The 288,358-nt window shown below is 34.9% G+C and overlaps 1 protein-coding gene and 1 long non-coding RNA gene across 2 annotated transcripts; both read right to left on the bottom strand.

The window, feature by feature from the left end:
* Positions 1-48,798: 48,798 nt before the first annotated feature.
* On the bottom strand, positions 48,799-132,672 carry LOC119531894. The gene is made up of 3 exons (XR_005216441.1): positions 132,538-132,672; positions 96,713-96,834; positions 48,799-48,844 (listed from the first exon to the last, which is right to left on the bottom strand). It is a non-coding gene; the product is annotated as an uncharacterized LOC119531894 (long non-coding RNA).
* Positions 132,673-132,737: 65 nt separating this feature from the next.
* Positions 132,738-271,240, bottom strand: LIPI (lipase I). The gene is made up of 10 exons (XM_037800648.1): positions 270,866-271,240; positions 269,071-269,179; positions 267,014-267,115; positions 258,069-258,158; positions 256,922-256,984; positions 254,060-254,164; positions 245,904-246,015; positions 241,040-241,216; positions 221,706-221,773; positions 132,738-132,994 (listed from the first exon to the last, which is right to left on the bottom strand). Exons 1-10 carry the CDS (start codon positions 271,175-271,177, stop codon positions 132,738-132,740), a joined length of 1,395 nt encoding a protein of 464 aa, XP_037656576.1. The 5' UTR covers positions 271,178-271,240.
* Positions 271,241-288,358: the final 17,118 nt, after the last annotated feature.

Here is a 288,358-nt window from a genome sequence, read left to right as displayed (position 1 = left end):
ATGTTGAACTCAGAAATAGAATTAGACAACTTGATGTATGAAATAATCAATTTGAAATAATTTTCAAAAAAGTTAGGATCCAAAACGTTTTTTTGTTTTGTTTTGTTTTGTTTTGACTGAAAAATTAACCATGTGCACCAACTAAAACTAGAAATTAGGGGCAAAGGCTGAAAGATATTAGTGGCCCATAGGCCTAGTTTATTTGGCATTCCCTGTTTATCAACATAAATAAATAAGATTAGGTGCCTTTACAGCTGTGTTTTTAAATTTCCCATAGCCTATAGTTCACCCTATTTTATGATACCTGGTCTGATTTCACTCACCTTTCCTTATCTGCTTAGTGCTCCTGGAGCCTGTGGAATTTATGCTCCCTGCCCTTTACTTTTCTGCCTTACTCAGTGTTACAGTAGCCAAAGAACCCAAACCGTCAGTCTCTGTCATCTGAAATGCTAGATGTGTGTTTCTGTGATTTCACACTGAACTAGCAGTGACAGAGTAGAATTTGTGTTGTGTTTATTTTTTCAGTTGGCTCGTTTTCTGCAATGGTTGGTGGCGAAATTCCTCATTACTTCCCACATGATCTAATACGATAGGTTCTAGGTGGCCTTCAGGAACAAGCCCTCTCTTCTCTAGATCTGTTATCTCAGCACCCTTATATACAGACCTTTCCGACATGCTTCTCCGAAATCTTTTAAGATTTATTTCCCAACTCAGCCATCCAAGGCTGACTAAGAGCTCACGAAGACCCAACCTGCCGTTTCATCTTATCGTCCTCTGGTTACAGCTTGACTTGGTCTCTTATTGTTCACAGCAAATAAATACATGCTTTCATTCATTTCCTAGTGATAATTATACTATGAGAGTTTAAGGATGTGTTTAAATGCAACTGTTTTATCTTATATTAATGTGATCCAAGTGGTGGAAAAAAACCCAATGAAGGAAGAAACAGACCAAAAAAAAGATATTTCTACATTAAAATCCTACTATTGACAGCTAGAGATGGCTCAGAATAAACTGAACAAGGTGAGCAAGGATTGTGCTAACGTCATGATGCAGACTTCAAGCCCATAGCGAGCGTGTCTCATGTAATGCAACAGTGCACCACACGGGGGCAGAAGATGGCCAGCTTTCTTAAGCCTTAATTAAAATGCTAAACGTGAGAAAAGAGTTATGGAAATAAGATTTTGATTGAAACAAAAATACGTTCTCCAAAAAAAAAAAAAAAAACTTCTTTTCAAGGTGATTCAAAATCAAACGTCTGAAACAGTTATGGATCCTATATGTGTTTTTTTAATAAAACTGAAATAGCTCCTTTGACTTCTTCCCTCATATTCTTTTTATCTCCAAGCTGGCCTCTTATCAGTTTTTCAAAAAGTCTAGGTATTTCTGATTTAAAGACCTTTGCATATCCTGTTTATTTCTTCCTAAGACACTCCCCTGACTCCACCCTAATCTTTCAGGTCCCCCAGGTTTTTTTGTTTGTCTGTTTATCTGAGAAAGTGTAGGTTTACAGAAAAATCATGCAAAAAATACAGTTCCCATATACACTCCCTATTATTAACACCTTACATAGCACAATTATAATTTTTAATTGTGCTATTAACTATAGTTCATAGTTTACATTAGGGTTTATTGTTTGTGTTGTGCAATCCTTTGTTTTTAAAATTTATTTTAAAATTTTTATTCCAGTAATATACATACAACCTAAAATTTTCACTTTTGATCACAAATATGTAATTCAAATATGTAATTTATGTTCACAATATTGTACCATCATCCACTACCAAAAATTTTCCATAACCCCAAGTAGAAACTACAATTTCCTATTCTAGTCCAATCCCCTAACCCCACTCCAGCCCCTGGTAACCAGCATCCCAACTTAAGTGCCATTTCTTCAGACACAATTAATCAGCCATCAGTCTCACCTTTGTGAGAATAAATCAAGTCTCACAAAAACATGTAACTTCCATGTCATCTCTCTGTGTATTTTTGTCATGACAACTCCCAATGTAATTATTTTATTTATGTGCTTTCCTATTTTAATTTTGTCTATTTCCTCCAATATACAGAGACCCTGCCATGGCCTAGGCCTCGAATAAGAACAAAGTAGCCATGAGTGAGGCCCAGTAAAAGTCCCAGATGGAGGCTTCTAAGTGGAAAGGGAAGGAATTTTCCAGAGAACAATAGGAAAAAAAGAGGAGACACCTAAAACCACAAAATCATCACCTGTTTACATGTAAAGACTACACACTAATGGACAAAAATTTATGGGAATATGGTCTGTTCAGACAAATACAGAAGGCTAGAAATATCTGTGTGATTTAAGTACTTTTGTGTGTAAGAATTTAACAATTTCTTAGAAGTCAAATAAGCCCATTTTAGATATTTGAATAGTCCCCATTCTTTTTCATTTCTAAGGCTGACGAACTGTATATCAAAAGTAAAAACAGGATTTCAACGAATCTGAATTTTGTGAAAGTCAAATAAAAAAAAACAGTTAAGCAGATGTGACTAATTGTATATATACAATGCAGCATTAAATACTTCTTCAGTGGGACATAGTTTTTACCTGAATAAATTTTCAAGAGCAACACCACTTTGCAGTTCAGTTTCTGTTTTAATCTCTGATATTCATATACACCTCTGCATACCTGGAAACATCTGCTACTGTTTAAAAAAGCCAACGTCTTCAAAGTTCTTTTGTATACTTGCATATCACGCATTAAAAATAAAGTTTTTCCCTCATTTCTTTAAAATCATGCTGCTCTGCTAATCAGGTGTTTTATCCCTTCTACAACCTGTTCATCTTAGAAGCCGTTATTCACCTTTCTCAAAAAACATGAAATCACAGTATTTAAAGTTTGGTTAAAATGAACCCATATTAATTTGTTTATGCCACTTTAGTATATTCTGGGGTGTTATTGACTCAGTGTGTGTGTGTGTGTGTGTTCTAACTCTGGAAGACATTTACCAATTGGTGCCTGCCAGACATTTTCTGGTTTGCTTAGGGTTTTAAATTCTTAGTATACTCTAGGTTTGTTTTTGTTCTCACTCTGTCTTTGTGTCTGTCTGTGTGTCTCTTTCTCCCTCTCAGTCAGAGACACACACACACACACACACACACACACACACACACACACACACACGCACATAACCAGTGCTGACAGCTCTGAGATTTCAGACGGTCGAGAAAAGCAAAACAATTACCCGAACATCTTTTAAAACTTGAAGTACACTCATATGTCAATGAATGGCAGTGTACTTTTTTGTCATTACAGGCAACTACAGCATTCTCTACTTCCAAATGCCATTAACGGAGGGATCAATCCATAGAAAACGTCAGAAACAATAATGAAATAAATGTCCATAGAATGACTTGATAATATTTAAGCCCAAGCCAAACAAAACTATAAGAAATATCCAAATTTCAAATCATGTGATTTTAGTATCTGTAAGAGTTTTGTGGACTTAAGAATATGAAAGAATAGAAAATTCCATCAATTCAAAGTAAGTTCCTTAAACTTAGTTGAAAAGTCATTAATTAGAATTCCAAGAAAGTCAAAGTTTTAAAATTTAAGTGGAAAATGCATGTGCATTTCTTAAGAGCTAAAGCAATACATTCCAAATGCAGAACAAGTGATGAAAAACGTGAGTGGGAGAGCAGACGCTGGTGATTAGACAGGAGAATTAGGAATCAGTGTCCCCTACATCTAGGGCTTGTGACTTCTTCCTTAAGCTATGGAGCCTCTCATATAACTATAAATAGATTTCCGTTAGTACCCCAGAAACAAAACAAAAAGAAACAAACAAACAAAAGAAATCAGTCAACATTCTGACCAAAGTCTCCAGTCAAAATTAGCCATAGTTATATGGGATGATATTGTCTTCCTTAGCAATAAGATTTAGAATTAAGTACAAAAGTATTTTTGTAGCCTCAGTTATGAAGATATTCACTGCTTTCTTAGTGTGCAAATATCTCCACTTTCCCTACCTCAGGAGGATTTACAATCAAGTATAGAAATATTTAAAATATTTAAAATCATAATAAAGATATTATTGTGTTGGGAAGGAATTAATGTGAATTTGGAGATGTTTGTATTTGTAATATTTAAGAGATCTAGCCCATGGCAGTAATAGTTTCAAAACTATAATATAATAAGTACAATTTGTGTTTTTGATTTGGACATCTGATTTTATATTTCTTACTACTGTCATGAACAGTATTGGAACACTAGCCCAAATTCTTGGGCTCACCTTATTTATTATTCTTATAAAAATAAAATTATCAGGAAAGTTTTGTTTGTTAACTCAAACAGCTGAGGAACTTAAAAGTAAAATAAAATATATTACATTAGAAATGTTGAATTTGAATGCCAGATTCTGAATTCCAAATTTAAATACCCTATTGATTGGTATATATACACATACTATTTTCAGTTAATATTTTTCTGTTTATGTATTGTTTTAGAACAATTAGAAGAATTTTAGGTTTGCTGATTGCTTAATTAGATTTATAAAATTTATTTAGTTACTCAGAATTTGTTCATTACTAGGAAATTAAAACATTTAAAAAGAAAATATCTATAAATTTGTGAATAAAATTTAAAATATTTGAAGGTGTTCTACATTTGTAAACAAGATCAAATATTATTTTTAAAAACCTTAAAGTAATTAGTAAAACTTTATCAATTTATATATTAAGATAAGATTAGGAATGAAAACCATAAGGAAGTACTAGGCTTCTGAAAACATATACATTTAGTAAATTTAATAACAAGTGTTAAAAATGGACTTCAAAAGTTTTCTCAGCACATAAAAATTTCCCTCGGAGCCAAAAAATTATCTACAATAAGAAAACTTCATCCTTTTTTAATTAAAAATTTGGATATTACTAACATGCAATTATAGGATTCAAAGGAACTTTGAGAAGTTGTGTAGTTTATTTTCTGACGTAGGTTTTGATCAGCTCCACTGATCTGATAAATCTGAGTTGTAATCCATCCACCCACATCCTCTATGGAAATAAACTTCTCAAAGTCAGTAATTGCATTATACACAAATATTTCTTCTCTTCCTCAGCTAAATTTCAACCAGAGAGATTGAACAGAGTAAGTTTACACTGACAAATATAGATGCTTATTATTATAAATTCATAAAGAACTCCTTTTCACTTATTAGTCAAATAATGTGCCTTCCTTTTGCCATGTAGACAGATGTAGTAAGGATCAGACTCATTGGGATGTATTCCCCAACAGAGAAAATGTTGATGTAAACTTATTAGTATGCTCTGTTTTTATGAAAGGTAATTGAAACTTTCTTTAGAATGTCTTTTTCTTAAGGAAGTAGGGGGAAAAAAACAAATGTTTTCATCACAGGCACCATTTACCAAGCATCCCAAAAAGTGTGGCATTTGTATTAGACATTTTGAGAAAACATGAAGCAGAGCTTCAAAGAAGCAAGAAGAATATCTGACTGCCCAAATTTGTGCCAAAATATATTCATTACCACTACCCACACCAGGAGTCTGGCTGCTGCCTGGAAATATTACTGTACTTCTGTTTTAAACTAAATCCATTGCCCTCCTAAATAACTGCAGTCTTTCCTCACATCCTCAACCTTCTGAATCCCTCTCTACTCCCCTCTTTGCTTCTTTCTTCCTTGAGATAGACAGAAGCCATGGAGAGGCAGCCGTGGTGCATCCTTCTTTCTTTCTTCCCTTCTTCCCTCCAACCTCAAACCAATCTGTACTATGACCACTCCACCTGTTTAGAAACATTACAGAATCAGTTGTCCAGTTTCTTCCATCTTAAATTCTCCACATACTTGCACTCTCCTGATTCTATGCTTTCTGTTACATGTTTCAGTTGGATTATCAACACTCCTGAACCTCAGTTTCTATCATTTATTCCTCTACACAGTCCAATCTCATTCCTGCTTTCACCACACAACCAAAATGGTGCCATTGTTACTGAATCCAAAGAGCTACTTACCATTTTCTCCATCCCAAGCTTCCTTTCTTAACTTTGCAAGATTACTAGACACACTCTGACATACCCCCTTTTTAAAAATACATATCATTTTCTATGTGCTGCAGGTTGGGATCCCTGGGAAGCAGAATCTCAGGTGGCTATTAAAAAGAAGCATCACACCTAAGGAAGGAGGGGAAGGAAGTACAATGGGATGGGGGAAACGGGGCTGTATCCAGATTCAAACAACCCAATGGAGAGTATTGGAGCTGGAATAACCCTTCAAGTTGGAACTCCAACTTGGGACAAAGAAAACACACGTTCATACACCCACATTGATCAGACTTTGCAGGCCACTCTTAGAAGGAAGTGTGACCTATCTTGGGTGAGACAGGTGTTTTCAGCTGAGGCAGTCCCGGAACAGAGCTGCCATCACAGCAGCCAACACACAATGGAACCAAACTCGCATTGTATTCCTCATACTTCAAAAACCCCTGCTTCTCAATTGTTCTCTACCAGATTCTACTTTTCTACCAAAATGTTTTTAAATTTTGGAGTCCCTCACTACATCTTTTTAGTCCCTCTTCTTACTGCATGCACTCTTAAGGAAATATCATCTACTTTGATGCTTTCTTTTCAGAAATACAGTCTGAGTCTACGTTAGATATTCCATCTAGCTCTAGATACATATTTGCAAAACTTACTTGATAGATTTCTATGCATGAACTTCTCCTTTCTGCTCTTTCCCAAGCAATCTATGCTTTCTTGGCTCCACACACTGCACCCAAATTGGTATCTTTAGACATCTGAATGAGATCAAGTTCCTCTTCTCCTTAAACCATTTAGTGGTTTCCCATTGCCATTCAGATAAATTCAAAATTTCTTAAAATGACTCTTCTAAAGCTCTGCACAGTCTGATCCATGTTTCCTCCGTATCTTCACCTCCATTTAATTTTATCAACTTAGGCTTCCTCCCTAACATCTTTCATGGAACCAAAATTATTTTTGAAGTATCAGCTTAAATGGCATAGCCTTCCAGAAGCCTAAATTCATTTTTCCAGAGTAGTCCAGAGTTTTTCTTTCTATAATTTCATACCATTCCCATCATTGTGTTTATTTAAATGAAAATTGCAATTATTTATGTAATACCATTGATATCTCTTTTCCTGTTTGATTGTAATTTTCAAGAAGGCAGGAAAAAAGACTAAATTATTTAAGTCTATTTCCAGTGCTTAGCATAAAGCTTGATACATAGAAGAAGTTCTATATATGTGCACATTGAATAAAGCAGCATGACCTAAACAATGCAAGTAATTGAAAGGTCACTTGAATGGCTTTTTCTTAAGTGAATAGGGAAAAAAAAAAACAAAAAAAAAAAACATGTTTTAATCCCAAGTGACATTTACCAAGCAACTCAAAATACATGGCATTTATATTATGGGAAAAAAAGTTAAACTTCAAGGAAGCAAGGAGAAGACTATCTGCCTAAATTTGTGCCAGTGTGTATTCATTATCATTAATAATTTGAAGCTGTATAGGCATCTTCAATTTAGCACCTGTTTCCACCAGTGAACACAGTGTGGACAGTGTTCATTTCAATAGGATTTATAATTAGGATTAGTGTCACAGGCCTATTGGGTTACAATGGAGAGGACTGAGCAGCATGGTACTTTAGAGGAGAAGAAAAATGCATTAAAAAAAATAGGGAATAGAAATCAGAAGATAACACAGAGGATGGGAAAATACTTGCTTTTCTGAGGTGGTCTAAATAAGCTACAAAACAAGTGTGGCTATGTTCAGTCATTGTAACATGTCTGAATATTTTGAAGCAAATGGAAACAAAGTTTATCTTGATCATTTGGGTGAATAAGGGTCTGCTGGGGTAAAGAATATTTAATAGATGAGAAAATAAATGTAGAGAAGGAAAGGAACTTGCCTCAAATACCTTGGTTAAAAAGTACCAGAGTTAAAATCTGCACTAATTTCTTTCTGACCTGCAAATGCACAATTTTCTACAACACCAATCCTACCCCTAGGAAACGTGAAATCATTTCTAATAATAGTATGAACTTATTTTTTCTAGCTTCAGGATTAACTTTCCTGACTCTAGTTTTACAAATTTAAGTAGAAGGAAAGGGAAGAGGAAACTAACTTTGGAGAAAAAAGTAATCCTTTAAAAGTTGCCTGGACCATACAATGTTTGTATGTATGTGTGTGTGTGTATATATTTTTTCTATGGAAAGGAAGAGCTAAGTCTCTATTTTGAGAGTGCAGAACACGCATGCATTAAAAAATGTGCCAACACTATTAGAAAGAACTTGTAAGATCAAATGAAAATTTCAATCAGGACTGCCACTTTCTGATGAGATCTGTTCCGATCAATAACGAGCACAGGCCTCCAAATACATATGGGAATTGTGTGCGATATCAAGGTACATTTCTACAAAAACACACTCTGTGCAATATAGCTTGTGAATGCAACATTATTTAATTGCACTCAACTAATATATACCTTGGAAAGTGAACACGTCAAACACTATGTCTTGACAGATTTCTAAAGGAAAAGGCTTTTCTTGTTGCTCTTACACAGTCTGCTGATTAGTTTATGGCATAGAAGAGAAAATCTACCTAGTGCATCTTCAGGCTGATCATATTCAGCTGCTAATCATGCTTCACGTCTCAATTAAGAAACAGCATCACACATGAGTAATCTGTTCTGCATCACATTGAGATGAAACATGCTGAGATAATTCTTATGTATTTGCCTTGGGACTTGTCTAGAATACTTGTAACTGGGAAGGCAAAAAACAAAAAGGATTTTAGTATAGTCTCCATAATTCAACAACCTGTTTTGGTTTTTTTTAAAGGAGAAGAGATGAGATGTCAGGCATTGTTCTAGGCAGAGAAGAATCAGAGAAAAGATACAGTGCATATAATCCAGTAGAGGAAGGCAAGTAAATAATTAAATGCTGTAATAGGTTACAACTTTGGGACAGAGATGTATGGAGGCTTGGAAAGTGGAACCAGGATTAAACAAATACTTCAACATAAAAGGAGGCAATTCTATGGAAGATTTACACAAGAGACAATATTTAACATAATTCTAGAAAGAGAAAGGATTTCCTTGAGGCAAGATTTTTGGGGAGGTGGGGGAGTAAAAGAAGGCAGGGGTCAAAGACAAGATGCCTCAACAGGGAGAGTTGAATGAGCAAAGCCTTGCAAATTTGATGTGTTCGATAATCTGAGGAATTGCAGACAATTTGGCTGGAGCAGAGGCCATGATGGGGCATGAAGAATGATGGCTGGAGACAGCCAAGGGCTGTAAATGGCACACCAAGGAATTCTGATTTTCTTCTACATGCCCTGTGGAGGAAATGAAGGGCCTTAAGCAAGGCAACACAGCGTCACAAACATATCAATTCAAGTTTGTAAGATTAAAAATAAAAAGTTATTTTATGAGATGGATGAGAAACTATAACTGAATTATTAGTTACAAAATTAGCACCAAAAAATTTATCAAACAGAATTGGTGCTAGTTATTAAATATTTAACATTGTTTCCCACTGTGAGAAGGGAATTTCAATTTTGCTCTTTCAGTTTTGAGTATGACTATCTCCAAGGGAACATAACCCAAATCTCCATGTTTTATCACATAAAATCAGTACAAGTGGCTTGCTTATCTGGCAAGAGGGGAGAAATATAATGAATACTAAAGCATTTTAGATCTCCTAAATTAACCAGCTGAGCTATTCGAGGAGGATGAGATTAGATTAAAATTTCAAACCATTTTTTATTTAACATTGTAATCAGAAGCAAGGATGCCCTGTAGGTATTTTTTTCTACAAATTATTTAGAGAAAAAATTTGATGTTTAAGCTTCTGCCTCACTCAAAGCAAAATGCAATTGAGTACTGTTGTCCTCTTTCAAATGCCACTGCACATTGCTTATAAAAGAGGGTGGTAGAGTGTTAAAAATGACCTACCAAAGACCATGCCTATCCCCCTATATTAAGCATCATTCTTTAGAAGAGATGAAGTCTATTTCCTCAACTCTGGACTCTGGGCTGCCCTTGTTGCTGGCTTTGACAATGGGAAGTTACAGAACTGATGTTCTAAGACTTTGGAGCTAAGGTCCTTTAGCTTCTAATTTACTTCTTGGATTTTAGCTCCCATGAAAAGAAGAAGCTATTCTGCTGGAGGGTGTGGACACAGGGAGAGACAGACCCTAGAGGATGAGAAACAACAGGGAGATAGAAAGTCTACAAGGAGGAGAACCATGTCATTCCAGCTGATGGTAAGTACCAAAGCCCCAAACAAGTGAGGCCATACCACTCAAAACCATGTTGAGCAGGGATGAGCTGTGCCTGCTGGGTCCTGCCCAAATTATGTCCCATGGAATTATGAGCAATAAAATGGCTATGATTTTAAACTATAAAATTTTGGGGTGCTTTATTACACAGCACCAGATAAACAATAAATAATATCAGCAGTAACATGCTTACTGCTACCTTTCAGAGAAAAATCTCAGTGGCAGGACATGCTGCCATGCAGAAAATATCTGGGGCTCAATTAGTACAAAAAAGGTCATTGCACCTGGGACACACAGGCAGAACCACAGAAGCAGGCTCTGTACATGGCAGGTTACACAGGAAGCCAATGTAGAAGAAGCCTCAGATGACCTGTGGCCTTTTCAGAAGTTTGTAGTGAGAAGCAGAAGCAATAGCACAGCATCCCCTTGCACAGTGATGTGTATATATCACAGCTGAATCAGGCCAGATCATGTAGTAATCTTGGCCAGAGAAAGATATTAGAAAATCTACTGAAAGCTGAACTTGTTTTTCTTTAGACATCTGTCCCCACTCTGATTAAAATGCTGTTTTTTTCTTCCCTGAGGACAAGAAGAAAACAACAACAAAAATCCCTTCCCGTTATTTTTTAATTGCTATATCCGTTTTATGATGTTTTGCTTTTAAAACCTGTCAGAATGTGTTTGGATTTCTTATTTCTATCTTTTTAAAGCTTGAACCCAAAGTTTCCACAATATATCACATATTACAATATTAAGAGAAAACACTGTATCTGTCCTAAATAAATAGTATTGCATACTGTCACAATGAAACTCATTTTAGTGTGTATAACATGAATGTTGCTTTCTGAAAAGCATCATGGTTTGCTTAGAGCTCCCTGATATGTAATTATTTAAGCCAGTATGCCATAGGTTTTTAGAACTTTATGTTTTAGAAATTTAAAAGTACTAAATTACAGATTTGTAAGTGTTTATGAGGCACTAATAAAATGCCAAGATTCTTCTACACATTTACCAAACTCATTTCACCAAACCAAATAGTAATGCTACTGTTCTGCTAATTTCCCATTGCTTCCATTTTTATTTTAATTATTTCCTAGCTTCAAAATGCTGGAAATTTGTTCATTCTAAAGGTTCTTTTCCTCTAAAGAAAATTTCCTCCCCCCACTGTTAAACTGCCATCAAAATATTGTTTTCTTCTACAGTTGCCCTGTATTCCAGACTTATAAGCACAAGGTGGATGATCAGTTTCAACAACTGATATTTGAATAACATGGAAGGTGTTTTTAGATTATTTGGCAAGTAGGCATCACAGCCTACTGTGATTGCCAGGTAACCTAGAAGTAGCTTGCAAAATAACAGCTGAGATATCAGCCGAATGACTTTACTTCAAAGCACACAACCAGAGCTAGGGACCAAAATTCAAATACCTAGTCCCTTTTGTTAATGTAAAAAAATGTTTGCTAAACATTTCGTTTTTCTTATGCAACTTAGAGTCTAGTCAGCTGCTTCTGTTATTAGAAGATTCTTAGATTTTCACATATTAGTGACTTTGATACAGGGTCTTTTTCTTTCTCTTTCTTTTTCTTTTTGTTTAACTTCTGTTTCAAAAGTAGCCAAAATGTGAAGGCATTTCTATTTGAAAATCACACCACCAAAGTTTTATACCCATAAAAGTTAAACTTTTGTGTCTGAATTTTAAAATTTTACATTTTCATGAAAATTATTTTAATGCTTTTCCAGATCTATGGAGACTTTCAAAATCTATTTAACAGCTTTTCTATTCATTAGCAACTTCCCTTTGAATTCACTAAGTCCCTTATGATCCTTGGGTTTTGTCAATTGTGCCACATTTTAACGTCTGTGTCATGTTTGCGAATAATTCTGTTACTGTTTACCTCACTTAGCAGCTTAATGATTTTTCTTGCAAATACTACCACTAAAAATGTAATATAATTCTTACTAATATCTACATTTTCTATAACATATGATGTGTTATGCCTGCCACAAATCACACAAGCCTTCCATTTTTCAGATAAGAGGAAGTAGTTTAGGTTCCCCTCTCACATTTACTTTATCAGTGCCAAGTTGAATGCAGTTTAATTCTATATTACGTGTGTTACCACTCTTATATGGTCTTTTACTCTTACACTTTTCTTTCTTCTCATCTGAGAAAGGATTAATTTTCTAATCCAATTATATTTTAACATAAGCAAAGCTATGAAAGACAGTTTCATCTTTCTGAAAGCTATTTGCCTATCTTTTCTACTTTCTTGAAAAATGCTCCACCCAAACTCTTCACCAAAATGTTGAAAACATTCAGTCCTACTAATTTATCATTTCAATTGCTTGGCTTTAATTGATGGACAAATAAATATAGGTCACTTCAGGTTTCCAGAGAAAATATCTTAATCTCCTATGTCCTGTTACTCCCTCCTATCATAGGTGACTCAGTTTTCCAGGCTGCTTTGACAACTATCATAAAATGGGCCTGTTTAAACAACAGGAATTTATTGGCTCACAGTTTCAGAGGCTAGAAGGCTGCTTCTTCCCAAGCATTCTGGCTGGCTGGCAGACAGTCACTGGGGTTTCTTAGCTTTCCCATCACATGGTGATGTCCTCTTCTTTCTCTTCCAGGTTCCTGCTGACTTCTGGCTTCCTGTTCCTCCCATGATTTTCTCTTTATAAGGCCTTCAGAAATAGGATTAAGGCCCACCCTGATTCAGTTGGCCACACCTCAACTAAAAATAGTATCTTCCAAAGGTCCTATTTACACTGGGTTCAAACCCACAGGAATGTGGGTTAAGATTAAGAACATGTTTTTTGCTGGGATACATAACTCAGTCTACTGCAGTAGGATTACCAAATTTAGAAAATACAAATAAAGCATGTAAATTAGATTCAAATTTTAGATTCAATTCAAATTCAATGTTCACATACTTGATTATTTATGACATTAGAAATGGGCTATGCAAGGCCAGCGCCCCCCACACTGGCTCACCCCTGGTGGCTTCTCCTTCTGAAGGAGCTGCCTTTTGAAGGGTGGTCTCTCTTGGAATTAACTAATTTGCTCAAAGTATATGCATTGCATTCCTACTGTATGACCAGGATTGCATTATCAAGGACCCCCAAAACAACCAGCAAGATCTTGTCCAGTAGGTATTTTAAGTCTAGTAAATGAGGAAAATTTTTAGTACCTGTTCTTTGTTCTTTGGTTGAGTAACATAGCCTACAAAATGATACTCTCATTATTAAAAACAGTCTATACTATTACAGAATAAAGGGATATACATGTATGGATTTCTTCACAGTAGACCAAAGGGTAAATGTGATCCTAGGAAGAAAAATATGTTGACCAAATGAAATATTGGGAGTTCATAAAAGACATTTCCATAGAACTACAGAAATTACCTAAATCTGCTTCCCTAGAACTTCCTTTGCGTAAGTAGTCAAAATGCAGGCCTACCCCAGGGTTCAGTCCTCATACTTTCTTCTCTTTAATCATTCTTTCCATCAGAGGTTCTTGAAGTATGGTCTGGAGGCCCCTGGGGTTCTCTGAGACCTTTTTTGTGAGTACAAAAGATCAAAACAATTTTTATAATAATACTAAGGTGTTAGTTGCCTTTTATACTCTAATTCTCTCACAAGTGTGCAATGGGATTTTCAGAGACTCTGTGATGAATGATATGCCAACAGATTGAAAGCAGAAGTAGATATGAGAATTCAACTGTCTTTTATTAAGTCGGGCATTAAAGAGATTGCAAAAAATTAAGCAATGACATTTTCTTGCTATTTGTTTTTAGTTTGGAAAATATTATTTTTCATAAATTCTTAATTATGTGATGGGTTTATCATTCTTTTTTAATTAATTAATAAACATTTTGAGAACTTCTGTTTTAATTTATAATTGTGGTAGATTGAATCCTGTCTACCACAAAAACATGTTAAAGTCTTAATTCACATTCCTGAGGGTCAGTACGTATTTGTCAATAGGAGCTTTGAAGATGTTATTAGCTACGGCCAAACTGAATGAGGGCGGGCCTTCGGGCCTTAATCCAATACATCTGACGTCTTTATGAGCAAAGGGAATTGGAAACCACAGGAGAGACCAGAAATAGAAGCCAGCGAGAGAGATTGCCATGTGATGGAGGATTGCCATCATCAGGAAACTACAAACTTCGGAGAAAACATGGCCTTGCTGATACCTTGATTTTGGATTTCTAGCCTCCAAAACTTTGATCTGATAAATTCTTGTTGTTTAAACCAAGCAGTGGGTGGTGTTTGTCTTAGTATCCCTGGCAAACTATGATACTAAGCAGCAAACAATTTTAGATACAGCTCACATAAACAAAAGTTCTTTGGTGTCCCCAATGTATTTTAAGGGTGTAAAGAGATCAGGTCAGTCACAAAGCTTTAAATACTATCCTCCTTATGCTTATGGCTTCAAAATTCATATATTCAAATATAACCACTCTCTGGCTCAGAACCTTTCAATTGTTTTCCTACACATATAGAAAAAAACCAAACTCCTTTTCAAGGCCAACCAGGTCATAGGGTACCTGGCTTCTTCCCCCTCTCCATACACTTTCCCATTGTTTCCTTCTCCCTCTGCTTGAGCCACACTGGCCACCTAGATCTTTTTCAAATATGTTGGGAATGATCCCACCTCTAGGTCTTACGAATCCTGTGCCTATATTCTTCCCTAAATCATTTGTCCCTTCACTTTACTGAGGTGTCTAAATAAAGTCTCCCCTTAGAGGAATTTTCTCTGACCACCACTATAAAATAGCAGCCTCTGTTAATCCATCAGTTAGCCTACTTCATATTTCTTCATGTGCTATCACAGCCTGGCATTAAAAATGCATTTGTTTATATATTAGGTCTCTGTGACAGTTAATTTTATGTAACAATGTGGCTAGGTTATGTGTCAATTGTTTGGTCAAACACTAGCCTAGGTTTTACTGTGGAGGTATTTTGTAGATGGAATTTGAATCTATAATCGATTGACCTCAACTAAAGATTACCCTCCATAATGTGGGTGGGCCTCATCCAATATGTTCGAGGTTTTTAGAGAAAGCACTGAGGGTTCCAGAAATCAGAGGAGATTCCTCTGCAAGGCACATCCTCTACTCTGCCTCAGTTTCCAGTCTAAGGAATTTGGACTCAAGAATTCAGCATATTGGAAGCAATGAACTTATTCCAGGATATTTGTTTTTTTAAATTCCTTTGCTATGTTTTATTTGGAAATGTTTTTTATTATATTTTATTTTTTGATAAATAAAGTTAATTAAAAAAAAAAAGAGAATTCAGCACCACTCTTCCTGGAATGTCCAGCCTCCAGGTGTCCCTACAAATGCAGACTTGCCAGCCCCCACAATCACGGAGACCAATTCCGCATAATAAATCTCTTAATATAGATATTATATTCCATTGGTTCTACATCTCTGGAGAATACTGACTCATACAGTCTCCCTCACAAGCTACATGAGGACAAACACATGTTCACTTTTGTTCACTACTTTACCTTAACCAATTCCAACAATATATGCAGCATTGCAGACATGCAGAAATTATTTACAACTATTTGTATAATAACTATGTCTGATCTCAAAGTCTTACTTAGAAGTGAGAATAATAAAGACTTTTCTTTTTTACTGCTTTTCCTGAAGCATGCAAATGAAGCACAGGAATAAAGGACAATTAAGCAAATTCTTTTATTCCAATAATTCAAGAAGAGATGGTGTATGTATAAGAAACATATTAATAGTATTTGATAACATCCCCAAAACAGAGTTAATTGAGTTTTTTTTCATTAGTGCAGCAATGATATTTCTTCTAAACTATCTGAAAATAAGACACATTCAAGACCTTATATTCCCAATGCTTATGTAGACAAGAGATAGGCAAACATTGATCAACGGGAAAGTATGCTGTATACAGCACTAGCAAGCTAATGCTTGACATTAACAACGTTAGTACTAAGCTATGTGTTGAGTTTTATAATGTTCCATTCATTCAAAGGGCTAATGGGTCACATAATACTGTGAGCTAAAGAAAAAGACAAATTAATTATGGCCACCAATTTGAAAATGAAGCCGGCCAACAAAGTGGGTACAACAGTTTCCAGGGTAAACACAGTGAGTTTGGTTTGGGACCCAATGAAATTAAAGTGACTGTGAACTATCCAGGAGAAAATAACCAATAGAATGGTAGTGTTTAAAAGAGATTCAGGATTACAGAATTAGATTTGACCATCACTAGCTTAGGAGTAAATGCCACTGAAATGGTGGAGATCACTTAGGAGAAATGGTAAACTGAAATGATTTCTCACTTCCGTGAGATTCTTGGAATCAGGGACAAAAATTTGCAGAGCAAATTTTATCTATAATGAAAAAAAGTTGCAAACTAGGATCACTGGAGATGGCCTTCTGTCTCAGATTTGCTTGACATGCTTACTGTTGGCTTTCTGTACACCAATGTAATAATCTCAATACTTATCATTTAACTGATACTTTAAAGTTTACAAATGTATGATCATACTGCATTTTATTTTATTTTTGTCTCACAGTAGAACTTACTTCTGTTATTTAATGCACAAGCTTCAGAGACATTAAGTGACAAAAATCACAAATAGATCACGGATGCATAATCCACTGCCCCTTTTATGATTAAGAGTGTCGACACTTTCAATGGATAATTTGATTTTCTCCATGCTTTCCAGGTTATTTCCAATTATACCATTTGACTTTACTGGAAACTTTGCTCCACAATAAAAAATTCCACTTCCCAAACTATCTTCCTTGACTGGGTTAACAGCCTAGGAGAAACCCAGAGATAACTAACACCCAGTTATCCACAGAAGTGCTTCTAGAAATAAGTTCTTCATGTTATATGTATAGTATATCAATTTTGAAATAGCCCAGAAATACAGTTTCAGTTCTGGTTATAAAGAACAATGAGCTTTTGAATATGACTATGAACATGTTTAGGAAAATTATAATTCATTTCCTGCAGAAAGTGCATGAAGAGCACAGGAAGAAGAATGCATTTGAGAGGAATGCATATTTTTTATAGACATAGATTTATTAACATTCTATAGAGAACCATAATTCTATAGCATTTTAAATATATTAAATAATGAATTCCTTTGAAGTTTGTTTTTGTTTGTTTGTTTTAAAAGATAGTCCTTTGTGCCTTGCCTCAAGTTTAATGCTTGTGATGGCTTGGAGATTGCTAAGAGTAAAATGAAAGAGTTCCATCAAGTGGTCATATAAGGATATGACATTCTGCATTTCACCAATGCAAAAAAGAAAACAATTTCTCAGAAATCTAGTTCAGAGATCCATTTTCTACTGAGTGCCCAAAATGTTATGCCATGTAACATTAAAAAACGCTATTAGGTACATTTTAAATATCATCACTAATTATTTTTTCCATATTATTAACTGTGACAGAAATAGGATCTAAGTATTTTGTTTGCATATTTGCTTATTTTCATTTTTTGATCCTCTGCTCTTACAGTTCAAACTGGAAAATTAATGCTTACAACCTTAATTCATATGTTATAGTTATCTGTTTAAATTGTTTAACAGGTAAAAGATAGTTTATACTAAAGTAAGTTTATGCATTGTGCTGAATATTCAGAAATAATTTACATGTAGATGTGCCAATACGTTTAAATAAAGCATCTTATAAACACAACTCAGGACTTTTTAAAATGTAAAATCATTTATAATTTAAAAATACTAGTTAATTTATTTCTTTCAATATCTTAAATTAAGCATTTTCAAATATCTTGTCAAATTCCATCTCCGATTTAAATATAGACAATCTATTTGCAAATGGGCATCACTCCTTGTAAGTTACAGTAGATTTTAGGGGCCATAGGTATCTAACTCTCTTTTTCAGAAAAGCATCACAGATTAATTTAAGGCTAAAAACACTACTTCTAAACATGAACTGCAGATTTAGATTTGTTTCATACTTTATCAAGCAATAGTTTATCTGATAGCCTATTTACAGTGTTTAATTAATGAAAATTTTCTGACTATATGCAGCATTTCCCACATTGTATAGCAATGATAAATATTACTATTTGGACAGTGTGAAATAAGAGAGCTTTTTATATTAAACCTATATATTCTTATCAAATTATATATTACTTAAACACAAAATTTGAGGCAGTGTACATATTTGTTAAGAACATGGCTTTTAGCATCAGAGAGATCTGGATTTCTATCCAAGCTCTACCACTATTTGCTTTTTAACCTGGAGTGATCATATCTTCATATATACAAACTGGGAAATAACACTACTGATGGGGGTATTGTAGAATTAAATTAAGTATTTTATATTAAACACTTAGATAGATAAGAAATTGATAAATGGTAGCTCCCATTAAAATGGATAGCTCCGAATAATTGTGGGAAAATGGCAGAGTAGGAAGTTTCAGGATTAGGCGCCTCCACCAGAACACTATTGAACTTGCACAAATTACCTAAATCAATTCTTCTGGAACTGTGCTGTTTTGAATCTTTTATGTGCCTCATAGAAGACTATGTTCTTTTAATCCACTCTTGTAGGGGCAGACTTATTGAGGGTGTGATCTTTTAATTAGGTTGTTTCCATGGAGATGTGACTCTACTTATTCAAGGTGGATCTTAATTAGTTTACTAGAGACCTTAAGAGAGCTCACAGAGGTAGAAACTCAGAGATGCTAAGAGAGACAGAAGGCTAGAGACATTTTGGAGAAAGCCATTTTGAACCAGAACTCAGGAGAAGAAGGACTAGCAGATGCTGCCATGTGCCTTGACACACAGCAGAGGAACCCAGACATCACTATTTGCCTTCCCATGTGACAGAGAACCCTGGACCATCAGCCTTACCTCAGAAAAGGTAGCTACCTCTTGATGTCTTAATTTGGACATTTTTATGGCCTTAGAACTGTAAATTTACAACCTAATAAATCCCCATTTTAAAAGTCAGTCCATTTCTGGTATATTGCATTACTAGCAGCTTTAGCAAACTGAAACAAGAACTGTGGTCACTAGTGGAACACCTGCAGTGTCCAGGAAAGAGCTGAAAGAAGAGGCAGGTAAAATTCAGTGAATTTTTCCTTTTTTTTGCATAGCAGCAGCTACCATCCCTCATCCTACAATAGCATGACAGATAGCTGTGACGTGACAGCTCTTTTTCTAGGTGGGTCTTGATGTTACAAGGTGGGCAATATGGACCTTGGCTTCCAAAAATTGTGGTTGTGCATTATAGTTGTTGATTGTTACTTTGGATCTCTGAGGGAATGACACAGGGTAGCTATTGTTTTAACCCCCACAGGCTGAAGCAATTTCCCTGAAGGAGGATTAAAGAGGTAGTATTTTTTTTTTTTCCTTTCCTCTTTGGGAGCTAGATATTTAAGAAAATATTTCAGGTCACTAACTACAGATATAACAGAACAGAGACTTTACTGAACTCATGGAATGAGGAATACACATTTTGCAAAAATAGTTTGAGAAAGACACAAATGGATGCCTCCAGTCCTCAACAAGGAAAAATCAGAAACCATGAAGAGTGGGAAATCAGATTTCCAGAATTACTATAAAATAATACTCATATGTCTGGTTCTCAACAAAAAATTAACAAACATACAAAGAAACAGGAAAGGTTGGCCCATCCACAGAAAAAAAAAAAAGGAATTTGACATAAATAATCCCTGAGGAAGATACATAAAAGTGATCCTTAATAAGATTAACAGCTGATTTCTCCTAAGAAACCATGGGTGCCTGTAAGTATTGGGATAACATAGTTAATGAAAGAAAAATACAAACTGTCAACCAACGTTTCTATATCCAGCAAAAAAAAAAAAATCCTTCAAGAATGGAGAAGAAATGAAGACATTTAAAGCTTCCTAAATCTGACTGAGTTAATTACCAGTAGGCCTGCCCTTCAATAAATGATAACAGGAGTTCTTAAGACTGAAATGGAAGGAGACTAGACAGTAACTTGAAGCCATAAGGAAGAATAATGAACACTAGCACCCTGTAAATGTAACTTCACAGGTAAATATAACAGCCAATATGATTGTATTTTTCGTTTAGTTTAACTTCTCTTTATTTACATGAATTAAAAGTCAAATGAATATAACAATAATGATAATTCTATGTTACTAGAAATACAATCTATAAAAATGTAATCTGTGTCTATAACAATACAAAGGGGGAGAGATGGAGATGTATAGGAGTAGAGGGTTTGAATACTATGGAAACCAAGTATTATTCAAATAAATTGTTATAAGTTTATGATGTTATTTGTAATTGCCATGGTAACTCTTAAAAGAACAACTTAAAATATATAAAAAATGAAAGAAGAAGAGAATCAAGTGGTATACTACCAAAAATCAAATAGATTCATAAAAAGACAGTAATGAAGGAAGTGAAAAACAAAGAACATAGAAGACATATAGAAAACAAAACCAAATGGCAGAAGTAAACCTTAATTAGTATTCACATAAAATACAAATGGAATAAACTTTGCTATTAAAGGCAGAGCTTAGAAAATTGGTTTAAAAGACAGGATCAGAGGCAGGCAAGATAGCAGCATAGGGAGGTGTGGAATTTCATTCATCCTCTAGGGCAGCTAGTAAATAGCCAAGAACTGTCTGGAACAACTGTTTGGGGCAATTCCATGATGAGACACATATCATACACCAGTCTGGAATGAATGAAAGGGCCATGATCAAAGCACAGAACTGTTAAGTAAAGTCTCCCAATCTGTGGAGACTGATGCCCCTCCCCCATCAGCAAGGCAGACTTGTTGGGAGTCACTTCTCTATGGGAAAAAGATGCAGTCTCTACTAGGAGCAAGGGAAGGTTGCTCAACCAAGCTCCAATTGTGGATTTAATTTAACAAATTTGGACTGTTGAATACAAGCTCTTTGCACAGATAAACTTAGAAAAAGCATGAAAGAAACCTGCAGGTGTGTCTGTGGCAGAGAGGAGGTAGAGCTGATAAAAACAACAACAGAAAAAGCAGAAGTGTTCAGAGTTGGCTGAATGCAGAAACTAGAAAAGGGTTGTGTTCCAAGAAAAGGGGCACATAGAGCTGGGTACTAACTCCAGCTCTTGACTGGTGAACTAGCAAACTAGGGGGCTGGAGACCGGTTATGAAAAGATTTTTTTTACTTATTAGCATAAAGAAAGTAGCAGGTTTTTCAGTTGTCAGAACTGCCCCAGGAAGGGTGGAGTTAAGGAATATCTGAGAGACAAAGTAACTGGTCAGGTGAGGGACATAATTCCCTGAAGGGTGTATCTTCAACAAGAAAGGGGGAGGACAGGACCCAGCACAGGTAGCAGTTTTCATTCACAGAATTCAGACCCCAGAGTCTGGAAAACAGAGACAGTTTAGGCCCATACTCTGCCTCGTCATCTTCCTCAACCATGCTCCTGCCAGAGTCAAGGCTGAGAATTAAAGGCACTGTACCAATTTATGCTGGTGGGAAGCTGTGGGCTGACAAATGCTACCTACTAGGTAGGATGGAAAAAGCACAGAATCAAGAGGCTCCACAGGAAAGGCTGGCATCCTGCTGGGTCCCATCCTCAGGGAAACTTGATACTGATTACATCTTCTTCCTGAGTTCTGGGCCTGTCCTGTCTGGGAAAATCTGATTGGGGAAAATCCAATCTGGGGAGGCCCTCCTCAAAACAACTTTCATGTAGGGAGGGCAAGAACCACAGAAAAAAAGAGCTGAAAAATTCTGATCAGTTAAACAGAAGCTATGCTAGAGTTCTAGAAAAAGTAGACCTGAATGTCAAAAAACAGAGAACAAAGCCAGCCAACAAGAAAACTCTAGATTAAAGAGAGAAAATGACCTCCAGAATAAACAAATCAAGGAAATCAGATGCCTAGACACTAGAAAAAATCAAGAGTCATACCAAGAACATGAAGATATGGCACACTTAAAGGAACAAACTAACACTAAATGAGACACAGGAGTTGAAACAACTAATTTAAAATGTTCAAACAAATCTAAATCCAATCAAAGTTGAAGGAAAATGTGGCAAAAGAGATAAAGGATATAAAGAAGACACTGAGTGACCATACAGAAGAATTTGTAAGTTTGAAAAAACAAATGATAGAAATTATGGGAATGAAATAAACAATAGAAGAGATGAAAAACACAATGGAGACTTAAAACAGCAGATTTGAAGAGACAGAAGAAAGGATTAGTGGACTAGAGGATAAGACATCTGAAATTCTATGCACAAAAGAACAGACAGGGAAAAGAATGGAAAACTAAGAACAGAGTCTCAGGGAATTGAATGACAACATGAAGTGCAAAAATAAATGTGTGTTTTAGTTTGCTAATGCTGCCAGAATGCTAAACACCATTTTACAAAGGGGGTTTGTTTGGTTACACAGTTACAGACTTAAGGCCATAAAGTGTCCAAGGTAAGTCATCAACAATCAGGTACCACTGGAGGATGGCCAATGGTGTCCAGAAAGCCTCTGTTAGCTGGGATGGCACATGGCTGGCATCCACATTTCTGGTTTCAAAATAGCTTTCTACCAGGACGTTCCTCTCTAGGCTGCAGTTCCTCAAAAGTGTCACTCTTAATTGCTCTTGGGGTGTTTGTCCTCTCTTAGCTTCTCCAGAGCAAGAGCCTGCTTTCAACGGCCATCTTCAAACTGTCTCTCATCTGCAGCTATTCTCTCAGCTTCTGTGCATTCTTCAAAGTGTCCCTCTTGGCTGTAGCAAGCCCACTCCTTCTGTCTGAGCTTATATAGTGCTCCAGTAAACTAATAACGTCCAGTGCTCAATGGGCAGGGCCACACCTCCATGGAAATTATCCAATCAGAGTTATCACCCACAGTTCAGTGGGGTGCATTTCCATGGAAACAACCTAATCCAAACATTCCAACTTAATCCCCACTAATATGTCTGCCCCCACAAGATTGCATCAAAGATCATGGCTTTTTCTGGGGGACGTAATATATACCAACTGATACAATGTGTTATATACAAGTTATGGGTGTTCCAGAAGGAGAAAAGAAGGGAAAAGTGGCAGAAAGAATAATGGAGGAAATAATCACTGAAAATTTCCTAACTCTTATGGAAAACAAAATTACAGGTCCAAGAATTTCAGCAAACCCCAAACAGAATAGATCCAAATAGACCTACTCTAAGATGCTTATAAATCAGATTGTTAGTACTTAAAGTCAAAGAGAGAATTCTGAAAGCAGGAAGAGAAAAGCAATCCATCAAATACAAGAAAGCTTCAGAAGACTATTTGCTAATTTCTCAGCAGAAACCATGTAGGCAAGAAGGCAGTGGTAGGACATATTTAAGATACTGAAAGAGAAGAACTGCCAACCAAGAATTCTATATATGGCAAAACTGTGAGAGAAGAACTGCCAACCAAGAATTCTATATATGGCAAAAATGAGTGAGAGTTTAAAATATTTTCAGACAAACAGACACTGAGAGAGTTTGTGACCAAGAGTCAGGCTGTACAAGAAATTCTAAAGGGAGCACTACAGGCAAATAGGAAAGAGAGGAGGGAGAGGTTTGGAGACAAGTGCAGAAATAAAGATTTTCTGCAAGGCTAAAAACAGAGGAAAAAATAAGATATGACATAAAATTCAAAAGAAAAAATGGCATAAGAAAGTACTGCCTTTAGAGTAACAAATTAAATGTTAATAGGTTAAAGTCCCCAATCAGAAGACATAGACTAGAAGAATGGATTAAAAAGCAGGACCCATCTACAATCTGTCTTCAAGTGACAAATTTTAGACCCAAGGACAAAAATAGGTTGAAAGTGAAAGACTGGAAAAAGATATTTCATGCAAACTACATCCAGAAAAGATTGGGGGTAGCTATACTAATATCAGACAAATTGGACTTCAAGTGTAAAGTGATTAAAAGAGACAAAGAAGGACACTACGCATTAATAAAAGGGACAATTCATCAAGAAGAAATAAAAATCATAAATATTTATGCACTGTGCCAGTGTTTCCCAAAATACATGAAGCATACACTGACAACACTGAAGGGAGAAGTAGACACTTCTACAATAGTTGGAGACCTAATATATCTCTCTCATCAATGGACAGAACATAAAGGAACAGAGATTTGGAATAGTATGATAAATGAACTAGACTTAACAGACATTTGCAGAATATTGCAGCTCAAAACAGCAGGATACACATTTTTCTCAAGTGCTCATGAAACATTCTCAAAGATAAAACACATGTTGGGTCACAAAGGAAGTCTCAAAATTTAGAAAGATTGAAGTTATACAAAACACCTTCTCAGATCCTAACATATTGAAATTGGAAATCAATAACAGGCAGAGGGCTGGAAAATTCACAAATATTGGGAGGCCAAAGAACAAACTCTTAAATAATCGGTGGGTCACGGAAGAAATTACAAGAGAAATCAGTAAATATCTTAGGGCAAATGAAAATGAGAATACAGCATACCTCAACTTATGGGATTCAGCAAAGGCAGTGCTGAGAGGAAAATGTATTGCCCTAAATGCCTGTATTAACAAAGAAGAAAGAGTAAAAACTGAGGACTTAACTTCTTATCTGGAGGAACTAGAGAAAGAACAGAAAACTAACCCCAAAGCAAACAGAAGAAAAAAGAAAAGATTAGTGCAGAAATAAATGAAAGTGAAAACATGAAAACAATACAGAAAATCAGTAAAATTGATGGACCCTTAGCTAGGCTGACAAAGAAAACAAGAGAGAAGAGGCAAATGAATAAAATAAGAAATGGTTGAGCGGGCATAACTACTGAACCCAAAGAGATAAAGGAGATAATGAGAGGAAACAATGAGCATCTATATGCTAATAAACTAAACAACTTAGATGAAATGGACGTCTTCCTAGAAAAGCATGAACAACCAACACTGACTCAAGAAGAAATAGAAGACCTCAGCAAACCAATCACAAGTAAAAAGATACAATCAGTCATTAAAAAACTCCCAAAAAGGAAATCCAAGACCAGATGGCTTCACATGTGAATTCTACAAAGCATTCAAGAAAGAATTTATGCCAGTCCTGCTCAAACACTTCAAAAAAATTAAAGAGGAGGAAAAGCTAATCAACTTATTTTATGAAGCCAACATCACCCTAATATTAAAGCCAGACAGAGATTCTGCAAGAAAAGAAAATTACAGATCAGTCTCTTTAATGAATATAGATGTAAAAATCCTCAACAAAATACTTGCTAATCAAATCCAGCAGCACATTAAAAGAATTATACACCATGACCAAGTAGGTTTTATCCCAAGTATGCAAGGCTGGTTCAACACAAGTAAAGCAATTAATGCAATATACCACATCAATAAATCAAAGGGGAAAAACCACATCTTGATTGATGCAGAAAAAGCATTTAAAAAAATTCAACACCTTTTCTTGATGAAAACACTTCAAAGGATTAGAAGGAATGTACTCAATATGATAAAGGGAATATAAGAAAAACCCACAGCTAACATCATATTCAATGGAGAAAGATGAAAGCTTCCCCTCTAAGATTAGGAACAAGACAAGTTTGCACACTCACAATTGTTATTTAATGTGAGCAGCCACATTCCGGATTAGGCCTAGTAGACAAGCTGCAGCCTGCCCTTGAGTTCCCCCCGCCCATCGAATGGTGCAAAGATGGCGCCCACATCCTGCTTCCGCTTTGTGATGTATGTGACAACCCTCTGTATTCACCAATCATGCTTGTATGCGTGGCGTTTGCCCATTGGATATACGTAAGGTTTATAAGAAAGTTCCCGGGCAGAGCTCGGAGAGACAGCCCACAAGGAGCCGCGCCTGACGGCCGCATCGAGGTTGTTCTCCCCCGAGGCGTCTTGCCCCGGGAGGAACCTGTAAAGAGGATGATTGCCTAGTTCCATTAAAAGCCTACATGCTTCACTGCTGCGAGTCCAGAGTGATCACGAGTGCGTCGGGTAAGACATTGTCCGCACCCTCTCTCCCCTTATCTCTCTGGTCCCCATCGCCGGCCGACCGAGGACTCGAGGCGAGGCGGAGAAAGCGCCGGACAAGTGGTGGCCCGTACGGGGACCTCGGCACCAGCGGACTTCCCGCGCCTGATCAGCGCGAGAGGGTGAGTGTTTCTTTTACGTGAGGGTCAGGGCCCGTGGGTTCTCAGGCGATCCCGGGGACTCGGAAGAGCTCTCCGAGTGGTTAAAGTACAGTGCCGACTGCAAGCATGGGGCAGTCTGGAAGTTCACCTCTGTTAGCTCCTTTAAAAACCCTCCTGAAGCAGAGGGGTATCTCAGTTAAGAAAAACTCCCTACAGAGGTTTCTTGATGATATTGAAACTTTTGCCCCCTGGTTTCCCTCCACCGGCGGCCTCAGTCTACCCTCTTGGATGAAGCTTGGTCGCGATATAGACCGGGCGCGTCAGACGGGCATTTGCTTAGATCCGATTCTAGTATGGGAGACCGTCCGCGCGGTCCTTGAACTGGAGTCAGCTACAGGCCTAACTCCGTCTTCCGCCTTGCAAGAGGCGCGGCACGCTCTCCAGGAAGCCCAGTCGGTGTCATCTGCGGCTGGCTCCCATAAAGGCAAGCAGCCAGAGTTGAGTGGTGGTAGCTCGGACACCTCTGCCTCAGAATCGGATAGCGATGACGGTGAGGGAGCGGAAGCGCCTCCATTAATTGATTGGGAGGAGCCTTCCGCCCCACCCACGAGGCCTTCCGCCCCGCCGGCATCTGTCGCCGCGTCACAAAAAACGCCGCAGCTTCCGGTGGGCGGGTTGAGCGGCCCCGCTAAAGGCTCCTACCGGGGGCTCCCCCTAGTGCCCGAATCCGGTAATTTCGCTGATCCGCCTTTGCGGAGCCGGGAACCCCTTGCAGACGGGCCGGGGGAGGGGTATCCACAACTGCTTCCCCCACCAGAGTACCCAGGCCCCTTAGACCCCATATCAATAAAAGATGGGAGGAGGCATTTCTGGAAATGGGTCCCCTCTTTAACCTTTAGACCTTTCGGTGTACTAGGTGGGTATCAACCGCTTAAGCCTGAATCAACCACAGAAATGTTCCCGGTCATTATTAGCCACCAAGGCAACAACCAATATGAGGCATATGATTACAAACTCTTGAAGGAGCTGAGGCAGGCCGTTCATCAGTACGGTCCCAATGCCCCTTATACCTTGAACATGATCGAGAACCTCTCTGCTCTAACCTTAGGGGCAAAGTCTAACGGGTGCTATGGCTGTGGCCAATCAGGGCACTTTAAGAGAGATTGTCCCAATAGACGTCAGCCCCCTGCCACTCAACGGTTTGGCGAACCAGGTGCAGTAACCAGGCCGTGTGGCCGTTGCCACAAAGGCCCTGACCCGGTGCTCAGCTGGGCCAGAGGCTCTGTTTGTGTTTTTCCCCAGGAACCAGGACGTCAACCAGTGTGGGTTCCGGAAAGATTGGTGAGAACCGTGCAGTCGCCTGAGAACACCAAAGAACTGCAGCCTGACGGGTCGTTAAACCCCCAACGTGACCTGTTGGATCCAGTCCTCAACTCGCGTGATGAGCGGTCAAATGATGTCGACGGTGTCGACCACTCCCCAGCAGACCGGGAAGAGGGCCAGGAATATTGACCTTTTTTCCCTCCTGGTTCTCTTGGCCTAATCTGACCAACTGGGTTCTTCTTGCTGTGGGGTTATTAGTAGGTTTGATCATTGTTAAGAGTTTGCTGGAGCGTTTGTTTCAAAGACAACAGCAATTACGTGTTACCGCCATGATGGCCATGTCCTCTGCCTGTAACCCTCCTGATGACTATAGCCCCTCTGCCCAGCACCCATCCCAACCACTCGAAGCGGGGCATTCGAGGGCAAGGTTCGCAGCTAAGTATTTGGCAAAATCCCGGATATAAATAATCGGCACCAGTGGTCCTATTTTTGTCTCAGGTAGATCTCTTGGGCAGAGTCCTAGTTGTGGCCAGACGGGACCCCTGCCATTGCACAGAGACACCTAGTGACGCCCTCGACACTGGCTACCGTTCTCCTAACCCTCTTGTCCCCCAGTTGCGAGACTGAGTACTGCAAGGAGAGCCACATGGTTTCCAGCTCATGGGCTCTCCGGTCTCTATATGAAGTGAGCATTCTGGTCGGTGCCAGAGGCCCCGCCGCAGTATGGCCGGGACCTAGTCCAGACTCCCCAAAGCACCAAAACATACGTTGTGGGCCATCTAGGTCCACGGGAGCACATTCATCACTGGAGACACTGGGGCATCAAAATAAAAACAAAAAGGGGGAGATGTGAGCAGCCACATTCCGGATTAGGCCTAGTAGACAAGCTGCAGCCTGCCCTTGAGTTCCCCCCGCCCATCGAGTGGTGCAAAGATGGCGCCCACATCCTGCTTCCGCTTTGTGATGTATGTGACAACCCTCTGTATTCACCAATCATGCTTGTATGCGTGGCGTTTGCCCATTGGATATACGTAAGGTTTATAAGAAAGTTCCCGGGCAGAGCTCGGAGAGACAGCCCACAAGGAGCCGCGCCTGACGGCCGCATCGAGGTTGTTCTCCCCCGAGGCGTCTTGCCCCGGGAGGAACCTGTAAAGAGGATGATTGCCTAGTTCCATTAAAAGCCTACATGCTTCACTGCTGCGAGTCCAGAGTGATCACGAGTGCGTCGGGTAAGACATTGTCCGCACCCTCTCTCCCCTTATCTCTCTGGTCCCCATCGCCGGCCGACCGAGGACTCGAGGCGAGGCGGAGAAAGCGCCGGACAATTTAACATTGTGTTGGAAGTTCTAGCTATAGCATTAGGCAAGAAAAATAAATAAAAGGTATCCAAATTGGAAAGGAAAAAGTAAAACTTTCACTGTTTGCAGATGATATGATCTTATATGCAGAAAATACTGAAAAATTTACAAAAAAGCTACTAAAGCTAATAAATGAATACAGCAAAGTGGCAGGATACCAGATTGATGCACAAAAATCAGTAGTGTTTCTATACACCATTAAGGAGCAATCTAAGGGGGAAATCAAGAAAAAAATTCCCATTTACAATAGCAAACAAAATAATCAAATATTTAGGAATAAATTTAACCAAGGACCTAAAAGACCTATAAAAACAAAAGTAGCAAAAATTTTTAACAGAAATCAAGAAGACCTAAAAAATTGGAAGGACATACTGTGTTCATGGATTGGAAGACTAAATATAGTTATCAATTCTACCCAAATTGACTTATAGATTCAATGCAATACCAATTAAATTCCCAACAACTTACTTCACAGAAATAGAAAAACCAATAATCAAATTTATTTGGAAGGGCAGGGTGCCTTGAATAGCTAAAATACCTTCAGAAGAAAAATGAAGTGGGGAGTCTCATACTACCTGACTTTAAAACATATTACAAAGCTACAGTGGTCAAAACAGCACAGTAATGACATAAAATAGGTATACTGACCAATGGAATCGAATTGAATGTTCAGAAATAGACTTTCTCATCTATGGACAATTGGTATTTGGTAAGGCAGTTAAGTCAACTTAAATGGGACAGAGTAGCCTCTTCAACAAATGGCAATTGAAGAACTGGATATCCACATCCAGAAGAATGAAAGAGCACCCCTTTCTCACACCTTACACAAAAATTAACACAAAAATGGATCAAAGACCTAAACTTTAGAGCTAAGACCATAAAACTTTTAGAAGAAAATGTAGGGAAATATCTTAAAGATCTTTAAGGATAGGTGGTGGTTTCCTAGACCTTACACCCAAAGCATGAGCAACATAAAAAGAAATAGATAAATGGGATGTCCTCAAAATTGAATACTATTGCACATCAAAAGATTTTTGTCTGGAAGGTAAAAAGGCAGCCCAGGCAATGGAAGACGATATTTGGAAACCACATATCAGATAAGAATTTAGTATCCAGATGATATAAAGACATTCTACAACTCAACTACAAAAAGACAAACAACCCAATTTAAAAATGGGCAAAAGACATGGACATATACTTTTCCAAAGAGGAAATACAAATAGCTCAAAAAACATATGAAAAGATGCTCAACATTACCAGCTATTAGAGAAATGCAAATAAAAACCACAATGAGATACCATCTCATACCTTCTAGAATGGTCATTTTCAAAAAAGAAAAAGAAAAACAGAAAATTATGGGTGCTGGAGAAGATGTGGAGGAAAAGACACACTTATTCACTTTTGGTGGGAATGCAGAATGGTGCAACCACTCTGGAAGGCAGTTTGGCAGTTCCTCAGGAAACTAAGTATAGAACTGGCATATATTCCAGCAATCTTATTACTAGGTATATACTTGGGGGAACTGGAGGTTAGGACACAAACACACATTTGTACGCTGATGTTTATAGTGGCATTATTCATGATTGCCAAGTGATGGAAACAGCCCAAATGTCCATCAACGGACAAATGGGTAAACAAACTGTGGCATACAAATACAATGGAATATTATGCAGCTGTAAAACAGAATAAAGTAATGAGGCATGCAACAATGTGGATGAACCTTGAGGAAGTTATATTGAGCTAAATTAGCCAGAAACAAAAGAAAATGGCAAATACTGTATTGTCTCACTAATGTGAACTAAATATAATGAGCAAACTCTGAGATTGAAAGTTGAAAACACAGGTTATCTGGAGGTAGAAAGAGGGTAGAGACTGGGCTCTTGATGCTGAAGGAGTACAGAATGTTCAACAGGATTGATTGCAAAGATCCACAAATGAGTAGCACAATAAAATCTGATTGTAGCACAATATTGTAAGTATAATGAACAAAGCTGAGTGTGAGTATGGTTGAAAGAGGAAGGCTAGGGGCATGTATGACACCAGAAGGAGAGACAGAGGATAAAAACTGGGACTGTATAACTTAGGAAAATCTAGAGTGGACAATGGTGGTGATTAAATGTAGAAATACAAGAAAGTTTTTACATGAGGGAGAACAAGTGAATGTCAACATTGCAAGGTGTCAAAAACGGGATGGTGTATAGGAAAAAAATACAATCAATGCAAACTAAAATCTATAATTAACAGAAACATTGTAATATTCTTCCATTAATTGTAACAAAGGCAATATACCAAAGCTAAATGACAATAGAGGGTGATATAAGGGAGAGGTATGGGATTGTTGTTGTTTCTCCTTTTTTTATTATTTTTTTTATTCCTTGTTCTTTTTTATTTTTTTTTTCATGTTCTTTCTTTGAGGAAGACATTGAAGTGTTCTCATATAGATTGTGGTGGTGAAAGTATAACTATATGATTATACTGGGAGCTATTGATTGTTCACTTAGGATGGAGTGTATGGTGTGAAAATAAAACTGTTTAAAAAATAAACAGAAAGATACAAGTGCTGGAGAAGATGTGGAGAGAGAGATATATCTATTCACTGTTGGCAGGGAAGTAGAAAGGTGCAGCCCTCTGGAGGGCAGTGTGGTGGTCCAACAGGAGGCTAAGTATAGAGCTGCGTATGATCCTGCAACCCTGTTATTTGGTATATACCTGTTATGACCCCGGAAACCGTTTGGACCCCAGAAGAGCCATGATCATTTAACCCAATCTTATTGGGTTGAACTTTTGATTGAGTGTTTCCATGGAGATGTGACTCAATCAACTGTGGGTGAGACCTTTGATTAAGTTATTTCCATGGAGGTATGGATGCCACCCATTCAGGGTGGATCTTGATTAATTCACTAGAGTATTTAAGAGAGAAGTGAAGAGCCAACACAGCCCCAGATGCTTGCTGATGCTTAGAGATGGTTGGAGATGCAGACAGAAGGATGTTTGGAGATAGTAAGCTAAGAGATGAAGCCCAGAGTTTGCCCTGCAGAACCTAAGACAGGACCCCCAGACATTTAGAGAAAAACATCCTGGGAGAAAGAAGCAAGGATGTACAGGAGCTGAGAGAGAGGAACCAAAACAGATGCCCAGAGACATTTTGGAGAAAGCCCATTTGAAACACAATCCAGGAGCAAAGGACCAGCAGATGCCAGCCACATGCCTTTCTAGCTGACAAAGGTATTCCAGACACCATCAGCCTTCCTTCAGTGAAGGTATTCTCTTGTTGATGCCTTAGTTTGGACATTTTTATGGCTTTAGAACTGTACATTTGTAACTTAATAAATCCCCTTTATGAAAGCCAATCCATTTCTGGTATTTTGCATAATGACAGCATTAGCAAACTGGAACAACTTGGAAGAAATGAAAGCAGGGACATGAATAGGCATTTGCACTTTGGTTTTTATGGTGGCAGTATTCACAATTTACAGTGGCTGGAGGTGGCCTAAGGATATATCAACAGGAGAATGGGAAGGGTGAAGTGTGGTGTATACATGCAATGGAATATTGAGGACTGCAAGGAGGAATGAAGCTGTGAGGCATGAAACTAGGTGAATGAACCTTGAGGACACTATGTTGAGTGAAATAAGCCAGGGATAAAAGGACAAATATTTTAAGGTCTCACCAAATAAACTATGATGAGCAAATGCTGAGAATTGAATTTGAGGGCAGAGGTTATCAGGTTATCAGAGATTGGATAATCAATTGTTCAGTGGTACAGAATGCTCAATAAGGCTTATTGTAAAGGTTCGTAGATTGTAAGTTCTTACAGCAGTCATATCTATTCCTGAGTTCTAACTGTTATTTAAGAGATGTTTATTTGTTGCAAAATTTATATTTTCTGTAGCACACTATTTAATGTAACTTGTATGGTCAGTTTATTTAAACAACATAATTACATGGAACCTAGAATAGGTTATTCTGTACAGGTTAATGTAATATTTTGATATGTCTCAGAGTATTTTGGGCATAAAATAAAAAAGTATTTGCACAGTTTCCTTGAGGGACTGAGGAAGAATGTGGAAATATTAAACTTCCCTACCTGGAGAATTCCTGATATTCTCGCAAGCATTGGGGACTACAATTTTACAGGCCAAACCCTTGAACTTGGTGCTTGCCTTTATGAAACTTATTCCTGCAAAGGAGAAGCTAAGCCTACTTATAATTATGCCTAAGAGTCACCCCCAGAGAACCTCCTTCATTGCTCAGATGTGGCCTCTCTCTCAGCCAACTCTGCAAATAAACTCACTACACTCCTTCCTATGTGGAACATGACCTCTAGGGGTATAAGTCTCCCTGTCAATGTGGGACTGGACTCACTGGCACCATGGGATTGACAAAAAAGGGGAAAAGAAATTAAACAAAGTAAGTTTCAGTGGTTAAGAGATTTCAAACAGAGTCGAGAGTTCTTTCTGGAGGTTATTCTTGTACACTACATAGATACTCTTTTTTAGTTTCCACTGTATTATAATAGTCAGAAGGTAATGCCTCATTCTGTTGAAATGTAATCCAGCAGACTTGATTCTTGATGAAGATTGTATAACTACATAGCTTTTATCATGTGACTGTGTGTTTAAGAAAACCTTGTGCCTGACGCTCCCTTTATCCAGTGTATGGGCAGATGAGTAGTAAAATAAAGAAAAAAATGTGTGTATATATATATATAAATAATAGGAGGAGATAAGGAGTATGGGGTGTGTTCCAGTTTGCTAATGCTGCCTTTTTGCAAAATACCAGAAATGGATTGGTTTTTATAAAAGGGGGTTTATTTGGTTACACAGTTACAGTCTTAAGGCCAAAAAGTGTCCAAGGTAAGGCATCAATAATTGTATACTTTCATCAAAGGAAGGCCAATGGCATCCAGGAAAACCTCTCTAAGCTGGGAAGGCACGTGGCTGGCATTTGCTGATTCTGGGTTATGTTCTAGCTCCTCTCTCAGTTCCTGTTGGTTCTTCAAAATGTTGCTCTTGGGGCGTTTGTACTCTCTTAGCTTCTCTGGAGCAAAAGTCTGTTTTCAATGGCTGCCTTCAAAATATCTCTCTCAGTTGCTCTCCAAATGACAGTCACAGCTGCACTGTGTTCCTTCTGTCTGTCAGCTCATATACAAGGCTCCAGTGATCTAATTCAGACCTACTCTGAATGGGAGGGGCAATACCTCCATGGAAATTATCCAATCAAAGTCATCACCCACAGTTGGGTGGGTCATATATTCATGGAAACATCCAATCAAAAGGTAATACCCTAACCAAAAAGATTAATCAATCTGCCCCCACAAGATTGCATCAAAGATAGTGGCATTTTGGGGGCCACAATACATCAATACATCCAAACTGGCACAGGGTGATTTGGGTGTTGTTTATTATTTTTATTTTTTCCTTTATATTGGAGTAACAAAAATGTTCTAAAATTGATTGTGGTGATGAATGCACAACTATATGATGATACTGTGAGCTACTGACTTTGGATAGATTATATGGTGTGTGAGTATATCTCAATAAAACTGAATTTAAAAAGACAGGATCAATCTATATATTGTCTCTAGTAGACTCACTTTAGATATAAGAACATAAAGAGGTTGAAAATAAAAGAATTGAGAAAAAGATTTCACTCAAATACTAGCCAAAAGAGAGATGAGTAGCTACTTTATTGTCAGACAAAACAGACAATAAAAAAAAAGTTTCCAAAAGATAAAGAAATATAATACATATTGATAAAAGATATGACATAGCAAGAAGATATAACAATTATAAACATATATGCACTGTTATGGGTTAAATTATGTACCCCAATGAAAGACATGTTCATCATCTGAATCTACATCCCTGTGAGTGTGAACCCACTGTATCTGAGATCTTTTTGATGATGTTATTTTTAGTGGAGGTATGGCCAAATTGAATCAGGGTTGATCTTAATGCATATTATTGGAGGCATCATAAAGAGAAGATACCTGAACCCAGAAGTCAGAGAAACACAAGCAGAGCTAAAAGTCAGAAGTCAGTAGAAACTGCAAGAGCAGACACAGGAGAGAGAGATTGCTATGTGACAGGAGGTAAGATGCAAGCCAAGAAACCAAAAGAACTGCAGCAAGCCTAGCATCAGAGCAGTATAGATTTTGGGTATAAAGCATGGTCTTTCTGACACATTGATTTTGGAATTATAGTCTCTGAAGCCATGAGCTAATAAATACTTGTTGTTTAAGTCAATCCATTTTATTTTATTTGTCATGTGGCATGGCAAACTAAGACATGCACCTAAGAACAGAGCCCCAAATATATGAAGAAAACTTTGATAAAATTTAAGGGAGAACTATTTCTACAATAATCACTGGAGACTTCAATATACTACTTTCAAGATAGAAGATTAATTAGGAAATAGGGGACTTGAACAGAATAAACCAATTATACCTGGACAGATAGAGAACACTCCACCCAACATTAGTAGAATTCTCAAGTGCACATGAATCACTCTCCAGGACAGACCATGTATTATACTACTGGTCAAATCTCAATATATTTAAAGAGACTGAAATAATATAATGCAGCTTCTTGACAATAGAATGAAGCTACAAATCAATAATAGACAGAAAACTGGAAAGTTCACAAATATATGTAAATTAAACAACACATTCTTAAACAACTGATGAGCTAAAGAAGAAATCACAGAGAAATTAGAAACTACTTGGGGGCAAATAAAAATGAAAGCACAATGCACCAAAACTTATGGGATGCAGCAAAGGCAGTGCTCAGAGGGAAATTTATAGCTATGCACACCCACATTAAAAGAAGTAATTGACAAGAACGATGTCAAATTAGTTAATTGGATTTAAGGATTTAAGAAAGATAAACTAAAGAAACAAAATAAAAGAAGACAAAGTTCTCCTACTATAATGATGAAAGGATGCAATTATTTTGTGAATGTTCTGCGGCTTCCTCACTTCTAAGTTAATTTTTGGACCTATATTCCCATTTCTACTAGAACCCCCCAAAAGTTCCCATAATTAACCTCCTTTCTCTTCTAATAATAAGCAAGGATATTTTAAGATTCTCAAAAAAAGCAAGAGCAATTTTTCTTGTCAACATGGTAATGAAACAAACCCTGTATAGTTACAAATAGCAAGATTATCTAATATCTTACAACACAGGTAAGTTGGTTACAGTGCAACAAGCATTCCTATAAATGCAAAGCTGAAAATGGAGAGTGAGAGAGACCGAGAGAGGAGTAAAGGTGGGGAATTAATAGTAAAACACATTTGGAAGAATGTATAGTTGGAAATGTAGGTATAGGATATATAGAAAAAAATGTATACACATATATAACTGAATCCAGTTTTAGTTAACCTAAAAGTGAATGAATTTACAAACAACAGATCTGCACTCTAAAAACACCTGACATTATTTCTGCAAGATGCAAAATAACCACAGAAGGAAAAGTGGAGAGATACAAGAAGAAATGTTGAGCAAAGAAACTGGTAAGCATGTGAATATATAAATACACACAGACTATGTGAAACAACAAAAATGCCTACTCTGGGAAGAAAGAAAAGATAGAATTAAAATATGTGACAACAATAATAAAATGATGGAGGAGAGAGTGACTTGATTTTAAGAATTCTAAGGTCCATGTGCTATACAAAATACAGTTCCAAAAGGAATAATGATTAACTTTAAGAAAAATATACCTGTTAAATTTTTCATCTTAACTACTAAAGTAGAGGAAAGAAGTGGAATTAAAAAAAAAAAAAACATACTTAATACAAAAGACATCGGAATGATAAAGTAGTAAAGAAAGAACATGCAAAACAAGAAATAAGATAATAATTGATCCAAATATGACAGTAATCCTAACAATTGTAAATGAATTAACTTTCAGGTTAAAGGTTAAATTAAATTAAAAAATAAAATGCAAGATTATGCTGTTGACAAAACTATGATAAGGACACAACTACAAATAAGGACGTGGCAAATTTGATAGACTAAGGATAGAAAATTATTTTGAGTAAATATTAGCAAAAAAAGCTAGTTCATCTATATTAATATTAGACAGGATATTCTTTAAGCCATCACATATTTTTAGAATAGAGAACAATAAAAAAACAAAGATAATAAACAACTCAATTTATAGAAATAACTCTAAACTTTGATGTCTCTACTAACTTGGCATCAAAATATGTAAAGCAAACAATAGACATACAAGAAGTCAACAAACTCATCATTGTAAGTTAAACACATTATTTTCAAGTACACATGGAGCATTAAACAAAATCTGACCATGTGGGACGCCATAAAGCAAATATTAACAAACTTCAAGGAATTATCATGCAGGTTGCTTTCCCTGACCACAATGAAATTGTTAAAAATCATAAACAAATCAATAATGCAAAAAAAATTATAGATTTGAAAATACAAAAGCATGCTTAAAAAACATCAGAAAGCAGTGAAGGCTAAACACTACAGTAAATCCAAGCAGAAGGGGAATTTTATAAATAAAAAAATAATGTAGTAAACAAAGATAAAGAAGATGAACAAATTTATATATTTAATAGGTATATGTCCACTTTACTGTCAATATTAAATCCTTAATACTTTTTCACTTATATATCAATTAACATTTGTAATATTTTGTCTATTTTTAAATTACACAAAAGAATTTGTGCTGTCCACCTTATTTTACTTCTTAATTTTTTATATGAAACATTTTTTTCTTTATTAGAGAATTTGTGGATTTATGGAACAATCATGTATAAAATACAGAATTCCCATAGACTACCGCATTATTGACACCTTGCATTGGTGTGGAATATTCGTTACAATTAATTATAGCACATTTTTTTAATTGTACTTTTACCTATAGTCCATAGTTTAACTTAGGGTTTACTGTTTTTGTAGTGTAGTTCCATGGATTTTTTAAAAAAATTTATTATGTTACCATATACACCATCCAACATTTCCCATTTTAATCACATTCAGATATATATTTCAGTGCTGTTAATTACATCCTCAATGTTGTGCTATCATCACCACCATCCATTACCAAAATATTTCCATCACTCCAAATAGGAACCCAGTACATTTTAAGCCATAACTTCCCATTCCTTATCCCCACCCCATCTCATGGTAATTCATATTCAAGATTCTGACTCTATGAGTATGATTATTATTTCAAATCAATGAGATCATACAATATCTGTCAGTTTGTATCTGGCTTAATTCACTCAACATGATGTCTTCAAGGTTCATCCATATTGTCGCATGTATCAGGACTTCATTCCTTTTTACAGCTAAATAATATTCCATTGTATGTATATACCACATTTTATTTATGCATTCTTTGGTTGACGGATGCTTGAGTTCCTTCCATCTTTTGGCAATTATGAATTATGCCGCTATGAACATCAGTGTGCAAATATCTGTTCAAGACCTTGCTTTCAATTCTTTAGGGTATGTACCTAGAAGTGGGATCTAGCTTTTCCTTTTAACTATACACAATATTCTATACATTCTATGTTACTCATCAACCCCCCTTTTGGAAGGACAATTTATTTCCAACACGTTGCTATCTACTAACATTATTCAATGAACACCTTGTATTTTTCTTTGCAACTGTTAGAGGGACCCTGAAGTGAAATTATGGGCTTTTAAAATAACATCCATATTCAATTTTTCTCAATGTCAACAAATTAATTTTTGTTTGCCAAGAAAATCAGGCAAAGCACATTCTTCACAATAAAAAAGAAATCACCAGTATGCTTTTTAGTTTCTCTATAAAAGGACGAGTTGAGAAATATTAGGGATTTCATGTTTTTTTTCAGTTGAAACAACCTCCTCCATATACCTTGAATCACAACTTTCTTTTTTAAATTTAAAAATGGAATGACATTATTATTCAATTTTGCTCTACTTTATTTGAATTTTAGAAAATGTTTATTCCTAACTAGATTGCTATGGCATATGTGAGTGTTTGAGTTTAAGTGTGGCACTGATGTGTGAGTAAACTGTTACATACAAGTTATACAAATATGAAGAAGTAACTTCATCCAGACTACAGCCTTAGCAAACACCCTCCTGTAAGTGTGGTGACTGCGGTCATGTTCATATATCATTTCATTCTTGACTATATTCCAAAGTTTATTCCCACTTTGACAATAGTTTAGAATGTTTCTATTTCTGATATAGGGACAGGTGTGGTGACATAAAATTTATTTGACAAATATGGACACCTTTGAGAATAAAATAGAATAAAATTAGTTATCCTTAGATAACTAATGTGTCAAATAAATAGCCAACTTAGTTTTGGTAGTGAAAATATATGGGGAATGCCATGACATTGGTAGGCTATAATCCCCAGGTATTGTGTCTGTTTCCTGCACAGCTAGAGAAATTGTTGCTCCCCTTCTTTGCTTCGTGATTGTTAAGAAAAAGACATTTGTCAAAATGAACCAACACCTGCTGCCACGGAAGGTGCCCGAAGCTAGACTACAAAACAAATTGGTGCAGTTGGCTAAGAGCCAGGGGGAAGAAGATTAGAAGAAAGGAATGTTTTGTTTTGTTTTTTTCTGAAATTCATCATCTATATTTTACAACATATTTCATACCACCCTGCAGTTGCTTATGCAGAACACAGATTGTTTTCTTTCGTTCTGCAGCCTTATGTAACTTGTGGCATTTTAAATAAGCTTTAATACAAAGTACCTCACACACTGCCTTTCTGTACCAATTTAGTTCATTATTTGAGTTCTCTCTTAACCCACCTAGCCTTCATTGTCTCAGTTTCCCAGGCAAATTATTTTTAGTATTAGAAAAAGTGGCAAGGTACTGAAAGTCACTGCCTTCTGGCACATATTTGTATGCCCAAGGCGCCCAGGTGAAATTCAAATTCTAGTAGGTACAGATGGGTCCCTACCAATGATCTTGGCATTCTATTTCAATTATTTACAATCTTTCAATATGGTCCACAGCATGAAGAGTTTGCATATTCCAGTTTTTTTATTTTTCCAAAAAAATTGAAATAACACCAATGCTAACCAAAATAATGCATTTAATTATATTCAGTGAGCACTCTTCCTCTTTAAGCCCATATACAAACAAAACTTTTTCTTAAAGTTACTTGAAGTATATTTCGTTTAAGGAACTTTTTAAAAATTGGTGGATTTGGGGTACATTTAAATTTAAAAAAAGAAAGTACTGGAGAAGAGAAAGCTTCACAAAGAAAGAACCCTATAGATCTGCAGGCAGTGGTTACCCTTCAAAAACAAACAAACAAAAAAACAATTTAACAAAAAAGACAGATTTCAAGTAAATGTCTAAGATGTCAGAAAATGCCAAATCTTATTCTTGTGAATTTAATACCACAATTAGGCACCCATATAATGAAATATACTGACATAGTTATTATGCCATCTTATTTTTGTGTTGTTCACAGATAGATGCAACATTTTGAGACAATGAATTTAAATATCAAGTTAATTGATCTCTGATATCATACTTCTCCTGAATTTCTTTGTGAAGGATGAAGTTGTTCATCTAAAAGGTCCAGTCTGGCCTAAACAGATGCATGCTATAAAAATAAAATCACATAAACTTTCTCATTTTAATTCTCTCATAGTATAATATATGAATACATGTTCACTATAGAAATCAGCCAAACTAGGAAAATGGGAGATAATTTTATTTTATAATAGTTTCCTTGCTGCTTATTTCTAGGCACTGAATATTGGCTTCTTATGTTTTATCTGAACTACATGGTATATTTACCAACTTGTGTTCTTGGAAAAATCACCAACTACAAGGAGTTGTTCTCTCATCATTGCTGCCATTTCCATCCCATTAAGAGGAAAAAATAAGACTATGTGTGTAAAAGTGCTATAAAAAGTGAAATGTCAGAAAAGATTGGAGAATGGATTTTTTTTTAAGCCAGAAAAGACAAAATATTTGTGATTAATAGTGAAATCTTATGACTTTAAGAATGGCTTTGTTTTAGTTGGAAGGCATCTTCTAGATCTTTATTCTCAGGTCATATGCAATTTGAAAATGTCTTAGAGAAAAACTGCTGCTTAAATTGCCACCTGGTTTTCTTCCAATGAACAGAACTAGAAGCCTTTCAACAAATGGATTGGGTGCACCATCTGGCCTTTTTGTGTTGCATAGTAAATTTTATGCTATAAATATCTTTCTTCTTCCCACACCAGAATTTGCTATCTTTCTTGGTCCAATGTATAACTTAATTTAATTTTTAATATAAGTTATTGGTAGATAGGGTTGGGTTATATAATTATACATAAACTATAATTTAAAATCACAAAATCTGTGCCTCTCTTAATGAGGTATTGGACGTATTTCTGGTGTAGAAATTCAACCTGATATTTGGATATCTTTTTCTATTTGCAACTTCAAAAATGTGTGTAACACCATTGCAACACTAATTTTTAAAAATATCTTTTAAGTAAATATGGTATTATGAGATTCATAATTTATATAATTGTATGCATATAAATGCATAAAAGTTCCTCCAAACGTTTAAAAGCTAAAACTTCCCAGAAAGGCATATTTTTAAATGTAGCCTTTTAAAATCTGATCAACAAAGAAATGAATATCTGAAAATTACCATAAAAGTTAAGGAAAAAAATAATTTGGTAATATTCTTACTGTAAACTAAGTAAATTTGTGTAGCCACAGGATTGGAAAAGGTACCCAGGACCAGAATTTAACATGTTTAGAGACTGAATACATAGACCAGTATTGTATAGGAGCACAGATTTATTTCAGTTTGTGTTATCAAGTACTATCTATATGCCTATTGCTCTTTGTTTCAGTTTGCTAAAGCTGCTGTTATGCAAAATACCAGAAATGAATTGGCTTTTATAAAGGGGATTTAGCAGATTACAAATTTACAGTCTTAAGGCCATAAAAGTGTTCAAACTAAGGCATCAACGAGAGGATACCTTCACTGAAGGAAGGCCAATGGCATCTGGAACATCTCTGTCAGCTGGGAAAGCACTTGGCTGGCGTACACTGGTCCTTTGCTCTCACATGATATTTCAAAATAGCTTTCTCCAAAATGTCTCTGGCATTCTGTCTCTCTTGGCTTCTCTCAGCTCTCTGCTTCGTTCTCCTGGGGCATTTCTCTCTAAGCATATGGGGGTCCTCTGTTATCTTCTCCAGGGCAAACTCTGGGCTTCATCTCTTAGCTTGGCATCTCCAAACATCCTTCTGTCCACATCTCAAAGCATCTCTGACAGCTCCCAAGCATCTCTCCAAAAGTCCCTCTCATAGCTCCGAGTTCCTTCTGTGAGCTCTCTTATAGGACTCCAGTGATTTAATTAAGACCCACCCTAAATGTGTGGGGCCCACACCTCCATGGAAATAATTCAGTCAAAGATTCCCCCCTAATCAACAGACTAATCAGTCTGCCTCTACAAGATTGCATTAAAGAATATGACTTTTCTGGGGGACATAATATATCCAAACCAGCACACTCTTGTATACATTATTTCATTTAAATGTGAACTAGATCTTCTTTCCAACAGAAGAAACTAGGGCTTGGAGAAGTTATATAATTTCTCAAAATAATTTCACTTGGATTTTTCTAAGACATTTATTCATTCATTTATTCATTTATTTAGTTTGTTTATATAAAACAATTCTTAAACATTTAGTAAATCACATCCTCAAGCACAAATACTGTGATCCAAGGTCTTAGAGCAAAATTTAATATATCCAAGATGGGCAAAATGCAATGAATGCAATAGGTCACCAATGAATGCTTATTGAATTAATTAAAATCTAACTTGCAGGAAATTGACTATGTCAAATGTTTCTATATTTTATTTCATTAAGTTTTGTTGTGCATGAGCCAAAGAAGACTTATAAATTTTAAGCTGTTTCTTTTTGCAGGGGTAGAGGCATAAAATACTATCAAATAAATCACATTTTAATATACTAAAGACTATAGTTATAGTTTTCATTTAAACATCGTTTTGATCTTAATGGTATGGTTTAATATTTTATTTTGCAAATTTAATATACTTTATACTTCCTGAAACATGTCACTTCCTAGAATTATGACAAATAATTCATTACCACAAAGGTTCTACTTTAGAATGAATAATTGCTGGCTTTCACCCTAATTTGTGCCTCCCAAATGACTAGTTCACTACCTTGAGGTAGAGGTAAAATACAATTCAATCCTGATGAATTCAGATTCCTTGTTTGGTAAGAGTTTGTATTGCTACTGATTAATTAAAATAGAAATTAGGAATCTTAGATAAAATCTACTTTCTAATGAAACAATGAAAATTTGAAACAGTAAAACTACTTCCTCAGAACAGAACTGGTTGATTTTATTATGCCAAGCCACTGGGCTATTGTGCTCAAAGGGACAGGGCTAGAGAGAATATTGCATTCTTAAAATTTCCCTTCAAGAGCACATAGTCCACATGCATATCAATTTCCAATTCCTTCCAGAATTTCCTCTGCCTTCGTTTTTAATTATCCTAAATTAATTTCTTGCCAATATGTAAGTTTCCCAAACTTTTTTCCTGTCACTTCCTGCCACACATTCTCCATCATATATTTCCTTTGACAATTCACACAGAGCCTAATAATTTGGGGCTCTGAAGGTCTTCTCTTTTCCATACATTCCCAAGCTCTAGGATACATTTTTCCAAGTATTTCTGATTGGATCTATATTTAAAAAATACAGGACTTCAAAGTTCAAGGTGAGCCATGGCTGTTCAATTCCCTGCTGTGATATTTGCATTGTATGTTTATATTGTAAATTTCTTAAAAATATAATTTCAACAATCTACATGTTTAAACTTAGATGAAAATTGTAATTAAGTTATTTCCAACACTTTTCTCCAAGAAGTGAATCTATATTGCTATAAAGTGACAATGGGAAGCTACTAATCTTCCTTCAACATCTTGATAAGATAAAGTTAAATGCAAATATAAACTACATTTAATGAGATTTTTTTAAAAAATATCTGTGGAGATACATTCAAGGTGAGCATTAGGTCAACATAGTAGATCGGTCAGGTAGATATGTTCAGGAATGGTAGCTAACATTTGCAATTTATATCTTATGGCTTTCGGCCTGGTAGGGCCAACTCACTGTGTGCAAAGACCCTGGGGAAATCAAGCTGTATGGAGGTCATGAATGTTAATTCAAAGCCTCTGAGACAGTGACAGCAAGTCCTCTGTGATGCCAAGGGAAGTCATACCTCCAACTGAGTGGTAAGTCCCCTTTATCAGTGTTTGGGATATTTTTCATTTTGAGCCTTTGCTCTGTTTAAGGGCTATGTGGACAGGGAGAGTTACTGCTGCTACATTTACAGAGCATGTGCTAATGTATATTCAGGTCCTGTCTTTTTTTTTTTTTTTTTTCCTTTTTCTTAAACAGTTCACTGGCTCCTCATCATAATTATAAAATCTGAATTTCCTTCCACCACCTCCCTGATATCTCATGCCTCTAGAATCACTAAGTCCCAAGCACAATGGGTTTCTCTTTCTCCCTCTCCTTCTCCCTCTCTCTCTCTCTTGCTCTCAATCTGTGTGTGTGTGTGTGTGTGTGTGTGTGTGTGTGTGTGTGTGTACATGAATTCAATTCCAGGAAAGAATCACTGCACTTGGTGTCTTGGTGTTCATTCTTCCCAGAGATTTTTTCTGCCCCAGACCTTGTCAACAAAATCCTGATACTGTCTAAAGTGTCAACAGAAAGACAATGGAGAATCCAAGCAGATCTAGTTACAAAGGCATTTACCCACATAATTTAAAGGCTTGGATTCTTCCACTTCCTCAGAAACAAACATTTATTTAAATACTGTCCAGAGATATATGTTTCCCTAGGTTATGTAAACATTGCAGAAAATCAGCGGGACAATTTCCCTATTTTGAAAATGTGACATCAAACAATGCCTTCCACATTTGATCAATTAAAATTCCAAAGGCTGTGTAAATTTTAGTTTCTGTTATTAGCTGTAACAAGTACGTACATTCAACACTCAAAAGGAGTCTTTTAAAGAATTGTGTAATTTTGACTCAATTATGGATCATTTAGTTGCAGATTTAGAAACATTTACTAGCTCTGAAGCCTGAATTAGGGTTCCCTGTATATAGAAGGTGTGCCGGTTTGAATGTATTGTGTCCCCCAAATGCCATTATCTTTGTGGTCTTGTGTGGGGCAGACCCTTGGATGCTGGTTGGATTTGCTTGGTGTGCCCCACCCAGCTGTCAGTGATAATTTTGATGAGATGTTCCCATGGAGGCGTGGCCCCACCCATTCAGGGTGGGCCTTGATCAGTGGAGCTATATAAATGAGCTGACTCAAAGAGAAAAAAGAGAGTGCAGCTGGGAGTGATGTTTTGAAGAGAAGCAAGCTTGCTAGAAAGGAACGTCCTGGGAGAAAGCCGTTTTGAGGCCGGAGCTTTGGAGCAGATGCCAGCTGCCTTCCTAGCTAGCAGAGGTTTTCCGGACTCCATTGGCCATTCTCCAGTGAAAGTACCCGATTGCTGAGGTGTTACCTTGGATGCTTTGTGGCCTTAAGACTGTAACTGTGTAGTGAAATAAACCCCCGTTTTATAAAAGCCTATCCATCTCTGGTGTTTTGCATTCTGCAGCATTAGCAGACTAAAACAGAAGGAATTATTGACATATCAAAGATCTACACAGAGTCTGCCAGTAAAGTCTATTCGTGATATAATTCTAGAGATTATATATAATTGGCATTTTATGTTTATATAATTGTCCATGCAAAATAAATGGTCATTCTTGCCTTAACTCCCTCCATTTAAGGAGTCCTATTCACCACCTAGAAAACAACAAAAACATAGGAATCTTCAGTTCCAGCTGCTACTTTCAAGGAAACCCCAAGCTGTGGACTTTCTGATACTATCTGCTGTAAAGGCCCCTCTTTCTGTCTTCATGACAGCTGTCAAACTTCTTGTTCAGAGGACTAAGGACTCATTCGGAGATCCATTTATTATGGTGGAATTTTAATTTTATTGATATTTCTTGAAACATAATTTACATATAATAACATTATTTTTAAGTGTTCAGTATGTTGAATTTTGAGAATTGTTTACAGTATTGTATCAAATCCTCAAAAGAGATGCAAAATATTTCCATCACTCTTAGATGTCCCTTTGTGCATCTTTGTAATCAATCATCACCCTCACCACCAGTCCCTCACCACCTCTGATGTGATCTTATACTTTTGCTTAATATAGAATGTCATATAAATTAAATCATACAATATATATCCTTGTATGATTTCATTGACTTAAAGTGCTTTGGAGAGTCATCTATGTTGCTACACATAACAGTAATTTATTCCTTTATATTGCTGAGTAGTGTTGCATTTGTTTATCCATTTATAATAGATGAGCATTTGTGTTATTTCCATTTTGGGGCTATATGAAAAAGCAGCTAGAAACATTGGAAAAAATATATTTTGCATGGACAAAATTTTCATTACTCATGAGCAAATACCAAGGAGTGGGGTAGCTAGACTCTATGGTAAATATACATTTAACTTTTAAAGCAATATCTTTATTGTTTATCAAAATGATCATATATTTTGTTTTCCCACCAACAATGTAGAGAGTTTCAGCATTTTTTCTTCTGTGATTTTTCATTTTAACTTTTCTAGTAGCTATATAGTCACATTTCATTGTAGTTTTAATTTGCATTTCCCTAACAATTAATAATGTTAAGCAAATCCCAGTGTTTATATGCCATCGGTATATATTTCTTGTAGGTCCCATTTTGAGCCTATTTTGACTAAATTATTAAAATTTATAGATATCTAGCATGTATGGTAATCTGCCTTTGAGCATGGGATTGAAGATTCTCTTGGAAAAGAAATGCATCCTCAGAAACAGGAACTCGGGGAATTTACACCTGAATCCATGGTGTAAGTGTATTAAAAGGCGATTTCATTGAAAATTTTATAAGGCACCGGGGCCCTCATGGCACTACCTGAATCCTGCCTGTGTTAATCACAGCAATAAATTTTCTGTACCTTTACATGGAATATGAAATATGAAAGACTCCAGTATACTGGTGACTGTTTCCACTAGGATATATTTACCTAGAGAATGAAGGAGCTGCCAGAATCGAGAGGTCATAGTGTCCAGTGTGATGAGCAACAGTCAGCAGAAATGAAATTGTTGTCTATCAAACATGGCAGCACCTGCAGGTATTTTACAGGGGGTAGGGCTTTGCAGGAAAATGATGGGTCCATGTAGCACTCGACCAACCTGCTACTTAATGCTTGCAATGCCTCATAAGGACACCAAGAAAGAAAAGATGGGATATTTTATGGAGAGTTGGAAGTCCTAGTGTTTACAGGCTGTTTTTTCTATCAATAATAACTTTTCTGTCAATCTATTAATTGTGCATTTTTATGTCATTTTCCTTTTACCTCAAAATAAAAAAAAATATTAAAACCATAGGAGAGAATATCTTCAAAGTGCATAGAGAAAATGTCCATCAACCTAGGAATCTATATCTTTTTAAACTATCATTAAAGAGTGAAATAGTTAAAATAAGCAAAATAAAAATACTTTTAGCCAAATGATTTAGAGTTTAGATTCCGTGCTTAACTGAAGACAACGAAAACATATGCTTCAGTAACAAGAAAATTATTTTTAGAAGGAAGGAGTGGGATCCAAGAGACACTGAACCACATAGAAATCAGGATACATGTTGGTAAATCTAAAAAATCAATTACTAAAATAACAGCAATAATATTATTAAGGATGATTATTTAGTTTGGGGTTAAAAACAGGAGAGCACAACTGCATTCATAATTCCTGATGACAAAAATGCTAGAAGAGGCAAACAGATTAAACTCTTCTATGGCCTTCAAACTTTTTAGGTGGACAGAGATTATTGATTGTTAATTCAGGTATGAATGTTAAACATTTTAACATTTAAATGAAGAGCAATGGAAAGGGAAATGGGTAGAAGTATTCAAATAAAATATTTTGTATTTTATTTGTATTCAAATAAAACATTTTGTGCAGTAATAAGATAGTTAATACTCTTGATGTGCTAACATTAAAATTAACTATTAGCCAAACCCTTCTATTTGAATATCAGAATATAATGAACAGCTTATATCTGCTATAACACAGTACCATTCTCAGTAGAATGTAAGATCACTGAAGGCAAGGACCCTTGTATGTTTTATCAATATTTAACAGAGTCAGCATCTGATCAAGATAAAGAACTTGTTCAAAGGAATAACACGATCTTGTATTCTAATGTTTCTCTGCCAAGCTGAAGGACTTAGAGTAAATTATTTTGCTGTTCTCCCCCTACATTTCCCCATTTGTAAATTGTGACTATCTACATCCTGTATCTTTTTTTTCTTTATCATAGGGTTTTTGTGAATATTAAATTATGATGCATATAAATCATGAGACTGTTAGTTACATAGTGTACATTCAACAAATGTTAGTTATTATTCACAATAATTGATCACTCATAATTGCAGCAATTTGGTTTGAATACCTACCATATCAAGAAGCATAGTCTACATTTTATATAAATGATTTATTTTTTATTAAATAGGAATATTTACATTAATATTAAGCAAATACTGTAGCAATCTATTATATAAAATAAGTTTATTGTTTCATTCTTAAAATACAAGTCTTCTAGCTCAAGAATCTGGGTTCCAGGATTCGGCTATCTTATTTGTAATTTCAACCACACTTCACGTTTTAGATAGTAGAGCACTTCATTGTCTTCTTCCTAGAATGAATGCAAAAGTTTGATCATACTTTTGACACTTGACTGTAGAAGTTATCTGCTAGTCACCTTTCCACCTTGACGGCAAATCCAATCAGCTTAAGAGCATTTTAATGTACCTATGTAAGTCCTTAGAATTTAAGATTAGGAGAGAAAGGCAGGTCTTGTGACCTCCATAATTGGTATTCAATGGTTATTCTGGAAATGATAGAATTAGTTTAGTTTAAGCTGCAATTTGATTGAAATGTTTTCCAGCTTAGAATCGGATATTGTTCTAGCGCCTATGATGTGAGGAAGGTTATATGCAGTGAGTTCCTAATGCAAAAGAATGCGGTCAAGCACAGTCATTTTATCATCAGTAATCAGAGGAGGTTGCCCTAGATGTTTTACTTTCTAATGTTTAATTTAAAAAAGAAAGCTTAAGTGTAGAGTACACATGACTCAGCTTTTTGATTTAGGAAAAAAAAAACGCAATATTTTAGTTCATGCTGACCTTGAGTCAAAAGCTTTAGAAATTTGTGAAGAATCTGATCTGAGTGGTTTGGGGGTGAATGGAAATGAAAGAGGGGGAAGAGCTGCTTTTAACATGACCAGATGGTAATTTTTACTAGTTGGCAAGTTACTAAAAAGCACATTTTCTGAAAGGAAAGCATACATTATAGACTGGCACAATGAAAAGTGTTAAAAGCGTCCCAAAAATAGAAAAAAAAAAATTCCTTAGCTTTGAAGTAAAGTTATGAAAAAGCTCATAGAGTGTCTCACTATCTGTAGGGAAAAGACAGTAATAAAAGACTAAATAACCATAAAATCAGAGGTCCTGGAGTAATTACAAATGAATTGATAATATTTCATTTCTGACATTATCTCTCCAAAAACCTGAACTATGTTCCTTATATGCTAGTTCAAGGATAAACAACAAACTAGGCATAACAATTTAATACACCATTTTCTTGCTCTACTGAGACACTGACAGTATCACTAAACTATACCCTAGATTTCTCAGTTAAATTACTGAAATCAACTAAATTCCAGTGGTCACAGTGCTTGACACTGTGCAGGCTGCTATTTTATTTGTTAATTGTTTCATTTAAGTTCTCTATGCACACCAATAGTTTAGCAATTATGTTACCTGAAAACCATTAAAAATCACTTGACAAAATACAGAAAACAAAGATATTTAAATGCTTATTAACAATTATTCCATAGTTAGTTTTGTTTGTCTTATTTTTGGCATAGCTATTCTATGTCAACGTAATAACTCATAATCCTTTGACTATTCCTATAGTGAATCTGATGTGCTCTTTCAAGCACATTAGCAATCTTTAAACATTTGTAGTAATGGAATATCTAAATATTTTCATCTGGAAATGACTGTAACATCATTTCATGGCCACACCACAAGTTAATATTAAAACACTCTTGCATTTTTTAAAGACTACTGCAAACATTTTATAACATCGAACAGGTGCAATGTATTCTTCAAAGTAAGTTGTATGGATGAAAGCAGAACAGAGTGCATTGTTGAGCAGTTGCATAAGCAATATTTAAAAATTCATTGATTGAAAGGAGTTATCCAACCAATTATTGAGTTGATTTCTCTTTTGCTCTAGTTCATGAACTAACCAGTACAATCAAGGGGAAATGACCATCATGGCATGCCATTTTGTTTGTTTGTTTTGTTTTGTATTTTTTTTTTAATTGTAAGAAACTCAAAATGTTTCCTCCTTATTTGAGTCTTCAGGAGCATGATTGGAAAATCACTGTAATACAGATTAGGATCTCAAGATACACCAACATTTAGCATTATATAGAAGGAGCTGAGAGCATTTGAATATTTAGTGTTATAAGAGAAATACAGGGATTTTTAAATACATCTCTTGCATATATCTAATGATTTTTCTATACTGTGTTCATTTAAGTGGGTTGAACATATCTCATTTTATTTAATATAGCATAGTAGAGGAATAACATTAATAAAAACAAATTATTGTCTGCATGTATGTACCATAAACTGTCCTGAGTATTATACATGGATTTTCACAGGAAATTTATGAGGCAGAGGGAAGTTAATTATCATAGCCAATTAACACAACTAGTAAATGATGGAATAGCTGGGTTTCCAACCCAGCCAATCTTGCTGCAGAGTCTATTTCTTACCACTATATCACACTGCCTTTCTAAGAAAATTAGAATAATGTTGTCTACACTGATTTCAGCTTAATTAGTAGCATCTTTTATAAGTTGAATTGGTTCATTTTGCAAACAATACTGAAGTTCACTTAAATAAGAATCGATTCCACCCAAGATCCTACTCTTGTTTATAACTGTTTATTTCCTTGGTGACCTTTTATCCAATTGTATGCAAAACATATGTACACACACATGCCATCTGAATTTTGATTTACCTAAATAGGACTGTGTTTTATATACCATTCTAAAATTTTTCTTGATGTAAAAACTCATGGAAATCTTTCCTTATATATTAGGTCTTGATAGTAAATTCTGTGGAGCTCTTTCTGCTCCACCTGACATACTTCACTATTCATTCTGTTATAATGTGGCTCTCTCCTGCTTCAGGCTGTCTGATTTTCTGGTACAGGCAAAAATAAGTGCAGGCAGAGATGGCAAACTGCTAATCTATGCCAGGTCCATTTTTAACTCACAATTTTATAACAATTCTTCCTGATAATATAATTTTGAATTTTCATATTGTATATTCATTTTGATGACTCTAAGGTGTAAGGCTGCTTTTCCTTGGTTTTGTTTTATAAACCAGACTGATATTAAATCTTCATATGTTTGCTAACTTTAATAAAGCACTTTTAATCCTCTTTGTTTTTCCATGAACTATTATATTATATAATACTCCTAAGGGAATTCTTATGTTAGGGACATGTCTAGAAATTGATTAATTCAATAAAATGATATTTGTGCTTCTCAAACACAGCTTATAATAGCAACTGTGTCAATAATGTCCACTCGATATTAAACTGCATTAACATTTACAGCAAAAAAAGAAAAAATACCAAATATATAAAACAGTTAATAACTCTTCAGGAGTTTCAAGTTTTCAAAGGTCAAGTTGAAAATAAGCCTGAATACTTCTGGAAAAAGATTTGCTTTTCACACATGTTGACACACACTTGAGCTTTGCTCAAGCTGTGTGAACATTATGAATAATGTCTATACCAAAATGAAATTTGAAGGTGACCTATAGAATTCACTGATGGGTCAGAGGGGCTCTGGATGGGGAGAGGGATGAAATGATGAGAGAGTGTAGAAGTACGTGCAATAGTTTGGCTACTAAGGATGCTTCACACACTCTCTCATATTGTTGAGGATTTATGAGAAGTTGCAGGTTTGTTTTGTTTTGTTTTGTTTTGTGGCATTTGTGCCTTCAAGTTGCTTATCATATTTAGGGAATTCCCTTTTAGTTGTTATGTCTTACTTTTTTTATTTTTCTTGAAATCAATAATTGATTTCTTTAGATATAAAAAGATCTATTAACTTCAGATTATGTTCATTACAGAATTTCTAAAATAACTTTAACTTTTCTAAAAAGCACTACTGAAATCTTTAAAAACATTAAACAAGATTATAAAGTATGCTTCACGAATCTACTACTCTGATCCATCCTTCTGTCTCAGTTCCGGAAAACTCCATTAAGGGTTAACTTAATTACAAATTATAGACTTCGGAAAGAAAGGGTTTGGACTGGGCCACTATGTGCTTTAATTTTGTCCATATACTGGTCTGACTCTGCTTGTAGAACAATATGAGGAAATACTGGGACTGACCAAACTTTTGTGAAAGATGTTTGTAAGAGCGGCCCTCTAAAGCCGGCTCATTTTAAATATCAGGCTTGATTGAGATGGGGCATAATAATGCTCAATTTAATTTCACCTGGGGTTAAATAGATAAACTGTGATTCTTTCTGATAAAATATAGTGGTACCTTGGCATTCATCATTAATTGGTTCCAGGAGGTGCAATGAGTACCAACAATGACGAGTACCAAACAAATTTTTTCCATAAGGAATAATGTAATTAAATTTAATGCATCTCCAAACCAAAGACAATGACATTTTTAAGGCAAAATGTAAAAAGATATAGCTGTATATCATTACTTTACATGATAAAAAAACCTATAAATTAATAGATACTTAGATTAAATAAAATAAAATCTTCATTTTACCTTTATTGAGACGAGTCCATGGTCTAATGGGATGGGTGGGAGGAGAGTGGTGAGGGAGAGAGGTTACATGGAGTGTTGCTCAGAAGGAGAGTCCCCCTCCAATAGAACATCAGACACTTGCACTTCAGGTTTTCGTTCTCTTTCCTGCCTTTTCTCAACTTGCACCACAGGTACTGACACACTCTTTGTTACCTTCACTAAAAACTTATTCAATGAGGACCGTTTCTGTCTTCTTTTCAGAATTTCTTGAAAATGTGAAGTTGTTGGTCATTCAATAAATTCACATTTCTGCTTGTCAGAGCTTTGTCTGGATGATTCTTCTTGACAAACTTTTAAACTTCTGCCCATTTTGCACACATTTCTTTTATCAAAGAACTGGGGATATCCTCCCTTATCTTCTCCTTACCTGAGGAAATCTCTTCAGCCACCTCTTGTTGCTCCTCCTTCTGTAGTTTCTGCAGCTCCTCAGTGCTGAGCTCTTCATGATGTTCCTCCAACAACTCCTCAATGTCAGCCTTTTATATCACTTCTTTATTCTTAATAATGATGGGGACCATTGTTCTAGGCATACTATATTCCCTATTAAGATTAGTAATGTGAATACCACTCTCATATCTGCCTGCCTATTGTTTCCTTTTTTTGCTCAATGGTGGTGTGAAGTAATTTTCTGCTCAGTGCTATCATTGCTCATTTTCTTAGGACCCATGATAAGGGAAAAAAAAGCACAAAAATACACAAAATAATCACAGAAGCTAAGATAAGTCCACAAGGGGATGTGCTTATGGCAAGAGCTACTATGTAACTAATGCGTGTGTAACTAACACTTTGTTTCTGCTGGAAAGTGTAATGAGTGAGTCACAAGGCAACTGACACTTGCACATTGAGTAACAAACAAATGACAAGTCCTGGGACAAAACTTTCACATCAGAATGTGTTGAGTAACAAATTCAACAAATTTCAAAGCAGTTGAGTACCAAGCTACCACTGTATTGTAAATCTGTGCTGTTTTGAAACTATTATGTACACCCAGGAAAGACTATGTTCTTTAATGCAATCTTGTGGGGGTAGACTTATTATGGGTGGGATCTTTTGATTAGGTTGTTTCCATGGAGATGTGACCCACCCAACTGTGGGTGAGACCTGATTAGATTATTTCCATGAAGGTGTGATCCCACCCTTTCAGGGTAGATCTTGATTAGTTTACTGGAGTTCTTAAGAGAGCTAAGAGCCAACACTGTTGCTTGGAGAAAGACATTTGGAGATGCTAAGCTAAGAGATGAAGCCCATAGTTTGCCCTGGAGAAGCTAAGAGAGGATCCCCAGATGCTTTGTGAGAAATGCTCAGGGAGAACAAGGAAGGATGCACAGGAGCTGAGAGAGAGAAGCTAAGAGAGACAGAAGCCCAGAGACATTTTGGAAAAAAAAAACAGAATTCAGGAGCAAAGGGCCAGCAGATGCCAGCCACGTATCTTCCCAGCTGACAGAGATGTACCCTACACCACTGGCCTTTCTTCAGTGAAGGTATCCTCTTGTTGGTGCCTTAGTTTGGACATTTTTATGGGCTTAGAACTGTAAATATGTAACCTAGTAAATCCTCTTTATAAAAACCAATCCATTTTTTATATTTTTCATAACAGCAGCTTTAGCAAACCAGAACTAAAATGGTTCAAGCTTTTTCTACTCCATTGCTAAAATGGGAATACGAAATTGAATTCTTCTTACTTTAAGCTGGAATGTTGCTATGGAGGTAGATGTGGGAGTTTTATTTATGCTTTTAAACTACATAATAAAATAAAATATATATCTCTTTTCTTATTTATTGTGTAATTGTGATTTTAAAAAAAGATTAATTATGGCAAGTAATAAACTCTTAGCATTAGTCCCTTAGCTATCTAAGCCTCTTCTTGCTAGCAAGATTCTGTAATTCTAAATGAGAGGTCTTTCTTGCTTAACTATGTCATTTTGCCTCATTTAATGTTTCTTATTATTAAGCAGTGGTGATTGGTAAGACAGGTGCAACAGTGAAGATTCCTAAACTCTTGGCTTATTATACTGGTCCACATGAGAACTGGCAGGCAGCTACCATGCCCAAGGAACACACAGGCACTATGTGGGTGACCAATTTACCAGCTAATTCCTTTCCCATACTTTCTCATTCTTCTCAAAGTGTTCCCAAACTCACAAGACATCGGAAAGATCATATGTTGCTTTGTCCACCAATACTATTTACTTTTATTTGCAGATCACTTTTCTTATTGTAAAGCCCTTAACACACAGGACCAGCTACATGAAAATGCAGGGGCCCTTGTTTAAAATTTTTTGAGAATTATAAGACAGCAACAGCAAAGAATTAAACCAAGTGCAGGACCTTTCCAAGCATGGGGCTCTGTGTGACTATACAGATTGTATGCTCAGGAAGCTGGCCTGGGGGGCACACAGGATTAATCTGGAGTGTTATCAGAACAGTATTTTTTTAGCTAAATCTTTTGCTCCTTATATTCAAACTCCAATTTTGATTGTGCCTTATTTCATTCAATACTCTGCAGCCTTCTCCAACTCATTTTTATGGATCTTAGTGACCAAACTATGTTCTCATAAATCCACTAACTTAAGATTTTCTATACCTTCTATATAACATGTAATATTTGAAAGCAGTCATCATTTTATCATGCCTTTATCATTCCCTAATCTTATGCACTATAAATAAAAATCTAATATTTTACATTTCCTTCCTAAATGACAGAATATTTTATTCTGATATACATCAATCCATCGTTACTCCATCTGCTTGGAGTCCTTGATAAATTTCTGATGTCCTTATATTATTAAGCCAATTACATATTCCTTCACATTATTATTTCTTGAGCAGCACTCTCTGTTCAGGTCCCACATAAAAATATACAAATAAAACTATTAAATCAACTCATGATTTAATTATGTCATCTTTTTATTTGCCCATATGCCCGTGCACATTTGTTCTCTGAAACTTTAGTATGGAACACTACATAATTTGAGTTGATCAATAGCATTAGTATCTGCCTGTGCCTCAGTTTGAAAGCATTCTTTAATTGGACTCCAGCTTTTCCTTCATAACATGCACCCTTGTCTAAACATTGCGAATTTCCTGTTTTCTTTCTCTACTTGTGTAAAGTGCCTGCTCTATTTCTGGTTGTTCTGCCTACCCAGATTTCCTTGCAATTGAAGACCTATTGTCCCTACACACTCTTCACTAATCTTTAGTTAATAGTTGCTCTAAATAAGATTAGAAATGTGTATATACTTTGTAGCTAAGTTTTAGCACACTTGTTAGTAATCCTGTCTCTTGATTCCCTCAGTAATACCCTCAGTACGTTTTAGTGCAGTTTGAACCTATCAAGTGACAGAAAATCAGCAATACTGGGCAGCCTGTTTCATCTAAGAATTCATCTACTAAGGGGTAGTTGAAGAGACCTGTGGCTCTTGTGACATTCTGGGAGGTTTTTCAAAATACAGTTATATTGTTAATTATGTCTCTGAAAAATCTTTTGAAAATACTCCTTTCATTTCACAGCCTAAACCTTAGACAAGGCCTTGATCACACCAGGCCCAAGGCACCATGCAGCACCCCTAACTCCACCTCTTGTCTCTCACCATTCAATTTCATCTGCACTTCAATTTCAGATTAATAGCATTAAAGCACTGCAATCCTAATGTGTCTTCCTGAATCGATAACATAAGTACCTCCTCTGTCTGAATTTGAAAGCCTCTTTAATTGGACTCCAACTCTTCCTTCCTAAGATGCACCCTTGCCTGAGCATTGTGAGTTTCTTTCAGTGCCTGCACTGTTTCTTATTGTGTTGTCTGTCCAGATTTTCTTATTGTTTAAGACCCATTCTCCCTATGCAGTCTTCAATAATTGTTTTTAATTTATATTTTCTCTCAATCATCTTTGAGCTTGTACAGTCTTTTTCGTAGCTAATAGAATTTCGTGTTTAGTTTTTCTCTAGGTTGTGTGGTATTGGATACTGGTGGAGACTTACATTGTTTTAAGATGCCTACTTTCCTTTACAAATATGTTAATATTCAAATAAAATCTCATTAAATATATAAATACTTAGAATAGTTTCTGTGCTGGTTTGGATGTATTATGTCCCCCCAAACACCATTATCTTTGATGCAGTCTTGTGTGGGCAGGAAATGTATTGGTGTTGATTGGGTTGGAGACTTTTGATTGGATATTTCTGTGGAGGTGTGATCACTCAACTGAGGGCAAGATCTTTCACTGGAAAATTTCCATGGAGGTGTGGCCCCACCCAGTCAGCAAGGGCCTTGATTAGTTTACTGGAGCATTATATAAGCTCAGACAGAAGATGTGAGCTTGCTACAGCCAAGAGGGACACTGAAGAATACACAGAATCTGAGAGAGTATCTGCAGATGAGAGACAGCTTGAAGAGAGCCATTGAAAGCAGACTTTTGCTCTGGAGAAGCTAAGAGAGGACAAATGCCCCAAGAGCAACTGAGAGTGACATTTCTGAGGAATTGCAGTCTAGAGAGGAATGTCCTGGGAGAAAGCCATTTTGAAACCAGAACTTTGGAGCAGATGCCTTCCCAACTAACAGAGGTTTTCCGGACGTCACTGGCCATCCTTCAGTTAAGGTACCTGATTGCTAATGTGTTACCTTGGACGCTTTTTGGTCTTAAGACTGTAACTGTGTAACCAAATACACCCCCTTTTATAAAAGCCAATCCATCTCTGGTGTTTTGCATTCTAGTAGCATTACCAAACTGGAACAGTTTCCCTTTCCTAAAATTGTCTTTGCCTTACAGATCAGAAATAAGTGTTGTTTGTAAAAGCCAACTTCTTGATCTTTTCTACTCAAAATGTTGACACATAAGTGTACATAAAAAGGCAATAATATATGAAATGATTGTTAGAGAGATTCATTAAAACCTTGATCCATTAAAACCTTGGTGAATCACAACTTTCCTTGGGAAGGAAATAAAACCCACCTGAGTGATTGCAACATAATTTGTGCTTGTTATAATCAAAATGAAGCAAATTACTTTATTGCAACAGAGTTCAAATTCTGCAAAATACATTTAGAAACAATGTATAAAATATAATAACATGAACTAGAAGGAATTATACCTAGTATTTTTCAGTAGCTACATAAATATACCTGCTCTCATTAGGAAGTATTGACCCTTTGTAGAAAATGCCATAACATTCACTGTTAAGGTTAAAAGAGAAATATAATTCTATGAATTCTATATAGACATAGGTGTCCAGAATTTAACTGTTTCTTGATAACTTACAATCTAAGTAGTTTACAGATCTTTCTCCCACTTTTGGTCAAGATTCTTGTGAATTTATGGAATGATTTATAATCATTTCAGTTCAAATGTCAGGGGACCATGGAAACAGATGGTTCTAGGGATTAATATATGACAGATAAATGGCATGAACAGGTGGTACTTAATGCCGTTACACATATTGGTCACTTGGGAGTGTTCACAGTTACCGGAGTGAATACCAATTAGAATAGTGTCTACCTAACTGAAAAAACTAAGTCAAAAGACACCACTTAGAAGAATGCACAAAGAAGACAAAAGATGCCTTTAATTCAGTTCAGATTTCAATCAGTCAGCACAAAAATCAGTCCAGCAATAAGTTAAAGTTTGTAGATAAAGAGATTAAGGCATGATCTCTGCCTTTGACATATTCTACTTTTGAGAAGAGATCTTCAAACTTACTAGCACAGAATAGAGGACAGACCTCTGCAGGAACAAGACAAAGTTTTGACCCTGAGATTTAGTATGATGTTCAATAAGGTGAGTAATGAACTTTCTTAGCCTCAGTTACTCAATTTTTAAACTATTAAATATTTTTGTATTAGATATTTTGTAAGTTTCCTTCAGACTCAGACTTTTAACAAGGTTGACTTAGAACAGTTTCTCTTCTCTTGCAGCCTGTGTGCATTTCTCTAGCCTTCTGGTAAATCTTCATCTTGAATGGCAATAAGCCATCAAGTATTTCAGAAACTTAAGGCCCTTGGATGTGGCAGAGAGCAGAAATTGATCATACAGTTTCTGAAAACAGAAGCCCTAGATTTGAATCGTTCATTCTCTACTTTCTAACATGTGGGCTGGAATTACCTTAGGGCATGACACTTCGTGAATCTCACTTTTCTCATCTGGGTTGCAGTGAAGAAAAAGGGAGTTAAAAATTATATGATAGTCCCTGGCACATCCACATTACTCAAGAAATGTTTGCTGCTGTTATTATTTTAGAATGCACTAAAGATGAACTTTTGATCAAGAGAGACTTGGTGGAGTTTAGATATTCTGTTGCTTTGAAAGATTATTAATGAAGATAGATTTCTGAAAGACAGGAAGGATGAAACGATTTTCTGAAATGAGAGGAGCGATAGGGCATGGGCTTCAAATTTAGAAATCAATTCTCAATTATCCACTGGTTGTGAAGGTGCGTGTCATAGGAGTAGCCCCAAGTATCTCTGCTAATGTTGTGACATAGGAAATGTGCCTGAGATTTACCTGAATCTAATTGATTGGTAATGTTCAGAATAGGCAAAAATGTAAGTATTCTAGATATTTGTAACTTTCCACTTAACTTAGTGGTGAATTTCACTCCTTAGAAATACAGGAAAACCTCATGTTAAACATTCCTTTCTTTTTTGGAATAATGCAAAGAAGTGAACTAGCACTGAATGAGAAATGTGAATATGTTTTATTCATTTTATAGTAACCCTTTGAGATGATAGATACATTTGAATTTCTTTAATACTCTTGCATAGAAAGGACAGCAGGCAATATTAGACTCCTAGGCCAATACATGTCACCTCCTAAAAATACACACAAGGCTTGAAGAGAGATGATTTGAAACTGTCATCATAGTTGAAAACTCCAGCTTCATACCTTGAAGTATTGTGAGTGGTAAATGGGGTTGTAGATGGAGGTATCATGGGAAATCATCTCTTGTGAAATATTAACTTCCATCATTTTTGGTGAAATTGGAGGAGCAAAAATCAGATTAATTCTTGGTAATTTTGATTCAGAATGTCAAACTGAAAGTGGTGCTCTTTTCTTTGGTTGATTTCCACTTTGGATTCCTCAGGTAAACTTAAGATTATAGTTGAATTCTTTTAATCAAAGACCACTTACTCTCAAGACAGTACCAAAATGGACATGCAGAGCAATTGTAAGCTAGAATCTCCACAAGTCCAGAATTTAATCAAGAAACATTAAATGCTACAAAATAAAAAATAAAATAGAGTTATATTTAAAGATGAGATAATTTTTATAATTTCAATATAATGGTTAATGATAAAGTGTGTTTATTTCTTCCTAGACATAGGAGGTGAACATTAAGCAACAAGCATGTCTTTTCAATTGGAAATATATTTTTTAAACTTAAACTTGTCAGAAAGTTTTTCCTCTGTATATATTTATGCTTTCTTAATCACTTACATTATTTTTTCAATTTTCATTTGTTCTAATTAAAAATAATGTTACAGTTCTGTGTAATCAATCAATAAATTTATATAACAATGTAAGAAAAGTAAGTGATTTTTAGAACACTATATTACTTGAATTCTTCCTTTGAGATCATGAAAATATACTAACAATGGAAAGGTATGCATTAATTAGGGTCACACAATAAGAATAGGGCAGAAAGACCTCCTAATAAACTTTTTTGATATTCCAGTATTTTTACAGTAATGATAACCACTTTTTAAACATAAAATTTTAACATTAAAAAATCATAGAATTAATGGATGCCCCCAAAATTTTAAGCCTGTTTAATTGTAGATGGCTGAATGCTTTTGTAAAAATGTTTGGTGTTCCAGAATTTTGAATTTCTCTCCATGATAAAATAAAGGAGAATTTTGTTTTCTGCTGCGCCTAAGAAATACAGATTCAGTGGATATTTAGAAACAATACTTTGAACATTGTAAATTAGCATTGTTTACAATCTAGTGTTATTCTATTACTTATAGTTTTGAGTAGTCTACATTAATTTATTTTGGGAAGAACTAAGAATATGATGAAACTTTTTGAATATTAAGGCATTTAAGAATTATTCAAATAATGAATTATTAAAAAGTAACATATTTCCAAAAACTTTATTTTGTGTAAAAATAATAAACATTCATTTTGAAAACAAAATGATTCAATAAAATACCAAAAAAAGAAAATAGAAAATTACATGAAATTATTTGCCTGGTGATTACAACTATGAGGATATTTACGAACTTCCTGGAAGACATCTACCTATCCATATACACATGCATTTTACATAGATGGGCTCAGTTATTGATGGCATTTGTAATCTGCTTTTCTTCTCTATAAATCATTCACATAAACCCATGTCATAAAGTAGGGAGTTCCATCATCACCTTAATAGTCTTATTGGATTTCTTTGTACAGTTGCTCAATAATCTAGTTTGTCAGACATCAGTTGATGGACATTTTGTTTAGTTCCAATTTATCACTAATGAATAAAATTGTATAGCATTCCTTAGACTGACACTTTTTAACACTGCATATTATCACCAGGGTGGAAATTTCTATAAGTAGGATTGCTGGGTTAAAAAAAAATCCATATATTAAAATGTGATATAATGCCACAAAACTGCCCCTTAGAAATTTATTAGAAATAATAATCCCCACTATAATTGTATGAAAATGCCACCCTATCACAGTATTGAGTATAATCAATATTTTTCATCTTAGACATTGAGAGGTAGAATTAATAAATATATTTTATTGGCATTTATTTCATTATGATGATGCAGAGAACAATTTTTATATTTTATTGATTATTTATAACCTTTAAAATATAAGTTGCCTTTGGTGGTTAGAAGCTGTATGTACCTTAGAAAAACATGTTATTAAATTTAAGGCATTCCTGTGGGTATGAACCCATTATATGTAGGACCTTTTAATGAGGTTACTTCCTTTAAAAAGGCATAGCCTGCCTCAGTTAGGGTGGGTCTTAATTCTATTTTGGAATCCTTTGTAAGAGAATGAAATTCAGAGAGTGAAAGAGGCCAACAGGAAGCAATAAGCTGAAATGGAACATGGAAAAGAAGATAGAGACCAGGAGACATCACCATGTGCCTTGCCAGGTGACAGAGGAACTAAGCATCACCAGCAGTCAGCCCCAGAATGGCCACTCTTTGGGGAAGAAGGCATCATCTTGATGACACCTTAATTTGGACTTTCTTTTATCCTCAAAACCATGAGCAAATAAATTCTCATTGTATAACCTGAGCCATTTTATGGCATTTGCTTTAGCAAGTAAGGAAACTAAAACACTGCCTTACATTAGTAATCATCACCATGGATTATAGCCAAATGTAATTTGCCTGTTTAGCTATTTCATGATCATAAATGGTAAATCAAAGATTCACACACAATCTCTAATTTAATCCACACATAATAACTCACTATAGTCTCTTTGTTGAAAAGACGACTAAGTGATAAGTAATTTTCCAAAGTTTCTTTCAACCACATTGTTAATTGACTGTTGTAGATGTGGATATTAAGGATCATATTAATTGAAAAATAATACATATTGGTATGAAGCAACAGACGAATACTGGATAAAAATAAGAGTTGTCTAAAAAAATGGAGAAATGCTAATAAAATAACTTAAAATAACCTAAATAGAGGCTTCTGAAATGTATTACTAATTATAAATATAGGGTAGAAAAAATTGCTCTTCAATTATACAAAATTTTAATCATTTACCCATCTTATATCCATTTGATAAAATATTTGGCCTTCCAAAATATCTAGTGAAAGGCCAACTATTAAGTTGGGGAAAACATTCTTTAAATTTGTTTCTATGCCAGGTTTTATGTTCCCAGTTTGCCAATATTCATTTACTGTACTAAATTAAAAAAAAACAAAGCAATCGTAACTCTACTGCACCTCTGGATTAGGTCAATTATAAACCAAAAGTATGTATCTTCTTCAAACATAAAGTGTACATCATGAATCTTAAAAATAATCCAATGTATTGATCTACTGTGAAAAAGATTACCATAGACCCATTTCATTTGATATACTTTATATTTTGAGGACACAATTAAGAAATATACTATACATCATGAAGATAAATGAAGTTATTACCAATCTATCAGGAATTCCCATCTGTGTAAAAACACATCTGTGTATATTTTATCTGAGATCAATATTATTTTCCCACCACTACTGAAAAAAATGTCATGTGAATTAAAACTCAAAAGTTACCAAAAGCAGACGTACTTACAATATATTAGCCTCTCGCAAGGGTAAATTTTATTGTACTTTGTATTATTCAATATGGAAATATGATACATATTAAAATTTGTGAGAGGTCATTTGTGAAATTAAACTCAAAGAACTGAAAATAATACACATATTAACATACCATTCACATTACTACCACAGTAAAATTTAAAACTTTGTTTTGCCAACATTACATTTAAACTAGCACATGGAATTATTAGGGCAAACCATAGACTTTTTAAAACTAAACTAGTTGGGAGAGGACCTAAGATGGAGGCACAGAGAGGTGTGGAATTTAGTTAGTCCCCTGGAGTGACTAATAAATAACCAGAAACAACTAGTAAATAATCTGGAACAACTGCTGGGGTACAACCCTGACTGTCCACACATCATACACTAACCTGGACTGGGTGGAAAGGCTGAGATTGCGGCATAAAATCTGTAAGTGAAAACTGTGGGACCACACTGGAAGCCCCTTCCCCCAATGGCAGGCTGAGCTACAGGACCTCACTGTGGGAGAAACCAGCATTCCTAGAGCCAGTGAACATAGCTCAGCCCAGCTTCAACTGGAGTTTTAATTAACAAATGTGGACTGCTGAATACAAGCTACAAACATAGACAAGCAGCAAAGTACCCCAAGGTTGCTCCCAGTGGAGAAGAGGTGGGGCTGATGGAGAGAAAAAAGTTAATTAAAAAAAAAATACAGAGACTTTTAAGAACTGACCTTACAGAGCCAGAAAACACCTGTGCCCTGGGAGGGGGTGCCCAGAAGACCAGGTGCTCTATTTGGCCAATGGGCAAAACTGGTGGGGGGTGGGAGTGGGGACTAGCTCTGAAGAGGGGCTTTCTTTCCCTTTTTCTCTCTCTCAACCTGAGTGGTTCAGTGGAGAAAGCCTCAGGCATTTTCAGTTTGCAGCATGCTAACCCAGGTGGGTGGAGTTGACAGAGTCAGAGAGACAAAGGCACTATTGAAATGTAGACCATAGCTCCCTAGGGGATGTATCTTCCCTAAGAGGAAGGAGGTGCAGCCCAGCCCAAGGGACTGCCCTCGCCTCAGAACTCAGACCCAGGGCCTGGGGGAAAATAGTCAAAACAGAAACAACCTAAGTTAAGAATTAAAGGGGCCACACCTCTTTACACCAGTCAGGAGTGACAAGCTGACACACGCCACCTGCAGGGCAGGTTAGGGAAAGTACAGCCACTAGAGGCCTCACAGGAAAGTCTGTCAATCTAAGACACACCCTCAGGGAAACGATGCTGAATATAGCTCCACTCTGAGACCTGAACTCAGTCTGGTCTTGGAAAATCTGATTGGGGTAACCAAGGAAACCAGATGCCTAGACAACAGAAAACTACAAATTACATTAGGAAAAACAAAGATATGACCCAGTCAAAGGAACAAACTTATATACCTCAATTAAGATACAGCTGAGATATTGTTTCACTTTAATGAAACAATCAATTAAAGATTTTCAAAGAAATACGCTAAATCAAATCAAAAACCAAGTCAAAGAGTTCAGGGAACTCTTGGCAGTGGTGATATTGTCTGACTCTTTTATTGTACTTTAGTTTAAGTCTACCTTTCCATTTGCTGCTTTTTAGCTGTCATTTTTTTTTTCTTTCTTTTTCCTTTTCTTTTGTCTGTCTACCTTCTTTGACTCATCCTCCTTCTTTGTGGAAGAAATGGAGATGTCCTTATACAGATAGTGGTGATTGTGGTGAATGCATAAATACATTATTATACAAGGAACCACTGGTTGTTTACTTAGGACAGAGTGTATGCTGGATGAACAAAATCATCTTAAAAAAAAATGGGTTGATGAAGAAACCCTGAGGGCACTATATTGAGTGAAATAAGTCAGACACAAAAGGACAAATATTGTATGGTCTCACTGATATGAACTAATTATAATATGTAAACTCATGGACATGAAATATAAGTTACCAGGATATAGAATGAGGCTAAAGAATGAGAAGCGGTTGCTTACTATGAACAGAATGTTTAACTATGGTGAACTTAAGTGTCTGGAAATGGACAGAAGTGATGGTAGCATGTTATTGTGAGAATAACTAACAGTGCTGAATGGTGTGTGAATGTGGTGGAAAGAAGAGAGGTTAGAGCCATATGTCACCAGAGTAAAGCTGGGGGTTAATATATGGGAATGCATAAAATAGTGAATCTTGTGGTAGACAATGTCCATGATTAGCTGTGCAAATATTAGAAATCTCTTTCATTAACTAGAACGAATGTATGACACTGTAACTAGAAGTTAATAATAGAGGGGTATATAGGGAAAAATAATACCTATTGCAAACTATGTACTACAGTTAGTAGTATTTTAACATTCTTTCTTCAGCAATAACAAATGTACTATATCAATACCGTAAGTCAGTAATGGGGGGGGATGGGTAGGAGTATGAGAGGATTTGAGTTTTCTTTTTTGTTTTTATTTCTTTTCTGGAATAAGGGATGCACAGCTGTATGATGGTACTGTGGGCAACTGTGCACATTGGATGATTGTATGGTATGTAAACAATCTCAATAAAATTGAATCAAAAAAAAAACAAGTTTGTTGATGGATTTTAAGGCCAAGACCCCTCCCAATACAGCTACTTCAAAAGACAGCCCCTCTCAATTCCTTAAATGTACCCAACATTCAAAATACTGGGTATATCATCTTTTCTCTTATTATGCTGATAGTAATTTCAACAGTAAAGGTGAAGTTTCTTTTTAAATGGCTATTTCTGGAAGAAAAATATTTTTCTGATCTACTATCTTTTGCTTCCATGTATGTTTTTATGTATACATGTATATGTGCATATCTATATATTTACATTTACCAAGTACCTGGAATTACTATCTCTTTTGTCTAAGCATTTTTATACTCTTTCTTTTAGTCTCTGTATTTTACATTCACCAAATGCTTTATATTTTACAATACTAATGACTTCACAAAGGTCAGGTCCAATGGCCTTTCAGATTTAGCAAATAATGAGTTTACTGCAGTATTTGATAAGATTTCACCCATTTGACTCTTTTTCATACATGCTATGCTCTAACTTGTACACTGGTCATAAAATACTATCTAATCAACATGTTACTGCTTCTTTTTTACTACGTAATTTATGATTATATTGTAAACATTTCCATGATTATGATCCTTATCTCACAGACTTTTTACATATTTATGCAAGAAAACAATTTTATTGGATGTATTTTATAAAAATGTTTATATATACATATTTATTGGATAGAACATTTATTGAGTACTTATAACATTAAGCATTTTAAAGCCCTATAAGTTTAATAATTTATTCCTCATTTATGGTATGTACTATTTTATGCCCATTTTATAGATGAAGAACTGAGGTTCTGAGAGATTTAATAACTTACTCCAGTACATGTAGTTAGAAAGTTATGGGGTCAAGATTTAAACCAGATAGTATAACTATTGGGACTGCTATGTTAGCCCCTCTGCTATACACAAATAATGTTCATAATACTTATGATTATAATAATTTCAGTAATATAATTGCTTATAAATCCATGAGTGAGAGATGATCAGCTGTATTTATCATTTTGCTGAATTCGTTTTTAGTCTTTTTTTCTATGAATATGTCTATATTAACAAAGTTGACAGATAATCTACAATTTTGTATCTTGCTTTTTGAATTTTGTAGTTTTTTATCTACCTGCTATGGCAACATGTGGATAAAGAATAAATTAACCTTTTCTCATTTTTTGTAAATTAAGTGTGTTCAATGATACAACATATGCAAAGTACGTGGAATGATACCTGGCACATAATGGATTGCTAAAAAAATATTATTTGACTTTCATTCCTAAATAGTCCTTAGTATGCATAATACTGTGATGAACATTCTGATATATAAATAATTCTTTACACTTCTAATTCCTTCAGATAAATTCCTTACACAGAATTATTTTGTCAGTGGTCATATTATTAAACCTTTTGATAAGTTCTACCAAAGTGTTCCACAGAAAGTTGGTAGTAAATTACTCTCCAAATAATGAGGGTAGAAATTGGGAAGGGATTATAGTATTTGCTTATTTGACAAATAGGCAATTAAAACTCAATACCATATTCATTTTAATTTCAATAATTTCCAGTATAAAAGTACAGTTTTAATTTTTCATTTATATTCCTTCTATTATTATTTATCTATCCTGCTATACTTCATGTATGTAAATGGTATATTGGTATTGTTTTATTGATTTGGGGTTAATTACTCTCTGCTGAATTGACTGCTTTTTGTTTTTTAATATATTCTTAATTTAATAAAATATTAGGTTTCTTAAACATTCAGTTAATGGTTTTTCAGTCAGAAAACTTGAATATAGATTATCCTATCGATAGTTTTATTTACAAAATGCTATTCTCTCATTTGTCATCCAATTTTCTCTCACTGGACTTTTTAGATAGGGTAGTTGCCTAATGGGCTACCACAGTTAGCGTCAGGCAGCCTTAGACAGACTTAGGTTGTTGGTCTTTTTCAGCAATTCTCCAAATTCCTTGTACAATGGAATCAACTGGAGGGCTTCTTATGAAACAGATTTCTGGGATCCATCCCTGAGTTTCTGACTCAGTAGGTCTGAGACTGAGATCCATCCCTGAGTTTCTGACTCAGTAGTCTGTGAGAGGAAGAATTTCTGTCTCAAAGTGATGATGACGCTCATGGTCCCTGGACCACACTTTGATAATCACTAGACTACATGATTTCATTTCAAGAAAATAAAGAGGGATCCAAGATGTCCCCCAGATCCTAGTCTCTGTCAAGGTAATTCCTAACATAATTACAAGGACTTCCGTTCTTTAAAATTTGCTTCAAAGAAAATAGTAAATAAGCCAAATTTCTACTGCAAATATATATATACATATGTGCATGTGTGTGTATTTTTTTTTTTCCTCACAGAGGGGCACACTTTCTGGCATTTGTCTTTTTGTCCTTACTATTCCCTCAACACGATGCCCAGTTTTCCTGCCATCCCACCACCACTCCCTTATTGTTTCCCCACTAAAGCAAGGTCCCAGTCAATGGCCAAAACTATTTCCCGGGGCTCTACCTTCACCCAGAATACACTGGACTCCTATAACAACCCAGTATATCATTATGTGGTACTTAGCACACTTTGATTTTTATTGATCATTTCTATGCATATTTTATAACTCCTTACAAATGCCTAAGTGAGTCTTAATTTTTTTGTTTCTAAAGCATCTTACTCAAAATAGCCTTTTGATGAGCATTTATTCAATAAGCATTTATTGAACCTACAGAGGATTGGGAAAAAAGAATACATAGTTGACTCAGCACCATTTTCCAGATCTATAGGAGTGTCAATCACCTAAAACTGGGCCAGAAATATTTTTCCACATACAAGTCAGAATTTCTACTTTCATTTGCTCTTCAATAAGCCTTGCTTTCAAAACATAATCCATAGAAAAAGAGCAGATATTCTGAAAGTATTTATTTCAGGATACTAGATTCTATTAAGTACATAAAATTTTCTTGGCACTGGACAACTGGGGCTTTTCAATTATAAAGCATTTTCCCATTAACAGTAGAGGCAAATGATTTATTTTCTACTCTATACCAACTCCTTCTGGGAATGCATCAACTATAAAGCTTAAGAATTAACAAGAAAGATTTAATACATAAGTGCATACTTTCTGTATTTCCCCATGATTTGGCCATATCAATCAAAATTTTCTAAAGTTGGATGAGATAAGTTTATGGAATTGTCTTCTATTTTAAAACAAATACCTAAATTTTTTTGGAATTTTCATTAACCTAGCTGGTAAAAACAATATACACTACGAAAAATTTTCAAAATATAACTCATTTTTCCTCACACACAAAAAATTAAAAGTAGAGTAGGTTCAATTTTTCCTTCTTTAAGGTGAAGAAAATGAGAAAATGAAAGATTAAATGTTTGTCCAAAGTTTTTTCCACCAGGAACTGAACTAGGATTAGGGCCTGTTTTTTTCCAAGTTATCATTCTTATGATTCAATCTCTTACTATGCTCCAAAGTTATGATAGCTCTTTTTTGCTTAAATATCAATAAAAAGAACTATGTTGAAGTTTAATTACAGTTGTAGAGGTCTCAGATTGGGATGACAGTTCATTACTCTGTTTTTGGTGTGCAATATGGCAATTTCTTTTTCTTTTGTCAATTTAGGTTCATGGTCCAGTCCACATGATCTCACCAGGAAATTCTTAAAAGCTCTCTCTTCTAAACCACCGAGTCTTATGATTTATATTGTCCTTAATTATTTTGTGCTGCTAATCACAGCTAAAATTACTAGGAGTATGGGAATATGGAGCTTCAACAAAAAAAAAAAAAAAAAAAAGAGAAAGTTTTGCATTTCAAACATATATTTTAAATATTTTCCATTAAAACTTTTTAATTTAGTGTGAAAGTTGTCTGTAAACTGTTAAAGAATTAAAAAATGTCTTGGCCAAATTATTTTCATTTAGCTCAGATTAAGTATTCAAAAATAATTACACATTTATTTATTGAGGTTAATGTCATAACCACAAGAAAAGCAGTAATTTCTAAAAAGCATATTTGCTGAAAACATGCAACAATGTATAAGACAATGTATAAGAATGATGAAAAGTAAAATTGACCTTCAGTTTCATACATTATTATACATGTCTTCCTCCAGATTTGGCATTCCAGCTGGAGAGATTTTGTTCTTTAACTTTGGAAAAAAATAATGCATTTACTTATTTGATTAAAGATTGCACAGCAAATTTAATAAAGACCTTGTAGTGTCTTCTAATGTAATATAAACTCAATTTTCCACTTACAAATAGCTTTAAGACAGAATTTAGAAGAAGCATCCTTTAGAAAATTGTCTTTCCTGTCCCTACAAATGATCCAGATCAGCCGTATATACTCTCTGTAACATTTCATTCTATCTAGATATCACGCTATTTTGGCATACCTTATACATTATTGTAAATGCAGGCACACATAAACTGGCACAAATAAACATGAGTTCCAGGTTTTCATTCAACAAATGCTTCTCATCACCTATTATGTGCCAGTAATATTCCTATGCTTCAGGAATACCTTACGAATCAAGATATACCCTGTTTTCATTCTTGCAAACCTTATGTGAAATTGGATATGTCTTTTAAATGTGGAATTACAAGGAAGAAAAGAAATATAAGCCACTTGGGGAATGAATAGCAAGGCGATTTAACTAGTAGGCAGTCCTTGAAGTCCTTCCTGATAAAGGAGTATCTAATCTAAGACTTGAAGGATGATTACAATCTACTTTGCAAAAATTGGAGCAAAGAACAGGAAACAACCTGGCCCTGATGGGAAATCAGCAAAAAGTCATTGATTTGCAATTATCCTTGATATATCTGGTAGCAGAGATTACTTACGTGAAATATGTGGATTAAGCCCTGAAGAAGATTCTGTATTTAATGGCAGACATAGGAAGAAGATGAGCATGAATAAAAGGGGCTAGAAAAGTGTGGTAAGACGTGGAAAACAAACAGAAGACCATGGGTATTCAGAAGCTGAAAAAAACTGTTTCTACATAAGGGACAGGGCCAACATAGTCTTGGGGAGAGAAGTTTCTGTGGAATTCAACAAGGATTTAGGTGCAAGGTGAAGGGAACTAGATGGAGATGCTTGCAGAATAAATTGGGGGTAAGAAAGTGAGAGAAAAGTTGAGTCCCAAGAGAAGGAAAGAACTCAAAGTAAGAACTAGGATGGCTTCAGATCCATCCATTTTGTCCTTAAGAAATTTAATTCACCGCTTTATGCCCTGGTCTCTTTGTTGTAAAACTTTGAGAATAGAAGTAAACATCAAAGTTTATTGTAAAAATTTGTGATCCAATATAAATAAAATTATAGCATAGTTCATGAGCATAGAAAGCTTCATTCACATGCTGGCTGCTGTTAAGATTATTCATATACTGTTACTAACTAAATTTCTATTAATAAGAAGAGAGAGGGAAGACAGAAGACCAAAAGACATGCTTTTGCTTGGTTTTTAAAATAGGAGGGATTTGTACTTGTTTAAAAACAATGGGGAGGGAAATGGTTGAAGTTAAAAAAGTAGGAGATAATCTAGTAACTCTAGACTCACCTGTGATGCTTATGGTCACACAATAAAATCTATAATGTTCACTATCAAACCGTCAAAGAGCTTGGCTTCAACGTATGATTGTTGCAACACATGAAACAAAACAGAGCAAGGAATCTTGGTTCCCAAATCTGCTGTTCTAATTGACTGTCTCTCTGATCACACATGTTTGTATCTCCTTGTTCACCAGTATAAATAAATCTAGCATATATTTCCTTTTTATTCAGAAACAACACATAGAATTTATATTTGAATAACTTACTACAGAGATAATAGTTCAAGATTCTGGATATGGCATGGCTTTTTTAAACTTTTTTTAATTGTCCAACAGATTATTATTAAGTATTTTCTGCATGTGAAGAACACTTCTGGGTGCTGGGGATACTTCAAGTCAGTAATTCTACAAAGCAGTTATGGTGTCCTAAATATTGTTTCCATTAATACTCACCTGCAATCACTCTTAGAAATGGGCAATTTGCTAAAGTGACTTCTTAAAATCTCTGCTGGTGTTAACTCTAATAATTTATTTATAGAGGCTAAAAATAAGCTTGCTCTTTAATGCAGGGTGACTAAAACAATGGAAAATGCAAGATTCTTCCATGCACTGTAACAATATTATCTCAACTTGGGCACATTTTTACTCCAAAACAAGTTAGTAGGATGAAGAGATGTGTAATTTGTATAGCAAGAATCACAAAACAAAATCAAACCTATTAAATCTGAGTGTCATATTGTTTTGTACTTTTAGATAAGATTTTATTTATTGTAGCTCCTTTAGTATATGGCTGTTGTGTTGAAACATATACCCCACACAAGGCACGTTCAATCTTGACCCGTGTTCCTGTGGCTGTGAACCCATTTGTAAACAACGTCTTTGAATGTGTTAAGGTGAGTCAGGGTTTGTACTCATTTGTGAATAGGCTCTTCAAAGATTCTATTTAGATGAGGCCGAATTGAATCAGGTGAGCCTTAATCCACATGGTTGAAGTCCTGGTAAGGAGAGGAATTCTAAGCAGAGACACAGAAGAGTCAAGAGCAATAGAATCCAGAAGACGAAGCATTTGATGGACAAAGAGATGACAGCCAAGGAACCCCAAGGATTGCGGCAAGCCAGCACCAGAACGCTCAGACTTCCGGGGAAGCATGGCCTGTTGAGACCTTGGCTTTGGACTTCAAGCTTCCAAAGCCAATGAAACAATCAATTCCTGTTGTTCAAGTCAACCCATTGTGTTGTGTTTATTAGACTACCCTGGCAAACTAAGACAATGTCTATTATCCTTTTCTGAACTAATGTATGTAATAAGCCAAGAGACCTAGAATTATTTGAAAAGACAAGTCTTTTAGTTCAAATCAAAATATCTGAACTAAATTCACTTCTATACAAAGGAAAACTCTGCAAATAACTGAGATTTTTCTCAAGATTGGCATATAGACAATTCTAAAAAAAGGCCTGGGATAAGAACTATCTCAAGCTGGCAGTATACACTGGCATGTACCTCATCCTGCTGACAGTCATTTCATTTTGAGATCCTTAAAGAAAGAGAAAAAAAAGATGCTTTCATAGGTTCCAAGTTTAAAAAATTATATTGTTATATTCCTTAGAGAAAAGTTAGCCATTATTTTGGAGTAAATATTTTATTTCTGCTTACTCCTTTCTCCCACCTACACAACAAGCAAAACAAAATAATTTTGTAAAGCATATAAATAAATACACACACATAAATACACACAAACACATACACACATATCCCTCATAAAAATCAAAGGTATGTGACTTTGTGCCTAAATTCATGTTAAAAAGGCATCGTGTTTATAAAAAAGTGTCTGCAGAGATCTGAGGTCAAATTAATTGTATATCTAATAATATCTAACTCTAGAAACTGAAGAAAATAATATAAAAGTTACTGGATAGTGACCAAGACTGATTTTCTTTCTCTTGGCCAAGCTGCCAGCTTTACTCTTTGAGTGCCCCACCTGCACCCTCCCCTGTCCTAATGATCTCGAAACTTATCTTGCAGCTGTGGGAATGTAGAGAAAAACAACTCAGACTGCAGGGAACAAATGAGGGAAAAGAAAACTTTAGACTCTAGTCCACCTTGGCCCTGACCTCCCTCTCCTCCCTGGTAACCCAGGTGCCTGAGACACTCCTAATTGAATTGTTCCTTATCACCTTCTTCCTTTCTCATAGCCCTTACAGACTCCAGATGGCCTAATTATTATAAGGAAAATATTTAGAATTGGAATCAAGTGGCCCTCAGTAAATCCCTCAGCCAATTTGATGGAACCAAACCATCCTAATTGCAACCTCAGTAAATCACTCTCCCATTCCAGTGATCAACTCCCCTATCATGCAGTGCTTTTTTCTCCAAACCACTCCCAGCCCTTAAAAGATTTGCTGTCCTTTGTTTCATTAAAGTTGAGTTCTATTCTCTTTCCCCTGCCTTAGTGGCCCTTGATTAAAGACATCCTTGCCTGTTCAACATTGTCCAGAGCAGTTTTTTCTTTGACAACAGGAATATGGAGTTAACTGTATTTATTATTCTACTATAGAAAGTGCTGAAAACTCTGATTTAATAAAGTTGCTTTATTATTTGGATGTAGAAAAGTGAGGGCAGGAGGGAGAGAGTTCTAACATTTGCATTCCCATTACATGTCATCCTTTGCATTTTTATAAATTATTTCATTTAAACAATAAAATAACGTTATGAGATTGATGGTTCTATCTCTATTTTTATATCAGAAAACCAAAGATCTGAGACTTTACTTCAATTATGTCATGTCAGGTAGTGCTCAAGGCATGATTCAAATCCAAACATGTCACCTACTCATTTACATGCTGCTACTATTAATACAGTCATGTCCTTCCCCCTTGCAAATAAATCTATACTGAAACACTATAAAGGCTGTTTGGAAATCCAGAAAAATAATCCAGCATTAAGCAAAAAGAAAACTTCATTAACATTTAAATTAACATTTATTAAATTAGCACTTAAATCAACATTTATTTTCACTTTTAGTTATTCTGGCTGATATTTTAACATTTTTATGGAGGAGTATATACAAATTAATCAACAATACACTCAAATTCCTTTTGCATATAGGACTTATTTTTAAGTCTATTCCTTGGGCAGGATGCTAATGAGAAGCTGTCTCACCTTCCTGAAATTATACCTTATGATCATACCCAACTAATTTTAGGCATGATTTTTCTATCTTAATAGGATTATTTAATTAACTAGTCATTGAATAAATGGTATGACTGATTCTTAAGATAGACTAATTAAAGTCCTGCTTCTATAATAGCCAAGTTAAGATGAGCATACTTGCGACCTCTTGAAGAAATAATGAAGATTCTGCAATTTAAAATGCAACAAAATGTGGAGTCATAATTACTAACTTGTCATTAGTCTACTGGATTTCAAGATATTTTCACTTTATTACTTCAGTGTTAAAAGATAGAACATTAAATTCTTCCCCAAAGTACTATTAATTGTAAATATCTTTTTAGTTTATTTGTTCCATCTCTTTGTAATTTAGTTCTCATAAGAATACATCTATTGTTAATTAGAGTTCTAAGTCTGTTCTACTCATCAGTTAACTCTTAAATCATGTGCCTTAGTCCCACTCCCTACCCTACTCTCAGTAAAATGGAGAAAAAGATTAGGAAATATTTTCATGTAGTCTAAGACATCTATGTCTTATTAAGACTACATAAAATTTATTCAAAGGATTTAGAAAACAAAACAAAACAAAACCATTCTGCATAAAGATAAATTATAGTCTGATTAGTTTAGTTTGGAATGGTCAGAAGACTCACAAACAAGATAGCAATTTATAATTATAATAATCACATAGGTGAAGATCCCTGTATATATTACATATCTAAATTTAATTAATATTTAGATATGTAATATATACAGTTATATTACAGTAAATGCCTCATATTTAACATTCCCATGAATGGTAAGTACAACACAAGACAAGCACACCCAGACTTACTAGATAATAATTGCTGTAATGCATAATAGCTAACATGTATAAATTGATAGTGATGTCTACTTATATCCATATCTACCATGCAGAGAGTTTGAAAAAAATGGGTTTGTACAGGAGTGAAAACATGACTATATCATAGAAAAGGCATGAACTTAACAGTTTGGAGTTTGAATTGTAAAACTGAATGGAAGGCAGGTAGTAGAGCCTGGCACCACCTTTTTCCTTTTAGTGAAGATACACCCCCTTGGAAGAGGTCATTTACATTTGAATAGTCTCTCTGCCTTTGCTATCTCCACCCTTGTCTGGGTCAGAGTGCTGGGAACTGAAAATGGCTGAGGCTTTCTCCACTGAGCCAAAAAGGGACAGAAATCCCCCCTTCAGGGCCATGTCTGCAGCCACCCTCAGTTTCACCCGTTGACCAGAGACAGCACCTGGTCCTCTGGGCTCTCCCTCCCTCCTAGAGACGTCCTCCGGCTCTGCAAGGTCAGTCATCACCAAAAGCCTCTGTCTGCTTTTCGGGGATTCATAGCTTGAATTGAGCAGTCCACGCTTCTTAATTAAAACCCCAGTTGGAACTCAGCTGAGCTATATTCGCTTGCTCAGAGAGTGCTGCTCTCTAGCACAGAGAGGCTTTGAAGTTTGCCTGGTGGGAGGGGGCTCCCGGCTCAGGTCCACAGTTTTTACTTACAGATTTTATGCTGTGATCTTGGGCATTCCTCCCAATACAGGCTGGTGTATGATGAGTGGACAGTCATGTTTGTCCCCCTCCTGTTATTCCAGATTATTTACTAGAAGTTCCTGGTTGTTTATTAGTTGTTCCGGGGGACTAACTAGCTTCCACTCCTCTCTATGTTGCCATCTTAGCTCCCTCATTTTTGTGTTTTAAATACAGTATTATACTGTGGTACATCAATAAGACTAAGAATTTTCTGGTGTCACAAAGATGTGGAGGAAAAGAAGGTAGGTTTAGAAGGAGTGGTGGTTAATAAGCCTTGTGATTCAAATAAGCTACATACTGGTAAAGTAAAAAAATAAAAGCAAAAAACCTTCCCAGAATCCATAGAGTAAAAACAATAGTCCTCCCACTTGAAATAACACTTTTTGTCTGGCAGATGAAATAAAAGAATATGCATCTTTAAAAAGCATAACAAGATATTTTTATGTTTGGAAAACAATTGCTACAGCATTACAAGGGGAAAAAAAGACACAGTATAGAGAACAAAAGAAGAAAAACAGCATGAAGGATGCCTATAACTTATAATAACTTGAAATCATAGAAACACAATAAATATACATTATTTAGACCAAAAACATTTTAGTGGTGACTCCAACCCAATCATTATAGAGGAAAATAAAAAAAGATTTAGAGAGGATTTCTGAATTATCCAAAATGAAACAAATTTACCTAACTAGACAAACCTAAAACCCAGTCTTAGAATATATTCTTTCCATTTACCATCTCCTATGCTTCTTATTTAAAAATGTGTTGCTCCACTCCCTTATATATGAGCCCTATATTGGTTATAAATTCTATAAGACCAACAAAATGAAACACTTTTACTTTTTCTCTCAGCACTTTGGATAGTTATCCCATTGCCTTCTGCTCTCCATTGTTCCTGATAAAAAATCTACTGTTAATCATAATAATTATAATAATGTACCCCTGTACATGATGCATTACTTTTCTCTTACTGCTTTCAAGATTACCTCCCTCCTCTTTTTAACCCAGAATTACTTTAAGCTTCTGTAATTTTGAGATTGAAAGTCACTCAGCAAGATCACCAAGGAATTTTAAAATATATTTTAAATGCTTATAAAATATATATTATCCTACAGTTTCCCTTTCATTTGGGTTATTTAGGAAAGGAATAAAGGTTGGAGCAACAGCATACTAGATTAGGGACTGGCACATACAGTGATCACATCAGTTTTCAGTCAATGAATGAATGAACAAATGAATTCTAGTATTTTTGGTGATGCGTTTCTCTCCCTACTTTGAAGAGGTATAAAGAAACAAACTTTAAGGATACACTATGTTTCTCTTTCCCTTACATTTTTCTATCTTCTTCCCAAGTCTATATTTTTCAATATTTTTCTCCTACAATAGCTCCTGTTCCCATATTCCTTAAAAGACGTCAGTGATGGATGAGATGGTAATCTGAAATATATTCAGGAGTTCGGATTAGACCTTGAATATGGAAATCATTTCAGTTCTGATCTCTTTTCAGTATCTTTTCCCTGCCCACCACCAGACCTTAGGAAGGGTGTCAAAACTAACTTTTATTTGCCTGATGAAATATTAAAACTGAATATATCATCACCTAAAATAATTCTCAGACTATATGTGTAATCTCATAAATTTACAGTGTGGTGTAGTAGTTAAAAGAGAAGGAACAGAACTCAGTTATGGCTTAGCTACTCATTAATAATGTACCTGGGACAAAGCAAGTTACCCAACCTCTGCAAGTATCAACTTCTTCATCTGTAAAATCGTACATATTCACACAGTATTGTTAAGGTTAAATGAAATACTATATCTAAAGCTAAAGCAATTAGGATAACGTTAAATATATAATATATTCTAGCTTGTATAATAATAAAAACTACCACTATCCATAAAAATACATTTTTTGATTGGTTTAACAGTTCAGGTGAAAAACTAATAGTAGTGAGAACCAACTAATGCCAGGTACTCTGCTTAAATTAGCATGCAAAGGGGAAGAGGACTTAGTTCCTGTATCAAGGTTCAGAGATCATCTCCTGTCTGTTTTATAATCCTTCCAAATCCATTTAGTCCCTTCTAAAAATCTTTAAAAAGCATTTACTGAATAAAGATGGTTAAAATCCCCCAGATTAGAAAAATTCTCCACAGTGAATGTCCATAATTACGAGAAAAAACACTTTGATCACCTTAATTCATTGATATTTAAGTATATGCTAAGTACTAGCACTGAGCCAAGTATCTTCAAACAATTTAATCAAAGTATTTAGCAAAAAAAAAGAAAAAAAAATTGAGGGGTGAAGTAATCTGTTATTTAAATAAGAGATTAAAAAGAAACTGAGACTCCCTTTGGTACAGTACATAAACTGAACACAGTTGTATCTAGCCATTTGACAAAGGTAAGACAGAATATTAAACTCAGTCTGCATGTTTGGATAGCAATCTGGGACAGTGAGTAGGGTTAGAGGAGAGGGAAGTGCCAAATGCAATAATTTACCTCAAGTTGCTATCTAAATCTGGATAAAAGAATAGTTTCTTTTATCAATGTTTTCCAAAATCCACCTACTTTCAGGGACACATCAATAAAATAATCAGCATCCTAATTGTTCACTATCATATACATATTTTATTTTCTCATGATGTTTTTCATTTTGTATATGATGTCACATTGCCCTCCACTAATGACACCTGAAAAAGTAACAACTTGCATATAAACTATAAAATCAGAATGTTGATCATCCTGATACAAACTCTGTTCTTAACAGTATTGGAAGTAATATTCACAGATATAATTACTTTATTGGGAATGATTTTAATTAGATTATAGACATCAAATGAGTATTGTCCTAAAAGTCAGAAGACTTCTTTTGTAAGCTTTAAGTATATTAGAACTGTAAAATAACAAACACTCAATGACACTGCTTTTCAAGTAGTCACTAAACTCAAAACTTTCTACTAAAGAGTATATATATGGGACATTATGTGGGGAGGTTAGAATAAATATTCATACAAAATTGCCCAAGAATATTTTATTGAATTAATAAATTATAAATTAAGAAAAATATAGTGAAACTAAAATGATTTATATCTTAGGAATTTATTTTCTTCTGAAAATGAGTCTTATATGCTTATAAGATTATTAGGGTGGGAGATTTAATAGTAAGAACAAAAAACCTAAATGAAAAGCTAAAAAAAATAAATAAATACATTGATGATTATCTAGAATTGTAAACTCTAGTATGCTCCATTTAAAAATGTTGTAGAACAAACACTAGATTTTTCACAAATTAGGTTGTGATATTTTCATTATATTTATTTGTAGATCTTAAACACCAATTAATAAAATTAACATTACCATAAAATAGTATACTTAAGTTACTTACTAATCAAATGAAAACTCAAAGCTTCATGTTATTATTAAATAAACTGAAAATTTTAAAATATATTTAATTTTATGGCCTAAAGTAACATCAAGGTCATATTTATTAACCTGCCCAGAGTTGTAAGTGTAACAAAAAAAGGAAAGAAAAATCTGTTTTCTCAGATAACTTAATGTATATTGTCCAATCTTTTATTCCTACAAAGTGGGCCAGTGTCAGTGAGAATCACTGATGGAAATAAAAGACCTATAATTTAACATGCATCAAATGATGACTATTAATTGAGTGACTGCTACATGCAGGCATTCATTGAATCAGACAAGAATCATTGGCTGTGTAAAGCCTGTATTTTGGTGGCCCTATGTTCTACAGGAGAATAGAATCCCAGCAATATTAACAACAGTCTATACCATTGAGGCAGTCTCTAAAGATGGATATTTCCACACCTATCTCCATAACCCATGTGGTCTTTCTGACACTTAACGGAAAATGCGTATTGACTTTTAACCCCCAAATTAAAATTTAATCCTCATATGGTCATCAATATAAAAGTTATTCACAGGAATTTAAACTGAGTAACTTCAAATGGCTTTAGATTGCCACCAAGACAGCATGTTTTACCTGCAACATAAGAGTCTAAAAATCCAGGGAACAGATCTCATACGTTTTGATGAGAAGGAATGCATTGCAAACAAACCCAAAAATTATACCTCAGATCCCAGAAACACAAAGGCTAGTTGGACAGATACAGAAGTATGTAGATTTCCTTCTGATCACTGTGATCTAGTTCCAAGAGATGGGGACCCCATAGCTCTATAACAATACCAAGCAATATTCAAAGATCAATTTTACATTTATAACAAGTGCCAACTTTTGCTCAGCTAAGCAAGGCCCCATGGGATATATTCTCATCTGAAGGGAGATGACTATGATATAATTAACCCCTGTGCAGTCAAAGCACTAATATTTATTAACTACCATGTGTCAGGAACTGTATTAAGCACTGAGGATAAAGGATTAAGTGTGATGGATGTTAAGCAAATACTGGGTGAGAGCAATGGCTTCTATTTGGTTGAGCTTGACCATGTATTTCACACCATGCCATGCCCTTTTTATATACTAACCATATTTAACACTAACATCCGAATGAGTTCATAGCCCATTTTGTAGATGATTAAGCTGCTTCAAAAGGTTAAGAAAGGGCACAGTGAGGTGGCACAGGATGAAGTCTAGGATTATCTGAGGGTCTCCCCTTTACCACATCATCTCCCACAACAGGGAGTCAGATTCGAATTGCCAGCAAATGGCAGCCTTTTAAACCAAAAGGGGAACAAGAATAAAGTTTATAGAGCGTGCTTTCATTTTACAGCATATCTTTACAAGTACTGTCTTTTATGACCTTCACAATCAGAATATGGGAAGACTCCCATTTAAAAAAACGACAAAACGGAAGTCTGGAAGGGGGTACATCAGCATTAAACTGCTCTCAAACCCATCCCTAAAAATTATTTTTCTTTCAAAGAAATCTATATACCATGCATAGCGCAATTATAAAATGAGTTATGGAACTCAATTAAACAGTCATTTTGAAAATTAGAGTTTAAGTGGATATTCCTTACCCACATTCATGCAAATGAGATATAATGATGTTAAACATACATCTAATCACTTGTACATATTGAGGGTGTGCTATAGCTACTGTTGTTACACATTCACAGACACATAAACCAAAGATGAACTCTTCTATTTGTACCAGCAAAAGACTAAATAGGGAGAGGGAAAAGGATGAATTTATTGTGATTGTTGTTGGTTTTTGTTTTTTTTTCCCTCCATTTATCCTGTTAAGTTCCCAACCAGTAGTGGCATTCCTCCCTCTAACTTGGAGCCTATTCTCTACTTTCTTAATTTTCTAACTTTTCTAACTGCCTCTCCTGAACAAAGGTTAACAAAGACCTGTAATACCTTTTAGAAATCATTTATATCATTGTATTAAATTAAATATATCAGAATTATTGCCTAAAACATTTGGTATTCTGCAAAGTGCTTTGTACCTAACTATCAAGGAGCATTAATTCTGCAAGATATTCATACATTTTCCTCAAAACTGTTTGGAAAATTCAGGTTAAAAAGTACTAAGAAAGTTCCCTTTTTGTAATTTTCTTGGAGCTTTAACATGATACAGCAAACAAACGTCAACGCCAAGATATAGTGCACAATTTTTCTTAAGCTTATCACTATTTCTTAGAAGACCATGTTTCAATTTGGGAAATGCTCTGCTAAGGAAAGTTTGGGGAGAAAATGGGGAGAATGGCTCAGGTTTTCCCTTGTCCTTAATACAATATTTTAAATGAGGGTGAAGATTCGTCGATCTTACTTCGGCCTTTAAGTGGTACAAGTTGAAGGCATAGGTGGCTTTTCTACAAAGAGGTGATGCATAGGCTGCATGGCCGGTATATTCCTGCCTTATATTCTACAGAATGGAGATCCAGACAACCTATTTCTCCATTTCACTACCCCTGGCCTGGGGTAATGACAATGCCTAAAGGGACATAATAAAGACACAACTTCATGGTTGCTTCAAGAGTCCCTAAGTATGGTACCGCATGCATCCAGTAGAACAAAGACAGACTCAAGTTAACTCAGACATGGGAAGTAAATTTCCCCAACCTAGCACATCACCTGGCACATAATTTCCTCTTGACGTCTTCCAATGATGTTAACTGCATGAAGAGAGAAGGGTGTTGTGGGAGTGGGGGGGTGGGGGATTTGAGGGAGATAATTGTATTTATATTGTATTTGGCATTAGTAAGTCAGTGTCAACGATTTCAGTGACCATATTAGAGAAAAAGCAAGAGAACTGAAAAACCTAAAAGAGGTACTTGGCTGCATAAATTATTTCTACAAAAGATTTCTCACTTATGGCTAAGTATATTTTGGTTCCATAACAATAACCTAGATCACAATCAAAGTGATATGACAAATATCATAAGATATTTCATTGCAAAAATATTTTCTATATGTGTGCTTATACAAATAAGTAATCCATTCCTGAATTGAGAAAAGCTAAGAGATAGTCAGGATCAGGGGCTGTCTGTTGTTCTTGCTTTAAGAAGATGTCTTTTAGACTGTTTCAAGGACGCCTACATAGTTTTGGACTGAATATTAAGTTATCTCAGAGACAGTAAAGCTTTATGCATATCTAGGCTTAAAGCAGAGCCAGTTTTTCTACTTAATTGACAAAATTCTGACACAAGTTTGATAAGTGATTGGCAATTAGGGTTATACTGCTTCTCTAGATTATCTGGAATTCACAAATACAGTTACATTCTTTATGTTATAAAACAGAATGAAATCATGTGTTTAGAGAAATTTATTTTAATAATTACATTAAAACCATTTTTACCTCCAAATTCCGAATCTGCTCTCTAGAACCAAACAGCTCATTTTACAGATGGTTTAAAATAGGTTCAATAAAAAGTGAAACATTTAGGAATGCATTAACTTCACTTTCCCCTCCAAACCCACGTTATGACAGGGCTTGCAAGACATTTCAATTTAGAATTAAAACCTATTTCTGGGACACTGTGGACTTACTGTGACATATCCTACAATATCAGATATTAAAGTCAAATCTTTGTTAAATGTGGTGTCCTTTGCAGTTACCAGAAGGTCAATTTATCATGCTGTTTTTTTTTTCCCTTTTCCATACCATCTTGCACTTCAGCTTAATATAAATATTAAACAAAAGACTTTTCTTTTTAAATTTTGTGGACAACGCAAAATCCACAAAGGTGGTTGTAGTATGGTTACTTTGACAAAGAGCAGCAAAGCGTGAATAAATGCAGAAGAGATACAAGCAATTGTTCAGGGTGAAAAAAGGATTTGACACTTTTCTTTACATGAAAGTACAAACACAAAGGGAATTTTTCTGATTCTTTCCACCATACAAGTAGCCACCCTAAGCCCTTTAAATGAGTAGTTTCCATATATTTCTAAAATCACAGATGGAGGGTGTAGCACTTGTTTTAAAAGCAGCACATTTGCTTTCATGGCATTCCAGTTCATTACAAGACTCAAAGTTAACAAAGCTAATTTTTCTTTGCTAGAGGCTCAATTAATTTCTAATATGAAATATTTCACAAAAAAATTACATTCTGATGATATAAAGGGGCCCAAAACTATGGGCCCACAGGCCAAATTTGCCCAATGGTTTATTTTTCTTTGCGTGGGAGTTTAGAATGGTTTTTACATTTTTGAAGATTAGTAAACAAGAGGGGAAAGGAGGACAGACAGAGTCTTTATGTGACAAGCAAAGCCTAAAATGTTTACTATTAGGCCATTTACAAAATAAAACACAAGCCAATTCTTAAATAAAACATGTATATATTACCTTAAAAGGACTACTCATTTCCAATGATTTAAGAATTAAAGACTTGAGCACCTTATATCTCTTTAGTGCAGTGTGTCTTCTAAAAAGCTTTCCTAGTGACATCATCTTAACCTGCCTAGAAGACACATTAGAATAGAATTGCATCATAAATAGAATTTCATATTCTATTTACATCTTTATCTTTATTTTACATATATGCATTTAGATATAGCCTTGAATATGTAATACTTCAGCTCCTCAGCAAGGTAAACATGTTTTCTCCTTATATGTGTTCTAAATTTTAAAAAAATATTGAGATGAGGCAATGTGGGGAATGTGGGGAGGAAAGAAAGGAATTAGACAGATGCAAGAGAAATCTGTCCTTTAATTGTTTCTTGAATTTATTATTTCTCATTCAGTTTTTTCTTTACATTGCACAGATGAGAGCTTCTAGTTTTACAAAGGTAACAACCAATTTTAAGATAAAAATTTGTCTCTTAGGGGATAACACAATGCAAGATGCATTATGGTTTAGATGTTTTATCAGATGATATTTTGTGATGAAATTAGGTGGTACATGCACACAGACAAACCCAGTAAATATTTATAAAACCATTGGCACAGAATCCTAGCTGGCACTTAATATACCTTCAGCCTTAAACATTTTCTCAAGGATGAGACATTTGTTTACAAATTATTTAGCATACAAAAGTGATTAAACATGAGAACAAATGCATTGTACATGAAGTTCAGATTACAGATGAATTAAAGTTATAAAAATACAACTCTAAATTATAATGAATTCAAATAGCTCTCAGAATGGTCTTCTCTGGAATGTGAAGAACAATGTGATTTTATTGTCCTGGTGGTTTCTTTCAGTAATAATTTCCATTTGAGTTAGAGAGTGCTAGAGAACAGAAGCCATTGTGTCTTCAACAACTGCATGCAAAGTTAGATGACAAAACCTATTTATTGAGAAAGGGACTACTTCTTAGGACACCAGAATTAAAAGTTAGTTTTTGTTTGTTGTTGTTGTTTAATTAATGTGACATTTAAGGAAAAAAAAAATCTTTCCACTAGTCCATGTTGAGTGAATATTTTAATCTATGTCAAAGCAAAAGGCAGTAGACATCATGACTTTTAAGCTTTATAGTAGGTGACATGTTAAATCAATATCATCAAAAGGGATTTCTAAGGAGTTGTAGGTAAAAAGTACATGCAAAATGCTTCTGAGATAAATTCACAAATGAAGTGGAAAAGAATATCTGTGTATATTCAAGAAGAGAAACAATCATTGGAAACCCACAAAACTTCCAAAAAGGAAGAATCCCCAAAGTAAAAGTATACCAAAGATAGAGAAATAAGGTATTAGATGTGGAATGGGGCAGAAATAGTGAGTAACACATAAATATTAGGAAAAAAAATGTCCAAAGGTAGTGTGTTATCTCAGGAAAAAATAAGTAGCATGCCCATTTTGAGAAATATGACTTGAAATAGATTCAGTTAAACCAAATATAAACATAAACAAATGACACCCAGCTTTTTCTTTTAATAACTGGTATTCTAGATGCAAAAATCCCCAAATACTGTCTTTGTGTAAGTCATGCATTTATCATTCCAATCATCATGGTGTATTATTCCAAACTACACATGAACCATAATAAAAATAACAACAAAAACTATTAATACTATATAGAAATAAAAATCCTTATAGATACTGACCATGTAAAAGACTAGATTTGAAGGTGTTTGTAGACAATTAAAATTTTATTTTTATAGATAATAACAGCTGAATAGTATAATGAAAAAGGAAAATTCATATTAGAAGATAGAGTTTGGAATCCAGAAGCTGTTTAATATTTTTCAGTATAAATAACTGTATGGCTCAGAGGAACAATGTGGAATCTCAGGCCTCATGGAGAAGCTACACTCTAGTGAAGGGAATAGACAGGTTTGGTAATTAACATACAACCTGGTGGCTGAGGTCCTGGGAGTCCTATATCTTACTCCTCTGTGCAGTGCTACAGGCAGGGCCAAAGCAAAGAGGGTTCTAATCCACTCTATACAGAGGAACCAAATGGAGCTTTAGAGACAAGAACATCTTTGAGCTGCGTGGAGGAGCAAGTTCAACAGATGGATTTGCATGGGGCTAGGACAATACTTCCCATATGTATATGTACAAATAACAGAGCTATGAAAAATATAAAGTGTCAGAGAACTATTTCAGTCATGATTAACATTCTATTCACCCAGAGAGCAAAACACCTCTTCTGCCCATACTCAATACTTATTGAATCACAATCTCTAAGGGTTGGCTCCACATATCTGAATTTTAAAAAAGGGGGAAAGGAGCGTGCTTATTTTGATCATCTATATATACGTACATAGTGGGGATTGAAAAAAAAAAATCACTAAACATAACACTTAGGTCCCTGTTCCCATTCATTCCTCAACCCATTCTAGTATGGATTCTGTACCAAACCTGTCCAGGCCAAAGTTACCTGGGCCTGCACCTCACTAACTTCAATGGAAAACTTTATTTCCTCATGCATACTGGCTTCCTTCCATCCTGGCTGGATATACAGAGTGATCTTTTCCAACAGATATGATCTGTTCCTTCCCTCTTCAGAATGCTTTAATGACTTTCTCTTGCTCTGAAGATCACTTTAGTTTGGCCCCTCCCTATATCTCAAGCAGATCTAATGTAATTTCCCTGCTTGCTTGCTTTGCTCAAACTACATTAGCCTTCTCTTGGTTCCTCAAACAACACATTCCTTCCTGCCTAGGCTTTTTGATGCTTCCTCAGCCTGGAATACTTTCCATTATCACCCCATATTTCCCACCCTCTGATCAGCTAAGATTTACTCATCTCTCAAGACTTATCTTAAGTGATACTTCCTCTGGTAAGATTGCCCAGCCACTTCCCAGATTGGATTACCATCCCCTGATATGTATTCCCAAAACTCCCCTTACTTATTCCTTTGCATTTCTCACAAAAGTAACAAATGTGACTGTGAGATTTCTGCAACATGTTAGTTCTGTCCATCTTCTTGGCCATTATATTCAGCAGTATGGCAGACTTCCTTTAGAACAATGCCTACTATCTAGTAGACATTTAATAGTGATTGAATGAATGGTCTAGTAAAGATATTTTCTATTTGCCTCCAAATTTTCCATTGATAATACTGATAATGAGGTGGTTGTTTTAAAGTTTTACTGTCTCTTATATCCAGGCTTAAATGGCTTATCTGGCATACTACAGTTAAAATAATGTTTGATTTCCATTACAATCTTGTTTTCTTCTCTATCAATAATACTCTTTTCCTACAGGGTCTTATCTGGACCACAGGCCAGCACAATTTTTGGTAAAGGACCAAAAGGCATTGTGGGCCAAGAGGCACTATTGGGCAAATGTTCTTACCAAAAGATTAACAGTCTTTTTATATTTTACATACTATACCATACAAAACAGGCAATAGACCAGATTTGACATATGGTCCAACTGCTGATTAAGAACAATGGCATTGAACATGATTTATAGCTTGATTACTCTCAGACTCACATCTCTAGAAAAGTCATCTCCTCTGTGTCTCCTTGATACCTCCATCTGGAGTCTAACAGGCATTCAATTTAATATAGAAAAAAACGTAAAATCAATCATACATGTACAGCCAGCCACTTACAGTCCACTACATGCCATCAAGCCTTCTCCATCTCAATAAAAGTGACCATAATCTGCCATGTCCTCAGGTCAAACACCTTGGTATGATTCTTGATCAGTAAATCATAACAGCTCTACCTATGGAACAGATTCCAATCTCAGCCACTTTTCCCCAACTTGATTGCTACAATCATAATCCAAACTACCATCATCCCTCTCATGGAGAGGTGCAACAGTTAGCTAATTGGTGTTCTTTCCTCCACTGCTGCACCCCACTCCAATAATACATCCTCCATACTTCAGAGAAAGGGATCTTTATAAGAGTATATCTGATTATATCATACCTCTATCATAAATGTTTCAACAGATTTCATTTATAACCAAATATCATCTACAAAATCCTAACTGATCTGGTCCCTGAGACACCCCAACTTCATAGGTCTCTATATACACTCCTTTCATAAGCTTCTCAGCCAAACTGACTTTTTTGTTCTACAAGAAAATTTCAAGCTGTTTTCCATTTCAGAACCTTTATATTTACTATTCCTTCTGCTCAGAACTCCATGGATCTTCAAAGTAGCTGCCTTTCTCCTAATTCTGATCTCAGCTTTCTCAGAGAGAGACTTTCCCTAACTCCCCATAGCAAGATAAGTGCCTCCTCATTTCCCAGTTACGCTCAACCAGATTTTCAATTCTAATCTTCTTGATAGTAAGTTCATAGCTCTTCAGGGCACTTGATTTGGTTTATCTATGCATTTATGTGTACTTTTCCTATCTCCCCACCACAGTAAAAGCATAGTGTCTCTGTCATTCTCATTGCTATATGTCTAGTGCCTGGCCCATAGTATGCACACTATAATTATTTGTTGATTGACTTGTTGACTATTATAGGTACACAAATCCTTTTTTACTAATATTTAACTGTACACCAGTTCTCTTCTCATGCTCTGTATTTCTTTCTGTTCTTTTCTGTCTTCTGACATTCTATGCAACATTATAATGTGTATCATTTATTTTTCCTCAGCATTTCTCCTTTCATTTTATACAGTGAGACTTTAGTTTACCCAGAGAAACTACATTTTGGTAAAAAGGAGTTATCTTTCTGCTACCAAAAAGACAATTCCACCAGGGGGTGAATAAACATGTCTTATTATTCCTGGTTCCCAAGATATGAAACCAGTAAGTTTTCTCATATTCAAGCATTGCTGTCTGTAAAGATGAAAGGCTACTACTTAGAGCTTTAAACTCATTTCCACCCTCAATACTTAAGTTTCAGAAACAAAGATTGATGTGATAGAGTTTGAAAGCAGATTTATCAACATCTTGCAAAAGAACAAATGATCTTTCTCATTAACATCTTCAATTAAGTACCTGAATCTGATGAAACAACAGGTTACATATTATATATCCTAAATTTGCTTTGGCTCATTCTTCTAAAAGCTTTCAAATTAATTAAAATGGAGATATTTAGTAATGGGAAAGAGAAAGAGATAAAAGTCTTTTTAAATCAAGTTAAACTGGAATTTAATGTTACTTTAATACACTAGTCTGTACGTAATAGCAGGATTAATAAAGCAAACTTCCAAAGTCCTAAGTGGTGACCATTTCAAAATCTCAAATATTAAAGGGAATTACCAAAACTCAATACCCTCCAATAGACCCCCACCTTACTTTAAAAAAAGCCAAAATCATTACAATGCAAACAAGATCCTACATAACCTCTAACCCTTCCTCCTTCATTCTGTTATGTCTAAGATCTTTTACTACTCTCCACCATGTACAATTTGTTCCAGCTACAATAGTTTCTTTGCTCCTCCTGCAAAACACCAGGCAAAAAGCACAGTCCCACTCAAGGGATACTTGCTGTATCCTATTTAAGGAAAGTTCTTCCCACAAAGTCTTGTGTGACTCAGGCCCTCATCACCTTAGGCTCTTGATTGTCATCTTTTCTGTGAGGCCTTTCTTGATTGTCCAATGAAAAATATCCCTCTCAGAATTCTGTGATCCCTACCACAGCATTGGTTTTCACCATCTAACTTACTCTCCTTTGCAAAAGTATTTTGTCCATCATGTCACCTTTCTCCCACTTTAGGACATAAGCTCCTTGACAGCATGGATCTTTGTCAATTTTCTTAACTGCTCCATCCCTAGCAACCAGAATAATTACTTGTACAAGGTAAATACTTTATAAAGATTTGTTAAATAAATGAAAATACAGCCCCAGACATCAAGGTGCTTTTAAATAAATAAGGGAGAGACATAAGCCAGTAAATATAGTGTAGATTGAGAAATGCTGATAGTGTTGTTCACAGAGAGTTTATATAATCAACAAGAAGCAACACCAAAATAAGAATGGGAAAACCAAGCAGAGGCTGATAGGAGGTGATAACTGATTAAAGGACCAAAAGAAGATAGTCAGATGGGGAAAAGAGAGAAAGGAAGATCTCACATATAAGCATTCGAAAGTATAATAACAAAAATAAGCAAAACATAATCAATCTCAATTACTATGTTGCACGTAATTAACTAAGAAAACCAAGAACAGTTTAATGCCTTGATAAAGCTACAATTCATAAATAGATCATGTTGTGTGACATGACCATGCATAAATCTTAGTGCTTCCTAACATTTGGAAAAAAAGCTTTTAGACAAGATGTGATGATTTAGTGAAACAAAGTTGCGATGGATGGGGCACATGTCTCCTAAAGACAAGGCACGGTACTAGCTGTGAACACTGTGTACAGCCTTCATAATGAAAAGATGCCAGATTAATTTTTTAAAAAGTCTCTTGAAATGTAATTTGGCAATTTTGAAATTCATGTATAATTCATGAGCTTTGTAAAGGAAACCAAATAAGTGACAGAGAGGTGATTCCCAAGTGTGTCTTTATGCTGAGGTATATGGCACTACAAGTTAAAGAAGAAGAAAAAAGCAGTAAGTATTAAGAATAAGCAGTGATTTATGTTGAAGGATCAGACACCAAGTCTCACATACAAAGTCACTTTGAATCTCCTAGCCTCCAACATCCAAGTTCTGGCACCTTAGTCTGGGCATAAAGAACTTAAGTACAGTTCTAACACTTCATGTTTTGGTGCGGTTAGGAAGCAGGGCATAAAAAGGAAGGTAGAATAGGTTACATGTCTGCTTGATAGAAGGAAATACTTTCCTCAGTCTCTTTCCATTATATTCCTTTCTTGAGTGGGGAAAGTCCTTCTAAAAGCTTCATATATAGAATAATTTTCAGGAATTTACATTATTTTTATGTTAAAATACTTCAGTTTAAGAATTTCTCAGACCTGCTCTTGTCACAGCTCCTTTTTTTCTTGTTTATATCACTTATTTGTATTCCTCTTTCTATCTCTCAAGTACCTTATGATCTCTTCATTACAAATTTGAGTTCTTTTTTCTCTCTGTATATCAGGTAAAAGACAAGGCTAGGGTATGATACAGAAGATAGTGAATAGTTGGTAAATAAGGATAGCCATACATAGCCCAATAAAGATTAGAGTCAAGGAAAAGCAATTTTTAGTCATTACAATTGAATGTTATTAGGGATGTGCTGTTTTCCAAAAATACTTATTTTTCAAATCAAATTCTATAACAAATTCCAAATACAAAAAATTTCTCCAAATGAAATTTTAATTCCGAATCAAGTGTCCATATGGTCTCTAAATACATGAAAACAAGAAAACATTATAGCTCAATATAAAATACTTATATGAAGTCATGGAATGGTACTTTAAATAGTTTTTTTCCTAAATTAATTTTATTTTCTAGATGATTAGAGATCCTTCATTAAAATGAAATTTATTTAGAAAATAGATTAAATAAAATAAACAAGTTGAAACACTTTATTACATTGCATGCTAAGATGACTTTTCAAGGGTATTATGAATGAGCACCACTTAAATATTGGGAGACATAATGCAATTCAGTACAAAGAAGAAAATTTAACATGTTCTTCCACATAAAAATGGAATACACTACAACTTATTTTTTCCCCCATGGCAATGTCTTTGATGATCAGGAAGACAGTTTAAGACACTAAAACAAAACAGTATACAATGACTTAATTTAAAAACATCTAATCTAAATGGTTAAAAGAAACCCCTTTCTGCAGAAAAAGCATTTTTTTTTAGTGAGTCCTACAAAGTGTATCTTTACTACTAAATATGTATGGCCTACACCTCCACTACTTCACATGCTTGCATGCAGTCAGCACAAAAAGGACGTGTGCTGACCAGCTGTAGGGATAAAGCCTTTAAATGCCTGGAAAGAATATGAAATGCATGATGAATCTACACGCATAGTTTTCTCAAGGATCCAAATTTTGAAGACAAGTTCTTTGAAAACATTATTGTCTTTACAGTAAATCCACTTGCATTCTTAATTTCTACCTTCCCTGTTTACCATAAAATTTGAAACTTTCAAGCCATGTAAATGTTGTATTGCACAGTATCTCTATGAATGATTGACTTCTTTTGTAGGAAGAAGATGTTAGAAATTACTGTTAGGATCTTAAATGTTGTGGGAAGGAAGGGTAAATCTAAGGGGGTTTAAGTACTAGATATTTGCATTTACAATTTTAAGAAGATGAATCAAAACTAAACTGGACCTAAATAACATGAACCTGTCATCAACTAAATTAAATTCTGCTACACACACACACACACACACACACACACACACACACCCGCACACATGCACTTTTTTTTTTTATCTTGCACCATGGAGAAAGTCTTTATATTTGATTAAAGAATGTTGGAAACATTAAGTCTTGCATTATATAACAGAGTTCAATTTCACCTACTTAGCTTGATGATATTTTAAGGGTCATGGCTCTTGGGACACACAAATAACCATCATTCACAATTCACTGACAAATATCTGAGTTCAACTCACTTAAAGCAATATTCAATTATAAAATGAAAATAATTTACTGAACAAACTTGAAAAACATAAACTCTAGGTGGCATTAATGTTGACCATTAAGGTGATTATTCCCCAACAATAGTGATCCTAAAATATTAAAATTCATAGATCACATGATCTGAGATTTTTTAATTAAAAGCTATAGCTATAAACTTTAAATCCAAAATTGGATTCTCTATTCTTTCACTTATATTTCCTGAAAGATAAAATGAGAAAAACAGTAAAAATAATATCTTTGTCCACACTGGGAAAAGAGTGCCAGAGAAAGAATAAGAGAGAGAGAGCAATAACTGTTTATCTATTTATGTAACTATGTATCCCTATCTATCATCTATCTATCGATCTACTGATTCACCATTCATGTGTCTTTCCATCCATACATCCATCCATTCATCCATCCACTCATCCTGGAATAGCTTTTCTTGATTCCTCTAGAGAGAAACCAGATTTACATAAACAGGAAATACCTATAACTGACATACTATATTCTGTCAGTTAGTATATATAGTATAGTTACATGTAATGATTCCGAGATAATATACTTGAACTTACTAAATGGGATAGCAAAATGATTTGCTATTCCCAAACTGTGTTCCTTAACTGAAAAATCATTTCACTCTCGGGATACTGAAGGTATAGATATAATTGACAGAAATTATCATATTTTATTTTTGAATGTTTAGTATCACACCCAAATTCTGGTCAAGAAAGCAGAAAATAAGTTAAACAGAGTGTCCTCAAACTTAAGTTGCTACATGAGTGGGCCTCTGCTTTTCCTTCTTCAAATATTCAAATTCTCTAGCATCTAGCATCCGTGATGCTGTTTGAACTATTGCCTTTGGGAAACAGACCGACATCTGACATATTCCATTCTTCATTTTTTATTTTTTTATATGCCAGAAAAATAGCACAGATTTACCTTTTTAAGGATATCAGGATAGAAATGTTTTTTAAGAATTACTAGACAATGTTTACGAATGATTTTAAGATTAAAATCATTATTTTTATTTTTTGTAAGCATTTTTCTTAATTCCAAACTGCTTCATACTGCCTTTTGATTTTTTCTTAATTTTTATCTAAGTTATACCTTTACCTAAGTACACAACTCATATTATAGTTAAACATATTTTGGGGCTCCCAAAATGGGATGACACAGTTTGGAAATACGTTCTCAATTCTGAATACAACTGCCTCCTGCACTCCACATAGTCCGATAAATTGATTGGGCTCTGTCATGCTTCTCTCTAAAGCCTCTCTCACCCAGCCAACAGTCCCACAGTTAGCCTCTTGCACGGACTGCATCTTTACTGATTAGATGTCAGTTCAGTTTTAGCTAGATTATCCCTGAGTCAATGTCTATTGTAGAATTTAGAAATGTGAATCTATACAACTACCTTGTGATAGTTCCCTTAAAGACAAAATAAATCCAAATGTTTACAGGATTTGTTTTATTTGCATGGCAGGAATATGTTCTGAATAATCACAAACATTCTACTTAAACTTAAGGATAGGTTTCATTTTCACCTGTTCAGCAGTTTTTAATTTGCAAACCACCTAAGCAGAATATAAATGGGCATCCAAGTCTGGGGAATGTTACTCTCAGAATAAACACTTACTATTCCATAAATCATTAGTATGGGAAACCAATGTCCTTAAGCAGATGCTTCTATTGGTATATTTTAAAAATCAACAAGGGATATCTACCTGATTTTTCCAATCCACTCTCCAAATGCCTTCCATTTTATTTAATAATGCCGTTAAAGGGATAATTGGTCAACATTCTTATTAGAATTCAGAATGCATTTCCTATATCACATGTATTATAAAGGGTAGTTGTGCATAATTGAAATAATATTGAATATTTCACTTCGTGTACATTCTGGATTAAATAGATTTATTTCTTGTGTCCTCACAACTTAACTGTGATTTCAAACATGGTTTCTATAGATAAGAACATCCAGATTTCCAAATGACTTACAAATGATTAGAATATAATCTACTCATGAATATTGATAGCTTTACTATATTCCCTAAGAAGTTTAATTTTAGGTGGAAATATAATTTTTTACCTTTTGTGTGTACATTTGCTACAAAGGTCATACTCCTTTGACACTTAATCATAATCTTGGACCTTGGGCATCCTAATAATCAAAGTTTTAATACAACATTGTAAATTTAATATAGAGAAACTAACCTTAAATATAGATTTTGATGTATTATTATCTTACCAGTTCTCATCAATAGTAACAACTATGAGATTCTGATTAAAAAAAAATAATACTGTAAGTTTTAATTTTTAAGACTTTTTATTTTTAAATTCTGATAAATTGCATGTCCAAAATGAAAAGAATATTTAATATTTAATGAGACTTATTGATCTAAAGGACAATATGTAGCTTAGATTGTATTACCAATTATAAGATTTGGTCATCAAACCTAAAATACCTGCTGCACTCAATCTAGCTATTGCAAAGGAAGCAAATTTTCTTAACCATAATATTAAAGCATTCCATTATATTTTCTATTAAGTTGTTTCATCCTTTGAATCATTGTCTATTTTAATTTATTCTTTTAAAAAGAAACTAAATCACTTATCTTGAATTTACCATTAAAAGGTTGGCTATGGCTAAGCTTGGAATTGATTTCAGTGCATTTTTTTTTTTTCAAATAATGGTTACAATGAAAGGAAAGAAGATTCAAGCAATCAATATCAAGGAAAGAGCCAAGTGTTTGCACAAATGAGAGAGAAGATACTTATTTTTTCCTCAACTATTTTAAATATCCAATAACCTGTTATCCATCTAGAACAAGCCATAATCCTTGGAAATGACTGCTACGGAAAGGGTATTGGCAATTCTGTGTAATACTGCATGTCCTGTTGGATCACTATTGCAGAAAAACAATTGTCATCCTATATTTTAGTGATACACACACTGGCAGAAGAATAAACACTCTCTTAGTCAACAGAAGTGTAATGTAGCTGCTGCCTACAGATTCTTGTTTTATAATATTGGTAGAAAAATACTATTTATACTTAATAAAGTTTTCTTACATTATTTTATCACAAAAGGAAAGAAAATGAGAATCCAACTAGAGGTTGATATAAATACTTACATGGAAGAAAAACTTTAAAATCAAAGCTTATTTCCCTCTTAACATTGACTATGAACACATATGTTTACATAGCTTCTCATAGAAAGAGACAAACATTTTTATTTTTGGAAAACATCTTCCTATTTCATTCCAAAAAATAAATTGAGCAAAATTACATACGGCTAGCAAGCAATGTTCTTCTTGAATAATCTCTTCAAAAGAGTTTATAAAACTTATTTGAATCTACACAACAGTAATTGGATATTTTGGAAAGCAAAGGATTAGCAAAAGCTCAACTCCATCACAATTATATAACACCACTATACACTTCCAATTTTGTTAAAAATAATGCACCTGCCCCTATACTCTTCCTCTCCACAGATTCATTTCAAGCCTTAACAAACACTGAAGCAAATTCGAAATAGACTCAACTCCAATATATAAAAAAAAGTTCATGGAAGCTATGACTTACTTTTATTCTGTAAAACTGCAACAATTAGTATCTAAAAAGGTAACACATCCAAAAAGACTGCAATACTTATCAAAATACATTTCATAGACACTAGCTTTAACATAAACTGCTCTGTATAGTTATTGATCAAATCAGTATACTGAAGAAAATCTATGGCCTTTTTCTACTCTATGAAGTACATAGAAGGAGATAACAACCTTGCAGCGCCACTCTACCAAGTTCCCCCAAATATACTTGGAAAGCAGTAAGAAACTTCAGTTTTTCCACGTAATTTCTGAAGAACATCACACTCTTTAAGGAAAAGTTTCTCCAAATTAAAAATTTTAAAACATGTAAAAATTGTGGATGAAACAGAGACCCACAAGCTTCTTCAAAAAATATAAAAGCTTTAAGTAATATGCTGTTGTAAAATCAAACTCACACATAAACATATATTACAACAGAGTAAAGCCAAGTTCAGAGAGGTGGTTTCAAATCTGGCACACCAAATTGCACCTAATCGTAGTTCAATTTAGCTGATTCAGAAGCTTTAACAAAAGTCTTGTGAAAACATACAAGTTTTGTAAAACATCAAACCGAAGAACCACATAATTCTGCAGTAAAGTGAAACCTCACATACTCAGATGATCAGAACATGCTATCACCTACCTTGACCTTGTACATTCCCCTGCTGACTCCAAAGGATCACCGTCATCATCAACAGTCCCGGAGGCCATGTCCACATGCTTCCAGTGACACTTCCTTGTGTTCTGGCCATTGCATTTTAAACTCTGCATATTGGGTGAGGTAGATATGAGAAGAGGAAGAATTTACAACCTTAAAGAAATACATTATCACTCAAATCCCTATCTAATACACATTGTGCATTTACAAATTAATCTGCTTACAAGTAGATACATTGAAAATTATGCTTCCCCTTGGGATTTTCATTAATATTCATATGAAAGCTCACTCTTTAACCTCATATTGTGAACATTCCATCTGAATGATATTTTTAATATCATTTTGAAAAATAATCCATTAAATCTATGAACATTTAAGACGTATTACCCAAATGCCTAATTGGAGTATAGTCAAGCAAAAATTGTTCATGGACACTATTTATAACTTGTTAATTTTACATGTTGTAGCATTAAAAACACCATGTCATCTCTAGGCATACATTCAAAAATGTCTTTTCATCATATCTACATTAAGTTTAGCATAATTATTTCATAAAGTATATTCTCTAGTTTTAAGTTAAATGGTATCCTAGTTATATCCATTACTTTAACTGAGTAGAGATTCATCATATACTCAAAAGTCTTGTTTTGCATTTAAAATCGAGAATAGAATTAATTATATAAATCACAATTGTAATTCCAATTCCAGGTATATAACCCAAAGGAACACTCATATGTATGCACAAGACAAAATGTATTTGAATGTTCATTTGACATTTTTCACACCAAAAAATGAAAATTCTTAAATATATACCTGAGGGATGTTATTTATTCATACGGTTGAATAATACACAGTAGCTAAATGAATAAACTTGAGCCACTTTTTCCAAAAGGGATAAATCTCAAAAATAAAAGGTTAATCAAAAATAGCAAGTTCCAGAAAGATAGGTTCAATACTATACTTTTAAATATAAATTTGCAAAATAGTTAAAAGCATAAATTTTTGTAGATTCACAAACATTTAATACAATATAATAATGCATAAAATGATATACATTTTCACAGCCAAAATTAGGAAACTGCAGGAATACAATTCAAATATTAATCAAAAGGAATTTAAAGCGGAAAAGTCCCAAATCTCCATTTTTTCACAGTTGACAACACACGGAGTTAAGAGAAGTAGATTTAATGATTTCAAGAATAAATCCTTTATTCAAAATGCTAAATAATCATAATTCCAGTAAACATGGACAATAAACCAAGTACCTGGAAATTTTCCTTCTCCCTTTCTCATTTATCAAGAAAAAGAGGGATTTAATTACTCACTTTGCATGAGAGATTTAATTACTTATTTTGCATTACTTCATTTTGAATTCATAATATCAAAGCTGAAGGGCAACTTAATAATATTAAAGCTGAAGGGCAGCCCATTGTAACCTCTTCATTTTAAATAAGCAAACAGGTGAAAGGGTTGCAATGCCACTTCCAAGATCATGTATATACAGGGATGATGATGATGATGATGATGATAGATTTAGTACTAATACATATTTCTTGAAAAATTACTAAAATCTAGGCTATTTTACTATGCTAAATGCTTTAGATTCCTTGTCTAATTTAGTTCTCATAGCAGTTCTATGAAGTAATGACTTTCAACATCACCATTTCCCAGATAAGATAACAGAGGCTTACAGAAGCCACACAATCCTCAAGTTATGTGATTAGTAGATGGCAATGTTGTGATTTGAGCCAAAACAGGATGACTTCAGAGTCTTTGCTCCCAACAACTAATCACTAAGCTGGAATTTAATCCTAACTCTCCTAACTTCAGACTACTAATCTTTGCAAAAAAAGATGTCAAAAAGAGGAAACAGAGAACTCTTGCAAATAGAACCTAACGTATTTGATCACATATAATGTAAACATTTTCAAACAGAAAATATTTAAAATATAAGGCAATTAATGGCACTATTACAGTTAATTCCTAAAAGCATCAACCCTACTCAGAGTAACTTGGGGTATCAAGGCTAAATATCACTCCTGCCCCCCCAACACGTATTAGCATTTGCAATAATTTTCATTGAAGGAAAAGATAAGTGATATTACCAAAAGGCAAAGGTGATGCCTCTTTACTCATTTAGAGGGCATGAGAACTGTGTAGAATGTTGCTGCCAAGGAATAGCCCTAGTTATTGAATTTTTAGATAGGAACACAATCCAAGCCTAAAAAGATATATACATACACATGTAGAAAGATAGATATAGATACAATTTCACCACTAATTTTTAGATCTCTGTTCCCTTCTAGTAACTGTAACATTTTTATCTGGTACCAACAATGTCAAAATTCCCAAAGTTTATATCACTCTCTGATGAATTATTTTTGCAACTTTTATATTTATGTCATATTTCCTTAACTACTGCTAACCTACAGAGTTGTAATTTTAAATGGTATATTTCTAACTATTCTATATAAAAGTGAAACACATTCAGGAAGAGCTGTCATACAAAACACCAGGCCCACTGTGTATTTAGTAAAATTTAAAGAACAGATGGCTTTTCAAATTGTTATTATAATCAAATGAAAATGAAACCTCTCCAAGTTGATGTTTACAGAAAACTAATATTTCATAAATGCCATGTTACTATGATATATTATCTATATACTGTCCCTGTTATGAAAATCATAACATTTTATGGAACTTGATATTAAAAATGACACAATGTGCTCATAGAGGATAAAATTAATCTGTTTAATTTTCTTTTCTTTTCATCAGAAGAAGACAAAATAACTAGAAAGAACTGTGCTAGATGAACAGAAAAAAAGAAGAAAAGTAATATTTACCAGAAAGACATTCATGGACTTCTCTAATCTTTGTGTGGAACACAGCTTTCATGCATTTCCAAAATGAATAAAAACTGTGAGAAATATCTACTTTAATTATGTAATTTTACTTGACCTGTTAACTCTTTAAAGAATGGAATACATCCTAAAAGAAGGATACCCTAAAAGATGAATGACTGGACCTTTTTGCCCTTAAAATATATTTGATATGCAGTTAGAGAAGTAAAGCTTGAACTTTGGATATAAAGACAGAACTACTCAAAACTATTCATATCTCTGTTTCAAATGCTGAAGGCCATCAGAGAAAACAAAATATGCCCTAAGAATGCAGCATGCATTTTTCTTGTCATAAATAGTAACAACATTTGGTTTCGTTACATAAGAACTTTGGAGCAAACAGCACTATGACATGGCTTCATGGGGCCCTGAACTCCACAGTTTATCACTAGGATGTTGTCTCTGGTACCCACTATAAGACCACCTGGTCTGAGGGATGCTTTACAACCACGTTTCAAATGGGAAAGACAATCCTGGATTAAGTGGCTGTAGAAAACCCACTATATGTGCAAAGAGAAGCTGGAGAGTGATGTCATCAACATGGCGATGTAAGGCATCCCTGGAAATATCTCCCCTCAGAAACAACTTTATAAAAGGACAAATCCCACTTGTTAGGAATTCTGGAGAATGACAGAGACTGGAGAATGATTTCATAAATGCTGAATTGAAGAAAAAGAAAAACACCAATAAAGACAGGAGATCTGCAACGTGGACCTGTCAGTCCAGCCCCCTCCCCCTTATTTGGTCCCATGCAACTTAAGAGTCACAGTGGCAGTATGGCCTGGGGACCTCCAGCCATAACACAGACAGCAGAGCCACTCACAACAGGCACAGGGACACAAGTCCAAGAGATCCAGGGTGGAACCAAAGCAGCTGGCCACTCCTGCATACAAAAGGGCCACCAGGAAGCAAAAGAGACCACAGCAGAACTGTTGGTAAGAGGTGAATACACCCAACCCAGTCTCTGATGCTACAGCACCTAAACACAAACAGCAAAAAAGGACCTTTTTGATCTTTATCTCATCTGGCTCCCTAGGGTGGGATAGCCTACTGGGGGAGTTACCAGAGGCAGAAAAGCCCCAAAGAAAAACAAAAGAAACACTAAACTACTGAAGGCAGTATGGGTCCCAGGACTGAAAAGTTTAATGAAAAGGAGGTACTGAGTAAGGGAAAGCAGTTAAAAAATCATAGAAGCTAGGCAAAAAAAATTCTATACAAAAGTAAACAGAACAGATCAGGAGTCCCAGAGAAGGAACAGAGGAAAGGAAATTTTCTCCTAGAGGTGAAACAATTGCACATAAGGTGACAATCTTAAAAGTTGCACTGCATGTCTAGGGCAAGAAACAGGTGCAGAAGACCTAAGAAAATCTGAACAGTTAAACACAGGCTTTTCTAAAATTTCAGTAAGAATGGTTCCAATCATCCAAGAAGAGCCTTAATGCATAGCGGAATCAATAAAAAAAACTCTGGGCAAGAGGGAGGAAACTGACCTTCAGAGTTAGCACATTGGAATAATCAGATGCCCAGACATAGCCATACCAAGAAGCAAGAAGACATGGCTCAGTCAAGGGAACAAATTAAAAGTTCAGAAGACACACAGACTTTGTAACAACTAATCAAAGAAATTTAAACAAATCTAATTCATTCCAGGAGATGAAGAAAAATATGGATAGGAAAAAAAATATACAGATATAGAGCCAAAGGATATTAAGAACACAATGTGTGAGCAAAAAGAAGAATTAGAAAATTCAAAAAGAAACATAACAGAAATTATGGAATGACGCGCACAGTAATGGAGATTAAAAATATGCTCTAGCATTCAACAGCACACTTGAACAGGCAGAAGAAAGTATCAGCAAACTAAAAGACCTGGCAATCAGAATCCTACAGTCAAGAGAACAGAAAAAGAAAAGAAAGGAAAAAATTAAGCAGTCTCTAAGGAACTTGAGTGAAAGCATGAAACATATTAAAATACATATCATGGGAGTCCCAGAAGGAGAAGGGAAGGGAAAAGGGGCAAAAAGAATATATGGGTAAATAGTGGTAGAAAAATATTCTACAAATATATGGAAGTTCAGTAACATATTCTTAAAACAATAAATGAGTAAAAGAAGAAATCACAGGGAAAATAAGTTATGCTGAGATGAATGAAAACAATAACAACATATCCAAACTTATGGAAAACAGTGAAGGCAGGGCACAGAGGGAAATTTATAGCCATAAATGCTAACATTAAAAAAGAAGAAAAAGCCCAAATGAAATATCTAACTGCACACTTGGAGGAAACAGAAAACAAACAGCAAATTAAACCCAAAGTGAGAAGAAAAGAAATAATAAATATTAAAGCAGAAATAATTGGAATAAAGATTAAAAAAAAAAGAACAATAGAGAGCAAACAAAACTTTGTTCTTTGAAGATAAAAATTACAAACCTTTAGCTAGACTCACAAAGAAAAAAAGACAAATAATTAAATCAGAAATCAAAAGGGGTACATTGCTACTGACCCCATTGAAATAAAAAGGATCATAAGAGGATACTGTGAACAACTGTATGTCAACAAATTAAACAACTTAGTTGAAATGGACAAATTCCTAGAAGCACACTAACAACACGCACTGCCTCTAGAACAAACAGAAGGTCTTAGCAGACCAATTACAGGTAAAAAATTGAATCTGTAATCAAAAACTTCACAAAAAATAAAGCCCAGGACCAGATGGCTTTACAGGGGAATTATGCCAAACATCCCAACAAGAATTAAAACCAAAACTATTCAAATTGTTTTCAAAAAATTAAGAAGGTGAGAAAACTACCTAACTCATTCTATGAAGCCAACCTTACCCATATACAAGATAATACAAGAAAAGAAAATTACAGACCAATTTCTCTTATGACTACAGATGTAAAAATAATAAAATTGTAGCAAATCAAAACCACAACACATTAAAAAATTATACACCAGAGAGAACCTAAGATGGTGGCTAGGTGAGAAACGGCAAAAAAACACCTCCGTGGATTCTTGGTAGCGGTGCTATTTGCTGTCCTTACTAGTATATTGTATTGTATGACATGTTATTTTTCTTTTTATCATTTTTTTCTTATTGCTAAAAAAAAAAAACAATTTTTCTTGTAGTAATCAGTATGTTCAAGTGCTGATTGTGATGATAAATGTACAACTTTATGATGATAACATGGACAACTGATTGTACACTGTGGATAAATGTATGGTATGTGAATATAAATCTATAAAATTGTAGGAAAATACATATATAGGAGTAAAAGTGTTGGAGAAAACATGGTGAGAGGGATGATGCCTCACCAATATGGACTAACTACAATGTGTAAACTCAGAATTGAATCTTAGAACATAGCCTAACATGGACATAACAATTGTAATAGTCCCTAGATTGTAAGCTCTTACAGCAGTTAACTCTATCCCTGAATTGTAATGCCTATCTCTAAACTTCGAGATGCTGATCCCCTAGCGTATAACCTGATTGGTCTCTGGAACAATGCATATCTCTGAGACACCTGAAATGCAGAGCTAGAGCTCGGCAGATATGAATGTCAGTATTAGTGCATACAGCCACTGTCAAAAAAAAAAAAAAAAAAAGCTGAAAAAGAGCCCAGACTTCAATTAGTGATATGAATGAAGCAGGTCTGGTTAAGACCAGGGCAAGCCAGGCCAAAGGGTAAAGGTTGAAACTGATTGTGTTTTAAACTTCAACTTCCATATGAGAAACAAGGATTAGTTATCTATTTGGTACAGGATCTAAATTTTCTAAATAGTACAACTCTACAGTCGATTTGTTCAAACACCACAACTGCATGGAACTTTGAATAGGAAGTGAGATACAGTAGGTTAGTATAGGCTGGAGTGAAATAGTGACACATCCCAGAGTAATTTGGGCAGATAATAAAAAATATATTTACAGCCTCCCCCTCCCCAGCTCCGAGGATCTGGGGGAAGGTGTGGATGTGTTGGACATCCTCACCTGGACTGGTGTTGATGTTGTCACAAACATTGGGACTGGCGGTTTGATGTGCTGAGACCTCGAGCATGGGACTTGCCCTTATGAAGCTCATTACCACAAAGGAGAGTCTAAACTTGCATGTAATGGTGCCTAAGAGTCTCCCCCTGAGTACCTCTTTGTTGCTCAGATGTGGCCCTCTCTCTCTCTAACTGAGCCATCTTGACAGGTGAACTCGCTGCCCTCCCCCCTACGTGGGACCCGACTCCCAGGGGTGTAAATCTCCCTGGCAATGCAGAATATGACTCCCGGGGATGAATGTGGACCTGGCATCGTGGGACTGAGAGTATCTTCTTGACCAAAAGGGGGATGCAAAATGAGACGAAATAGTTTCAGTGGCTGAGAGATTTCAAATGGAGTCAAGAGGTCACTCTGGTGGACATTCTTATGCACTATATAGATAACACCTCTTAGGTTTTAATGTATTGGAATAGCTAGAAGTAAATACCTGAAACTACTAAACTCCAACCCAGCAGTCTGGACTCCTGAAGACAATTATATAATAATGTAGATTACAAGGGGTGACAGTGTGATTGTGAAGACCCTGTGGATCACATCCCCTTTATCTAGTGTATGGATGAGTAGAAAAATGCGGATAAAAACTAAAGGACAAATGAGGTGGGATGGGGGGATGATTTGGGTGTTCTTTTTTCACTTTTATTTTTTATTCTTGTTCTGGTTCTTTCTGATGTAAGGAAAATGTTCAGAGATAGATTGTGGTGATGAATGCATAACTATGTTATCATACTGTGGACAGTGGATTGTATACCATGGATGATTGTATGATGTGTGAATGTATTTCAGTAAAACTGAATTTAATTAAAAAAAAAAAAAACACCTCCATGAAAAATACTAGATAAAAACCAGAAAGTGACCCAGAACACTAGTTCCAGCATAGCACCAGCCAGACAAGGTCTGCTAAATCCACAGGGACCTTGGATTTGGTGAAACCAGAGTCTGCATTCTGAAACGAGTGAGTGAGCCAGCTGAAAGTCCAGCAGCTGCGCTGTAGTGTGGGAAAATTGTGGGCTGGCATTTGGAGATGGACTAGCTCTTTTAAAAAAAAAAGCCCGGGAGCAGCTGCAGATACGACGGGGAGAGCCGGACAGTGAAGCATGGTGGGAGTGGGCTGGGCTAATGCCTAGGTGTCTGGCATGGAGGATACCCCTTCCCACACCTGCTGCTGATTGTCTCGAGACCAGGGGAGCAGAGGGGAGCCAAAAGGAGAAAAAAAACTCACCCCTTGCAGCCATCTCCCTGGCAGGCGGGGGACACTCCTGCCTGGGGCCGGACCCATAGCCCAGAGCCGCTCCAAGAAACCCAGTGTGATGGGGAGTCTTTCCTACAGCACCGCGCACATGCCACAATATCGGCTATGGACAGTGGCCTTTAATGCGCTCACGGCTGATTGTCCTGGAGCTGGGAGGGCGGAGCTGTGTGAAAAGGGGGAAGTTAACGCATCCCATTCAACCATCTTTGAAGCAGACTGGGAGCACCCCTGCAAGGCCCGGCGACCCAGGGCTTCCCTGGTGGGCTGGCGCACACTTGTGACATGGCGCAGCCCTCCCTCAGCAGAGGTCCTGGAAGAGCACAGCTGGGAAGGGGGATCTGCTCGGAAATCCCAGGGACCCTATGCGAATACCAAGGACTTGTGGGTCAGCCACAGAGACAATCTGTGGTAAGACTGAAATGAAGGCTTAGACTCTTGCAACAACCTTAAATCTCCAGGAATGCCTGGGAAGTTTGATTATTAAAGCTGCCCTGCCTCCCTAACCACCCAGACACACGCCCCACATTCAGGGCAGACAGCACCAACAACACACCCAAACTTAGTGCACCAATTGAACCCCACAAGAATCAGATCCCCACACACCACAAAGACAAAGCTGGGGAGAACCGACTTGAGGGGAATAGGTGACTCATGGTTGCCATCTGCTGGTTAGTTAGAGAAAGTGTAAGCCACCAAGCTGCAGTTCTGACAAATTAGAGATTAAGTAAAGCAAATGCCAAGAGGCCAAAAACAACAGAAAATCATAAAGCATATGATAAAACCAGACAATATGGAGAACCCAAACCCAAACACCCATATCAAAAGATCAGAAGACACACAGTACTTGGCACAATTAATCAAAGAACTACAGACAGGCAATGAGAGCATGGCACAGGATATAAAGGACATGAAGAAGAGCATGGCACAGGATATAAAGGACAGAAAGAAGACCCTAGAAGAGCATAAAGAAGAAATTGCAAGAGTAAATAAAAAAATAGAAGATCTTATGGAAATAAAAGAAACTGTAGGCCAAATGAAAAAGGCTTTAGATACTCCTAATACAAGATTAGAGGAAGTTGAACAACAACTCAGCCTCTTCGAGGACCACAGAACAGAAAATGAAAGAACAAAAGAAAGAATGGAGAAAAAAATTGAAAAAATCAAAATGGATCTCAGGGATATGATAGATAAAATAAAACATCCAAATTTAAGACTCATTGGTGTCCCTGAAGGGGAAGAGAAGGGTAAAGGTCTAGAAAGAGTATTCAAAGAAATTGTTGGGGAAAACTTCCCAAACCTTCTACACAATATAAATACACAGAGCATAAATGCCCAGCAAACTCCAAATAGAATAAATCCAAATAAACTACTCCAAGAGATATTCTGATCAGACTGTCAAATACTGAAGAGAAGGAGCAAGTTCTGAAAGCAGCAAGAGAAAAGCAATTCACCACATACAAAGGAAACAACATAAGACTAAGTAGTGACTACTCAGCGGTCACTATGGAGGTGAGAAGGCAGTGGCATGACATATTTAAAATTCTGAGAGAGAAAAATTTCCAACCAAGAATACTTTATCCAGCAAAACTCTTCCTCAAATTTGAGGGCTTAAATTTTTCACAGACAAACAAATGCTGAGAGATTTTGCTAATAAAAGACCTGCCCTACTTCAGATACTAAAGGGAGCCCTACTGACAGAGAAACAAAGAAAGGAGAGAGAGAGAGATAGAGAATTTTAACAGACATGTATAGAATATTACATCCCAGGTCACCAGGACACACATTCTTCTCTAGTGAGCACAGATCTTTTTCCAGAATGGACCGTATACTGGGGCATAAAAACAAGCCTCAATAAATTAAAAAAAAAAAATGAATTTGTTCAAAGCACGTTCTCTGACCACAATGGAATACAAATAGAAGTCAATAATCATCAGAGACTTGGAAAATTCACAAACACCTGGAGGGTAAAAATGAGGGGGAGATGAAAACATTCCCAGATAATCAAAAGCTGAGGGACTTCACCACCAGTAGAACAGTCCTATAAGAAATGCTAAAGGAAGTTGAGCAGGCTGAAAGGAAGGGACACTAAACAATTGACTGAAACTACATGAAGAAATAAAGATTTCCAGTAAAGATCACATGATAAATATAAATACCAATACAACTGTATTTTTGATTTGTAACTCCACTGTTTACTTTCTACAGGATCTAAAATACATCAACTGTAATGATGAATTAGTGGTTTTGGACTCAATGTAAAATATGTAATTTTTTACAAGAACTACATAAAGGTGGGGGAATGAGGGAGTATATAGTTTATGTGTCATATTGAAGTTAAGTTGGTATCAAAGAAAAACAATATTGTTATATATTTAAGATATTAAATTTAAGCCCCACAGTAAACACAAAGAAAGTATCAGAGAATATGACCATAGAGATGAAAAGTAGAGTAGGGGTTCTGAGAATTGGGGGAAGGGGCAAAGGAGAGTTAAGCAATGAGTGTAGGTTTCTGTTTGGGATAAAGGGAAACTTCTAGAAATGGATGGTGGGAAGGTGATAGCATTGCAACATTCTAAATGTGATTAATACCACTAATGGAATGCTAGGGAGGGGTTGGAATGGGAAGATTTAGACTGTATATATGTTTCCACAATGGAAAAAAAAAAAAAAAAGACAATCTAAATAGATGACAATTAAATGCCAAGGATGATCCTGGATGGGATCTGAGGATGGAGGAGAGGAGGCTCAAAGGGACACAGATGGGACATAAGAAAAAAAAAGGAAATATAGAATGTAAGCTTTTTATCAATGTTGAATTTCTTGAACTTCTTAGCTGTGCTTAATGGGATCACATAAAAGAATGTTCTTGTCCATGGGAAAGGTATATGTGAATTATATAGTTTGTTCTAAGATGTGTGCAGCTTGCTCTCATATGTTGAGAGGACAAAGCAATAGATGATGGATGATAGGGAGGGAGGTAGGCAGGGAGAGAGGGAGGGAATGAAAGAAATGGTGGTGTGACAGGATGTTAAAGGTGGTGGATCAGGGTATCGGGCGAGGGGGGTCGGGGTATGCTGGAGTTCTATTTATGGGATTTGTACTGTTTTTGCAACTGTTCCTGTAAGTTTGAATTTATTTCAGAATAAAATTTATTAAGAAAAAATTATACACCATGATTAAGTGGGATTTATCCCAGGTATTCAAGGGTGATTCAACATTAGAAAATCATCAAATGTAATAGACAACACTAACATAGCAAAAGGGAAAACACATGATCATCTCAACTGATGCAGAAAAGACATTTAACAAAATCCAACATCCTTTCTTGATAAAAGCACTTAGAAACATAGGAATAGAAGGAAACTTCTCCAACATGATAAAGGGCATATATGAAAACCCCACTAGCACCATCATATTCAATGGTGAAAGACTGAAAACTTCCCCTCTAAGATCTGGAGCAAGACAAGGATGCCTACTGTCACCAATGTTATTCAACCTTCTACTGGAAGTTTTAGCCAGAGAAATTATGCAAGAAAAGAAAATGAAAGACATCCAAATTGGAAAGGAAGAAGTAAAATTTTCATTATTTGCAGATGACATACTATATATAGAAAGTCCCCAAAAATCTAAAACAAAGCTACTAGAGATAACAAATGAATTCAGCAAAGTGGCGGGGTAGAAGATCAACATGCAAAAGTCAGTAGTATTTTATACATTAGTAATGAACAGTGTTAGAAAGGAATTAAGAAAATACAATATTTACAATTGCAACCAAAAGAATGAAATATCTAGGAGTAAATTTAACCAGGAATGTAAAGGACTTTTCATACATGGAAAACAACAAAACTTTGCTAAAACAAAGAAGATTCAAATAAATGTAAGGACATTCCATGTTACGGATGGGAAGAATAAACAGTGTCAAGAGGTCAATTCTACCCAAAATGAGTTACGGATTAGAAACAATCCCAATAAAAATTCCAACATCTTCTTGGCAGAAATGGAAAATCCAATCATCAAATTTATTTGGAATTGTAAGCAGTCCTGAACAGCCAAAAACATATTGAAAAAGAAGAATGAAGTTGTAGGACTCCCACTGCCTGACTTCAAAACTTATTACAAAGCTACAGTGGTCAAAACAGCATGACATTGGCACAAGGACAGCTATATCAGACCAATGGAATCAAATTGAGATTTCAGAAAGAGACCCTTACTGAAATCTACGGTCAATTGATTTTTGACAAGGCTGCCAAAGTCACTTAGTTAGGAAAAAACAATCTCTTCAACAAATGGCATAGAGAGAACCGGTTATCCATATGCAAAAGAATGAAGGGGGACCCCTATCTTGTACCACATAGAAAAATTAACTCAAACTGGATCAAAAGCCTAAATATAAGAACCAGGATTATAAAACTACTGAAGAAAACATAGGAAAGCATCTTCAGGACCTTGTGTTAGGCAATGGTATATTGAAGCACAGCAACAAAAGAAAATAATAGATAAATGTGACCTCAACAAAATTTAAAACTTTTGTGCGTCAAATGACTTTGTCATGAAAGTAAAAAGACAATCTATTCAATGGGAGAAAATATTATCTCATATCTGATAAACCACATATCTGATAAGGGCTTAATATCCAGAATATATAAAGAAATCCTACAACTCAACAGTAAAAAGTCATAAACGCACTTTAAAAAATGGGCAAAAGTCTTGACTAGACATTTTTCCAAAGAAGATACACAAATGGCCAAGAAGATATACAAATCTTTAGCTATTAAGGAAATGCAAATCCAAACCGCAATGAGATGCCATTTCATACCCACTAGAATGGCTACAATCAAAAATAGTGGAAAATTACAAGTATTGGAGAGAATGCGGAGAATAGGAACACTCACTCATTGTTGGTGAGAATGTAAAATGGTGCAGCCACTGTGGCAGAATGGTAGGTATAGAACCATCCTGCAACCCAGCAATCCCACTTCTAGGTATATACCCATAGGATTTGAAAGCAGGGACTCAAACAGATATTTGAACATCAATGTCCACCGTGGCATTTTTCACAATTGCCAAAAGATAGAAGCAATCCAAGAGAGTTCATTGTTGATGAATGGATAAACAAACTGTGGAATATACATAAATGGAATATTATTTAGCTCTACAAAGGAATGAAGTTTTGATACATGTGACATGGATGAATCTCGAAGACATCATGTTGCCAGACAAAAAACACAAATATTGTTTGATTTCACTGATATGAAATACTTAGAATAAGCAAACTCACAAAGTCAGGATCTAGAATATAGGTTAGCAGGGGCCACGTTGATGGTAGGAAATGGGGAATTCATATTTAAATTATACAGAGTTTCTATTTGGGTTGATTGTAAAGTTTTGGTAACAGATAGTGGTTTTGGTAGCACAACATTATGAATGTAATTAAGTGCACTGAATTATATATTTGAATGTGGTTAAAATGAGAAAGTTTAGGTTATATGTTACTAGAACAAAATCTAAAAAACAAACAATCATAGGACCATACAACGCAAACAGTGAACCCTCTTGTAAATGATGGACTATAGTTAAAAAAATTATAAAAACATTCTTTCATGAATTGTAACAAATGTATCACACTAACACAAGATGTTAATAATAGAGTGGTATATGAGAAGTCTGTATATTATACATGATATTTCTATAAACCTACAACTTCTCTAAAAAAAGAAAAAAACAAACAGGAGCTTCCTGTGTCAGTCCCATTATGATGAAAGACCTTTACTGGGTTACATCTTTAGCCGGGTTCTGAAAATTCTTCTGCTCAACTTCACTGGTTCCACTTCTCATGTGGCTCTTCTAGATATTTTCTTCATCCGGCCAGTAGATCTGATCAACCAGCCTAGGTGTAGTTTACATGTATCGAGTTAGTTCTGAAACTAACTCTACGTCTATATCCAGAAACAACATGTTATTCCATTGTGAACTACAGACAGTGGCACTAGTCAGCACTAGTCAGCTTCCAGTATTAGGTTTTGTTTTGTTTGTTTTGTATAAATCACAGCTTCTTTAAAGAAACAAAGCCTCTTTGCAAGTCCTTCCTTCTCTTGGCAATAGGCTCTTCATTGAAGTGCTTCTCCATTGAGAGCTGGGCAGTGCCAACCAGCCTCCTGGTTGACTCCCATTTTCTTCAACTTCTCCATGATAAAGCTACTGTTTGAATAACACTTTTAAAACTGAAGTCTAAAGGATCAAATGGGTTCAGGAAGTGACCATAGCTCACAGGTCATCAATTCCTCTTCTCAGCATATTATAGGGACACAATCTAAGCCAGAAAAACATTGCAGAGCCCATTACAGCTCTCAAGTTCCAGTTATTAACATTGATTTTTTCTATGGGAAATTTTTCATTAGAAGCCATCACATGACTTACATTCAGTAATAACTTAGATTAAGATATATACTAGAGCCTCACTTTAATGTTGTTCTTGGACTAAGTGTCACAGAGTCATTTTAAAAAAGAGTCTTTTTGACATTGGTAAATTCTCTTATGAAGGATCTATCTCAGCTCAAACTATACCCAGCATTTAGTAGTGATGGCCAAATTCCTGTATAATCCTGATTAATATTGCAACATATATGTAAATTACATGTCTAGATATAATATGTGCATACATTTATGTATTTTTTGTTTTGTTTTTCAACAGGATAAAACTTAAAGGCTGAAAATATCACTGTGTGACTATGGTTTAAATAAAAAACCCAGGCAAGAATAGGAAACTTGGATGCTAACTCCATCTAATTTCTCTGATGAATTAACCAGTCTTTCTATAAGACTCAGCCTCTACCTGACAAGTGAAAAACTCTATAAGATCCCTGCTAGTTCTAAAATATTAAAATTCTATGACATCATTCTGTTAAGGAAAACTAATAAATAACTTGCCAATTGTCATTATATGAGACCAGACATCTTCAAATAGAACTGAAATGCACTTCTGTTTCCCAAAGAATCGTCGAAAAAATTTCTGCCTCAGAATAACCTGGGATGTCTGTTAAAATGCACAATCCTGGGTACCATTTTAGAATCAGAACTTCTGGAGGTGAGGCCTTGGAATATACATTGTAATAAACTTTCTAAGTGGTCATTTTCTATCTTAAATTGAGGAATACCATCTTAGTTAAAAATTATAGATGAATAGATTTCATGGAAACCTATAGTGTTTCTAATCTTTTTTTTCCTAATCTTAATGAAAGAAAGCTCTAGATTCAGACTGACTTTTAAGTAAAATATTACTTAAAATCAATAGCATGTCATCTATGGCTAATTTTAAATGAACTTGACTGAGAAACCACTAAAGCTACAGGTTTAGCAATAATTGCCCTAATATTTGAGAGCTCATGTGAGCCATAGGGTCTAAAGTCTCTCCAGAGAGGCAGGATGATTTATCCCCCTAAACGCTATGGACTTTCTGAAGTAACAAACACATTCCACTAACCTTAACAAAGGAATGGGTTTATGCTGTGGACTAATGTTGAGCCATCCCCAGACCTGTCACCCCGGTCTGTATCTCTTTACAAAGTATGGCAAGGAGACTTTGAGCCTTAGAAACCAGATGAAGTGAATAGACTGTGGTCTGAATTGGATGTAGTGGTCTTATATAAGATTAAATCACTCAACAAATATGAGTCAGATATTACATTAGTTACAGAGATATGGTGGTGAACAAAAGAGCCAGGGCTCCTGCCCTCCTAAGGCTTTCATTCTAGTGAGGAAGACAGTTGCAGAAACACAATTACACAAAGAGAGGAAATGACTATGAATGTGTTTACATGTAAAGTCAAAAAAGGATTGAAAACACAGCAAGGGGGCTGGGGAGGGGAGTAGAAGAGAATGTCCAATAGAGTCAACTATAACCAGTTGTTTCAGATGGTTATATTTAAACAAAGACCTGGGAATAATAAGGAACTAGCTTTGCTCATAATAGCCAAAAAGTCTTCTATGACAAGAAAATAAGATGTTCAAGTACCCTGATATGAGGGTGATGTTGACATGTGGAAGGAATTGAAAACTATGAGTCTGGTTGGAGTGAACAAGGGAGAAACACAGATGAGATGTGGCTAACAAATGAAGAGATATGAGACTGTACAGGGCTTTAGAGGTCATGGTAAAAAAAGGAGAGTTTTAGTCCAAGTACACTGGAAAATTCGGAAGAGATATAAAATGATAAACACTTTAAGAGAACACTTTAGTTTTTATGAAGTTAAAAGACTTTATGGGGTTAAGAATGGAAGTAAGTAGACTAACTTCATTAGAATAGTTTAATAGGTATTAAAACAAAGATATGGACTTGACTAAACTGGTAACGTTGGAGTAGAGGCTAGATACTTGAAGGTAAAAATTTTTTAAAAAATCCCAAATGTAGGATTGATATTGGGAAGCATACAGAGGGAGAACACAACAACGACCCATATTTTTTCTGGTTTATTTATTTGAATCATTGCTGGTACCATTTACTGATGTGTATAAAACTAGGACATGCTGTCTCTGAAATATCCACAAGATATTGTCAAGTAAGTCATTGACTCTCACAATAAATGTCTAGGCCAATCTCCAAACTTGGAAGCCATTAGATCTTTAATATATAAATGGCATTTATAGCTTAGAGAGGATGTGTGTAGAGAGAGAAGAGTGATTGGGAGGGAGCCCATAGGAACATCAATTTTTTAATGTTGGTTAGAGGAATAGGAACAAATAAATTGGCCTATTGATGAACACCCAGTGATTTTGGAATAAACTCATGAAAGCGGTAATTTTGGAACTAAAATAATTAGGAAGGAATGCACAATTGAGTTCTGTGTTGCTAAGAGATTAAAATTCCTGAAACACTGATTGAAGAGAGAACTGAATTTCTCAACATAGAGGGTTGTGAAAATGAAATTGACACAGTTATTTCAGTGGAATGTGGTGAGGTTAGGCATAGAGGTTTTGTGAAAATTCAAATGATAAGAACAGATTTAGTGGAACAATGTAAGATGAGCACTGGAAATCCAACCTGAGAGGCTGAACTGATATTGGGGATTTTGCAGGTGATGATAATAGAGTGGGTAGGGAAAGAGAGCTGAGGATATTTGTAAGGGACTGATAATGATGAACCATGGCATCTGAGGTGAAAAATGTGGAAAGTGAAGACTAGAGTTTACTAATGGATCATGAGGACATGGTGAAAAGCAGTGAGTTTCAATGAGAAACTGTAGAACTGTGGAACTAAGAAAATGAGCTAGAAGAGAAAAGATGTTTAGAAGTTGGGATATTTCCTTCAAGATCTTAGTGGTACATTTAGTGACATATCTAGTCTTGGATTAGATCAAGAAATGAGTAACTTAAGTGCAAGAGAGACAAAAGCAATAGGGATAAAGCCAAGAAACAGAGAGAACAGGGGATATTGATGATCCATCCATATGGATGTCGAAGTTATTGAAAATGATGACAGTAGTTAGCTGAAACAGATTTTGAGCAAGGTTCTAAAGCCTTAAGCGAATGAAAACAGTGACCAGGAGATATGCTGATTTCAACAATGAGAAAAGGGCATGGTCAATATCCAAAGGGTTTGCATTTTAAAGGCATACTGCAATTTGCAAGAGGGAAAGAAATTGGAAATCTGTAAGTGGCAATGGGGAGCAAGAACAACCACTTCATCTTCTAGACTTAAGGTACGTGGAGGGTAAGAAAATGCTGATCTTGATTTACGAAATTCTTCATTTTGAAGAGAATTAAAGAGGCATTGCATAACTTAGCAATAGTCACTTTTGGCAGTCCCCAGTAGCTTAGTAAAGACAACATAAAATTAAGGGGATTTAACGCAAAGGTGTAATTAAGTTCCAGTGTCATAGCATCTCCATTCAGTATTCCCTAAATCAAATAATTCCTTGTTCTTCTACACTTCTCCTTACACTATTTCACTTTGCCAGTATTCAGTGAATACTGAAGTGCACTAAAACAAACTCACACACACTCACTTTTTACCCAGCTGCAGATCTCATTTTTGAAGCTTGATTGAAAGTAAGCAAATCATTCCATAATATTCAAGCCTGGGGATTTTGAAGAATTGGAACATGACTTTTTATAAAAGAAGTCAGTCTGAGTACAAGAAAAACAAATGGAAGCTGACTCAGCTAAGTAATAATGCCACTGGCAAGGAATCAAAAAAAGTAAAATGGACTGGTAAAGTAATTTAAAGTACATAGAAGCAACCTATCTATAGGACTTAACTCTGAACTGGCTGATCAAGTTGTAGCATCTGGATGAAAGTTTACTACCTCAAATAAAATTCTGTGAAGATGAAGTAGACACTTGTTAAAATGAAAGATCTATTTAGGGAGAAATAAGCAGATGTAGTGTCTACATTATGAATAGGTATAGTCTTACTTTTCACAAAAATAACTTGCATCCTTAAATAGCTTTTTCCCTAGACAGAAGCTAGTTAAAAAAAAAAAAAAAAGGCAGCAACAGGAAATTGGAAAAAGGCTATTTGTTGTATTTGTTATAGATATTTAATTATTGTATATCTTCTAACTATAGACTCTAAATAAGACACATATATCGCATTTTACTTCAGGGAAAGTTACAATGAGTGGAAAATGTAGAATGTGTTAAATCAATGTAGAATTCCTCTTGCTTTCCATAATTTGGAGTATCCATAGAATAGAGATTGAAAAATCAAGTTATCTATTATATACATCATGGCATGTAGGAAATTCCACAAGACACTTTTTTATATGTGGAATTGGAAAGGGAAACAACAACAACAAAAAAATGTGCTTTGTTTTGCTCTACAATTCTATGTACAACCTACATTTTGGGCTACCTGCTATTGCTAGCTTGCAATTACTCATGCCTCTATGTAAAACAGACAGTTTAATGAGCACTAATAACTGACTCTGGTTGGGTCAATTATTAACTAAATAACCTTATAATAGTTACTATAGCTTAGTTTCTCAAAGATTAATTTTCTTCAGAGGTAAATTGAAGGAACTGGATTTTCCCTACAGGTTAAATTTATGTTAATTTTTAGCAGACTTATCCTGGTAATTGTAATATTTAATAACATAAATTTTTTTCTAGATTTCTCTATCTATCCCTAACTTCTATTCAAATCCCAAAAAATGCAGAGGGATAGAAACAGACTCTCTCCCAATTCAACAGGAAATATCCAAACTAAATGAATTTATGTATAATTCATTGTTTCATATATAATCTACATGCAAGTATGCCTAGTGTTCATCACAGTCATATGCTCTTTAGGCCAAGAGTCGAAGAGGGACTTCAATTCCCTGGAGTTTCATTCACACTCAAAAATTAGAATCCTATCTGAGAGCTTACCCAAATAAGAAATCAGTCTAACTGCTCAATTAAAGTTTGGGAGAATAATAATTGCATTTTTTTCCAAAGCACAGGGATTCGGGAAATACTCTTTCCTAATGAGGCACAGGAATTATTGTGACTATAAAAAGTGCCAAGTTCAACTGAGCTTCATTTAAAAATCATTCTACTGTTAGGGCCAAGTATAATGACTCAAATTGGTGAACTTAGCTGTTTTAAAATGCTTGATGGAAACATTTCAAATCACTATCTTTGATTTATCATAGTTACTTTTGCTGAATTCAATTTTTGTCTACAATTTAATCAAATTAATCAGCTAACAGAAACTTTGAAACATACTGTTTCTGACAAACACCTTAAGAACTTTTAAACAGATCAAAAATAGAAGACATGCTTTTAGTGATAAAATACTGGAATGCATGACTTATTTAACATAGTTGCTTAGAAAAGTTGTTGACAAGGAATATTTGAAAAATTAGGAAACAATTTTTTTAAACCTTTATTAAGGAAGTTAAGCTGCTAAAAGAATTTAATTTCAGTTTATGAATCTGATAGTATTTGTCAAACAAAAAAGAAAATGGACAGCAAAACTTTATGGAGGACAATATTTCTTAAAAACTTGTGCTGTCAATATGAACTAGATATTTTACATAATACATAGATATTTTAAGAGTTCCATCCCTTGGCTACTAAAGTCTCTAAGCCTTGAAACATCATACTCCCCACAGACTTTGATGATCAATTGATTGTCAGACATGTTTTCTACTTTCCTGTGTGCCATTTATAGCAGATAAAGGAAAAATAAAATAAAAAATAAAAAGGAACACCTTTTTAAACATTTAAAAGTTTCTATCAAAAGGAAAGTTCTTTTCTGAGTTTTAAGAAAATATTACTAATTTAGTCTTTTGGCCTATTGTAAGAGGTCTTGAATCATAATCTCTTTGTTTTTAATGCTGTCAGATGTCACCAATTTTTCATCTTTGCCCCTCCCCAGCACATTATCTATCACTCTATTATAGCACTCTTTATCTGTTTCTACCACTATACTATGTCCCAACTACTTTGTATAATGTCCTATGCATAAATAGTTGGTAAATTTCTAGGTGGATGGTAGAAATTGGATTATAAATGGGATATCCTGCTGTTCCATATTGTGGTCTTCAATTCAAATATCTCAAGCTATTTTTTTCAACCTCAACCTTCACTGGGAGGTTCGATCTGAAATTAAATTATGGCCTATGATCCAAGTGGGATTATGTCATCCCCTAAAATTTTAATGACTTTAATCCCCAGAAGACGATGGTATTATCCAATATAATCTTCAATGCACCATTCAAGCCTTATATAATCAGAAGACACTTTTACAACTTTATTAGCCCTCAAAAGACACTCCTTTTTTCTAACTGCTATGGTGTTTGCTAACACTATTGTAGTGGACTGAATAATAGATCCCAAAGTTATCCAAGTTCAAGTCCTCAAAAACTTTGAATGTTAATTTATGTGGAAAAAGTGTCTTTCCTAATGTGATTAAGTTTTGGATCTTGAATAGGGTAATTATCCTGGATTATAAAGGTGTGCCCCACAAGGAATCACAAGTGTCCTTGTAAGAGAGATTCAGAAAGGGATTTCACCAGAAGAAGTGAAAGCAACATGACCACAGCGGCAGAGATTGAAGTGATGCAGCCACAAACCAAGGGGTGCTGGCAGTCACCAGAAGCTGAAAGAGGCAAGGAATGAATTCCACCCCAAGCCTTCAGAGAGAACATGGCCCTGCAGATACTTTGATTTCAGTGCCATGAAACTGATTTCAGACCTCTACTCTCCAAAACAGTAAGAAAATAAATGTATGCTCTTTTAAACCACTGAGTTTGTGGTAACCTGTTCAGTGGCCATAGGAAACAAATACCACTACCTTTCATAAATAGAACAGTTCATAACTCCAGGGGTTTCCTTATTGTGATATGAGGGGCTTTCTTAAGAGGCACTTCTCAAAGTTTTCCTAGAATATCCATCTTAATTCCATACACCATCTACAGTAAGAAAAAAAAATGTTAAGTGTATTAGTTTTCTTTTGCTGCTGTAACAGATTGCCACAAATACAGTAGCTTAAACAGTACAAATTTATTATTTTACAATTCTGGAAGTCAGATGTCTGAAATGGGTCTGAAGTCAAGTTGTCAGCTGGGCTGAGTTCCTTCTGGAGGCTCTAGAGGAGAATTGTTTCCTTGCCTTTTCCAGCTTCTAGAAGCCATGTGCATTCCTTAGTGCATAGCCACTTCTTCCATCTTCAAAGCCAGCCATATATCATCGTCAAATCTCTTTCCATCTCTCCTGCTTTCCTCTTTTACTTATCAGGATCCTTGTGATTACACTGATCCCACCCAGATAATCCAGGATAATCTCCCCATCTCAAAGTCAGTTGATTAGTAACTAGGTGCATCTTAGTAATTAGGCGTATCTGCATCCTTAATACCCCTTTGCATGGGAGCATAACATAGTCACAGACTCAAGGGGTTAAAATGTGGACACCTTTGGGGGGCCATTATTCTACCTACCACATTAAGTAACTAAGAAAAGGTAAAGTTATGTACAATGCACTGCTAACTATGGCAATTTGATAACACATTTTAAAAGATTTCTAGCAAAAACTATGTTTAAAAGGTCTTAGTTATTAGACTGTTGATTAAGGTTTTGCTATATTCCAGAAAAATCCCATGCCTTTGAAGCTAACACATCAAACACAAGTACTGGTCCTTTTCTTTCTTTCTTTTTTTTTCTTTTTTTTTAAATCTGGACAGTATATAAGGAAATCTAGTGGCTACAAGTCAAGCAGCCTGGTTTAGACACATGAGCCAAACTCCTTCCTGAAATAGGCTGTTGTGTCCCTCATTGTAGCAAACACCCTCATGCTCATCACTTTTCATTCGGTCCTCTCTTTTAAAGTTTATTTTTCCTCAGCCTCCCCTATCCTTCCTCCTCTGAACTTGATTTCACTTATTATGTATGCCCCACACTCACACACTTTATGTTCTGCTTTACAACCTTCTCTTGTTTTATGTATAAAGTTCTTTCTTTCCCTTATAAGTTGTTTTTCTGCAGAGCCTACCACCTTCATACTCAGTGAGGTCACTGCCTGCTCAGGTCCTGTCTCCAGATCTGACCCAGTGAGTGCCTTGTCTAAATTATTCTTTTAATAATCCTATTTATTAATATTCTGATTTAAAATAAAAATTCAATAATTTTACAATTGTACAATATAACAAATATATACATATGTATATATACATATATCCATATATATGTATGTATACATATATCCATATATATGTATGTATATGAAATATACACAAATAACCCCTTGTTATACTCTAAACTAACTCATCTTCTATTCTTACAAATCAGAATGGATTAGAGTGCAAGAACAGCAAGTATCTAACTGCAACAGGTGGTAGAAGACTTTCTAGGAGATCCTGCTACAAACCAACTTAGACTGAATTCTGTGATAGTTATCCAAATCGACCTTTAAATTGCACCAGCCTCTTTTCCAACCCCACACTGGGCCTCCTCCAACTATAAAGTCTTGTCTCCTTTATGAATTTTCAATCTTAAAGTCAACTCCCAAGATTCTGTATTACATGTTGCTCCTTTGAAACTTCATGTCCTTTTCAACTGTCCTGTGTATGTATGCTGTTTAATGTGTTCCGTGGGAAATTGCTTTACTATTAGTGAACTAGGGATTTTTTTAGGACTCCACATCTTCTAAATGTTGCTCAAACTATAAGCACATCAAAAATTAGTGTTGTTAGAATTATGATTCCCAGCACTGCTATTAATTATGAACTTGAACAAGTCACCTGAAATTTTATTTCAGTCTCTGCTATCAATCACAGTCTTGGGCAAGTCACTTACTATTTTTGATTTCTAACTCTCATCTGCAAAATGGAAATAATAAAAACAACATCCAGATGATGCTGAAATGATGATTAAATTAAGAGATGTTTAAACAAATAAAGTACTTATGCATTTTAAACCATAAAGAATAACAGAAATAAGATTGTTGTTAAAATGTTATTTTTAAAATTAAAACTTTTTAATAAAACACAAAAGCTTCCATCTCTGAACAAAATGCCCAGTCACTAATAAAAGAATAAGACAGTAACTTTTACAAAATTTTCTAGGTTTCTAACACCAAAATCTGATCACTTCAGTTACAACTATAACTTGCATCAATCACTCAATGAATCCCTGATTTTATTTACCTAATTGTACATATCTTCATCCTTATGGACTCTTAGATTCTCTCCATAAGCAGCTACACCTCTCTTCTGGCTTGCCTTGTTTGGTGCTTTGCACACAATGCAGATTAATTTCTATGTGTACTTTTTTAATGGTGATTTCAAATTTCCACATTGCTAACACAAAGAACTGATCAGTGTAGTAGCTATTAATTAGCACCTCAATTTTCTATGTTTTTAATAGATTTTTCTTATAACATTTTTAATAACAACACAGGGAGGCATCACCCATTTTATAACACCATACAAGATTATGCCCAAGGGAGGTTACTTTATATCCAATGTCATTTTAAAGGCTGGAATTTAACTTTCAACTTCTAGTCTTAAGTTCTAGTCTAACTTAAATGTCACAATTACTCAAAGCCCAAGTTTGAGAGAATAGTAGAGTTTCTGCCTCTAAAAGTCCCTATAATGCACAGAAACACATTTGGGAACATTAATTGACTTTTATGTACAAAAGCCAGATGCATTTCATGCTGATGTGTGCTTAGGGAAGCAAGTTCATCTCATATATCACAATAAGCATCTGTTTCACTAAATTCCACTGCCGGATACTCATCATGCTTAGGCAACAAAACACTTAAGGAAACAAAAGCCCTTTCCAATAAAAAGGTACACCAGAAGCTTTGTTTAAAAAAAAAAAAAAAAAAAACCACCTTCCTGTATCTGTTAATCCCAGAGTAGGAACTACTAAAAAAACATTCTTGAAATATATATTCTGGTAAGACATCTAGACAGATGCCCCATATAAAATTCAAGTAAAGTGATACATGGCATCTATACATTTGAAGGGCTGCTTTCAATAGCCCTGAGGTTTGAATATACTTTAAAAATGCAGAAGTTTAAAAGTAACAGCTAAAAACAAACTACTCAGATATAAACCTGCATTTATCATTATTTTTCTACCACTGAATATATTCGAAGCAGAGGAGAAATTATGACAAAGTTTACTTTTCCTCCCAAACTGGATGTCTTTTTATTTTAAAATAATGCATATTTATTACTTTTTAAAAATCAGAATCATAAGTGAAAATCTACCCCATAACACAACTTGCAGAAAAAAAACTAAGAATGTTTTCATAGAAAACCATGGGTATTATTATATTTGCATTTATTTATAACATGAAAAATTAATACTATAAGTTTCAATTATTTACTTTTTTGTTAAAATATATGAACATCTCCATATTGATGATTTTCTCTATTGTTTTCATTATTAACAATAGAGATTGTAATGCATTAGTGGCCACATGAGTTTCTCAATGTTTCCAGTCAATGTACTTTGTCCATTTTTGTATTGCACTACTAATCTCTAATCTTTTCTTATTGATTTGTTGGAACTATTTATATATCAAATATATAAAATGAATTGAAAATATTTTTTCCTGATTTGAAATTTGCTTTTTATAACTATTTACACTATCTTTTGAAATAGAATTCTTATATTTTAATAGTGTCACATCCCCCTCAATTTTTTCTTTATTTTCTCTGGCTTTGGAGCTATGTTTAGGAGTGTCAACTTACCCTAATCTTTCAAATTATATTTTTCTCTTTTTTCTCTTTATTTTGGGTGTTCATTTGATACCTCCTCAGAATTAATATTTATGAATGGTGTATCATAGCTTTTTACAACTATAAAAATAGTCACTTGTCTGGACATCATTTTATAAATCATTTATCATTTCCCACTGATTTGAAAGACCACCTTCATCCTATATTGAAATTTAAGGTTATTGAAATTTTGTTGAAATATATTGAATTATATTGAAGTCATGTAATTATGTACATATCTCTAAGTTCAAGCAGGACAGCCTTACTTCCCAACCACAATCCCCTCATTGAATGGATGGAGGAAATTGTTCCTTATGGATTAAGTGTATAAATAATGTAATATGTTCTCTATAATGTTTGAATTACACAGAAACTTTAATTTCTGGTCCCGAGCTTTGTTTCTGCTTGACCAATTTGTTCTGCCCATTTGTTTTTGAGGGTAGGGGCTACATTTTGTTTATGGTTACAATTTTACAAGTTAACATTATGCCAAGCATTGAGTAGGTGCTCAAAAACATCTGTTTAATGATTAGATTGATAGATATCTGATCATCCATTCCAGTGGTGTCACCACAGTCTGATGAATTTTAATTGGGTTTTCTCTATCAAGGATAAAACATTCATTCAAACTTTTACAAAGACAACTGCCTTTAAAATATCAATAAGAAATATAAGATATTTTGTTGATTCTATAGGTCCAATCATGAAGCAAATAACCATAAATATGAGGCTGGAAGAAGCATAATATAAAAGATTGAATTATGAAATGAAAAGTACTCTTTATTTACTTTCATTTACTGCTTAGGAAGTAAGAAAAGTAATAGATGTAAAAATGTAAATATATTATATATGTATAACACAGGCACTAATTTTCATGATTTATATATGTGTAGAGCTGAGTGTGAATATGTATGTCATGCAATTTGCCATCTGTTTTATGTTTATAATATACACATATATGTACATACACATATAACAAATAGGAATTACCTGGACAATAATTTCATTTCTATTCATTTCCTCAGCTAAAACCTGAAGAGAAATTAAATCAATATCAATTATTCATTTAGAGGAGTTTTTAACCATTGTCTCCCCTCTTATCTTCATTTTTATGTTTCCTTATATTGCCCATATGTGACTATTTTGACATATTTTATGTACATTGGAAACTGTCACTTTAATAAATTTACACTTTTTGCCTAAGATATGTAGGGTTGATTTTGTGTTCACTTGTATGTGCAAACACACACTCGAACAAAAAAGTCAATTGTATATATATATACACATATGCATACATATATATGTATTCACATATCAAAACAATTTAATATCAGTTCTCTAATTAAATTTACCTGTATATCCTTTCTGCTAATAAAAAATCAATATAGTGTATTTCTTGGTAGTAAACCTGTTTGTTTTCATTCTGTGCTACTATCTGAACTGCCACATTGGTATAATACATTGAAAATTTGATGCTCACTACAGTAATTAACAGTGATACAAAAAATATATTGGTGAGTTCCAGGAAAGTGTATTTTTGATGAATTGGATAATTTAATAGTTGTCAGTCAGTTGTATACCAAAGTGAAAAATCATGAAAACTGAAGTTCTCAAGTCCAGTGAATAATAATAATGATACTGGAATCTGTGCATCAATCACCATTATCACAAATCCTTGAGACCACTATTGTCAAATATTTCATGTACGGCTGTAATGGTGATTAATAGTTGTGCCAAAGCACTGGAACTTAAAGGAGACTTTGTAGAACACGTGAAACTCAAAAGTGTTTTGAAAATCTGCCACCTCTTACACCTACAAATATCTTTTTTAGTTAGTGTTACCTACCCAGATCTTGACTTTATTTACCTTATATTTAGTAAATATAACTTTAGTGAAATTAAATTTAAGATTTTAGATTTCCCAAGTATAGTGTATAAAACTGCAGTTATTATAAATTTATAACAAATATCTGATTATTGTAAATTTGACAGCATGTGCAATAAAAGTTTCCTTGCAGGGTGGTTATTTTCCCTATAATGTCCAGCAGCACTACCCATTCTTCTCCCTAGATAATTGATCAAATTATCTGCTCTTTAAATCAAATTCTGTGCAACTGCTGCCCCAGAATGAGCCCTCTAACTTTGACATCCAGAGTGCAGTTAAAAGGACCCTTTTATACAGGAGTTTTAAAACCACTATTGGAAAGCACAATACATTGCAAGTACTGAAACCTATCACATGGCAAATTCAGAATCAAATTTTAAAAATTTGTTTAGAATATGATAAACTCTATGAAATAAGTTATGCTGGGATTGGACAATTTTCTTCATGCTAGCCCATCTCATCATATTTCTTGTTATTTATTCCACAAAGTCAAAACTAACAAATCCATTATTAAGCTTTCTAAAGAGATTATTCCACAATAATGATCTCAAAAGCATTTCTGTTCCTTCTGCTGTTTTGGGTCTATAACATCCTTGTGCTATTGGAGGCATTAGTTTTTGATTGAAAAAGCCCCACCTTTTATTCTTGGAAAAGTTACCATTTTCTCCCATGAATTTTATAACAGACAAACATTCATTAATCTTGTGATCAGACTGGAGAAAAATATTCAATTAAAAGTAAGAAGAATGTCATTTACCATCTTCAATTCTAGTGCAATAGATAAGTTTTCTGATCAGAGACAGTTGGTTCCATGAGCAACAAGAGGAAGACAACCAGCAGCTTTATACCCACACCGAGACATGTCCACACACACTTGCTTCCACAGCCAAAGTAACACCATATGTCCTCAGTGACGTGGGTGGGCAAATGCAACAGTTGTTCTGCAAAAGAGGGCCATATGTACAAGCAGCCTATCATTCCATTCTCCTTACTTATGGTTGCTGAAAATTCAGTTAAAGTGCTTGCTTTGATGAAGAGCATGGTTGGAGAAGAAGATGCTTCATCACTGGTGGGAAAGAAACCATTTATTGTATACTAATATACGTCTGGACCTGGGAGCTAAAAACATGCACGTACATTATTCTTTCTCCTTAAGAGTTAGTTCAATATCAGCAGAATTCCTTAGTCCAATCCCAACTTCCCTCACTAAATGATTTTGCATGTATGTGCAAACGGACTGATATGCAATCCCTTATCAAAAACAACCGTCCATTAATATCCTTTAATTTCATGTTATACTAACCTCTCTGTATTTTCAGCCTGAATTATGAAAAAAATATATATACTGGTATTTGACATTAATAAAATATTAAAGAAAATGAAAAACTCTTGATAATTCTGAATTTAAAATTGAATTACAGTTTCTGGAAAGCAAGGAAATAGCAATAAGGCAAACGCACATAGGACAACATTGTTTAGACTTAGTGGATTTTTTGTGGTTATAAGAGCTTTGCATCTCAACAAGTATTTCCTTTGGAATTTGCAAGACTATTCAGCTTCTCTAGTGATTATAAAATTTATAGTTTTAAGGTCAGTCTTAGTACTATGAGTAGATAAGATAATTTACTTTTCTCCTAATGGCTTCATTTTGACAAATGAGGGAGCTTTTAGGAAGGACAATGCTCCCTGAACAACAACCAGTAAAGCATGTCACATCCATTTACAACATAATTTTAAGAAAAATGAAGGACAAACTTGTGAGGCTGCAAGAATTCATTTGCATTAAATTAATTTGAACAGGGCATTGCAAGTTCTCTTTGGCAACCACTGTATAGTGGGCAAATGTATCCGTCTTATGCTTTGGTCCCATACTCATCGGGGTTACAGAAAAATTTGAAAAGCTCATGTGAATGTGATTAAATTTATCCTGAATATCTAAGGCTGGTATATATAACTCATGAGATAAAATATTCACAATGTACAGGAATGAAGAGCACCAATTATTATGGAAACACTGCCTGACATCCCCTTGAAAATTATATTCCCCAAAGTTTAAAAAGAGAATCAACTTCTTTTAAAATTTCTTATATAGATTGAGCTTTATAAACAAACTTCATAACTAAGAGCTACCAAAGATACTGCTCCATGCTAATTGTGATTTAAATTATCCTGATGTAGGCCTTGAGAAATAGTGTGTTTAATTAATATTTTGTCTCTAAAAGTGCATATAGCATCACTTAAATATAACTAAAACTGGATTTAATAAATTTAATGATTGTTAGTGCATCTGTTGTTAGTCAGGAAAATTCTCCATCAGTATCTTCCAATTGATCGAAAATATTTGCTACCCCAAAACATGCAAGCAAGCATATTAATTTCTAGGGTATCCAGGCACAAAAAAAATTGAGATTGAGAGATTATTGTGGATTATATGGATAGGTCTGATGTAATCATAAGGGTGGTTTTAATAGGAACATAGAAGCAGTCAGAGTTACAGGACAAGATAATAGAATGACAGAAATGGAGATTGGAGTGATGTACTTTGAAGACAGAGGAAGGGGCCATAAGCCAAGAAATAGAATTGGCCACTAGAAGCTGGAAAAGACAAGACATTGGATTCTCCCCCAAGAGCCTCTAAAATAAACCAACCTTGCAGACACCTTGACTTCAGTCCAATGAAACATATTTCATAGTTCTGACCTCCAGAACTGTAAGATAATAAATTTGTGTTGTTTTAAGCCACTAAGTTTGTGGTAATTTACTATAGCAGTAATAGGAAACTAACACAGCGTTATATTAGGCAAAGGAAATGAAATGGTAATGAACCTGGGAGATTCCAGAAAAAAATGTGGTGTTAAACTCAGTAATAAAACTCATATTGATAACTGTATTATACGTTACTTGTTAACCCTTGAGCCATGTTATTACTATCACATCATTATCATCCCATCAATATACATAGATGAGTATGCATAATTTAGAGGTGAAAATTTTCTGTTTTGTCCTTCCTGTAATCCCATGTATCCGGCCCTGCACAACTCTATACCTGATGGAATGAATATCTTCATGTAAGAATATTCCCTGTTCAGCAGAAAAGTTATATCTGAAATTAAATCGTATTAAGGCTTTCTGGAATCATACCTAGAGGATTCAAGCATTACCTTACAAGTTTTTGAGGTTCTTTCTTCAGTCAATGGAAGCAAAGTTAATTCTAAAGACTTTCAAAGCAATATTAAGAAATTGTATCCATTTGTTCTTCTTGCTAAAAATAAATCAAATCTTCATCACATTTATGTTGATTGGATGAAGCCCAGGCTTGACTTATGGTACCACAAATAGAAAACAATTTAAACAGAAATATCTCACTTATTGCAGACTGAATGACAGTAAAAAAAAAAAAAAAAAAAAAACTGTCAAAGCTGGGAGGGAGGAAGTGCTTTGTGGTATAAATGTTTCCCTGTTCTTATCAAAACTTGTCCTTGTAACCTAGCATACTTCTCACCACATGCTTATGCTTGGTGTAAGTTATAAAAATACTCATTTAAGTTATTCTGCTTTTCTATGGTTTAACGACAGCAGAACATCAGAAGAGAAGTAGTAGATGGGAATGTTTGGGGCAAGATTGACATTGATTTGAGGAGGTAAATCTTTAACTTGGATATACTATATAGAATATTTCCACAATAATGTGTGGGAGGACAAGAAAAAAATACTTGCTGGATAATCTGTCTTAGCCATCTAATCTCTTTAGTTTTCTAACAACTCTGTGTAACAGGTGTTTCATACCCATTTTATAAAGAAATGAGAGAGAGAGGAACTTGATCGATGTTACACAGCTAATAAAAGGCAGGATTAGGGTGAATATGATATTAATACAAGTAGAGGTCTAACCCCAATTGGACCTGATGACACTACTCCAAAAAGTAAAACATGAACAATGAACCTAAGTATTAGATACTATTAATCTTTCCATTTCATAGAGAAGGAAACTGAGGTGAAGAGAAGCTAAACCATTTGTCTTAGACTCATATAGCTTGCAAGTGGCAATTTCAAATCCCAGGTCTGTGAGACTCTTCATCATCATTCCAATGTGCATATGATTAACTAACTGTTAATCAGAATTATTGTTAGGATTAGCTGCCATAATTCTTGGTAAACCCTAAATGTCTGACACCTGATAAATGTGCTGTAATTTATTTGTATTTTTATTAGTTGGGGATAATCGAAGGTCTTGACTAGTCTTTTGCAATTTCACTGCTCATTCATATCACATTTCTCTAAAATAAAGAAAGTTCAACAAATGAATAATTTGGGGGTACAAATTTTGGAGCTAAAGTAAGATATATATCATACTAAATGGCTGTCTTGGTTTGGAAAATTTTCATTCAGTAAAATGTAATTGGATTTTTGATTCCACTATCTTTAAGACAGCACATTGTATGTGTATTTTTATAAAGGAGAAGCCTAATCAATTTTCTATAACTCTTCCTAAGTTTGAAATAATGTAATTAAAGATTTAGTTCAGCAAATAAGAATAATTGAAGAATTATCTGGGCAAAATTTGTATTCAATGACTTGTGCTTTTTCATCCCTGTATAATTCATGTAGCCCACTTTAAGAATCTAAAACCTATGTTAAATCAACATTTTAGCTTCCTCCCAACGTTTCTATCTTCTCTTGGTCACTCTTAACTCATGAATAAAATGTGTCTATGAAGAGGTTTCTTTTTCACTGAAACAACTGTAGTGAAAATTATGGTTGCCAACCCTGTCCATTATCTATATGTCTCCATAGTTTTCTGCATTAAATCCTCCCAGATACCCCTTTATGCAATCAGTGTCACCAGAAATAAGAGTAAAGAATGAATACAATGATAAAGTTATTCACATAACTTTGAAAGTTATCCACAAAGTTAACTATCTTCTCCCTCATTCACTATCAGGTATAAATGACTGATGATACCTTTAAATTATTCATGCTAAATGAGCACCTAAATAAATACACCACTTCTATGAAAGCTAAGTTCAAAATTCAATTTATGCCTTCTGAAAAACTGTATCCAAGAAAGAATGACCCAATGAGCAACACACATATGGAACAAATAACTTACTTTCATCAACTGTTATTCATGATATCCCCATAATAGGACCTGTCCTTACTCAACCCATACCCCATCTGCACTCACTATTCTCGTGTATATGGGCCAAACAGCATACAAGAGTAAGCAGTGACCAATACAAAGGCTCTGTTGGGCCACCAGAGCCATCTCAGTATGTTTTCAGGATTATTCAGAAATTCCATGGCCTTAAACCCCTCTTAGACCCTGGAGTAGCCTTTAACCAATGATAGGAACTTATAGAAAAAAACAGTCCATCTCCCTTTTACCAGTTGGGATAACTGTGGGGCATACTCTATCTTATAACCCATGGTGACCTATATCCCATGGGTCCCTAAATGGCATGAGCAATCCCCCACTGCTCATGCCATTGCCAGTTCACACAGAGATCAAGATCACTAGAAGCTAACTAGGCATTTGACTGCAATGTTTATGCAGATCTCTTTTCCTCCAGAATGTTTCTAAATAAAGATGTACAATGGCCACCATTCTTTCTGAAGGAAAAAACATATTTCTTTTCTTCTTATCCTTCTTTCCCCCTTTGTGGCTCAGCTGACCATCCATATGAAAAAATTTCAAAGCAAGAAAAATAAGGCTTTGTTCAGCACTCTCAAGGGCATCCCTTCTCTCAGAAATGTTGAAATGATGGCGAGTATTCCACACACCCTGCTTGAGGTACTTTATGGGAGATGAGAGAAGATTTTGAGATTCCAGAGAAATCATTTTAAGCTGTCCTTTTAATTCCAAACAGGTCATATGGCAAAGAGCCACATAACTTATTATCCTGATTCATCTGAGAATACCTGAGCTATAGAGTCTTGGCAATCAGATACAAAATTGCATGACATAAACTTAGCTTAAGCAACTATGCTTTTCTATGCTTATGCATAAAAAGAAAGTTTAAAAAAACAGTTTCAAAGTTTATGGGACTCCAAGAATTTGCTTTTTAATATCTGTTGCTCTTGATTATCTTCTTCAGATGTTACTCCCATTCCTCCTGAGCAAGCAGCACACACACACACACACACACACACACACACACACACAGAATCATCCATTCCACTCCACACCCAAAGAAAAATCCAAAGGCTCTTTGAAATATATGAGTTCTTTAAGGTTCTGTGTTCAACAAATTATTACCACTCAAGAATAAAAATGAGTAGAAAAGTTGAGTCAAGGTTATAGATTTTGTCTCAATCAAGAATTACAATCAGGACATACTGGACGCCAAAGTACACATGGTCTCTCAATATTTTTACGTGTGTGTATTCATATATATATATTCATATATATATTTATTACTTGGACACATTTTATGAATGTGGTCATACATTAAATATAAAAAACATTCTGTACCTAATTCTCCTCTTCTCATAAATCCTCTATTAGACAAGCTTTACTTGCCAATGTTCTCAAGGAATCTTAATACTAGTCTCTGTGACATCTAGCAGTTTACTCTAAAAGCCAATTGTTTCTGCATGTTAAGTTTACAGTAAGCAGTTTAATAATGTAACTGAATGTGGACTGCTCTATCCTGATTATAGGACATATAAATTATACCAAGAACAATCTTAGTAAATCCTAAGTCTGCCTCTCAATTCACCTATTAAGGACCAAAGATCAACCATTAGGAGTTTCAGGGTTATTTGTGGGTAAGGAGCACATGAGTGTGGAAAATAACTCTGTTTAGTCATATTAAAATATATTTTATGAGTAAAATTAATTTTTAATAAATAATCAGAAAAATAATGAAGAATAGCTTTTATGTAGGGCATATGCCTATATCACTATTGCAACAGTTTGAACTAAAAGCACCTATATACTTTTTGGGAAAAAAACTGAACTTGAAGTCAGAAAGCCTATGCCACAATCTTTTTATCTGCAAAATGGAACTAATATCACTGTTCTTCCTAAACATTTGTGAGAAATTAAAGAAATAAAATAATTGACAGATTCTTGCTTAGAGTAGAATTTCAAGAAGTTTTTGTTGAATCCAAACTGATGTTAGAGGAAGAAAAGCAAAGTAAAATATTCCCTTTTCATTGCTTAAACTATAGATGCATATATCACAATTGGAAAAACCAGTAGCCTCTCCTAAGTATAAAGTGATAATGAACGCTTGGGGAGAATTTAGTAAATATTTGAAAGACATTTTAATTCCATCCTCAAATTTGGGTTCTGATATTTAGTTGCTAAACTTGAAATCTTTATATTTCACTGCTATTAAATGCATAATGACCCATATGACTTATTATATTCTCACTAGTTCTACTGAAAAGTATCCAGCAAGGCCCGTCCAAAACCAAAATATCTATATCAACCACCTAAAAGCATAACATTTAGAAAATACTTATGACTGTGAAAATCCTAAGTTAGTGCTAGTGGTAAGAAGGCAACCTCTAAACTCAGTGACCTCTTAACACACCTTGAGGATTTTCTCTTTTAAGCCCCTCCCCACCATACACATACATATTAAAAATAAAATTGAAGCAACTGTGAAAATATTAAATTAAGGAAGTTCTACAGGAAATGTCCATAATTTCATTCCCAGAATTTCCCTGTCAATCCTTTCCCCAAAGTCTGTCCAGGAAAATGAAGTTACTCTCCTCTTTATGTGAGCACATCACTTTTCCCATAGAATTTTTAGAATGAAAATACGTTCCTATCAGTCAGCCACTTAAAAGTTGTGTAGCTAAGGAAATCCAAAAGGGTAATAATTTTGGAACAAAGGATGAGGAGGAAATGAAAGGAATCCACATGGATTTTAAGCTAAATCGCCATCATATTTTGAAGCTTATCTTGGAGATCCTGGAGAGCCTGAAGTTCTCTGCCCTTTAGTAAGCTTATGGAGGGTACAGAGTAAAAGATTCTCAAGTTATTCAGAGGGTTTGCACTTTGATAAATCAGGGGGAAATGGGTACTTCCCCCAGTTAGAAGGTAAGGTTTATTGCTCTGCCCATTACATACCCAGATTCCCTACTTCCATGCCTTTCAAATCCTTAGACTTGGGTAGCAAAACTGGGTGACAGGCAAGGAGAAGAAGGGACAGAAGAATGAAATGGGCTGCTGGGAAAAACAAATGACAGTCTCAAAAGCTTATACATAACCACCTATATACATGCTTGCATTTGGGGGGTATTCCCTGAAAACCAGTCACTTAAGCTGAATTCCATACGAATCCCCTTGTCCTTGTTGTGAGGATTGCAACCACCCCTGCTCCCCCCGCCCCCCACAGGGCCTATCAGCCCTCCCCAGCCTCTGCAGCCACTGCCAATACAGAGTCCACATTTGTGACTTTAGGAAATATTGCAAAGCAAGCAGCATTTAGGGAGCTGAGCAACCTCGCCAGTTCCACACCCCTAGCTGGCAATCCCTCAGTACCACCTCTCTGCTTTACTCACCTGTAGTCAGGTCTGGACGGCAGTCTCCTCCCAAGGGACTGGAAAGCAGCTCCGGCAAGCTCAGCAGCAGCCTGAATTAAGGGGGCAGTGCAGCTGAGCAGCTCCCCCCAGACCTGCTGCTCCGGCTGCTTCCAGATTTCTTCCACTCCCTACGCGGGAGCCTTCCTTCCCTTTTTCTCCTCTCACTCCCCCGCCCGCCGCTACTGCACTCCCTCTTCCTGGCGGTGGCTCAGAGAGCTGTCCTCCCGCCTCCCACCTCCAGGAGCGCGAGCTGTCCGTGGTGCTAATGAGGAAGCTCCTGGCTCCTCTTCAGGCCGTGAGAACAAACCCCTCACCCGAAGAAAGCATCGGAGTCCCAGGAGCCGGGCTGCAGAGATGCCTTGTGCCTGCCACCAGAGAAATGGGCTGGAGGAAGCGACCAGCTGTATCCCGCTGGCATTTAACACTCCCGCGGCCACTTACAGAATTGGGCAACTCAGCTTAAATAATCAGTTACCTAACTTAGTCTTAAACATCTCTAATGATTCCTAAGTGCCAAAAAGTAAAGGAGGGGCTTGAGTACATATCTGTATTAAAGTTGTTCTCTGTACAGATTTGGTAACTTGGCTAGATTCTAGGGCTGAAATGTCTAAGGAATAGGGTTATAGGATTCCATGTCGTTATTTCCACACATTTGGGCCGTACTTGGAGATCTCTTGTCCAAACCAGCAATCTCCTAGTCATGACAATGCATGTTACTAAAGGAAGGCTATTGATACTTATTAATGTTAGACTCCTTGTTTATAAGTCTCTTTTTTTCCTAGTTAATACTTACTGCAATTCTTTGAGGTGGTATTAAGTTCTCTGTTTTATATTTTAAGAAAATAAGTAACTTGCACAAGGTCATAGAGATTCTAAGTTTCTGAGCCTAAATATCTGAAATAGGTAGGTCCAACAATCCATACTCTTTGTACTATGTCTTGCAGCTTCTTAGATAACACTATGCAATTAAATTAATAAAGATAATATAACTTTCAACAAACAGACATCAAGAACCTAATGAATACTGAGAATCTCAGATTGGTGAGTAGTTGTGTGCCCCAAATAACAATTCAAACATATGATAGCCATGGAGTTTACTTATAAAATAACAGCAAACAGTCAGAATTAGGAAAGGCGTATAATGTTCAAAGTGTTCATATGTGAGTTGAATTTCTCACTCTAAAAAGAAGTCAGATACTGGCTCCTCAGAAAAGCTTACAATAGACTTGGTCTTTTCTAAATGGAAAAAGGCCTAGTAAACCAGCAATACACTTGTTTCTCATTAAGAATATGCAATTACTAATCAATATAAAATTAAAGATTATCAATGGAAATTTATTTCAATGAAGTGTACATGAAAAATGCATTACCCATTCAAGTTTCTGGCATGATATTAAATAGAATTGAAAGTCAAATTTACTTAAAACTACAAAATAATAGACAGTTAATAACATAACAATTTACTTACTTTACCTATACTCATATATATGTTATGACGTATTTCTCCCTTAGACCAAGGTTAATAATTCTCACTATGGCTTGAAATATTATAATAGGAATTTTACATTTATCTTTGCTTAGACAGAAAAAAATATTAAGAAAAGAACAGCCAGATTTCTTATAACCAATTCTATCCAGACTATTTATTCTATGTTCTACTCCAGAATTATACAAGTTTTACTTCACTTCTACATGCTTTCAAGGCAATTCAAAGGTATAAAGAGAGGTAATTGTGTCAAATGAGGTAAGTAATATTAAGGTAACTACATTAATGTCAACCATTATTTAATCAGTTAAGAGTATATTTGCTTGTGAATAATCATAAAAGACTATAAATGAGGTGTGAATAGCTCATTCTACCTTATTAATGCTATTAATCCTTTTAATTAAAAGCATAAAAAATATACTTGTTTTTCCTCCTACCTAAAATATTTTTAATTTAGTCTAATATCATGCCCATCCTTCAATATCTGATGTATAAGCACACAATCCTTTTTCTGATACCTCTAGTCAATACAAATACTTTCTTCCTTTGAATGCTAACAATTCTACTTGTTCCTTCTTTGTATTACTTACCTAAAATTTTTTAGTTTTGTCCATGTATAAACTCTCCTACCAATCAGCAATATTACAATAATAGCATTTAGAAATACTGAAAAAAATTTAGATATAATTTACGCTAATTTTTATGTACTTGCAACAAACCTAATTATTTTTCCCTAAATTTTATGTATATATTTCTTCAATATATACAATATATAATATATATTCAATCTATAATATATGTACACAATTTTTTCAACTGGACCAATCAGTTTTCAAGGAATGAGATTTGTCTTTGAATTTCATTTTCTTTTGTACATTGTCAGCCAAAAGCCCTAGATCAGGAATGGGAGCAAAGCATTTGGATAAAATTCATTTACTCACTCCCTCATTTATTCCTTGCCCACACTAATTTTTTTCTAGGCCCTGTTCAAGGTGCTTGATGTGTACAATGGTGTTCAAACTTAGTGTGGTCCTTGCCCTCATGTAGCTTACAGTGTAGTACTGGAAAGAAATGAACACATAAAATTAAATTGATACATTCTTGCTGAATAAATGAAAAGTTTATCTGAACTCCCTGTCCAAGGCTATAAAATGAAAGCAAAAGGGCTGTATGCCTGATAATAATTAAAGCAACTCTCAAGAGGATCTCTGTTGAAATAGTACATCTCATTAAGGAAATAATGAGAAAAAATAAGCAACTGGGCAAATGGCAGCACACTTGCATCTTTGTGATTTCTGATATTTTAGCTTCCTCAAAGACAGGACCACAACCTTTCCACTTCATGGATAGTATTAATCTTGCACAGAGAATGGCATTTTCACATACTTTATTCTGTTTTTCTTTAAAGAAATATGTGCATTTGCATCAAAAAAGCAAAGTTACAGGGAACAAAAGACAAAGATACGTGGAAGAATATTCAAGGAGCTGTCACAACATCTAAGTTATAGGATCTTTTTCGAATTATTAAAGAGAGGACTGACAGCCTGGCCTTGATGGTGGAGGCAGCTCACATCTGATAAATGGTATAGACAAAATCTTTTGATAGAATGAAATCAATTTTTTAAAAATATCAGAACATTGCTCATATATAGATGTTCATGAAGTAGAGTTAGGGGAGAGAATATAAACTGATGAGTGGTTGGAAGAAGAAAAACATTCCATAAAAATCAAGAAGTTTCTAAAAAGGGAGAAAATGCCTGTTCTGTACGGTTTTGAAAGACTCGAAATTCCTAACTCTATACATTGTCTATGGGCTTAAAGCGTAACCTAAAAATAAAGGCAGCTGTTAGCTTACAGAAGATCTCTATTGGATCTACTCCTTCAAGTTTTCCTTACTTTTTTCCCACATAAAAATGGTGTGCATTTGTGTCTCAGAAAATACAATATATAAAACTTACTCAGCATGTATGAGAAAGAGGAACATGCCTTGGTGCTCTGAAAGTGAGATATCTTTAGAAAATACCACAGCCTAATATATTCACCAACAGGCTAAAATGTTCACCACTGGAGTCATGTCATTGATTGTGCCAGAGGATTGCTAGTAAAAAAAAGAAAAAAAGAACAAATATATTTGGCACAAGGGTGAATAAATCCTTAGGTCATTATGTCACTCACTAAAACTTGTCATACATTTATTTATTCATTTTCTTCATATTTCAAATGTGTTTTTAGGGCCATTATGCACAAGAAAAGATGAAATTATTTTGCAAAATAGAGGAGCTTCAAGAAATGGAACTGAGATGTAAACTTTGATGGCAACAATGAAAAGAAGACAGGAAAGAAGAAATGGCCAACTGAAGACTAGAATTTGGAGGGAAAAGCAAGCTTGGTTTGGGCTGATATTTTAGAAATTTGAGTTGATTTTATGTCTCTGATTCTCAGTTTCCTCATCTGTAAACTGAGAAAAATAATACTAATTATCTTGTAGCTCTTAATGAGTATCAGATTAATTATTTTAGGAAAATAAAGTATGCAGAATAGTTCCTAGTAAGTGAAATTTAAGTGGTTGCTATAATTATGTAAGGAAACAGAACTCCCCAAAAAGGAAGGATGTGGCAGTGAAAGGCAAGATGTAAGGAATTGTCACTTTGATAATTTGGTCAAGGGCTGGTTGGGAAAGACATCTAGACCAGTGTTACATGTATATATATATATATATTTTGGATCATTTTCCCCTACTTTGAAATCCTCTAGCAATTTGCCAAGAACGTTTTATTGGATTTCTCAGTTTTTTCTCTTGAATTGTGGTTATTTATGTAAATTGCATAGCTTCCTACAAAAATAAGCTTGCAGTGGGATAAATTCTGAAGGATCCATGTTAAAGTCATCTTTCTATCTCCTTCACTAGGTAACCAGTAGTAGTAACCCAATGTTTGTTGAATTAATAAAAATTGGAAGAATAATTTCAACACTTTTACTGATTTTTAATCAGAATTATATCAGTAGTGGGAAGGGAAAAATGAGAGATTGTGAGGATATATGGATTAATATTTGAATTTTTAGTTCTGTTTTACTTGAGAAATTGATATAGTTCCTCTTCTATTGAAAAATATGGCATTTATATTTGTGGACCAACACAGTATTGGTACATTAGAAACCAAACCTATTGAATTAGAATTTACATTTGACAAGATCCCAAGTTATTCACATACACTTTCAATATTGAGAAACACTATTTTATAGTTCTCCTATGTCCCAATTGCACTGCCAATAAAGGAAAACACCAAATCATGATAATAATAATGGCAATATTAACAACAATGAACAATCAATGTACAACAATGTGCAATGCACAATCGTTTATGTTGTTCCAGATACTAAGGTAAATCCTTCATTTAATACTTGTTATAACTATCTGAAGTTGCCACTTATTTCAGCCACTAAATGAAACTCAGAAAACTTAAGTAACTTTTCCAAGGTCACAGAGATGATAAAACACAGACAAGATGTTTAAACCCTGGCTGCTGGATTCCAAAGCCCAAGCTCTGTCTAAATTCATTGTTACTATATTTGCTTCCACCTTCCATTTCCTGGCTGTGGTTTCCTCTCTATTTCATTAACTTTATTTATACATGACCACTTTTAAAAGTCTCTCCAATAGAGATTATAGATTAATAAGGGCAATACCAAATATCATCCATGAGAATTTGTGATGAAGTACTTCTCAAAATAATCAAATACTGAAAAGTCAGAGTTCTTTATTTTTTTTCATAAAAAAATTGCTGTAATGCATTTAGTGTGAAAGAAAACTAGTTTTTCTACCTTGAATTTTGACCTTGCATTTGTCAAATGATATAAGGTTATTGAAGTGACAAAAAATATTCTATAAACAGCTTAAAAGCTAAGAATAAGAATTGCTATATATGAAAAAATGAGCATAAATATGCCATATGGATGACGTCTATAAGAATCATGGGAATGCTACTTAGTATTTAGTATTTAGTTCCATTCTGCACTATCATCACAAAGAAGTGACCATCCAATTCACTGTGCATTATGGCATAATAAATCATCTTATTAGGCGCAGAGATATGTAAAGATTTACAGTCTAGGAAAGTGTACTAGATATTCTTAATCACTTCTTACGCTGCACCACCCCCAATATTATTCTTTTCTTAGAGAAGGCGCACAGGAAAAACATTAATTTTAAACCCAGCAATGAGTGAGACTTCTACGAAGCCAGAACGAGATGAGAATTGAAATTTAAAAAGGCAAATTGCCTAATAAAGGCACAGTGTTGTGACTTTGGTCTGTTTGTTGAAGACAATTATTCTCTAGCTTTTCTGTACTATTTTTCTTAAAGCATCCCTTGTTTTATTCTTCCTTTCTCCCTAGCTCCTATCACATGATCCCTTCCCCACTCTATCAGTTGGCTTCTGAGGAAACTGCTTAAAACCCAGAAAGGTAACAGAAAAAAATGCAAAATAATACTCAGAGTAGCAGAATTCCATATTGTTAGTTAATATTTTCACTTCCATTTACCAGCTAGAGCATACAGCTTAGAATCTTAAGGGCAGAAAGAACTTTAAGACCTAAATAATGGGAACTGTTAATGCTTTACTATTAGAATGAAAAAATTGAGGTCTAGAGACACCACGTAAATTGCTTGAGGTCACATGGCTAGGCTGGCTGGTGCAGATTTTTTCTCTCTCTAGGGCATGTACTATATTTTCTTCCATTCATTTCATCTAGTTCATTTTGTAGACAAACCTCCAATTCAAGACCTTAATTTTCTCTGTGAATCCCCTTCTCACTTCTACTTTATACCCCTTAAGAATATTGTAGGAATTAATTACAAGAATTCAGATGAATATTTTGGGTTACAGTTGGAAAAATTCTAAAAAAAAATCAATGATTAGGAACTTCAGAAGCTAAAGAATCAGTAACAAATAAGGTAAAAAAAACACTTAAAAATTTACATGCATTTACATAGTTATGCTTTGTAAATCTTCATACAAAGTATTTGAAAAAAGGCACATTTCAGTATGTAAAATGTAAATACATAAAGATAAATGAAAAGAGTAGTTTAAAAACTCAGACTAAAAACCATCATCAGGTCATCCTTAGGAGATCTTAAAAGAATGCTCAACCTCAAGAAACAGGAGAACTTGAGCATGGGAAGTGTATTCTAGCTCTTCAGCTATACTGAATATATTATGCATTTTTAAAAGGCTTTTTAAAAAGCTAGAAATGTTTTATTATGTATTCATTAAAGTGCTATGATGGTGTTTCTTATCAGTTATTTTTAAAATTGTCATAATCTTCCTATAGATGACAAAGTTAAATAAATATGGAGGAAATAAGCCCCACAAATGTGGTACTACAGTTGTTTCCAACTATAAGTAATATATTTCCAAGCACACACTTGCTAATCATGTTGATATGTATTTAACTTCTTTTTCACCTCTACCTGTCAAAGTGGCTACAGTAATTCTTCACAAGAGGATAATTTTCTTTTCTCTGTAGGCATGAAAGACTCTGACATTTCTAATTTCATTTCACTGCAAAAATATTTCCTTTGTATGTATATGATTACTAGAACCCTGTATATATAATCTGAATGGACCTTATATCAAAATGACATTTATTTTATTGTGTTGTCAATGTGTGAACTTTCAATGGATTAGAATTATTTTTATCAACGAGGTTTTCTTTTTTCTTCCTACCTACTCATCATTTGGAATCTTTCATTTGTTGTAAAACTATAAAATTCAATAGCTCATCTTCAGTACAATTTTTGAACTGGATTTTCATGAAATACTTAGGGTCTCTCGGACCCTATCCCAAACCAAACATACAGCCTCACGCCACACATCCCCTCCACCCCAATCCTTGTTTATTGTCATCAGGCCCCACTGAATTTCAGTTCCTTAAGCAAACCTCACAGAAACCAACTATTCCACCTCAGGGATTTTGCACTTCCTCCTCCCACTGTTGAATTCTCTTGTCCTTTTCTCATGTCGCTTCCTCAGAGAGGCTTTTCTTGACCCTCCCTAATCTCACTCTATTTTCAATCCCTTTTTATCTCCATCAAATCAACTTTCATAGCAGTTATGATATGTAAATATCAATTTATGTGTTTACTGATTTTTATTGGGGATACTATTTTTAATAATATTTCAAGAAGTAAGGGTTCTATCTCTTTGTGTTCAACACTCAATTGTCAGCACTTGGCACAGGATATGGATACACATTTATTGCATAGACTGGATAAAGAGCTGCACAACAATAAAATCATAGAGCTTGGGAGCATGGCAGGTATGTTCTTTTGTACCCTTAAGCTTAAGTTGAAAATAGATTCAAGCTATGTAAGAAAATACATCCAACTACCATAATACCAAAGAAGATTTATTTTTAACGCTTGTAACCAATTAGGTTTTCCAGGAATCTGAAATAGAGATTTGTGTACAAGAAGTTTATTAGGAAACGTCCTTGGGATTAAAACCTGCAGAAGGGAAAAGGAGATGACAAGCTTAGGCAGAGGAAGAAGATGGGCAGTAGTACAAAGCCCTCAGCAAAACTTACAGGGAGCTCTTGAGCAGAGATGGCTCTTGATATGTCTGAATATGGCAAGAAGGGTGGATGTATGTACCCCATACATCAATCAGTTATGGGAAGAAGGCTACCCTGATAACGGGGCATGGACATGGATGAGACAGCTCTTTGAAGTCAAGGAAATTCTGGAAGAAGGCTGGTAGACAAGGACTTTCTGCCTAGCCCATTCTATTCTCTCAGCAGCTGGGAAAATAAGTTCTTCATTTATGAGGGACATCTGGGCAACATATCACAGATTCCAGTATAATAATAATATAGTTCACTTATATTTTTCAAAATTACAAAAGATTATTTTCTACCAGCCAGATTAGTCCACAAATAAAACATTTTAGAACAATATAGAGTAGTGTATAAAATTCTAGGTGAGAGAGGAAAACCAAGTTAAATTCCTGGAGCTGACACTAAATATTTAGTAATAAATGCAATAAATACATAACTCTCTGGACCTATTTGTCATGTCAAAAATCAAGGAGCTCAAACTGGCTGACTTTGAAGTTTTCCCCTGAATTTCTAAATCCTTTCAATGCTGATGGCACAGAATTTGTTTGTGATAAAAACTTAATCAAATTATCTCCCTTCATAAATATTTTTGTGGCTGACCATCAACATAAAAGGGAAAGATACAACTCTTGAGAATGATTCTACTTTTAGAGACTCTTTCCCTGGGTGGCACCAAAGTGAATTAAAATACTCTCAAATAAAGAAGGCAAATTTACCCAGAAACAAGAAAACCTCATGTCAACTCCAAAAATAGTGACCAAATACAATAAAATTTGATAGATGTGAAAGCAAAAGTTAGATGGCGAAACCTTTGCTAGTGACTTAATTCTTCTAGATGTTAAGATTCTTTAACCTTGACATTTAATACATTTATTAGAATTTATCTTCATTGTCATGTCTTAGGTGACATCTCAGAAACCTCAATGCCAGAAGGTTAATGAAAAGAGATCTACAAAGTTTAAATGTGAGAACAAAAATGTTCTATGCCAAGTGCAATTAATGGGCAATTCACAAATCACAGAAAAAAGTTGCTTAATATGAACAAAATGTCAGGAAGTATATAAAAGTAGTTATTAAAATGATAGAACACTCTATATTCCTTTCAAATTACTTGGAAATGACATCAAAAAGTGGCATTCCAATGAAACAATATGGCATAGATCGAGTCAAAGAAGGCAGAAAGCATTACAAATTTTAAAAACACTCATAAGCCAGAATTTGGAAAAATTATCTATTATATTAATTTATTGAGAAAAGTTATTTATAAAAATAAGATCATTAAAGCGTATTTTAAAAACCTGTAAGCACACTCAACAATTTTAGGCTGTGCTGTACAATCAGGGTATCTGAAGAAGAAAGTGTGATGATGAACAATGATATGATTTAGAAATATACAAAGGCAGAAAGCAGGGGCTAAAACGATAATATGACAGTTAATATGGAAAATCTCTTTATAATGTTTGAAGGATACCATCCATAATAAATATATATAATAATTAGCAATTTTATGTTCCAAATAAGACAGTGTTCAAATACACACACACACACACACACAAAATCAAGAAATACAAGGAGAAATTGAGAAACACGAGAGTATGGAGACTTGATGAATGCTCTGACAGATAAAGTAGAAAAGTCATTTCAAAAGGATCCCTGAATAATGACATCTATAAGGATGACCAAATAGCCATATACTGAATCCTATACATTAAAGAAACTGCATCTTCTTTCTAAGTATCCTTGGCATGGTTATGAAAATGACCCCATAAAGAAAACTTCAACAATTTCCTTGAATAAGCAAGCAACATGTAGACCATGTAGAATTATGGTGGAGTCATTAAGAGCACATTTCTGTTTGTTTCCACAAATTTCTGTAGGAGCAGAGGGCCTTCTGGGGGTCCAAGACCTTATTTGCCTTTGACATTTGCAGTTGTTATAAATTATCTGATGACCTAGCTTATGAAGACTGACCTAGTCCAGATGAGAGAAAAATGTGGTGCAGCCCCTTAGAAAATTTACTGTAAGAACAGTAGAACAAATGCATGAATGACTTCTCTGTCTCAAAACTAGGATAGAGAAGATAGTCTGGTTTGATATATGCAAACAACCGGTACCAGAATCATTCTAATCTAACCATCTGTGTTTCAGGGAAATAGATGCTAAGTGAATTCAAAGAGCTTAAATATGAGAGTTCAATGAGTTATCACTAGGAGCTCAGCTGTGGCATGGATCCCTCTTAACTAAACATAACACTGGAATAAGGAACATTACTCCACGTGTAGAAATCACCGTGCCAGGACAGAAGCATGGGACAATAGTTAGTAGAGCTATAAGACATAGACAACATTTATGGCCCAGTTGGACCCATCCCTCCTGTTTAAAACGGTTTACATAAGAGGCAACATCAAGACATTTTTTTTGATATCCACTATGACAAGCTCTGGAAAATATGAGTGACATACTTATGTGGCTAAAAGTATTTTTTAAAAAACATGCTTATTACTGAGAAAATTGGATCTCATCTTTCAAAATTACACAGCACAACAGAAAAGCAGATGGGGAGATCGTAAGAAAATAGAATCAAGCATGGCAAAGCTCAACATGGGCCTGGACAGCTGATGTCCCAAATGTGCTGGCATTGGATGAGTGTGACCTCATAGATTTGTCCCTTTGGTCGTTGGGACACATCACTACAGGCAGCTGGACATGGAGGTGGCATAGATAAGAGTTCCCTTAATGACAAAGCATACTCCCTTCTTTAAATTCTTTTGAGAAGAGAGAGATCTAGGGATAGGAGATGGGAACAGGAGAATAAAGCCTGACTTTATTGGCAGAAGAACAATAAAGACTGACAGAACAGGTTTCCAAACTCGTGCTCAAATTGTAATGCTTGAAGTTTCTCTGGTTATTGGAATAAACCTGGACCCTGACAGATGAAGTAACATATTATTATTATCATATGTTATATATAGTTACAACACAAACTTTCCCGTTTTAACCATTTTCATGTGTGCAATTCAGCGATGTTAATTACATTCACAATACCATGCTACCACCACCATCTAAGCATCTTCTGCCCTCTCATTTAATGAGCAAAATCCTATTAAATTACACTCTCAAAGCAATGGGTTCCTCCCCTTCTAAGCTTTTTGCCCAGCTGCAGTTTGCTTTTAGTTTGAATGATTGGAATAATGTCTAGGTCCTCAATTAGACTGTAACCAACATGATGGCAGAGATTGTTTCTGTTTTGCTTATCATTACATAACCAGGGCTGACCATAGAGTAGACTCTTGATAAATATTTGGGAAATATTTGGCGAAGCACTGCCACATGGGCATATCATGAAGAAAACCCCACAAATTTGTAGATATTTTCAAAGAAAAAAAAATGAAACCTGAAACATGTATTTGTCGTAGCTACCTATGAATATGTTAATATTGGTTAATTTGCTTGATGGACTATATTTGCAAGCAGTACTTGTAATTAGCAAAAAGGTCTTCAGAAAGCATCTAAGTATACATTCCAGTAACATAATTTCATCTTAAAAGGCCTTTCCTCTATGGACCAAACTTTTTTTTTAATAATTAATTTGCCCATTACTCTGTAGAAAAATTTCTCCAATAAAATCCTACAATGCTGAGTTAATCCATTATGAAATAAAATCAATCAGAGATTGGGTCATGATGAATCTGATATGAATGGGTCAGGAGGTTTCTGTCAGTTAAGTGCTTAACCTTACCAGCCACTATGACTTCCTGAATCTACTTTTCACCTGAAAGCATCATTAATCCAATAATTTAGCAATAATGTAAGAGGTATTAAACTGGCTGTATTGGCTTATACTCTTATTTTTATTTATCTGATTTTTAGTTTCATGGAGAGAAACATCAATAAAAAGGTCAAATACCTTAAAAATGCTTCTTTAAAGATGGCATTATTTTAATAATGAAAATATTAACAACATATGATTTATTTTATGCAGCATCCTAAATTCCAAAATGTTAAGAATGTTTCTGTGCCTTATGTTTTTTAATCTTACGGTTCTTTGAGATGTGGAAGACACATTCTTGTGCAATAATTTCAAGTTCATTTTGTGGCAATGGCTCAAGTATACTGACTCATTTTACATTCCCATTCTAGGCCTTATAGTATAAGGTATTATCAAAGAGTAAGAATTAAGTGCCCACTTAAATAAGGAACTCTACTGGTTTGAAGTAATGAAAGGAATAAATAACATCTGCCACTCTCATCTTACAATAAACAGAGCAGAAAATAATCAAATATGACAAAGAAAGAGTATTGCATTGTTCTTTGGGGACATTAACTTCTTTTATAAAATTCCTCAAGGAACTCTGCTAAAAAGTTAATACAAGCTGGTTCCTTTCTTCCTCCCTTACTTTCTCCCTCCCTCCCTCCCTTCTTTCCTCCCTCCCTCCCTTTTCTCCCTCCCTTCCTTCCTCCCTTGTTTCCTTCCTTCCTTCCTTCATTCCTTCATTCCTTCCAGCATTGATGTATCTACTGAGGATCAGATATCAGACTAACTGAAATATTAACTCAGCAACTGCCTCTCCCCACACAGTATGTTATTCAGAAGTATGTGTTTTGTTTTTCTTTGACTAAAATGTTGGAATGTTAGTTTGAAACATGTTAGACAATGTCTAGGATATTGAGCTCAAAAAAAACATTAAAATAACATCCACTAAAATGGATGGCTCCTTTTTTCAGCTTTTATAAACATGACTGGAAAAAAATCAATAATTAAAAAAATGGTCTTCAGACCTGGGTAAATCTGGTTTTCAATTAAAAACCCCCAATAAAAAGCAGTGTGAACTCAGGAAAGTTACTTAACTTCTTTGAACTCCAGTTTTTTATGAGTAAGGAGTTTAAAAAGACCTGTCTTTTAGTTTGGGGTAAGGATTAAACAAACTACATGTAAAATTTTAAATACACAAATTTTGTATTGGAATTATTATCTTGATAATTACTATTTTTACTGGTTATCTATTACTACATAATAGCCATCTAAACCTAGTGTGGTATAACAACCATTTTATGAGGTTCATGGTTCTGTGGTCAGGAGTGTGGACAAGGCACAGAGAGGACAATTTATCTTTGCTCCACAAAATCTGGGGCATCAGCCGGGAAGACTCAAATGGCTGGAATCATCTGGAAGCTTCTTCACTCTCTCGCCTGGCATTTGGGTTGGAATCACTCAAAAACAAACTGTTAATTAGAGTATTACATGTGTCCTGTCTATGTGGCTTGGGCTTCCCACAACATGGCAACTGGGTTCCAGTTGGCACACCCAAGACAAAGCATTCCAAGAGCAAGCATTCCAGGAGAACTGGGTGGAAGCTGCATGGCCCTCTACAACCTAGCCTCAGACAGCATATGGTGTCATTTCCTTCTGAACAGTCAATGTCTGCTGAGATTTCTCTGTTTAGGCAATATAGACCCCACTTATGGATGGTAGACATTTCAAAGAATTTGCTGAGGACTTTGCATAAAACCACCATAGTGCCCATTCTCCCTGCATGCTCCCCCACCCCTCCACAGATTAAACATGCTGATCATTGTGGGCAGTTTTTGAAATCACTGCTCAGAAGTATCCTGTAACCATGCAAGAACATCTTCTTAGTCACAGTTCCCACAAAAGCTTAACCAATAAGTTGAAAATGTGATTCCTGATTTTGATCTTGTTAGGAGTTAACCTAAGTTGTTTCACAAAGGGAGATCTTTACTCTTAAAATGGATATGTTGTTTTAAATTTTTTCAGTAAAGAATTTTTTTCTCTGTAATTTTGGGTGGCAAAAATTATATCTCAGTCACATGGTATGAATTGTATATTGTCTTTCTTAATACCCACCATGTATACTTTAATAAATGAGAATTTATAAAAAATTGAGTACTGCATTCTGAATTTGACTGCTGATTTAATATCACAATATTAGAATGCCAAATATGCTAAAACAGGGGATGCATTTCAAAATTGTAACAATTCAGTTAGCACAATAACTTCATGCATTCCATGTAACACTTGTCAATTTTTTTTATTTCTCAGGAAATATGAGACTTTCATATTTTAAAATAGTTACTAAAACTGCAGTTGAATAAAATCCCTACTGAATCTTCTTTCAAGAATAGTTTGAAAACTGCTGAGATCCAATCTTGTCATTTCATAACTATTTTCATTTTTCCATTAAGGTGAACTAGCCAACTTTCTTCTGAAAGGCACATTTGGTATGATTGGCTAGTTCTGTCTTACTCTCCAGAGACAGGAAAAGGTTTGGGCGATGAGCACCTGGTGGAAGATTCACCAACTGGGGAAGAGTGTTCTTGGATGCCGTGGACCATTTTAGACTTGGAAGGCATATCTGCCTCTACATGAAACAAAGTAGTAGCTAAATACCCCTTCCTTCTGATTTATCCTTGCTCAATTTCTTCAACCCTCTTTGTGTGTCTTACAGAATTTGGATTTGTTTTGATTCTATCTGAAATAGTGCTGAACAGCAGCCTTATATAAAGATTATAGCTTTCTGACAATTTAGTTATGTAAGAAGTATGTGTCAAATGAAATTCTCTAAACTGACAGGCTCAACAATAGCATTCCTCTGATCATTACCTTCTTTGAGAAAGTACTCCTTATTTACATTAATTAGAATGTCAAATTAATATCCTAAAACATCCAGCAGCCAATCAATTTGACATAAACCGTGGTGGTGGTGAGTGGGAATGGCAGTGGAGAGCAGTGAAGGGTGCCTAGATCTTCAAGCTCTACTAAGTATATTAAAATCACAAAATAAGTTTCCTTGAGTTGTTCATTTGTTCTTACTTAACCTGCTATTGGATAATAGCTTCTGATTTGATGTTTTATTCCACAAATTCTCCCAGACTGAGGCTGTGAGAATTTCTCCTGTTCAGACTCTGTCTCTTCCCTTTAGTATTAACAATTCTAAGTTTGGTTAATTCAAAAAGGTGAGTGAAAGTTCATATGACAATTAAAAATATGGATATCTTTTCATAAAGGCTTAAATCATGCAGGGTTTTATTTTTTTTAATATGCACTAAAATTTCCCTGTGGAATTTGACTGTAGCTCTTGGTTTATGTCACAGCTTTATGTGGTCATGAAGTTAAGCATCAGCAACATTCAGTAAGTGCCACTTTGCTAGGGGCTGGTTGGTTGGTTGTGTGTGTGTGTGTGTGTGTGTGTGTGTGTGTGTTTGTGTGTGTGAGGACAATTCCAAAGTGTACAAGGGAGTCACATCATCAACATAGTGACATCCCCTGAAAAAGCCTTCAGATATTTAGTGAATAAAAGGACAAATCCTGCTTTCTTAGTACCTTCTCAGACTCCACACATGCTAATTAAACAGACAGAAACATATGAGGTAGAAAAATTCCAGACTGCCAGTTTGTTCCCACTCCCTTCCTCTCACTTAGTCCTGCACAGCTTGGGAGTAGCACAGAGACAGGACAGCCTGGGGTCCCTCCCTCCACAGATATAGACCACAGAGCAACTCTCAGCAGTGAGTTAGAACTTGATACATATCCAGGCACAGGAACCTAAGTCTGCAGAGACCTAGGGCAGAACACAAGCCACTGAGGAGTGCTGCATACAAAAGGAACCCCAGGTGGAAAAACGAGAGACACTATGATAGAAATGGTTTGGCAAGAACAGTTGTACCCTCACACAATCCAGTTTAAGTTGGCTGGAAAACCTAAAGACAAAATGGACCTTTCTGAAGTGACCCACCTTTCTGGATTGGCCTCTTTTGGCTTCCTGGGGCAAGATACACTAACAGAGAAGAAACCAGAGGCAGAAAAGTCTCACAGAAAAAAACAGTATTTAAACAAAACTGCTGTAAGATAGGTTGGGTCCAAGAATTGAAAAGTGTAAGGAAATGGGGCATTGAGGGAGGGAGATAGTATAAACAAATCATAGAAGATGGGAAGAAATTTCTATACAAAAACAAACAAAACAGGTCAAGGTTCCCAGAGAAGGAACAAAGGAAGAAGAAATGAACAAATTTCTAGAAGCACACAACAACCTACACTGACTCTGGAAGAAATAGAAGACCTTGACAGAACGATTACAAGTAAAGAGATTGAATCAGTCATCAAAAACCTCCCGACAAAGAAAAGCCCAGGACCAGATGGCTTCAAAGGTGAATTCTACCATCATTCCAAGAAGAATTAATACCAATCCTCTCAAACACTTTCAAAAAAGTGAAGGGGAGGGAAAATTACCTAACTTATCCTGTGAAGCCAACATCACTTTAAATACCAAAGCCAGATCAAGATACTAAAAGGAAAGAAAATCATAGATCAATTTCTTTTATGAATATAGATGCAAAAATCCTCAACAAAATACTTGGCAATTCACATCCAACAGTACATCAAAAGAATTACACACCATGATCAAGTTGGTTTTATCCGAGTTATGCAAGGGTGGTTCAGAAGAAAATCAATTTATGAAATATACCACACTAAGAGAATAAAGGGGGAAAAAAAACACATGATCAGCTCAATTGATGCAAAAAAAGAGAGCATTTGACAATATTCAGCATCCTTTATTGATAAAAACACTTAGAAAAATAAGAATAGAAGGAAATTTCCTCAACATAATAAAGGGCACAGATGAAAACAACCATAGCTAACACCATGCTCAATGATGAAAGACTGAAAGCTTTCCCCCTAAGATCTGGAACAAGACAAGGATGCCAACTATCAACACTGTTAGTCCACACTGCACCAGAAGTCCTAGCCAGAGCAATTAGACAAGAAAAGAAATAAAATTCATCCAAATTAGAAAAGAAGAAGTAAAAGTTTACTATTTGCAGATGACATGATCATATATAGAAATCCCAAAAATTGAAAACAAAGCTACCAGAGTTCAAAAACAAATTCAGCAACATGCAAAAATCAGTAGCGTTTCCCTGCTCTAGTAATAAACAAGGTGAGGAGGAAATTTTTTAAAAATCCCATTTACAAAAGCAACTAAAATAACCAAATATTTAGGAATAAATTTAACCAAGTATGTAAAGATTGCACATAGAAAAATACAAAATTTTGCTAAAAGAAATCAAAGAAGACCTAAATAAATAGAAGGACATTCTGTGTTCATGGATAGGAAGACTAAATATTGCTAAGTTGTATATTCTATGCAAAATGATTTACAAACTCAGTACAATCCCAATCAAAATTCTAACAGTCTACTTTACAGAAATGGAAATTGTCAAGCTATTGTCAAATTAAGTCAGAAAGGTAAGGGACTCCAAATAGCCAAAAACATCTTGAAAAAGGAGAATGAATTTGGAGGACTCATTCTGAGTTGCCAAAATCTTATCATTGGAGACTCAGCTGCTATTAAAATGGTAATAGGAAGGAAATAATTTCAATATCAAGAGAGTTTGAATTCTGAAACATCAGAGCCCCTGAAGAGAAACCATCACAAATCCTGCCTCATCCAGGAGCTTTCCTTGGACCAGCTCAACTAGAACTATTCCTCTTCCTCAGCAGCCCATTTTCCCCACTACAACCTCATAAATCAAACTCAACTAAGTAACTACTGATATAATTTTCTTTCCTTGTAGTATGTTGATCTGGCTTTGGTGTTAAAGTGATGTTGGCCTATTATATAAACGCTTTGTGTAATTTTCTCATTTTATTACATCCCTTTCAGAAAAAAAAATATGCCTGACTTTAAAGTATATTACAAAAGCTACAGTGATCAAAACAGCATGGTACTGGCATAAGGGTAGATATATCAACCAATGAAATCAAATTTAGAGTTCAGGAATAGACCCTCATAGCTATGGCCAATTGATTTTTGACAAGATTGCCAACTTCACTCAATTGGAAAACAATAGTCTCTTCAACAACCAATGCTGGGAGCACTTGATATCCACATGCTAAAGAATAAAAGAGGATCCCTATCTCATACCATATATAAAAATTAACTCAAAATTGATCAAAGACCTAAATATAAATCCAGGACTATAAAAATTCCTAGAAGAAAACACAGGGAAGCATCTCTAGCATCTTGTGTTAGGCAATGCTTTCTTAAATATACACCCAAAGCACAAGCAAAAAAAGAAAAATTGGATAAATTGGGCCTCCTCAAAATTAAAAACTTTTGTGCAAAGGGATTTGTCCCAAAAGTGAAAAGACAACATACTCACCGGAAGAAAATATTTGGAAACCACATGTCTGATAAGTGTTTAATATTCAGAATATATAAAGAAATCCTAAAACTCAACAATAAAAAGATAAACAACCCAATCCAAAAAGATGGCCAGAAGACTTGAATAGACATTTCTCCAAAGAGGATATACAAATGGTTTAAAAGCACATGAAAAGATGCTCCACATCTTTAGCTATTGGGGAAATGCAAATCTAAATCACAATGAGATATAATTTCACAACCACTCAAATGGCTACCATTAAAAAAACAGAAAATTGTAAGTGTTGGATGTGGAGAAATACTCAGTCATTGCTGATGGGAATGTAAAACAGTTCAGCCACTGTGGAAGACAATTTGGCAGTTCCTCAGAAAGCTAAATATAGAATTACCATATGACCTGGCAATTCTACTACTAGGTATACACACAGAAGATTTTAAAGCAGTGACTTGAACAGATATTTTCACACTGATATTCATAGCAGCATTATTCATAATTGCGAAAGGTGAAAACAACTCCAGTGCCCTTCAGCTGATGAATGGATTTAAAAAATGGGGTACATACATACAAGGGAATGCTATTCAGCTTTAAAAGGGAATGAAATCCTGATGCATAAGACAAAACAGGTAAACCTTGAGGACATTGTGCTGAGTGAAATAAGCCAGACACAAAAAGGACAAATACTGCATGATTTCACTGATATAAGCAAATTATATTAAGCAAACTCAAAGAAATAGAATCTAGAATATAGTTACCAGGAGATAGAATGAGGGTATAGAACGGGGAGCTGATACTTAGTTTGTACAGAATTTCTAATTAGGCTGATTGTAGAAGTTGGGAAATGGTTGGTGGCGATGGCAGCATGTTACTGTGAGTGTAATTAACAGCACTGAATTATGTATGTGAATGTGGTTGAAAGGGGAAGTTTTGGGTCTTGTAGACCCAAACAAAAAGTTAAAGATAGATAGAACAAAAGTTAAAGATAAAACATGGGATTGTATAATACAGTGAACCCTATTGTCGATGATAGACTGGTATTAATAGTGCAAGTATAAGAATGTACATTTATGAATTATAACAAATGTATTTCACTAATACAAGGTGTTAATAATAGGGTGGTATATGGGAAAAAATACACCCAAAATAAACTATGGACTATAGTTAATAGTACTATCCTGATAGTCTTTTGTCCATAGTGGCAGAGGTACCACAATAATGCAGTGTCAACAAGGGCTGGAGGGGTGTATGGGAACGCTATATTTTTACATAACTCTTCTGTAAACCTACAACTTCACTAATTAGAAAAATAATAGTAATTTAAAAATACATTATGCTAAGTAAAAGAAGCCAGACACAAAGTACTACATATGGTATGATTTCATTTATATAAAATGTAAATAGAAATAAGTTTATAGAGACAGAAATAGATTAGTGGTTATGCAGATCTGGGAATGATAGAGGGATTGAGAGGTGACTGCTAAGGGGTACAGGTTTTTTTCTTTTTGGAGTAATGAAAATGTTCTAAAATAGATTTTTGTGATGAATGCACAATTATGTGATTACACTAAATGCCATTGATTGTACACTTTGGATGATATGTGAATATACTCAATAAAACTGTTTTAAAGTAATGAACAAGGTAACAGTCCCTGTCCTTCAGTGCATAAGGGTAGAAGGAGGTAAATGTATATAAAGGGCTATATAGTTGCAGATATGTCTAAAACTATGAATAGAGAATAAATGTTCAGTAATTTGAAATACAATTTAATTGCTTTGAATTTTATTTTTTATATCCTAGGTAAACTATAACTTATTTTAAAATTAGGAGATAGTCAGTGTGCCAGTTTGAATGTATTGTGTCCCCCAAATGCCATTATCTTTGTAGTCTTGTGTGGGGCAGACGTTTTGGTGCTGGTTAGATTTGCTTGGAGTGTGTCCCACCCAGCTGTGGGCAATGATTCTGATGAGATGTTCCCATGGAGGTGTGGCCCCGCCCATTTGGGGTGGGCCTTGATCGGTGGAGCTATATAAATGAGCTAACTTGGGGGGAGAAAAGAGAGTGCAGCTGGGAGTGATGTTTTGAAGAGGAGCAAGCTTGCTAGAGAGGAACGTCCTGGGAGAAAGCCGTTTTGAGGCCGGAGCTTTGGAGCAGATGCCAGCTGCCTTCCTAGCTAACAGAGGTTTTCCGGAGACTATTGGCCATCCTCAGGTGAAGGTGCCCGGTTGCTGATCCGGACGCCATTAGCCATCCTCAGGTGAAGGTGCCCGGTTGCTGATGTGTTACCTTGGACGCTTTGTGGCCTTAAGACTGTAACTGTATAGCCAAATAAACCCCCGTTTTATAAAAGCCTATCCATCTCTGGTGTTTTGCATTCTGCAGCATTAGCAAACTAGGACAGATTTTGGTACCAAAGAAGTGGGGTGCTTTTGCTGCTGTGTTTGCAAATACCAAACATGTTGGAACGGCTTTTCAAATGGATAAGGGGAAGACTTTGGAAGAATTGTGAGGAGCTTGATAGAAAAGGCCAAAACTGCTTTAAAGGGACTGTTTGTGGAAATATGGACTCTAAAGATACTTCTGATGAGGCCTTGAACAGAAATGATGAATGTGTTGTAAACTGGAAGAAAGGTGATCCTTGTTTTAAAGTGGCAGAGAATTTGGCAAAATTGAGTCCTGGTGTGAGATGGAAGGAAGAATCTGGAAGCAACAACCTGGAATACTTAGCTGAGGAGATCTCCAGACTATGTGTGGAGGACGTATCCTGGCTTCTCCTTGCAGCTTATAGTAAAATGCGAGCAGAGAGAGATAAATTTAGAACTGAACTCTTGGGTTCAAAGAAACCAGAAGTTGATGGCTTGGAAAATTACGGGCTTCCAGTGGGTAGAATCCCAGAAGCTACAGCCCAACCTGAGGACAAGCCAAGATTGGATAAGGAGTTAAGCAGAAAGGATTTGTGGAAACTCCTATTGTCTGATGGCTTTGACCCCTGCATGCTTCATGCAAAGCCAACAGAATTTTTGTGAGATCTTTATAGACGGAGCCATTGCCGGTCTGGACTGGAGGAGACAGACAAGGAAAAAATTAAAGGAAAAATCTCTTCAAAGACAGAGCCATGGAGGTTGAGGTCTGGAGTCAAGAGGTTTAGGGCTGGGAGAGCGGAGCAGCCCACATGCATGGAAAGGGTGAGTTTGCCCTGGAGGTCGAGGGCGGGCTTTCCGCCTCATTGCTCAGGAAATGTCCTGCCACCCCAGGTCCCAAAGAGGGTGGAGCACATTTCCAGGGAATTGGGGAGAGCCTGGCTGCCACCACACTGTTCTGAAGGGGTTGAGCGTGTGACCCGGAGATGGAAGGGAATCCGGGAGCTGCCCCGATGTTTGAGGAGTGTGGGGCCGAGAAGGTGGTCTCCCCAATGTGTGGAAATGTTGGAGCACTCACCTAAGCGTTTGGAGAGGAAAGGGCTGCCAGAAAGGCCCTTGGGAAGGGTTAGACTCCCGCTCTCTCAAGCCCCAAGGATGCAACGTCGTTCTGTAAATGACTCTCAGACTTTGAAATCTAATGGAGTTTGTCCTGCAGGTTTTAGGAACTGTTTTGGTCCTGTTAACTCTGTTTTCCTTACTCTTTCTCCTTATGGCAATGGAAATGTTTACCCTATGAATGTCTCTCCTTTGTATATTGGGAGCACATAACTTGTTCTAAGTTCACAGATCCACAGCTAGAGGGGAATTATGCCTTAGAACTGACCAAGCCTAAACTGATTTTGATGGGATTTTGTACTTAACTTTTGTTACTGAAATGATTTAAGTTTCTGTGATATTGTGATGAAATGAATGTGTTTTGTATTTGGAAAGATAATGTCATTTTGGGTTCCAGGGGGTGGAATGTGCCAGTTTGAATGTATTGTGTCCCCCAAATGCCATTATCTTTGTGGTCTTGTGTGGGGCAGACGTTTTGGTGCTGGTTAGATTTGCTTGGAGTGTGCCCCACCCAGCTGTGGGCAATGATTCTGATGAGATGTTCCCATGGAGGTGTGGCCCCGCCCATTTGGGGTGGGCCTTGATCGGTGGAGCTATATAAATGAGCTAACTTGGGGGGAGAAAAGAGAGTGCAGCTGGGAGTGATGTTTTGAAGAGGAGCAAGCTTGCTAGAGAGGAACGTCCTGGGAGAAAGCCGTTTTGAGGCCGGAGCTTTGGAGCAGATGCCAGCTGCCTTCCTAGCTAACAGAGGTTTTCCGGAGGCTATTGGCCATCCTCAGGTGAAGGTGCCCGGTTGCTGATCCGGACGCCATTAGCCATCCTCAGGTGAAGGTGCCCGGTTGCTGATGTGTTACCTTGGACGCTTTGTGGCCTTAAGACTGTAACTGTATAGCCAAATAAACCCCCGTTTTATAAAAGCCTATCCATCTCTGGTGTTTTGCATTCTGCAGCATTAGCAAACTAAGACAGTCAGTATCATATCTAAAAGTTAGAAATTCTCTATGAGTATTATGTGATATGAATTGATAGGAGTTTGGGATGTTGGAAGGGAATTGATTAAGAGGTTCTTGGATTACTTCTGGGATGGAGTAATTAAAACTACAGTCAAATGAATGGAAGTAGAAATAAAATATTGAAATAAAAGATGTTAAAGCCATTGATAGCATTCAGATTTTGGCTATAAAAGGTGACTTTGAAATATAAGACATAATAGTAAGTAGGGTTTTCAATAAATGAAGTGGAGTGGAATGGAATGGTAAGAGATGGAATTTGGAATCTGAAGATTTGAAATTTCTACTTTTATATTGACTAATCACATGATCTTCAAAAACACATTTTTAAAGCTTTATTTTCTTCTTTCCAAAAGTATCATGGAACAAATAAATAGTTTTATTATTTGCAGAACATATACTTTGGGAGGAAATCTGGAACATGTTGAGGGCTGCACAAAGTGCTCTGCCATATGCCATCCCCAGGGGTGAAGACAGGAAGGGAGAGGGGAGAAGAATGTTCCAGACAGGTGACAGGGCTGCATGAATCCAGGAGCAGGGACCCTAGAATGAGGTGAGGCTGGGGAGGTGGGCACGGATCAGATCGGGTGGTACTTTACCAACATGTTAAACAGAGTTGTCTTTTCCCTCCCAGTAATGGAAAGCCTTTGAAAAATTTTTAACAGAATCTGAAACTACCGTCTGTTTCAGAAACGTGTTTTGAAGAAAAAAACCATCCTGAGGGTGGAACAGATTGGAAGGAGGCCACGGAAGATACAGGAATACTAGGCAGGAGGTGTGGCAAGAGTGCAGCCGAAAGTCAAATCATAAATTTAAGGAGAAGCAAGTAATACATAGTCAATCTCCAGAAGATGATAAGATAATGTAAAATTCATCACTTATATTACGTCTGCCTTTCAGTTGTCAGAGACAATTGCACATTATTAGAGAAACAGTGAAAAAAATGTTCAATTTCCAACTCTACTATGCTGTTATATATAATGTCCATTTATTGAGTAAAAAATGTGTGCCCAAGATTTACCTAAGTACTTACCATTCATTTCTTATACCAACACAGTGAGGTGAATGTTATTTGCTTAGTTTTACAACTGTGGAAACTGAGGCTCTAAGAGGTTGAAAAAACTGGACCACCGTCACACATTGCACAAACAACACAAGTTGCACAATCTAGACCCCTCTGCCTTGCAGGCCCAACTTCTATCATTGTGCTAACATGAGCACTATTCTCTTTCTCCTCTTTTTAATTACATCATTTCTATGCTTCATTTTAACCCATCTACAGAGCAGAAGAGATGACAATTTTCAGAGTTTACAATTTAGCTGAAACTTTATTAATTGTTTTACCTTACCTGTTACTGGGGGACCTTTGGGGAATCCCTTAATTTATTAGGACATATCTAAATAAATTATGGTTTATAATCAATTGCAATGCATGGGCTTGTTTTCCTAAAGTCTGGGAGCCTTGCAGATGTCAAATAAAGAGCTGAATTATTTTGATATGTTCATGTTTTCATGTCTTTTCCTCATTATTAATTTTTTTAGACCTTAGAATCTCTACTTTTGGGACTGTGAAAGTCCACACATATTTTATACTATGTATAAACAAATTTTATACTATGCTTAGATTTTTAATCTGGTAAATTCACATATTATGTTAGATACTTAGGAAGAAAAAAGTACAGATAAATTAGCTCTAATGGCCTTTTGCTTATTAGCATTTATTTTTGAAGCACAGCTAGCCTTAAAATGGTTTCAAATGGCAAATGAGTCATTTACTTTAAAAGCATAGTCTAGATTAGTAATAGACATCTTAACTTTACTTCACTAAATAGTCATGATTATAAGACTTACCCAATTTTATAAGGATAAGGAATAAAATGTCATGGAAAATTTCTCTTTTTGTGTATTTTAATGGTTTATAAACTCTACAGTTACTAATCAAAATTTCTTAGGACTGGACTTTTCAAACTTTTTGCAGGGTTACAGCTTTTAATTTAAAAAAAAAAAGACTTTAAAAAAAATTAAAAAAAAATTGGAGGTTGTTTCTCTTGACATCAAGTTTAGTTGTAATTTTCCATTATAAATACACTTTGGGGTTCTGTCAAAATATATATATATATGTATATAAATTCTTCTTTTAGTTGCTTGAGCCATAGTTCATGTTGACTAGCATAAAGCAGGATTCCTTCAATTCATCAATACTCAACGATTCCATATTGTTCTTTTCGAATCTCGATATATCTATTTTGCATAGAGTCCCAACATACATTCATGCCCATGCATACTTCCAATAATATCTATGTTGGAGAAAGATCATTGCTAGAAAAAGAGAGCTATGACACCTAAAAATGTTAACTATACAACCTTTTTTAAAGTTACCTCATAGGTATACAAGGCAAACACCCCACAAAGTGTACTGCATGTGTAACTCAAGTAGCTGTGCCTAAAACACATAACTATATTCTGTGAAGTTTACATAGGATGATAACACTTGAGTTTTTTAATTCTAGAACAAGTGAAATTTGTAATGATACTTTCCCAGGAAGAAGTATTTTAAAAATATATGTAAAGAGTGTTGAAATTTGGAATAAATTCATAGTTATTGCTTTGACATATATATTTTCAATAATGTATGTTTTAGGATGTGTGTAATATTTTAAATCTAGGTAGTCAGCTACATTGCCTCATCTTAAAATATGCCAAAAGGATCAACCTTATATTTGAGAAAAAAATCACACCCACCATTCTATATGGCTTACTACATGCCAGACACTGGTTGAAATGCTTTACATGTTAACATATTTAACAGAATGAAGGACATAAACTTTTTCAACATCAGCTAAATAATTTTAACAACCAGCAGCTGATATAGAAATAACTGGCCTACAGATGGAACTACTGAGTTTACTCACAGATGTTAATGCTCGCCAGCTAATGGTATGGTGAAAACATAGCTGCGATAGCACATTTTCATGGAGGAATGAAATGTACTTACATTTGGAAATATATTAAATGTGAGGACACTTAAGTTTCATTGAGTTTTTCACTGGTATTATATTTTTTTAAAAAATCTTGTTTATGATACTACACATGCTGCTGCTTTTTATAAGCTCCCTTCTTGCTATATCACCATAATGTTAGCAGAAGGAGTGTGGGTGAGACTATCTCCTGCTATTATGTCAATTGAAAGAGATAAATTTAAGTTACCACAACTTAAAAATTCAATAGAAAGAAGCTTAATTTGATGAATCCACCACAGAAATTAACAGGTAAGAAATGTACATTTACATTTGTGTATGTGTCATATATAATGAGAGAATGCTTTGAAATATCTACACAGGAAAATATAATCATATTTGGAGTTTTCCTTTCATATTAGTTAAGAAATATGGTAATGAGTTTTATGTAGTATGACTCAATAAATATTAACTATAACTATAAATCAAATCAAAATAAAATATAAATATAAGGAAAATACAATTAGTTTTGCATACGTAAATTTAATTTCATGAATACTGGTTTTTAATCATAATAAGGATGCAAGTTCAGTCAACACTTGAAGTGCTGACACCTCCAATCCTGTCAAAAGCTAACTTTAATAATAACTTATTTATGGTGATATTGAGGATAAGGCTGCCCCAATTATTCTACTTAATCTCAAATTAAACAATCTTCATTTTTACTTATAATATGAAAATAAATTAAGGTTATCTAAAAAGTAAACATTCAGAAAATATAATCCAACTTATTAAAAAGTTTTAAATATAAAATAAGAAAATAACCTTAATTTAGAATTATATTTAGAGATAAAATCATCATATATTTTGCATTAAAACATAGTATTATAATAGGATATAAAATACTCCTCTATAGTCCTTATATAGGATTATAAATATTTCATTACTGAACATGCACTATATGTTCAATCTGTGGTTTCACAGACCAGCTTTAGTTGCTGAATAAGAGTTGGCTATGACAAGTATCAGGTAATCAATTCTCAACAGCAACCATTATAGACTTCAAATCTTAAATGAAACCACCCATAAATATGTTTGTTGATAAGGTTTTGAAAAAAAAACCAAACTGTAGACTATAAAGGTGATTTATAAGGTCATCAAAAGGATATATAATATAGTGGTTAAGGACATACACATTTGAATCAGATTACTGGGGTTTGCATCTGGCCCTACTGTTTTTAAAATTACATAGTTTCTCTATTCATTCACTTCTCCATCTATAAAATGGGCATAATCCCAACACCTACCTCTCTGAAATGTTGTGATATTACATAGAATAAAAATGTAAGAATTTTAAAATGCTGCTACTAAGTTAGCTATTGTTAATGGAATTAGCATTAAACTTATTAATGGAATTAGTATTAAAATTATGACAACTCTTTGGAGGTTAAAAGATGGGAATGTATAAAACAGTGAATCTTAGGGTGGACAATGCCCATGATTAACTGTACAAATGTTAGAAATCTCTTTCATGAACTAGAACAAATGTATGACACTATAAGTAGAAGTTAATAATACAGGGGTATATAGGGAAACAATATACCTATTGCAAACCATATACTACAGTTAGTAGTATTTTAACATTTCTTTCATCAACAGTATCTAATGTACTATACCAATACTATGAGTCAATAATGGAAGGGTGGTGGTTAGGGGTATGGGAGGATTTGAGTTTTCTTTTCTTTCTTTTTTTTTTTTTTGTCTTTATTTCTTTTCTGGAGTAATGAAAATGTTCTAAAATTTGAAAAAAAAGGTAATTGTGGTGATGGATGCACAGCTGTACGATGATTCCATGGGCAATTGATTGTGTACTTTGGATCTCTGGATAATTGTATGCTATGTGAACAATCTCAATAAAATTAAATTTTAAAAAAACTATAACTCTTAATGGTTGTAGCTTCCCTCAGATTAATCCATTCTAAATAGAGAAAGCATATTCAGGTGAAGCAGGACAAGACTTGGAAGACATGATGAAGCCAATTGATGGACCCAACCTCTTATCAGTCAAAGGCAGTGAATTAATAACCCCAATTAAATATCATTGCCATTTCCAAGTCAAAGTTTAAGATACATTCTTCTAACTATCTGTCCTTGCCACCTCTCTTCCTCTTACCCCACATATTTAGTTGGTCCTCACTGTATGCCTGATACCCTGATGTTGGTCAAGTAAACTTTACATGCCTCAATTTCTCATTTAAAATAGATAGATAAATTTTTTTACTTTTTGTATAAATTTGAAGAATGAGTTTTAGGTGAGTTGTTAATAACAATATTGGGTAATTGTTTTCTAGGATCTGATCTTCCACTTTTCAAGGGAGTGTCCAGAGCTAATCAGGACATAAGAGACTCATGCTCATCCCCAACCCCCAAAAATATATGCACACAAATTTGAGAGAGACATCCTAATGGCAATATTATTGATTTTCATTGAGAAATAACCACTATTTAGCTTTGGCTAACTTAATGTCAAAACACAAGGAATGTAGATCTCTGTTCCTCAAAATTTTCAATGTATCAATCCTTCTAAAGAAAAACTAAAATTTCCATGGGCCCCCAGAGGTGATTTAAATTCTTCTATGTGTCCAAACATGAAACTATAAAACTTTTTTAAGGTTATACATTTTATATAATTATAAAACTTGTTCAATGCAGATATAGCCACATACAAATAAATTAATATTAACAGCATAAATTTAATATAAAGTCATTTAGCTGAACCCAATTTGACAATGTTTGATATAGCAGCAAACAAGTACAGCCATATATGTTTAAAATGTTAAAGTGAAACACAATCGTTTTTTAAGTTTAATCTAGAAATCAATAATGCCAATGAATATAAAGATCATTATTAAGATTCTAATAATGGTAGAATCCAAACAAGACATTTCCAAGTTAATGCCATGATAATATGTACATATATCATTGTTACATTGGGTAATTTTCTAGGAATAAAAGTGTGGGCAGTAAGTTAGACAACCATGATTTTGAATTTGACATCTGTCATTTACAGAATATAATCTGAGGAATACCACTGAATTTTTCTGAATCTGTTTCATCATCTGTAAATAATAATTCTTATCTGAAAAACATCATGTCTTATGATATTTAATTAACATTTTATACAATGCCAACACAATCCTAGCAGTTAGTAAATATTCAATGTTTATTAGTCACAACCAATTTATTCTCCTTTAGATTAAGGAATATTTAAATCTTTGTCATTTGTTGCATTATACAATTATATTTTTATAAAAACATTTAATAATTTTATTTTAAAACTCCCCTATATCTCTAAAGCAAGGATAGGTAACTTGTTAGGAACTATTTTAAAATATAGGTAGTTTTTCATGATGAATTTTTATGAGAGGAATATAAAGTCATATATTAAAAACAAATAACTTTAAATAAGAATGATGTTCTGATTTTCAGTGCTCAAACAAGTTCTTTCATATTTCCATTGCGATTTTTTTTTTTCATGACAGAAACTTGAGAATGAAATTATCTCACCCCTGAGTTTTTATAACTCTGGTTGTAAGTATGAGTAACCACAAAAGGGTATTAAGTAAGTGCAATAATGCAAAAAGATCAGATTATAAATTCAGGTTCATATGAACCGGATAGCTTATTCATTTCAAGCTTTGCTAATAAGTTCAAGAAAACAATTTATTAAGAAAAAAGATAAAATAGTGACCTAAGACCACCAACGCAACTCTCTGGGCCTTTACTTACGATGTCAGGATGCACCCTGGCTCAGGTTAAAATATGAGGTTTCTAGAAAACATATGCAATGATATCACTTTCACAGGAATAGCCATTTTGACCTAAAACATCACCATTTTGTATTTATATAGTCACGTCCTATAAATCTATAGAGCCCATGTTTGTTTGCTGTAAGCCATCCCAGATAATCAGGCACATCTCATCAAAACCGTTACCAAGATAACAATTCTCCTGCCAGCAAATGTCAACAGTTTGTTTGCTAGGAGGTCTTCCACTGGGATGTTTACAAGGAGATTTGATTGAGTCACTTTCTTTCCCAAGAGTCAAACAGTAAAAGGAGAGAATTATTACATATTTGCTTGCTTAGTTGTCTTCTTCTTAGTTGGATAGTACGATAAACAAAACTTGGCACATAGTAGGCTTATTAAATGAAAGAAGGGCCATAAGTGGAACCTAGATGGAGACATTCAAGACTATGGAAAATATAGATAAATTGTAGCCACCTGAATGATGCAGTGAGGACCTATGTACTGAGCAGAGAATAAGACATGGCTGGAGGAAAGGCAAGATAGCAATCAGGAATCACAAGTTATATCAGAAGTGGAAGTTGAAACAAAGAAGTACATCTAATCAGGCAAAAAATCAGGAAAACTAGACACAGGTTTGGGAAAGAAAAATCAAAGAATCTAAAGGAACCAAACAGTAGATCACAGTATGTCTCAAAAACCACTCAAACCATCTGAACGCGGATGATGCTGCAAGCAAAGGACCCGGACATGAAACCAACCTTCTGCTACAGAGATTCTCCTGGAGCAGTAGTCAGCATCAGACAAGAAGGAGCAGACATCCAATTGCTCTGGCCTGTGAAGAAAGCTGTATACATCGAAACCATGACTGTACACCCAGCCTTTTCATCCATATACCACAAAATCACAACTGATAAACATGAGTTTGGGAAGCTCAAAAACAATTTTTCTTGGTTGGTTCCTCCTTTGCTCTTCCTCCCTGTTCCCTATTCTATGGCTGTGTATAACCGTATGCCTTCTTTCCTGATAAGATTTAGACCTCATCATGGGACTTGCTATTATTTGACCTTGAAAATCGATTCAACTTCTCTGATAATCGCTTTCTTCGCCTTAAGTAGATAGGGGTTGATACTCACTGGAAGGCTCTATCCAATCCTATTCATACTCGAATCCATCCCATTCTATATAAACCTAAGCCTGGACTCCAGCCTACAATATCTATATGACGCCCTCTCCTCCCCCAGAAATAGAATTCCCTCAGTTCCCCTTGAGTGAAAGTCAGGCAGGATGAGTTAAAGATAAGGTAGGTTTTGTCATACATTTATTATATAATTACAGCCATATAATCTTAGGCTATCTGATTCAGATAACAGTCTGTTGGAGATTGAAGCATGTCCCTACAAAAGGCATGTTCAGATCCCTACCCCTGATCCTGTGCGTATAAATCCACTTGTAAACAGAACCTTTAAAGATGTTATTAGTTAAGGTAGGCCCAACTTGAATGAGGGTGGACCTTAAAACAATATGGCTGAAGTCATTATAAGCAAAGGAAATTGGACATGGAGAGAGAAAACCACAAGAGAAGCAAAATGCCAGAAATCAACAGAACCCAGAAGAGAAAGGAGGGGATATCACCATGTGATAAAAAAGCAAAGGAACTCCAAGGATCGCCAGCAGCCAGCCCTAGAATGCCACAGTCTTCAGGGAGAAAGCCTCGTCTTGGTGATAGCTTGATTCTGGACTTCTCCTAACTTCAGAATTGTGAGACAATAAATTCCTATTGTTTAAGCCAATTGACTGTATGGTGTTTGTTTTATCAGCTAAGAAGTGTATATGCACTCCTTAACTGAGCATCAACTAAAAGGCAGTTTCTAGGTAGCTGCTTTTACATACATTATGTGGGAACCTTTTTCTTTTCTCATTTTTCTTGTATTTTAAGGAAAAAAAATTATGTGGCTTTTCCTAGTTGATGAGATAAAATTTCTAATATATTTGCAATTTTCTGTGAATTTGATACTATGAGGAGCTAGGATATGACACTATGTAATTAATTCCTCAGAGACCTACAGGTTGCCAACTTCTTTTTATAAGGCGATGTTTCAGTTCATTGCACACAACATCAAAACCATAAGATTAGAGAAAATGCAAAACATATTTTCACTGATACTTAAGAAGATAAAAATACATTCAACCCCTCAAAGTGTTCTTAAAGAAAAAGGAATTATTCAAAACATTCTCTATGTTCATCCCCAAACAGTAGATTCCTGTGGTTAACAACCACTTAAATTGTGGCCTAACAATTATCTTTGACTCTTTAGGTAACATTTATTTTTCTCATCACTATTATTATATAATGAAAGCCTAAAAATACATAAAGTCACCTATCAACAAAAATAAAATGAATTGGCAGTGTGGACCGAGGGACTACTTGGAAAAAAAATCATGGGCACTGAACATATTTGCATGCATTTGGCTATTTGTGAGGCAGCCCAGTTATTTACTTCTAAAAGGCAATCTAGTAGTAAAAAATTACCTCACATAGCTTTATAAAGTTTATTTGATTGATTCTGTATGACCCAGTGAAAAGCAGTTTAAATTTTAGTGTGGCTTTGAAAGGAAAAGGAAGCAAACCATGAGGTACATTACTCAAAACAGCAAGTATGGGGAGAAGAATTCACATATGCAATTATATATTCCATAATGGTGAAGGTTAGTTTTCAGCACCACAACTTTGTGTTTCCAGGCATTGATTTTAATCTAATGAACTGAAATAAGTTCATTAATGGACTTAATGGACTTAATGGAATTAATGGACTGAGTAAATATAATCATGGTCATCTCAAAACTGAAGGAATTTGTATCCAAATGGCTTAACTTCAAAGATAGATACCTGTGCACTGGAAAGTTAATCCCTTTGGTAGTTTCCAAGGCATGGGCGGAAACAAAAACTTACTGATATTTTTGTGCCTTTTCCAACTTTCACATCTCTTTGATTTTGAAGCAGACTTTGAGAACCCAAATTCTACTTTTAGATTTCACTTGCCAAAGCAGTTGTCGTAAGTCACTCTTCTCTTTATATCACAGAACCCAACTTTATCGCTTTTCTAGATTTTTCTTGATTCAACTCCTCCTATGCTTTGTCATTGAAGGGATTAAGGAAATAATAATCATAGTAACAGTAATGATAATTATTATAATTAACTTTTATTTAAATACTAAGTACTTTACATGCACATGCTCATTTCATTCTCATAGTAACCATATGAGGTAGGTACTAGTATTAGGCTGAGGCACAGAAAGGTTTAGTAACTTGCCCAAGGCCACCCAGTTTTTAAGTGGCAGAGCAAGTCTTTGTGTCCAACCGTCTTGGTTCCAGAGCCTACTTTCCTGATCATTACAACAGACTGCCTTGAATTTTAGGCAGGACTGAAAAGAGGTGGCATCACTTTAAAACAATAAGTATAATAAAGGAAAATTTGGTAAATATTGTCTTTCTAAAAGGAATATTTTTATTTTATTTGAGCAACAAAACTGAAAGTGGATTGTGTAGAGGGAGGATTTCAAGTGTCAACATATCATGACATGGCATGTTACCATGGTCTATGCCTGATAAATTATATGTATCTTAAAATGCCCCTGTACATACTGCTTTTTCATCTTGGAGAGATGTTTCTAATGGCATGCCTCGGGATGCCACTTGCCTTTAGAATTTGCTTATTAAATATTTTTTTCGATGGCATGGATGAAAATACAAACTGCAAACATATGTTGGAATATTTAATACAAGACTCAAAAATAATATACTGAAGTATATAAAACCAAATATATAAAAAACAAGTATCAAGTGCTATCTTTAGGCTTACGATACATAAGCGTTTCTCAAGATACCTAAACTTGAAAGACATGTCACAGTGAAGTATAAGTTTTGGTTCGTTTGTCTTTCTCTCCCTCTATATAATAAATAAATATAAATATGTATTTAACATATTTTCACTGTTCTCATATCTAATAGTGCCAATTACCTACAGTTTGTTCAATAAATAAATGTTAGATGACATAATGGATTAAAGAACATGAATATAGGATTACAAATGTAAAAGTATATCATTTTGTGAAAATCAGGGTGAATCAGTTCACTATAACCTAAAATTTTCTGACTAATACCAAACACATTTAGGATGAAACTACAAGTAAAATTGATAAAAGCAGTGTGTCATAAACGAGTAACTGAAATTAATATATTATGAGATCACAAGTGAATATTATGGTTGTTTTCTGAGCCTTTCATTTTAAGGCAGATGTTAAACACAATGCAGACCATCAAAATATACTTAAAAATGTAAGTACTTTGAAATTTATGAGAAAATTAGGAAAACTTTAGGATATTACATGTTTACTCAAAGAAGAAAAGATAAGAATTCAATCCTTGCACAAGAGAGTGATTAGAAGTTTTTGCTTTTGGAGAGAGCCGCAAATTTCAGAAAAGCCAATTAATCTTAAAATGGGTAAGTCATTTCATAAAGAATATTAGTAATAATAGCATTGCTGCTTCACTAAGTTTTGCATCTTGGTCTGCTAGGACTCAAGCAGACTACCTTTCAAAGGTACCACAGTGATCCCTGCTTTCTACTGAATGACTTCTAAGGGATTCCAATTCCATCTCCAAAGCTAAGTGATTCCATGATCTGAATAATTATATAGTATCCTAATAAATCCATGCCATAGACCATGGTAAGTTTTGGTATTTAATGTTGTGAAATGCAGACATTAGGTATTCGGAGTGGGCATAGTGAGAATAAAACCCTGTTTAAAGAGCTGTTTTGAGGACTTTCATTGTTTTTTGTTTTGTTTTGTTTTGTTTTTTGGCTTTTATAAAAGGAGGTTTATTTGGTTACACAGTTACAGTCGTAAGGCCATAAAGTGTCCAAGGTAACACATCAGCAATCAGGTACCTTCACTGGAGAGTGGCCAATGGTGTCCGGAAAACCTCTGTTAGCTGGGAAGGCATGTGGCTGGCATCTGCTCCAAAATTCTGGTTTCAAAATGGCTTTCTCCCAGGATGTTCCTCTCTAGGCTGTGGTTCCTCAAAAATGTCACTCTTAGTTGCACTTGGGGTATTTATCCTTTCTTAGCTTCTCCAGAGCAAGAGTCTGCTTTCAACGGCCGTCTTTAAACTGTCTCTCATCTGTAGCTCCTGTGCTTTCTTCAAAGTGTCCCTCTTGGCTGTGGCAGCTCACTCCTTCTGTCTGATCTTATATAGTGCACCAGTAATTTAATTCAGACCCACCCAGTGGGCGGGCCAACACCTCCATGGAAATTATCCAATCAGAGTCTTCACCCACAGTTGGGTGGAGCGCATCTCCATGGAAACACTTAAAGAATTACAATCTAATTAATACTGATAGGTCTGCCCACACAAGATTACATCAAAGATAATGGGGTTTGGGGGACATAATACATTCAAACCGGCACACCTTCCATAGTAGGAAATCAAAAGATAATGCCTTACATTTAAAATTAAAAATTTAGCAATACAAAAGTATAATTTAGAGATATGGAAATAAACACCAAAGTAAAAAGTTGAAAGAGGTGAAAGAATTGTCTGTAGAAAAGAAAAATGTGATGGAGGATGGTGTGGAATTACTTTCATCAAAAGAAAAATATATCAAATCGTTAAACTATGTTTATGTAAAACTTTGATCAAAAAAGAAAATATAATTAGGATATTTAAGAAACTATTTCATTTTACTTGTTTCACCCAACATCCTGCCTATCTAAACTATGCCTATCTAAACTATGTCACCTCAGGGACTCATTTATAAAACAGCTTTCCAGTTGATTGGAGTTGTTTTATGAACTCTGTTCTGCCCCCAAACCCATCCCCTGGCCAGTGTCATCTCTATTTTCATTTTAGGGTTTGAAGTGGTTTGGCTCCTCAGAATAATTAATTGGATCTGCTGTTCCTCTTTGTACAATAGAAGAATAAAAATTATTTCACATCTCAAATTCACTTATTGCATTCCTATAATTAATTTTAGTCCATGTGCTATGGCTTTATTTTTTTATTAAATTCAGTTTTATTGAAATACATTCACACACCGTATAATCATCCATGGTATACAATCCACTGTCCACAGTATGATAACATAGTTATGCGTTCATCACCACAGTCTATCTCTGAACATTTTCCTTACATCAGAAAGAACCAGAACAAGAATAAAAAATAAAAGTGAAAAAGAACACCCAAATCATCCCCCCATCCCACCCCATCTGTCCTTTAGTATTTATCCCCATTTTTCTACTCATCCATACACTAGATAAAGGGGGTGTGATCCACAAAGTCTTCACAATCACACTGTCACCCCTTGTAATCTACATTATTATATAATTGTCTTCAGGAGTCCAGACTGCTGGGTTGGAGTTTGGTAGTTTCAGGTATTTACTTCTAGCTATTCCATTTTTTTTTTTAAATGAAGGGGAAAATAATGGGTAGAAAAGGTTTCACAGACATCCAAATAATGATGTGAGGTCATAGATGTGATGGATAAGAATCTGTTATCCAATTTTCTCAACTGGATTCTCTTTGAGGAAGAGACATACATAGAAGGATTACCACTTGGATATGGTCTTAAAGACATGAAACTATGTTTAAATTTGACTTATTAGACAACTTAACAAATTAGGGAATACTGTATTTTTAAAAAGATAAAGTGGCAAAACCACTCTAGTAACTGTGGAGTGGTAGGCATAAACTTAAGGAAGACTGAAAATAGAAACAGTAAGCAATAGCCAACATTTCCTGACTGACTATTGTGAACACAGTACTGGGTTAATTTTGTATAGAGGCATAGCACCCATCTTGGTAAGGAGGGTAAGCACTAGTTGAGATGTAATATAAGCTTATCAAATCTCCAATGAGATTATTAAAATATTTATATTGACTTAAAACACCAGGCTTGATTTTTTTAATAGCTTCACTTTGCAGTTGTCTACCTTCAGTCCATGTCTTCTAAATGCCAAATAAAGGATAATAAATCACATTGGGTTAGCAGAGTGAGGGAAGTTTTAAGCCTGTTTTGAGTTTGAAATGGCATACAGCCTAGCGCACAGTAAAATCCAAATATTAGCTGTCTTAACCATTGTTGTAGTGGTTCAAGAAATAGGTGACCAAGCTGTAGATAAAGGTGGTGATAGTGGGAAAAGAAAAGAAAGAAGACTAGGATAGACTCCACCTATAGGGAAACAAGAAAGATGCTTGTTTGAAAGTTGAGGTTAAAGAAAGATATTAAAAACAAATAACAGACACCCAGGGGAGTGAATCTCCCTGGAAACGTGGAATATGACTCCCGGGGAGGAATCTAGACCCGGCATCATGGGATGGAGAACATCTTCTTGACCAAAAGGGGGATGTGAAAGGAAATGAAATAAGCTTCAGTGGCAGAGAGATTCCAAAGGGAGCCGAGAGGTCACTCTGGTGGGCACTCTTACGCACACTTTAGACAACCCTTTTTAGGTTCTAAAGAATTGGGGTAGCTGGTGGTAGATACCTGAAACTATCAAACTACAACCCAGAACCCATGAATCTTGAAGACGATTGTATAAAAATGTAGCTTATAAGGGGTGACAATGGGATTGGGAAAGCCATAGCACCACACTCCCCTATGTCTAGTTTATGGATGGATGAGTAGAAAAATGGGGGAAGGAAACAAACAAACAAACAGACAAAGGTACCCAGTGTTCTTTTTTACTTTAATTGCTCTTTTTCACTTTAATTATTATTCTTGTTATTTTTGTGTGTATGGTAATGAAGGTGTCAGGGATTGATTTTGGTGATGAATGCACAACTATGTAATGGTACTGTGAACAATCAAATGTACAATTTGTTTTGTATGACTGCATGGTATGTGAATATATCTCAATAAAAAAAGAGCAAATGTTAAAAAAATAAAATAAAATAAAACCCATTGAACCTAAAAAACAAAACAAAACAAAACAAACAAACAAAGCCCACAAAATCAAAGTGGTCAAGTAGAAAAATAAAAGCAACCATGGTGCAACTAACAAATAACATCAAGGAAGTTCTTGAGCACAATATCTACCTCAAAATAGGTGCTCAATAAAATTTTTAAACTTGTTTTTCTTAAATAAATGCCACTTTTATTACTGAAATTTCAGGAGTTCTCTCACTCAAAATTCTAATTCTAATTGTTAGATTAACCAATTTTTATGCTCAATTTTACTTTGCACCATGTCCATCATATATTATTTTATTCATTAAGGACAGTTATATATTAGCACTTTGATTTGAAGCAAACAATATGCATTTAAATATCAATTGTTTATGGCTCTATTTTCTAAAAATCTATTTAACTGTGTTTCATTACACTTCACAAGGAGTTAAATGCATTTAATTCTAGAGTTTGTCCTTGGGGGTAGATCACATTGCTTCTTTAGGAGATTAGAAAAAAAAAATGGGCAGGTAACAATAAAATGATTTCTGTTACGTATTTGGTATACATAGCTATTCCCTTCATTTTGAAATTCTCGACCTCTTCCTCCTTGACAGTGCATTTTCCTTGTTTCTACCACCTGGTCCTGTGCTCATTTTTTCAAATAAACTCTGAGCCTTCTTGTTTTGTTACCTCTGAGGACACTATTAATTTCATATGGAAAAAATAGAGCAAGGCAAAGGATGGTGATAAAGAGGAGGGATTGAGGCTGAAGGGCTATTTATTTTCAATAAGAGTACCCAAAGAGTCTGAGGTGATCTTATTTGAGCAGAGGCACACACGATTTGAAGAAAGGGGCCATTCAAATACTTCTGAATAGCATCTGTCAGGTAGCATGAATAGCAAGAAGGAAGACTTTAAGGTGGAAGTGCACTTGGTGTATTTATCATGTATGTATTAGTGTGCTGGGGGGAAACATGTGGCACCCATTAAAGAACTAACGGGAATTTAATGAAGGGACTATTTGAGGGAGTGTGGGCAGGTTTAAGGGAACTAACAAGGCTTTGTGAGGAACCCCCAGGGACTAGCAACAGTGGAAAACATTTAACATCCCTAAACTTAAAGGGGAAGGAAGAAGAAACAGTGTCACTGGAACCTGGGTGACAGTGAATGCCTGCTAGAGTTGTACTTATGGAGAATCATATCCTGCCAGAATAAGGTTATAGAGAACAAGGGGGGTGGGAATAAATATCCAAGGCTCCTTTATCTCCCATCCTCTGATCTCCTGCCCTTGCCTCGTTTGCTGAACCCGAGAAAAAGCGAGAGGAAAAAAGAACCCAAGGTGATTAAACCATCAAGTTCAGACAGTGGGGCAGAGATGGGTGGTTAATGCATGGAGGTTAAGGGGCCAATGGAGAACCACCAACACAGAGAGTTTGAAGAACAATAAAGGAAGTGATTATGGTTGTGACTCAGTGAACAAGGGGAATAAACTAGCTTGAGTAAAGCAACTGATATTAAACAATGTCATGTACAGAATTCTACAATGTATAAGTATCCCTTGCAATCTACTTTTTTAAAAACTTTTAATGAGCACTGTTAAATAAAAATAAAGTGACATCTGCATTGGGTGTTTCAGGAAGTGGTCCCTTTTCGGAGACATGGCAGGGACTTTTTTAAAGATAAAAACTAGCCAAGGATGGAAATTTCTAAGAACATAGAGCAGTCCCAACAAACTTTCAATATTTGCAACATTTTGGGATTAACTGGTCTCAGTCCAGTAGGGATACAAAGTCTATTAAAAATGGAGAAGTATGTTATACTAACCAGTGTATATTTGCTTCCCCCTTTATAAACTATCCCTCATGTAAATTGGAAATTTAACAGCAGCCAATCAGAACATTTCCTCACTTTCTGCCAAGGTTGCTTTATAAAAGTTCCCCTTTTCTACCCTCTCAGTGGAGCTCCCTTCTATTTTCTGAATGGATGCTACCCAACTCATGAATTGCTCAATGAAGCTATGAGATCCTACATTGCATGAAAAGTTTTTTCTTTCAGCAGTTTTGGCAACAAAGACGGTATATAAAAGTGACTGCTGGCAGCTCTGGAGACAACAAAACAGGCCACGACTCGTGATGATCCCTTTGAGTTCTCTGTCTTCCCTCCCATCTCCAAGGGTCATATGTGAGTCCCTCTCAGACTCAGGCTCCACTCTCTTTGTGTCTAAGCTCTCCAAACTCACTAGCTTTTAGTCTCAAGGTGAACAGATCAATCTTGTTGATAGGAAGACTCAACTTTTGAACCCAAATCCCTAGACTTTTGGTGCAGTCCATAGTTTCATTTTTGCTACTTCTGGTTTCTTTGTCCTATGCACAGGCAAGAAATGACAAACTAAAGATGAGATCCCCAAACTCTAAAAACCGTGATTCTCTATCTTCTGCCACTTCAGCACATTACATGCGCAAATTTTATGGGGACAAAAGCTATGCCTACTAACAAAATAGCAAAATCTCACTAAACACAACATGGAGTTTCAATGGCCATTATGGGAAACATTCCAATCACTCATTTCAGAAATTCATTCAAGAAAAAGGACTCCCAATTAATTAGGTCAAATGAGACATCTATTTTATTGGTTCTCAGAGCCTATTAAGAAATTATGAGACTCTAAAACAGCTTATAAATACTAATGAATTTTGCATTTCTATGTTTTCTCTATCTCTGTATTTCTATGTCTGACTCATGGCCAAAAATTTTAAAATTAAAGCTACAAGTTCTCTGTATGTGTCTGCATGTTTGATCTATGACATTTTCCTACCTCCAGATGAAATTACCAAATTAACTTATAAAATTCCTTAAAAGAGCTTAAAGATAGATAAGTACTTATATGTAAACCAATACTCTTAAAGTCCCAGAAATTAAGGAAACAAAATTTGTAGTATTTCCAATGGAAAAAAAAAAAATACTTGTAGAACTAAACCCAAATGTTTTTTAAAAATTCAAGTTCACATACTTCAGATAAACATTTGACAAACAGACTAGTTTAATATTGTTAGTTAAATAAAAAAGCTATGTCTTCTGAGTTCTCCATATTAAGTACCATAAAAGCATAGAGTTTTATTCTACTTGAATATATTCATCCTAAATTTATACGTTTACTGATCAAATAAGCTAGCATTACATCTCCTAGATCAATGGTCAATCACTCAAGATGATGAAAAATGTAAATTTGTGTTTAACAAAATTAAGTTATTATTCTGATAAACTTTATTTCAAGAGTATTGTGTTTCATCGGATGTTGGCTTGAAGACAGTTTCCCATGTATTTTTGGTAACCTAAATAGATAAGGTATGAAGGATGTGTTTTTGTTAAGAAAAAAAGAGAGTAGTTTTGTCCTGAAGTAAAATGACATGTTGCAGAATGAGAAACAGGAATGTGTAAGACAAAACCTGAATGGATACAGAAAGTTGTAGAAGGTGTATGGGAAAAAATTAGTTGTTATGGTGGTCAAGGTTGGCTCAACTTTCATAAGTTTGTAAGATTTTTAAGTTTTCTTAGCCAGTTATCTTCAGGCAGAACTAGAAATTCAGTTTTCTGTTTGTTAAAATGACAAAATTTTATTGGATTATTGGTCTGCTCTTAAGAGATTGTAAAAGCCTTTTCTTAACCATCAAGTAATCTTCCTAGAAGGCAAAGATTTTGTATCTTTTCAGAGTTATACCCTGTATTTATATTAACCTTATCATCCTTTATTAAGAAGGCAAGTCTTCTCACTTTTGAAAGAATTTTTTTTTTTACAATCATTTTAACTCTTCTATTTACTTATAAGATCTTTTATTGTCACTTTGGCTAAATAGGGAACTCAATATTGCTTGACAGTGACCCATTTTTCTATTTACCAAAATGTTTACACCTGAAAAATTTTGATATTTATCCTTCCCCAAATCAAACCTTAAATGATACCTTTTGTTCTCAAACTGTCTTTGGTTTCCTGGAAAATCACAAAGAATTTGCTTGGAAAAAAGGGAGGTGCTAGAGGCAGTTAGGTTTATTTGATATGTTATGAGTTGCTTAGGAAATGTCAAATTAAAACAATTTTCTAGCCTTCTCTTGGTTAAATTTTTATGGTAAAATGTTATTAATATAAACATTTCAGATATCATATAAAATTCCTAGAGATTTGTTAATGTCCTCACTGTCCATTTGTGGTGTCCTAGTACTGATCTGCCTGATGTTAGACAGCAATACTATTATTGGTCATAATTTCAGTTATTCTTAAAATGTTTAATGAACTCTCATCAGATCATTCATTTTTGTAAAACAGCAATAGGATTCCCATAGTAATTTTAAGCCTTTTTTCATCTACAGATAGTTTTTATTTTGATGATTCCCTGAAAACACTTGCAATCAACTACAGACCAAGTGCTTCATCTTCATTAAAAAGGACTGTCTCAGAGACTCATGGAAAGGACTCTGCCAAATGCTCTGGGGCACAGGCTTCTCATGACATTATTTAAGTAACTTTGAGACTATACCACTGGACTGAGTTGATATCTTCAGCACTCCATCAAAGAATCTCCATCGAAGAATTTAATAGCTTTATGAGATTGTTAACACAAGATCAAACAGAACAGGAGTTACGTAGGACTAAATGAACTGATAAAGAATGATTATAGTTTTGCTTGGTCTATTGCTTATGTTTAAGTGTTCTATTTTGTAGATACAAGGAACCCTTTATTTCCTTTAAGCTATCTATAATTCATAAAGTATTTATCTTTTTCTCCTTGCCTGACCCCTCCAGAATTTGGAAGCTCTTATTGAATATTATTATTTTTATGGCAATAGAATAAGTTTCATAAGTTCAATCAGAATTTGTCCTCCTTGTTAACAGGACATAATTGGAGACACTGGTTATATAACCAAGACTTTGACTGGAATGTCATGTTTGAGAATGGTGATCATCTAATCAGACATGACCAGATACTTTTAAGGAACTAAGATTGATGTTGTGGAGCCAGTGCTTTCAAAACCCTCTTGGAAAAACTGTTTGGTACCTGCCTACATGGTTCCTAGCCCCACAGTTCAGTAAAGAGAGTTACTTTCAGGCAAGCATAGGAATCATATGATACTTTGGGGAACCCTGATAAAGAAGAATTCACCCAAATCTATAGGTATTGCAGATGAAATCTGCTGTCAATTTCTTGGCTTGTCTTCTTAGTCTTGATTGGCTTTTAAAAATCCCACTGAATGTTCCTTATGAAAACTACCAGCAAAACAAACTTAGAAAGCCTATATGGTAAATCACCATTCTTGCTGCACCTATGTAAATAATCAGGCTAAATCTGATGAATCAAGCTATATTTTAAGATCAAGAATAATCTTTTTGGGTTTGTCTTGATCAAAAGGAGGGTGTGATGGTTTGGAACTGTATGTACTCCAGAAAAACATGTTCTTAAAGTCAATCCATTTCTGTGGGTGTGAACTTATTGTAAGTAGGCTCTTCTGATGTGGTTACTTCAGTTAAGGCATGACCCACCTCAATCAGGATGGGTCTTAATCCTATTACTGGATATGCATTTTAAGAGAATGAAATTCAGACAATGAGAAAAAAAAGCCATGTAAGCAAGAAGCTGAAATCAAAGAAACCTGGAAGAGAAGGGAGAGACCAGCAGATGCCACCATGTCCCTTGCCATGTGACAGAGGAGCCAAGAATCGCTGACAGCCAGCCTTTAGGAGGAAAGTATCCCCCTGATGATGCCTTGATTTGGACATTTTCCCAGTCTCAAAACCATTGTTTAACCCAACTTGGTTCATGGAATTTGCTTTGAGAAGCCTAGGAGACTAAAACAGAGGGTGACTGTAGTGAGAAATTTTGTATTTCAATGAAAAGCTGTAGCACACCAGAGTCTGCTCCTGCTTATTGTCTGAGTTATTTTGCATCCCCTTTGCAAACTGCAGATGACTGCACAGTTTTGTTACCTACCCATAAATTGGTCTAGATCCTGTAATCTTGCATATGTTGTCTACTCTAAATTCCAGTCAGAAAACTAAGGATCTTTTGTATACCTGACTTCAAACTGACACAAAAGACTACTACCCCCAATCACTTGACCTCCAGTAATACAGAGTTCCACTATTTCATGTGTACCATAATACCTTCCCTAGGAACACATGATCTGGAGTGAGCAGATATATATGCTCCATACACACACACACAGACAGTTACAAAACAGCTTTAACACCACTTTCAATGCTCATCAGGCCCTTCAGCTTAGCATCATTGGTCTTGCAAAACAGTTGGGCTCTAGACACCTTGACTGTTCATGAACAATATTGCTTTTATGTTAATAAGTTCAGCACAGTGATAAATAGCCTAAATATTTTAAAGGTGAAAGTTAAGATGTTTCATGATAGCAGTCAGACATAAACATTTCAATGGTTAAACCTGTTTCCCAACCTACATTCTTGGTTTAATGGAATATGGGGACAAACCAGTATGCTCTGGAATTATGCTTTTAATTGTGATCATCAGTCTCTCTGTTTTTGTTTCATGGTGTACAAATGGTGACCCATGATTATCTTCAAATTCCTTGTCACCCTCAAGACAGATGATGGCTCTTAAAACAGCTGATCAAAAGGAAAACAAGATAGAAGTGGAACTGTCTCTAGTGGACTGAGACTAAAAATAAAATAGGCACCCTAACTCAGAGACAGGGTCATAATCATATTCCACTCTGAGTAAGTAACCTCACTCCAAGGGTCTAAAATGTTATTCAACAGCCATCTAATGCACCTCACTGCAATTTTAAAAACAAAAGAAAGAAACATGGAAAATAAACAAAAGAAAAATACAACTACCAACTGAGCCCAACAGAAAAGGAGATCAGTTGTCGTGACTGGGGTGTTTTGGTCAAATTACCAAGGACATCATTGAAAAAATGACCAAAAAGGGAGACTGTTAAATAAAAAGGAGTGGCCCCCTTTCTGACATATGGCAGGGATATTTTTAAAGATTAAACATGAACAAGGTCAGGAATTTCTAAGAGAGTGGAGCAGTCCCAATAAGCTTGCAATTTTTGCAACATTTAGTGATCATCTGGTCTGGCCCAGTAAGGACAGTCTATTAAAAATGGACAAGTATGCTATACATACAAATGTATATTTGCTCCCCATTTTGTAAGACCCCCTCCCATATAAATTGGAAACTTAACATCAGCGAACCAGAATATTTCATCTCTTGCTTCCACATTTGCCCCATATAAACTTCCCATTTCCACCCCCTTAGAAGAGCTCCCTTCTACTTTTAGTTCTTTAAGGATCAGTTTACGTAGATTTCTGGGGAAAGGAGGATTAGAAGTGGGAAGGATGACCGAGAAGAAAAGGTGTTTCAGCAGAGAATCAATGTGCAAAACCAAAGGGGTCTGCCTGAGCAAGGGGAGGAGGAGCATTTAGGCCTCCAAGCCATTCTGTATGGCTAAAGGAACTGTGTCACTTTTCTTAAGTGGAATAGGGTAAGTGAGAAAAGTAAGAAAGCTCTGAATCAGAGATGCTTAGCTCGGGCTGCATTATTTTGGATACCTTGAGTATTTTAGAAATACTTGTGCCTAGAAACCTACCCCAGACCAATTAAATCAGAATTTTAGGGAGACTAGTCAGGGATCCTGCGTTTCTTAAAAGTTTCACATGTATTTTGGGTGCAATTCAGAGGATGAAGGCCACTGTCCTTTAATCCAAAAGAGCTTGCATTCTGGAATAAGATGACTTGATTTTGTTAAGAGAGACATAGAGATATAGCAATATAAAAAAAAAATGGATTGTAGAGAAGTAAAGGTGGAAAAAGAAGGAAGATCATTTAAAAGAATAAATAACAGTAAAAGTGAGAGGCAATGAGGGATGTACAACAGTAGGAGAAATAGGAATAGACAGAGGAGTAAAGATCCAAAAAATATCTCACAGGCAAAATCAACAGGGTTTGTTGACTTATGTGGATGCATATGGTGGGTGAGATGAATGGGCAGGAGATGAAGATGAAGCTGGAATGTCTGGCTTTGGTGACTGGGTGCCTGGCATCTCAATAACCAGCTTATGGTAAACAGGAAGAGGAGTAAGTGGAGCAGGGGGTATGAGGTTGGAAAAGAGATGGATATGAGGATTTCAATAATGGACATGTTGAGTTTGAGTACCACGGACTTCTCATTGGAGACACCTGGGACAGAGTCACACTTGGTTTCTGCCTGAGACGAGATGTTGAGAATAGAGATACAGATTCAAAAGTCAGAAAACACAGGCATTCCAGAAAACATTACTGTGAATAAAATCACTCAAAGTATATATTATAAAGGTAGAAGGCAGAGGGCCAGCTCCTATAGGGCTCCAGAATTTAAGAAATGGAAGAGAAGTCTAGAAAGAAGATTAATGTGTGACCTTAGAGGTATAAAAAACCAAGCAAGAATGGTATGCTAAAAACTTAGAAAGGAGAGAATTTAAATAACGAGTGACCAACGTTCATTTATGTCCTTAAACATTTTTAAAAAAAAGTTAATTTGAGTTTGTAAACTAATGAAGCCAGGAAAAATTTGGCAAGTTGGGCAAATATTTCAAGGCTGGTGCTACTGACATCCTGGGAGGGACAATGATATGTCAGATGGGGCTGTCCCTTGCATTATATACAAGTTACAGGACACTTAGGATCAACTTTAATAAACCCAAGCTCAGTGATTATGGATTTATTCATTTTTTCTAACCCAGGTGTCAATATATACCAAAATACCCAGCACATGGTTAGTGATTATTACATCTTGACCCTTTTTAATATACAGTGGAAGAGTGAAGTGGCCAAAAGAATATATCCTAGAGCCAAAGTACTAGCCAATGAGAAGTTAACGTTATGCTCATTGTATTCTCCAGAGAAATTTATTTTGGACTTTCAGCTAGGGAAAACCTTATTCCAGGTTATGGGCATCTAAAGTGATAGTAAGTAAGAGGTTTATATGCCTGGAGAAAAGAGTGCCTGAACTATTTTTATACAGAAGAGTTAGTAAAAAGAATTAAGATTTTAATCAGCAATATTGCCCATATTCATATACAACAGTCTACAAAAATCCCTGACTTTTTTCATTTGAATCCACTAATAAATAAAGAGGACAATTCTCTTGTACCAGTCACTAGAAAGACATTTGCAGAAGTATCTCTTGAAATTCTATCACTCTAGACGTTTTCATCAAAATTTAGCACATATGAAATGCCATGTTAGTGATATATCTGGTAGCCATGAGGAATTTACTTGTCACTTATTTCAGGTTTATTAGTCATTTTTACCCCAGAAATGTTTCTTTTCAATCCATTTTGGTCCTTAAGATATTAAGAATTTTAAGGCATGTTTCAGGAGTATTTTTTCCGAAAGTCTTCTATTATTTTAGTTATCCTTACCTGTTTTATTTACTATTAGTTTGTAGTTTTAGTTATGAAAAAAGAATGGCAAATTTTACATGTAGTCTTCATTAATCCATAAGAATTAACTAATTGGGCATATCAAAGTCAAAAATATGAAAAATCAAGTGATCTTTTACCTGCTCTTTCCAAATAAAAAGAACAATACATCCTGTACTGTTGTCAAGTTTATGAGCTGAAAAATGCTTTGAAGAAACGGTGCTTCAAGTTCAAAGTATAATCTATAACCAAATGCTTTTTTCCAGATTTCTATTTTATAGCAGGGTGCATTCTGACTCATTTTTATATTCTCTACATTTTTGATTCAAGATAATTCACAATTCAAAAGAAGAACCAAAATAGAATAATAATTATAAAAACAAAACAAAAAGAAATTGAGAAGGATAATTGACCAACTTTTTCTAAGTGACTAGATTTTTAAGAAGCAAAACAATGGACTAAAAACACTGTCTCATTTAAACTAGGCTAAGATATGAGTATATGCCTATGTGTGTGTCATAGAGGAAAAAAATTACCTTTGGTGGAGCATAGCAGTTAAATTTCTAAGATTTATTGTTCAACCTCAGAAAGACTTTCAGTAACTTTGTTTGAAATGTATGTATTTAATGGAAGGCATACTAAGCTTCTTATAAGAATTTGTCCCCAGTCACTGTGTATAATTAATGGCTTGTCTACATATTTTTTCAATAAAACTATTCATGCAGAATTTTAAGTAGGCAATTTCAATACCAGAATGAATGCATCTTTGTGAAGATACCATTTATCTGCCATAACATCCAAAGCATAATGAGGAGATTTTGATACACTGCAGATTTAGAACTGAGTTGGAAAACAAAGCTCAAAGATACTGTCCTGTCAGCACAAAGTAAATAAATTTTCACAGTAAGTTGAAATTTAAATTCACAAACTTATCAATTAAATTCAAGTGATTTTTACAAGTTTCTTGACTCTAGATTATATGTACTAGAGAATTTAGTTTCTAATCAGACAATTGATGCACGTAAAACTAAAATAGGTATTTTTGCCTTTAATTAGATACACTAAAGGCAAAGAATAGACAAAGCAGCAATTAAAAATCATGCTATTCTCTTCTCATTGCTTTACAAGGACAATTTCTAGAATTTGCTTTTAGAACAATGGACCATAAAATGTCAGATATTCACTTAATTAGCTTTTATTTTTACTGATGAATACTTGCAAAACAGGCAAAGAAAATTTTCTTTATTTTTCAATATAGCAGGAGATAGTGAGTAAAAGTCGTACTTTGCTTGCGTTATCTGATAGAAATAAGACAGAATCAAAAGGAAAACCGAGAGCAGATAGCCTGGGATAGGAAGTGCCAGTGATAGGACGTGCCAACATCGCTATAATCCTTCAAATGGAAAATTAGCTTTTTACGTGGTGTGGCTCAAGAAGGAGAGGAACATGTTATTTGTTATTTGTTATAAAGGCAACTTTTTCCCTGGACAGTTTCTTAATTTTCCTGAGAAGATATAGTTGTTAATGCTGCAGTTAAATACTTGGCTCCCAAATTATAAAAACCAACATATTGATATTAAATGACAAATTCTCATCTGCGCATCATAAATCTGAATCTTTTAAAATACCAGTACACATAGAAAGGGGATTCTTTCATGGGGAGCATGGGTAGAATTGAGATGGTATGCAAAGTTTCGTCAAAATCTGTATATAAGATTTTGCTTTTATTTTAATTTTCATTGGGTCATAGCTTTCAATATATGTTCAAAGACATCTATGACCTGGTAATGATTAGTAACTATTTTAAGTGTTTCTCTAGAGCTGGCTCAGGCTGGCCTACGCCAGCTTGTGAGAGCTGATTATTTAACAATCAGATATTCTTTGAACTGGTTGTTAAACTGCTGATAGCTTGAAATTGGCCACAAAAATCAGCAAACTCTAAATTCGAGGGTTTCCTCCCTCTGCCAAGTCAGTTTACCCACACATCACTAGCTGCTCTTTATTTTCAGGGAAGAAAAAATTTGCCTACTGTTAATAAACGTAAATCATACACTTTTTTGTTACTTGGCTTTTCTATGTCCACTTAAGCTTAATAGTGTTTTAGTGATGTATAACTGAGTCCATTAACATTCAGATGATACTAATAACAAACATATGCTAATTATTTCCCTTGAATGTGAGAATTAAAATATTGCACCAAAAGTTGCACCGCATGATACAAGAATATCAGTTAACTCTTCAAAAACTTTGAGACATTTAAGGAATTTATACACAAGATTTTAACCTATAAGCAAATATCTGCCAAAAGGTAAGATTTTTTTTAATTATAAATAAATTTCCACTCACTAAGTTCTGAGACATTTTACTTTCTGGTATTTTAAAATAAAAACAAAACACAAGAACGTGATGATGAGGTAAGTGAAAATCAAAAGGGTATAGACATTTTCAAGTCTCATGAGCTAAAAATAAAATGAAAAAGTTTGAATTCTTAAAAATAAATCTGTAAGGAAACTAAAAGCCTACATGGATTATGAGAAGCTAAATAAAGTGAAAATTCCTGATAAAGCCCTCCCAAATTGGAGGGCAGTCAAAAAAAAAAAAAAAAGGAAAGAAAGTCTTACAGTAAGACAGAGCTATGGAAATGCATCTTTTGGGAAATATAATAGAGGAGTGAATTATTGAAGGTGGACAGGCAATGCTGGCAACTAAAGGCTGTTAACATAACTAAAAGATGGGAGAATTCTGTAGCTGGAGATAAAAAGCCTGAAATATATTATGATGTTATATAGGAAAGTCATTTCTACTATATGCCCCTATTTTTCCAGAGTTAATAATACAAAGTAAAAATGTGGTACATATAGTTCACATTTTCCCTTTGTCAACCAATTCATTTTTAGTAAATATTTCGTATCATTTACACCAAAAGCCACATAACAGTAGGCATTCTGAGTTCCTAACTTGCAATAGCACATAAATCTACATACTTTCTCAAGAAACATTCAATGTCATAGCCTGTGTGATACTTTAATTATCAACTAGAAAAGAACTTTTTTAAAGAGTAGATTATATATATTCATCTTTTTGAGGTATTTATCCTGAAATTCAGTTCAGAATCTGGGTTTTAACCAGATTGTCATTATAAAACCAAAAGAAACCAAAATAAAAGAGAAACAAAACCCCAGCTATTATCTTTAGTGGCATGGTTGTCAGGGACACACACAGATGTATAAACATATTTAATTGTACAAGATTTTTTGGATTAATATTTAAATTGACAATTTTAACATTTCTCTGACGTTTCTTAATACTTTGACGAATAAATTCCCCAGAAACAAAGCATTTTGTTAACTAATAATTGTTTAAAAGAGAACATAAATTATGTAGAGTATTGCTAAACACATTGACAAGCTGTGAATGACAGACAAGTTTATCTTCAAACAATCACCAATTGCTCTTGCATAGAATTGATGTTTTATCAAAATTGTAAAGTTTTTGAAGTATGTTTTCTGTTTTCAACCCTCCCTTTCTGGGTCCTTTTCTTCTCTGGATTGCAAATCTTCCCCTAACTTCAGGTATCTATAGAAGCTATAGCTTCTCTCCACTCCTCCCACTCATATAGATTGGGAGTTATCTGATAGCAGACAAAGATAAAGTTGCATTTGACCAATGAAATAGGTTTTAAATCAAATGACCCTAAGATAAAGTGCATGCTTTTACCTTTAATTGTTGAATGAGGATATTTGTTCATTGACTCTTGAAATCATGCATCTAGTTCCAAATCCTAGTCAGCTTGCTGGAGTGAATAAATTGAATTGAGTTCAATTTGGGTGATAGCAGTAAAAGACCTGTATCCCCAGTCAACAGCTTCATCCAGGATCTTTCCAACCTGGGTACTCTACTAAACTCTCCCCTTCCAAATGCACTGGTTTCTAGCCCCAACTCTAAAAACAGACTCCATGGGTTCAAATCTAAGCTGTTACAATAAGAAAGTAACTTTAACTCAAGTCTCAATTTCTTCATCTGCAAAGTACAGATAATCAGATAATTTACATAGAGATGCAAGATAGTTCATGTGTAATAAAAGGTGACAAGGCAGAGTATATGGGTGCAGACATGTAAAGGGGATATAAATGGTCTTGGAGGTATAAAAATTCTCTTCTGGTTGATTCACTATTCTCAGAGAAGTAAGAACCAAAAAGAGAATGAGTATTTCTGAAGAGGTGTTTGAGGTTCAAGAAATGGGAGAAGACGCCAAAGCTGAGTTAGAGAGTGAATGGACTAATATATGTAGTTATATATATTCTACATATATATGGATTAATATATAATATATATGTAGTTATATATATTCTACATATATATGGATTAATATATGTAGTTATATATATTCTACATATATGTTAGAATATATGTAGTGTGTTTGGTAGGTAACTCTGAGATTCTAAATTAAAAATGAGATGTGGTTTTGCAATGCTTGATACATTCACTGTTCAGATATAAGTGAGGATTAGGCAGAGGGTTGGAGGTAAACCAGGGCTGAATGTTTCCCCAGCTGTTTCAATGAAGTGAAAAAGAACCAAATATCCTAAGCACAAAGTTAGAATAACTTTTGTAATTTTATCATTTGTCATATAGCTTTGAACAGGCTGAATTGTTAACCAGACTGCCTAAAGAATGGAGTGCTCTATTAAATGTAATTTTCTTACTATTTAAACAAGATCACTGTATTTTAAAAAAATAATCTCCCTTTGATAATCTATTCCGTACCTGATATTCATGATCCACATAATTCCAACGATAAGCAGTTTTGCGTGGGATTTGGGAATCACGAGGGATAACTTTGGTCAGCTATTCATAGCAATCCTATGACACTCAACATCTATCCTAACTACCCCATCACTATTTTTGAGTGGAGTCTTGAGTTGAGGTTTTGCTACCTATTTTACCTTCAAAGGTTAAAGATAAATCTTTTCTGATGGGAAATTTGGGTTCCCCGGTTGAAGAGACCAGATTCTCTATTCTCTGGTCAACATGGATGTAGTAAAGCATGACTTTTGGAGTCTGACAAACCTGAGTTCCACCCTAGTTCCTTCCTCTGGTAAGCCATGTAATCTACAGCAAATTAGTGAAATTTTCAAAAGTCTTAGGTCACAGATTTTTAAATGGCAACAATGACAGTAATTTGAAAATTGAGTGTGAGAAAATTCTTCTTTAAAGAAATTGTATCATGACAGTTTGGGAGCATAATCAGCCCTTGTAACAGTTCCTTTATGATTCCACATCTAAATAGAAGCTAGCTGGCAATTCCAAGACATTGATAAACAAAAGAAGTTTGACTCACCTTGAACAACTTAGACCTCACCTAACAGGAAGCAAAGTTAACAAGCATTTTCTCCGTTCCCACACCCACACAGACTTTAAAAAGATGGGGAGGCAATGTTCTGACTGGTGTAGAGACAATCTTCTGTGCATATATAAAAAGAGGAAGAAGAATATGAGAGAAGAGAAATAGTTTTACCATCAGGTGCTCTCCTTTTACTGGCAATAACATTTGAAGAACTTAAGGGCACATAAAACAGACCTTAAATGGACTCAAGTGCTGGGAAATTTTCATAAGGGCTTTTTAATTCTTCTCTGGTAAATCAGGGAAACAATAAAATTGCTTTGATGATTTGTTCAGCACACTCTTTCCAAACTAAACTATTTATATTATAAACTTTATAGATATTCTATCCTTTTGCATTAATAATTTAATGTGACTCCTTTAGGAATACATGAAAATTAGCTGTATAATAAGGGAACTGTAATTTAGAGACAAATCTTCAAGGAGGGCTGCATAATTTAACAAGCATTTATGAATTTCTGTTCCTACTGCAAAAGCATATGTATCCTGAATATAACAGAAGGGGAAAAGATTGCTTTAAGGAACTTGACCATGAACTATATTTTTATTTCAACACAAACTATAGTAGTGCTGTACTATGATTTAAAGGAAATCACTTACAAGTGTAGCTTATTAACACCTCTTTTTGTGGATGAGATCTGCAAAATTAAACCTTTCTTCTTGGGACAAATTGGAGTCAGTTTTGTACATGGAGTGTGAATTGATAGTGTCCATATTTTACTCTGATTAAACAGAAATGATAATTTGCACTTTAATATCCCATTTAAATTATTTATTATTTATTATTCAGAAGTGTTGAAATTGCCTCATTAATGATGAAAAAGACTCTTGGCTCATTACAATGAGATGCTCCTGTGAATCTAAGTTGAATGACAAAGACAGGTTTAGGGCCCTCAGTCCTTGCTGATATTTATCAGTAGGTCTATTTAGGGCAATATTTGCAGAGCATTATTTCCTCTCAAGCATGTTTTCATTTACAATGCACTTTATAAATGCTAACCACACTAATGTTTCTGACTAGCAGGATAAATTAAACACCTGGATTGAAGGAATTTTCAAGAGTCATGAGAATAAATGCTGTATCAGACTTTTCTTGATTTGATACTATACTTGGGTACCATTTTTCTGACGTTTAAAAACAAATGAATGGCTTGTATATCTAATTAAGTTATAGGAAATATAAGCAAACTCATGATTATTTTATAAATGAGCCAAATGTGTGAACCAAGAGCACAAAACCACTAAGTTTGAAATTGCTTTAAAGGGGAAAAATGAATCAAAACAGACAAATGGGAAAGCAGTTATTCTGGTAATCTGTTAACAAGAGGATCTTTGATCCCAAAACCTCTAATTAGCCACATTCCCCATGAAGGATAAATAGTTGCCATCAAATTTTACTCACAAATGTAGTTGGTAGAGAGGGTGAGCTATGTGGAATTCCATATATATTTAAACCAAAGATTTATCAATTATTGCTTAAAGCCTTCTTGGAGGGTATTATCTAGGGTTTGAAAGATTTGGCATCCTTCCAGAGAAAATTCTATTAGGATAGGAAATTCAAAGCTCCACTAGATGACTGTATTTGCCATTTGGATTTTAAGATAGTCTACTTCAATCTCTCAGAAAGGATTCACATTCTTAAGAGAACAGAAATTACTCAACTCTTGTGGGCTATCCCAGATCTTGGGATTATATAGTTGAAATGCAAACAGATTTGTCATTATGAATGAATTTGCTTACCAAATTAGTGCTTTTACCAATCTAAAAATTTGGGATTAGTCCTGGTAGCTGGAGTAATTTTCCATGGTTAGCAGTATACATCCAGGTTTGGTGGTTGGTACTTTACAGTAAATTATAGATGGTATGTGCTCTTTCATTGCCTAAACTAACTTCATAAAACAGTATTAAATGAAAATTGCCAGTGTTGAGTGACTGTTTTTTAAGGCTGATAGACTTTTTCACAGGAAATAAATTTATTCATTATGAACTTCCAAAAGGAATCTACAAAGTTTCTAACTATATGATTCTGGTTTTTAACACAATTCTTAAATTATTTGTTTTTTATTTCCACAAAGCTATAGGTTTGTAATCTGTGAGAATTTTGAGAGAACAATCATGTCATGCATAAGTAGAAAAATAAATTTAAGAGTGCAGAATTAAGTTAGTAACACAACCAGCAGATGACAACTTATAGGTTTTAATGTCCCATTATCTGAAATGAAAGGAATATTTTCTGAAAATCTTGAAATGCTTGAAAATTACCTCGATGATCCTAAAATCCACATATTCTGGTATATTCTATGGCAGTAATTCATAAAGATAGGTTTATATAGTATGTAGAATTTACACTTACACTATATTTAAGGAAGCACTGTATTGCTTGTTATTGGAGGAAAATAATAAACCCATGCCATAGTTAATTTGCATGAATGCCTGTTAAAATATCATTGATATAATCAAACAATATATTCAGTCCCACAGGTATGAAAGAGATTGCTTTTTCAAAGGAATTTGTGTACTAAATTCCTTTCCCAAGAGGCCTTTGGTTCAAGGCACTTTCAGCCATTACTTAGCCTCAGAGTCTTATGCTCCAAGCCACAATATATTGCAGCTCTAAATTAACCAGACATTAGAAGGAAAGGTGGGAAAAAAAAATAACCAATCAGGGACCTCTGCAGGTAGTTAAGGAGAGGGTGGTCCATCCACAGGTGTGTGTGTGTGTGTGTGTGGCCATGACAGAGGCGAAGGGGCGGAGGGTGGGGAAGCTAAATGATAGGAAGGCTACCAGAATAAAAACAAGGAACAGAGCAGAAGCAGAGTCACAGTTACAACAGGACCCAGGTACATGACATGGGCTACCTTTATGTCTCAGGTACCATCAAGAATTTTAAAGTCCTATGAGGCCGAAACAGTGCCCTTCATTTTCTTTTAACTCTGTGCATAGTTTTGGACTGTGCTTTGAATTTAATACTTATTTGTTGAATAAATGAATTATGAATGACAACTAAAATCTATCAGTGAGTCATGTGCAGTGAAAAGCAACTTCAGCTATTGAGGCATCTATTAGAGGTCTTACTCTCTAAAAAGCATCAAATGATTAATATGTGTTGCTAACAATTTTGCTCTTACAAAGTAGAGAAAGCAGTGAGGTTCTCTAGTCTCTTGGCTCCTCTTCCTCTGCCTTCCACAACCCTCTCTCCTGGTACACAGAGGTATACTTCTATGGCTTTTGATTCATCTTGCCCTTCTCCTAGCTTCTCTTTCCATCTACACATGTTAATAGACATGTCCTCTGTGCAACTCACTCACTGAGGGACAGACAACAAAAAGAAATCACACCCTGGATTACAAAGCAGAAACAGCATCAGTTGGCCCATGCTTATGATACTTCCTTGCTCATGATGGATATTTCTAATTGATCTCAGCATTCTTTTTTGTCAAGCCCATGTCTTACATTGGCCTTGAGTTAAGTAGAGAAACAAGGGAGTTGGAGATAGTTCATCTAACACTTTCTTGGCTAACCATGGAAGCAAATAAATTCAATGCCCAACTTAGCTAAGTACCTGATGATGTTGGAAGCCCCTACATTCAACATTGTTAGTAACTTTGCCCAACCTCCTTTTCTCCTTGCCTAGTTACACCTCAGGGCACCCTCCCAGCTGGCCAGTCTTAAGCCCAGCTGTCCAACCATGTATCCCCTATCCCAGCCAACTTCAGGCTAGGCTCCCTGAAATCTGGCATCTAAAAAAACTCATATGAAAGCAATGCCCACTGGAGATCAATTTTTTTAAAAAAGTTTAAAGTTTATGCTATACCCTAAGTCACATACCAGAATAAAACTAGGCTTTTTTTTAAGGAGATAAAAATCAGTGGTAACTAATTTTACATGGGAACTTCAAATATATATATACATTGCTTTTTCGTGTATTTTAAAATTTATGATTAGTCAAAGTGACGCTTAACTGTCTCTAATGAAGTGTTCACTTTTAAATAAGTTAAAGGAAAACATAATACCATACTTATACTGTCTAAGCTGTGGAAAGCATGAATGACCCACAGAACTCTATTATTCACATGGTGGCCATGTAGTCAAAATGAAATCCAAATACCAACAAAAGGGAATAAACTTTGTGCTGTTACTAGCCTTATGAGCCCAAATCTATAAAATAAGGACAAATTCTCCAATTACTCCTAATGTGCACTGTGGAATCATAAGAAATGGATTATAAACATAATTCCATAGTGGAGCAAGTTACCACAACGGTGCATCTTGGGAACACAGGTACAGGCACAACAGAAGCTTTGTGCAAATGGACCCCCTACTGTATAGAATAAAGAGTCCAGAAAGGGCACATCTCCTTGTCACCTTACATAGTCCAAAAGAGCAGGGGAAGAAGTCCCATCAGGACTGGTCTCCCAGGGTGGCCCAAAACTGCTCCAGGTTGGGGTGGATAAATAAAGGTTCTGCACACCCCACTTTGCACCAGAGAAGGGAACTGATCTATATGGTGTGATTGTGGTTTTCATCCACCTGGGAGGAGGGGGCCCTGCCACTGAGAATTCCTGCTCTGATAAGCATCTAAGGATGCTTATTCCCGATCTCTGGGTTTAAGGTCTGGCAGGGCCTTTTCATTAAACTTAATATCTCCCGTAGGTTGTGGAATGGCCCACAATGGTTGAGGATGGCAGTTTAGGTGTGTTTGTGACTTCTCCAGAGAAGGAGGTGGGGTAGGTGGTGAGCTCTGGCCGATGGCCACTTAACAGATGTCTGCGACTTCCATAGCTTCCGTGACAAATATCTAAATGTGGTTACTACCTTCTGTGCTTTCTTGGTTCATTTTTTTTTTTCTTTAACCAGGCATAGCTTTCTTTTTCTGTAGCAAGGCAACGGCTGCACTGAAAAGATCATAGTTATTTTTTCTCTATATTGTAATTGCCTCTTTAAAATGGTAGAGAGAGCAAACAGGAAACTCTGGTGACAGAAAGGTATAGAAGAATATAGCTTGGAAAAGAAGGAAAGTGAGAGGCATTTGGAAACAAAAATCCTTGGGAGATAGGGGAGCTGGTTACTTACTTTGTTTAAGGTTTGTTTCCAGTTTTTCCAGCCTGTTCATTTCCTAGCAAGCACTTATTGAGAGCAGAAAAGAAGATTTAAAAATAAAATGCCTAGGTGTAGTGAGACTGATAATTTCATGACGACATTATTGATGATGCACCTTTCCAACAATACTTATGCATGTCTGCAATGTGAACAAACGTTAACACACATTTTTGGAAGAGTAACCAAATCATGAGTCCCAGAATAGCATCAAATACTGACTTGTTTTCCTCTTGAGACTCTATATTCTTTATATCAAGAATGGAAAATTCAGAGGAGGTTGAACATATATGATCTTTGCAAATTTAAAAAACAACAGAAACTATTACAGACATATTTGTTTTCCTTCACAAACACTAAAGAACATCATAGCTTTCAACAGCATTCACATAGTTAAATAAATATAGCTGAATATTAAATGCATCATGTGACCGTGCAAAATGCACAAGAAAAGAAAAGACATTGCGGGTAAGGCAAACTATGTTTCTGTTCAAATTACATAGTCCTGCATGGCGAGTTGCAACATAGAAGAAAATAGATATATACAATATATATATATGTATATATATTATATATACATATTGCATCTGGAATTTGAAATTGCCTTCACATTTATACATATTTATTACATTTTAACAAGTAAATACAGATATCAAAATATGGGAAGATTTAAAGTTATTTCAATAGTTAAAATATCAAGTAATACAAATATGATATTTATATTTTGGAGATTTCATTTTGAAATTGTACAACATTACTAATGTTGACAGGATTCTCACCTCATCTTCAAAGATTCTAATTTAAATAACTGAAATAATGATTTGTTTCTCTTTCATAGATTTATATTTCACACTGATGTGGCATCCATTGGTGTCCTCTTTCATTAAAGAGCTTATTAGGAGACTTTTAGAGTGAGTTAAGAAAAAAATCAAATATCAAGAACTTTGCTGAAGTATTTCCTGAAACAACAAAAATAACCTTTCTAACTTTCGATCCAATTTAAATTTTACATAATGACTAAAATGATATATACTTAAATTAGAATTTTACTATTTTCCTAGAAGATTAGAAATTATGCTAAAAATTATCAAAATCCACTGTTAGTTTTAGTAGGCCAAGCCCTTGATCTTGGAGAATGACCTCGTGAAACTTATTCCTGCAAAAAAGAAGATAAGCCTACTTATAATTATGTCTAAGAGTCACTCCAGAGAACCTCTTTTGTTGCTCAGATGTGGCCTCTCTCTCTGAGCCACCTTGGCAGGCAAACTCATTGCCCTCCGCACTATGTGGGTCATGACTCCTAGGTCATAAATCTCCCTGGCAACATTGGACAGGACTCCTGGGGATGAGCCTGGCCCTGGCATCATGGGAGTGAGGAAGCCTTCTTGGACCAAAATGGGGAAGAGAAATGAAACAGCAAAGTTTCAGTGACTGAGAGATTTCAAATAGAGTTGTGAGACCATTCTGGAGGCTATTCTTATATGCATCACAGAGATATCTCCTTTGAGTTTTTAGTGTATTAGAATAGCTAGAAGGAAATAACTGTAACTGTTGAACTGTAATCCAGTAGCCTTGATTCTAGAAGATGATTGTATAACTATATAGCTTTTATTGTGGGACTGTGTGATTGTGAAAACCTTGCAACTGACACACTCTTTATCCAGTGTATGGACAGATGAGTAAGAAAATAAAGACAAAAAATAAATAAATAATAGGGGGCGAGATAAGGAATATGGGATGTTTTGGGCATTCTTTTTTATTTTTATTTTTATTTTCATTCTTATTTTTATTTTTTATTTTTCTTAGAGTAATGAAAATGTTCAAAAATTGATTGTGGTGATGATGCACAACTATATGATTATATTGTGAACTACTGAATGTATACTTTGGATGCTTATCAGGTATGTGAATATATCGTAATAAAATTGCATTTAAAAAATCCATATTGGCAAGGCTGTGCAGCTGGGCATTTGATATTCCGTCTGTGGGAATGTGAATTAACCCGTCCTTCTAGAGAATTAATGCCTGTGTGTACTAGTAGGCTATATTCCTTTAAAACAGAAATCACAATTCTGAAAACATGCCCATGGTTAATAACCAAGAGAGTGTTTAAAGATATAAAGAGGAGCATTAATCCTAGTATTATTTGGATAGTTGAACTGGGATCACAGAACTGGCTCTGTTGTCACATATGCCAAGTGCCCATCTGAGCTCAATGACTTAAGTTATGTGTCCTTGGCAAATAAGCCTCATTTTTTTTTTCATTCTGTAAAACGATGATTCTGTAAGACTACTGTAGGAACTAGAGTGAGAAGAAAGCATGCAAAGTATATAGTACCATGCAAAATATGGTAAATTCACAATATATTCTAACTAAGGTTATCGTTATAGACAGGGAACTGGTTAGGTAAATTATGAATTGATACAATACTATGCAAGCATAGGAATGGCTTTACTAGGATTTTATATATATATGTGTACAGATATACAGATATGCACCATATAAATGATTTTAAATATATATATACTTACCAAAGTTCTATCTATATCAGCCACATAAACCAGATAATGTTAAATGAAAAAGCAGAATACCAAAGAGCATATAGAATGTTTCTCTTTATGTAAAGATGTTTACATATGTCTGTGCTTTTTACATATTCGCAAAATTTTAGATCTTAGGAGGATAGGCACTACAATGTTAACAGCACTTATATTTGGATGATACGATTTCAAAAGAAATAAGTTCCTTGTAATTTCATATATGTGTGTGTGTAGATATATATATATATATATATATGAAAAATACACACACACACATTACATTGAGCATGTATAACACTTCTTTTTTTTAACTTGGAGCTACTAACTACTTTTAAAAGAATGAAACAAATTAAAGTTTTTTGATATTGGGTAAAATGAATACTTAACTAAGAGTAGAGAAAAACAGTAATTTTCATCAAAGCGCACAACAAATAAACAATATGATCCACCTCTCTGTGGTCCTCTTGCCTTCCTACCCATATTTACAGGACCGCTACATCAGTCCCAAGCATTACTAGTTGACAAGAAACATCTCATGGCTGTGGAAACATTTTAGAACTTTAGGGAAGAACTCTAATGGGTGAATACCAGATGTGCTAAATATCTTACATAGTGGAGATAATCCTTCCCAAGAAAGCATAGCCAGATGTCTGGAAAGACTTCCAAATGTCATGAAGGTAAGCAATCTGTTTTTGTTTTGTTTTTTTTTTTCCAATTACGTAAAACCAAAATCTAACTCCAATTAACATATGGATGCCATGTATTTTTGCATGGCTTTCACATACAACGAATTTTCCAGAAATAAAATTATTATTATTATGTATATGAGGAAGATTGAAGAAAGATGTTGTTTATTTCCTTTGGATATTTGCTAACACCTATTCACTGTATTGGTCAGGGGCCCAAGAGGAAAAATATGGCATACTCAATTATGATAATTTAATGAGGGTTTATTTACAGAGACTACTTGCTAAAGGTGTGAGTGGGTAGACTTATAGGAATCACAAGGGATGGGGCCATAATTCTTGGTTAACAGCAGCAGAGTCATGGGGAAGAAACCACCCTGAGGGGGATAAGGGGCACTGCTTTTGTGAGAGACACAGAGATTCTGAAAAGACACAGAAGGGAAAGTGGAATAATAGCTGACCCGTCTTCCCTTTCCCACCAAGCTCCTGAATCCAAACAGAATCCAAAGAGAAAGGAATCCTACTGATATTGTCAATACCAGTCAAAAAAGCAGGGTAAAGAGTGGAGAATGACTTGGAGCAAGGAGCAAATACAAAATATCAATCACATTCCCCAGTATAGATCAATCACATCAATAATGGGAATGGCAGTTTTGGTATTTGAGTCACCCAATGAAATTCATATTTCATTGGATTATATTTATGGTTTTGCACTATCCATGATTCAAGGTATGGCGCAGACATCTAACATTCTCATTAGTTTCTGCTTTATTTAGATATGTAAGTGCCGAGGAACAACTACGTTTTTGTAATAAATCAGTTTCAAATTATTTCTCCCTTTAATCAGTTGGAGAATTGTTTTGTAATGACATCAAATACATAGCTATATTATCACTAGTATTTTAGAATAGTGAAGTGGTTATTCTATACTTTGATATAAAGTAGAGGTATTGGTTTCAATAAACTTGAGAATCACTGGCTTAGATTAATCCACATTCATCCTAGGGCTGAGGAGTGGCCATTTTAGCATACAGGTGCCCAACACCTGAAGAAACACTGCTTAATAGAACCAGAGAAATAGAAAATAGCTTTTCAGTGGGTAACAAGTGTCTTCTGTGGTTTCTAACTCTTATGCACTGTTTTATTAATAACAATAAAATAATCAAAAGGTAAAGCCCCCAAAATGTGAAAGACAATTTGGTAAGTACTTTGAGACAGAAAATATGGTTCTTATTTTCAAGTAGTTTACAGTCTATTTGGTAAAGTAAGATAATAAGTCTTCTAAAGAGGAATAGAGCAGAGAATGTAAGAATGCTGTCTATGTAATAGAGTGAAGCGTGGGTCTTCTATCCTTCTTCCTAAGGGTTCATTGATATGATCCAAAATAAACCAAGCAGGACTATAGCTAACATGAATTTATGGACAAAGGACAAGTGTCCATTCCTTAGAATTGATCCTACAAGGAGCTGTGGAAAGTGGTAAATGGCAATTTTGGCCCCACAATAATACAAAAGTCTTACCCTGGAAAAATCCAGATTGTTTACGTTAAAGCATAATTTTCCCTATCAGTCAGGTAACAATGTCAAAGAGGTTAGCTTGGCATGAGTCACTCTTAGAGAGTCTGTGCTGCCAGGTTTTTATCTTAAGTGCCCTCAAAATACCCATTTAATGGACCTTCCTGAAATTGTGTTCAAGATCTATAGAAGGCTCCTTGATGCAACATTTTTGGAATTCACCGTTTACTTCTTTATTATACCTGAGATAGTTGCCTATCTTCAGGGTTCTGGCTGTCTACCCCCTCTGCAGCTCTTTCAAAATTACCAATATTGGTTCCAACACCATTCCTAGAAAACATTTCACTGGAATAAATTTATCTGAGATTGAATTCATTTATTGCAGTGAGAATCTCCCACTATCTCTCCCAACCTAAGCTCACAATTACACATTTTAGGTTACCTTTAATGATCTTATCTTTTATACCAGATACTTGCTCTTCTATAAATTTTAGTCTTAGGAAAAAAATTCAATTATCTCTCTCAATGAATTTAGCTGAAATTTGTTATTTGTATTCTGTTGTTAGCAGAATTATAGATATATCAAAGCCTAAAAATTGCTCTAATTTCTGATTAGATTAATCCAGAAATGAGAACACAGCTTTTTCTGTTCCTAATTCAGCAAAATCCTGGTTCCTAGTGCAAAAACACAGATAGATTCAAGCATTCAGGTGCTGAGAGAAATTCTGAGAGACTTGAAACTTAATAAGTGGAATTTATCTGAGTAGTTCCAGTTTCTAAATTATAATACACATATGTGAACACTACAGAGGAAAAGCAAATGAGTGATTATTCAGTAAACATTGCCTTTGTAATACCCAAAGTAAACCAGGTGACTTTAAGCTTGGGCTCAGAGCAAGGACATTTAACTTGCTTCATTGTCACTAAGAAAGACTTTTTTGACTGTTCATAGAATCCTAAGGCATTTAAGCCACCTTAAGAGTAGAGCCCAAAGGAAAAATAAAATATTAACAGTTCATTTTTTTCTTTAATTTGGCATTCCTCTGGGTTAAATTTTGGCACTTTCGTATAAACCATCTCCCTTTGCAGGCTGTTTGTGGTAACTATCCATCCTACTTTGTATCTGTGCATCCAGAGCTACTTCAATAAAAAGAGGCAGGATCCCCTATACCCAACAGGGATTCTTTGGGGGATGCTGTTCACCAAGGACACTTTCTAAATGTGTGTCATAGTGTTCTCCTGGATTCAGTTTCTTCGCAGAAATATGTCTGAAAATCGCATCATTTTGTGCTATTTGTAAAGCCCCACTTAAGAAGTCACAAGTCTAGCATTTACAGACCACAGTTTCTGGAAAAAAAAAAGTCTGTGTTCAAATTTAAAAGGAGATACATTTTTTTTTTAATGTGGTTGTTTTTACCCTTATACACACAGTCATAATATTGTGTTGCCAGTTTCCCTGTGGGAGCAAAGTAGACCAGTCAAGAATCCATATCCTAAGGAGAAATGTTTATTCTGCTATGAACTCCATCTCTTATTATGCTTTGAACATGCTACAAATTTGAACCATTACTATGTAGAGGACACTCCCAGCAAGTCCCCAAATAAAATTTTATGAGTTCAATTGCTATGATTATAATAAAATAAATGATGTGAGGAACAAAGAAAAGCACAGTGTATGCATAGAAGTCATTAAAACACAAAATTTGTTATTATAAAAGCATATGATAAGTAAAGAGCTTTATTATAAGCACCAACCAAATCAGAGCCACTGCACAGGGAATAAAAATGAATATTAAACAATGGTACCAACAACAAAACCCTCATTCTCCTGTATGACATAATTTAGTGTTTACTAAAGAAACCATAATATAAGATGCCTTTAAGAATCTTTCTACCAAATATACAAAATGCATTTACCATTGAAGAGACTTCAAGAGGCTTTGACTAAAAAACTGAAAATGAAAAACACTCAAAAGCAAAATAGATGTTAGCAAAGAACTACATGTATTAAAATTATATTAACATTATTAAGCATTAACATTTCAGTCATTCATTGAGCCAAATCTCATTTAACATCAGTCATGCACAATGTTGATATACTATTGAGAAAATAATAGCTCACCATATTCTTTAGGTATGCATTCCTTTAGGTATGCTATTTCATGCAATCCAATAAATCTGTGAGATATATACTATCATTTGTATGGAGAAGGAAACTGAATCATATAATAAGTAGATTGCTGTGTCACCCAGATATTGCTGAGGTTTGGAGTCACAGACTAGTACAGTGTCATTTAGGGAGATGGTATAAATGGTGGTTGAAAGCATAGGCTTTGAGGTAGAAAGTCTGGATTCAAAATCTAGCTTGGGTACACAGCCAAGTTCTTTAACCTCTCTATGCCTGAGTTTTACATTTGTAAAACTTGGTGCCTATTTTATGGGCTTGTTGTGATGATGACACTAGTTTATGCTTGTAGGATACTAAGATATTATCTGGCTTTCAATAAATATTAGTCATCTCCTACCCTTTTCATTACCTTGAGAAGCACATGGCCTAGTAAGAATCAATGTCAATATGGATAAATGCCCATAAAGGCAACAGGAAGAAATACAAAACCTTACAAACAACTCCATTTTACGGGAAAGCACTTTTGAAAGCTATGTTAAATTGAGAAGGGGAAGGGAAAACTTCTAAGGATGAGATAACTGTGGAGAATCAGTGACTGGAAACTGAAGAGTCTTGCCTGGAATATTTTCACGGAGATCCTGAGACTTAAACTTTTGATGAAGGGAAGAAGATGTGTAAATAATGTTGAGGAAGAGACATTTTCTGAAGTCAGCAGATATGATAGTTCAGTAACAGGAAAGATAAATGTGGCAAGGGGAAAATAGTATAAAATAATACATAGAAAATGCTTTCTAAAGACTAACATTTAAAAAGTGTAATTTGTAAATTATCATTATGATTATGACATCATCATTTGCCTGACAGATACAACTACATCTGTATTACCTGACAATGTGAGATCAATTTTCCCAAGTGTATGAGAATATCAATAACCTCTGAACAGATACATAGAAATGTCTTTCCCCAGGTAAGCAGACCCTAAGAGCTATCAGATAAAAATGAGTATGTTTTTACTTAAGTACAATTTTTTAAAAATAAAGACTTATTGTCACTGAGCAAAGTGGAGGTTGCTGTCAACATTTTTGCCTTTAGTGGTTGTCAGACCTTAATACCAGGTAGTTATCGTATTCATCTTTTATCACATTCCAGATTGTTATTCTTCCTTTGTGATACAAAAATTTCTTCTTCTTGAAGACTGTGGCATTTAGGCATATCTCTACTCCTCTTTGGTTCTACAATCCACAGTCTATCAGCCTCTTGCTTAGTTTTCCATTTAATCCCAAATTATGTTTACCATCCGCCTCCCCCTTCCACCATGCAGTTCCCTAATTATATCTTTAACATTGATCCAGGCTTCTGGCCCCTGTCATCCACTCCATTTCCTGAGCTCTGTGTTGAAGTTTTTCTCTCAGAATTTCTTCACACCTAAGCACCTAGGATTCATTACCTTGCATTCTGACTACTCTTTCCCTGTAGTTCAGGCATCCTATATCACTTATTCCTCTACCCTGTTTTTCATCTCTACAGAGATATCAATATCCTCAGTTCTTCCAACATCTCAAATTTTTATTTATTTCAAGCCTTTATGGGTCCATACAATTATGGCCTGTAGTGGATATATGACAATAGCCTTGTGTGAGGCATTACAGATACAAGAATAAGTAAGTCATTGTCCTGAATATAAGGAGCTAGTTTCCAGCCCAGAACAGAGACAAGAAGTAAGTTGCAGAGTGGTTAAGTCTAGGGAAGCTGACGAGAATGTGCCTAGTTCAGAATGGGAACACCAGGGAAATCCTTTTGAAAGATGACATTGAGTATGTCCAGAAGAATTTTTAAAAATAAGGAGAATTCAGAGGAAAAGATGGATGTGCTAGTAGGCAAGGAAAGTCCCTTCAGGCCAAGGGATCTTGGAGATAAGAGAAGACATGAGAGTGTCTAGGGAAGTTCAGTATCTCAATGTGGTTGGAGAAATGGGGTATGAAAGGAAAAGTGGGAGAGAAAGCTGCAAAGGGAATTAAATTTCATTACAAAGGGGTCTGTTTATAATGCTAAGCTATTTGGACTTCTTCCTTATGGCTACAGAAAGCCACAGAGAAATTTATTGTAAAAGAATGACATAATTAGATGTAATGCCTTAGAGTTCTTCAGTCACAGTGTGAAAGTTTTGGGAAGAAGGTATAACTTCCACTGACATGAGATTCTGAACTCAGGTACAATCAGTAGATGCTGAAGAAAGGGTTATAGAGAAGTTAAGGGTGTGGTGAATATGTGCATATTGGGGTTGAAGGAAAAGTAAATGATTCATATGACCCACAGATCTTGGATGTCCCAGTGGCTGCTAATACCCTTCACAAAATATTGAGAATATCCAGAGAGTTAGGGGGAAAACTAGTGGAGAGCATTGTATTTCCTTCACAGTAGAAACCTAAGTAATCAAATATTTTCTCTTACAACTGATCTCCAATTTTCTTACTCCTGTATTAACAGACAAACTCTTCTTCCCGTAAAACTTTTCAACACTCCTGGCTGGGAGGTTTCTCACTCTTACACCCAGGCATTTCTGCTCCTACCAGCTGAGCTGTGGGTTCACCAACAGTGTCTGGGCTCTTCTCCGACAAACATTCACCAACACATGTACTCAATTTGCATTTGTCATTGTACTCAAAAAATTTAATGAAACAGTGCAGACATAAATGATAAAAGTGCAAATTTAGTCGCACATACTGTGAAGATATGCTGCCTTTTAAAAGGCTGTCCATGTCTTAGTTGCTGAGTTTGGTATATGAGTTTCTAATAAGTGATTAGTTTGCTTAAAAATTCTGATTCATGAATGTAATATAGGAGAGAAGCTTTCAGCCTGCCATTAAACTTAGAAAACAAAAGACCATAAGAGTAATGAATGTCGATTCAGAGTATGTGCAACTTAAGTATAAAACACAGTTCACCTGGGTTGAATTTATTTTACAGGATTACACTTATCAATTACTGTGCAAAAGAATACAATTTCAAAAACAGAATCATTGTTCTAGGAAAACTGTCATTGTGTATATGAAAGAATGGAAGATCCTTTTTGAGCATAGCAATTCTAATGATTTCCTACATTAATGTCCCCTATGGAAAGTCTAAAACAAATAACCTGTAGGGACTTGTAAAATAAATACATATCCCCAGCTTCTCAAGACAAAGTTCTAGGGACAAGGAAAAGGAATCTTCATTGTCCTTACAGGTTTGGGACCACTGTGAGTTACATTACACACTTCCCAATCATTTGTACTTGATGCTGTTAGTGAAGATCTCTAACAATGCCTCTTCATTGCACCAGATTTGACAATTAAAACGGCTGGGAGAAAGACTCTCATAAATGGCACTATTTATATCACATATTAAAAGAACATCTCCCACATTAAATATTGTCTATGATAAACTGGCAGAAAATTATGGTTCAAGGTTAGTTCCTAATAACTACAGAAAACTTCAAAATAGACCCATATCTGCTCCAATTCAAGATGAATAAGAGAGCCTTGGCCTTATATTCTAACATTTTGCCTCATTTAATAGCAAGTGATGTTCGTTACATAGACAATAGAGAATCCCAGATTCTCAAGAATTCCAGGTCTTCAAGAAGCTGTGAAATTTCAACAGAATAGCTATGAGAAAAAAGAAGTCAACTCCCATTCAGGTGACCAGAATTCGGCAAACACATCTTCCCTCTGTTGATATCTCAATGGGCACTTCAATGTTATCATCAACTAATTCTCTTATTATTCGGTAATACTACGGGAACTTGATGGGAAATGGATACTATAGCTCCAATATAAATGGAAACAATTATTCATAGTGAAAACCAAATAAAAGCATGGTTGCAAAACTACAGCCACCTCCAAATATTTTACTTAGTATATCCACTGATGACTCCAAACTGGTTTCTTGAATCTTCACTTGTTTACATTTGATTCAAGGTCATGCCATCAGTTATCACAGAAGCATCTTACATTAACTTCACAACTACTGCTTTGGAGTATATCACCACTGCCATCTTGAGCAGCCAAAAAAAAGGGGCTCACTCAATGAGGTTGCTGCCCAGTGAAATCCTGCTTTTATTTAAGAACCATTTTCCACCAATACCATTGCATTTCACCAATAAAGCCAAACCTATGATCATTTAGAGATCATTGAAAAAGGGTAGTCCACAGATGTAAAAGCAATGACTGAGGCATTGTTGCAGCACATGGGCTACCCAGTCTCCTGATTAACCTGAGTCTGCAAATGGATTCAAAGATTTGCAGGTGCTATTTGTGCCTCTTCAACAGTTCCATATTTACTGATTTTCTGGACTGCAATTTCCACTGCTCAGGCTGCTAAATGTATAAAAAATTACCATTGAATATTTATTAAAAAGGTTTGTGCCAGTGAATACCTTTATTTTAGTTATGTGTTCTAGTGATACAACAGCGTGTTGACCCCACTTTTTATTGCCTTGATAGGGCAGAATTCCTAAGGTCCTGCTTAATTCATGTATTTCTGTATCAATAACTTATTTACTGAATCAGTCATATAGAGGCCACAGTGAGAATAACAGACTTCTTGCTAATAATTAGACATATCATTTAACCTGGCCATATCTCAAGCTGGTATGTTCCCTGATCTTGTTATGTACTAGGGGTATATGGACATAGAATGGGCTGCAGCATTGCAGTCATTTCCCATGCAAATGATGGGAGATGAGGACCAGTGAGGTTTGCTTATGCATGGCATATTTCCCACAAATAATTTCAGGGACCTTTCTGAGAGAAAGGAAGAAACTCTGAACACAAGCTTCAAATTCTCTACTATAATTTACCCACCACTTACCAAACTTACTTGAAAAAAACTATCGTCCATCATCAACATGTTTGGTTCACTGTACAACTCTTACACTACCAAACATCTAAATGGGAAACCTAAATTTACATTTTGTTTTGTGAAATGTAAAAACAAAAGTTGGCTTTGAAAGTTTGTAACTCTCCTCCAAAATTTTTGAGCAGTTAACCGATTTTTATTCCAGGATACGCCAATTAGGAAATTACTTCCAATTTAATTTAGCCATGCCCTTGTCAGTATACTGATTAGTTATATATCACAATCATATTGGTGGCCACAAGTCTCAAACTAAGGTTTGAAGAGTGTTTCTCCACCTGCACAAGGATATGAATGAAAAGACTTAAAAAAAAAAAATCATCCATTAAGAGGAAGGAACAATTGTGGCCTCGCTTTTCACTTGTAGGATCCACTTAATTTTACCATTTAATATTTTATCCTAGTAGGCAATCTTGTTGTGAACTTGTAAGACTATTGCAACTTGAAACTTTCAGAGGAAATTCAAACTATGCATGACCTGTATGACTCTCATTACAGTAGCTGCTTGGAGCTGTGCTTTTGCCAATTAGACTCTTCGAAAATTTGTTGGAGGATATTTTCAGGAAGTCTTTGCACCCCCTAAAAATCAAGATTATTGCTTTTACCATAAATATAAATAATTTATCCACTATTAACCACTTTTAAGAGTCCACTGAACAGCTCTTTATTGCTTGTTCTATGGGCAAGATCTACATTACCATGTGATTCCATCAAGTTCTATGGTTCACTCAGAAAATGTTATCTGGAAAAGTCATGTCTTGAAATGACCTCTTTTTAAAACATTTATGCTTAAGGGCTTGTTTCTATTCTTTCTTAATTTTCACCTCCACCACCATCCCTTGTCTCCTGAATGTATGTCAGCTACAGTGGTAAAGCATCACATAATTTTGGAAATCCTTTAACATAAAGATATTACATACACCAAAAAAAATGCAAATGGATCAGAACTTTGTTTTGTTGATAGATATTTTCACCTTCTCACCTATTTAAAAACTATAGGTTTCATATGCTACTTATTTATATTACTTTTCAGGAGAATTTTCTTCAAAAGCCAAGGTTTTATCATCATAACTTTAATTGTATTCTATTACTACTCTGCAGTGTTTCCATTTGCATTTCACAGTGTATAAATGGAAGCATTCGGTGATCAGTTGGCTAAGATTTACAACATAACGCCCAAAGGTTGCTACTGAAAGCTGTCTGCTTTATATATGTATCTAATTACTGTTTATATGACCTCATATATAACAGTAACTCTTGAGGTCTGGACTGGTCAGTAATCATATTAAATGAAAGGAAGAAAGGCAGCTCAAATTTTAACCAACCAGCTAAACTGAGGAGTTCACTCCTTTGGATGAAACAGACATTAGCAGCATTTAAAAATTAAACATATTCACTGTTTTTAAAAATTATATAGCCATCACAGTACAAGGAAATAATGCAATAACCCATTTTAACTTTGGCAATTTCATTAGCTGGTGAGTCCTTACATACTAACTTCATTAGTGCCCCTCTGAGGTTAAAAAGAAAACTTTTATTGAAAATTCAGATAAATAAATTAATTTTGGCATTACTTGAGATACTCTTTAACCTCTCAGGAAATATTTTCAGAACTCATTAGCAACATACCGCTGTAATGCAGATTAGTAATAAATGGAAATAATGATTTCATTGTAAAGTTTAAACCAATGATAACATGATCATGAATTTTTCATTAACCTAGAATGCATAATTAGCTCTAGAGGTGGAAAAGAGAGGCAAAAATCACTTCACAATATTAGTAAAAAAACAAATTAGAACATAACTTTATAAACTACCGCTGTTCTTTTGCCATTAAGAATCAATGAAATCTATAATTAGGGAACATTATGGAAAGGTTAAAGATGAGAATACATGCAGTCTATCTACAGGAAACCTAAAACTTTTAGGTTAATGAAATGTCTATGAAAGTCATACTAGTTAGCACATTCACAGGAGTCTAAGTTTTATCTTATAAATGCCATGGTAGGAAGTATTAGGGCGTCATGCATGCAACTGTGCTCCCATCTAGATTATCACACAGTGCTTACCTCTTTCAATCTTCTATCCAATTTCCCTCTAATGATCTGTATGCTATTAAGTATTGCATATTTCTGGAAATCCTTCATGTTGCAGAAATTACATTTAATGATATAGCTTTGAAGATAATGAGAAACAGTAGAAACTGTCCATTTTTTAGGAAAGAGGATAGTTGAATTTTCAATGTTTTACTAATATAATGGTACAAGATGGCAAACATCTCTCCTTATTTTCTTCTTTGTGGTTATTTCTGTCAAATGTCAGCTAAAACCATTCCTTTCATTTAAAAGAGAATTTTACCATCAAAAGCCAGTTTATGACAGAAAACAAACAAACAAAAAAACAGAAAAAAATTGTGTATGAGAGAGTATATGTTATATAGGTAGCAGAACCAGATGAGTAAGCATTTTTTAAAAAAAGACAAAACCAGAATAGCATCAGAATCAATCATTACCCCCTGACCAATTCCATCTCTACACTGTAAAATTAACCACTTATCCACAAGAAAACAATCACTGTGACAGAATTCACCAGAGAAAGGTGGTTATTTTTGTCCTTCCTTGCATCAGCTAAAATGATATCTACAAACAATGCCTTGTATCACACAGTAACAGATTGTCAAAACATATGAAGCAAAACTGACAGAATTAAAGGGAAAAAAAGATATGTCCTCATGCAAAGTTGTATATTTTTAAATCTCTCAGTAACTGGTAGAATAACTACATAAAGAAAACTAGGATATAAATGATTTGGGCAATACTATTAACCACTTTGACCTAATTGGTATTTACAGAATACTATAGAATGCGGGTTATTTAATAGTTCACATGAAAGTTTATCAAATCAGACTATAGCTAGACCATAAAATATGGCTCAATATTGTCTCAATATGATTCAAAACATTGAAATCTTGCAGTTTATTCTCTGACCACAATAGAAATGCTAGAAATTAAATAAAAATATCTAAAAACCCCAATATATTGGAAGATTAAACACTACATTTCTAAATAACCTATAACTCAAAGAAGAAACCACAAGAAACAACTTAAAACATTTTGAACTGATTGAAAATAGAGCCACATTATATCAAAATTTGTGGGATAAAGCTTAAGCAGAGCTTACAGTGAAATTTTTGTATGTCTGCTTATACAGAAAAAGAAAATTTAAATCAGTGAACTAATTTCCACCTTAAAAAACTAGAAAAAAAGAAGACAAATTAATACCAAAGCAAGTAAAAGAACGGAAATACAGCAGAATTGATTGGAAATCAATGAAATAGAAACAGACATTAGAAAATCAACATGACAAAAATTTGGTTCTCAGAGAGAGAAAGAAAACACAAATTACCAATTTAGGAAATAAGGAGATCATATCATTTTATATAAAAGGATTTGGGATATTGTGAATAGATAATAGAATATTGGAGAGATTGGATTATGAACATTGTAATTTTATACTCATTTTCATAATTTGATTGAAATGGACAAATACCTTGAAAAAGACAATTTACCAAAACCGACAAGCTCACAAGATGAAATAGAAAATATGAAGCACCCTATATTTATTAAAGAAATTGAATCTATTCTCAAAACAAAACAAACAAAACTCCAGATCTAGATGGGTTTTCTTGTAAATTATTTCAAACATTTTTAAAAAGTAACAACAATTTTAAACTCTTTCAGAAGGTAAATAAGGGAACAATTTCCACTTTGTTTTATGAGACCAAAGTTGTCTTGGTACCAAAGCCTTAAAAAGACATCACAAGAAAATTATATATGAACATTCTTCAAGAAAAGAGGTTGAAATATCTTTAAAGTACAGGAAATCTGAATCTAGTAATATACAAAAATAGTAATGAATGATGACCAAGTGAGGCTTATCTTAAGAATGCAAAATTGATTTTAATTCAAAAAGCTATTAATATAATTTACCATATTATCAGAATAAAGGATACAATCCATGCTATCAACTTAGATGGAGAAAATGAACTTGACAAAATTCAACATCTATTGCTGATAAAATCTCTTAGCAAACCAGGAAAAGAGACTTCTTCAAATTTATAACGAGTATCCACAACAAACCTACAGATATCATAATTAATGGTGGAAATCTCAGTCTTTAACCTTTATGATTGAGACAAGGAGAAAATGTCTACACTCACTACATCTATTCAATGTTGTAATGTTGGTCCCACACCTTGAACATGAATATTTAGGGAATAATTAATGTCATTAAGGGCCGATCCTCAGGAGAGAGGGGGAGAAAAAAAACAAGAAACAAAACAAATCAAATTAAATAAAACTTATTGTATACTTCCTAAACAACTGAATTTAATTTCTCTAAATTAACTGGAAAGTCTACCATCACTGCATTTGTCTTAATCCTGTGGTTTTCAAACCATAGATTTCCTTGAAAATGTTTGAATATCTGTGCCCAGGTACTACCTATACCAACAGAATTAGAATCTTAATGGGGTGTGTGCCGGTTTGAATGTATTATGTCCCCCAGAAAAAGCCATATTCTTTGATGCAATCTTGTGGGGCAGACAGAATAGTGGGGATTAAGTTGGAACATTTGAATTAGGTTGTTTGCATGGAGATGTGCCCCACCCAGCTGTCGGTGGTGACTCTGGTGGGATACTCCCATGGAGGTGTGGCCCCACCCATTCAGGGTGGGCCTTGATCAGTGGAGCCATATAAATATGCTGACTCAGAGATGGAACTCAGTGCAGCTGTGAGTGACGTTTTGCAGAGGAGCAAGCTTGCTAGAGAGGAATGTCCTGGGAGAAAGCCATTTTGAAACCAGAACTTTGGAGCAGACGCCAGCCACGTGCCTTCCCAGCTAACAGAGGCTTTTCGGACTCCATCGGCCATCCTCCAGTGAAGGTACCCAATTACTGATGTGTTACCTTGGACACTTTATGGCCTTAAGACTGTAACTGTGTAGCCAAATAAACCCCCTTTTTATAAACGCCTATCCATCTCTGGTGTTTTGCATTCTGCAGCATTAGCAAACTAAGACAGGGTGAAATCCAGGCTTCTAAATTTTGTTGGGAATTCCCCAGTGATTTTACTGGGCAGCCAGGCTTATGCATCTCTGCCTTGTTCAACCACATGTATCTCATTCAATTTTTCCAAGATTCAATTTTCTCTTCCATGTGAAAACCAGTTACCTTGAGAGTACATTATATTCTTTCATTCAACCAATATTTATTGAATATTGATTATGTTTTAAGTACTGTGCTATACTCAGGAATATAGTAGTGAACAAGATAATTTTGCTCTTTGTTTAAAGACAGATGTACACTCAGTCTAGAATCGAAATGAAAATTCAAATTACTCAACAATGAGGTTACTTCATCATTCCATAAAATTCCCAAGTATGTATTAACATGTAGGCCTAAATTGCGCTAATACACAGGGAGAGATGACCATAACATGTCTCATAGAAATGATTGAACTTTTAAATTAATGATCCTCATGTGTTAAAACCATATTCAGTATAAATGCCTTTCAAATATATTCAATTTACAGATACTCCTTTTGGATTTTCTTATTTGAAAATCCTTCAGTCATATGTAACTAAGTAAATTTGTTTAAATTATATTCTATCAATAACATGCTGAACAGTGGGGCATAATGCTTTGTGTTAAAAATAGAGATACATTATTGTTCTGAGAAAATTAAGTCAGTCCATATCATATATAATATGTGTTTTAAAAATACTGTCATTAGTATTTCCCTTCAGTTTGAATCAGAATTTTTTCTAATTTGAGACCAAAATGACCTATAATGATTAGATTTGGTTTTTACTATGTACAGATGAAATCATTTCAATGCCATTTTATATGATAGTTTGCTGATGTACTATCCAAGTTCCCTAATAATTTAGTTTCATGTTTTGCTTTTAGTTCTTTCAAAGAATTTAATGAGCTTCTCTGTTGGTATTAAATAAGGTTAATGATGCTCAAAAATGCATTAAAATATTTATATTTTAGATTGAAAATTGATGAGTTACTATGATTTTTATCATCAGGAGATAAAACGTAGATTTTTTTAATCTCACTAGTTTTAATATATTCCAGTCTATCTCACGCAAAGATCAGTTCTGTTTACGGGATCAGTCTTTGGAGATAAAGAATATAGTGTGCTCGATGTTTACACTTGACTTGACAGGACTGTGATGTTTCACATAATTTTATAAGGTTATAAATATAAATGCAAGGTTTGCTTTAGGGAGAAAGTTATTTCCTCCTGGTTACAGGGCTGAGAATTGCTCTATGCTGCCACCAAATGGATAACAATGACTGGTGCATATATCTTTCATTTACATTTTTATTAAGGTTTTCCCCCATGCCCACCACAGCATTCATTGCACCTAGGTTCCAGGGTCCAGGGAGGGCTTGTGTTATATTTTTGAGATTTTGCAATGGGTAGGAAGTGGTGCCAAATGCTAACCACTGAGACAGACTTACTCCTATTGGGTCCTCAGTCACTAGCCCTTAGAGGTCATAGCAGTGTCTACTTTGTCCTAAGTACAACCATAATTATGGCTTCAGATCTGCCATGTCTGAGGAATTAATCTGGTCATTCTCAGGTTCCAGAATCACGATGATGCCCATTTGTCACCCTGGGCTCAGAGAGAAGCAACCCCAGGCCAATTTTCTTCCACCCACCTCACAGACATTTACCCTGCACCTATTCTAACGGGTATGGGGGAACTTTAGGACTTTTACCTATTACCACTGTTCTTGGATTCTCCAAACCAATATGCAGTTTCTTTTATACAACAATCCAAACCCCACCCCCACCTCCAGGCTCAATCTAAAGTGAGGATAGGTACCCACCCTTAATTTCTGAGCTATCGTTGCTTTCTCCGTGTCTTTTTTCTCTTCTCCACAACATAACTTAGAAAATCTAGGGGCAGGGAAACTTCTTTCCATATACATAGTTTCCAAAATGTTTCAGATCCTGACTGTTTTAAAATGAAGAGCCTGCAATGAATTTACCTGGTTTCTTCTTTGCCCGATTCCTTGTCATCCATTCCCACGTAAAATCATCAACTTATAGTTGGTCTGTTTAGTCTATTGTCAGTCTCTTAAGAAACTATCAAGCCCCAAGCCCCTGTCCTATGATATAAATTTAAAATACATAGTTAAATAAATTAAAACAGGGTATAAACAGTGATATAACTTAGTTTTCTCTCAAGAAATAAACATGCTTACTGGAGAACTACAGCAATTCCCAGTCTTTGGAGAGCACTTAGTTTTAGTTAGTATAGAAGTCTGAAGACCATGCAAAATTCTCACTTACAGTGAAAAAATAAAAAAGACAAACCACAAAGTGAGGGGATAAATAATGTTTTGGTAATAAAAAAAGAATAACACCTTCAAAATTTCACTAACTAGAGAGTATAATTGAATAATTAAAGTTCTGTTAGAATGAAAAAAACAATTCTGCCCTGTCACATCACACTGAAATCCAATATCTAAGGCAGACCTATTGTACAGCTCATGTCAATTCCAGAAATTGGAACTTGGTGGGACAGATCTAATTACTGAGAACTGAGCTGGGCAAAGAGGGAAGGGCCTGGCTCTGCATGAGTCCACACATGGTGTCTTGGACATACACTGGGGGACTAACCCACCTTAACGGGCTGATAAAGAGGGTCCTTGCTACTGGGCAGTAACATCGATTGAAACTTGTTTTAATTACATTCAACATAAGAGGATTGACAATGATGTTTAAGAGGAAAAATTACATCACCCACAGGAGGGCAAAGCCCCACAAAAACGAAATGTACAATGGTCAGTGTTTTTAAATTCAGGCAGAGATTTGAGTACTCTGTAAGTACGTGAGGCTTGGGCACTACGCTTTCTCCCTTGGAGTAAAACTAACAAAAGGAAAGCAGAAATCCAGTTCTAGGAAAAATGGGGTAATGAGAAGGTTTATAATTCAAAAACTCAGGAGAAGCCAAAGGAGAAGCAAGTACTCTGGGACAGTCAACACAGTGGGAATAACTGAGCTACTAAGCTAATTACCAAAACAGGAACTCATGAATTTAATTGGGCAGAAGCTTACATACCAGAATATGGAGACAATTACGTGGTAGACAGGAATTCTCCATGACTGTCAGGGATGATGTGGAAATAAATCTTCAACTGAGAGCTTCTTAAATTCCTTCTGCTATAGGTCAGGAGTACAGACATGTAGGGGGTGGGGGAAAGAAGAGGGGGGCAGGGTGAACCCAGCTGTGGATAAGAGAAGGGCATTAAGGCTGAAAACCAATGGGGTCTGCGAACCATCCAGGAGGATTTGGGCCTTTGTTGCTTCTCTGCTAGTAGTTCTCACACGTTAGCTTGCATCAAAATAACCTGCAGGGCTTGTGAAGCCCCAGGTGGCTGCACCCCCTTCTCTCAGAGTTTCCAGTTCAGTAAGTATAGAAACTGAAATTGGGGCCAGGTGAGGGCCTGGAATTTTAGTTGAGGGCTGCTCCTGGATGGGGTCATGACCTTGGGGGAGAGGACTTTTCAGCTGAGTACAATACCTGGGCAGGAGGGGGTCAAGAGGAGGTGCTAACTCTATTGATCTGAGTGTCTTCCTTAGGTCTTGGAGGTCCAGACCAGACATATGCCAAGACATCTTGAAATTTACTCTTTATCATCAGATCCAAATAACCGAGTGTGTTTCTGATGCTTAAGAGGTTAAAAATTAGAAACATACAATTCAATGACATCCATTTGACCTTGGCTAATACATCTGCCTGGATTCTTCCAGGTTGCCTTTTCTAGTTTAGAATTCAGGGCAGATCAGAGGAGGATTCACATTTACTCATGTGTGAATTTTTGTACACATAACTCAGCCATTGACCTTAGTATTGAAGTTTAAAAGGCAAAACCTAAGGCTATCCATTTTTCTACAGGAGACAATTCAGCCCTTGCTAGCCTTATGTATTTTAAATATTTTCAAATAACAATAATGAAAAAAATGCATAAAGCAAAATAGCTGCTTGAATTTTTGTATTTTTAAACATTTAGTTATATAAATTAAAGTAACTGCCACAAAATTTTAAGAAATACCTACAGATATATGAACAATTTATGTTAAAAGGCTGCCCTCTTGTGACAATGTGTTGTATATTTTACTGCTAAAACATGACCTTATGGTCTCATACCTTCTAGATCCAACTGATAATAACATAAAAAAGAAATAAAACCTTATTGTAATTTTGAATATTTTAAAATACCTTGCTTCTATGTCTCCTTTGGATAATGAGGAGTTTTGATTAGGTAGATGTTCCAGGGAGCTGAAGGAATAAACCCATCTTCACCATTTAACTAATTTAAAGAATATATTTCTAACCCATGCAACCCAATTCTAGCTTTTAAAAAATTAGAGTAAGCTATGGACTGCGATATCAGCAGCACAGATCATAGAACTTAATCACTTAGATTGTCATTTATATTACTGTAACTGAATGTTGCCCCAGAAGGAAGACTCAGTAAACATCACTAATTGAAAGATAAATAGGATATGTCCTCTGGCTTTAAAGAGCTCTTGGTCTAATGCAGGAAATAGATGATGTAAACAATTACAAGGTAAAATTGCAAATACTATAGTAAAGATGTATATAGCCATACTGAGCACCATATAAGAGAAAATGTTTATCTTTGCTCTGGAGGACCAGGGAGATTGACTAGGAAAAGGTGATATTGGAGCCACTATTAAAATCTAAATAAGATGCACAAGATTTTATTATGTGCCAAGCACCCCTAATGCTGGGGACATATTAATGAAAATACTTAATCCCTGCCTTTAAGGAATGAAGGTGAAATGGAAAAACCATAACTGTAAATAGTTTGATGGCAATGTGATAAGGGCTATAAATTAGTTCTGTGGCTTTCCCTCCTTCAGATCTCTTGAAACTGTCCCCATTCTTTTCATTTTCATCACCACCCCATACTACAAATATTGTAACTACACTGTTTTTGCAGTGTTAATTTTGAGAGGTTTTTTTTTTCCTTTTTCTTTCAGTATTTTCCCCAGTCCTTTCTCCTAGTTCTAAGAGCAAACCTATTCTGGGCTCACTGATTTGAAGGAATAGAGAGGAAGATTTTGATGTAAAGGATTACAATTCTTTCTGGCTTTTGTTTGCTAAAAGCTTAAGCCTCTGAGGGAACTCTGAAGAACTGTGCAACAAATCGAAGAAGGAGAAGTTCAGAAGAGAGAAAGATTGTTTAAATGCGAAAGGAAAAAAATTTCCCCCGACTAGGAAAAAAATCCACTCCCCACACCCCTGCATTCCCTTCCCATAGTTGAGAGAAAATATTGAGATCCCAGAAATAGTGGTTGCAAAGATGTGTCTAGACACAGGGCCATTGGCAGACTCCCGACATGGTAAAGAAGCAGCAGTGGGCTGGTGGGTGGGTCTAAACGAGCCGTGCAGAAATGGAGAAAGGTAAGGCAAGAAACCGCGGAGGCGGATGAACAAACACCAAATGCCCAAATGCTCCCATACCCCATGCCATGACTCTATTTAACAAGGCTGTGATGTGCCAACCAGATTCCACCTTCAGGACTGAAGCTTCATTCTCCCACCTTCTGGGATTGTTGACAGCCGACTACAGGCAATGACGTTCACAGCTGAGTAAAGTCACCTCAACCAAGTTCGCAACCTATTTCCAGGGATAGTCCACTTCCAAGGATTAGTCAATGTGGGAATATAAAGCTCTAATATGGGCTGTCTTGAAGACTTATGGGGCTATCCATAGGGTCAGCTAAAGCCATAATTATGACTACACTGCAATTAACTTCTCCCTCTGCCCAATCCTACTTCCTAACTCCTCCACTGGTTTTCATCCCAAGCAAATTCTGCAATAAACTTCCTGCATGCAAATCTCCATTTCAGAGTTTGCTTCCTGGGAAACCTGTTTTGTGGCATGCCAATGATTGTGGCACAACCCAGAAGTGAGCTCCTCAATAAAGTCTGATGCTAACTTTCCTATTGACTTAAAATTGAAATTAAGTGGATTTAGAGGTTATGAAGAAAATTAACATTGCATGCTCAGCTAAGGTTATGGGTGGATATATCCTAAGAACCCTAAGAATCCTTTGAACTGAAACCAATGTATTTTGAGAGAAAGGCAATGAACCTATAAGAAAACTTGGGTATACAAAACTTGGGACTAGAATCTGGAGAGTCACTTATGATTTAGAGAATGGCTTGGCAATGAGGAAAGAAAATAGAGTGAATATAGAATAGAGGTGAATAAGGAGATTACCATATAGAATCAAATTAGGGATATTTTTCCAGAACTATCCCTTGAAAAGAAAAATATATTCCTTTTATATTTGAGTCCTCACAAATCTTTCTTATTAAGGGTGTTTTTTTATGATTACTTTGAACAACAAAGTAATGTTTGAGGAAACTGTATTGCCCTGAACGTACTTTAATCTATGTTAGTTGCCAATGCTTATAGGAATCATCAAAGGCAAGCCAACAAAAAAAAAAAAAAAAAAAAAAAAAAGAAAGAAAGAAAAAAAAAGAGGAAAATGAACAGACTTAGTAATTATTTCTGGTGGTGTGAAATCAAGATTGCAAGTGTGGGATTAAATGCAGCCTTTAATGATTACTTAAAATGCATAATTTAACTCCAGCAGAATACATAAGAAATTGGTAATAGCTAAGACTCCAGGACAGGGAACATATAGATTCAAAAATGTTCTATAGCTCAATTTAGACAACATGAAGACTATGGTTTAGAAATCCTATTAGATAATTCTAAAGGGGGCTCAATTCATGAAAAAAAGACTTTGATATAAAAAATGCATGTGAGGAGTTTGATTAAATGGTTTCATGAAATGTGGATATTTCTAAATTAGTATATTATTTTACATAATAAAATTTGTAATATGTATATTTACCTGATTAATAAATATCATTTGATATTTGATTATTTTATCTGCAGCATAATTTATATCTTCAATTTTGCTCATATAAAAACCTGGATCTTCTCAGTAATGGGAAAAACTGAAAGATCTTTAATTCTCCCTCCCCACTGGGATATAAGTAAATAAATATAAATAATGATTTGCCAGTTATTTCCCAGGAAGAGAGAGAAAATAAAACACCATTTATGACTCCTTATCATGGTCTCTAAATTTCTGATAAAACTAATCAATCAACAAAGACCCTTATTCTGGAGGTGATGGCAAAGGTATGATGAAACTCAGACCTAGAAAGAATGGATCTAATTCATTTAGTATATATTTGGCAGGCATGTATTGAGAACCACCTGTGCTACTAGTCATTCAACTACGGGTGCCATCCAGATTTTATCTCTTCTATGTGGATCAACTCAAGCTGCCATTTTCTTTGTGTCCTGCTATTACTAGAAAGAAAGTCTATTAATTGTGTTGGGGGAGGTGAGGATGGGAGATGTGTATGTGTTTAAATAAATTCCTACAAATTTCAAGTGTATGGTTCAACTCAGTCCTTCATTATTTTTCTTGAGTTGCTGCTCGTTCCATTTGAGCTCACCTACAGGATTTCTACTAGGTTTTCTCTTTGAGGGAGCTAGAAGGATAGAAGGAGGGGTTTCAACATTCTTTGGATAAGGAAATAAAGAAAAATGCCCTGTATGCAAGGGCCACGTCTACCCAATAATTGAAATTCTCTCTTGTGTCATCAGGCTGTTGTAGTAAGACCCTATTGAATCATTAGGCTAAATCTCTCCTTTTGTTTTCCTTGTTTTGAACATCAGTTGGTACATCCGGGACTTCTCTAGAGTTGCCCTGGCTGATTTAGGTGGTCTGATTTCCTGGCAGTTCAGAAGGGATGATGTTTTGTGGGCATTTCTATTGCGAGCTTTCCTCAGAAACCAAATTCAACTTATCCTACCCATATTTGAAAGTTTATAACTTAACTCATGTATTCTAATCACTTTGTTCATTCATTTTATGATAGATAAAAATCAAATATTACTACAACTAGCAATGATTACTGCTGTTATTTGTAATGTCACTTCACAATATTATTATTTTATCTTACTACCAGTTATCTTACTACAGTTATTTCAATCACTATTTAAAAGCAATACTAAATAAAATTAAAGTGTTCTAAACTCAGAATTTTTCTAATTCTTAATATCATTTCAGAATGTGATAACATATTAACGGCATATTATTAGGTGGAAAAAACTGATTTAAAAAGGTTTTCAGGGGACACAATTCTTCATCTCTCACATTTCTATATGACTTGCAAGCAGAGGCACTGATAATCTTTTTCAGAAATAAATGTTCACAGCTGTTTGTACAGCAAACAGCCTTAAATGTAGAAATAGTATCCCCATCTGGAAGCAAAGCCCAATCTGTTTACTTTCCAGTGTAATATAATTTATCACTCTGAGGCAAATTTCATGTAGACATACTGCATACTATAAAAGATTGGGGTTCCCTAAGCTCAGGGTTTTTCTCCTGCAATGCAATGTGTAGGCATCACCTGGTCCTATTAATGTTGCCCTGTGGGAATTAGAGCTTGGGGAATCAATGAACATGCTGATACTCTGGATATGACATTGCTATGAGTAATATATTTTCTTTTGTTTTGTTTTTTCTTTGAACCAGAAATCTCATGTCTTCTTATGGCATCCATAAAACTGTGACAGCTTCCAAGTAGACCAAAATCTCAAACCCTTCACAATTCTTGGCAATCTCAATTTAGGGAAAAAAAGTACGTTTTTATACATAGATACATGTTTGGAGTGAATTAGAGAAAACGAAGAGAGAAAAAGAAATTTAAGAGAAATGTTGGTAGTTGGTGACAAGATTTTATGACCTTTGAATTTCGCTTTCATTTATTTTTCCATTTTTCTATGATTAACATGTTCTATAAACAGAAAAAAAATAATAAAAATAATATACTAGGTATACTATATTTTTATAGTAAAATGTGTGGTGTCACTTGCTATTGTCCCATTGGTCAACTAAGACACTTGCAGAAGCCTAGAGTCATGATTGAGAGGATGCCTTAAGAAAATGATTACAAGGAGCATCTGAAGAAATTGGGAGCCATTATTGAAACAAACTACCACTGGAAGCATGTCATCATCTGTCTACATTTGAGTCCAGTGGTATTATTTTCATGGATTTGCAGTCCTGTGATGACTGCAAAGGGAAGCAATAACATGGTGGAGAGTTAGAATTGTGTTGGTCTTAGAAATAAGTTATTTCACAGTGGGTACTTGGTCATATATATCTACTTGGCAAGTGAAATGGAATCAATGGAGTGAGTCAAACCTCTTCCTCCACCACATGCCATTTCTGGCCCAACTATCTCCTTCAATATCCCATTTGTGTTTGGTTATTAAAATTTCCTTTTGAAGACTGGAAAATTGGAATTAATTTTCCAGATTTCATAGATTTTCAAACCTAAGTTCCCTTTGTGTATGTCTTGACATGTTCAATGTGAAAGGAGGTAAATGTGAATCCAGCACTGTTGGTTGGTGTCATCTTAACTAGAGGATGTCTTCCAAATAAATTTTCTTCACTTAACCTCATGTGAAGAACTGTGTCTATACTGAAATCTATGAACATTGATCAAGTGTCTTTTTGTGGTATAAGTTAGGGGAAAATAAGATAGAAATGTGATAGTATCTGTTTGTTAACTTATTGTTTAAGAGAAACTATATCATTTCATTTAGAATGAAAGTTTCTTGGGGACAATGTCCTGTGTCACATGGTTCTGAGAAAAAATTCACCTTTATCATTAAAATAAAATGTATTCTTAGTAAATTCTAATCTGTTCTCCCTCTGTCTATTGCCCACTCAAAGAGTATTCTGGTGAGTTAGCTGACTTTATAGTTCTTCATTTTTCATTCACTTTGGTAACTCTTACTTTGAAAACTTTTTCCACAGATATTTTCCCAATCATTTCTCCTATGAAATGCTGAAGAGTCACAAAACCTTTGAAAATTTACTATACCTTGTTCAATTGACAAAGGTATCTTTGATTTCAAAATCTCTACCCGCAGCAGAGTTTGTTTGCCTTTGAATGGTTTCTTTTCCTAGAGCATTATTAAGGAAAGACCTAAAATTTATAATTCCTCTACATGTTTAGAGTTTTCATGAATGTTATAACATTTCAACAACATACATGGAAGATTTTTTTTAATCAGAGTATAAATGCAAATTATCTTTCAAATACTATAATTGTCTTCACTAAAATCATCTAATTTTAAAATCTGGTTTTACTACATTCTTAGACAAGAGTTTAAGACATAAATCATCTTAAATGTGCTGTACTCTGAGCTCTCTGATCTCTAACCTGAACCACCTGTAACATTTTGTTCTTCTAAGTAAGCAGCAACCAATAATCTCTGCCTACTCTTGCACTAAGATAAAAAAAACAAAACAAAACAAAACAAAAAAAAAACCTTATTGTTTCATTTATTTAATTTGGCATTTATAAATAAAATGTTTTATGGAGTCCCTGAACTAGGCTAGGCTTTATTCAGTGGATTCACATTATAGTGATGGAGACAGACAAAGTAAGCAAAGAACTATTATCCCATGCTGTAAGGAAATATGAAATAGAATCTCTGAGAACACAAAAGTTGAGGCAAAGGTAAAGATGGAAGTGAGCATGGGACAGATAACAAAGCAACCAGAGAACAAGCTAAGAAAGGGCCTAAGTGAGAATCAAGGTGTGAGGGAAAATATGAGCTAAGAACTGGAAGATGCTGATGGGGATCAAAGAAAGAAACCAGGAACAGTAGTCAGTAGTCAAAAGAGTTGTAGTGAATCTGGGTGAACGGTCTGTTGCTTTGGCTCTTCAAACATTTTCTGCAATAATTATGTTCCATTTAAAGCACTTTAATTTTGACTGCTAGCCTGTGTATAAACACATTCTTCCCTGTCCCTGTGTGATATAATTCTACCCCTAGCCAACAGCCTACCATTCCAGAAACTTAAGCCAGGATACCGAAATCCAAACTCAATTCATCAACACCATCTGCAAAACCAGCTGTTCACCTCTCAGATTCTCTCCTCTTTACAAGTCTCACATGTTCACTGGGAAAAAATGATGAATGAGAATATTACATGTGCTTTGATATTTGAAGCTATAGATTTCATAGACAGTGTCACTTATCCCACATGGTAAAGCAGGTTGGGCAGTTATGTGGTAAATTTAGCAATGTCTTCATCTTAAGATCCTAAAAGCACATTCCAGAGTACTAACAAGTGTGTCAATTTGTTAGTATAGTGACATTCATTAACCTCCATATCAGTTGATGATTGCTAACAACATCACAATTTCTCAGAGCCAGACTTCCCTTTTTGGTCTATGCTTCTTTTCCAAAGACATATTTTCCTCTTATGTATCCATCCATTCATTTATTCATTCTACAAACATATACAGAATGCCTACTCTGTATTCAGTACACAACAATCAAGACACAATAAAACACATTTCTTTCAAAAATTGTCAATTGTACAAAGGATTTTTTTTTCTCTTTTTCTCCCCTCAATCACTGATGATAATAAAATTATGTAACTTATAGTGCAGTTGTAAGGAATAAGTGAAATATGGCATTTAAAGGACTTCAAACACAGACTGGCACATTAAAAGTACTCATTACGTATTTGCTATCATTATTGTAAAAATGTGAGGAAACAGGATTAACTTTTAAATAGTGTTACATGGATAAAATGAATTATAAATGTATTTACATAGTTATGCTTCATCTACATTGGCAATGCAAAAAAATTAAACAACTACCTGGTAAGTCAGAATGACATTGCAGCCTATCTGGATAATGTGTTTTATTAAAAAAAGAGAGAGAGAAAAGAAAAATCTATTCCATAAAAAATCAAACAAAATCCAGTTTGCCATCAGGTGTGTTCATGCTCCATTTCAGTTTACCATTGGGGTAACAAAGATAAGCTTTGTAGGTGATTTACTGTTTTAATAAAGAGTTAATGGTAACACCAAGAAAGAAAGTAAGTAACATATTATTTGGGTAATATACTATTTAGTTAGATAAATCCTAAAATTAACCTAAAAACAATCAAATTACCTGGAAGGCAGTATTCAGTGACAGTCCATGACCTGTACTTAGTAGGCATTTTTTTATAGGATAAAGAATTCTAAAATGCCTTCCTTCTGCCTCTTTCCATATCTGAACCAGACCGCCATGTCTTTAAGGTGGCCTGGCATAACATACTTTGTTAATAATGGCTATTTTTTTCCTTTTGTTGTCGCACAGAATTGCTATAGAATACCTCTGCTCCATTATGGTCCTCGGAAAAGTGTATTTTTCTCTTTTTGCTTCTATTTTTGATGGATTCCCCAAATCTGGAAAATCAAAGAGAACTAAAAATATTGGTTGAAGACTATGAACTTGACTGAGGGTCAAAAGAAGTAACCTCCCTCACCACCATCAAGGCTAGCACCAGAAGCTTCCTCTCTGGCATTCCTTATTAACCTTTACTTTGGAAAGAAGTGGAAAGAATTAGGAAGATACTGGAAAAGATGCTAGAATATGGGAACTTAGAAACCTTTTGTAAGTTTATGTCTTCAAGTTATCCTTGGAAGGTGTGATTACCGCTAGCAAGAAAGATTCAGTTTTAAGGGTCATGGGATCCTTCAATATACTATGGGAAGTGTTGGCTTCTGTCTTCTCTTTGTTACACAGAAGCCCTCATCAATCAGAAATACTAGAGCAAGATTCCTGCTCCTGGTAACATATCTACAGATAACATCTAAAATTTTATTTGGCTTTAAATGATATTAATGTCACAAATTGACATTAAAAATGTCCAGGTGTATCTGGCAAACTAATGGAGGACAATGGAAGAATGAAGTGATATGAGGGTTTGTGTTTTTGTTTAATAAGGTGGGAAGTTTGTAAACAAATGGCTAAGTGGCAGAGAGGAGAGAGAACAAGGTATCCCTATGGACTAGAGTTGAAGGTGTGCAGAAACAAGGGCTGAGGCAGAAATGAAAGGAGCTGTTTGTGTGAAGTACTTGGTCAGACAATAGAGGCACAGGCCAAGCTGCTTAAATCTCTAGGGGAAAACAATGAAGAGACTTCTTCTTGTTTCTGCCTGAAACACTCATCTAAAACATCAAGGATATGTAGACATCAGTGCTTTCAATATTGACACCAACAATGATGGCCACAAGTCATTCTCAAGTAGCTTACTAGGCAAAGGACATCACAGTGGGGAGAAGGTGGTCATGGGAAGAATGAAGAGTGTGCAGCCTGTGACTGTAGGTGACAGACGATAGACTGGTTTAGAAGCACACATAAAACAAACTTTGGGGACTCCCAGAACTAATTGAGAGAGACTTCAGGCCCAGGAACTCCTGGACTGAACAGGTCAATGGGAGAATGCTAAGGACATTGGATTGTTTTGAATGTGATCATTTTTAAATATAGCTACTGGCAGCTAATATGTATTGAACTCTGCAAAAACATATAATATCGGGATTAAGAAATGGACTCTAGAAACAGACTTCTTGTGTTTGAATTCCAGTTCTGAGGGTGATATGGGTAAATAAGTCGACCACCCTGTGCTTCAGTTCCTTCATTATTAGAGTTTCTGTAAGGATTAAATGAGTTGTTATGTATTACGTGTTTTAACTGTGCCAGACATACAGGGATATAAATAAGTGTTAGCTATAATTATTTTTATTATTAGTACCGCTTTGCCAAGACAATATTCAAAGTGCCTTGTAGGATCCATCTTCACCAAAAACCATTTATGTGTTGTGGTATGTTGAATTATGCACCCCAGAAAAAAGCACATTCTTATCTTAATCCCATGCCAGTGGGTATGAACCCTGTATAATAGGACCTTTTAAAGATGTTATTTTTCAAAAAAAAAAAAAAAACAAACTTTAAGCAACATTTAATAAAAATGGGAGAAAGCAAACAAACAAACAAAAAAAGATGTTATTTTTAGTTAAAGTGTGGCCAACTGAATCTGGATGGGTCTTAATTATATCACTGTGGGTCTTATAAAAGAGAAGGCCTCAAGGAGGAGCCAGAAACTGGAAGTCAGCAGGAACTCAGAAGAGAAAGAAGACACGACCATCTGTCACTAAGCGACAGAAAAGCGAAGGAACTGTCAGCTGGAATGCTACTATCCCCGGGAGGAAGTCAGCCATCCATCCTCCTAAACTGTGAGACAATAAATTCCCAGTTAGTCCAACACATTGGGTGGTGTTTGTCAGAGCAGCCCCAAAACCAAGACAGTGACTTAGACACAGTGAGTAAATTAACACCGCAACAGTAGTAAGTGGTGGATCGGATTTGACTTTAAATATAGGTTATTGTGCACCATAGAAACAAAGCCTTTATTTATGCAGCACTTACGTAAGTGCCAAGTAGATAATTAAATCACAAGTGTATTTTTTACAAAGTTTACATTAATCTAAGTGAATTCTTCAAAGGAAAAATTTACAAATTAAAAAAATACATACCTGAATATTTCTTTTACCACTGGAGTCTGAGAAGTTTAGAATGATATGTTTAGACAAGGTATTGCAGCACTGACCTTCCTTATTTAAAGTACTTATTTTATAAAATATTTATTTTATCAGCATTAAGTAATAAAGGCAAACATTTAAAGATAAATATTTGATTCAGGAAGCAAATAAGGTAAACCAAGCAGTAAAAAAGCTTTATAATATATCCCAAATTCTTTAGCATCTGCATTTTTTAATGTTCTATATTTTTGATTCTTAAAAATATATTCAAGAAGTAAAAATATTTGAATCCCAGATTGAGTGATGCATTCTAGAGGAATTATTTCATTGTTATCATTTACAAATTCTTTAATTCACAAACTAGTCCAGTTGTCATGTTTGATGGAAGAAGGCATTGTAGTTATATCTTCCTTAAATTACATGTTCTTGGACTGAGAAATACTTCTTCACATTCTTTAAGTACAAAATTATACTTGCAGAGTGGTGGTCTGTGAAAGAGAAAAAGAGAGACAGAAAAAAAAGCTATTAATAAAACAGAAAAATTTATTTCTTTTATTTCTTTCTCATATAAATATTAGAATATGTGATGCCATCACTAGCTAGTTCTCCAAATGCAGGGAATTAGAACAAACCTATAGGATCGTTTCAACTCCAACTCCTTTCGCTGTGTAAGGATATAATAGACACATGCTGGTTTGAAGCTGTTATGTACCCCAGAAAAGGCCGTGTTCTTTTAATTCTTTACTGTGGGAGCAGACCTACTGTGTGTGGGACCTTTTCATTAGGTTGTTTCAATTGAGATGAGATCCACTGATTCAAGGTGGGTTTTAATCCATTACTGGAGTCCTTTATGAGGATAAAAGACAGAAAAAGCCAGAGAGCTCTGAGAAAGAAACACCCAGAAAGCTTGGAGAGAAAAGCCCCAGAGATGGTAAAAGGGGACCCACAGAAGCTCAGAGAGGAAACCACTGGAATCAGGAGCTGAAGGAAACGAGACCAGGGAGCGAAAGACAGACAGACAGCAGCCATGTGCCTTCCCATACGACAGAGGAACCCAGGATGCAGCAGCCTGTCTTCAGAGTCCAGATATCATCCTGTTGATGCCTTAATTGGGACATTTTCACAGCCTTAGAACTGTAAATTTGTAAACTAATAAATTCCCACTGTAGAAGCATTTCTCGTATATTGCATTCCGGAAGCTTTATCAAACTGAAATAAGACGCAATGCTTTTAAGAAAGAAAAAATTATTGATTTCACCATCTTCCCCCTTTACCGCTCCACTGGAATACTTGCATCACATGGGAGATACAGCTGGATACTGAAATAAAGAGCTGAATCCTGAACTCAACTCCTGGAAGCCAAGCAGTCCTTTACTTCATCATAGCCACCATGGAAGAGCTGGAGTGAACTGCATAGACACCTTTTGCCAAAATGATTCAATCAATCCTCTTTTGCCACCTACTAAACTGGAAATTAAAATGTCTACAATGTTCTATATCTTGGAGAGATTTTTTAGTTAGTATTTGAAGCTTTCTGAGAAGTCAAGTCATGGGGTGAAGTAGACATCTTCTTTATTTAATTATTTGTTTTATCTTCCTGTTAATGTCTTGAAAACTCTCAAAAGAAAGTTAGCCATTAAAATAAAAGGTTGAAAGAATTGCAGGAGGGGAGCAAAAGGGAAAAATGGTGGTAATAAATGCAAAATTTCCTGTGTCAGCTATAGTGACTTTATCAAAGAAAAGGGCCACTTCAACTGTACAGGCACTGGTAGCTCACCTTTATTTGATATGTGCACTGCTCTATACAAGAGATAAATTGTTCCCAGGCTAATTCCAGATCAGTTAAGACACCATTGGACACATTTCTAGAATATTTCAACAGTATTTCCAGGTAAAATCAATCAATTTTAAATAAAGACTTTCCTATATCTGGTAATATGTTTAAGAGTAATAAAATATAGACATTTATCTTAAATTGTAGAAGCTGATCTAGGATACTACAATATATTCTATTTGAGATTATAAAAGCAGCTAGAAATGTTAATTGCAATACAATAGCAATAAATGTAATATGATAGTGCTTCAATCCTATAAGACCTTTTAGATGTCTGAAAAAGTATTTTTTTCAGTTGTCAGAGATCAAAATGTACATTCCTATCTTTAGAATAGCTATTATATAATTGAAAAAAATTCAGATATCATCCTTTATTAAGAAATGAGTAAAGGAAAAACTTTAACATTCCACAAAACAAATGTATATAAACTTATTTTAATTCTTTATCTCCCCTCTACAACATCCCTTATAAACTGAATGTGCTTCAATGACCTGGATCTACCTGATCCACCCCATTTTTTTTGCAGGTGCTATTTCTGTCATCAGGAAGGTCCTTGCTAATTTTTTAAATCATATTTTATATTGTGGAATATAACATATATACATAGTTGTGATAACTTTCCAGGTGCAATTTAACAAGTAGTTAGAGAGCAAATTTCGAAGAATGTTATGGGTTACAGTTCCACAGTTTCAGTTATTTCCTTATTGTGAAATATAACAAATATGCAAAAGGGTAATAACTTTCAAAGTATGATTTAACAAGTAGTTATATAGTAAATTTTCAAAAATGTTATGAGTTGCAGTACCATAGTTTCAGTTATTCCCCTTTTGTGAAATATAGCATATATACAAAAAGGTTATAACTATCAAATTACAGTTTAACAGGTAGCCATAGAGCAAATTTCAAAGAATGCTGTATGTTACAGTTCTACCACTTCAATTCTTTCCTTCTGTCTATTCTAGTACCCTAGCAACTAAGAAAAAAAAAATTATATAGAGATTCAGTATTCATAATCCTTTGTTAAATTCTATCTTGTCTGTTGCTTCCCCTTCCTCTAGTTTAATCACTTTCCTGATCTTCAGGGATGTCTAGGCAGTGACCATCCTGACTTGTTCATGTTGAAAAGGGGTGTTTACATTATGGGAAAAGGGGACACATCTGGTTGATGTTCTTCGAGAGGCTATTGCCTCTGAGCTTTGGGACTTAGCTGGCATAGGAGTTCTCTGCAGGATTTACATTTCTGGAGAATAAACTTAGTGAGTAAAACTTTTATTGAGTCTCAGACAGGGATTCAGGTATTCTTTAGGATTTACAGGACTACTATTGTCTTGGGCTTATCATACTATGTCCATTTGGCATATCTAGCTGAAGCTCGCATAGGAGTAACCTCCATGACAGCCTCTATTTAAATTTTCTTAGTCATTGAAACCTTATTTTGTCACCTTTTTTCCCCTTTTGGTGAAAAAGGCATTCTCAACCCCTCAATGCCAGGGTCGGGCTCATTCCTAGAATCTGTATCCCAAGTCACCAAGGAGACTAATTCCCTGAGGGGGAGGGGGGTCCTGTCCCACATCAGGAAGAGGGTGATGAATTTATTTGCAGATTTCGGCTTAGAGAGAGAATGTCCACATTAGAGCAAAAAAAGAGGTTTTCTGGAGGTGACTCCTGGCATAATTATAAGTGGGCTTAGCGTCCCCTTTATAACCATAAGCCCATCCCATTTTTAAGTAGTCATAGTAGGACAAGTGCATCATAGATTTATTAGTGGATAAATTAACCTAACCCTAAAGTAATCATCCTATTGACATATTTATAATACAATATTCAGATACATGTGTTTTGTTTCTTTTTTACAATAGAATAAATGCCCTCCATCCCATTACCAGTGAAAAATTTTTAATCACTAATATAGTAAATACATATGTATTTTCCTTAAACAGTCCTTAGTTCACAAAACCCTTGCAAGCATTATGAAACACTATAGGCAGGCAAAATTATTTTTCTTTGTTAATTTTGTTAAAAACCCTCTAGTTCCACTGCCATGATTCTAATTTTTATGTCATCTTTTCTCCTCAGGCAATAGAAAAACCAAATATAAAATTACTATAATTCTGAAGAAAATTTCCAGTATATGTTGAACTATCTGGGGAAAGAGAATATTATGTGTTTATTTTTTAATCTCAAAAGTACACTGAATATTGGATTTCTAATGCTTTTCTTACTGCAAATTAGTATAAAATGAACACATTCCATTGGTAAAGTATAAACTTTAATAAACATAATAGATGAAATCCAGTTGTATAATCTCTTTAAAATTAAAATACAATCTAGCTTATGATTACTTTTAAATCCACATATATTACACAAAATTTAAAAAGATTCATGTACTTCTATTTTAAAAATGTCCCTAGGGCTTTTACATAATTTATATCACCAAAGTTTTGCATCTAACATTCCTTAAAGAAGATATTTGGGACAATGTTGTCTCCTGCCCAAGTAGGAGTAACAAGGATTGGCTCTACATTAGGGAATAAAGAATACTAGAGTATATTATGGGGTTTTAGCATATATCCAAATAAAATGTATTACAACAAAAGCGTCAAGGCCAGGATGTGAGAAATGGAAGTATGCTAGTGTAAGATTATTATGTTATATGTGAAATGGCAAAATTCACTTGAAGGTAGATTGTGATGAATTAAAGACTATACTATAAATCTCAAAGCAACCACTAAAATAATAAAACAAAGATTCATAGCTATTAAGCTTACAAAGGAGATAAAAAGAATTACAAAACCACTCAGTTTATCCAAAAGAAGGTAGACAATGAGGAGAGGGGAAAGAAGGATGACATGGTACAAAAAAACAAAATGACAACATGATAGATTTAAACACAACCCTATCAATAATCACATTAAATGAAAAGATTCAAATATGCCAATTAAATGGCAGAGATCTTCAGAAGTAATAAAAAAAGTAAAATTAACTATATGATGCTATAAGAAAGAGACTTTAAAAGTAAAATCACAGACAGGTTAAAAGTAAAAAGATAGAAAAAGATGCATGCTAACTCTAATCAAAAGAAAGCTAGCATATCTCTATTAATATCAGAAAAGTACATGCCAGAGCAAAGAAAATTACCAAGGAAAAAGAAGACTATTTCATAATGATATGGGGATCAATTGATCAACAGTACATAATAACCCAAATATTTATGCACTTTATAACAAAAATTTCATATATGTAAAGTAAAAACTGAGAGAACAGCAAGGAAAATAGAAAAATCCACAATTAGAGTCAAAGATTTCAACATGCCTCTCTCAATACTTGATCAAACAGGTATCTAGAAAGTCAGTAAGGAAAACTAATATTTGATTAACACTCCCAATAAAATTGACCTATTTGACATGTATAGGAGATTCCAAACCAATAACAACAGAATATACAATTTTTTTCAAGCCCACATGGAAAATTTACCACAGTAGGCCAAAGGCTAGGCCGTAAGTCTCAAAAATTTAAAAAGATTCAAATCATATAATGAATGTTCTCTGACCACAGTGGGATTAAACCAGAAGTTAATAACACAAAGATCTCTGTAAACTCCACCAAATACTGGAATGCTAAATAATACACTTCTAACTAGCCTATAGTTCAAAGAAGAAATCAAAAGGAAAATTAGAAAGAATTATGAATTCAATTAAAATGAAAATACAAAATAACAAAATTTGGGAGATGCTACTAAAGCAGTACATAGAGGGAAATCTGAAGCACTTCGTGCATCTCTAAGTAAATTAAAAAAAAATTCAAATCTATTATCTCAGTTTCCACCTTAAGAAACTAGAAAAAGAAGAATTCAAACCCAAAATAGTTGACAAAAGGAAATATAAAGATCACAATGTGATTCAAGGAACTAGAGAACAGGAAGAGAAACCTGATGAAACCCAAAGATAATTCTTTGAGAAGATGAAAAAGAATGACAATTTATAGCCAGATGAATCAGGAATAGAAAGAGAGGACACAAATTACAAATACCAGATGTAAAGAAGGAGACATTGCCACATATTCTACAGGTATTAAAAGGCTAGTAAAGAAACATTATTAACAGAATTATTGCAATAAATTAAAAAACATAGGTAAAATGAATCAATTTCTTGAAAGTCACAAGCTGCTAGAACTAACTCATGAAGAAAGACTCATTCAAAATAGTCTTATATCTAATAAATAAATTTGTAGTGTAAAAACTTTAAAAGAAGAAAACTCCAGGCTCAAATGGCTGTACTGGTGAATTCTTTTTCAAATATTTAAGAAAGAAATAATAACAATTCTACACTCTTTTCCAGAAAGCAAAAAGCAAAGAGAATACAACCCAACTCATTTAATGAGATCAGCATTGCCCTTATACCAAGTGCAAACAAGCACATTGCAATAAAGGGAGCTACAGAGCAATATTTCTCATGGACATAACCACAAAATTCTCAACAAAATATTAACTATTCAAAGTAAACATTTTTTAAAAGGAGACTACATCACAACCAAGAGCTGTTTACTCCAGGAATGTAAGCCTGGTTCAAAGTTGTAAAATAATTCAATTTAATTGACCATATCAACATACAAAAGAAGAAAAACCACATAGTTTACCTCTATATATGCAGAAAAATCATTTGACAAAATTCAACATAACAGAAATATGCTTAATTGATTTCTAACAAATGTTCAAAGGCAATTCAATGGAGAATAAAAGGAAAGTTTTTTTATTAACTAATGATCCTAGACAATTGTACATCCATATTCATGAAAATGAACCTCAGCCCATACCTCATGTTATTAAAAAAAAAAAAAAAAACCCTCAAATAGACCACAAAACTTAAATGTAAACCCAAAACTATACCACTCCTGGAAAAAGCATAGGAGAAAATATTTGGTACCTATGGTGTCCTGTCCATTTTACAATAGTAGGCAGCATCCCTGGCCTCTGTGCTGTAGATGTCAGCAATATCCTGCCCCAGCTGTGATAACCAAAAATGTATATAGACATTGCCAAATATCCTGAGTGTCAACAATGGAGGCAAAATTGCCACTATTTAAGAATCACCTCTAAAAGATGGAGGCAGCCTAAATGTCCATCAATGGACGAGTGGATAAACAAACTGTGGTATATGCGTACAGTGGAATATTACATAGCTGTAAGACAGAATACAGTCATGGAGCATATAAAAATGTAGATGAACTTTGAGGTTGTTATGTTGGGTGAAATTAGCCAGAAGCAAAAAAACAAATACTGTATGGTCTCACTGATATGAACTAACATTAATGAGCAAACTTTGAGAGTTAAAGCTGAGAATACAGATTATCAGGAGATAGAGGGTGGAGATCAGGTATCTCGTGCTGAAGGAGTATAGAATGTTCAACAGGACTGATTGTATAGATCCAGAAATGGATAGCACAGCACTGTGTGATGGTAGCAGAATACTGGAAGTACTCTGAACAAAGATAAGTGTGAGTATGACTGAAAGAGAAAGGCTAGGGGCATGTATGACATCAGAAGGAAAGATAGAAGATAAAGACTGGGACTTTATAACTTAGTGAAACCTACAGCAGTCAATAATGGTGATTAAATTTACAAATATAAGAGTTTTTACATGAGGGGGAACAGATGAAAGTCAACATTGCAAGCTGTTGAAAATGGGATGGTGTTGGGGAAGAAAACACAATCATTGCAACCTAGAATCTATGGTTAACAGCAGCATTGTAATATGCTTCCATTAATTGTAACAAAGGCAATATACCAAAGCTAAATGCCTATAAGAGGGGGATATAAAGGAGGGGGTATGTGATTCTTGGTGGTAGTGGTGTTGTCTGACCATTTTATTGTATTTTTTTATCTTTATTTTTTCTTTTATCTTTTTTCATTGTTTTCTTTTCCTGTTTTTCTTTTTTCTTTTTTCTCCTCTTCCTCTTTCTTTGTGGAAGAAATGGAAATGTCCTCATATAGATTGTGATGGTGAATGCACAATTATATGACTATACCAGGAACAATTGATTATTTATTTAGGATGGAATATATGGTGTGTGAATAAAACTGTTAAAAAAAAATAAACAGAAGGATACAAGTGCTGGAGAAAATGTGGAGAGAAGGATGTAACTAATCACTGTTGGTGGGGAAGTAGAATGGTGCAGACCATCTGGAGGACAGCATGCTGTTTCCACAGGAAGCTATGTACGGGGTTGCCATATGGTTCCACAACTACATTATTGGGTATATACTTGGAAGAACTGAAAAGAAGGACATGAATGGACATTTTCACACTGGTGTTTATGGCAGCAGTATTCATGATTTTCAATGGATAGAGGTGGCCTAAGGGTACATCAACTGACAAAAGGAATGGCAAACTGTTATGTATACACACAATGGAATAATGAGTGACTGCAAGAAGGAATGAAGTTGTGAGGTATGCAGCTAGGTGAATAGACCTTGAGAACAGTATGTTGAGTGAAATAAACTCAACATAAACCAGAAATGAAAAGATAAATATTATAACACTCACTAATACAGGCTAACTATAATGTGCAAACTCTGAGAACTGAATCTGAGAGCATAGGCTATCAGGGGAAGACTTATAAAGGTTTCTAGATTGAAAGTTCTTAGAGCAGTCACATCTACTCCTGAGTTGTAGTGGTTATTTCTAAATTCTGAGATGTTGAGCTCTTTGTTATAACCTGGTCGGTCCCTGGAACTTCAGGTATCTGTGTAACACTTGAGACTCAGAGCCAGAGTTAGGAAGCTATGAAAGTCAGTGTTACCCCATACAGCAACTGGTAAAAAGGCTGAAAAGGAGGTCAGACTTCAATTAGAGATATGAATGAAGCTGATCTGGTTAGGACTGAGGCAAATCAGACCAAAGAGTAAAGGATGATATTGATCGTGTTTTAAAACTTCAACTTCTGTGTGAGACCAAAGGAAGAGATGTTTATTTGGTGCAAAATCTGTATTTCCTGTAACACACTATATCATTTAACTTGTATGGTCAGTGTATTCAAACACCATAATGACATGGAACTTTGATTAGGGAGTGAGATCTGGTTGGTTTGTACAGGTGATTATAAAGCTCCAATACATCCAAGAGTAATTGGGCAGAGAATAAAAATGTATTTGCAAAGCCCCCTTGAGGGACTGGGGAAAAATGGAATTCCCACCTGGGGAATTACTGATATTCTTGCAAACATTAGGAACTACCAATTTAGAAGATCGAGCCCTCCATCTTGGGGCTTGCCCTTATGAAGCTTGTTATTGCAAAGCAGAGGCTATGCCTACTTATAATAGTGCCTAAGAGTCACCCCCAGAGAATCTCTTTTGTTGCTCAGATTTGGCCTCTCTCTCTAAGTCAACTTTGCAGGTGAACTTACTGCTCTCCCCACTATGCGGGACTTGACTCCCGGGGATGAGCCTGGACCTGGCATCGTGGGATTGAGAAAGCCTTCTTGACCAAAAGGGGGAAGAGAAATGAAACAAAGTTCCAGTGGCTGAGGGATTTCAAATGGAGTGGAGAGGTCATTCTGGAGGTTATTCTTATGCATTATATAGATATCCCTTTGTAGTCTTTAGTGTATTGGAATAGCTAGAAGGAAATACTTGAAACTGTTGAACTGCAACCCATTATCCTTGATTCTTGAAGACAATTGTGTAACTATATAGCTTACACGGTGTGACCCTGTGATTATGAAAACTTTGTGGCTCACAATACTTTTATCCAGTGTATGGACAGATGAGTAGAAAACTGAGGGCAAATTTAGATGAATAATGGGGTCGGGGGCATTGGGAGGGAAAGAATCACCAGGTTAGGCAAAGTTCTGGCATATTACATCAAAATCACAATCAATATAAGAAAATAAATGATAAATTGGGCTTCATTAAATTTTTCAACCTGTGAAAAATCATTGTTAAAAGAATGAAAGTACAAGACATGCATTGGCAAAAAAGCTTTCAAGTAACATATCCAACAAAAGGCTTGTGTCCAGAATATATAATAAGCTCTTAAAACACAATAAGAAAACAAACAGTATAATTAAAAAATAGGCAACATATTTCAACTAATACTTTATAAAAGTAGACATTCAAATAGCAAATAGCACATAAAAAGATAATCAACATCATTAGTAACTGAAGAAATGCAAATTAAAAGCAGAACAAAACATCTCTATACATCTTTTATAATAGTTAAAATTTAAAACAAATTCAAAAGCTGGTAAAGTTGTAAAGCAACTCGAAGCTTCAGATGTTGTTGGTGAGAATGTAAAACGTACACCCACTTTGGAAAAAAAAAAAAATCAGCAAATTCTTATGAAGTTAAATATACACTTACCATGTAACCCAGCAATCCCACTTCCAGGTATTTACCCAAGAGAAATGAAAACTTATGTTCACATAAAAATCTGTATGCAAACATTCATGATGACTTTATTCACAGACACTGAGAACTACAAACAAACCACATGCCCTTTACCTGGTAATGGTTAAACAAACTGGGATATAATCATAATGTTATGGGTTGAATTGTTTCCTCTAAAAACGCATGCTCAAAATCCCAGTCCTGCAGATGTGACCTTATTTGGAACTAGAGTCATTTCAGATGGAATTAGTTAAGTTAAAATGAAGTCATACTGGAGTAGGATGGGTCTTTAACCCAATATGACTGATGTCCTTAAAGGAAGAGAAGAGTCAGAGACAGACAGACACAGAAGAGAAAAGACAGAGATGTGACAACAGAGGCAGAGAAATGCCAGAATCCAAGAAATGCCAAGGACTGGTGCCATCACCAGAAAGCAGATTCTTCCCTACAGACTTCAGAGGGAGCCTAGACCTACAGACATCTTGATTTTGGACTTTCAGCTTCTAGAACAGTGAAACAATACATTTCTGTTGTATTAAGCCATGCAGCTTTTGATATTTTGTTATGGCAATCTTAGGAAACTAAGATACATACAATGGAATGCTATCCGTCAATAATGACCTGTTGATACAAGTAACAACATGGACGAACTTTGAAATCATTACTTTAAGTGAAAGAAGCCACACTCAAAAAACTACATTCTATATGACTCCATTTATATGACATAGGCAAAAGGCAGAAATAGGCACAGTGGTTGCCAGGAGTTGGTGGCACAGGCATGGTTAGAAACAAAGGGCAGCAGGAGGAAGTTTTAGGGATTGATGGAATTGTTCTGTATCTTGATTATGGTAGTGGTTGTATGAATCTACATATTTATCAAATCATAGACTTGTATACCCAAAATAGTACATTTTATTGTATACAAATTTTGTAAAAGTAGTTTTAGTCCAATTTTACTAAAAAAGTCATCCCAGGTTACCTCCATCATGCATATCCCTCTCAGCCCTTAATTTCTTAGGTTCTACTCTTCTGGAAATGCTGGAGGAGAACTATGTTGTAGACTGTATCACAGTTTGTTATAGAGAGCTAATTACAGTTTAATCTGGACCATAAGGCATCACATTTCGTAGTTCACAGTCCCAATAATTTGGCAGTGCTAATTCTCATTAATTGCACATTATCTGTATGGACAGATCTAAATAGGAAAAGCAACTAGAGGGTTACAGCAATTACCTAGGTAATTAAACTTAAAGCATACATTTCATGCAGGCATCTGTTGGCATCCACAATTAGCAGGGAATGTTAAGGGCTTTGTTAAACATACACAAAACGTACTTAAAATTTTTTATTTCCCTTCAGTAAAAGCAATGACCTTCAAATTTTGCAAATTTAGTCTATTTTGATAGTCTATTGTTTAGACTTCATATAAAAATTAAAATTACATACTTGCTTATTTTTGCTCTGTAGCATATCCCAACTACTTTACCCTTTTTCTTACTCAAGCCATAAATGAGTTATATGTGACTTATTATATATATTTTGGTTAGTTAACTATAGCCCCAATTTGCAAAATCTTCCTTTTCTAGTAATGCAACCAAGGTTCTAACCAGATATGATCCTTAATTCTAAACTTGGATTGATGATAAGTAATTTTTAGTTCCTTAAAGCTCACAAAGTGTTTTAATAGGCAAAATATACCAAAAGCAAATGTAGGAAATGTGAAGATAACTGATCCTAGATCCTCAGACATTGAACTAATACCTTTACACTGATCTTTGCCTACAAAGAACAGTTAAATAAGCTGCAGTGCCACTTGGCTTTAAGTATATTCTGTTTTCCATGCTGTAGAGTCTGTTGGCAATATTTTTGAAGTAAAAATAAAACCATAATATTTAATGTGAAGCCATTAATGCCTATACACTGATTTTTTTATTTCTTCAGCATGTTTGCCATACCAATCTAATAAAAAACCTGGTCAGAAGTTAAAAGTAGAACTTTTTAAATCAAGACCAAATTTTAATTTAATTTGGTCTTGATTTAATTTGGTCTTGATGCACTGTGTGCATGTAGGTTTATTTTAAAATTAATGAATATTATATCTTACTGAGCTCAGAAAATACATATAAATATTTATGAACAGATATTTACTGTGATACAATTTATGATAACCAAGCATAGGGAAAAAAACTGAATGCCTAACAAGGGATATTTAATTTGAATGTTTCACAAAAGATGAAATGCAGCTATTGACTCAAACTTAGAAAGAAAAAAAATGCCTATAATCAGGGCCAGTGTTGGACAGTTCTTGGTACATTACACTCATATTGGTATCTATATAAATAGCAATCCCATTTATAATGTAATGTTAATTCTTAAATACATGATTCCACTACAACTTATGTGATGATAAGGAAGTATATCAAAATATTAACAGCTGTTACCTCTTTGTTGTAGGATTATACATCATTTAAATTTTCCAAATATTCCACAATGGGTATAAATGGCTATATTAAGTGATAAAAAAGGTTTCTTTAAAAATAACAGCAACTAAAAACGAAAGAAAAAATGAAAATGACAACAAATTAAAAACACCAAGATCATTGGTTTTGGAGTGAAAAGGGCTTGTTTTCAAATCATTGTGATGGTGCTTCTTAGCTGGGTAACTTACATGTTATTTACTACCTCTGAGTTTCCAGTTCCTTACTGATAAAACAGAAGACTCACCTCATAGAGGTGTTGCAAAGATTGCAAAAGCAATATCTGGAATGTAGTAGATGCTAAACAAATGTAACCATTATTACTCATCCAGAAAGGTATTAACTAATATAAACAATTCTCAGGGTTATCTCCCTAATGCCCAAATCTTCCAAGACTTGATACACAATATTTCCTCCTTAAATCCTTTGCATCATCCAACATATGCATCTTGGGAAAAACTAAAAATCCTTCCTTTAGATTCTAGTTCCATAGAGAAGAAGGTTAAGTGGGGTTTGGAGCAAAGGATTCAGAAGAAAAAGTCCACCTGATAAAATACAATTGTAATCACTGCAGATTTCTTTTACTAAAATTCTTAGTAAACACTACCCAGTCTTCCTACATTCCCTACAACCCTCAGAGGTGAGGATGCTGAGCACTGCAGTTATCATAGAGGGTAGAGTGATCGTAGAAGTGGGTAAACAGACTGGAAGTTTAGAAAGTAATGATGAATGAAATTTTTATTACAGGATGAGACCTAATTTCATAGGAGTATTATGACTAAAGCATTTTTATTGATGGATTATTTAAGTAATGTAGACAAATCCATTTCATATAATTATTGACTTGGTTAATTTGTTGCTTGAGTTGTATATTTATATATAAAAAGAGGAATAAGGAAAGTTAAGTTGAGTGCTAACAGAGGAAGGGAAGAAAAATGGGGAGAAAAGGATTGATATTAATAGAGCATCTACTATGAGGCAAATACTTACTTTACATACATTATAGTACTTAAAAACTATGGGAAAAATAGAAGATAAGTGTAGAAAGAAAATAAGCATTTTGTGAACAAGAAAGATTGATTTTAAAATACATTTATACACATTTGCAATTTCTTTTTATTAAGTTTTGTTGAGATTTAAGTTGATTGTTGGGTATTTGTGTACTTACTATGATTGTGTCTCACAGAAGTTTGTGAAAATATTTGTACTGTAGATTTCATAATTATAAGCTGAGAATTATTAATTATATTGTGCAATTCTACAATTACTGCCTAGAATTATGTCATAATGAAATGTAGACAAATTAAAGTCACTTATTTTTATTAACAAATATTAAAAGCAAATTCTTATCTATTATAAACTATTTTTATTTAGAAGTAGGATATAAATAAATCTTATCCTTTAATCTGATAATTAAAAGTTTGAATTTCTAAAAATTTTGGGGTATATTAATCTTTTTGTTCATTAATGACTTTAACAGCATATAAAAGAAAAGCTCATTTCTGGTCTTCCAAAAACCACTTGAGAATTGTTACATCAGGCATAGCTTAACATTATATACAAACACACACATACACTACTCACAGAACTGATGTTGCTTGGAATTTTGTATCTGTAGCACTTCTCAACATTACGCTGGACTTAGAGAGTGTCATTTGAGGACCAAGAAAAAATGGGGGTGGGGAGTAGATAATGAGGGTCAGGAATGGGTTTCAGGATGGATGAACAAATTTTGTAAAAGTAAAGGAGTTTTGCCAAAATCGCTAATCTTAAACATCCCTCAGATTTCCAGAGTTTCAATCCCCATATTCAGCCAAAATTCTCTTGGCCTTATAGCTATGCGATTTAAAAGACAATAAAAGAAATATTAAAGATTTTGGCACAAACAATAAAACTGTAAATTGGTTTTTTGAGGTTATTCTCTAAATTAAACTCAGCTCCTTTGGCCATCCTTAACCAAATACTTGCCTCCATTATATGTAAACATCATGCATAATATTTTCAAAAGGATCTTGAAACTATAAACTAAATGCAATAATAGGAAAAACTTGAGAAGTTAACATGAAGTAAATATGGCATTCAGGCAAAAGCTACAAAATTAATTAACTTGAAAAAGGACAATTCATCTGAGTAGTTTATACATCAACTCTCCCTGATGCATTATTTGAGGAGTTACTTCAAATAGCATTTGAAGTTACTTCAATCTCATATAATCTTATCAGACAAAATCTTAAATTATTGTCATGCATAACTCTAAGCACAACTGGGGAAAAAACTAACTTGCCCCAAAATTGTTTGAAGTATCCAGACCTTGAAAGACCCAAACTTGAGTATTCCAGTTTAGCTTTCAAAATTGCTTTCACTCACACGGTAATTGCACCAGCCAGTCAGAATTAATCTGGTTTTAATCATTAAATCAATATTTACCTTTAATAAAATATTCTACAAGCCGGAAATCTATTCTTAATTACTGTTTTTCATGACATTAAATTGTCTTCAGTCTCTCTGCAGTGGCCTTTTATTTTTGCCACCAAACTTCTATTCCCCTTTCTTCTGGTAATATTATCCTTATTATTCTCACTCTATGAACTTTGGATGACTTTTAACTCCAAATTGTCTCCAGAGTTCAGCATAAACCAATGAGAGGGTTCATTTCCCTGGTCAATCAGAAGGCTGTATTTCTCTGACCACATTGTGAGGTTTAAAGATGTGTACTTGCCCAGTCAAAATTGATGAGATGTGATAAAACTCTAGGAATTATTTTCTTCCCGTTGGATTTGAACTTGGAATCACGTAAAGCTAGCGGTTCTGGCTGCCAACTTGGCACCCTAAAGCTTGAAAATGAAGCAATATGAACAGCAGAGCCAAGAGACAGAACAAAAATGCTTCTGATTGCATGGCTTGATGTCTTGAATCCAGTCAAGCCAGCCAATCCCATGAGACATTCAGATACATCTGGCCACATATTTATTTTTTCTTTAGGGATTTGTGGTTGTGTTTTCTGTCTCTTGCAACAGTAAGAATTTTAGCTGATACATTGTCATTTTTTTTCCAAGACATTAAGCTTCTTCCCTATTCAGTTTCTCCCAATCAAGAATATGTTGATCCTTAGAACTGTTTCCATATTTAGAAGTACCATATTTATTAAGATACATTAATAATATTTCAGTGCAGTGCATGTTTAGTTATGGAGATAATTATTCAATTTACCTAACTAATTATAGATTCATGGGCAAGGATTACATGCTTAATTATACAAATTTAAGGATTTTGCTACAAGTTATTATGGGACATTTGCCTATACAGAAATGCTTTTATTCATATTTTATGAAGGCAATGAATAAACATTGCTGTTGATATATTAGCATATTCCAACTTTGTGAGTATCAAACATTCTTTGGCTGGCAAGAGGAAAAATTTTTTGAAATTCATATCTCTCCCTAAGCAGAGGGAGATTCTGTTCTTTTACAGTTTCTTCTCCAAATATGTGCATTAATAAGTCTACATAGGGTACCCAGTAACAATCCAAAGTGGCCTGCCCCTTCATCAGGTGATATCTTGGCCCTTTTATCTTTACTTGGATGTTGTCTCTAAGGGCTTCTTTGTAAAAGTACATATGAATAGGTAGGTACTTAAGTAGTCTGGTTTATGGATAAGTTGTGTGCATGTAATTAGACCCTCTTTACTTGACTGACTTGGAGAAGAAGAGTCTTCCTGACTGGTATAAATGGATACATTCCAGAGATGTGTGCAGAGCCATGTAAAATTATGTAAGACTTTGTAATGCTGGTAATAGCTTAAGCTGCTTCCCACTGACCCCACTACTACTCACAACCTACTCATCCACACAACCACTTCATTTTTTAAGTCTTTTCTTTTACAAACTGGCAAAATATGCCGAAACTTATCCTACTGTTTTGTAATATCTATAGAATAATATTGGGCAAATATAAGAGAAACATTAATATAATTCTGCGTCTGACCCAAAAAGAACTGTAAATTACACAAATGGAGATTTTTACATTCATTTCCATGATTATTCCAATGTTTTCCTGAACAGCTCTATCACCATACCAAGAACTCCGTTCAGTACTATCTGCACCAAATGATGTCCATTATATTCCGCAACTGGCATGCAATGAAGTCAACCCAAAGGGCAATAATTTGATCTATGTTTTGTCTTTGAGCCATCAATTAGATAATAGCACTTATCACATTTATCAAAGATTAAAAATGCTCTTTGTGAGTATTTGGAGGAAACAAAGGTCCTGATCCTAACAATTTCCACAAAATATTATTGGTCTTTTCATTATTTAAGTAGTTCAATATTTTGAAAAATTGAAGGGGCAGATACAGAAGTAATTTTTAAATCCTCTTTGTTTCAATTTCAAATCCCAAAGTAATTTCTCTCTTAAATATAAAATCTCTCTTAAATATTAAATAAAATACAAATACAAAATATTCTGTCTTAAATATAAAATATTTTTTCATGTAAATGATTTAAAATCATCATACACACACACAGCATGCATGCACACATGCACATATATACGCACAAATACATATGCATTACAAAAGTTTTCCCAGTTTATTTTATTTTTGTTGATGAAGTTTCTGACACAGATTTTCTTTTTTTAATTTTTATGCAGGCAAAGTGATTATCATTTTCATTTCAGTCTTCTGCCTTGGCTTTTGTTGTTCTGCAACAAATATTTAAATAGTGTGCCATTTTGGATATATTATGCCCCCCAAAAAGAGCCATGATCTTTTAACCCAATCTTATTGGATGGAAACTTTTGATTTAGTGTTTCCATGGAAATGTGACTCACCCCACTGTAAGTTACATTATTTCCATGGAGGTGTTACCCTTCTCATTCAGTGTAGGACTTAATTAAATCACTGGAGTCTAATAAGAGCTCACAGACAGAAGGAACTCAGTGCTGCAGCTGAGAGAGACTTTTGGAGAGACACTTGGGAACTAACAGATTTGGAGATGCTAGCCCAGAGTTTGCTCCAGAGAAGCTAAGAGAGCAAGCTCAGAGACATTTTGGAGAATGCCATTTTGAAACAGGAACCCCTGAGCAGATGCCAGCCATGTGCCTTCCCAGCTAACAGAGGTTTTCCAGACACCATTGGCCATTCTCCAGTGAAGGTATCCAATTGTTGACGACTTACCTTGGACATTTTATGGCCTTAAGACTGTAATGTTGTAACCTAATAAACCCCCTTTATAAAAGCCAATCCATTTCTGGTATTTTGCATAATAGCAGAATTGACAAACCTAGGTTTTCTTCTTTTGCTTACTGTTTTACACCTAACCTTTTACTATACCTTGTAGAATCTATCTTTATTATAAATTTTTTAAAAGAAAATGAGTAATAATGAGTTTAAATGTTGGAATCTTAGTACCTGCTTCTTAGTTCATTCTTTCAGTTTCAGATCTATATCCTCTTTTCCTATTTCCTTTCATTATATCTGCAATTACTTCTGTTGTGTCTCCTCTTCAATAACGACAGATATCCATATTTTGAATTTCAGTTATTTTCCCCTATAAATATAATCCTATCTTCTGCATTATTTCTATACCTTTATTTATTCTATGGGTTATTATCAACTTTGTTCTCCACATTTTGATAATTTCTACCCTTTATTGTTTTTAATGTTAAAATGAAATCTCATGGTGGTTTCGTATTCTTAACTCAGCGAACTCCTTTTTAATCACAGTCTGTTGTCTCATCATCTCATTCTTCTCTTCTTTCATTGAATTAATGTTTTCATAAAGACCATTGATAACATTCAGTAATACTTTATATAATTCTATTTCCTGCAATAAATCTTTGAAAAATAAATACTAGATTTAAAGCTTGATGTTATATCTTTCTTTTTTATGTTGCTGAAAGTTGAATTAGGTTGCCTTTTATAACTGCTGTTGTCAATCTTTCGTTAACTTTTGCTTACAGGTTTGTCCATGTGCAAAATGGTGGATTATTCTTTGCTCCCTCCCCATGTATAGGACTAAATTTTTCACTTTCATCTTAAGCTTCAGTACTGTTTTATGTGCAAAGATTCTGGCTACATTTCTGGTGTTTGGTCAAGATTTACATTATGTTTCTCTTATCAACTGAGGAAGAAACTCTTGGTGCCTCTTTCCTGCTATGATATCATAGGGAGAAGATATTTCTTAACAATATGGATTTCTTTCCACTTAAATCCCAGTAAAAGATGATGTAAAACTGTAACATGGAGACTTCTCTGTTCTTACCCACATTTTCTTTGCTCAAAGAAAGGTATTAACAGGATAGGAGTGGTGGATAAGATGGTACTGGACCCTGGACTCCTTATGTAGCTTTGGGGCGCTACAGGAATTGTTTTCATTTTTATGTTTAGTGGAGACTTTGCATCTTTAAGATAATGAAAACAAAAATTGGTTGAAGATTGACAATCTCGTAGTTGTAGTCTTTCAAGCTAGACCTCCAACTTCCTCCCCTCCTTCCCTCTTTCTCTCTACCTCTCGTCTCTTCCCCTGTCTTGTACTCTGGCAGGGAAAGTTGTAACATTCCTGCTGAAAATGTCCATATATTTTGTATTTTTTTATATTTTCATAAGCATTTTAATCAAAGGCCAAGTACAGTAAAATCATCCCTAGACTTTAAACATTATAATAAAATCTTTCTTATTGAATTTTGAATGACTAAATATTATTATATCAGATGTTACAAAATAACTTACACTTCAAAGAATTTTACCAACTATTCTTTGTTGGTGTAGACCTTGTCTAAATGCATGTTCTTCTTTATTATTTTTAATATTTTTAGTCTCCACAAATTCTTATTTACTATGTCCAGATTCATAGAAAAGTAACTAGGAAATAAAATATGTAACTACAGGGATATGGAATGCATTTTGCATCATTTTGATATTTTAATACTCTTGTAAAATATAATCTGAAATGTACAATAAAAATATATTTGGATCCATGAGTAATTAAACCATTCCTTCACAAACCAATATTTTCAAGTTTAAAAATAAGGTTTGAAACCATGATTTAGTTTTCCTACCTTTCCGGATATGTAAGTGACTTTAACTTTAGACTCTGGATCCTGTACTTGCACGTGGGACATTGCAGATCTGAGCTCTGGAAATATGTCAAACCAATGCTTGTAATATTTACAACATCATTGAAAAATTGAGCAAGAATCTTGACTTCTTGAAGTTTATGAAATGATTTGCTCTCTCTAAAAAGAAAATATGATATATTCAGTATATTTACAATTTGAAATGTAATTTTAACTCTAAAGTGAATATAATGTTAACATGCAGGATACAGAGACCCAGTCTTATAGAAAAAAGAATTTATTAGAATAAATTAAACAGTCATTTAAACATCATCATCATCATCGTCACTAAATATATGAACATCATCATCATCATCACTATAATATATGAATTCCCATATAGAAATATTTTGGACTTGGTTTTTGAGGAAAAATGGGAACACTTTGTTTTTCAAACTAGATAGCTACATTTAATATTTGTTTTAGGTTAAAGAAGTCACACTTCTTTTTTTAAGAGTCCTCAATAGCTACCACAGTTCCTTGAATAGACTACGTGTTCAAATAATATTTATTTTTTGTTCTTATCACTTTATCAAATAGTTTTGACTTGAAATGATAATTTTTAGAAGCCTAAGACTCAAAATAAAAAATGTAACATTTAATAATAATTAATACAATTTCCTGAGCATTACCAGTGTCCTTGGAATTATAATAAAGTTTTACATCCTTGATCTCATTTAACCATCTCAACAACTCTTAGCATTAGGTGCTATCAGTAGTGCCATTTTGCAGATGACAAAACTGAGCATCAGAGGAACAAAATGCCTTGCCCAAGGTCACACAGCTGGTAAATGCAGAGGTGCAATGAAAATGCAGCCATGCCAATGCTCTTCAGAAGTCTGATCAATTGCTAACCCTCAGTACCAGAAATCTGGGGTCCTGAGGTCAATTATGGCAAAGTGGGCCTGCCTGACTCCAAAGGGAAATCTTCTACCTACTCCACTGCACCTCTGCTCATTAGATAAAACTAGGGAAAGGTATAGGCAAAAAAAAAAAGGAGGAGAAAGAAAGAGATAGAGATATAGAGATGGAGATGGAGGGAGGGAGGGAAAAAAGAAAGGTGGAAGGAAGAAAGAAAAGATTTTAAACATCTGTTGCAATAATTTCCATTGTGAAGTGACAATGACCTGTTTGAGTAAAGATGGCAATCATACATGAAACTGCTGAAGATCAAGCCGTGGGGTACCCAGAAATATGTGCAAGTCCATATTTTTTTCCTGGTATCCTTCCACTTTGATTCCTCACAACCAAAAATTTGCCACCACTACCCTCAAACACCTCCTCACTTCTGGCAGGAGATGCCACTTCCTCTTTCACAGAGTATAATGTTATTGGGTGAAATAGCTAATGTTTACTTGTCTAAGAGCTTATCTACATTTCTTCAAGTTCAACGTATATCTATGGGAATGTGCTATCTTCCCCCACAAATTGACATCCACCGAATGGTTTCAATTGCCAATAGTTTGCTCATGACCACAAAATTGCTTCCTCAACAGAGGTGTCTGTGCTGAGTTCCCAGTATATACAGTATATACTGTTATTCACCATCTCCACTTGGATATTTCTGGGACAATTTAAGCTGAGTATGTTCAGAACGAAACACCTCATCTTCCCCAGCAGTCCTCTTCCAAAAACTTACAAAAGTTCTTATTTTATCACCACCTATAGCCCCAGCCAGAAAACTAGGATCCACCCTTATGCCATCCTTTCTTTCAACCCTCATATCCAATGTATCATAAATTCCTAATCACTTTACCTATGAAATATCCTAAATTTGCCCTGAATCCATCCTTATTTTTCCGTTTCTACCGCTAACACCCTACTCCAGGCCACCATTGTTTCTTGCCTGCATTCCTGAAGCAGCATCTATTCTGTTCCCTCTCTAATCCACTGTGGTCAAACTGTTCTTACAAAATAAAGATCCAATCCTGGTCCCAACTTAACTGCCCCAATGATTTTCTTTCTTGCTCATCATTTAGGGCTCAGCTTATATAAAATATCCTTAAAGAAACTTTACCTTCCCTGCAAATTCACATGCCCTGTTTTATGTTTCCATACACATTATAAGTTACTTCAATACATTTTTCACAAGTACATTTTATTTATATATTTTACAATTATTTGATTACCTTTATAACCCTCACTAGGCTGCAAGTTTAAGGAAGATGCGTTCATTTCTGTTTTGCTCACCATAGAATTGCTACCATCTAGCACAAGGTCTCAATGTTTGAATAGAGAAATGATGAACATTGTTATTTTATTATTATTATTAATTTAAAGTCTATCTGCTGCCCTAGACCAAAATTATGTGAAGGCAGAAATCTAATTTGTCTGAAATTTCATCTCCAATCTCTGGTATAGTTTCTGGAATACAGAAGTCCTCAAGAATTTTTATTGAATGTTTAAATTGGCCCATATTTGTGTATCTCTAAGGTCAGTGAATAGCACCATAATTAAAATAGTTTCCAAGCTCAAAACTTGGTCATCCTAGACTAGTTTCTTTCCTTTACATGTTCAACATCACAAAAAAAACACATCTATTCTAAAGTCTAAAAATCTCAGGAATCTAACTCACCCTTCTTTCTCACTTCACTGACTTGGTTCAGGATCCTGTCTTCTTTAGTATGAATTATTCCAATAACCATGCCTCTGGATTCCTGTCTCCAATCTTGTTGCACCCAAAATCCCCCATTACTCATCCACCTGAAGGATCATTCTAAACCGAATACACAATATTGACATTTTCCTGCGTAAAGTTCTGTATTGGCATATTAAGATATTTGGCTTCAAATTATAGTGTATAAATGATTTTTGTGACATAGAAAAATGATCACGCTATGACAAGTATACAAAATAAGGATGTAGAACACATATACAATAAGACACTAATTTTAGTTAACTTTTTTAAAAGGGTGTGTGTGTGTGTGTGTCAACAACATACACAAGGCAAAGGAGAAGTAGGAGGAAGAGGTGTGAGAAGGAGGAGCAATAATTATAAACAAAATGGTAAGTGCAGGCATCCCTGGATGGTATAATTACAAATGATTCTTGTTTTTTACTGTATAATATGCACATTTCCTACAGTGAGCAAATAATACTGTTTCAATTTTAAGAAGGGAAATAAATGATCATTTAAAATTCTCTAACTTCCCTGACATCTAAAAGATAGTTAAATCCCAAAACATAAATAAGTAAGAGGCAAATAATTATTTGTGGGAAAAAAAAATAAAGCTATTAGCCAGGCTTAGATGGACAGATTATTTACCATTTGTATATGCTCCCATATTTTATATTCCTTCATGAAAAGTGCAATAATTCATATATTTAAATAAAATGCATCAACATTTCATGGTTTTCCACATAAAACACGAGGTCTGTAAAGCAAATCAAGACTCACAACTTCTTTGCCTTCTAAACAAATCTGAAACAACTACTGTAAGACTGCAGTCAACGTGCTATTCCCTGATTTTAGAAACTTGATCTCCATTCCTTTGAGATCACCCTTTCTGGGTTCCTTGATTTCCCTGACTGTATAACCTCCAATTCATATGCCTGTTTGCCCTTGCCTCTGTGGGCTCACAGTACATTAAATGTTCTTCTATTATAAAACTTGTTACTCAAAGCTGTAATTGTGTCCCATAGTCTCCTCCAGGATTCTGTGTTCTCTTTGAGAACAATAACTCTGCCAGTTTCAGCTTGCATTCCCATTATTTTGTGAAATGTCTGACAAGTTTGGTGTTGAATGGCATTGAATATGTGAATAATTCAAAAGCTAACAAAGCATATTTCTGATAATAATGAATAGTATATTATATATACAAAATTTTAAGCAATTTAAAGTAATGAACTATTATGGAAAAATATTAATCATTATAACACATTCAAATCAGAGTTCAAAATTAGGTGGAAAGGACTCAAAACTTTCTCTTAATAAAAGATGGGTCTCCCAAAATTCCAAAGATGTCATTAGTAACAGAACTTAAGCCAAATTGTTGTTAGGCCAGTGACAATTAAATGAAATTTATATTTTATTTAATCACTAGAATATGGTACCTGTGAACCTTTTAAAAACAGTTCCATTATTTAGTGGATTTCTAGAAGGTTAGCAGGTTAGAATCCACAATTTTAATAGTAGCATACAATTTTATATTATTTACTTAAGAAAAAATGAATTCCCTAGTTTGAGAATTTATTAAGCAATCATATACATTCATATACATTCAACACATTCAAACTGATTATATTCTTTGAGATGATTATATAACTTTAAAATTTTAATAATATGTACACACACATACACACAAATGTGCATACTAACATACAGTTAAATAGAAGATAGAGGAAAAATAAAACCCTCCCCTATTATTGGGGGGTGGTGGTTGTGGCTGGGATTGACTCTCTGAAATATGGAAATAGGGTTCCTTTATGGATGAATTCACTAAATATTTATACACATCACTGTGGACCTTATCTTGCCTGAAAACTTGAGAGAACTAGGAGGCACAGTGGTTTGATAAGAACATTGGACTGAGAGTCAAGAGAAAATAATAAGAGTTAACGTCTTCAGTTGGGCTAACTCTCTTGTAGTCACTCTTTATGTAACAAAAACACGTCACTTTATCTCTTTCATATTCAGTATCTTCATCAGGGGAATGAAAATTATAATAAAACACCTGAGGTCCTTTCAATATCTAACATTCTAGGAACTTCTGGATAGAAAAATTTACACTATTTGGATTTTCTGCTGAAGTGGATACTCAAAACAAACATTTAATTTATGGAAAGCAATGTACTAAATTGTACTTACTCATAGAGCCTTGGTTCTGCCATCATCCCAAGCTGGTTTATTAATTTAAATGTAATAAAGCCATCTATCATAGTTTCTTCCAGAACAATTATACTGAGAACAAAATAATAAGCTATGAAACAAAAATACAGAATCCAATTCAAATAAATTTTTAATTTTGTTTTAGTACAGATGCACATATCTAGGAATAACCATATATGCAAATAATATTAAGAGGCATTCATTCTGTAAATGGGTAATATATTTTACTTCTCATTGTCGATTTTCAACTAGTCTTAAAAATGAGTAAATACAATGTTTCTTTAATTATATGAACAGTATTCCCAGCTAAATTTGCTTGACATATATAATCCCCAATTTCACTGGCTGTTTAGGAATAACTGTGAAATATGTAGTTCTATACATGGTAAGCTCATAGTAGTTCTTATTCAAAATTCCCCTACCAAAAGTTGATAGAGCATGTCTTTCATAGTCAAGGATGCTTAACTCAATCTTATACTCAAGATTATCAGTGCTTCCAGGAAGTTTTGGCTGTCTGTGAGTGATCCCAAGACCCCTCTTAAAACACAACATATGTGTATTGCATTCAAAGGAACATGTAATGCTTGAAATGTTCCTGCTAGAATCACTGTACAAAAAATGTGCCTGCCAGCCATTACATGCTACTACAAAACAGCCAAAGTAACCTAATGATTGTCTTATGCCTGATGCTTAGCACTACCTCAAATAAGGTAATGGATTTATGACTAGACCTTATGAAGGTTCAATAACTTCTGACACAAGGGATGTAAAGGGATAACTCCTACTTTGAAGTAACTGCTCAGTGTCAGCCAAATACTTTGTTCTACTCCATCCAAAAAATTGGGGGTTCAGCCTTGCTCAGATGATTTCTGGTAGCATGGCACTGAACTTTACAGAATAGGTTCCCACTTCCACTACAAGTACTTAGAAATCCATAAATATGTAAATAAACAACCAGGCTCAGAAGAAAAGAAGGAGATACATTAGGAGCTAAAACTGAAGAGCAATGAAAGCCAAGGCCATAAGAAGGAATGAAGCAAAGGGTATCACCATCACCACCACCACCCCCCCCACACACACACACACTCCCAGGGAATTAAGAGTTGGACGCAGCATGGAAATGGAAATTGATGTGTCAACATCCATGAAGGAACAAAAAACATGATGCTAAGCAACGGGGTGGAATGGAGGCCCCTGCACAGACCAAGAGACCTCAATTCAAGGCTTCATCTTTGAAAGGGGAGCTAGGGAAACTCCTTCTACTGGCTCTGGGTAGGTCTTAGGTGTAAACAAGCAAACAAACAAAGTTCCCTGAAGAGAAATAAAACTCCAGATAATGTGGCATCCATATTTGTACTAGCTTCTTCTTGAATGACCCTCAAATATTTACATAAAAGATACTCCAGTACTCCAGGATCACTGTGAGTTAGGTTTTGGAAAAAAATAAAACCAGGATGGAGGCACAATTTAAAGAATGAATTGCTGAGAATTTCTATATTAAAATAGACATGAATAAGGTTTGAAATAGCACAAATATATTTCCTTTACTTTTTAATCCAAACTTGGACAGTTCATTAAGATTAGAAAATAATAACAGTATACAATAAAAAAAAATTGTAAATTCAGCCAGAAGAAAATATAGATTATCTACAGGGAAAAATTAGGTTAACAAATTCCTGAAAACAGCAGAATTCATATTTTCAAAGTGCTGAGCAAAAATAGCTCTCAACATAGACTTCTATACCAAGCTAAATTTTCATTCCAGAGTAAGGTAAAGATAAGGATATTTTCAGGAGGGGGTAAAAATAGACAGAGGTAAACAGCTAGTGGAAAATCACTATGAATATAATTCAGCAGAAAAGAAACTGAACTGAGAAGAAAGGAGTGGGAGACAAGATACAATGTAGAAAGATGAAACTGGCAAATATAAGCGCACACCAAATATAACGAGAATATGCCTAAGTGAATTCATAATTGAATTCATAGTGTGTCAAATAAAAAGGAACTAAAATACTAGAAGACATAATATAAAAAATAGAAAAGAGGATAAAAGGTTCAAAGGCTATGTGAGGCAAAATGTTGCTGGGGGCCAAATCAAAGTAGTCTGTGAAATAAAATGCAGTTTTAAGTTTGAAGCAAAACATAATATTTCCTGAACTTTTATGCATCTAAAATTAACCCTCAAAATACAGGAAACCAAAACAGACAGAATTACAAGAGGAAAATGACAAATTTCAATTCAGGAAATTTTAACATACCCTCTTCAGAAACTTTATTGAATAAATAGGAAATTAGCAAAGATATTGGATCCAATTAACTTGCATGATTTAATGGACTTACTTAAAACGAAGAACTCAACAACTGTAGAATACAAATTTCGTTTTTCAAGTACAGATGAGATCCTTAAAAACTGTGAGCATATGCTAAGGGTCAAAAGTCCCCAAAGCAACCAAGCAATGAAAAAAAAGAAACAAAATCACACAATTGGCATCAATACTATGGAAACGATATCATAATTGAAAGTATGAAATACTTTGAACTCATGACAATAAAAGCTTTACACAAGAAATTGTGGGAAAGCTAAAGTTGTTTTTGAACATTAAATATGATTTTGAATGCATAAACTAGAAATTTAAAATGATTGAAAATTTATGAGTTAACTGTTCAATTCAAGAAATTTTGAAAAATATTAGAAATTAGAAAGAGAAATTAGAAAGAGAACAACAATCAAAATCTGATTTTTTAAAAAGACTAATAATAAAGTTTTGGCTAAATGGAATAAGAAAAATAGACGAGAGATTGCAAACAAATGAGTAATATTAGAAATAAAAAATATGACATAACTAAGAAAATTTTTAAAACCACAGCTGATTTATATTTATGTCCATAAATTTTGTGTCAAGTATTTTAAAACTTAGATTAAAGCAACAATATTCTACAAAATATAAATTCCTAAATAAACACTGGAAGATATAGAAAATCAAAATACAAGAAAATCTCTAAACATATGAAAATTAAACAATGCACTTCTGAATAATACATAATCAAAGAGAAAGTCTCAAAAGAAATTGAAAATACATAGAACTGAACGAAAATGAAAATGCAATATATCAAAACATGTGGACCACAGCTAAAGCACTGTTGAGTGGGAAATTTATAAATGCTTAGTTATAGATGAAGAAACAAATCAGTAATCCATGTTTCTGCCACAAGAAACTAGAAGAAGAAGAACAAAATAAACACAAAGACAAAAGGAAACATGTAATAAAGAACAGAGCAGAAATAAATGAAATTTAAAATAGGCAAACAAGAGAAAATCAATTAAATAAAAAACTGATCCTAGAAAAAAGATAAAATTGATAAACCTCTATCAAGACAATACAAAAATTAAACTACCGACCAATATCTCTCACGAACTTAGACACCAAAGTCCTCAATAAAATATATGGACAAACCAAGTCCAACAACACACACACACACACACACACACACGCACACAAATACAGTGAGATTTATCCAGAAATGTGACGCTTGGTCAACATTTGCAAACCAATCAATGCAATCTACACTATCAACAGACTAAAGAAGAAAAATTATTTGTTCTTATCAGTTACAAACAAAAAAAGCATATGAAAAGATTCAACAACTATTTGTGTGAAAAAAATTCTCAATGAGTTTGGAAGAAAGGGAAATTACCTCAAATTTTTAAGGAGTAGTGTGATAGTTTGAATCTGTTATGTCCCCTGCAAAAGCCATGTTCCTTAATGCAGTCTTGTGAGGGCAGACATTATGGGTGGGATCTTTTGATTAGGTTGTTTCCATGGAGATGTGACCTAACCAACTGTGGGTGAGAACTGTTGATTAGATTATTTCCATGGAGATGTGACCCTTCCCATATAGGATGGTATGCAGGTTTGAATGTATTATGTCCCCCAGAAAAAGCCAAATTCTTTGATGCAATCTTGTGGGGAAGACGTTTTAGTGCTGACTAGATTGGAATTTTTTGAGTGTTTCTATGGAGATGTGCCCCACCCAACTGTAGTTGATAACTCTGATATTTCCATGGAGGCATGGCCCCACCCATTCAGGATGGGCCTTGATCAGTGGCGCCATATAAATGAGTTGACAAACAGAAGGAACTCAGTGCAGCTGAGAGCAACATTTTGAAGAGAAGCTACAGCCAAAAGGGATACTTTGAAGAAAGCACATGAGCTGCAGATGAGAGACAGTTTGAAGACAGCCATTGAAAGCAGACTCTTGCTCCGGAGAAGCTGAGAGAGGACAAATATCCCAAGTGCAACTAAGAGTGACATTTTTGAGGAACTGCAGCCTAGAGAGGAACGTCCTGGGAGAAAGCCATTTTGAAACCAGAACTTTGGAGCAGACACCAGCCATGTGCCTTCCCAGCTAACAGAGGTTTTCTAGACACCATTGGCCATCCTCCAGTGAAGGTACCTGATTGCTGATGGGTTACCTTGGACACTTTATGTCCTTAAGACTGTAACTGTGTAACCAAATAAACCCCCTTTTATAAAAGCCAATCCATCTCTGGTGTTTTGCATTCCAGCAGCATTAGCAAACTAGAACAGATGGGTCTTGATTAGTTTACTGAGCCCATAAGAGAGCTCAGGTGCCAACACAGACCCAGACACTTAGAGTTGCAGGCAAAAAGACATTTGGAGATGCTAAGCTAAGAGAGGAAGACCAGAATTAGCCTCAAAGAAGCTAAGAGAGGACCCCCAGAGAAACCCCCTGGGAGAGCAATCAAGGATGCACAGGAGCTGAGAGAGAGAATCTAAGAGAGACAGAAACCCAGAGAAATTTTGGATAAAGCCATTTTGAAACCAGAATCTGGGAGCAAAGGACCAACAGACACCAGCCATGTGCCTTCCCAGCTGACAGAGTTGTCCAGTCGCCATCGGCCTTTCCTCAATGAAGGTATCCTCTTGTTGATGCCTTAGTTGGGACACTTTTATGGCTTTAGAACTGTAAATTTGTAACCTAATAAATCCCCTTTATAAAAGCCAATCCATTTCTGGTATTTTGCATAATGGCAGCTTTAGCAAACCAGAACAAGTAGCTACAAAAAACTTCCAATTAACACTGTGTTTAGTAGTGAAAGACTGATTGCTTTCCCTTTAAGATTAGGACTGAGGCAAATATGTCTGCTCTCACCACTCTTATTCAACACAGAACTGGAATTTCTAGTGTCTATGATAAGTCAAGAAAATAAATAATAGACATACAGATTGGAAAGGAAGAAAGTCCTTCCATTTTTTCATAAATGAAAGGACTGCTTACATATAAAATCCCAATTAATCTATGAAAAATTCCCAGAAATAATAAGTGAGTTCAGTAGTCACAGGAAACAAATTGAACACAAAAGTATCAATTTCATTTCTACATACTAACAGTGAATCTGCAGGTAGTGAAATTAAAAGTATAATGTCTCCAAAGAAAATTAAATACTTAGGTATACACTTAACAAAAGATGTACAGGATGTGTATGCTGAAAATTATAAAATGATTAAAGAAATAAAAAATACCTAAGTAAATGGAGAGACATATCATGTCTGCAGATCGTAAGGCTCAACATCTTAAAGATATCAGTTCTCTCCAAACTTATCTATAGATTTACTGCAATTACTATTTAAACTCCAGAAAGTTATTTTTGTAGATATAAAACAACCTTATTCTAAGATGTATATGGAAAGGGTTAGGCCCTAGAATATCTAAAACAATCTTAACAAAAAAATAATGAAGAGGAAAGAATCACTCCACATGATATTAAGGTTTACTTTATAGCTACAGCAATCAACACCCTTGTAAAGGCATAAACATAGATAAATGAAACAAAATAGAAAGCTCAGAAATAGACTTGCACAAAAATGCTTAAGTGATCAAATGATTTAAATTCTTAAATGATTTAAATGATTTTTGACAAAGTTTCAAAAGCCCTTCAGTGAAGAAAGGATAACCTTTTCAACAAACGGTGCTGAGCAATTGGACATCCACAGGCAGAAAAAAAAATTGAATCTCAACACAGAAAACTGTAACATATTAGAAAGAAATTATAAAGAAAATTTTCAGGATCTAGAGATTGGCAAACAATTTTTAGACATCATACCAAAAGCACATTCCATAAAAAGGCAAAATTGATAAGTTAAACCTCATGAAAATTAAAATTTTGCTCTGGAAAAACCATGTGAAAAGAATGAAAGGCCATCTTACAAACTGGAAGAAAATGTTTGCAAACCACATGTCCAATAAGGATTTGTATCTAGAATGCATACTTAAAGAACTCTCAACACTCAACAGTAAAAAACTAAAATAAAAATTCCAATTAGAAAAATGGGCAAAAGACATGAACAGACATTTCACAGAAAATAAGCATGTAAAAAGATGCTCAATATCATCAGCCATCAGAGAAATGCAAATTAAAACCACAGTGAAGAATCATTATACATCTATCAGAATGGACACCATAAATAATATGACAACACCAAATGTTGACAAGAATTCAAAGAAACTGGTTCACTCATACTTTGCTGGGCAGACTGTAAAATGGTACAGCCACTCTGGAAAATACTTTGTCAATAGCTTATAAAACTAAATGTGCAATTGCCATATGTCCCAACAATTTGAATTCCAGAGCATTTGTCCAAGAGAAATGAAAAATTATGTTTATGCAAAAACTGGTAAACAAACGTCCGTAGTTATGTTTTAATTCATAATAGCTAAAATCTGGAAAAAGTCCAGATGCCCTCCAGCAAGTTAATAATGAAACAAACTGGGTATATACACACTACTGAATACCACTCTGCAATTAAAAGGGATGAAATATTGATAAATGTAACAACAGTGATGAATCTCCAGAGAATTATGTTGCATGAAAAAGCCAATTCAAACAGGTTATGTACTGTATGATTGCATTTATATAGCATTTTTGAAATGACAATATTTTATAAATGCAAAACAAGTTAGGGGACACCAGGGTTTAGGGATGGCAGGGAGTGGGACAACGTATATGGCTCTAAAAGGGCAACACAAGGGGTGCTTGCATTGATGGACTTGTTCAATATCTTTACTGTGGTGGTAGATACATGACTCAACACGTGATTAAATTATATAGAGCTAAATACACACCCACACAAACTTACACACACATACACACACAAAGAAATGAGCGTATGGGAAAATATAAGAAGGGTGGATTGTACCAATGTCAACATCCTAGTAGTGATATTATATTATACCAAAGTGTCATTTCCATTGGGGAAAACTGAGTAAAGTGTACAATCAAACTCTGTATTATTTCTTAAAATTACACGTGAAATTGTCTAAATAAACATTTCAATAAAAAATGAAATGGTCCAATTTTATTTGATAGAACAGATCATTAATGTTTGAAGAATTATAGTATCTTAACAGTAGAAAGAGACTGACTGAAAAACTTTAACAACAGCTATGCTAAAAATATTTTAAAATATGAGAATGTATTTTAAATATTCATCCCCCCATAATCAAAGTCAATGCCACCGACTACAGCAGTGTCTCCCATTTAAAATTCTTCATGTAACAGGACTTACTTTTATTAACCACTTTCATCTTTAAACAGAATAGTTTGCTTTCTTTAATAGCTCCTCATAAACATCACTGTTCAATGCATTTCAATGAGATTACTTCTTGTTCCTCAATTTTCCTCCTCTTGTCTAACTAAAAATGCATTGGGAGCATTATTATTTATTTGCCTTTTTCTGTATTTATGTAGTTTAATTCCACTTCCAAAACGGGAGTTAATAATGTACATAGATGTCTTGATCTCTGTAACCTGATAGGTGATTAAATACTTCTTAGAGTGGACTGATAATCATACAACTGGTTGGTGGAGGGGGGACAAAAACTTTGTTTCTTTGGGAAAATACTACACAAAACACCTGTTCATTTTATCTAAAAAGTCACAAAATTATGCTTAAGTCCTTATTTGAATTTGTCCCACTGGCTTTTAAAAAATTTAAACTTTTCTCAAAGCGCATGATGGAATTTGAGTGGGTAGAAAGAACATTTTGGATAAAATGTAAATAAGTCTATAAAACGGATCATTTATTCATTTGTTAAAAATGTCAGCAACTTACTACAGAATGGATTTTTGCCATCAGTATCCAAAAACACAGTAGTTCTAAGCGATCTTTCTTCCATTCTTTCTTTTAAAACATCTTTCCATAGCTCCACTTGATAACCTGAGATTTGAGAAACAGAACATTAGAAATTGGTCTTCCATCAAATAGCATAAAAAACTTTCAAATCACTAAAGAATCAATTAATAATAATGTTATCAATTATTATTTTTATTATTTTCCATGTACTTTTATAATACAAAAAGCATTTTTTTCAAATAATATCACAATCAGTTATTTTAATTACAATAACAAACTCAATTTCAGGATTCATAAATAAATCCTGCTCCCTAGAAACCTTATCAGAGACTTTCATACCCCCATATTGCTGCAGTCCATTTACAACTGTTTTTACCACTGTTATAAATTCAGAATTGTGCTCATAACTCTTTGTAGTAAAGTCAGCAGAATAAATTTATTAGATAAAACTAAATAATTGAGCTCAATGAGTACAGCCCTCAATTATCCTGTACATACATAGGTGTATAGTTGCATTATATAGAATAGTAGTATAGATCATATATAATACATATATAGTATATATACTGCACATACATATTAAATGTCAATATATGCATTATATCTACATATGGTGCATGAATATATTTCAGATGCTTCCCATTTCCTGTATTTCTCTGTTCCCACATTGCTACCTTCAAATTAGATATTTGAATATAATAGTAAAAATTCTGAATTGATAATTTAGAAACTAAACTCTTTCTCACTTGCTCCCTTAAGTGGTTTATATATTCAGTCTGGTCACATTGCTCTTATATATATGGCAAAGTCATGGGACCAAAAAATCAATAGCCAATATGAGGTTTGAAGAAATCCTACAAGAAGAAACATCCTACAAGACATTCTGTGCACAGAAACAGTCTATAAGAGATAAATTTGGCAAAGCCCACATAGTGTGTGCCTCTCCTAGAGATTTTCCTTGTATGTTAGTACAAACTCCTGCTGAAGAAAACTGCATGGATAGAGTTTAATTCAGCCTTTGGAATTTCTGCTCATGTCTTCCAGTCCCTGTGTCCTTAGAAATATTTCTGGAAGATCCTGTCATGATAACATTTACATGTTCATGACATGCTTGGGTCTTGTTTTCTCTTTAGAAATCCCTGAACAAACAACATCTCAGAATCCTTCCAGCTCTAACATTCTATTTTTAATGTAGTTCCTTTATTCCTTATAATTTCATGCTGGCAGTCTTGAGTTCTCAGAACCTGCAATACTGAACTGCTTTTACCAAGCTTTTATTATTTACAAGAGATAAGCCATGATTCATGTATACTTGCTGATAGCAAATGAAATGCTAACTATGGTTCACACCTCTTCACTTGCTCAGTGCTGCCAAGAATGCGCAAGTATCTTTAAGAGATAGATGATAGATACTGAGATCCTTTTGTATATCAAGATGTGATGGCTTGAAGCTGTAGGTACCCCAGTGTGCCAGTTTGAATATATTGTGTCACCCAAACGCCATTATCTTTGATGTAATCTTGTGTGGGCAGATGTTGTCAGTGTTGATTAGATAGTAATTCTTTGAGTGCTTCTGTGGAGATGCGCCCCACCCAGCTGTGGGTGATGACTCTGATTGGATAATTTCCATGGAGGTGTTGGCCCGCCCATTGGGTGGGTCTGAATTAAATTACTGGCACACTATATAAGATCAGACAGAAGAAGCGAGCTTGCTACAGCCCAGAGGGACACTTTGAAGAAAGCACAGGAGCTGCAGATGAGAGACATTTTGAAGACAGTCAGTGAAAGCAGACTCTTGCTCCGGAGATGCTAAGAGAGGACAAAACACCCCAAGTGCAACTAAGAGTGACATTTTTGAGGAACTGCAGCCTAGAGAGGACCATCCTGGGAGAAAGCCATTTTGAAACCAGAACTTTGGAGCAGACACCAGCCACGTGCCTTCCCAGCTAACAGAGGTTTTCCGGACACCATTGGCCATCTTCCAGTGAAGGTACCTGATTGCTGATGTGTTACCTTGGACACTTTATGTCCTTAAGACTGTAACTGTGTAACCAAATAAACCCCTTTTATAAAAGCCAATCCATTTCTGGTGTTTTGCATTATGGCAGCATTAGCAAACTAGAACACCCAGAAAAGATGTTTTTTTAATCCATTCCTGTGGGTGTTGACCTATTTTAGGTGGGGCTTTTTGATTAGGTTATTTCAATTGAGATGTGGCCTACTTCATTCAAGGTGGGTCCTAATCTTCTTACTGGAGTCCTTTACAAGAGGATACAATACAGAAAAAAGTCCCAGAGAGGCTAAGAGAGGAAGCCAGTGAAGCCAGATGCTAAAAGCAATGAAACTCAGAAGAGAAGGACCAGCAGGTACAGCCATGTGCCTTGCTATCTGACAGAGGAGCCCAAGCTCGCTGGTAGCTGGTTTTCAGTGAGAAAGCATCCCCTGTTGATGACTTGATTTGGACATTTTTCAAGGCCTCAGAACTGTAAGCTTGTAAGTTAGTAAATACCCATTGTAAAAGTCAACCCATTTCTAGTATCTTGCATTTTGTCAACTTTAACAAATCCAAACAGAACAGGGTCATTATGAGGTCAATGAATTTGCCCACCATATTGAGTAGAGAGAGGCTGTTGAAAAGGTTCACTCAGTAAGTGTCATAAAAATATTTAGTACTGAGTAATCTATTTAAATCTGTTTGTCCTGCATCTCCACAGATAATTTTTTATAAAATGTTAACACAGTAAAAATTAAAGTGTTGTTTAGCTTCCAACAGAAAATACTAACACAATTATGTTATTCACTTTCAAAAAGAATAATAATAATTGTAACAATGTCTCTTACCTAGTCTAGGACATGATTTATTCTTAAAGCCATCACAGTCCACACATGAACCAGTCTTGTAATCTTTGTATGAATGACAAGGAAATGAAATAAAATTGCAGTTTGTTTCCAAAGATGCCATGAACAAGTAAACTGCTCTCTGGTGGTCACATTTAATAAATTCAATCCCTTAAGGGTTAAAATCAAGCAAAGGGATTGTAGATGTATTAAGCTAAGTTAGAGTAAATTATAGAAAAATTAAAGATTAGGTTATACTAAATACTGTGTACCTGAAGAACATTAAATTGTTGGTTATGATGCACAGTTTTACTTCAAAACTAAATAAATGGTACATTGAAAAGCCTAGTATGTTTTATGAGATTTATAATACAACCTTTCTAATGAAATAATTATCACAGTAAAGATACATGATTTCAATAATTTAGCAGTCTCCACAAATACAGTGCTATTATACTTAACAAGGTACAGTCTCTCCATTCTAATTCCACATCCCTAAAATTTCCATACGATGTCAGAGATGACTAAGAAAACTGGTGACATTAAAACTTTACCACATCCATTGCTCTTCCCAACCTCTCACACCTTCCTCCCTTTTTCTAAACTTCTCCATTTACAGTGGCCTATAGCCATGTGTTACTTGACCAGTTGCCACTGTGATTCTAAAAAAATTTCTTGCTATGACTCTGACATGAACCATATCCCACACTTGGAGCATTCACTCAGCTCTCTGTATGTACAGGACAACCAAGGGCCAAGAGTTTATAAATTTATAAGTGCTTTTTATAATACAATGCTGATAGTATATGTTAAATCCTGAGATGAAACTTGTGGTATGCTATACTTGTGTTATGCTATACTGCTCATGCTTCCTCAGTGACTGGTTACTTCTAATGTTTAAGATGATGAACTAAAATGGTTGAAACCACAATAGGATAGGTCTCATCCATAACCAAATGGAATATCTACTGATAACCCTAATGAACTAAATAGGATCAAATTATACCATTGTTCATCAATAACTCTCCTGAATTACAGGCAACGAAGATTAAATCAAGATATTGCCAACAGTTTAAGAAGACAAAGTGAATCAGTTTACTTTTATCATTTCAAAGTATATGAAATTTATTCAAAATGCTTATCAGTATACCTGAAAAAATTGATTTTGGACAGCCAGGTTGTTTTTTTCCACCATTTGGATAAAAATCTATATGTCCCAAGGGCTCCTTAATGCCTAAACCTGAAAAGAAAACCATTCAAGAGTCACAAGGTACATCACCAGATCAGCAACACTTGTATAAAACAATATCTCCTACAAAATCCACTAAAAATGACACTTAACATTTGAATTAAAAATAAAAAAGCTATTAAAAAGTGAATTTTTCTGGTATCAGTTCTTCAAATTAATTCCTTTTGAAAATTATATTTCATTAATTAAATATATTTATCAATCACATAATATGGGCAAATCAGAGCTCTCTTTACTATGAATTCCCAAGTGAAAAAAATAGAGGAAGAATTATATTTCTAGGGGAAATTACAATCTAGTGGTAGAAGACACATAATAAACAAGTAAAAATATGGTATATCAGATATGAAGTGCAGTGGAGTAAAATTACATAGAACAAGGAGACAGAAGGTGCATAGAAAGGATGGTAGATTGCACTTTTAAGTAGGTTGGTTAGGGAAGATTCCACTGAGTAGTGCAAGTTGAGCAAATCCCCAAAGGACATAAGGAAGCAAGCCAAGTGGCCATCTGTGTGAGTTTGCCTAGGTTATCAAAGAAGCCAGTGTGGCTGAAGCCCAGTGTGTAAGAGGAGGCATTGGAGGAAACGAGGCCAAGTCATATAGGACTTTTAGGCCAGTGTGATTTGCTCTCACTCTGTATGATAACTCCTAGGACTTCGTGGTGCTAGATTCATAAAGTGGAAAAAAACTGAAGAATATGCTGCTTCAGCTGAAATAACTTGGGCAGGAGTGAAATGAAAGATATAGCTATGGCTTAAGGGCTTAAATCTATAGATTATTGGGGCACTGGTGGAAGTACAAATTCTCAATCCATCACCAGTATGGGGAACTATCCCAGGGAATTATTAGAATGAAGAAGGCAGCAAGCTTAACAATAATCAGGACTGTAATTAGAAGTCAAACCTTGCTGCCAAAGGAAGATTTCAATGCTTTAGCCTGAGGTACCAGAAATGTCCTACAACATCATGAACTCCCAAGTGGGATTAGAAATAGATTTAATAAAACAAAAATAAATACTTGGCATTAATCCTGACATTAAGGATTAAGAGGCAGCAACTTGATTTAGTTCTGGTATGTATCAAAATAAGTTAACAGCTAGTGAGATGTTAAAGGGGCATAAGAACACTAGATGTGTGTTTTACGAGGAAGGGCATTCAGCTTGTCAGGAAAGACAAAGAACTTAGGTGACTTCTCTAGACCTCCCTAGAATCCAATGAAAGGTATGTGTGATTTGATTGTGACCGTGGTGAGGATGGGCTAGCCAATCTCTCTTTACATCCGTCATCCATTTAGCTTATGGAATCTGAGCAGTGAAAGAGTCTCCTAAGTATGCCGAAAAAGAAGTCCCACAGTTTTGGAGTTCTGTCAAATCTCACATCTGCACTGAACATGAAGCTCTAAGACTAGGGTTTGGTGCACTGAACATGAAGCTCTAAGACCAGGTTTGGTGTCATCGTTTTCTCCAACCTTCCATTAAGGTAGACTCAAACCAAGAAGACTGCTCTGGAATCAGGGGAAGTAAAAGATATTTATTAACTTAAGAGCAGCCCTTGATCAGGCATGTCATTTCCCTTTTATCAGATGGAGGGGGCAGGACAGCTTGGTCTGCTTAGGTCATTCATTCCCTTGGTTCAAAGAAGGACGGGGAGAGCAGATATGACTTTTTAATTTTCTTTTTATTATAAAATATAACACACAAGCAGAAAAGAATATAAAACATAAAGGTATAATTTATTATGTCAAGAAATAGAAAATAGCCAGCTGCTAGTAAGTACCAGTGTGCTGTTACCCAATCAAAAACTTTTCTCTTTCTCCTAAAAGTAACAACCACCCTTTCTTTTAGGAAAATCATTTTTTACCATTCTTTACTTTCTAAGGCTGCCTCTCAAAATAATCCTTTGTTTTGCCTGTTTGGGAAATAAATATAGGTTGATCCATTTGTATGTATTAATTTTTTGCCTGGTTTCTATCAATTATAGGATACTTGTGATATTAATCTCCATGTATAAATAAATGTAGTCCAAATTTTCATTGCTATATAGGATTTCATTGCATAAACATACCACAACTTATTTATGAATTCTCCTACTGGTAGACATTTGCATTGTTTTGAACATTCTTGAACCCATATATTAATTCTTTTGGATACATATCTAGGAGTGGAACTGCTGTGTTATAAGGTATGAATATCTTCAATTAAAGAAAAAAAAAAAAAAAACTATGATGAACAGTTTGCCAAAGTGGTTGTGTCAGTTCATAGTTCTGCCAGCAACATGAGTATTTGTATCATACTACATTCTCTCTAACAAATGGTCCTTTCAGACATTTTAATTTTGGTCCTTCTGGTAGGCATATAGTATTCCACTGGAGGCTTAATTTACATTTTTCTGTTGAGTAGTGACTTTGAGTACCTTTTCACAGGTTTATTACCTATTTGGAATTTCTCCTTTGTAAAATACCTGTGTAAGTCAGTATTTTTTTAACTAGTTTGCCTTTGTCTTGATTATTGACTTATAGTGGGACTTGATATCTTCCTTGTTTTTTTGACTTTTTCATGTTCTTGTATTATTCTTGAAGAAATTCTCAATTTTAATATTATCAGACATTTTAATATTTTCCTTTATGTTTAGGAGTTTTTGTGTACTTTGAAAAATTATTATTCTCTATTGAAATGTGATTGAGATTTAAAAAAGCCTTACCTCGTGAAATGTTTATTATTTTTCTTTTCCTGTTTAGGCATTACACACCATCAGGAAGAACTTTTGTGTTTTATCTGAGTTAGGAGTCTTTTATTATTAAATTTGACTATACAGTTGACTGACCCAGAACCACTTATCAGAAAGAGAATCATTGAAATACTGTGCAGGAATGCCAACTTTGCTATAAATTTAGTTTCTTGACTTTATATTACTTCTTACTGGATTTTTCTCCACCCTTAACACCAACAGCACATTGTCTTCATTACTATCATTTTATAGTAACACTTGATATCTGGAAGAACATACCTTTATACTTTTTTCCTTCTTTAAGTGTGCCTCAGCAATACTTGGTCCTTGGCATTCCATACTAATTCCCATACTAATAACCTTGGAAGGTCATAAAGAAGAAGGAGGAGGAGGAGTACAGGAAGGAACCGCAGGGAGAAGGAGATGAGGAATAAAATGAAATAGAAGGAAGGATTTTAACAAAGATTGCATTGAATCTATAAATCAATATGTGTATTGACATATACATCATACTAAGTTTCATATATGTTGTTTATTTAGGGCTGCTTTAATTAATATCTATAATGTTTCCTCATTTTCTACAAGAGCTCTTCCTCAGTATTGTTAGATTTATTCCAAGGTATTTATATTATTATTATTATTAAAAAATGTATAATTTTAGAATTTTATTTTCTGTTTGTTGCTGTTTATTAGAAGGAGTTGAATTTTGTTTATTTATCATGTATCCAACAAACTGCTTAATTCACTCATGAATTTTAATAAATTATCTGGGCATTCTTTTGTATTATCTATTGTATTATCTAACATACCATCTGATTATGATATTCCTTCTTTTTATGTACTTTATGACTTTCTCCCTTAGTACACTAGCTAAAACCTCCTCTAAAATACTGACTAGGAATGGTAGTAGTAGGCATCCTTGTCCAGTTCCCAATGTCAAAAAACAAGTTTTCCAAAGAAAGTTTCTAAATTGAATCATTAATGTGACATTTTCTATAGGTTTTTGAATAGATCTCTTTTATCAGATTGTGCAACTTTCTTTCTGTTCCTAATTTGCTGACAATGTCTGTCATGAATAAATTCTCCAAAAGATTTTGAAATATTTTTCTCCTTTATTCTTTTAATGAGATGAATTGAGGTAGATTTTTCAATGTTAAACTAAAGTTGATGTTATAGAATTACACAAAATTGATCGTAATTCACCAGCTTTTTAATATTCACTGACTTGATTTCTAACATATTTTATGTTATGTACAGTTTTTACATCTGAGATTATAAGAGGTACTAACAATTTGTCTTCTCAGTATCATCTTTCATGAGCTTTTATTAAATTTACAATGGCCTTTTAAAATACTGTAAACAGTTTCTTTTTTTTATTCTCTGGAAGTGTTTGAGTAACCTGGTCTTATTTTTTCTTTAATTGTTTTCTAGAGAGGAAAAATTGTCTGGAATCTTCTTTGTGAGATAGCTTTAAATTAGGATTTTGATTCTATTAATAAGACTACTCAAATATTTTCTTTCTTCTATTGTCAGTTTTGGTCACTGTTTTTCTTTTTACTAGAATTCGTCTATTTCATAAATATTTAATATTTATTTGCATAAGGTTGTTAATTCTATAGTACTTTAATCATTTTAATATCTTAGTAACTATAATGCTATCCTCTATTTCATTCTTTTTTTTAATTAGAGAAGTTGTTGCATAAAATATATGATTTCCATAAACCACTCTATTATTAACACCTTCCATTGGTGTGGTATATTTGTTACAAAGGATGAAAGCACATTTTTATAATTGTAATACCAATTATAGTCCATTGTTTAACTTAGGGTTCACTGTGTATAGCAGTTCTATGGATTTTTGTTGTTTTTTTTTTTTTTGGTAATTTAAATATCCTACTATGACTATGCAGTTGCCTTTTACAGCAATGTATAAATGTCAATATTGCTGTATATACATTGAAGCCATGTTATGAGTTCTTATCTCTTCCTGGTGATAGTCACTTCATATTTCTACTAATATTTTTGTGATAAAATTTATACCATTTAAGTTAACATAGACTTGACAGTTTTGGAGGGGTAATATTTGCATATCACATTGCATTTGCATATAATATTGTTTGACATCTTTTCAATTTCAAATATATTTCAATAATATATAGTTTGTTTTTGTCTTTTTCATCCACTGTGGCAGCAATAATCTTTTAATCAGATTATTTAGGTCATTTACATTTAATGGTATAATTGAGTTTAATTTTACCATCTTACTACCTACTTTTTATTTGTTTCGCCTTATTTTTATTTTGTATTTCTTTTCTGTTATTCCATTTTTTATCCTTTTTTAGCCTGAAAGTTATATACTCCTTTACTCTTTTCTTCCTGTCTGCCCTAGAGACTCAATTAGTATCATTTAATTATGAACATCAAATGTTGACTGTCACTTTTACCTTCTTTCTGATTCAATTAAAGAACATGGAATGCTTGAACTTTGTTTACCTTCCCTACATTATATGCTATTTTTGTAATGTATTTTACTTTTCTATATATTTCAAGCCTCGTAAAACATGATTAATAATGTTTTATTCTGTCAATGTTAATTTAGAGTTAACTATATTTTACCATTTTCACTGCCTTTCCTGAATATTCACCACCTATGATAATTTTCTTTCTGCCTGAAGAATAAGCTATCTGCTATGACAATTTCAGTTTAGATTTGTCTGAAACACAGTATCTTTATTCCATCTTTATTCCTGAAATATATGAGAATTTGAAGATTAAGTTATTTTCTTTCACCATATTAATATAACTATCTTGTTTCCTGCCTTTCATTATGTTGAGATTTCAGTAGTAAGTCTGATCATTTTTGTCTTTCTTATTTTAAGATTTATGTTTGAAGGTGTTTTTTCCTGCAATTGTTATTATGCCTCTGAATGGAGATTTCTTTTTTTTTCCCTATTGCAATTAATTGGGCATTTTGAAACTGTAGATTGTTCATATTCCTAATCTGTGTGTGAAAATTTTGAGGTAATATCTTTTTTTTTTTACCACTGAAATGGAGAAGGTCAGTTTTTGAATAGAGAGCAGCTCTTTAAATTTATTAATTTAGATTTATGAAAAACAATACATTGTACTGATTTTTCTCATTTCACCGTGACCCTGAGAAAACATCATCATGCACCAGCGTTTAGGAGCCCATTGCATCAAGGCCATTTAATTGTTTTGTGAGCCCAGATTTTCATATCTTGGTTTTTGTTTATGTGAACTTTTTTATTAGAAAAGTTGTGGGTTTACAGAAAAATTATGCATAAAATTCATGGTTCCCATACACCATCCTATTATGAACACCTTCGTTAGAGGGGTACATATGTTACAATTGATTATAGCATATTTTTATTATTGTACTATTAACTATAGTCAATGGTTTACCTTAGTATTCACTGTTTATGTTGTTCAGTTTCAAGGATTTTTTTTAAATTTTTATTCCAGTAACATATATACAACCTAAAATTTCCCCTTTTTACCACATTCAAATATTTAATTCAGTGCTACATTCACAATGTTTGAATAATATCTCTTTAAACATTACTTCTGTTCTATTTTTCTCTCCTTTTATTATGGGATTCTAATGAAAAATGCTGTTGTAGAATATATACCTCTTACATCTCTGTCTTGTGTCCATTCATTTGCATCTTTGCATGACTTTGCTTCATTCTAGAAATTTATTTCTCTCTTACCTTCCAGTTCACACATTCTCTCATCTCTTGTTTCAAATCTTCTGTTACACCCATTCAACAAATGTTATTATGTTACTTTATCGATTAAGAACACCTCTTGGTTATTTATCAAATATAATTATATGCTTGTAATTTCCCATTATTTGTTGAAATTATCAGCCTTGTCTTTTATCTCTTGAATATAATCAGCATAATTTATAGCCAATTTATAACAATTTCAATAACTGAAGCCCTTTGGATCTGTTTGCTTCTTCTGGTTTTCATTCACATTGTCTTATTTCAAACGTGCCTTGTTATTTTTATTAGAGTGCAAGGCATTTATTTAATTTTCTTGTAAAAGTAATTTGAGACAAAAGATGACTTGATCTTCCTACCAAGAGGACTTTTTTTTTTTTTGCTTCTTCAAGGCACCTAGAAGCTCTATCAATCCAGGATTTATTTAAACAAACTCGTTATATTAGATTTTCTGGGTCTCTTAGGTAACAGGAAGCTTGTTACACAGCATATAAAGCTGGTTTATTTCATATTTACCATCTTAGGTCCAATACAACTTATGAGACGTTTTACATACCTCATGAGGGTTTCCAAAGCCCTTCCAAGACTATATGCCTCAGAAAACCCTACATGAGGAAAGCAAACCAAATGACCAGTCACATTCCTAAATTTTTGCTTACTGGATCTTGGCCCAGTAATTCTTCCCTGTCAATTCAGCAACAAGGTTGGCCCAAATTATCAAGTCTACTATTTTTGGAAGCCACATGGCTTCTTTAACACACACGACTAAATAAGGACAAAAATTATTTAGATGTTAAAGATGCATTTGTTGGCTACTTTCCAAAGATAAGTTCTGGCAAGAATGTGCTGACCTCAAGAGTAACATTCAGAAATTTCTTGAGACATTTGAATATGCAGTGCCAAGAATATGTGATCCTCACTTGTGATGGTGATAAAAGATCAACCAAGGGAGGCAGCTATGTGGCATCTAGTGGCAGGTAAGTTCTGATAGACTGAACCATCAAAAAATGTTAGAAGTATAGAACAAGCTTAGATGTTCAATAGGGAGAGCCAAAACTCATGGAAAAAATAATTAAAAATATAAAGACCTAATTCAAAGGCCATTAACAGAATTGCATTCGAGTTTCAGAAAGAATTTAGATAAGGGACCACAGAGTAATTGGCCAGTAGGTGTGTTGTATACAGTATGATAAGCTGATATTACAGTAATAGAGAGAGAGAAGACATCAGAAGTTTGGGGCATCATACCTGTAAAAGGTAGGTAGACTTAGACTCCAAAAAGGACCATAATTAGCATGCAGTCCACTGGCTGCAAACAGGAAGTTGGAAAATTGTTGTCTGTCATTTATGACATTTATGTCTCCCACAAGGGGACTTGGATGGATCACTACAAGGTAAATTCAAGGTAAATGAAAGAAAACTAATTACTAGGGCCAAAGAGAAAGGAAACCTTAGGGAACAAAGAAGAAGGAGTAGTACTGAGTTCAGTTCATCCTGTTCTACGAGCACCCCATAGCTCTCCTTCCCACAGCCATAACACACCTGAATTATCAGTTAGTCAGAATAACATTTTAGTGAAGTACAGACTCTGGAATCAAAAGATATGAGTTTGAATTCTGGCTCTGAACCTCACTGTCCTTTTGACCTTCACCTTTGTTTCCCTATCTATAAAAGGGGGATGATAATGGTTACCTATCTCCTGGGACCTTGTGAGAATTGAGTGATTAATTTGTTTAAGGCACTTAGAACACTGCCTAGTGCACAGGAGGTACTTGCTAAATATTCGTTAGTATTATCAGTTTCAAATCAGGAAAGGGATCAGGGTCATCTAGATTTTTCCCTGAAAGTACCAGTTCAATGTACTCTAGCCAAAACCACCAAAACCTAGTTAAACATTTTCAGGAAGATAATTAAAAGTACAGATGAATTGCTATCCTTCCATTAGGGAAGATTACTCTTTATCTATGCCTGAAATGGTATGGACAGTTCTCACTGATAGACAACAGGAGAGAGAAAATTAGTGGATAGAATAGTAACCTAGATATATCAGGAATATTCAGTTTGGGGTAAAACAAGATCAAAGAAATAAAATTGTGAGCAGCATGGACAGGATGAACATTTTTTATCAAATTAAAAAAATTTAAGATGACATGACATGTTGAAATCTAAAGGAGATAAGCTGATGGCAAAGAGTGCCATTTAACACCACAGGAAATCACTCACCCTAAGAAATATTGCTAGCGGGAAATAAGACCATTATATAATTATATATTATCATCATCCACAAACTCTTTCTCCCCCTATGTTATCCTTCCCCCAGTGTCTATATTTACTTTTATTTTCATATAAGTAAGCAACAAATTCTACATTGTTACCATTGGTATCAGAATGGATGACATCCACAAACGTTGCGTCAGTGTAATCTAATCTGTCATATTGTGGTTTTCCAGAGAATCTTGGCCCAGCAGGATCAAGACCTGAAAAGCAAAAAGGAAAGTATACATCTAATTAATCAAGTCCTACTGCAGTGTTCATTAGATTTCAAGCTTGTGTTATTATTACATTATAAACTAACAAGCCTGTACAATTATATTTGAAAATTTGATCCAAAATTTAACTAAAGACAAAAAAATTGGATGAATAGCAAGTGTTAATCATTATTTGAATAATACTTATTACCAACTTTCAACCTTTATCAAGTTTAGCCACACCAATGATACCTCAACAAAATCTTGTGGATATTTTTATTTGAAGCATTTTTATTTAATAAGTAATTAGCAATAATCTGATATTAATTTTATATTAAATAATAAATAACCACTCATTCTCTTGAGACAAAAAAGGATAACAAATACCATCATAGGTCCTCTCTGTGAATCTGTGCCTTACTAGTAACTACTGGATCTATCTATAGATCTAATTATTTTTAGGCACTGAATGGAAATCTGGGCTGTGGGGTAAAACATATTTATTATTGTCTACAATTCATTCTTCACAAAATTTTCCCACACACACTTAAGGAAAGAAAAATATATTAAAAAGTCCATGGTAGATGGATATTATTGCTGGGGAATTTGAAAGTCTAAATAAAAACTGTAGGCTCATGATCTTCTAGAGAATGTCTAAAAAAGGGGGTGGAGAAAAGGTAAAATTCAACCCCTTGAGCGCATCTATGTAATGGAAGAAACAATTATTTTAAAAAGCTATTTAAAAAAGTAAAATATGTAAGTTTGCTCATCTCAGTCCCTCAATTCTCTATTTTATTTGACCCTTTTGTCTAAATGAGGAAGAAACCTCTCCTTTGCATTAGATTATTCTGATGTGGATCCTCTACATCCCCTGGGCCTTTAAACCCTGATGATTTCTTGGTATATGGTACCACTCAATCCAGATCAATATGTGGATAAACACATATTGCTCATAACATGAAGTAGAATAAAACAAAGTAAAGTAAAATAAAGTAGAATTATCACCAGTTCATATTGAGCTAGTGTGGTGATCGTAAGAGAATTGTCATTGGGTGCCGGAAACTATATGAATGCTCATTCAGCTATTACTCAATTTTTCTCCATGATACATTCATTTAGTAACCTCAGTTTCATATATTTATGATGGAGATAATATTAAAGCTAACCAGAGGAATCGTAAAGTATGCTTAAGGTTTGTAAAGCCTCAAGCAATCTTTACAAGTTATTCACCTCTTTCTCTTCCTTTTGTTTTTTTTTTTTTTTATTTAGCTGAAGACTCTATTACCCTTTATTAACACATGAAATTATCATAAATCTTCTATGGACATAAATCTCATTAAGTTTAAAAAAAAACCAAATTGGTTAAAAAGGAATGTTATCCTTCTGGTTCTAAGTTTACCACCAGTACTAGAGGGAAGTCTGAAAACCCATGTCAGTTTTATTTGGATAGTGAGCTTTCCGAATGCAATAACTCTGTTATGGAAATATGAGAGTAATTGAAATCCAATCCTGAATCTCAGATACCGACTCTTGATTCTCTCTTCTAGAGGTCAAGTAAAATTTATAACAGAATTCAAATACAGCAAAGTTTACAAAAATTAAATTAATGTTTATGAATGTGTTATGCTCTGACTTTCCATTCTTAGTTAATACATAAAGTTTTTAATTAAATAGACCAAAATTTCCTTGGTATTGTTACAATGGTAAGTGTCCTTAAAATTCAGATGAGGCTGAAGAAATGGATCTTTTCCTCCTATTTCATCACGAGTAATTTAAACTCTGTTAAGAACTGAACAAGACATTATGATAATCTAACTAACATTTAAGACTAACATTTGAAAATAATAGAGAAATAAGTAAATGTGTGTGCATAATTTCTGTTATTGCACATGTGAAATTTTAAATAAAGTAAGTTCTGATGCTTAAAAGTATACTAAACCATTAATTCTACCAAAACATTTTACCTGTTATTCTTCCAAGTTGACCTTGAAACATCTTTCCAACAAATCCACTAATGTGAGCTCCTAAGCTCACACCTATGAAATGAAAAGTGTCAAGAGATGCTCCATGCTTCTGCAATTGAAAATGTAATGATTTTCATTACAGGTATTCACAAATTATGTCTCATACAGCAATATTCTAAAACTCATTATTTTTCTGGTTTAATCCATATCTGGGAAACAGGGAAGAAGGCTTTATAATTTCAAAACAACTATGAATTTGCTTAACATTTGCCATAAGATACTTCTTTCTCTTTTCTTCATTTTTAATAATAGCAATAAAAACTGTACTTAAAATTTTAAAAACCTTTATCATCCTATGATGTAATATAGTATATGCAAAATATAATTAGTAAAGCATTTAATGAATAGTAATAATAACCACTTTATATTGGGTGCTTACTTTGTGCCAGCTGCCTTGATAATTGCCTTACAAATATCACATTTAATACTCACAAGTCCTATGAATTATTTATTTTTATATTATTGCCTAAAACGCCCTAATATATTAGCTGCTAAAAAATATGATTCAATAAAACTCCGTTTTACAAAAAAAAACAAGAAACTGGGCTTAGAGGTTAAGGAATTGCCCAAAGTCACATAGGTAATAAGTAAAAAGGATTATTTCAAGCCCCAGTCTGTGGGTTGTTTTAAGACTGGCAAAGTGGAATAATCATCCTCACTCCAAAGATGATAAAATGAGTCTCATGGATTTTAAGTGCTTTCCCCACATCACAAGCTGGAAAGTGATGTGGCCATTTTTTCCAACACCAAGTCTTGTACACTTCTCAGAGTCTCAGCCTCATGGAACCTTTAGGCCCTTCAATGAGGGAGTATTTCTACCACCACTCTCCTGGACCTGGAGTGGGACTGTTGGCAGGCCATGGTGCAGCCCACACAATGACATATCCAACAGCTTGTAGAAAGCTGTGGAGTGATTGGATGAGATTACAAAACTAGACACAGGCTTTCTAGTTACAGGTGATGGTTCCCTTCAGATTTCTCAGATCAGTTCCCAGAAACCTGAGTTTTATGCCACTAATTTCATCCCTTCTCCTTAACATGAAACCTTATCAAGGAAACTAGTATTAGAAATATCTAATACTACACACTACCTAATTGCTCCAAGTCACACAGATGATGAGATGGAATTGGGGTTTGAACCCCTGAAGTCTGATTCAAAACCTGTGATGTAGAGGTTCTCCATCAACCACAGATGATCTAAAACTGGCCTGAACTTATCTGACCCATCCTGAACCCTAAACCTAAACACTAGAGAAAGCAGAATGGTATTGAGATCTCCCGCCAGGGTTGGTGGAAGTAGGCTACTTTTCAAACTGTTTCCCCCTCCATTTCACCAATTGATAATTGATTTACTAAAAATATAAAAATAATACCTTAGAAAAGATATCTAAGAACATGTAATGATTGTATTCTTTTTCTCCTCTGTCACAAAGGATCACTACCTCATCCTAAAGCTATTATAGGTAGTGTTAAAAAAATTCTTAAAAATCTTTAATGCAAAACATATAACTAAGCATTAAAGATGATGTTTTTATATAATGCACATCATGTCAGGGTAGAAAATTATCTATTTAGGGAAACAAAGAAAAATGGCTGTAGACATTAATATATCAAAGCAATAATTCCCAATGCTTAAGCAAAAAAGTAGTTTCTTTATTTTATTACCACCTCATGATAATGCATAACATACTGCATATTTTATAACAGGTATAATGCACAAAATTCTCAGACTTACCAAAAGATTTTGAATATGCTCAGTCAAAGTTATAGCAACTTTTCTGGTGTTTCTAACTGCTCTGTTGTAAAGAAAAGTTGTAGCACCCCGGTTCCAATCTACTACAATTATATTCATGTCTTCTTCATTCAACAAAATCCTTACAAATTTCTGAAGCCATGATGGAGTGGAGCCCGTTGGTCTATATCCATGAATAAGCCAGACTGTTTTATTTTTTATGTTGAAATTAACATTAAGTGAGTTATTCTGCTGAAACAATGGCTCAGCACAGTTTAGGTTGCTCCTTGTATACATCATAAGAATTATATCCATTCTTGGAAGAAACAAATCTCTGAAGGAATCCTTTACACTTAACTGAGAGAATTCAAGGCATGATTTTTTAATCTCTGGAATAAAAAAAGTCAAGCTGAGATCTTGAAAAGTATTGATTCTTGTTGCTGTTGCAAAAATTTGAATTGGACTTGGGGGAGAGGGATGTAATTTCATTAGCATTCCAGCATAATTTATTAAGAGACTACAGTGTATAAAGTAGTACATTGATTATGAAAAGAGACTTTTGCATAAAAGAAATAAAAAATTAGGATGAAGTATGTAAATAAATGTGGTTGATTACAAATTAAGAATTATTTATATCTGTGAAAGATGTCAGAAAAATAATAGAAATAGGTATAACTTAAATCATTACATTGTTAATAAAGAAGCATTATGTATACCAATAAAATCAGGTAAATCGATTATGAACTTTGATAGAAATTTTACAGAAGACTGTTTATATATGGGTAACAAGCATTTGAAAAACTATATCTGACCAGTGATCAAATAAATCAAAAAAAGAAAACCAATAAAATAAGGTATTTTTGCTATCAAATAAAGCAAAATGGAAAAATCCTTCTGATAGCGAGTGTAAATGTAATAAGTATTCATATACATGGATGCTGAGAACATAAATTGATATAAGATTCTCTTGAAATTTTATATACATATACATATATACAAAAAAATTTTTTTAATTTGTTCTTGTTTTTTTATATAATTTACATTTGTGAAATTAAAAATATATATTAAAGGCATTTAATGACATTAATCCATGAAGATATATATTACATATTATAGCACAAAAATTTAAAACATCTTAAATATCATCATGACAGTACTGTCATCCCTGTATGTTTGACCCTCCCCACCCCCATATATCTGTCTTTACTTATTTCTATCTGCCTATCTGTCCTAGAAAGAGCTAGGACAGAATATGAAAGAACTAAACCAAATCAATAGCAATAGTGATTAGTAGGCAGTGAAAAACTGACTGCTTTTTATTTCCCTTCTCAAGATTTTCACGTGTAAATTTTTTTCAAAATAAGTGTGTAATCCCAAAAGAATGTGTTGTTCCTTTTTTTTAATTCATTTTATTGAGATATATTCACATACCATGCAGTCTTACAAAACAAAGTGTACATTCAATTGTTTACAGTACCATTATATAGTTACGCATTCATCACCAAAATTAATCTTTGACATTTTCACCACCATACACACAAGAACAATAAGAATAAAAATTAAAGTGAAAAAGAAAAATTAAAGCAAAAAAGAACACCGGTGGTGCCTTTTTTTTTTTCTTCCCCCATTTTTCTACTCATCCATCCATAAACTAGACAAAGTGGAGTGTGGTCCTTATGGCTTTTCCAATCCCATTGTCACCCCTCATAAGCTACATTTTTATACAATTGTCTTCAAGATTCATGGGTTCTGGGTTGTAGTTTGATAGTTTCAGGTATTTACTGTAGCTATTCCAATTCTTAGAACCTAAAAAGGGTTGTCTATGTTGTGCATAAGAGTGCCCACCAGAGCGACCTCTCGGCTCCTTTTGGAATCTCTCTGCCAGTTGCTGTTTTGTTTTCGGGTAGTTTGTTTGTTTTCTAATACGAGCAGTATTACTGACTTACACTGATTCTGGAAACTTAATTTGGTGAATATTTTGGAAGCAATTTTTTAACAAATGTAAAAAAAAATCACAAAAGTTTTAGTGTACATTATTCCAGTAATTACACTTCTAAGGATAAATCCCAAGAGTATAGTCTGAAAACGTAGGGGAAAAATGCTCTAATAAACATCATTTTAATAGTGAAAAATGGAAGTGATCTTCATGTCCAGAAATAAGGACGTAAGTAAATTATGATATATGCATCCATTTTATAAATCCATAATGATATGCATTAATTAAAGTAGTCCTAGTTTGAGAACTATATATGTGATATTGCCCCAATTATTTGGAAGAAAATAAAGAAGGAGGCAATGAAAGAGAAGAAGACCTGCGTTCAATTCCCAGATTAACAGTTGAGAGTTAATTGGACAAGTTATAAACCTTCATATAGCATTTGTTTCTAGTACTTGGGAATGAGGAAGTAAAGAGGGGAAATAGGTCAAATGATATATAATATTAATATGCTTGCCAGATTGTATGAATTGTTTAAAGATTATGTACAAACACCTTCCCACCAAATGTAACTCTAAGAAGGGCCTAAGTACATCTGAAATGCTGATGTACTCCAAGTCAAGGTAGAGTTTATCTGACTCCACAATAAATAAGGAAGAATAAACCAGTTGGATCCCCATGGAAAAAAACAAACAAACAACAACAACAAAAAAACATAAAAAAGGGAAAGTTAACATAACCCAAAATGGTCAGCAGAGACACTTATTATTTATTAGCAGATATAAAAATAATTCCAGAAACTCAATAGCATCCTCATTAGAATTTAAAAAAATGACCAGGAGCAGGTCATTCAATGAGCAGGTCATAACTGATTTATTGATATAAATTTATTGATGCAAGCTGACACCAAGATCAGACATCACAGAAAATTATTGATGTAAAAAGACACCAGGTTCAGATACAAAATGGAATAATGAGATATTCTAATTCAGGAAAAGTAAAACACAATTGCAGAATAAAATTCATATTACAGATATTATAACTAACTTGGAAAGCTCTCCTTAAAATAAGAAATGAAGGAAGAAAGAGAATTAAATTATGAAGGGAAACAGATATAGGATAGGGAATGGTGATTCAATTAAAAAGTATTGGTGTTCTCTTGGGGGTGGGGTGCATATACTTTTTGGAAGGTAGGATAGCAAAAACAATAATTAAGAAAATAATTGCATACTAGTATGAGCAAACTGAAAAGGCTCCGCAAAATCTACAGAAAATCAGTTAATCAGACTCACCAAGAGACTTCCTAGAATCTGGTGTGGGTTTCGATGAAAGAGAAAAGTATCCTAAAAATATCAAGGCAGAAAATCCGGGTTACAAATAGAGGAATGTAGTTAATAGTGACTTCAGATTTTGCCTCTAAAAGAACACATCAAGCAGATAAAAGTGTAATGAATGAAGGTTATAAATGTAAAAGTTTGTGACCTAATAATTATTAGTGACCTAATAATTTTATATACCACTTATAGTTGATGTAGTATGGTTATTGACATTGCCACTGTTAATAAATGTTAGACTTATTGAAGTCAAGCTCTACAGAAAGTCATCATTGTAAAAAAAATTGAAATGAGCATGGAAATCGATTCAGGTTTAAATGTCATAAAATTAGATAAAAATGTTAATGAGATATCAAAAATCATTCTTTCTCAAATGTTCAAACTATACTAAAAAGATAAGAATGTCGGTTAAAAGGGGCATAGAAGAAGTAAGTGTAGTGCTAGCATTCCTCAACCAAGAGAATCAAGGTGTAATTTTTTTACTTTAATAAATAGATCAATATGGACTTAAAAAGATACTGAAACCTCAAATATTAAGTGCTGTACTATTTAAAAAAGTATACAGAGCTTCGTACACACTAAAAATATATAAAAGTATAGCAAACATAGTCTAAATACAAAAGACAAGGAGAAAAATGAAAAAAGAAACTATAGTAAGCAGAAAGCACAAAACAAAACGAAATAATAACACTAACACTAAAGAAAATATATATGATATGCAGAGTTATGTAACTATAAATCTTGCCTATTCAAAAGCTTAGAGACTCAGCTTTCATTTTAAAAAAATGAAAGATCCAATAAGATATTTAAAAGAAGTCCACCAGAAATTTAAAATAACTGGAGAGGTAGATATATTTTACAGAAAAGAATAGGTTCTACACAAAGTAGGTTGATGTGGTAGATTGTAATAATGGCTGAGATTCATCATCCATTCCTGGATCCATGCAATTTGCTTTGTAACTTTGTAGTATTCTTCTACTGCTAGAGGAGTTACTTGCCCCACTACGTGATACTGGACACAAACATACAGCTTGCTCTGACAAAGAGAAATGTAGCAGATTTATTGCAAGCTGAGGCTTGAAATGGGCTTGCACATTGGGACTTGCCCTGCCACACCTCTGCCCACCACCCTGGGACTATCGCTGGTCTAGCCTGCTCAAAAATGAGACAGGTGTAAAAGAGCTCAGTTCCCCAGTTGTGCTGTTCACCCCAGTCTGTAACCAGACATGTGAGTGAACCCAATCAAGAAGAGCAGAGCCACCTAAACAACTCCCACAGGTTCCACATGTGTGAGATACAGCTGCTTAGTCTCAAATAGCACTGAGGATTTGTGCGTTTATTTTGGTTTGTTTAGCATTATTGCAACAACAGATAATTGACACCACTGGCAATATTAATATTAAACAAAGAGAATAAAATGAATCAAATGATTCAAAAAGTCTAGTATGCTGCTCTGATTTTGAGGAACATTAAATTGAATCAATTCTGCTTGGTTTTAGGAGTAAATAATAGAAAGACAAAAAATTCTAGTCATCCAAAACTTATCTAGTTCCTATCAAGACAGATACCTGGTATCAGACTTGCCCTACTTCTCTACTTCTGTAAATAACTAGAACACTGGATAAAATACTTGAAAAAAATGTTTAGACATTGGACAAGAAGCACAGAATTGTGATGTCTGAAAGAAATGAAACAAATGAGTTGAACCCAATAATGACTTTCTGCCACACAGCAATTTCCAGACTGAAACCAAGCAGAGCATGACGATGGGTGTTGTCAAGCAACAGAGAAAGAAATTGAAGTTTGGGGAAACTGAGGCAACTAGAATATGCATAGCAGATTTCCAGAGAGGAGACAGCTATGCAGGGAAAGAGCTGAATAATCTGTGTAGGAGTCCCCTGAGTCCATTGCTGTATACTAACATATGCATAGATAAAGTGAAAATTCACAAAGACCTGTAAGCTGAACAATTTCCAGGTGTCACACAGGTCTGGGACATGTTAACACTGCTACCAGACTGTTGTCAGAGTACAGACCTCAGTGATCAGCACAGACATTCAATTAAAGACCCTAGAAGTTTCAGACTTTAGTTGTTTTAGGGCCAAACCAACTCGAGAATAAAAGATACCATCTCTTTCTCTCAATTCTGCTTTCCTTTGAATTGGCTTCCTTCTCTGGCAGGTTCTTTGAGAGAAAATCTTCACGACCTTAGGGTAAGCAAGTATTTCTTAGATAAGACACACTAAGCATGAAGCAGAAAAGAAAAATTGATAAATTGGACTTTGTCATAATCAACATAATTAACACATCTGCTCCTCAAAGGACACTGCTAAGAATTTGAATATTCAGTCTTATAATACATACATCTGAAAAATTACATGTATATAAATGAAGAAGAAAACTGAATTTTTTTAAAAATCGGCAAAAGAATTGAAGACAATATAATGATTTATGATGTTTCAATGACCAGTAATGTCAAGGAAAGATGATCAAAAATGTTAACAATGAATATAATATAAATTAAAACCAAAATAATACACCACTACACATCCACTAAAATAGGTAAAATTAAAAAGGCTGACAAAACTTAAGAAATGGATTCCTAGCCACCAACCAGAAGCCAGAGAGAGGCATGGAAAGGACTCTGTTTAAGAGGAAGCATGGCCCTGACAACACATTAATTTCAGATTTTTAGCCTCCAGAACTATGAGACAATAAATTTCTGTAGGTTAAGCCATCCAGTTTGTGGTACTTTGTTACAGCAGCCCTGGCAAGCTAAGGCTATGTCCAATTTATGGTGCTGTTTCTCCCACAGCCAAAATTACAGGTCAAGGAATCAAGGGGTGGAAATGGGAGTGGCATACTTCACTATTACCCCTACTGATTCACTAAAAAAAAAAACTTGCTTCCTATACCCATGTCCTTATGCCCTGCTGATTTAGAGATTTTAGTTCCAATGGGAGGAGTGCTTCCACAAGGAAACACAAAAATAATTCCCCTGAACTGGATGTTAAGATGGCCACATGGTCACTTTGAGCTCTTCATGCCTCTGAATCAACAGGCAAAGAAGGGAGTTACTGTACTGACTGGGGCGATTGCTCCTGATCATCAAGGAGAAACAGGACTGCAACTACACAATGGAGGTAAAGAAAGAATATAGGAGATCCCTTAGGGTGTCTCTCAATATTACCATGCCCTAAGATTAAGGTCAATAGAACACACAATCCAGGCAATACTACTCATGGCCCAGAAACTTCAGGAATGAAAGTTTGGGTCACCCCACCATCAAAGAACCGCAACCAGCTGAGATGCTTGCTGAGTGTAAAGGGGATATGAGAATGAGTAATGGAAGAAGGTAGTTACAAATACAAGCTATGACCATGTGACCACTTACAGAAATGAGGATTGTAATGGTTATGAATATTTCTTCCTTGTTTTACTATGAATATGTTTCTGTGTGTAGGTATGTATTATGTATTATTCCTTCTCTTGAAACCCTAATTTCTCACTTTTAAGATCTCCAACTGATTGGATAAGTCCACCCACATTACTGATTAATATATACACATATATTAATTAGCTATATATATACACATATATATAGCTAATGTCTGTGGGCCTTTTCCCCCTCTCTATCCCCTTATCATATAAGTTGTATTAACTTTACTTCATAGTATTTAAGTTAAGGATATCAATGGAAGATGAATATGACCCAAGGACTTACATCCTCTTCTAGGGAAAAGGTTAGTGTGTTTTGGTTGTATGCAAGATAGTTGAATTATGTTAGGCTTAGAAGTATGACTTTGCTACTGTCTTTATTTGAAAAGTAAGTATGATTTAAGGAGATGTGTATGGGTGCCAAGTTGACAAGGGTGGACTATGATGGTTTAATTTCATTGTCAACTTGACTGGGTTGTAGTGTTCAATTGTTTGTTCAAATACTAGCCTAGTTGTTACTATGGAAGTGTTTCATTGATGGGATTAATAGCTACTAACAATTAACTTTAAATCAGTGATATTACCTCAGTAATGTGGGTGGATTTATCCAATCAGTTGGAGGTCTTAAAAGTGAGAACTGAGGGTTTCAAGAGAAGGAATTCTGCCTCTAGACTATACCCTCCACTTACCACTGGCCTCCCTACAGACTGGAACTAAAAACTTCAACATCATTCCTTCTAGAATTTCTAGCTTCCAACCTGCTATACAAAATTCAAACTTGCAGCTCCCACAATCATATGAGCCAATTCCTTTTAATAAATCTCTTTTTTCTCTTTCTCTGGAGAAACCTGACCAATACACTCATTAAAGTATACACTTAAATGTAAGGCACATTTTATCATATATAAATTATACTTAAATAAATTTAATTAAAAAATATATAGCATATTAAAAGTTCAATATTTTCTAAAAGCATATGTGCTGGTTTGAATCTATTATGTATCCCAGGAAAGCCATGTTCTTTTAATCCAATCTTGTGGGGGTAGGCCTATAGTGGGTGGGACCTTTTGATTTGGTTATTTCCATGGAGATGTGACCCTACCCATTCAAGGTGGGTCTTACTCTTTTAAGAGAGCTCATGGAGAGAGAACTCAGAGAAGCTAAGAGAGACAGAAGCCAAGCATCTTTTGGAGTCAGCTATTGAAGCCAGAACCAGGAGACAAGATAAGATATGTAATCCAGAGTTTGTCCCCAGGAGAAACTAAGAGAGAAGTTAAAAGAGAGAAGTTAAGACAAAAGCCCAGAGACATTTTGGAGAAAGCCATGGAAACCAGAAACTAGACCCAAGAGAGGACCAGCAGACTCCGGCCATGTGCCTTCCCTTGTGACAGAGGAGCCCCAAATGCCATCAGCCTTTCTTCAGAGAAAGTATCATCCTGTTGATGCCTTAATTGGGACATTTTCATGGCCTTAGAATAGTAAATTTGTGAACAAATAAACCCCCATTGTAAAAGCCAATCCATTTCTGGTGTATTGCATTTCAGCAGCTTTAGCAAACTGAAACAGCATAGAAAAAATATAAAACTTAACGAATCATGATAACAAAGCCAATATGAGATGTAAGATAGATAGGACTCACACACTCACACACATGTACAGATAGAGATACATGAGCTTCAGAGATCATTGCAACATGTGCAACAACTTAAAAGCAAAATTCCCACGTAATATATTTACAAACACACGTAGTATAAGACAAGAACAAGAAAAAATATTTTTATCAGTAATATTTTATGTTAGCTAAGAATAGAAGTATGTTTATTAAAATGAAAAATGTTGCATATTTCATGCCAAAAGTGATCATCATATTATGATGAAACGGTAGTGGCATATTTCCATTAAAATCAGGATGATAGAAAAATGCCTGCTATAATATTATTAATTACTTTGTTTAACATTCTAACCTAGCAATAAGAAAAAGAAATATCATGTAATCATTGTGATGGAGAAATAACTATCCTCTTTTTTCAGCATGTGCTATGATTTTCTGTATAAAAAACTGAGCAAATTTAATCCAATAGGAAATCTTAATATAAATATGTAAATATATAAAATCAACAGTTTGCATTATATCATCAGTACCTGGTATAAAACATAACAAAAGAACAATATTCAAAATCACAAAAATATAAATATCTACTAATATCATTGTAAGCATCTTTTATATTTTTTACCAGCTCCTCAATCTTTTCTTCTGCAAACTGACTTTTCTGCACACTAAGTGAATTTTTTGGAGTTAATCCACAAGTTACCCTCTCTCTCCACCTCTGGTCAATCTAGTGCCCTATCAGACTAGAACCAGGACTGGACCTCTGGAGGAGGTGAAACACAAACAGATCTTTATAGGCTTCTCTAGGGGAGAACTGATGTAGATACTGGAAGAGAAAGTGATTTTCTTCTTTTGAGATCTCAAGCTAAGGAAACGTAGCCTGAAGCTGTCAATGGCAATCTTTGATTACTTGCGTCTAGTGGTATTTGATGGAATTTTTTTAAATTTATTTGACATAATGAATTCCGTTTATTTCTTAAGCTGGTTTGAGCCAGTTTCCTGTCACTTCCAAGTTAAGTATTCCTTAGAGAAAGAGTTAAAAAGGAAAAAAAAAATTTACATAGGAACATGGAAGATTTAAATAAATGCTAAGATATACCATTATTCAAAATAGAAGCATTAATATGAAATCAATTCTATCCGATCTAATTTATAAGTTGTAATGCAATTCCAAGTTAAGGTCTCAATAAGATGTTTTAGGGGAGAGAAAAAATGTGCACAAAGACATTGAATATTTTGAAGAGGAATAGTAAGGGTCATAAGTTGTACCAGATACTTAAGTTATTTCTATTAAAATTCAATTGAAAAGAAGCCTGCAAAACTGAATCAAGAATTGATCTACCAGTTAATGAAACAAAACGGGAACTCCCAAATTATCTGTGGTGATTTGAAGCTGTATGTACCCCAGAAAATATCATGTTCTTAAAGCTAATCCATTCTCATGGGTGTGGATCCATTGTAAGATCTTTTGGTGAGTGGGATCTTAAGTTGAGATGTGACCCATCTCATTTGGGGGGGTGGGAGTGGGGGGTTTTAATCCTCTTACTGGAGTCCTTTGTAAGAGGATAAAAGACACAGATAGAAAGTCCCAGAGAGGCTCAGAAAGAAAAGCCAGAGAAGCTTAAAGAGAAAGGCATACAGAAGCTAAGAGAGGCAGACGCTCAGAGAGGAAGCTACTGAAGCCAGAAGCTGGAAGCAACAAAACTGGGGAAAGAAGGGAGAGACCAGCAGATGTGTCATGTGCTTTCCTGTGTGACAGAGGAGCTGAGGGTGCCAGCAGCCTGTCTTCACAGTCCAGGTATCATCTCATTGATGCCTTGATTTGGACACTTTCATGGCCTCAGAATTCTAAACTTGTAAGTTAATTAGTCTCCATTGTAAAAGCCAACCCATTTCTGGTGATTGCATTTCAACAGCTTTAGTAGACTAAAACAACACTTTGTGAGTCATGATAACTATAGCAATTCAAAACAGTCCAAGGTAATGGATTTTTAAATAAGCAATGCTAGAATAATTGGTTGATTGTAGACATGCTAAAGTAATCCATCTGAAAGTAAAAGTATATGAAATAGAAGAAGAATACAGTTAATCTGCACATGACTTTACATTGAAGAATTACATTTTTAACATTAAAAACAAAGGAAGAAACAATAAATTATAAGATTGATAAATTTCACAGTGCATAAATTTAAAACTTCTGTACATAGAAAACACTATAACCTACCCAAAAGGCAAAATATAAACTAGGGAAATATTTTCAACATAAGCCAGGAAATGGATTAATCTATTAATACATTAAAAAACTATAAATGAATAAAAATAAAAAGAATACCCCAATTAAATAACAAGAATATAAAGAGATTTCACAAAATAAAATATTGAATTGGGTCATAAACTTATTAAAACTTGACTAATCTTAAAATTCAAATAAAGGCTAATTAAAATTATATTACATATTGTTTTTTCTATAATATCCATTGAGCATTAAAACAATTTATATCAGAGGATAGTTAATTGTGACTATTTAGGAATCAACAAAAGTTATGATAATTGGAGACTGGAGAAAAAAATTATGGTGTATCCAGAAGATGGGGGACAGTATAGCAATTAAAAAAATCATGTCTCTGAAAACTGTTGATAACATTGGAAAATGCTCATAATGTAAAACGAAATGCAATAAAACTGTATACAATGTATAATCCTAATTTTATCTCTTTTGTATAAAATATATGTAGTACACTATAAATATGCACACTATGTTTGTGCACATACACATACTTATCATAATAGAACTTGTAGGAAATAAACCAATACCTTATTTATAATTTGTGGGACAGTGATTGTGCCGGTTTGAATGTATTATGTCCCCCAAATGCCATTATCTTTGATGTAATCTTGTGTGGGCAGACGTTATCAGTGTTGATTAGATTGTAATTCTTTGAGTGTTTCTTTGGAATGTGCCCCACCCAGCTGTGGGTGATGACTCTGATTGGATAATTTCCATGGAGGTGTTGCCCCACCCATTCCAGGTGGGTCTGAGTTGAGTCATTGGAGCCATATAAATGAGCTGACGGACAGAGGGAACTCAGTGCAGCTGTGAGTGATGTTTTGAAGAGGAGTTACAGCCAAGAGGGACACTTTGAAGAAAGCACAGGAGCTGCAGATGAGAGACAGTTTGAAGATGGCCGTTGAAAGCAGACTCTTGCTCCGGAGAAGCTGAGAGAGGACAAACATCCCAAGTGCAAGTAAGAGTGATGTGTTTGAGGAACTGCAGCCTAGAAAGGAATGTCCTGGGAGAAAGCCATTATGAAACCAGAACTTTGGAGCAGACGCCAGCCACGTGCCTTCCCAGCTAAAACAGGTTTTCCGGACACCATTGGCCATCCTCCAGTGAAGGTACCTGATTGCTGATGTGTTACCTTGGACACTTTACGGCCTTAAGACTGTAACTGTGTAACCAAATAAACCCCCTTTTATAAAAGCCAATCCATCTCTGGTGTTTTGCATTCCAGCAGCATTAGCAAACTAGAACAGTGATATTAGAACACATTTTTTCTCTGTTTTTCTGTATTTTTCTACATTTTTTTGTATTTTAATATTTTCCAAGTTTTCCAGAGCTAAAATGCATTTATTAGCTTTATATAACAAGGGAAAATGGTTTAAGTGGCCTTCAGTTAATTAAAAAATAATAATAGAAAAAACTAATATCACCAGCAAAAAGCTGAAGATATATAGAACAGAAAGATGAGTATTACTATTTTTAACGCTGTTGAAAAAATTAACAAATTGGAGGTCTGGGGACTAGACTGAGTAACTTTATGTGGGTAGACATTCAGCAGTAGGGGCACAATATTGGATTCTTTGTCAAATGTGTAGGAGGATATGCCAGTTTGGATATATTATGTCCCCCAAGAAAAAGCCATGATCTTTTAATCCAATCTTGTGTGATATTTCGATTAGGTTGTTTCCATGGAGATGTGACACACCCAACTGCGGGTGATAACTTTGAGTAGATTATTTGCATGGAGGTGTGCCTTGCCCATTCAGCATGGCTCTTGATTACTGGAGCCCTGTAAGAGCTCAGACAGAAGGAGCTCAGGGCTGCAGCTGAGAGAGACATTTTGGAGATGGTTAAAAACAGACTTTTGCTGACACTTTGGATATACTAGCCCAGAGTTTGCTCCAAGAAGGTAAGCATAGAGACATTTTGGAGAATGCCATTTTGAAATGCAACCTGGGAGCAAGCAAACACCAGTCACGTACCTTCTGAGCTAACAGAGTTGTTCCGGAAGCCAACGGCCTTTTTTCAGTGAAGGTATACTCATGTTTTTGCCTTGGTTTGGATGTTTTTATGGCTGTAGAATTGTAAAATTGTAAACAAATAAATCCCCTTTATAAAAACCAATCCATTTCTGGTATTTTGCATAATGGCAGCATTAGAAAACCAGAACAGAGGATAATGACTGTAGCAGTAATCATGACAGACAATTACACCGAGAAAGAATTCTGAAAATCATTTTTAGGTTTCAAATAATAAAACCAGTGAAACTGTTGTTAAAAATAACAGACACATGCAGAAATTAAGGAGTAATCATTCTAGGTTGTTCAGCTGAATCTTGAAACATATTTCAAATATGACATGACATTATAGTTACAATGGCTGTGGGGATGAGGACAAAGAGAACAAAACAGAGAGTCCAGTGGTGTGGACAGTGTCCTGGACACAGACAGCCAAGACCGAGTGCCTCCAGCCCCTTCTCAGACATCTCCAAGCAAACTCCTTCTCCTTTCATCTTTGATCCTTAGTTGCCTCACCTTTAAACGGAAAGAGTTGAAACAAATCATCCCTATAACCTGTGTTACTCTAACATTCTTTGATCTCAAACTTGTTTTCATGCTTGGTGAACTGTTGAGACAGGATTTCTGCTCAAAACTTTCAGCATTGATCTAGTCAAGAACAGAAGCACCCCAAAACCCAGCCATAAAAAGCCCCCAATGCTAAAACATCCTGGAAAGATTTAACCTTCTTCCTCTGAAATTCTCCACTGAAATCCCACCCTCATTTCAAACAGTCTGCATGAAAATATTTATCCTTCTGTTAGCCCATTTCCGAAAACAAAATGGATTTGTTAACAGCAATAACAACAGTGACAACAAAAATAGCAATAATGGCTTCTGATTATTTAGCAATCAGTCCATGCCAAATACTGTGCCACTTTATGTTTGCTATCCTTTTCCTCATTGTCTGTATGAAGAAACTAAAGCTTAAAGAAATTAAGTGACCTATCCAAGGTCACATATTTAGGAGCAAGAGAAAAATTTTAGTTGAGATCAGAAAAGCATGAGTATGTCACGTTATGATGTAAACATTTGCGCAACATAAATAAGACCCTATCAGAAGTTCACTAGCTTATGTGCTTATGCATATGTAATAAGACGATTTAAGAGTATTTGGGAACAGCAGAATTCCAGTAGCAAAACAACTGATCCACTTGATGCTACAAAGACAAAAGTTGTGTGGCCATAAAGCCAGTTACGACACAAAATCCCTGAAGGCTAGAGGCAGAAAGCAAAATTAAAATGGAAAATATCCTTAATTCTCTGATTCTGAAACAATCAAAGCACAACTAGAATATATAGACTTATTTAAGTTGTCACACGAAATCAAACAAGATATTCAACCCATGATTTCTTCAACTGTGCAAATATTTTGAAAACTGTTGAAACTGAATCTCACTACCCAAGCAAAAAGTGTCTGATAATTACTACAAGCTAAGAATGATTTTTACATTTTTCAATGTTTGGGGAAAAAAAATTTTTAAAGGAGAATATTTTGTGACACATGGAAATTATAATACATTCAAATTTCAGTGTCCAGGAATTCCAAAATGTGGTTTGAAAAATGGATGTAAGAATAACTCAGAGAGAGGCGGGGCAAGATGGCGGACTGGTGAGCTGTATGTTTTAGTTACTCCTCCAGGAAAGTAGGTAAAAAGCCAGGAACTGCGTGGACTGGACACCACAGAGCAATCTGTCTTTGGGCATACTTCATACAACACTCATGAAAACGTGGAACTGCTGAGATCAGCGAAATCTGTAAGTTTTCGCGGCCAGGGGACCCGCGCCCCTCCCTGCCAGGCTCAGTCCCGGGGGAGGAGGGGCTGTCAGCTCTGGGAAGGAGAAGGGAGAATTGCAGTGGCTGCTCTTATCGGAAACTCATTCTACTGATTCAAACTCCAACCACAGACAGACTGAGGCCAGACACCAGAGACTCTGAGAGCAGCCAGCCCAGCAGAGAGGAGACAGGCATAGAAAAAAAACAACACAAAAAACTCCAAAATAAAAGCAGAGGATTTTTGGAGTTCTGGTGAACACAGAAAGGGGAAGGGCGGAGATCAGGCCTTGAGGCGCATATGCAAATCCCGAAGCAAGGCTGATCTCTCTGCCCTGGGCACTTTTCCTTAATGGCCCTGGTTGCTTTGTCTATTAGCATTTCAATAACCCATTAGATCTCTGAGGAGGGCCGTTTTTTTCTTTTTTTTTTTTTTTTTTTTTAAATCCTTTTTGCTTTTTCTAAAACAATTACTCTAAGAAGCTCAATACAGAAAGCTTCAAAGAATTGAAATTTGGGCACGTCAAGTCAAGAGCAGAACTAAGAGAGCTCTGAGACAAAAGGCAATAATCCAGTGGCTGAGAAAATTCACTAAACAACACAACTTCCCAAGAAAAGGGGGGTGTCCGCTCACAGCCACCATCCTGGTGGACAGGAAACACTCCTGCCCATCGCCAGCCCCATAGCTCAGAGCTGCCCCAGACAACCCAGTGTGACGGAAGTGCTTCAAATAACAGGCACACACCACAAAACTGGGCGTGGACATTAGCCTTCCCTGCAACCTCAGCTGAATGTCCCAGAGCTGGGAAGGGGGAGCAGTGTGAATTAACAGAGCCCCATTCAGCCATCATTTGAGCAGACTGGGAGCCTCCCAACACAGCCCAGCAGCCCAGAACTGCCCTGGGGGGACGGCACTCACCTGTGACATAGCACAGTCATCCCTCAACAGAGGACCTGGGGTGCACAGCCTGGAAGAGGGGCCCACTTGCAAGTCTCAGGAGCCATACGCCAATACCAAAGACTTGTGGGTCAGTGGCAGAGACAAACTGTGGCAGGACTGAACTGAAGGATTAGACTATTGCAGTAGCTTTAAAACTCTAGGATCATCAGGGAGATTTGATTGTTAGGGCCACCCCCCCTCCCCGACTGCCCAGAAACACGCCCCACATACAGGGCAGGCAACACCAACTACACACGCAAGCTTGGGACACCAATTGGGCCCCACAAGACTCACTCCCCCACTCACCAAAAAGGCTAAGCAGGGGAGATCTGGCTTGTGGAGAACAGGTGGCTCGTGGACGCCACCTGCTGGTTAGTTAGAGAAAGTGTACTCCACGAAGCTGTAGATCTGATAAATTAGAGATAAGGACTTCAACTGGTCTACAAACCCTAAAAGAACCCTATCAAGGTCAGCAAATGCCACGAGGCCAAAAACAACAGAAAATTATAAAGCATATGAAAAAACCAGACGATATGGATAACCCAAGCCCAAGCACCCAAATCAAAAGACCAGAAGAGACACACCTAGAGCAGCTACTCAAAGAACTAAAGATGAACAATGAGACCCTAGTACGGGATATGAAGGAAATCAAGAAGACCCTAGAAGAGCATAAAGAAGACATTGCAAGACTAAATAAAAAAATGGATGATCTTATGGAAATTAAAGAAACTGTTGACCAAATTAAAAAGATTCTGGACACTCATAGTACAAGACTAGAGGAAGTTGAACAACGAATCAGTGACCTGGAAGATGACAGAATGGAAAATGAAAGCATAAAAGAAAGAATGGGGAAAAAAATTGAAAAACTCGAAATGGACCTCAGGGATATGATAGATAATATGAAACGTCCGAATATAAGACTCATTGGTGTCCCAGAAGGGGAAGAAAAGGGTAAAGGTCTAGGAAGAGTATTCAAAGAAATTGTTGGGGAAAACTTCCCAAATCTTCTAAACAACATAAATACACAAATCATAAATGCTCAGCGAACTCCAAATAGAATAAATCCAAAAAAACCCACTCCGAGACATATACTGATCACACTGGCAAACATAGAAGAGAAGGAGCAAGTTCTGAAAGCAGCAAGAGAAAAGCAATTCACCACATACAAAGGAAACAGCATAAGACTAAGTAGTGACTACTCAACAGCCACCATGGAGGCGAGAAGGCAGTGGCACGATATATTTAAAATTCTGAGTGAGAGGAATTTCCAGCCAAGAATACTTTATCCAGCAAAGCTCTCCTTCAAATTTGAGGGAGAGCTTAAATTTTTCACAGACAAAGAAATGCTGAGAGAATTTGCTAACAAGAGACCTGCCCTACTGGAGATACTAAAGGGAGCCCTACAGACAGAGAAACAAAGACAGGACAGAGAGACTTGGAGAAAGGTTCAGTACTAAAGAGATTCGGTATGGGTACAATAAAGGATATTAATAGAGAGAGGGAAAAATATGGCAAACATAATCCAAAGGATAAGATGGCCGATTCAAGAAATGCCTTCACGGTTTTAACGTTGAATGTAAATGGACTAAACTCCCCAATTAAAAGATATAGATTCGCAGAATGGATCAAAAAAAATGAACCATCAATATGTTGCATACAAGAGACTCATCTTAGACACAGGGACACAAAGAAACTGAAAGTGAAAGGATGGAAAAAAATATTTCATGCAAGCTACAGCCAAAAGAAAGCAGGTGTAGCAATATTAATCTCAGATAAAATAGACTTCAAATGCAGGGATGTTTTGAGAGACAAAGAAGGCCACTACATACTAATAAAAGGGGCAATTCAGCAAGAAGAAATAACAATCGTAAATGTCTATGCACCCAATCAAGGTGCCACAAAATACATGAGAGAAACACTGGCAAAACTAAAGGAAGCAATTGATGTTTCCACAATAATTGTGGGAGACTTCAACACATCACTCTCTCCTATAGATAGATCAACCAGACAGAAGACCAATAAGGAAATTGAAAACCTAAACAATCTGATAAATGAATTAGATTTAACAGACATCTACAGGACATTACATCCCAAATCAACAGGATACACATACTTTTCTAGTGCTCA

The sequence above is a fragment of the Choloepus didactylus genome, chromosome 1 (genome assembly GCF_015220235.1).
Source record: "Choloepus didactylus isolate mChoDid1 chromosome 1, mChoDid1.pri, whole genome shotgun sequence".
Lineage (NCBI taxonomy): Eukaryota > Metazoa > Chordata > Mammalia > Pilosa > Megalonychidae > Choloepus > Choloepus didactylus.
This window is presented reverse-complemented; position numbering and strand designations above follow the sequence as displayed.

Bases quoted from the DNA above. Each gene is read 5' to 3' on its own strand.
- LIPI (XM_037800648.1), bottom strand. From the start codon at position 271,177: ATGGATATAATTCTTATGATGTATACAAGGAGCAACCTAAACTGTGCT. The intron at 269,180-270,865 runs GTAAGTCTGAGA...TTTCAATTGCAG, and splicing joins AGCATATTCAAAATCTTTTG to AAGCATGGAGCATCTCTTGA. The intron at 258,159-267,013 runs GTAACAATGTAG...TTTTCTTTTCAG, and splicing joins CATCCATTCTGATACCAATG to GTTTAGGCATTAAGGAGCCC.